This window comes from Rhinoderma darwinii, chromosome 3, assembly GCF_050947455.1.
Source record: "Rhinoderma darwinii isolate aRhiDar2 chromosome 3, aRhiDar2.hap1, whole genome shotgun sequence".
NCBI lineage: Eukaryota > Metazoa > Chordata > Amphibia > Anura > Rhinodermatidae > Rhinoderma > Rhinoderma darwinii.
Window position 1 is genome coordinate 126,614,484 of NC_134689.1, and position 288,358 is coordinate 126,902,841.

Consider the following 288,358-nt stretch of genomic DNA (forward strand, 5'->3'; position numbering starts at 1 on the left):
CATATATGTACAGTGACCTCAGGGGTTTCCTCTAGGAGCGGAATCCCCGGCCAGATCCTCGGCAACAGGGATTCCGCTCAAGGAGTAGCCACTAATTCTGAAGCAGGGAACTATCAGCTCCCTGCTTCAGAATTAGTTCAGAGTGGTAAGAGCTCCTCCGCTCGCCGAAGACTCCCCGGACACAGCGCTACTTTAAGCGCTGTGTTCAGGGAAGCCTTTGATGGTACTTTCCATATATGGACAGTGACGTCATTGGCTAATACTTGAGCGGAATCCCCGTTGCCGACTCTAGACGGGGATTCCGCTCATAAATGGACAGTACCATCAAGGACTTCCCCGAGCACAGCGCTTAAATGGTTCCCTGCTTCAGAATTAGTTTGACAGCGGGACATACCCCCGGCTGCTTGGGACAGCGGGACACCGCCCGGAATCTGGGACTGTCCAGCTGAATCCGGGACAGTTGGGAGGTATGAGATAGATAATTGATGGACAGATATGAGAGAGATAGATAGATAGATAGATAGATATAGATAGATAGATAGATAGATAGATAGATAGATAGATAGATAGATAGATAGATAGATAGATAGATAGATAGATAGATAGATAGATAGATAGATATGTTTAATGGAGAAATGTGGTTTTTTTATTACCACTATTACTATTCTCCCTCTCCTGCCAGGATGGGTCGGGAGACACAAGAGTTTCTAAAATCATAAAATAATGTAATTTATTTTATGATTTTAGAAACGCTAGTGTTCCCAGGCACTAAATTGTTTAAACTGTGTACTCACCACTGTCCTGTGGCTTCTTTTCCTCTGCAGTGCTCCGCTCCGGTGTGTCTGCTCCCTCTCTCCAGGCAGACTGCTGCATCATGGACGGTGTGGCCCTGGCGCCCCACTCTACAATTGCGCCCCGCCTGCCCCCCCCCCCACCCAGCTACGCCCCTGCAGGCCAGTACATTATAGTAAAAACAAAAAAAAGTGAGAATCCCCATAACATCATATAGTAAAGAAAAATTTGGTATGCTCGCAACCTGTGAAATACTTTTATTACAAAATTCATGTTGATTGTGAATGGCATTAAAAAAAAGTCCTGAACTAATTAATAGAGAGAAAACTGTCAAAAATGTTACACCAAATAGTGGTCAAAAGTGGTCGCAAGTGCAACATATGCATGGTTGATGAAAATTGGCAACATCAAAAAATACAGTACATATTATTAGCGCGGTGTGTCAGATTCGGCTCCTAAAGCAATGTAAAGCTCTATTTCCTCTGAGATATTCATCTGGGTCAATGGGACCCTATGGATACTTTCGGTGTATGCACCTGGAGCTCTACCAGCATGTACACTGCAAACGCATTGTGAATAGAAACCTTAAAACCCTAATCTAATATAGGTTTGTAGATTGAGAATCACCACGAACTCTGTGAACCATTATATAGACATTTTTTGTATTTATTTGAATTTATCGTAACTCTGCATTTTTGATCTCTTACAACTGTAGCCTTTCCCACCCTCCAAACAAACATGCGGGGAAATATATAAAATAGTTTACCCCAAATTCTGTCATAAAAATGCCCATGCCATAGTTGCGTTAAAATTTGCAACTTTTTACTTCTCCGGCCACTTTCCAAAAGTGTTGAGAAAAGGGGGCGAGATTTATCTAAAGGGGGTAGAGCCTCCACCAAAACAACAGATTTACCATAATTTACGCAGGAAACTGGTGTAAGTTATGGCGCAAAATCAGACGTAGATTCGCATTTTTATTGCATGGACAGCCAAAGATGTGCCAAATTTATTAAGAGTTGTGCATTTCCTGTCAATGAAAATTAGTTTAAGACTCTTGTGTGAAAAGCCAATTTTAATATATCCCCCCCCCCCCCCACAAATCTTTTGTCCAGGGATATAAACAGATCATGATCCTGCAAATAACACACATACAAAGGGAATATTTTTCTATTAACAAAAAGACTAGGTATGACTTAGATAATCCCAATGTGAAATATCATTTCCCTGAATAGATGGCACCCTGTAGATAGGGAGTTCTCTTTTTTTGTACAATGAATTAGCAATGTTCTTTGCTGGATTAAGATAGAAATCAATTATTTGAGTGCTTCTGGTAGCCATTCAGCAACGTACAAGGTTGCTCAAAAGTAGCCCCCTAAAGTGTCATCTTTTTTTTCAGATGCTAATTATGTTGCTATGTATATATATATAAAAAGCAAGAACCTTCACCACATCACTATCACAAAGATTTATTTTTTTTAGATCTGCCACTGGCCTGCAAAAGAATGGTAAGAATGATTAGCCTAGGCTATCCACTAATAATATCTTTATCCATTCTATCCCAAGGCTTCCTGTTTTCCTTGTCAAAGTCTATTCGAAAAGCAGAGAATGACGTCTTACTAGATACAATTGCTCTAAGGAAAGCATTAAGGAATGAAGACACAATATACAAATCCTCAACTAACCCGCAGGACCAGTACTCTATGGATGAAGGAGAAGAGGAAAGAAGCAGAAAGGTAAACAAACACTATCTATTTCACTACAGAAAGCAGAACTTTAATGTAATGGAATATGTTAGCGGACTTCAGGCATAGAAGTCGGAGTATTCATTTCTTTAATACCACATGATGTAAAGCTGCATTTATCTTACATGGTCCTTCACACGTTTCTACAAAAGTTTTTTTGTATTGCCCCAACTAACTTCATTACAAAACGTGTCGCTTTACAGAGTGCAGCGTCTGAAAACACTTACTTCAGCCATGATGTTCTACCATTAAATGTTGGTGGGAAACAGATCCCATTTTCGGCACTTAAAAGCTCATCCCAAAATTCAGAGAACGGAAATGAGAATGTTGAGCTAACACATGAAAGAAGAGATCTTGGGGAAGAAGAAAATGCTGCAAAGTTTCCAATCGGGAGAAGAGACTTTGATAGTAAGTATAAAACTGACATTTTGGAGATAATATTATAGATCATAAACACGGATTTTGTCAGTCATTGTATTATGTAATTGTAAAATTTGCTAATATAGTTTGCTTCATTTTCTCACGGTTTTCAAGATCTCTGTTTGTAGTCATTAAAGGGGTTATTAAAATTGATAATCAATATTAGTTCAGTGGGGGTCCGACTGTCAGCACCCCTGCCGAACAGCTGTTAGAAGGGGCCACGGCGATCATACGAGCGCCGCAGCCTCTTCATTGTTTACATGGTTCTTCTTTCTGTTCATACTTGCACACGCTGTTACAATTGTAGCAAGTTATTGCACCACTGTCCCATTCAAGTCCCAAATAGTGAAACATAATCCTTTTTTCTAATCTGTTTTTAATTTTTAATCTTAGATTTTTTAAGTTCTATTTTATGTACATGGCTATGGGGGAAGCCATCGTGCCTGAGCTGAGCATTTAGAGATGTGCTTTACAGCAGCCACATTGACTATAGGAACCTGTGAACAGGAGGGGACCCATTGACTTCTGTGGGAGAATTATCTAGGCATGCTTTGGGACCTGTGTAAAGCTCAATGTGCAGGAAGGGATAGGAGGGTAGATGTGTTCATCACCTATTATCAATGGTGGATCCTGTATTTTCTTGATATAGGTGTTACCTTTCACTATATTCCTGCCTGTGATGATAATGAGATGACTGCTGAGGAGCGATCTCTACAGGACAGGAAGTGTCAGTCATTGTGAGGCTCAGTGGCCAGAGTGAAACCTGCAAGATTTAAGAATAATTTTATAATATAGATAATGACATACATAGAAAATGGAAAAAAAAATCACCTAAAATTCTTAAAGAATATGTTTAACATAAAAACTTGATTCAAACAACAGATCATTTTCTGATAACACATTCCCTTTAAGGCCCTTTTGCATGGGCCAATGATCATACAAATGGTCATCCGCCGGCTGATCGGATCTTTTATAATGCCATAAAAATTATCATTTGTCAGCAGCAATTCTCCCGGTGCAACAGCAGATGTGCTGCCGTCAATATGCAAATGTATTGGGATGAACGATCGTATTAACGATTGTTCGTCCCCATATGACCATGATTATTGCTCTATGCAATTTGAGCAAACGAGCGTTGATAGACATGTCATTATTGTCAATCGGAGTTAGTTAGTGGGCAGGGATCTACACGTAACTAGCCATGTACCTTTACTTATGTGAGCATCACATAACCAGGACAGATTTTTATCCTCTGGAGGTAAATATTGAAGGATCCCATTTAATGACTACAAAGATCTTAAAAACCATGAGGAATTGATACAGTGTATTAGAAAATGACATAACTTATCATGAATAAGCTTAATTTACTGAAACCCCCTTTAAAATGCTGCTTTACAAATAACCTTCTTGTGTATTTATGTATTGAATTCTCCCGGCTGTTCTACTCTACTTTCTAAACCTGTTATGAATATAGTTGAGAAATGCTGTTTATGTAATTCCACTACCTCCTAAGCACAGGCAATCTAAGGCTACATTCAGATGAGCGTCGGCAACCTCGGACGTGAAAAACGGACATTTATCACGTCCGAGGTGCACTTGTGGAGGACGCCTTGTCACGGATCCCACATAGATTAGAGTTTATGGAGGGATGCGTGACACGTAGTAAAATAGGACATGTCCTATTTTTTCGCGGATCCTTCACACGCTCCGTTGAAACAATACATGAGTCTGTGTGACGACCGTTGTTTTAACTGCGGTCACACGGACATGATACATGCTCGTCTGAATGAGCCCTAAGTTTTTTTTCAACTCTGCAAGTAGCATGGGAGCCTCGGGCCCCAGGCGGCCGCCCGAACCGCCCATATGATAATCCGCCATTGGGCCCAGTATTTGAATACAAATATATAAACTCATAGAACAATGCGATAATGGGCTAAGACGTGTCCACAAGGGACACCTTCCCTTTCTTAACAGTTGGGCCACTCCAAAACTAGTACCATACAGAAAAAACGGAGTACAAAGCCATATATATATAAAAGTATAACAATTTTATTAACATGAAGATTTAGACAAACAATTAAAAAGTGGTATCAAAACAGAGAAGACTCTATAAATGTTCACATGTCATATCGGACTAGCAGGACCTATGATGCAAAAGAGGTATACTGTAATCTCCATATAGGAAATGTAAACAAACCCATCGAATAGCGCACGATTGGGTTCATTTTTTACCTGCGAATTTCTTGCGTATTGCTGCAGTTTTGTTGGTATTTTCCAGTAAAATGCAGTAAAATACGCAATGTGTGCATGTTGCCTAAACGCAGTAAGGGCTGGTTCACACACAACGGAATTGCTGCAGAAGATTTTTGCAGCAATTCTGTTGAAAGTCGCAGACTTTCCACTGCGGCAAAAACGCATGCGGTATTTATGGCAGAAAATGGTGCATATTTTGCTGTGTTTTTCACAATGCAAGGAGATGGTGACATCTCCTATTAAAAACGCAGCAATTCAGTCTACTTTCCGCGGTCCGAAAAATACGCAACGCAGGTCACTTTCAGCTCGGAAATTTTACACAGCGTGTGGATGAGATTTGTTAAATCTCATCCACTATGCTGCTACTGCATTCTGCTGCGTTTTCTCCGTCCGCAATAATTAATGGAAGAAAAGTAGCAATTCCGCAGCGTGTGGATGAGCCCTAAAAGAAAAAAAGAAATTTAAATCGAAGAATCACTGTTTTTTGGTCACCTCATCTCCCACAAAAAAAATAGAATAAAAAGATCAATAACTCGCATGTACCCCACAATGGTATCAATAAAAACCACAGCTCGCCCAGCAAAAAAATAAGCCCTGACATTGCTCAATCTACGGAAAAGCACAAAACTAATTTTATTTTTAACAACTAGTATTTTTCATGTAAAAGTAAAATATAAAAAAAAACTCTATAATTTTGGTACTGCAGTAATTGTATTGACCCATAGAAAAAAGTTACCATGTCATTTTAATTGCACGGTGAACGCCGCAAAAACGAAACCCCCAAAAAATATGTAAGGAATTGCTGTTTGTTTCCCATTGCACCTCACAAGGATTTTTTTGTAATTTCCCAGTACATTATATGGCAAGATAAATAGTGGCATGAAAAACGACAACTACTTCCACAAAAATAAAGCACTGAAACGGCTTTATCAACGAAAAAATTAAAAAGTTACGGCTTTTGAATGGTCGGCAGGAAAAAATGTAAATAAAAATCTTAAAAATGGCTGTGGAGGGAAGGGATCAAAGATACCTGCCTGCAGTCATTAAATAGAAACCTTACTTCCAGCAGATAAAAATCTGTCATGGACACGCAGATGCAGGACTGAATACAGTTACAGTAAGGGTGTGTTCACACGGAATATTTCAGCGCTGTTTTTGACGCGGAAACCGCGTCGGAAACAGTGGCAAAAAAAGCCTGAAATCGTCTCCCATTGGCGTTTTTCCTGCGAACAGTAAAAACCGCTCGTGGGAAAAAGAAGCAACAATCTTTTTCTTCAGGCGTTTCCGTCTATGACCTCATGACCAATGGGAGGCAGAGAAAGGGATTTTTGCAGCGTTTTTTGCCCACGGTGCTCAATGGTCGCGGCCGAAAAATGCAGCGAAAAAAGCTCAGAAAAACACAGCAAATGTTAAAATGTCAAAATCTGCCTCAATATTCCTGAACAGGGCCTTAAATTTTAAGGGGTCTGCTTTGGTGTAACCAGGTGTGGCCCGCTACAAGACAGACCCTTATAATTATACTGTAACTGTAATCAGTCCTACACTTGGCTGTCCATCACATGACCAAAGAAAGATTTTTATTCCATAGGACTAAACAGTGCGAGTTCCTATTGAATGACTACAAGCATCTTAAGGAACTGATAAAAAAAAATAACATTTTATAAACCGGAATACCCCTTAACCCTTTCGCGACAATTATCACTCTTTAAATAAAACTTGAATAAGAACATAATAAACTTATTTTATACCCCCATTCTTATATTTTAAAAAGTAGACACCTAGCCCATTGGAAAAAGAAGTCAGCCAGCACTTTATACTCTTGGGCGCCGTCATGTAATTTTGCATTTACATTGTGGGGAAAAAAATGCATAATTCATGTTTAAAGCTAAAAGTTTGAACTAAGCAGAGCCTTAGGCCCCATGCACACGAACATGCTTTTGCGGCCGCAATTCCCCCGAAAATCCACAGGAGAATTGCGGCCCCATTCATTTCCATGGGCCCATGCACACAACCATGGTGGCCTGCCCATGAGCCTGGATCGCAGGCTCATAGAAAATAATGGACGCAGCCATGTGCACAGCCCGTTGACAGTCCGCGGCCGGCCGACCTGAAAATCACGGCCGTGCACATGGCTACGGTTGTGTGCATGAGGCCTTAGACTCACACCACCTCCTAAAAAGAAGATTATAAGATGTGCAGAGTTCATACATGCCACTTATGCCTATGTCTTCACGCACATACACTATATCTACAAAAGTATTGGGACACCTACACATTACACCTACAGGAGCTTTTATGAAATCCCATTCTAAATCCATAGATAAGAGAATAGAAAAAAATTTGGAACCACAATAAAGCGCTGCTAACATCAGGTTGGAGTAGTGGAGAATTTATGTTTAAAAATCCATTTATTGATAATGACTACGCGTTTCAATGCCGCACCGGCGTCTTCATCAGGTCAGAAAGGTTTTTCATTCTGACCTGATGAAGACGCTGGTGCATTGAAATGCGTAGTCCAATGTGTTACTTTAAGCGATCCCCTTTCCAGCGGATTAGCTTTTGAACCTAGCTGCAGCTGCATCACATATCCATTGCCTGTACCAGTGTTGTGCCTGCTATAGCACATCTGTAATAGGTGAGTTCATACCACCTATTCTGCTTTCTCTATACACCGTGTGACCTGCACATGTGGCGCCGTGTTTTTTGTTCCTCTCTAGATTCTAAATCCATAGGATTTAATATAAAGGAAGGCTTTCTATTTTTTGCCTATTCATCCAGAAGAGCATTTGTGAGGTCAGACACTGATGTTGGACGAGAGGGCCTGGTTCGGAATCTCTATTTTAGCTTAACCCAAAGGTGTTCGATGGGGTTGAGGTCAGGTCTCTGTGTGGGCCTGTCAAGTTCTTCCACACCAAACTCACCCAACCATGCCATTATTGACCTTGCTTTGTGCACTGGGGCACAGTCAGAGCCGCTGGGTGTTTTACACTGCTGTCATGGCTCGTCCAGGAACAAAATCCCCGGCCAGACACTCTTGCCGGGGATTCCGCTCCTAGAAGGAGCCCCTATCTAGGAGCGGAATCCCCCCAGAGCGTTGCCGATACTCTTGTCAGAGATTCCGATCATAGAGGGAGCCTCTGACGTGCCAGTCCATATATAGACAGTGACATCAGGGGCTCCCCCTGTACCGAAATCCCCGGCCCAGATTCTAGCCGACGCTCTGGCCTGGGAAACCGGTCCCGGAGACCTTGACATCACTATCCATATATGGACAGTGACGCCAGGGGCTGCTCCAGGAGAGGAATCCCCGGCCAGAGCATCGGCAATGCTTCGGCTGGGGATTCCACTCTAGAGGAAGCCATAATGGCGCTATCTATGGGGAAATGTGTGTACACTATCTACAGGGGTGTGTTTGTAGTGCTATCTACAAGGGGGTGTGTGTGGCACTATCTACAAGGGGGGTGTGGCAATATCTACAAGGGGGTGTGTGGCACTATCTACAAGGGGGGGTGTGGCAATATCTACAAGGGGGTGTGTGTGGCACTATCTACAAGAGGGTGTGTATGTGACTTTCTACAGGGTCTGTGTGGCACTATCTACAGAGGGAACTGTGGCATTATCTACAGAGGGCACTGTATATATGAAGGGCACAATCTGCCAAATGGGGTCACAAACTGCAGTTTTCTTCCATTTTATTTCCAACATGAGTTCCCCCACAAAGGGGATCACTAAGTCTGTGTAGCCCAAGGGCCCACATAAACCTGAAGCTGGCCCTGGGCACAGTCATGCTGAAACAGAAAAGGGCCTTCCCCAAACTCTTTCCACAAAGTTGGAAGCATACAATTGCCTAATGTGTCTTGGTATGCTGAAGCATTAAGATTTCCCTTCACTGAAAAATAATACTGAAAAATAACACCATAGCATTATCCCTCCTCTACTAAACTTTACAGTTGGCACAATGCAGTCAGGCAGGTAACATTCTCTTGGCATTCACCAAACCCAGATTCATTCATATTGCTAGTCCAGTGGCGGCATGCCTTACACTACTCCATCTGACGTTTGGCAATGGGTTTGGTTATGTAAGGGTATGTTCACACGGCAGCGTCCGTAACGGCCGAAATTACGGGGCTGTTTCCAGGAGAAAACAGCCCCGTCATTTCAGCCGTAACGGCATGTGCAGGCGCTTGAACGCCTTGTCCATTACGGACGTAACTGGAGCTGGTTTTCCATGGAGTCCATGGAAAATGGATCCATTTATGTCTGAAGTAGTGACATGACACTTCTTTGGCGCGGGCGTCTATTTACGCACCGTCTTTTGACAGCGACGCGTATATATACGCCTCGTGTGAACAAACGTCAGCCCATTGCTTTCGATGGGCAGATGTTTGTCAACGCTTTCAAGCCGTAATTTTGGACGTAATTCGGGGGTTAAAACGCCCGAATTACGTCCGTAAATAGGCCGTGTGAACATACCCTTAGGCGGGATTCACACGACCGGGTCCCGCCCGAGCCCGAGTATCGGCCGGTAAAATCGGCCATTTTTCCCGGCCGGTTTGCATTATTTTTGCATCCGTTCCGGGCCAGGCAAATCTGGACAGTGACATCAGCGGCAACTCCTGAAGGGGAATCCCCATGTGTTCGTGGATTCCACTTCAGGAGTTTCCCCTGATGTCACTGCCCAGATATGGACAGAGACATCAAGCGCTCTGTCCAGGAGCGGAATCCCCGAACACACGGGGATTCCGCTCCTTCAGGGAGCTAAAATGGAGCTAGCACATAGCAGAGCGGGGAGATACCTCCCTGCTCTGCTATAGTGGCGTCGCTACAGCAGCCGCAGCAGCAGCAGCAGCAGCTGCTAGCGGCGCCATGGAAGGTGTCGCCGGGCCAGGGCGCTTTTAAAACAAGCAGGGGAAGGGAGCCAGCGCAGCGCTCCCTTCCACCTGCTGTACACCCCGGCCCTGCCACACAGTGTACAGCCATTCGTCCAAATGGCATAAACTCCTCCTCCTCACATGCACTCTGCGCTGTGAGAAGATAGAGCGCAAGCGACGGAAAACCCGGCCATCACTCGGGACACATTCCGGTGATGGCCGTGTATTACCCGGCCCCATAGACTTCTTTACCCGGCCGAAAATAGAGCATGACCTATTTTTTGACGGCCGGTTTTCCCGGCCGTCAAAAAATCGGTCGTGTGAATAGCCCCATTAGGGGTCTATTATTCCTAATGCAGCCGGGTGCCGGCCGATTTATGAACGGCCGGCACCCGGCCGGGAAACCCTGTCGTGTGAATGAAGCCTTAAGGGTATGTTCACACGGCCTATTTACGGACGTAAATCGGGCGTTTTTGCCCCGAATTACGCCCGAAAATAGCGCCTCAATAGCGCTGACAAACATCTGCCCATTGAAAGCAATGGGCAGACGTTTGTCTGTTCACACGAGGCGTATATTTACGCGCCGCTGTCAAATGACGGCGCGTAAATAGACGCCCGCGTCAAAGAAGTGACCTGTCACTTCTTTGGCCGTAATTGGAGCCGCTATTCATTGACTCCAATGAATAGCAGCGCTAATTACGGCCGTAATTGACGCGGCGTTCAAGCGCCTGCACATGCCGGTACGGCTGAATTTACGGGGATGTTTTCAGGCTGAAACATCCCCGTAATTTCAGCCGTTACGGACCCCCGCCGTGTGAACATACCCTAAGGCTTGCACTCAGCTGCTCAACCATGGAAACTCATGCCATGAAGCTCCTGAGGAACAGTTTTTGTGCTGATGTTAATTCCAGAGGAGATTCGGAACTCTGCAGTTATTGAGTCAGCAGATCGCTGGCAGCTTTTATGCACTATGTGTGATCCATTGTTACACAAATGTTTATAAAGGCAGACTGCATGGCTAGGTGCTGGATTTTATACACCTGAACTTAATGATTAGGAGGTGTGTCCATATATTTTATCTTCACAAAATCACCAGAACTAAAGAGACCAAAAATCTCTTGCATTCAGATGCAGGTAAACATCAGTCACAGTCTCAACAAATGGTCTGATTAATGCAGGGGGTGATTAGATGTGCAACTGCTCATCTTCTCACCCCTATAAAAGGGGTAATAAAAAAATAAAAAAAGCACTCTTGCACATGACCCTGTGTGTGTCAGCCAATTCCCGTACGTGATATGTGGGAAGATAGGACATATTCTATCTTTCCAGGGATCGGAGTGTCGGGTCCGTTTGCACCGACTAAAGAGAATGGGTCAGTGAAAACTATCGGATGCCGTCAAAAACGGCTTGAGTGGCACTTAGTCGTGTGCAGGAGGGCTAATGTGTTGTGCACAAGAAGCGGATTTGCGGCCAGAAAATTTACAGTGGAAGGCTGTTGTAGGCAAGTGGATGAAAATCTCATCCACATGCTGCTAAACATTTTCCATGTCGAATTCAAAACATGCTTATTCTGTTCAGGATTTTCACAGCGCATTTCCCTCTTTTCAATGAAAAAGGAATTAAATTTTCAGCAAACACTTAAGAAATTCTGCTACGTTTGTGGGTACCCTAAGGTTGTGTTCCCACAGTGCAGATTTGCTGTAGATTTTGCATGTATTTTTTTTTTAAGCCAAAACCAGGAACGGAACCTAAACAGAAGACATATATAAAGCAAGCCTAATAGGTTTCCTCTCCTGGATCCAATTCTGCTTTTGGCTTACAAAATGCAGGTAAAATCTGCAGCAAATCTGCACCTTGGGAAACCAGCCTAAAGCTACATTCACACAAGCGTGTCCGATTGACATGCGTAAAAAACGCAGGGTATCTCTTACATTTCATGTCCGTGTGCCATCAGTGTGCTTTACGTGTGGCATGCGTTTTTCACGTCCGTTTAATTTCCCTGCATTTGATGCGTGAAACACGGACAGCACACGGATGTTGCCTGTGTACTGTCTGTTTTTCACACACCCATAGACTTCAATGAGCGACAAGTTGTGCAAAAACGCACCAATATAGGACATGCAGTGAGTTTCACGCAACGGACAGTCGCTGCGTGAAAACTCACGCATGTCTGGATAGCCCCATTTAAAAATGAATGGGTTCTTATGCTGTCAGTTATTTCAACGGACAGCACACGGACGAAGATTGTGCTCGTCTGAACGAGCCCTAAGGCTGGATTCACACGAGCATGTTCGGTCTGTAAAGGACGGAACGTATTTCGGCCGCAAGTTCCGGACTGAACAGACTGCAGGGAGCCGGGCTCCTAGCATCATAGTTATGTACAACGCTAGGAGTCCCTGCCTCGCTGCGGGACAACTGTCCCATACTGTAATCATGTTTTCAGTACGGGACAGTAGTTCCACGGAGAGGCAGGGACTCCTAGCGTCGTACATAACTATGATGCTAGGAGCCCGGCTCCCTGCAGTGTGTTCGGTCCGGGACTTGCGGCCGAAATACGTTCCGTCCTTTATGGACCGAACATGCTCGTGTGAAACCAGCCTTAATGTGACAGAGAGCATATATCCTCCCTCATTGGTAAGAGGCACGATAAAAATAAAATACCCATATTACCTATGGTCACTGAGGCTGTACATAAAGTAAAAGCTGTAGAATTTCCGCAATGGAATTCTGTGCGGAACTTACGCAGCATTTACAGTAGTAACAAAGTGGATGAGATTTTAAAGATCTCATACCCACTCTGCGGAAAGAAAATGCAGCGAAAATATTCATAAATTGACCTTCGGTGAGGAATTTAACCCTTTAACGACAGACATTTTTAGTTTTTACGTTTTCGGTTTTCACTCCCTGCCTTCCAAGAGACATAACTTTTTCATTTTTCCGTCAATAGAGTGGTGTGAGGGCTTATTTTTGCAGGAGTTGTAGATTCTATTGGCATTTAAAGTACCATATAATGTACTGGGAAACGGAAAAAGGTGGAATTGGGAAAAACCTGAATTCCTTCATTGTTTTTGGGTTTTGTTTTTACGGCTTTCACCGTGCGGTAAAAACGACAACTTGACTTTATTCTGCGGCTCAATACAATTAGGCTGGATTTACACGAGCGTGAGCGTTTTGCGCGCGCAAAAGGTACTTAACAGCTCCGTGTGTCATCACCATATGATGCGTGGCTGCGTGCTTTTCGCGCAGCCGCCATCATTATGACACTCGGTTTGTAAACAGAAAAGCACGTGGTGCTTTTGTTTTCATTCATAGTTTTACTGCTGTTGCGCGAATCACGCGCGTCACACGGAAGTGCTTCCGTGTACTGCACGTGATTTTCATGCACCCATTGACTTCAATGGGAGCGTGATGCGTGAACAACGCACAAATATAGGACATGTCGTGCGTTTCACGCAGAGGACAGACGCTGCGTGAAATCACTGACAGTCTGCACGGCCCCATAGACTAACATAGGTCTGTGCGAGGCGCGTGAAAATCACGCGCGTTGCACGGCCGTATTACACGTTCGTCTAAATAAGACCTTATAGTGATACCAAATTTATAGTTTGTTTTTTTTATATTTTACTACTTTTACAAAGAAAAACCTATTTGTTAAAAAAATTAATTGTTCTGTTTCACCACATTGAGAGCCATAACTTTATATTTTCATCGATTGAGTGGTGTCCGGGCTTATTTTTTTGCGGGACGAGCTGCATTTTTTGGCACATACGATCTTTTTGATCACATTTTATTTAATTTTTTTTTAACGCTAAGGTTACCAGAAAACAACAATTGTGTTTTCAATTTATTTATTTTTCTGCCCTTCACCGTGCGAGTTAAATAATGGTATATTGTAATAGTGCGGACTTTTACGGACGCGGCGATAATAATTTTGTTTATTTTTTACATTGTGCTTGGGGAAAAATGGCAATCGTGAGATCGTGCAGTATATTGAGGCATGGCTTAGCAGAGGCAGACAGAAGGCAGACCTGGGTGCCTTAATTAGGCCCGTGGGCTGCCATGACAACCATCAGTGGCCCACTCTTTCCAACTGGCAACTGTATAAATGCTGCGGTCGCTATTGGCTGAAGCATTTAACTACTTAAATAGCAACGTGTTAGCTGTGATACACAGCTGACACCTGCAGTATATGGAGCCCGCTGCAAATATCACTGTGCCGGCACGGGTCGGGAAGGGGTTAAATCCGCAGCATGTCAATTTATGCTGCATTTTCATTGCTTTTCTGTTGTGGGTTTTCCCCAGTCAATGGGGATGCAAAACGCTCAACAGAAACCCAATCGCACCTCAGAAAAAAAATATAAAAATTCATACTTACTCAGAACTCCTAGCTTCTTCCTCCAGTCCAGCCTTCTGGGATAACATTTCATCCCATGTGATCGCTGCAGCCAATCACAGGCTGCAACATCATCCAGGGAGGCCAGACTGGACGTCAAAGGATGGACGCGTCAACATGACAACGGCCTAGGAAAGTGTGGATTTTTATTGATTTCTACGCTGCTTACCGCAGCGGAAAATCAGTCTAAAAAAACCCAGTTTTTCAGACGAAATGTGCTGCGGTTTCCAGGTCGGATACACTGGGTAGATTTTACGCAGCGTATTCCACCTGTGGGAACCCGGCCAAAGGGTGCAGTGACACACTTGCTTTGTATTTTCGCAGCAACATAACCTGACGAAAACGACAATGTATGCCTATTGGAAAAATATCCTGCAACTGCAGTTCTCGCATTGCGGAATAGATTTCTCATAGACTTACATTGTAAAGGAAGTACAAAGCAAGTACGCCACAAGTGACTGCACCCTAACCGCTTTCCCCCTCCCATCTATCACTTTTCATTTTACGTCCTTGGCAGTGACAGGGTTAAGGGTCTTTTCACACTTGCATTACATTTCTTCTGTCAAATTTTTATCGCTTTTTGAAAGGGAGAATAGCCAGGCATGCGGCACTCTTTATCCAGAGGGGGAAAAAAAAAAAAGGTATAGCTGATGAAAACCTTACAGACCTATTTTAAGTCAATACGAATAAAATAAAAATTGCTGCGGTATTGTTCACGTTTAGTATTTTTATGTTTTACTACTACTCCAACATAAAAAAACATTTTGTTTAAATATCTATATATATTTATTTGGTTTTGCATCACCATATTCTGAGACCAAGAACTTATTCTTCCGTCGATGGAGCAGTGTGGTTTTCCTGGGGCGAAGTGAGGTTTTTATTGGTACCATTACAGTATAGTACAGAAAATCTGGAGATTTTATTTTAGGGTGTTCAACGTACGGGTTAAATAATGTGGTTTGTGATAGTTCAGACTCATGGATTCAATACCAATTATGTTTGTTTATTTATTTTTTTTACATTACTTTTGGGAAAATTTATTTGTTAACCAACATTTTTTTTGTTAAAACATAGATTTTAAAATCTAAAACCTCCTATTTGCATCATACGGACACTGGTTGAGCAGAACAATTATTTTATTACTGTGGTTAAGCTTCCAAAATACTTCGAATTGTCTTTTAGTTACTGCCTTGTAATAACATTAAAAGGGTGTTTAAAAACAAATATATATAAAAAAATTGTTATAGCATATTCATTTGACATGCCAGGAATATGTGATCCCATCTTTTAAATCCCCATCAATCCAGAGGATCGGATTCTAGACCCCCATTTTTGGTGAAGTGATGATCAAGAATGTGGGGTCACTCAAGGTCTGCTTCAGTATATCCCCCACATGAAGAGTGGCTGCACAAGCACAGCAACCTTGTTCTTGGTATCGTGGTGTTTAACTGCAGAGATCAGATATTTATTGCGTAGCAGATCACATTATGTAAAATTCAATGTAAAAGGAAAAACCAAAATAAACAATCTGTTATTTTCTAGTGCTCCGATGCATGCTGGGAAGAGTTTATCGACCTTGCTGGCAGATCTGATGTACTGAAGATTTTTCAAGTTGTGGTCATCTGAACAATGTCGAGTGCCTGTGTAATGAAAAGTCACACCTGAGGAAGCGACAGAACTGAAAATAAATTTAGCATCTTATATTAATGTTGATTAAAAAAAAAAAAAACACAACAAACAAATTGTGAAATGTAAACATGTAGTCAATTTATTAAAATCAAATAAAGTACTATAAAAAGCAAATAAATAACATTTGCCAATAATACAAAAAAACGTAACTTTCAGAACAGAATTTTCAACCGAGAAATTATAAACGGAAGAAGCTTGTGAGCTTAGCTTGACCAACTATCTGTTTGTTTTTTGCTGAAGATTTACTGTTATTTCTAGCCGTGGCGGACTTCTCCTTTAGTTTAGCTGATGGTAAGGTTTTCTTTTGTGGGGGTTCATCGTCCGGGATGTATTGATTTTCACATTTGTCCAACTGCTTTCTCTTTGTACTTTTTCGTACAGGGTCCTTACTAGACTTCTCTTTAACAACGATGACGTCCCGATTTCCTGAATTTATCTGTAATGCTGTTTTTTCTTTTGACACATCACCTAAAATAAAAATATAAAAAAACAAAAAAAAAAAAAAAAAGTCCCAGTTTTACACTTGCCATACAAAACATGGTTGCATGGTTAACACACGAAGTGGATGTAAGTTCTTATATTAAATTTTCCTAAAAATAATTGCTGGCTATTACTAAGTGCATTTAAAACAGTGGTAAAGCCTCTCCAAACATGAGACAATTTAAAAAACTAACGTTTCATCACATCAATTTGTATACATGGCTTCCATACATATGTATTCATACATAGAAGTCGGATGTTAATTATATTTACAGAGTATCAAGATTATTTCAGTAACAACCACTTCAGGCTCTGTTCACATCTGCGTCAGAGGCTCCATTAGGGGCCTCCTTCAGGGTTTGACAGAGATAATAGCGCAGCATGCTGTGTTATTGCGTCTGGTAAACTCGGGAAAACCCACTGACGAAAAGCAGACGGGACTCATTAAAGTCAATGGGTTCCGTCGGCGTCCGTTGTGCAACGGAACCGTTGCTTCCGTTATTCCCTTGTTCTGCTCCTCTGATGGAGCAGTGCAATGAAACTACACAACGGAGATGTGAACATGGCCTAAATTAGACAAAACAGCCCTGATGATGTAGAGAATGAAAACTAAGTGGGGTAGGTTGGGAGGCTAGGGTTCTAGAAAGTGTTTATTGCATGAAAAAAAAGGTGATTAACCAAAAGGTGACAAAATAAATAAATAAAACACGAATGTTTGTAATAGATTTAAAAAAAATAATAAGGGAAAAAATAAAAATTAAGCTTCTGGTTTATATATAAATACTAATGTTATCTATTATTTAGGCTTTGTTCATATCTCTGTCAGGGCTCCGTTCGTTTTGATGGAATCGATAGCGTAGTCTACTACGCTATTGATTCTGTCAAAACGACGGAACCCTTGCACAACGGAGACAAACGGAAACCATTGACACCGGATCAGTCACCATTGAAATCAATGGTGATGGAAACGGAAACCTATGGTTTGCGTCAGTCAGGGCTCAGTTCTGACGGAAAGCTCCAACGGAATAGAGCCCTGACGCAGATGTGAATGAAGCCTTAGTCAACTTGCAATTCAAATTTTAGTACCATTTCAAAATACTAGAAGCTTCTAAATAAATTAAAAACCACAAGGGTTGTGGTGTAAGATTTAATAAACGGTTACCAATTGGTACATCATCATAGCAGAGTACTGGAACAATCTTTGGTGCTGGGTGAATACAGGTTGGAATTTGACTCATACTAGGGAAGGCAGATGGTTTGATTTGGTTTCCAGAATCATCTTTATAAGTGCAGGAGAACTGGGATCTAATCAGGTTTTGCTTTAGCTGGAGAAAAAAAAATAAATAAAATATGTTATGATCAAATGTAACAATATAAACAATACACATAGAATTGTCCCGCTTTTTAAATAATTGATCATGGTGTAGCTATAAAAATAGTCAAAGTGTAACTAAATGTCCAAACTTCTGACATGTCAGAAGTTTCGGTTTGTGGGGTCCAAGCACTGAGACCGCACCAATCTCTAAAACAAAGCAGCAGATGCACTCGTGTGAGTGCTCAGTCACTTAGTTTCTGTTCAGCTTTTTCCGGAAATCAATGTATCAGAGTACTGGCTCAATCGAAAGTCTATGGGCCCGTACTTGGATACATCGGCTATCCGCCGGAAAAACCCAAAACAGAAACGAAGCAGCAAAGCGCTCACACGAGCGCTTCTGCCGTTTCGAGATTGGTGGGGTTCTCCGTGCTCAGACTCCCACCAATCAAAACATCTGACATGTCCCTATGACATATCAGAAGTTTGAACGTTTAGTTACACTTTAAAAGGCTATGCAAACCTTTAAAAGTGACATTTTTAGAAAAAAACCAAACAAACAAGATACAGCTGCTTTGTATCCTGTATATACAGAGCAACTATATCTTTCGCCAAGACCTGAATCCGTCAGTTCCACAGGACTGACTAGTTTAGCATCGGCAGATCCTGCATGTCTCCGACATGCAGGATCCACTTGTAATCAATCACATCTAAGTAATGATCTTAGATGTGATGGATAACAGGTGGATCCTGTGTATCAGACAAGCAGGATCCGCTGACGCTGAACCAGTCAGTCCCGAGGACCTGACCGGTACAGGATTCAGCAAACGATACAGCTGCCCTGTATACAGGACACAAAGCAGCTGTATCTCAAAAAGTCTTAGTTAATTTATGAAAAATTAAAACGTTGTACCAAACAGACATTTTTATCAAAAAACACAAATATAAGCTTTCAAAAGGTTTACATAGCCTTTAAGTTATTAACCCCTTAAGGACACTGCCAAAATTATTTATTCAATTTTGTTTTTTCCTCCCTGCCTTACAAAAGCATTAACTTTCATTTTTTCATCGACACAGCCATATGTTTGCTTGTTTTTTTTGCGGGACAAGTTGTAGTTTTTCATGGCACCATTTAATGTACGGCATAATGTACTGTGAAACTGAAAAAAAATAACTTGTGGGTTGAAATGGGCAAAAAAAAAACCGCAAATACGCCATATCTAAGGGGGTTTGGTTTTTATGGCGTCCATCAGGCGGTAAAAACTACATGTTCACTTTATTCTATGGGTTGATACGATTACGGCGATACCAAATTTATACTTTAATGTCTTACCATTCAAACAATATTTTTTTTGTCGCCACAATCGGAGAGCCATAACTTATTTTTCCATCCATTGACCAACGAGAGGGCTTTTTTGTGGGGCAAGCCGTAGTTTTTTTTTTTTGTACCATTTTGGGGTACATGCGACTGATCAGTTTTTATTCCATTTCTTTCAGGAGCCAAGGTGACCAAAAAGCAGCAATTTATGCGTTTAACCTTTTTTTTAATTTTACACGGCGTTCACAGAGCAGGTTAAATGTAGGCTAATGTATTGCAGTCCATCATGATTCTTACAGCCTACTGGAGTCGGAAAGGCTTCATAGGAGTACAAAGATGGCAGACCTGGGGGCCATCATTAGGCCCCCAGGCTGCCATGATAACCATCGGCGCCACACGATCGCTTTGCGAGGGGGCTGATGGCATGTTGGAGGGGGCCGTTCCCCTGATTCTAACACTTTAGATGCCGTGATCGAGATTGACTGCAGCATCTAAGGGGTTAAAAGGGCAGAATCAACGTGATCTTTGATTCCGACGGTTGAAGTGAGTTGTCGGCTGTATTACACAGCAGTCACCTGCGAAGTATGGAGCATGCTCAGCCTGTTCCATACTCCCCCCTTAATGGCTGCCATGTAAGTGGCATGTCGTTAAGGGGTTAATCACTTTTTACACAGGGCGATTGGGGAAACAACGCTCGATCCCGATCATTGGCCCGTGCAAAGGAGCCAAGCAATCAGCCGATGCAATAATCAGTCAGTAAAAATAATCGTTGTCAGCTGCAAATCTCACCATGTAAACAGGGGATGTTCTGGCGGCAATGATGCAAACAATCCCGTTCGTCCCCATACAATATAATGATTGCTCCATGTAAATGAAGCTAAACAAACGCGGATCAGTCTGCTACAGTTGCAACAACAAGTGAACCCTTTGGAATTACCTGGATTTCTGCCTTAATTACGAATAAGAGGTCTGATTGTTTTCCAAGTTACAAATACAGAAACACAATTTAACTAAAACTAATAACAAACAGTTGTACTGTTCATGTCTGAGCACATTGTGTAAACATCCACAGTGTATGGAGAAAAAGGCACACGACCGTATTTTCGGACCCATTCATTTCTATTGGTCATGGATACCTTTCCGTATTTTTACGGATGGGTGTCTGCTGAAAAAGAACAATAGAACCGGTCCTATTCTTGTACGTAATTACGGTACGGACTCTCCCATAGAAGCCTAAGAGGACTTCCGTAAATACGAATGGCTACGGATGTGCATCCGTAAACAGTCTATTTACGGAAGCGTTGCTATGCAACATGGCGACATCATTTTCAGCCTTTTTTACGGATCCGTATATATGGATCAAATATGGATGCATTACAGACCGTATTTGCGGATACCGTTCCGTATATACAAATAAATTACGGATGACAAAAGATACGTATTTATGGATAGATGAAAATACGGTCGTGTGCATGGGGCCTTAACAAGGAATTTTGGTCTTTCTCCCTGCAAATGTGTGAGTTCCCCAATATACAGCATCTCGATAGGGTTAAGGTCAGGACTGGCTCGGCCATTCCGAAACACAAATTTTCTATTTCAACCATTCTTTGGATGATTTACTGGTATTCCACGGGTCATTTTCTTGTTGCATCATGCAATGTCTCTTCAGCTTGAGGTCATGGACTGCTGCCCTTACATTCTCCTGTAAAAGGTTTAGATTCCTTTTTCCCCTATTGATCCCCAGGCAATGAGGCAGCCCCAAACTATGATATGATGCTCCCTCCACCATGCTTCAGCGTTGGGATGAAGTTTTTATGTGTAGTGTTTTTTCCTTCCAACGTAGCATTGAGCATTTGTGCTAAATGGTTCAACTTGTTCTATGGACAGATGAGACCATTTTCCCAGAAGCATTGTGGAACATCCAGGTGGTCTCAGGCAAACTTGAGATGGGCCACAATGGTTTTTTTGGACAGCAGCAGCGTACTTCCATGGATACCAGTCTTGTTCAGTGTTATTTCTAATAGAGGACACATTAAGGCCAGGATCACACACACCGGTTTGATGCAATTTTGAGCCAAATTCAGAAGTGGATCCAAAAGGAGGGAAAGGTATAAAGAAAAAAACTGAAGCAGCTCCTTTAATCTGTGCCCATTCAAACTGCAACAAAAACTGCATTAAAACGGTGTGTGTGATCCTGGCCTAACAGGTTTTTTTCAGTTTGTAGAGAGTGTTCAGTAAGTCTTTTGAAGTTAGTCTTGGTTTCTCTCACCTTTCAGGATGGACAGTTGTGCTCGAGTGTACGAACACACACACACACACACACACACTGAGGATTTTCCGCAACAGATAAATTGCGGAAAATCTGCAGCGGATTACAGTAGCAGCAGTGTGGGTGAGATTTCAACAAATCTCGTCCCCACACTGCGAAAAAATGAAGCCGAAAAAAAAAAAGCACATATTGACCTGCAGTGCGGTTTCTACAACCGCAGCATGTTAATTAATTCTGCGGAATCACACCTCTTCTGTTACGAGTTTTCCCATTAAATTCAATGGGGTGCTTAAACCCGCAACAAAGTGGTGTGTGTTATATTTGCGGCAGAATCAGTGATTCAGTGATTCTGCTACAAAAAAATAAAATAAATAAAAATAGAAAATAAAAAAAATTAAAATATAACGTTATACTTACCCAGAGTTCCTTGGTTCTTCTCCAGTCTAGCTTCCCTGGAGGACGTTGCAGGATATGTGACCGCTGCAGCCATTCACAGGCTGCAGCGGTCACATGGACCAACTTCATCCAGGGAGGCCGGAGTGGATGTCAGTGAAGGGAGGGGTTAAGTATGTGCGATAGTTTACGCAGGGGAATTAATGCCCGAAAAAAATTTCGGACTGCCTTCTCTGCGGTGTTCAGGGCGGATACGCTGCGCAGCTTGATGAAGTGTATTATTTTTTTTTTTAGAAGAAGTTTAAAATTGCCAGAAAAATTGTGTGGGTCAATGAGGCCTAACAGGACACCCGCTCCTAGGGTGAGTAGCAACAGTCCTAAACGTTATCACTTTTTCGACACAATGGAGCACACATTATTTTTCTTTGTTTTTTTTTTTAACACTTTATTTAAGTACTAAAATTTGTCCTACTAGGGTACTTTACAATATGATCACTCATAATACACTGCAATACTGTATTGCAGCGTAATATGCCTGTCAGTTTTATACTCAGACATTCAATTACGCCTTACTTCTGGCAGGCCGTAATAGAAGTACAAAGATGGCTAACCTGGGGGCTCTGGCTGCCATGCAACCCATCAGCTTAGATGCCGCAATCACTATTGACTGTCATCTAAGGGGTTAAAAGTTGGGGCAGTAATATACAGCGGACACCCACAGCTCCTGAGGCATCCTCAAAAATTACATTCATGGCACTTGGCGCCAAAGGCTTATGAAACAGTAAAATTAGAAAGGTTTATCAGTAAAATTTTAAAATTAAGATAAACCGCAAAGACTCAAAGAGGCCTGCAATCAGCTTTTCTCCCATGGGCTGTGAAACAAGATGTTGGCAAACTTGTGTTATTTGCCTGCCTATGCTAACTGGGAGTGTGCTAGAGACTGCACAGTTTTAGGCCCCATGCACACGAACGTGCTTTTGCGGCCACAATTCCTCCGAAAATCCACGGTAGAATTGCGGCCACATTCATTCCTATGGGGCCATGCACAAGACCGTGGTTTCCACAGTCCATGCATGGCCCAGGAGCCCGGACCGCAGAAAGAATGGGCAAGTCTTATTACGGCCGTGTTCTGCGGTCCTGGCTCAAAGCAAATAATGGCCGCGGCCAGGTGCACGGCCCGTGATTTGCGGTCGGCTTGCGGGTGACACTCAGCCTCCGGCCGACCCGAAAATCACGGCCATGCACATGGCTACGGTCGTGTGCATGAGGCCTTAATGTATTCAAAACTATGCACCCGATGTATTTTTATTTCTTTTTTTAAGAACGGATACCAAGAAAAAAACAAAAAATGTATTTACATTTTAGTTCAGGTTCTCCATTTAAAAATTAGCCCTATGATGAGGTGAAACTTACCCTGGGTTTGTTTTTGTCCATGCACTTCTGCACACGTCGGTTTAAGGGTTTGGGAGATGATCCATTAGGCTGCTCAGGAGATCTAGAGTAAGAAAAAAAAAAGAAATGGTTTGCAGTAAGCTCCATTTACACATCAGTAAGACAGCTCAGACATATTTGTAGCCAAAAACTGGATCGGTTCTTGTGAAAGGCCCCCGACCCTTCATGAAAAGCTCGCCGGATATACAAGTCTGGGATCCAAATGTATTTTAGGCTCCATATATACAGCTTCTACGTATGAATGCCAGTCTAATGTTACTTTAATTTAACTGGAATTATTGATTTGCCATCAGAAACCAGGAGATTGATGGGAAGGGTCTACCAAACGTAACCACATTCTGGCCAATTTTAGTAGCAATGACTTGTAAGAATTTGACAGACTAACAAATGACGAGTGAAAATTGTAAATAGGACAGCATCATGATGGAGGAGGAAGAAAGAAGAAGAAAGAAGAAGAAAGAAGAAGAAAGAAGAAACCTCTCCACACCCCCAATCAGGTTTGTCGTCCTCCGGATAAGATTGTCCTGTGGATCAAGACACTCTCTCCAGGATTGCAGACCACCCAGCAGGTACTCACTAGTGTTCGGGAGGTATTCTGAAGGTGTAAGTCTCTAAAGCAGGGGTCTCAAGCACGCATCCCGCATGTGGCCCCTGGGGCTGTCATCTGCAGCCCACGGGACACAGAGCCGCAAGTACAGACTCTGCTCCGGGACTCTGGAGGATAAGCCCGATACTTGGAGTGTGTGTGGCATTATCTACAGAGGGCACTGTGGGACTATGTAAGACTCTGCGGCAGCATCGGCAGAGGACTCTGCGGCATCATCAGAGGGCACTGCGGCAGCATCCAGAGGGAATTATGGCACTAGCTAAAAAGGGGCTGCCCAATCTTGACATGTGTGTCTGCCAAACACTGCTAACAGAGCCTCCGGACTGCATTTATCGACACAAACTGGAAAACTGGATTGTTGAAATAAGCACGTGGAGAAATCTCAAATTTTAGACCTAGCGGTATTATAGTAATGTAGATTATTATAGTAATATAGTAGATCAAATAACTAATTGATTGACAATAATTTTGTGTCGTATCAAATTTGAAAGTAATGCGGCACGTCAACTTCCCATTTTTTCTATATGTGGCCCACTTACCCGGCCGAGTTTGAGACCCCTGCTCTAAAGGGACCTTAAACCTGGGGCTGGTATCCTCCTCTCCAGGTCACCACTTCCCTCTACGGAGTTGGTAAGCTCCCGTCGCAGGTGGGGTCTCCTCTGTGGGGGGGGGGGGGGGCTTCTCCTGGGGTCAGGCCTGGTTCCAGCTTAAAGAGAGGGAGCCAGGACTCATGGCCCAGCATTCGGCCGCTTCCGGCTCACTGCAGCGACCACTTCCAGTCGTTGCGCACATGACTTCCGGCGGGAGGGACGCATGGACATCCCAGGAAGCGGTGTTCCGGCAGCCCAATTGGGGAGGAAGGGCTACAGCGCGTCATAGCCTGGGAGCCTCCCCAAGGCTTATTTTAGGCCTGAACCAAGATGGCTCCTTCTGAAAAACCAAGCAACCAGTATGGAAGCTCCAGGAAAAGCATGCAGGACGCACGGAGCTATCAGACCAAGCAAGATCCTCCAGTCCGGTACTTTAAACGGCATGGGATCTTCTAGGAAGCATGGTAGGACAAACCTTTTTTTTTTTATTTATGGATTTTGTCCTTCCTTGTATATTACAAGTTTCCTAGGTTAGAGAGGGCCCCAGGAAAAATTTGGACAAGGCTTGAAACAGAGAATGTGCTATGTGTTGTAGGATGCTAGCAGTCTCTTATCAGAAACGTTTATGCCAGTTATGCTTAGATAAGATCCTGGCAGAGGAATCTACCAGCCTTGCCACTAGCATAAAAGATATGGTGCGAACAGAGGTTAAGCATGATCTTCCTAGCACATCGTCTGGCAAGACAAGACCGGGCCCAGGGCTAATTCTTCTTGTGAAGAGGAGATATTTTAGGATGAGGGGGAGTTATGCTCCTCTGAATATTCCTCTGACGAAGATGGACGGGGGGAAAAAATAAAAAATAATAATATTTCCAGCTGAGGATGTGGACCAACTTCTTAAAGCAGTCCAGGCCACTATGAATATTGATGACCCCCAAGGAACCACGGTCCATCCAGGACATTATGTTTGAGGGCCTGGGTCCTAGGAAACAGAGGGCTTTTCCTATTCACAAAAACGTGGCCAGCCTCATTAGAAGGGAATTTTAGAACCCTGACAAAGTTAGGCATTCCCAACATTTTGAGAAGAAAATATCCCTTTGGAGGATGAATTAAGCACTGGGATATTTTTCCCAAACTGGATGCCCCGGTAGCAAAGATATCCAGGAAAAATGCCTTACCTTTTGAAGATCTGGGTTCCCTCCCCAATCCAATGGATAAGAAGGCTGACTATTACTTAGAGGACCTGGTAAGCCTCTGCAGGGGCCTTTAAACCTGGTATTGCCACCACATGTGTAGCCAGGTCACTTAAAATCTGGATAGCTCAACTGGAGCTTCATCTCCAAGAAAACTCCTAGGGATCAGATACTGGTTTCCCTGCCGGTTTTGTCTAAAGCCACAGACTTTTTGGCTAATGACTCAGTGGACTTAGTCCGTCTGTCAGCTAGATCTACAGCCCTATACAACTCAGCCAGAAGTGCTATATGCCTGAAGACATGGAAGGAAGATGCAAGCTCAAAAAGGGAAACTTTGTTCTATCCCTTGTTCAGGAGATTTTTTGTTTGGTCCTCCACTGGATGATCTCCCGGAAAAAGCATCTGACAGGGGGAAAGGGTTTCCTACCCAGAACAAACCAGACTCCTTTCGTCCCAGGAAGTTTAATAAAAAACCCAATCCCAAGGGACAGGAATTTAGATCCAATAAATTCCCTAAGAAGAACATGGGCTTCTTGTTTAAGCCTCAGAACGATCAAGACTAAGGATCACCAACAATGACGCCAGAAGGTGTGGGGTAGGTGTTCGCTTATCCCTATTCTTCCAAGAATGGGAAAAGATCTCATCAAACCAGTGGGTTCTAGATATTATAAAGACAGGATACAAACTAGAATTCATGACCCCTCTGCCAGAGAGATTCCTCCCCACAATGAGGCAGAAAGTTTCAGAGAAACAGCTGGACTTGAGTCAGAGGTTCTCTCTCATTAGGAAGGGGGCTCTAGTACCAGTACCGAAACCAGAGATAGGGAAGGGCTATTATTCCCCCTTTTTCTAGTAAAGAAACCGGAAGGCAGATTCAGGGTTATAATAAACCTAAAACAACGGAACTCCTTCCTAGTTTACAAGAGATTTCAGATGGAGAGTATCCCCTCTACTGGAAGTCTACTCTTCAGGAATTGTATGATGGCATCAATAGATCTGGAGGATGCTTATTACCATGTCCCGGGCTGCATCCCTCACCAAAAGTATTGGAGGGTGGCAGTAGTTTTGAACGACTCTCTAATCCACCTCTAATACCCACCCGTTTGGCATCTCTCAGGCTCCCAGCGTCTTTACCAAACTTATAGCAGAAATTACCTGATATATACGAACGAAGGACTTATCATTCACTACCTATACAACTTTTTAATAGCCATAAAAAGAAATGTAGTCAAGTGGCTCGAAGGGGGGGGGGGCCACTTGACTACATTTCTCTTTATGGGTAAGGCACTTTGCTTTCGATACTTTGATGGGACTGTCCGCTAGCACTTTCAGTTGGGGAACTGTACGATCGGCAGATCGTTCTAGATTTCTCCACCTAGATGTAACCCTGTATTTCACAGTGTATATCTCCTTTATCGGTGGATATGCCATTCATAACTCTGCTTTGTATATTTCACACTAGCATGAACAATATTTCTCATTGCTGACATGTAATAGGCTATCCACTTGTCCCTGAGGGGGCATTGTTTTACATTGATTTTTTTTAAATAAAAGTTAACATTTCCTCTTCAACTTTGTGTGATCTTGTTGCATCAGTAATGCTATCATTTGGTTACCTGTATATGTTATAGTAGCGCATATACAGTCAAATCCAGTTTTGGATCCTCTGTAATTTTAGATGGTCTATTTAAGTGTATCCATAGAGAATTACATTTTCCATTTTCATACCATAATAGTATATGACTCCTGGTTCTCTTTTGTGCATATGTTGATATTTTTGGAGTTTCTATTCCTTGACCTTTGGAGGTGTTATGTTGTACTTAAGAAACACCTAGCCACTTTACCTTGCCGTTGCCTTGTGAGACTAATGTTTATTATAGGTTACAATTGCATTCAGTCACTGACCTGGCATTTGGTAGGAAAGTTCTACAAGCTGGAGTCCCACCCTAAAAATTGGGGTTTTATTTTATACCTCCAGGTGTGCTGATATAGGTGAAATGGCAAGAGATTGATCACTTACCGGTCATCGGTTCTTCATGAACCGATGACAGCACCCCCCCCCCCCCCCCTCCTCTTCAATAAACTTCCTTAGAGTCTCTTGAATATAGGACTATAAATATATATTTATGGTGTGGGGTAGCTTTTCATTAAGGCGCAAAAATAATAATAATATCGAAACAAAAAAAGTGTGTGTGTGTGTGTGTATGTTATATATATATATATATATATATATATATATATATATATATACACACACACATATACACACACACACACACACACACACACACACACACACACAGATAAAAGATAACCATTTCTCACTCTGAGTTCTTTCTAAAGACTGGGTGTGTGGAGAGGTTCTCATTTTTATATCAGGCTTCCTGTCCAGCAAATGGGATGTCTCTCCAGGTGTGCCATCATAGGTTCATGAATAACAAATTACCAGTAATTAATCCATCTTTTTTTCCCTGCCGTGTGGGTGTAAGGAGCATATTCATGTTCTTTTTAGGTTATGTATTTATTATGCTGTAGTCATAAGTTTGCCTTTTGTTGATATTTTTATTAGGTTTTTTTTTTCTGGTTTAAATGGGGCACAGTGCAGGAAGAAAGATCCTCTACAAGACAATGGATCTTATTACACAAATGTCAAGCTGAAGAAAAAGTTGCTCACACATCTAAAGCCGTTCCATTCACGAGAAATGTGTCTGCTGCTTTGCATTGCTAATAAAAAGGGGGAGGTGAAATCTCAATAGATCCTGTATGGGGCATTTTGCTGAACTTGTAAGTCTTACAGGTGCAGCAACCATTATGGCCAGTGCAATAAACCCAACAGTAGAACTCGATAAGAGATAGTAAACATTTTCACAAAATACATAAAAACCATACCTAAAAAGTGACAAAAGAGAAATTGCTCCAAATATGGTATTTTCCTCATCTGCACATAACAACTCGGCTTTGTTTTTGCTAGGAGGGCAAGAAGCTTCTTCATCCAAAAGTATTAGAAATGTTTTTATGGTCTCTCTACCACATAAAGCAGTGCCACGGTTTATTGCATGAATTCTAGGCTGTAAATATACAGAACATAACCCCATCACACCAAGTACAAACAATAGTAACTTCATTAAATAGGTTAGGGGAACCACAAGGAAATACATTTAGCACCTGTATTGTGTTTAATATGATCAAAATAATCATGTCATCATATTTCTGCACAGATTAGGGCCAATATATAAGTCTGCACACCACTGTTAAAAGACCAGGTTTTTCGTCATAGCAAAAAAAAAAAAAAAAAAATGAGTACAAATATGACTAATTTTAGAACTTTTTCCACCTTCAACGTCACCTATAATTTGTACAATGCCATTGAAAAACAAACAGATATGTTTTAGGGTGGAAAAGTAAAAATAAAAAATAAATAATGTGGTAGCATAAATATGCAAACCCTTAACCCCTTAAGGACGCAGCCTAGTTTGGGCCTTAAGGCTCAGAGCCCATTTTTCAAATCTGACATATTTCACTTTATGTGGTAATAACGTCGGGATGCTTAAACCTATCCAAGCGATTCTGAGATTGTTTTCTCGTGACACATTGGGCTTCATGTTCGTGGTAAAATTTGGTCGATATATTCAGTCTTTATTTGTGAAAAATTGCAAAATTTAGAGAAAATTTACAAAAAATAGAATTTTTCAGAATTTAAATGCATCTGCTTGAAAAACAGACGGTTATACCACCCAAAATAGTTACTAGTTCACATTTCCCATATGTCTACTTTAGATTGGCATCGTTTTTTGAACATTATTTTATTTTTCTTGGACGTTACAAGGCTTAGAACATAAACAGCAATTTCTCATATTCTTAAGAAAATTTCAAAAGCCTTTTTTTGAAGGTACCAGTTCAGTTCTGAAGTGGATTTGAGGGGCCTATGTATTAGAAACCCCCATAAAACACCCCATTTTAAAAACTAGACCCCTCAAAGTATTCAAAACAGCATATAGAAAGTTTTTTAACCCTTCAGGCATTTCACAGGAATTAAAGCAAAGTGGAAATGAAATTTGCAAATGTCATTTTTTCTGCTGAATTTCAATTTTATTAAATTTTTTTCTGTAACACAGAAGGTTTTACCAGAGAAACACTACTAAATATGTATTGTCCAGATTCTGCAGTTTTTAGAAATGTCCCACATGTGGCCCTACTGCGCTCGTGGACTAAAACACAAGCCCCAGAAGCAAAGAAGCACCTAGTGCATTTTGAGGCCTCTTTTATTAGAATATATTTTAGGCAGCATGCCAGGTTTGAAGAGGTGTTGAGGTATCAAAACAATGGAAACCCACCAGAAGTGACCCCCATTTTGGAAATTACACCCCTCAAGGAATTCATTTATGGTTTTTGTTATCATTTTGACCGCACAGTTTTTTCACAGCACCTATTTGAATTGGGCTGTGAAATGAAAAAAGATATTTTTTCCAATAAGATGTCATTTTTGATCAAAATTTCTTATTTTCACAGGGAACAACATACCCCATTTTGTTGCCCAATTTGTCCTTAGTGCGGCAATACCCCATTTGTGGTGATAAACTGCCGTTTGGGCCCATGGGAGGGCTCAGAAGGAAAGGACCACCATTTGGCCTACTGGAGCTTTTCTGGTGCTAAGTCATGTATGCAGAAGCCCCTGAGGTACCAGTACAGTTGAAACCCCCGAGAAGTGACCCCATTTTAAAAACTACACCCCTTAAGACATTCATCTAGAGGTGTAGTGAGCATTTTGACCCCACAGGTACTGTGTAAAAGATAATGCGCAGCAGATGGTGCAGTGTGAGATTTGCAATTTTATATATATATATATATATATATATGCCATTTCAGTGCCCAATATATTGTGCCCAGCATGCGCCACCGGAGATATACACCCCTTCAATTGTAATGTGGGTTCTCCTGGGTACGGCAATACCCTACATGTGGCTGTTATCAGCTGCCTGGGCATACGGCAGGGCTCAGAAGGGAAAGATGAGGGGGGTAAGCTGTGCGGAGTGCATCAGGGTAAATTAAAAATCAAGGGGTGTATGATACATTTTAAAACAATCTTTTATACAGAGCCCTGGTTTTTCGGGACACGTGTCACATTGGTATATTGTGACTTTCCTTATCCCCCTCTTATAGCAGACTCTGCACCTCTTTTGACTCTTTCCCTTTCCACCGGTTTGGGGAACTTCTCCTGGAAAGTGTTGCCCTGGTACGATGCGTGTGGCCTTGCTTCCAGAAGTACTGGGTGCCCCCCCTTCCTGGTCCCTAAAGATTAGATCTTGAAATTCCAGGAAAGTTCCCCTCTGGCCTGCACATCGACGTAGCACGTACGCATTGTACAAAGCCATCTGTATGATGTGCCCGGCCAGCTTCTTATACCACACCGCATGGCGCTGTAGGGCTTCAGGACTTGATTTGACAAGTCCATCCCTCCCATGTACCTATTGTAGTCCAGGATGCAGTCTGGTTTGGGGATGGCCTTTCCTTCATATATCCTAAATCTGTAGGTATACCCTGATGCACTCTCGCACAGCTTATACATCTTCACGCCATACCTTGCCCTCTTACCCGGCAGGTACTGGCGGAATTGAACCCTCCCTTTAAAATGTACCAGGGACTCCTCAATAGAAATACACTTCTCGGGGGTGTATGCTTGGGAAAAACCGGGCACTGAAACGGTCTAATAGGGGTGTCCGTTTATACAAACGGTCAAAACTGGGGCCATCTCTGGGTGGGCACGGCTCATTATCAGTATAATGTAAGAAGCGAAGTATTGCCTCATTTATTTATTTTTTTAGGTTCCAGTTCAGTTCTGAAGTTGCTTTGAGGGGCCCATATATTAGAAACCCCTATGAAACACCCCATTTTAGAAACTAGACCCCTCAAAGTATTCACAACAGCATTTAGAAAGTTTATGAACCCTTTAGGTGTTTCACAGAAATTTAGAGCAAAGTAGAGGTGAAATTAACTTTTTTTTTTTGTCAGAAAATCCTCTTTATACCATTTTTTTTAGAACACAAAAGGATTTATCAGAGAAACGCAACTTAATACTTATTGCCCAGATTCTGCAGTTTTGAGAAATATCCCACATGTGGCCCTAGTGCGGTAATGGACTGAAGCACCGGCCTCCGAAGCAAAGGAGCACCTAGTGGATTTTGAGCCCTCTTTTTTTATTAGGCACCATGTCCGGTTTGAAGAGGTCTTGTGGTGCCAAAACATTGGAAACACCCAAAAAGTGACCCCAATTTGGAAACTAGACCCGTTGAGGAATCCATTGTAGTTTTCTTGGGGTGCATGCGGCTTTTTGATCAGTTTTTATTCTATTTTTAGGTGGCGTGGTGACTAAAAAACAGCAATTCTACTATTGTTTTTTTATTCTATTTTTTTTACTGCGTGCTCCGTGCGTTCTAAATGACATATTCACTTTATTCTGCGGGGCGATACGATTACGTCGATACCAGATGTTTATAGTTTTTTTTATGTCTTATGGCGTTTGCACAATAAAATACTTTGTAAAAAATCATTTACTTTTTGTGTTACCTTATTCTAAGAGCCAGAACGTTTTTATTTTTCCATCAATAAAGCCGTGCGAGGACTTATTTTTTGCGTAACGAACTGTAGTTTCCATCAATACCATTTTTCGGTACATGCGACTTTTTGATCTCTTTTTATTCCATTTTTTGCGAGGTGAAGTGACCAAACAATTGTTATTGTGGTACGGTTTATTAATTATTTTTTTTACGGCGTTCACCGTGCGGGATAAATAACAAAATAATTTTGTAGTTCAGGCCGTTACGGACGCGGCGATACCAATTATGTATAGTTTGTTTGTTTATATATTTTTATTAATAATAAATGACTGATAAAAGTAAAAATCCCCCTTTTTACCTTAATACTTTTAAAACTTTTATTTTCTTATTTTTACACAACTTTTTTTAACTTTTTTTTTACTTTATTACTTTGTCCCACTAGGGGACTTGAGGGCAGGAGGCCCTGATCGCTATTCTAATACACTGCACTACACTGCACTGACGTTGTCAGGACCCACTAGGCTTCCGTCTATGGAATAGCCGGACGCCATTGTTTGGTGTCCGGTTGCCATAGTCACCATCGCCGGCCGCTATCGTGTAGCAGGCCGGCGATGGCGGATTAACCCTTAAGAAGCCGCGGTCGCTAATGAACGCGGCTTCTGAGGGGTTAATCGGCGGGGGAGCTCCGCGATCGGTCCCGGCACATTGAGCAGTGATAGTCTGCTGTCGGAAACAGCAGATATCACAGCTCATGAACGCGCTCCGCGCGAACGGCGCCGTGTTTACTCCATGACATACTATTATGTCATGGAGCGCGAACGATGCACTTACCATGACATAATAGTATGTCCTGGAGCGTTAAGGGGTTAAACTAAAACTTTGTTGAGTTACCCTTTGACTTTATGACAGAATTCAGTCTTTTTGGGTAGAAGTCTATCAGCATGGCACATCTTGACTTGGCAATTGTTGCCCACTCCTCCATCCGCTCCAAATCTGTCAGATTGCGAGGGCATTTCCGGTGTACAACCCTCTTCAGGTCACCCCACAGATTTTCAATGGGGTTCAGGTCTGGGCTCTGGCTGGGCCTTTCCAAAACTTTCATCTTCTTCTGGTGAAGCCATTCTTTTGTAGGTATGGAGGTATGCTTTGGGTCGTTGTCGTGCTGAAAGGTGGAATTCCTCTTCATATTCAGCTTTTTAGCAGAGGCCTGCAGGTTTTGTGCCAATATTGCCTGATATTTGGAACCGTTCACAATTCCCTCCACCTTGACTAAATCCCCAGTTCCAGCTGCAGAAAAACGGCCCCAAAGCATAATGCCGGCTCCACCATGCTTCACTGTGGGTATGGTGTTCTTTTGGTGATGTGCAGTGTTGGCTCTGGATGTTTGTCTTGGTTAGAAAAGGCTTCCGTCTTGCAAACCTACCTCACAGTCCAGACATATGAAGAATGTAGTTGGTTGTCGCATGCACTACACAACCAGTACCTGCCAGAAAGTCCTGCAGCAACTTTAATGTTGCTGTAGGCCTCTTGGTAGCCTCCCACACCATTTTTTGTCATGTCTTTCCATCAAGTTTTGAGGAACGTCCAGTACTTGGTAATGTCACTGTTGTGCCAAATATTTTCCACTTCTTGAGGACAGCCTTCACTGTGTTCCGTGGTATATCTGATGCCCTGGAAATTCTTTGGTACCCTTCTCCTGACTGTTGCCTTTCAACATTCAGATCCCTTTGATGTGTTGTAAGCTCTTTACGGACCATGGCTTTTGCTGTCATATGCAACAAAGAAAATATCAGGAAAATCCTAATAGAGCAGCTGAACTTTATATGGGATTACTCAGAATCACTTTAAATAATGGCAGCTGTGTACGGACTGCTATTTAACAAGAGTTTAAATGTGATTGGCTAATTCTGAACACAACCACATCCCCAATTATAAGAGGGTGCTTTATAAAAATAAAGCTACAATAATGTGGTTGCATTTTTCCCCTCTAAATGATTTCAGTTTGTTTTTTAATGGAATTGTACAGATTATGGGTCACATTAAAAAGCTGGAAAACGTTCTGAAATTATTCATTTTGTACTGATTTTTTGACATGACAAAAACCTGGCATTTTAATAGGGGTGTGTAGACATAGATATATACATCTCTATCTAACATTTAGAATCTCCTGCTTACCCGTGCTGGGCTGACGCCTGTGGAGCGCTCATTCTCATTGGATAAATTAAGAAGGTCTTTAACTCTCAAATCCAAATCTTGTGCAACTTCTATTACAGCCTCACTAAAAGAATCTCCGCTGCCTCTTCCTTTTATGAGATGCATCTTAATTGCCGACAGGATTAGTGCACCAGCATTTCTGGAGAGAGAAAGTGGGTGACGTCACCTATTTAGGTTGCATGTCATTATGCCATAAATTCTAGAGATGCCATTATATATATATTTTTTTTTTTTCTACCCAGAGAAATCAATCAACAAAATTGCATTAGGAGCGTACTGCAACCCTGAACAGATAAATCATTTAACAGACAAAACCATCAGATGGCTGAACCGCTGAGAAGTGCGTATTGTCTGAAAGTAATTCTCTGCTGTAAAAAGAATAAAGTACTTTATTATAAAAAAAAAAAAAAAAAAAAAAAAAAAAAAAAGGATATGGCCAATTTCCAAGTGTCTGTTAAAACCTAAAACAGATTCAGAATTACAATTCCAAAAAAATGGAAAGAATGTCACTTTTCAACATGTCTGGACAAAATTTCAGAGCAATCTCAAAAACAGAGTAAAGATTTCTGCGCTCTGCAGAGATTAAAAAATCTATTCTGATAAATTAACATTTTAAAAAAAAATGGTAGTTATTTACTGAAGTAACAATCAAAAGTAAGAAATGGCAAAAAGTGCGGTGCTTAAAAGGGGTTTTCCGGGCACCTTTAATATGCAAGTCAGCGCCGCTTACATATTGACTGACACGCAGGCATGTAGATGCACCGTTCAGCCCCTTGCCACCGTTCTTCTCCTCAGTCACGTGACTACCAAGTTACGATTTTCTATCAGAGTAGACCAAAATGGGCAAGGCCGTGAAACACACCTGTCCTGAATCCTTCCCGCTAACTCCTCTGCATGATGCAGTTCTGTACAGACAACAGACAGCACATGCACCGATAACGGGGAGACAGAAAGTAGTCGCCGTAAACAGGGAGAGATGGTTACATGATGTTATGACCACTGGGGGAGTGTCTATGATTGAGCAGTGAAGGACAGGGGGTCATTACCACTCACTACTAATATAGAGGCACGGTTAAGATAATCACGTGACTAAGGCTACAGTCACACGAGCGAGACATTTACAAGCGTAAAAACCGCACGTAAATCTTGTCAGTGTGTGTTGCGTTATTGCATCTGTGCTTTGCGAGTGGAATGTGTTTTCACACACTCGCAAAGCACTTTTTTTTAAAAAAAAAGTAATTGATGCGCAAGTTACACGCAGCACACGGATGTGCATCCGTGTGCTGTGGGTGGTTTTCACACACCCATTGACTTTAATGGGCGCGTAGGTAAACACACCAATATAGGACATGTAGTGAGTTTCAAGCAGCGGACTCTCGCTGCGTGTAAACTCCTGCATGTGTGAACGGCCCCATTGAAATGAATAGCTCTGATTTCCATGCACAGCACATGGACGAGATTCACGTTCGTGTCAATGGGCCTTAAGTAGGAGAACAGTGGAACGGCGCATCTGGCTGCCCGAGCATTGATCTATATAGCGCTGACTTACATATTAAACTGTGCCCAAACAAGATTTTCATGGAAAACCCCTTTAATTCCTCACCATCGCCCTTTCTTATGTATGCCAAAGTTGCAGAACTAACCTAAGGGTCCAAAAATATGAGCAAACTATATTTACAGGAGACAAAAGTCCAATGTCTATAAGGCTCTTTTCACACTGAGTTTTTTTTACACGTTTTTTGATGTGGAAACCGTGCCACAAAGCCGTCTGAAAATGCCTCCCATTGATTTCAATGGGAGGCGGAAGAGTTTTTTTCCCACGAGCGGTAAAAAACGCTTGTGGGAAAAAGCAGCGAAATGCACTATTTTCCGGCGTTTGTGCCTCTGACCTCCCAGTGACATCAATTGGAGGCAGAGAAAGGATATTTCACTGCGTTTTTGCAGAATTTTGAGGCAGTATTTTCTGCCTGCAAAAAACTGTGTGAACTCAGCCTAATAGGTACATTTTAGGGAAGGTTTTTATAATTTCCTTGTGACGGTTAGGTCAACAAAGTAATAAATAAAGAAGTGTAGGATACAGCTCGCGGCCCGTTGTAGGTGCAGTACCATTATCTTAATTTAACGTTAATCACAACATTCCAGCTAAATTCTACATGCTAAATTAGACGGGGGACTAGTAAAAGAAGTAATAATTGATCAGGAAGGGTTCTTACCTTTCCATGTCACACTATATGGAGATTAATACAGATCCTCAAGAAAATAATTTCTGTCCTCATATTATTAGACATGGAGAACTCTGACATTAAAAGTTACAGTGACAGCCAGTTACCCAATCAGATATGTCAACAAAAATTACCTCGCACTGTGAGTTTCTCCAAGTATCTCTTCCAGTCGGTCAATAAAGTGAACAAACTCTGATAGACCTTTAATGTGTTTTCTTAATGGATCAGATTCCGAAGGAGCATAACCCTTTCCACCAAGTTCCATTGCTCTAATGAATGAGGTCGCCACCTTTAAAAAAATATATATAATTGTTGTGAATGTAGCCTTAGGGTACAAGGAGGGTGGGGGAATGAATGTTTAATGTCGGGATCATGTTCGGAGAACTATTGTAATAGAGGATGGGGGGGTTAAAGGAAAGAAGTCAGCTTAGGGAATGTAATAGGCCTCTCTAAAAAGATATGTTATCAGGGCACGCATAAAAGAATGTACAGCATGCGTAGGGTAGTAGACAGACGACGGAGAAGATGTAAAGGACGTGAGGCACTGTGTAAAGCTCTGTGGGTGAGAGTAATAAGTTTGAATTGTATAATAAAGTGAATGGGCAACCAGTGCAGTGACTGGCACAAGGTCGAGGCATTGGTGTAGCGGTTGGTCAGAAAGGGGAGCCTAACTGCTGCATTAAGGATAGATTGGAGAGGGGAGACTTTAGTGAGGGGAAAACCAATTAGTAGTGAGTTACAGAAGTCAAGAGGAGAATTAATACAATTATATCGGTCAATGCTGTGAATAAAAGGGAAAGCATTCAAAATTGTACTGGAGAAAGTAGGAACTTGCTCGTATAATTCAGTACCAAGCTCAACTTCTCCTCTATAGCGTAACATACCAGAAATAGGGACATCTGCTTATTTCTTGATGCATGTTTAAGGTCTGTGAAAGCTTCTCTACCTAGTCCTCTCTCTGGGCAGTTAATGACTTGGGCTAGTGCAATATCATTCTTAGAATTTACCAAAAGGCTTAAATAGGAACAAAATATTCTCTTGACAACTCCTTTCATCTGCAAAATAGAAGCAAAATAAGCATTTTACCTGCTTGAAATTATTCTCAAAATCAAAAGAACTGATGCATTTATTTTCACAGATTACCTTAATAAAATCCATATTATTTTTACACGGCGTCGAAACGGACATAGAACTGTGGTCTCCGTCTTCTGATTGATGACCCAAGAGAAACTCTTGTAACTGGTCCTACGTAGAACACAAAGTTAGACATCCATAACCAGTACCAGATTTATAGCTCATGGCTCTTGTGAGAGATGTGCTTGGTTACTGCATGACCAGGGTTTTGGGCTTCCAGTGTATTAGAGCATTATTTCAAAAATATCCAGCACACTTGCGTCCCTTGAAAAACTTAATTCACTTTTAAATGCTTGAAGTCCAAAGAAGAAATTTTAAGTGACAAAAGTATGCTGGATTATTATTTTTTTTAAAATGTCATGTGCAGAACATTGTGGTGCAACATTAAAAGGGAATTGGTCATCAGAACTAAACCTACCAAATGACTCCCAGCACTCAAAAAAATGAGAACACATACCTTTGTGTCCCTTCATAGTATCTTCATTGCAGAGAAAATTAACTTTAAAAGGCTATGTAAACTTTTTGAAATTGTTTATTTTATTTTTTTTTATAAAAAAGGTCTGTGTGACTGGTGCAACTTTTACAATACTAGTTTGAGATAGAGCTGCTTTGTATCCTGTATACCGAGCGGCTGTATTGTGTGCCAAGACCTGAATCCTGGAAGAGGAGAAAAAAAAAAAAAAAAAAAAAACACACGGCGCCACATAGTGCAATTATCCACGGGTCATGACAAACCGAAAAACTAGGGCGAATTATGCTCACCTAGAGGGGTTATGCTGACCAGGCACAACGCTGTTAAAAGGTATGAGTCAAGCCTCCATGCAGATCACCGCTGTAGGGATGCGTGAAAAGGAGACACACCCAGGGTGTGTGTAGACAGATCCAAGGTATAGCTGCTGCCCAGGTCCAAAAGCCGGTAAATGGAAATCTACCGCCAGGTATGAAGTCAAAGAGAGGAAAAATAGGACCAAATATGCTAGGAACTGCTGTACTGATTTTGTTTAATGAATGAATTAAGAACCAGGCTACGCAGGACATGCGTCTTCATCAGGCCATAAATATACAATAAAAGATAAGCAAAACATCCTACATATATACACACACGTCAATGTCAGAAAGGGCCAATCACAGGGAAGAAATAGGGAGGGGACAAAGGAAACTCCGGAAGAAAAACGCTGCTAGGGCACCATAATTAATTAATACAATATGTATTAAATTAATCAATCAATGCACCGTAATTGAGTTGAGAGATTAAAAATATGTATATGATTATAACTGGCAGTGAAAAATGCTAAACACTCTAAAATTAGTAACAAAACATGAATCATATTGAAAAGCAACATAGTTATATCAATTAAAAACGAATAATACATCTGACAATTTGATACAATAATTCTAGATAAAATTCATAATATTGGAAGAATTATTTTCTTCATAACCGAGAAAAAAATCTAATTGTACGTTGAAGGGGAGATAGTTAGCGTTCCCGTTGTCATAACAACACCTGTCAACACTAAATAGCCATATTATAAAAGAACAACATATTGCTCAATTAATTAAAAACGAATAATACATGTGACAATTTAATACAATGATTCTAGATGGAATTCATCATATTATAAATATTATTTTGCTCATAAAAGACCAAAATCCAATTTTACGCTAGAAGGGAGGCAAATAGCGTCCCCGTTGTCATAACACCTGTCAAATAAGGATAGCCGAAAGGAGGTATATTAAATTGAAGAGGGAATTATACTGTATTGAACATACTAATAAAACAAAATAGAGTCAATTATAAACTATAAAATGTATTCAATTGTTACATGTATTATTCGTTTTTAATTAATTGAGCAATATGTATAATATTGTATTAATTAATTTTGGTGCCCTAGCGGGACTCTTTTCTTCCGGAGTTTCCTTTGTCCCCTCCCTATTTCTTCCCTGTGATTGGCCCTTTCGGACATTGACATGTATATATATTTAGGATGTTTTGCTTATCTTTTATTGTATATTTATGGCCTGATGAAGACAAATGTCCTGCGTCGAAACGCGTAGCCTGATTCTTAATTCATTCATTAAACAAAATCAGTACAGCAGCGCCTAGCATATTTGGTCCTATTTTTCCTCTCTGACTTCAAGACCTGAATCCGTCAGATCCGTGGGACTGACTGGTACAGTCAAAGCGAATCCTGCGTGTCTAACCCACAGGATCCACCTGTAATTGCTCGCTTCTAAGTTATGAACTTAGATGTGATCTGTAACAGCTCGATCCTGCGTGTCACAAACATGAAGGAACCGCTGACACTGAACCTGACAGATACAAGTTTCAGCGCTAGATACAGCTGCTCTGTATACAGTATACAAAGCAGCTGTATCTCAAAAAGTTAAAATAATTTAAGAAAAAGTATCTTGAAAGTTGCACCAATTACAGATACAATTTTTATTTAAAAAAACAAAAACAAAAAAACGCTACACTATTTCAAAATGTATACATAGCCTTTAATGTGGCGTATATATAGCTCACAAGTGCCATACGTGCAGTCCTAATCCTGGCAAGTGCTCCAGGTCTTGCTTTGTAAACCAACTCCTCTTCGCTTGGTGTGGATTATTGGCTCTAGCATCGGGATACATGATAGTGTGCAGCAAGTAGCATAGCATTGGAGCCAATCAACACTAAGGGTATGTTCACACGATGAAAGGCATTTACGTGTGAAAAGACAGACTGTTAATAGCTGCCTCGTTCCAGACGTAAAAGCTCCTCCTCGCATTATGCGAGGAGTCTGTGACGCTCGTAAATCTTGAGCTGCTCTTCATTGACTTCAATGAAGAACGGCTCAAATTACGCTGCAAAGAAGTGCCCTGCACTTCTTTGCCGAGGCAGTCAATTTACGCATCGTCGTTTGACAGCTGTCAAACGACGACGCGTAAATGACAGGTCGTCTGCACAGTACGTCGGCAAACCCATTCAAATGAAAGGGCAGATGTTTGCCGACGTATTGTAGCCCTATTTTCAGACGTAAAACGAGGCATAATACGCCTCGTTTACGTCTGAAAATAGGTCGTGTGAACCCAGCCTAAGAGGGGAGTCATTGGGTAGGGTTACAACCCGGAGCACCTTCCAGAATTGGAACAGCACGCGTGACACTTGCGTGTTAATTTACATACCGGATTAAAGTTCATTTTCTCAACAATGAAGATGCTATGAAAGTACACAAAGGTATATGTCCACATGTTTTTAAATGCTCTACCAAGTGCTGGGAGTCGTTTGGTTGGCTTAACCCTGATGAAAGATTCCCTTTAAGTTAGTATTAATGTATCCTCTGCAGGCTCTCTGGTCTGCCCCACCGCACAGCAAATGCAGATTAACATAATGCTCAGGTGTGTTTTCATATGTATATGTTTTTTCAAGCAACCCCCCTTCCTCCAGGGACGCTTAAAGACATATAACTACTGTGGCTATAGGTAAATCCGACTTGTCCATAACAACATGTTCCTTAAAGGGAATGTGTTGCCAGAAAAACATGTTTTTTTTAAAAAAATGAAACATTTAGTGTGTGGGTGGTTAAACATTGTTCACATTTTTTTTTTTTTTTGCACAAGTCCAGGAAATATTATAAATTATTTCTAATTTATAATACTACCCATTTTTGGTCACTAGATGGAGCTGTTCCCAAAATTGCAGCATTGCAACATTGGGTTAAAAGCCCTCGCTCTAGTGAGCTCTCAGCATCCCCCCCTCCTTTATCCTGGCTAGTGCCGGGATAAACGAGGGGTTTGAACGGTGTAACCTCCTACACTGTGTGTCGCCATTTTTTAAGGTAACCCACAGTGTAGTAGGTTTACATACAGTAGTAAACACACACAAACACGAACATACATTGAAATCTCTTACCTGCTCCTGCCGCCGCGGCTCCCTCCGGCCCGTCCGCTCCGTTTGCTGCCGCTGGTGCAAGTGCAGAAATCCGGAAGCCGCGACCGGAAGTAGTAATATTACTGTCCGGCTGCGACTTCCGGTCCACAGGAAAATGGCGCCGGACGGCGCCAATTTCGAATAGGACTGTGTGGGAGCGGCGCATGCGCAGTTCCCACACAGACGCCGTACAGTGCAGTCAATGGGACGGGAGCCGCTCGCAGTCCCTATGGGACTGTGGCTGCCGTATTCCATGTCTGTATGTGTCGTTAATCGACACACACAGAAATGGAACAAAAAATGGCAGCCCCCATAGGGAAGAAAAAGTGTAAAAATAAGAAAAAGTAAAACACAAACACACAAATAAATATAAAAGTTTTTAATAAAGCACTAACATCTTTAACATATCAAAAAATAATTTCTGATGACACTGTTCCTTTAAAGAGGCTCTGTCAACACATTATAAGTGGCCTATCTCCTATATAAGGAGATCGGCGTTATAATGTAGGTGACAGCAGTGCTTTTTATTTAGAAAAACTATTTTTACCACTTTGAGCGATTTTTAGCTTTATGCTAATTACTTTCTTAATGCCCAAGTGGGCGTTGTACAGAGGAGTGTATGATGCTGACTAATCAGCGTCATGCACTTCTCTCCATTCATTTACACTGCACTAGCGATATAGCTATATCGTTATGTGCAGCTACATACACACACTAACATTACTGTAGTGTCCTGATAATGAATACACATTACCTCCAGCCAAGACGTGATGTGTATTCAGAATCCTGACACGTCTGAATCTTTTCTGTGAGATTTCCAGCAAGGCAAACGTAATCTCGCGAGATTACGATGTAAACGAGATTACGTTTGCCTTGCTGGTAATCTCACAGAAAAGATTCAGACGTGTCAGGATTCTGAATACACATCACGTCCTGGCTGGAGCTAATGTATATTCATTATCAGGACACTGAGGTAATGTTATAGTGTGTTTATGTGACTGCATATAGCTATATCGCTAATGCAGTGTAAATGAATGGAGAGAAGTGTATGACGCTGACTGGTAAGCGTCATACACTCCTCTGTACAACGCCCACTTGGTCTAAAAAAAAACCAAACAAAAAAAACACGCCCACTTGGGCATTAAGAAAGTAATTCGCATAAAGCTAAAAATCGCTCATAAAGTGGTAAAAATAGATAGTTTTTCTAAATAAAAAGCACTGCTGTCACCTACATTATAGCGCCGATCTCCTTATGTAGGAGATAGGGCACTTATAATGTGGTGACAGTCTCTTTAAAGTTTCAAGTGAAAATTGATCAGTAGAATTATTTTTTTTGTGATGACACAAACTTACTACATTTGAAATTCCAAAAACTGTTGTACTGTCTACTCACAGAAGACATGTTTGTTCCCGTAGAAAAGTTGAGTTTAGAGAATGCCGCATATAAATCTATAAGATCCAATGAATTGCTATTCTTTAGAAGCTGGTCATAAGTGTTCTTGACTAAATCATAATTCTCCGGAGCTGGAATGCCACAATTTATCAGTCCAAGTTTATCTTTAAGCAAGTGTTTCCATGTCAGCAGGACACCACTGAGGGAAGCGAGATATCCATTGCCATTCTAAAACGAAAGAAAAAAAAAAGTGAGAAGCTAATTGGGCATAAGCAAGATACCTATAATCTGGCAGTAACAGATCTGGTGACAGAGCTGCCTTATCTCCTACATAATCTGATCGGCGCTGTAATGTAGATAAGTGTTTTTTTATTTTGAAAAACTATAATTTTTGACAAAGTTATAAACAATTTTAGATTTATGCCAATTAGTTTCTTAATAGACAACTGGGCATGTTTTTACTTTTTACCATTATGAAACTAATTCGCGTAAATCTAAAATTGCTCATAACTTGCTTCAAAAATAGTTTTTCAAAATAAAAACCACTGCTGTTATCTACATTACAGTGCCAATCAGATTATGTAGGAGATAGGGCATTTATAATCTGGTGACAGAGCCTCTTTAAAGCGGTATTTCCAGCTAAGAAATTTATTGCATATCCCGTGGATATGCCATAAAGGTCTTTGATCGGATTAACCCTTTAAAATGTAAAACTCAAAAAAAAAAAAAAAAGGTACCCATACACAGCCTAAACTCTACTACTTCAGTTGGATCAGTCGACAATCTAATGTGTATGGGGGACACCAGACTATCCCCCGACAGCAGATGTTGGAGGGAAAGAATAGTACTCTGATTTAAATTTTCTTGATCCCACGACATCACCACAAGAGAATAATTTCCAGGAGGTACAATGGACTGAAGAACCGTAATCCTGAACGATAGGTTGACAGCAGTAGAAACATCAAACCCATAGTGCCTCAAAAAGGTAAAAAGGAGAAGATCACACTGCAACCTTGCAGATCTATTCGAGACGCCTCCCTACATTCAGCTTAGGAAGTTACCATAGCCCTACTAGAGTGAGCCTTCAAACTTGAAGAATATGCTAGAAAGCGGGGCTGGGCAATTATGACCTAAATAAAAATGACGATTATTTAGGACACACCCTGAATTTGCATGCTATGCCATTGAGCCATTTATCCCGAGCCTGCTGTATACTACTGTATATAATATACCCCCTGACACTGCCCCCACACTGTACAATGACCCATAGCTGCTCCCACACAGTATAATGCCCCAATAATTGCCTCCACACAGTATAACGCCCCGATAGCTGCCCTGACATAGTATAATGCCCCCATAACTGCACCCCACACAGTATAAAGTCCTCCATAGCTGCCCACTCGCAGTATAATGCCCCCACAGCTGCCCCAATAGTGACTGATAAAAATAATATACATACTCACCTAACATCGTTCCAACGACAAGTGGGAGGAGATCCCTCTGCTCCTCTGGTCTGTGCAGACAGGGGTGATGCCAGCACTGCCTCGATAGCGATATATAGTGAATGGTAGAGAAGGGACCTTACAGCCCACTGCTCTACCATTGGATTCAACTATATCTGCGTCCTGAAGATGCAGATACAGCTTAAACTGGGAGAAAATAATTGATAAAACCCCAAATTTGCAAGAGGACGTTGATTAACTGTGTTGAATTTCGATTAATTGCCCAGCCCTACTAGAAAGATAGCCTGCCTGATCCATCTAGCTATGGAATCTCCACTAGCCTACAGATCTCTAGGTTTACAGCAGTACTGAAGAAAAAGATTCGATTTCAATGGGAAATCCGACAGGGCTTTTTTTACGCCTCATTTTCTAAAACTGACGCGTAAAAAGACGCCCCGTAACAAGAAGTGCATGTCATTTCTTGAGCCTTTTTTGGAGCAGTTTTTGATTGACTATAGAAAAACAATAAATTCCAAAAATCAGTGTTGGCAGTGTACATTTAAATTATTGAATATGAAATACTGCCTATCGACGTAATGTGGAAACTGTGCCAGTCAGTGTATCAAACATCACACGGACGCCCACCATCGCGATGTTACCAGGGGGCCGTTCCAGTCAGTGGGCGTCAGTGTGACGTTTGATACACTGATTGGTTCAGGTTCCACATTACGTCGATGATGTGGGTGGGGCCAGCCCTATAAGGCTCTAGTTTCTCCGGGGCATGCTAGACCAGTCAGTTTCTCAGTGCACGCCAGAGAATACATAACAAACAGCATAATATGTGCTGACCGGCAATCGTAAACAAAGCAATTTAGGGGGCGTGGCCTGGACATGGAGCTGGTGAGACGCGTGGTGTAAGAGCTCCTGCTCCCAAGCCCGATTAACAGCGTCTATTTGCGACACACATCGCACTAATGCGAAGGGGATCACGCACCAAACCCCCGACACCCGCAAGAAGCGATCAGACAAGGACGAGGAGAGGTATACCTCATTATTTTTTGGATCCGGGCCTGCCAGCATCTCCGGCCCGTCTCTCCAATATGGCGGACCGCACCGGCACCTCAGGGACGCCGCCTCTGGGAAAGGCAACTCCTCCAGACCAGCCGCAGGATAGCTCGTCGGAACCGCAGAGGGGTGAGTCAGCCTCTAACCCGGCACCAACTCGTATTATGGGCCCTGAGCTGCAGGCACTAACGGCACAAATGGCGGCCATACCCACTAAACAGGATATGGAGGGTTATATTTCCCGCCTTGAAGCGGTTTGCAAAAATGAGATCCGTTCCTTGAAAGAGGACATCACACATATTAATGAAATCGGTGGAAGCTATTGAAGTGCAAACACAGCAGCAGCATCAGGCCTCCCAGCAAATTTTATTGGATCAACACTCTGCACATATACAAATGCTGTTTGATATGACGGATGATGCAGAGAACAGAAATAGGAGAAACAATATTAGAGTCAGGGGTATTCCAGAAGCTACGGCGCCCCAGGACCTCGTTCACACGTTACAGGGGATATTTTACATTCCCCGGTGGAAATTGATAGAGCTCACCGCACCCTGGGCCCAAAAAGCACGGATTTGGCCAGACCGCGCGACGTGGTGTGTAGAATCCACTTTTTTCAACGTAAAGAATCTATAATGAGGCAAGCCCGTAACAGGGGTACACTGGACTTTGACGGGGCTCCGGTGCAATTACTGGCGGATCTTTCTCGTTCCACTTTGGCAAAAAGGAGAGCCCTACGACCCCTACTTGTCGCACTTAGGGAAAAAGATATCCAGTATTCATGGGGATACCCCTTCCAACTACAAGTACGCCGTGAATCCTCCTTGTATTCAGTCTATTCTCCGGAAGATATCCCCGATTTCCTCGCTGCATTGGATCTCCCACAGATTTCCATCTCAGATTGGCCGTATTTTCCTCCTATGCCGCAACGAACACCAAGACGTAATCACCGGATGGATCACTCCTCGACTCCTGCGAGACGCAGAAGAGTCCAGGGCCCGGGAGCTCCCGCTCATGCCTCTCAGGAATCTTGAGATTGCTCCTTTGATGCGCCGCCGGCGGCCTCCATGGTGCCTTACTGAGCTATACAGCGGTTAAGACAGCCACGGTCGCATATGTTGGACTCTGTTCCGCAGGTCCCGAGAAATTACCTCCCTGCCAGGAATATTACAGGACTGGCCTGCCCCGCAGAATTGTCTATGTGAAGCACAGATGGCGGCTACCTCGACATCGGCTACGACCAGGTCAAGATTGCTGGAAGAAGATGTTGGAACATTCTGCTCCGCTGATAAGGAGTGGTTGGGGTTACTTTTTTATGTCCTAACATGCTGCATTGGGGATTTATATATTCATTACAGATCAGAACGAGCCCCAAGGTCGGGATCATGGGTACATACCTCCTCCCTGGCAATTGGCCATGTGGGTTTATATGGACCACCTCGCATCATGTCTGCAGACCTTTGGGATATGGTGGGAGGGAGATGAGAGCTTATGGCCTATATACAGTTCCGCCACGATGGTTTCGGGAGTAACCCCCCCCCCTCCCCTAGGATGGGACCCTAGTCGGGAATAAATGGCAGTATAGTCAGAATAGCAGCTGATATACTTACCTGTATGGTAATGGGAACCGTTTAGACATGATACAGGTTATCTTTGATAAGGGGCAGTTCCCCTTAATGGAGGTAGATGGTGCTAGGCATACATTAGCCAGTTACGGGTCGTTTGATCATTGTTGTTTGATGATGTGATAATTTACATGTGTGTCTATACAAGGCTTCGGGCACTTGGGAGTTGGTTGGGAGCTTCCTTCTTCCATAGTCCAGTCAAACCCACACTTAGGGCGTGTTCGGTTGAACACTTTACTTTAACTTCTTTCCCCTAAACAGAGTAGTTTTGGGGCTGGATCACTGTCTGTAGTGAATCCATTAGTTCACTGACTCTTTCTTCTCCTGTTCCCTCTTACCCTTCCTCCTTTTTCCCAGATGGAGCCCTTAAAATGTTGCTCATTAAATGTTCGGGGATTTAATACCCCACAAAAAAGTGCTCAAATTCTGCATCATATGCACAAACAACGTGTTCAGATTTTACTTTTGCAGGAGACTCATTTCAGGACCAACCATGTGCCCACTCTGAAACATCGATACTATACGCAGTGGTTCCATAGTACCAACCCTGATGCGAAATCCAGAGGAGTGAGTATCGCTATACATAAATCTCTTCCGGTCTCGGTTGTTGCTACCCAATATGATACCCAGGGGCGCTTTGTATTTCTGAAACTTCGAATATGTGAGCGACTGTTCACTGTTGCGAACTTGTATCTCCCTAATCATGACCAGGTGCGCTTATGCAGGAGTTATTTAACGGAACTCTCCAAATTTGCAGAGGGTCTCTTGGTAACTGCAGGAGACTTTAACTTCACAATGGACAGGGTTGCAGACTCCTCGGGCAGATCCTCCGTTTCCGCTTCTCAATTGGCTTCCCTTAAGTCTAAGCTATTCGCCATGCAAATGGTAGACATTTGGCGGATTCTCAACCCCCAAACACGGGACTACACCTTTTATTCTCCGGTACATGACATGTACAGCAGGATAGATTTGTTTCTTATTAGTCATCTACTTTCCTGGTCCCCGAAGTCTCAGATTGGAACTATGATTTTGGCGGATCATGCGCCAGTTTACTTGTCTCTTACCCTCCCAGACACTAAACAGCGGGAATGGCATTGGCGGTTGAACCCCCATCTTTTAAGGGACGCGGTATGCCAAACGGCGATTAACAGATCCATCTCAGAGTTTCTGGATCATCATGAGGTGGACTCCACTCCTCTGCCAGTTCAGTGGGAGGCGTTGAAAAGTGTATTAAGAGGTATATTTATACAGCAAGGCTCGAGACTAAAAAGGGAAGGGGCTTTCAAAATTGAAAAGCTCTTGTCCCAGATACTGACTCTAGAGACCACTCACAAACAGTCCCAACACCCCCAGACTTTAGCAGAGCTACTAGAAGCTCGAAATTCGCTGAGAAATTTATTAGACCAGGCGCATGCGTCGTTTCGAGACCGGATGAGGCGTTTCACTTACGAACATTCTAATAAATGCGAGAGGGCATTAGCTAGATCATTACACCCACGGGCTCCTCAATCCTTTATACCGGCGATAAAAACGACACAGGGTGAGGTCAAACATAAGCCAGAAGACATTGTTAATACATTTAAGGACTACTATCAGGCCCTATCCAACCTCAAGGGGCCTTTGGCAGACATGTCTCCAAGTGCCCTCCAATGGAGGATTGATTCCTATGTTGAACAGACAGCGTTGCCGACTTTAGAGGAGACCGAGACGGCCTCACTAGGGGAGGCCTTCTCGGACTCGGAAATACAGGCAATCATAAAGTCAGCTCCGTCGGGTAAAAGACCGGGTCCGGATGGATTCCCGGCGTCCTTTTACAAGACCTTTGTTACTAAACTTCTTCCCTATATGACTAAGGTATATAATGCAGTTACAACCTCCATGCCATTCATTCTGCAAACGTTAGCGGCCACCATTACGGTGATCCCCAAACCAGGGAAAGATCCCTCGGCTTGTTCCAATTACCGTTCAATCTCCCTGATAAATGTGGATGTAAAACATTATTCTAAGGCCATTGCAAATAGACTAGCCCCACTCCTACCACGTTGTATCCACGGAGATCAGGCGGGATTTGTTCGACACAGAGAGGCGAGGGATAATACCAATAAAACCACTCTTAATATCCTATGTCCTGAAAAAGTCTCTACCCACATGTTTAATATCGGTTGACGCGGAAAAAGCCTTCGATCGGGTACATTGGGGGTTCCTGAAATCGGCACTAACCCAGGTTGGGCTTGGCCCTATTATGCTAGATAAGATACTGTCCCTATACCAGACACCTACTGCACCTACACCTAATACTACGGCACTAGACAGGGATGCCCCCTGTCACCATTACTTTGTCATCACGATGGAGCACTTAGCTGTGGCTATCCGTAATTCCCCAGATATAACAGGGATAGGAATAGGTGGAGATTGTCATAAATTGGCTCTATATGCCGATGATCTCCTGCTCTTCGTGACAAACCCTGTGATCTCCTTACCAGTACTCATTAGAGAATTCGAAGTATTTGGCCAGGTCAGCAACTTTAAAGTAAACTATACGAAAACTGAAGCACTCAACATTTCCTTATCTTCTGAGACACTGGAGCTCTTAGTCATCCTTTAATTTTAAATGGCAGGCGAGGTCAATCAAATATTTGGGAGTCCAGATTCCTAGGGACCTAGTAGAACTTTACACTCTCAATTATCAGCCTTTACTGCAAACCACTCTTAAAAATCTACATTCATATGATCGAGCGCAGCTCTCATGGTTTGGCCGCATAAACGCTATCTGAATGGACATCCTCCCTCGGTTTTTATATCTGTTTCAGGCTCTCCCAGTATTAATCCCCGGAACATTTTTTAAGGCACTGGAGAAAGCCTTTCGGAACTTTGTGTGGGGCACTTTGAGGCCACGCCTTAATTTGAAGTCATTGTCCCGTCCAAAACTGAAGGGGGGAGCTGGACTCCTGGACTTGATCACTTATCAGGCCGCAGTACTCGCAAGGGTGGTGGACTGGTTTCATAATGGATCCAAGAAACAGTGGGTAGAGATTGAGCAGTCCATAGTCGCGCTCTCACTTAGATCGTTGCCATGGATTCTTCCCGATTATAGGCCGGCGCTTGCGACCCTGCCATTGCTAACCCAGCACTGCCTCACTTTATGGGACAGACTGATGGTTAGAAAGGGCCTTTCACATAGACCCGGGCTCCTTAGCCCGCTGTTTGATAACCCAGAATTTCTACCAGCTGTCAATACGAAACAGTTTATGATTTGGTCCTCTTCTGAAAACACGAGATTATGTCAGGTAATGTCGGATGGGGGGAGGCTCCCTCCTTTATCAGAGTTGCGCGGTACTTGCCCGGGGAGGACGCTTTCTTGGATGGAACATGCCCAATTGTCCACCTTCTTACGTTCGGACCTACCGGGCGGGATGCATATCGTCACTAGCACTGCATTTGAGTCGTTGTTGCTTCAAACCGAGCCTCCGGCCCGGGTGATATCTAACCTGTATACCTTACTTCTAGAGGCCTGTGATGATCAGCCTCCTGCATACGTCAGCGCATGGGAGCGAGAACTGGGAGTAACCCTGTCACTGGCTGATTGGGATCGAATATTTTTTCTGTCTCACAAAATGCCGGTGGCATGTCATGCACAGGAAAAAAAAAACTTCAAAATACTGACTAGATGGTACCGTTGCCCACAGATTCTGAGCAGAATGTACCCTGAGGTGTCAGATTTGTGTTGGCGGTGTGGGACTGAGACTGGAACAATGTTGCACATCTGGTGGTCAAGTCAAGTATTGCAGACCTTCTGGAAAGCGATTTTTGAAATCTATACAGAAGTGGAAGGTACACAGATGGTGCCCACTCCTCAGATGGATTTGCTATCCCTAATTCCGGGCCCTTTGCCGAGTATTAGGAAGGGGCTACTACGGCACGAACAGTTATTCCTACACATTGGAAGTCCACTGTGCCGCCTTCAGTTGTCGAATGGGTAGCAGAGATGGATTCTTTATGTCAAATGGAATCTCTGGTTGCAGAGGACAGTGATCGCTTTGGTGCAGTTCTTTCTCTGTGGAGTGCATGGTCATCCTTCAAATCTAGTCCACACTTTGCTAAATGGCTAGGCGGAACCCGCCCCCCCCCCCACCCCGTAGAGGGGTCGGTCAGGAGCAGTCTGCTAATTCAGGGGCTTCCGTCTGGGAGAAGGGAACCCCTTCTTTCCTTCCCAGTCAATCCTCTCATTGCCCCCACTGGGTAGGTGGGACACGGGGAGTTTCTGGGTGGCCCAGGACGTTTAGCTCTGGACGTCTATCTCTTTCCCTATCTATCTCTTTCCCTATCTCTCTCTTTCCCTCTTCTTCTTCCCCCTCCTTTCGTGGGACTTCGAATGATATCACACACTTTACACGAAGCCTTGGATATACTTTTATGATGAGACCTTATCAAGGAGAGACAATGCCTATAGCCTGAGATGTGAATTTCGCAGATAAGGTGTGTGTGTGTAATATGTTGAAACATGCTAATGTCTTACCTAAGAGAACTATAGACAATGCAAATAATAACATGTATGTATATGGAGATGTTTTCTTTGGCTTGTTTGCTTTTGTATTTGCTAAAATTCGTAACAAAAATTTAGATTATGAAAAAAAACAAAAAACAAAGCAATTTAAACCCCTGAGGACGCTCCCCTGTAGTTACAGGGGCGCAGAAACGCGTTGGGACGTTTGCTTACTTGTGGTTAACAGACCATGGTTATAATTGTTAGGGTCCTCTGTGAATGTCTAAAGTGTTGCATGTTCGACATCAGTGCATATAGGACATCTTAAAGGAACAGTGTCATCACAAATTATTTTTTTATATGTTAAAGATGTTAGTGCTTTATTAAAAACGTTTATATTCATTTGTGTGTTTGTGTTTTACTTTTTCTTATTTTTACACTTTTTCTTCCCTATGGGGGCTGCCATTTTTTGTTCCATTTCTGTGTGTGTCGATTAACGACACATACAGACATGGAATACGGCAGCCACAGTCCCATAGGAACTGCGAACGGCTCCCGTCCCATTGACTGCACTGTACGGCGTCTGTGTGGGAACTGCGCATGCGCCGCTCCCACACAGTCCAATTCGAAATTGGCGCCGTCCGGCGCCATTTTCCTGTGGACCGGAAGTCGCGGCCGGACAGTAATATTACTACTTCCGGTCGCGGCTTCCGGATTTGTGCACTTGGACCAGCGGCAGCAAACGGAGCGGACGGGCCGGAGGGAGCCGCGGCGGCAGGAGCAGGTAAGAGATTTCAATGTATGTTCGTGTTTGTGTGTGTTTACTACTGTATGTAAACCTACTACACTGTGTGTTAGCTCAAAAAATGGCGACACACAGTGTAGGAGGTTACACCGTTCAAACCCCTCGTTTATCCCGGCACTAGCCAGGATAAAGGAGGGGGGGATGCTGCCAGGATAAAGGAGGGGGGGATGCTGAGAGCTCACTAGAGCGAGGGCTTTTTACCCAATTTTGCAAAGCTGCAATTTTGGGGACAGCTCCATCTAGTGACCAAAAATGGGTAGTATTATAAATTAGAATTAATTTATAATATTTCCTGACTCGTGAAAAAAATAAAAATTTGAACAATGTTTAATCACCCACACACTAAATGTTTAATTTTTAAAAAAAAAACATGTTTTTCTGGCAACACATTCCCTTTAATGAGGATTGGTGATTTTGTATCGCTATGACAAATAGACCAGTAGTGTGAATCACTACATCTGTCTAGTGCTGCAATGATCTAAGAGTTTACCAAACGTTACTTATTTATCTCAGACACTTTATCAGGGATCTATGATCTGTTTTGCCAACGCCTATACTCAGATTTGTGGGCATTAGTGCCCTATCTTTTAGAATTATACCAATAAAATATTTTTAACCCCTTCCCGACATCCGCTGTATATATACGGCGCACGCCGGGTGGGGGAATATGGAGCGGGCTCACGGGCTGAGTCCGCTCCATAGAGCGAATCTGTCGGCTGTGTGTTACAGCTGACACTTCCGGGTTACGAGCGGGATCGCGCTTTAGCGCGATCCCGCTTGTTTAACCAGTTAAATGCCGCGTTCAATAGAGATCGCGGCATTTAGATTACTAAAAACAGGGGGGCGACCCCCTGTAACGTCTCAACGGCCCCCCTGCGGCGAGATCGGGGGAGCCGTTGGTTCACACGGCTGCCTGGGGGTCTGACGAAGTCCCCCAGGTCCGCCATCTTGGTACTCCTAAGAAGCTCTGCCTCCGGCAGGGCTTCATAGGAGACTGTCAGAATCACGATATACTGCATTACATTAGTATTGCAGTATATCGTGCAAGCGATCTAACGATCGCTGGTTGAAGTCCCCTAGGGGGACTAATAAAAAATGTAAAAATTTGTTAAATAAAGTTGTTTTTTTTGTGTAAAAAAAAATAAAATATTAAAAGTTCAAAAAACCCCCCTTTTCCCATTTTCCCCCTAGAGCATAGTAAAAAATTAAATAAATAAACATAATTGGTATCGCCGCGTCCGTAAAAGTCTGAACTATCACAATATATCATTATTTAACCCGCACGGTGAACGCCGTAAAAAAAACCAAAAATTGTAAAACGCCAGAATCTCTATTTTTTGTTCACCTAATCTCCCACAAAAAATGAAATAAAAAGTGATCAAACCGTCACATTTACACCAAAATGGTATTATTAAAAACGACAGCTTATCCCGCAAAAAATAAGCCCTTATACCACTTAATCGACGGAAAAATAAAGACTTTACGGCTCTCGGAATTTGGCGAAACAAAATAAATTTTCTTTTTTACACTTAGGTTTTTACTTGTAAAAGTAGTAAAATATAGAAAAACCTACACATATTTGGTATCGGCGTAATCGTATTGACCCATAGAATAAAATGAATATGTTTTTTTAATTGTACAGTGAATTCCATAAAAATGGCGCGCAAAAAACCATGGCGGAATCACTTTTTTTCATTTTCTACCCCACAAATAATTTTTTTTCCCGTTTCCTAGTACATTATACTGCAAAATAAATGGTGCTACGAAAAACTACAACTTGTCCCGCAAAAATCAAGCCCTCATAGTACTATATAGACGGAAAAATAAAGGCGTTATGGCCTTTGGAAGGTGGGAAGGGAAAAACGAAAATCTGAAAAAGGGCTGCGGCGTGAAAGGGTTAAACGTTTATATAGGCAGTATTTCATTTACTATAGAAAAACAGCTCCAAAAATGGCCATAAAAAAAAGCAGAGAAAAACGCTAGTTGGATTAAAAAATGGCTGAAAATCAGGAGCTGCTTTCCATTGAAAACCGCTCTGTATTTTCAGACGTGTTTTTTTTTTTTTTTAAGCGTGTGAACATAGCCTAAGAATTCTAATGGAGGAATCTCCTAGGGCTGAGAGTCACATGTGGCAGTGAAAAATTGTAAACTTATGTGTATGGTTTGTCCCTTGCTATACGTAGCTTAATACAAATTTAAATTTAATTCCTATTACTATTTGGGTGGTCAGGAAATAGGGTTCTGTTTGCCTGCAGGCATCCCTTCTTTGACTACATGTGGCTCTCAGACCCCCTCCATGTGTCTCCCAAGCTGTTAGCAGCTCCAGATCCTATTGTGCCCTAGAGGCATTAGGGAGGTCATTACATTGATAGCACCTAGAACAAAGAAAAAACACCCCGCAAATAAAACTACTAAGAGAGTCATACCATTTGATCATAACTTTAGACTTTCGCTGACAAGGGGAGAAGCTCCACTTCTGGGACCATAACGGTGATGTGTTGACAGTGTCTCAGGATGCAGGCAGGACCCCATCTTTATGCGTAGTCCACTACGGTATTGATTCCGTCAAAACTGAGACAAACGGAAACCATTGTCACCGGATCCGTCACTATTGAAATCAATGGTGATAGAAACGGAAGCCTATGGTTTCCGTTTGTGACTGTCAGGGCTCCATTCCCACGGAAAGCTCAGACAAAGTCGAAACGGAGCCCTAGCGCAGATGTGAACGAAGCCTAAGGCTATGTTCACACGGCTCCTAGCATCATAGTTATGTACGACGCTAGGAGTCCCTGCCTCTCCGTGGAACTACTGTCCCGTACTGAAAACATGATTACAGTACGGGACAGTTGCCCCGCAGCGAGGCAGGGACTCCTAGCGTCGTACATAACTATGATGCTAGGAGCCCGGCTCCCTGCAGTGTGTTCAGTCCGGGACTTGCGGCCGAAATACGTTCCGTCCTTTATGGACCGAACATGCTCGTGTGAATCCAGCCTAAGTGTAAAGTCCAACAAAAAACAAGGGAGTCTCGATCCAGCGCTGTTTGATTCCCTTTTAAAAGCACCAGTGTTCCCACTTTTATTATAGTAGAAAAGATAAAAAAAATGAATGAACAAAGTGGGAACACAGATTCCCTTTTAAAGCACCAAAAAGCGCTCTCCATTGTTTTTTTCTTGCAACTTACCGTGGGCCGTCACGGAGATCCTGGTGACGTCTGAGTGCAGTACGCAGGACCAGTGAGCTGGAGGTTTCCTCCCCTTGTTCTTTCTTCTGTAAAGTCCAACCCCTGCAGTCATGTTTCCTCCTCATCCTCAGTCTGGGATTGTTTTTTTTATGCAATTACAGAGCATGTTCTTTAGCCACATGAACCATTTGTTGCCTCTGACTTAATAGATTATTATGAACACAAAAAGTGCCTGGGAACTGTAGTTTCTAATAGGAGAATGGGCAGTTATTTGGCAAGCTGTGCTGGATCTAATATTTTCCTCTCTGCCGGAAAGACATAACAGAGCTGCCAGGGTAAAGAAAATAAAAAATTCCACTGTATATATATCACACATCCACTATATTGGTATAATTATATGAAACCCTAAGGAAATATTTATGGAAAGGGATCATTAACAAATTCAATACATCATGACACCTGACCTTAGCAGATCGATTTTCTAGTGGTAAACTAATACTTGGAAAACTACTCAAAACTGTTGATCTAACGAAAATAAAAATGTTGATTTACGGTTTAGGGTTCATACAGTTTTCTGACAAGCAGAGGAAAATTTTTATATATATATATATATATATATATATATATATATATATATTTATTTCACTGGAGGTATAGGAGGCGGAAACTGCTCCAATATAGGACATTACGTTTTTATTTTTTTATTTTCCCACAAGCTGCCTGGGGAAAAATAAAAAAAATGTCTCTACCTTCTATAGAATACAGTGAAGTGAGATTTGGGCCATTTTTTTTGCCTCAGATGCAAACAGTTTCCGCATCAAAAAGCACTGAACTGGGTTTTAGAAGTACTTATCTTTGTTCCACAAACTATTTGAAATCCAAATAAGAAACAAAATCCAGATAACAGTGACATAACAGCACTTTTTATTATTCATAATAGCAACCACTAGTTGAGGGAGACAGACTTTGTGGGACAGCCTGAGCAGTGTTTTGCTCACGTATGGATGCCAGCTGGATCAAACATAGGGAGAAAAGAGTTCAGAAAGCCCAATGTTAAATCAGCCATGGACATTTGCAAGATTAGATTTCACAAGATTTTCTAAATAAAACAATAAAACTTAGCTAGGCAACTCTGACATGTTGCATTGTACAGTATATAAAGCACTTTTCACTATGTAATATGGGAAAGGAGAATGTAAGAGTATGCTTTTTTTTTTTTCCCTCTAAAGGAAGCCGCTCTGTAAACCCATTACCCTCTTTCTTGTAAGAGGCTCATAGTTTTGCCTTTTATTTAAAGGGTAACTAAACTTTCAAAAGAAAAAAAACAAAAAACTTATGACATGTCATAGTGACAAGTCAGAAGTTTTGATTAGTGGGGGTCTGAGCACTGACAATCCCCCATGATCACTAAAACGAAGTGGCAGAAGCACTCGGGTGAGTACCGAGCTGCTTACTTTTCTCGGAAAGCTGAGCAATCGCTGTACGGGCTCAGACTTTCTACGGAGCACGTATTTTCTGAGAAAATCTTACACCTCTGAGTCCAATTAGGCAATATAGTCCAATTAGACACCTCTGATGCAAGTCTATGGGAAAGCATGATGTGTGATATTACATATGATGGCATCACAAGTGATTGGTCGCCATTGGAGCTTTGGCCTTTAGGTACCTTTACTAATACGGTCTATGTTTTAGAAAGCGTAAACTTAGACCGCGCAGTCAAATTTATCAAAGTGATGCATGCAGTATGATAAATTTGCCACAGCTAACTAGACACTTTTCCATATACTACCTCTTGGTTGGCTTAGTTTATGCATTTAAGCCATGCCCATTGCTGCTAGACCATGCTCCCTTTCCTGCTAAGCCACAACCTGTAATCAAGCGCAGCGCAAAAAGGGTCAACAGTTAAATGTGGCGCTCAATTTGAGCGAGAATTCTGGCGCAGTTTAAAAATAGTAAATCTGCCACAATGATTTTTCAAGCTGATCGATATTTGGCGGTCTGAAAAATCTGTTCCAAGGATATGATGGATTTTCATTACAAGGGTGTGTTCACACGGCTTATTTTCGGGCCGTAAACTCTGATGAAGAACGCCTCCACACATCTGCCCATTGATTTCAATGGCGCGTAAAAAAACGGCCGCAAAAAAGTGCAGGTCACTTCTTGAGCAGTTTTTCATTGACTATTGAAAACCGCTCCAAAAACGGCCATGAAAAACTGCCGCGAAAAACACGAGTGGCTTAAAAAAACATCTGAAAATCAGGAGCTGTTTTCCGTTGAAAACAGCTCTATATTTTCAGAAGTTTTTGGTTAAGGGTGTGAACATACCCTTACAATCTTCACTGCTGGCAAACACAAGGTTGTAAATAAACGCCAGAGTAGTGTCATTGTTGTCTGGCAACTGTGCTTTCCATAGCTATTGTGAAGGATGATTTATTTGCTTATATTCTCTGTATGAAATTACATTGTGAATTATCAAGCAGGATGCTGAATTACTAAGATATGTATTATGTGAAAGTGATGATAATGTTTAAATGATTTCGTTTCGTGCAGCAGCCATCTTGCCTGGAGTTCCCATCTTGGTTCTTTTGTAGTGAATAGAAAAGTCATTGTTCCTTTAATACAAGTAATGTTGATTTCGTATGTTTTATCTTTGACCTTGGTTCCCATGCGAAGATGGGAGGATGGCAAGTATGCGTGAGGGAAGGTCTCCCCCATCTCCATGAGAATATTCTGTCCAAGAGAGAGATAAGACACTTTTAAACATAATGTGTGAAGAATTATAATGATGTATTTTATTGTATGCTTTTTACTGAATAACAAATATTGTTACATTGTCTCTGATTGGTTTACCTCAAGCCTACACCCCTTCTGAATTTCAGTTTAACAGTTTGAGTTTGGTAATAAATCCTTCAGAGGAGCATTTTGAACATTTCAGCGTGTCTGTGTGTTTTCTTCTCCTCTCTCGATATATATCGGTGAAAAATCCTAATTAGGATACTGACTAATGGAGTCTGGCCTTGAGAGTCTGTTGGGACTCTTATAAATTTCAGTCTAATATATTTTGAGCGATGGATTTCCACGACAGTAATGGTGCCGATAAAACCCAGGAAGATTGCATGTCTGATAAGCTGTCACTGGAGAGGTCTGGCTTTGCATCTGTGAATTACAAAACACCGCGGTAGGTAAGGAGCTTATTCTTACACCATTCACACATGTATTGCGTAAGCCTTGGAATCTAGCTGTCAGACGTCACTTCTTTATGGACGAGACTCCTTAGTCAGAACGGGTTGAAAGATGGATCCAAAAAGGTATGTTGAAGCTTTTTGTGTGATGAAGGATTGCAGGTGTATACGTGATCTTAAACTGTTGATATGAAAGACATGAGAGAATTTTTGCCAGCAATTATATTGTTAACCAGGAAAATTGTAAGACCTCCGCCTTTGGACTGCAGTGACGTAGCGCATTGCAGAGAGAAGTCGTAGCTCACATGTGAAGTATTTGAAATGAAAAGATTGTAGTCTGGACTGTGAGGAAAAAACAAAACTTCTGCTTGCTGCTTTGTTGTAGCGTTATTTGTTATTTAGTTGTGAGTAATATCATGTAGTACCACAGGGGCTTCAATGGTTAAGTCCTGATAATGTAGAATCAATTGTGTCTATATTGAATTTGCACTCAATACCATTACCCAGTGCAATAGGGAAAACTTTGAATACTGTATTAGAAAATCATTTATATTTTCCTTGCTCATTGCCAGACAGTGATATTGTGTGTAAGGGTCCATAAACCAGTTGTATGCATTGCCAGACTGGCATAAGGTGGGAATCAGTACAGACTGATTTCTAGCACATGATAATCCGGCATATGCACTTTGATGTAAAATAACATCCAAGTAATTAAGTCTGTAGTAGTATAACATCAGAGCGCTGGATTGAATACCGTTGTAATATAACATCCTGTATTCAATGAATGACCCTGACACTTATCCCAGGTGCCACCTGTGTCGTAGTAGTAATTACAGTGAAGAACATTGGTATTGGATCAGACCCATAGCCCGTAAAGAAATTATCACCAACATAGATAACAGCCCCCTAAACTACAACCCACAAAGTGAACGGCTGAGCGGGGAGGATAATATATATATATATGTTACCAAATATAATTTGCATGTGAAACCATTGCAAAGTGCTAGAAGAAAGCGTTTGGGATATATGCTACATCACGGGCTGTATGAACCGAAAGACACACACCGGCAGCAAGTGTTCTGCATAAGTGAAGTGTTACCAACTCCTGCTTGAATCAATGGAGGTTCATGAATGTCGATTGTGTTGAAGCATTTGCTCTTGTAATTGTCGATTGGCAGCATTTTGTCTGTTCTTGATGTTCAATACAGTGAGGGATCAGAGGATCCTACTGCTAGAATGTCTGGAGGAACGACTTTTGATATCGTATTGGTAAGACAGTCTAGGAGATAGACTGGTCTGAGATATCTGTCGGCAAACGTGGCATAGCCTGTTTGCCTGGAGGTGGGGGATTTACCGGAAATCACCCTACTGCTCTCCGACCATGGGGTCAGGAGGAAGTTGGACAAAGATGCTTTGGGGCACTGGTGCCGGCCAACATTAGAATGAGCAAAAGGAGCTGGGGCTTTAATTGTAAAGAATGTGAAGGCAAAATAACACACTGAAAAAAATTGTTGAAGAGGCTGGCAGCCGTAAGAAGGATGTTTGCATGTGATCAGGTGATTACAGGTAGTTACAAGTAAGATGATGTGAGAAAGAACAATTTAAATACAGGTGTAAATTTTCATTGGAAGAGTGAAGAAAACGGAGCAGCCAGGTACATTGCAGTGACTAACGTGGGTCAGAACGGGGGGAGTGTAATGTGAACAGGTGTGATGAGACATCTGTGTGATACATATGTAATGTGACATCTGTGTGATGTGTGTAATGTAACATGTGTGATGTGATGAGACATCTGTGTGATGTGAAGAGACATCTGTGTGATGTGTGTAATGTAACATGCCTGAAGTTTGAAACTAATGGCCACAATAAAAGCAGAACTATATTGTATGTTTCTTATTTTTAACAGCAGTAATGTCTAAAAATGTTTTTTTTTTATGCAACGTGTCTTATTTTCGCGCACGCACAGTTGTCTGTAGCTACACCAAGCAAGAAAAATATTACAGCTGGCTGGATCTGTTTGTAGAAAGATAAAAGCTATACTGCAGATTAATGTGCTATAATGTGATAAGATTTAATGTTGGAATGTTTTGATGTTGATTCAAATGAATTAAAATACAGATATTGTGAGACACGGGGTTTTGAAATTGTATGTGCCCCCTCTGTTCCCTATTCTTATGTACAGCTTATTGGTTTGCAGTAATTAATATTACCAGATATATTATTTCTGTGTTATTGAATAACCAATTACGTTTTGTTTTTACACATGAGGCACGTGCTATGGTGCTGCCTAAATGTTATTTTAGAAAATGTGAGATGTTTTACAGGTAAATGGTTGCAGGTCATTTTAAAGATAAAATGTATTTTTGTCAGGAGAAAGTAATCTTTTTTTGTTCCAGGCTGTTGTGTATTACACGGGGTTAAACTAGTGCCCCCCCCCCCCCCCCGATAGAGTGTCAAATTTTATTATGTTGATATGTAGTTTTGGACCCTGCTACATTATTTTCGCAGAGTCCAAATGGGAGGGAATGGTGAAGGGACTGATCAGGTAGTTTTGTTTTGTGTTTTGTTTTGAATTAATGAATTTGGTTCTAGGAGATCTACAAAATGTGTATGAGATTCAAGGAGTAATCCAGATTAAATGTGTATGACAGTAACCTACATTTTGAGGTTTTTCTGTGTAGATAGTTCAAGATCCTTCCAGAACGGTAAATATGGCACTGGGTAAGCTGTGCTGTAGTCTCCACCCAATATGAGGTATTGTGTAAAAGACAATCACAGGAGGCAGGGGTGACGTCACTCACAGATGAGTCTTTACAGATTTAGATGGGGAGAAGGCAAAAAATAAATAAAAAATGTTTGAATATTGTTTATTTTATGCCAGATTTCAGTAACATATTTTGTTTGTTTTTGTATTAATCAGGCATTTACAGGACCTGGTGGGTGGGATTTACAAGTGTTCTGGATCATCAGATAAATGTGGAACAATAAAACTCCACCCTTTTGAAATGTTCTATCTATATGTGACATGGGTTTCCAATGTAAATTTGTAATGTAGACATACTTTATCATATACAGTATGTGTAGAACAGGATACGAGGCACAAGGTAAATTACCCAGAAACCACTCTCACCTTCTTGTTCATCTCAAGGAGCGGAGTTGGAGGTGCTCGCTGAGGCTTGTAATCTGGCAGAAGGTAAGACAGCCGACATTTACACTGACTCTAGGTACGCTTTTGGCATCGCCCACAATTATGGGCCCATTGGTAGTAGGAACTTTATTGGATCATTGGGTAAGCCAATTGAGAGAGCAAGAGAAAACAGACCTGACAATAAGGGTATGTGCAGCCAGGTATCAGTAAATTGGCTTGTCCCTGGATACAATAATGCCACCACTAGGTTTGTAGCAGCCGGCATGATGTGCGCACGGCATGACATAGGTAAAACAGCAAAGGTACCTGTGAAAAGTGCAGCCCGGCCAGATTAACAGTCCCAGCGACTGCAGAACATACAACTACTCGAGGTAGAAGTGTATGACAATGTGCTCGTGTGTGTAGACCTGTTCTCAGGGGGGCCTGAAGCCCGGCATTTATTTTCCCCACTGCAGACGTTGTGTGTAAGTGACAGGGGAACAATGTTATACCAAGTATTGACCTGATGTTTGTACAATAAGATATCAGCAGTTCTCCAGATGTTATTCCAAAGTTAGTTTGTTTAATAATTGTATTTAAGAAGTGTTGTGGGAATATTAAATACTGAAGTTAAGTTTTATGTAAAGTTCTGGACCAGCCTCAGCATTGGACTATTAGAGTCATGTGTCAGATAAAAGGTACAGAAGTGGAATATTCCCATTTGAAAACATTTTTAGTTATTTGTTTTTTGTCGTTATTGTGAAAGGAAAATTCTGTGCAGTGTGTGTGTGTATATATATATATATATATATAGCAAACATAGAATGGTGACAGCACCCTGCGACACTAATGCCACCTAAACCACTAAATATAAATAAATATGCACTAAAGCTAAATCTACTTACAAATAGGGAGGTTCTTAGTGCACATTTTGATCAAAAAGTGTTAGCCCACCTGCCACGACAAGGCGACCTCTGTAAGGTGGGAACCTACGCTGCACATACACCCAGAACTGGGACTAAGCCTACATATATACCTGGGGATGGTAGGATCCAGCATTGAACTGATTAAAATCACCCAGGGCAGAATGGGAGGAGTGCAAGAACAACAAGTGGAGGCAGTCACTAACCCCACATATATGGATCCCATAAACACAACAAAAATTTGAACAGCACATTCCAACTAAATGATACAAAATGTATGCAGGTGCAAGAACACCCATGACTGCAGAAATACAGCAAACATAGAATGGTGACAGCACCCTGCGACACTAATGCCACCTAAACCACTAAATATAAATAAATATGCACTAAAGCTAAATCTACTTACAAATAGGGAGGTTCTTAGTGCACATTTTGATCAAAAAGTGTTAGCCCACCTGCCACGACAAGGCGACCTCTGTAAGGTGGGAACCTACGCTGCACATACACCCAGAACTGGGACTAAGCCTACATATATACCTGGGGATGGTAGGATCCAGCATTGAACTGATTAAAATCACCCAGGGCAGAATGGGAGGAGTGCAAGAACAACAAGTGGAGGCAGTCACTAACCCCACATATATGGATCCCATAAACACAACAAAAATTTGAACAGCACATTCCAACTAAATGATACAAAATGTATGCAGGTGCAAGAACACCCATGACTGCAGAAATACAGCAAACATAGAATGGTGACAGCACCCTGCGACACTAATGCCACCTAAACCACTAAATATAAATAAATATGCACTAAAGCTAAATCTACTTACAAATAGGGAGGTTCTTAGTGCACATTTTGATCAAAAAGTGTTAGCCCACCTGCCACGACAAGGCGACCTCTGTAAGGTGGGAACCTACGCTGCACATACACCCAGAACTGGGACTAAGCCTACATATATACCTGGGGATGGTAGGATCCAGCATTGAACTGATTAAAATCACCCAGGGCAGAATGGGAGGAGTGCAAGAACAACAAGTGGAGGCAGTCACTAACCCCACATATATGGATCCCATAAACACAACAAAAATTTGAACAGCACATTCCAACTAAATGATACAAAATGTATGCAGGTGCAAGAACACCCATGACTGCAGAAATACAGCAAACATAGAATGGTGACAGCACCCTGCGACACTAATGCCACCTAAACCACTAAATATAAATAAATATGCACTAAAGCTAAATCTACTTACAAATAGGGAGGTTCTTAGTGCACATTTTGATCAAAAAGTGTTAGCCCACCTGCCACGACAAGGCGACCTCTGTAAGGTGGGAACCTACGCTGCACATACACCCAGAACTGGGACTAAGCCTACATATATACCTGGGGATGGTAGGATCCAGCATTGAACTGATTAAAATCACCCAGGGCAGAATGGGAGGAGTGCAAGAACAACAAGTGGAGGCAGTCACTAACCCCACATATATGGATCCCATAAACACAACAAAAATTTGAACAGCACATTCCAACTAAATGATACAAAATGTATGCAGGTGCAAGAACACCCATGACTGCAGAAATACAGCAAACATAGAATGGTGACAGCACCCTGCGACACTAATGCCACCTAAACCACTAAATATAAATAAATATGCACTAAAGCTAAATCTACTTACAAATAGGGAGGTTCTTAGTGCACATTTTGATCAAAAAGTGTTAGCCCACCTGCCACGACAAGGCGACCTCTGTAAGGTGGGAACCTACGCTGCACATACACCCAGAACTGGGACTAAGCCTACATATATACCTGGGGATGGTAGGATCCAGCATTGAACTGATTAAAATCACCCAGGGCAGAATGGGAGGAGTGCAAGAACAACAAGTGGAGGCAGTCACTAACCCCACATATATGGATCCCATAAACACAACAAAAATTTGAACAGCACATTCCAACTAAATGATACAAAATGTATGCAGGTGCAAGAACACCCATGACTGCAGAAATACAGCAAACATAGAATGGTGACAGCACCCTGCGACACTAATGCCACCTAAACCACTAAATATAAATAAATATGCACTAAAGCTAAATCTACTTACAAATAGGGAGGTTCTTAGTGCACATTTTGATCAAAAAGTGTTAGCCCACCTGCCACGACAAGGCGACCTCTGTAAGGTGGGAACCTACGCTGCACATACACCCAGAACTGGGACTAAGCCTACATATATACCTGGGGATGGTAGGATCCAGCATTGAACTGATTAAAATCACCCAGGGCAGAATGGGAGGAGTGCAAGAACAACAAGTGGAGGCAGTCACTAACCCCACATATATGGATCCCATAAACACAACAAAAATTTGAACAGCACATTCCAACTAAATGATACAAAATGTATGCAGGTGCAAGAACACCCATGACTGCAGAAATACAGCAAACATAGAATGGTGACAGCACCCTGCGACACTAATGCCACCTAAACCACTAAATATAAATAAATATGCACTAAAGCTAAATCTACTTACAAATAGGGAGGTTCTTAGTGCACATTTTGATCAAAAAGTGTTAGCCCACCTGCCACGACAAGGCGACCTCTGTAAGGTGGGAACCTACGCTGCACATACACCCAGAACTGGGACTAAGCCTACATATATACCTGGGGATGGTAGGATCCAGCATTGAACTGATTAAAATCACCCAGGGCAGAATGGGAGGAGTGCAAGAACAACAAGTGGAGGCAGTCACTAACCCCACATATATGGATCCCATAAACACAACAAAAATTTGAACAGCACATTCCAACTAAATGATACAAAATGTATGCAGGTGCAAGAACACCCATGACTGCAGAAATACAGCAAACATAGAATGGTGACAGCACCCTGCGACACTAATGCCACCTAAACCACTAAATATAAATAAATATGCACTAAAGCTAAATCTACTTACAAATAGGGAGGTTCTTAGTGCACATTTTGATCAAAAAGTGTTAGCCCACCTGCCACGACAAGGCGACCTCTGTAAGGTGGGAACCTACGCTGCACATACACCCAGAACTGGGACTAAGCCTACATATATACCTGGGGATGGTAGGATCCAGCATTGAACTGATTAAAATCACCCAGGGCAGAATGGGAGGAGTGCAAGAACAACAAGTGGAGGCAGTCACTAACCCCACATATATGGATCCCATAAACACAACAAAAATTTGAACAGCACATTCCAACTAAATGATACAAAATGTATGCAGGTGCAAGAACACCCATGACTGCAGAAATACAGCAAACATAGAATGGTGACAGCACCCTGCGACACTAATGCCACCTAAACCACTAAATATAAATAAATATGCACTAAAGCTAAATCTACTTACAAATAGGGAGGTTCTTAGTGCACATTTTGATCAAAAAGTGTTAGCCCACCTGCCACGACAAGGCGACCTCTGTAAGGTGGGAACCTACGCTGCACATACACCCAGAACTGGGACTAAGCCTACATATATACCTGGGGATGGTAGGATCCAGCATTGAACTGATTAAAATCACCCAGGGCAGAATGGGAGGAGTGCAAGAACAACAAGTGGAGGCAGTCACTAACCCCACATATATGGATCCCATAAACACAACAAAAATTTGAACAGCACATTCCAACTAAATGATACAAAATGTATGCAGGTGCAAGAACACCCATGACTGCAGAAATACAGCAAACATAGAATGGTGACAGCACCCTGCGACACTAATGCCACCTAAACCACTAAATATAAATAAATATGCACTAAAGCTAAATCTACTTACAAATAGGGAGGTTCTTAGTGCACATTTTGATCAAAAAGTGTTAGCCCACCTGCCACGACAAGGCGACCTCTGTAAGGTGGGAACCTACGCTGCACATACACCCAGAACTGGGACTAAGCCTACATATATACCTGGGGATGGTAGGATCCAGCATTGAACTGATTAAAATCACCCAGGGCAGAATGGGAGGAGTGCAAGAACAACAAGTGGAGGCAGTCACTAACCCCACATATATGGATCCCATAAACACAACAAAAATTTGAACAGCACATTCCAACTAAATGATACAAAATGTATGCAGGTGCAAGAACACCCATGACTGCAGAAATACAGCAAACATAGAATGGTGACAGCACCCTGCGACACTAATGCCACCTAAACCACTAAATATAAATAAATATGCACTAAAGCTAAATCTACTTACAAATAGGGAGGTTCTTAGTGCACATTTTGATCAAAAAGTGTTAGCCCACCTGCCACGACAAGGCGACCTCTGTAAGGTGGGAACCTACGCTGCACATACACCCAGAACTGGGACTAAGCCTACATATATACCTGGGGATGGTAGGATCCAGCATTGAACTGATTAAAATCACCCAGGGCAGAATGGGAGGAGTGCAAGAACAACAAGTGGAGGCAGTCACTAACCCCACATATATGGATCCCATAAACACAACAAAAATTTGAACAGCACATTCCAACTAAATGATACAAAATGTATGCAGGTGCAAGAACACCCATGACTGCAGAAATACAGCAAACATAGAATGGTGACAGCACCCTGCGACACTAATGCCACCTAAACCACTAAATATAAATAAATATGCACTAAAGCTAAATCTACTTACAAATAGGGAGGTTCTTAGTGCACATTTTGATCAAAAAGTGTTAGCCCACCTGCCACGACAAGGCGACCTCTGTAAGGTGGGAACCTACGCTGCACATACACCCAGAACTGGGACTAAGCCTACATATATACCTGGGGATGGTAGGATCCAGCATTGAACTGATTAAAATCACCCAGGGCAGAATGGGAGGAGTGCAAGAACAACAAGTGGAGGCAGTCACTAACCCCACATATATGGATCCCATAAACACAACAAAAATTTGAACAGCACATTCCAACTAAATGATACAAAATGTATGCAGGTGCAAGAACACCCATGACTGCAGAAATACAGCAAACATAGAATGGTGACAGCACCCTGCGACACTAATGCCACCTAAACCACTAAATATAAATAAATATGCACTAAAGCTAAATCTACTTACAAATAGGGAGGTTCTTAGTGCACATTTTGATCAAAAAGTGTTAGCCCACCTGCCACGACAAGGCGACCTCTGTAAGGTGGGAACCTACGCTGCACATACACCCAGAACTGGGACTAAGCCTACATATATACCTGGGGATGGTAGGATCCAGCATTGAACTGATTAAAATCACCCAGGGCAGAATGGGAGGAGTGCAAGAACAACAAGTGGAGGCAGTCACTAACCCCACATATATGGATCCCATAAACACAACAAAAATTTGAACAGCACATTCCAACTAAATGATACAAAATGTATGCAGGTGCAAGAACACCCATGACTGCAGAAATACAGCAAACATAGAATGGTGACAGCACCCTGCGACACTAATGCCACCTAAACCACTAAATATAAATAAATATGCACTAAAGCTAAATCTACTTACAAATAGGGAGGTTCTTAGTGCACATTTTGATCAAAAAGTGTTAGCCCACCTGCCACGACAAGGCGACCTCTGTAAGGTGGGAACCTACGCTGCACATACACCCAGAACTGGGACTAAGCCTACATATATACCTGGGGATGGTAGGATCCAGCATTGAACTGATTAAAATCACCCAGGGCAGAATGGGAGGAGTGCAAGAACAACAAGTGGAGGCAGTCACTAACCCCACATATATGGATCCCATAAACACAACAAAAATTTGAACAGCACATTCCAACTAAATGATACAAAATGTATGCAGGTGCAAGAACACCCATGACTGCAGAAATACAGCAAACATAGAATGGTGACAGCACCCTGCGACACTAATGCCACCTAAACCACTAAATATAAATAAATATGCACTAAAGCTAAATCTACTTACAAATAGGGAGGTTCTTAGTGCACATTTTGATCAAAAAGTGTTAGCCCACCTGCCACGACAAGGCGACCTCTGTAAGGTGGGAACCTACGCTGCACATACACCCAGAACTGGGACTAAGCCTACATATATACCTGGGGATGGTAGGATCCAGCATTGAACTGATTAAAATCACCCAGGGCAGAATGGGAGGAGTGCAAGAACAACAAGTGGAGGCAGTCACTAACCCCACATATATGGATCCCATAAACACAACAAAAATTTGAACAGCACATTCCAACTAAATGATACAAAATGTATGCAGGTGCAAGAACACCCATGACTGCAGAAATACAGCAAACATAGAATGGTGACAGCACCCTGCGACACTAATGCCACCTAAACCACTAAATATAAATAAATATGCACTAAAGCTAAATCTACTTACAAATAGGGAGGTTCTTAGTGCACATTTTGATCAAAAAGTGTTAGCCCACCTGCCACGACAAGGCGACCTCTGTAAGGTGGGAACCTACGCTGCACATACACCCAGAACTGGGACTAAGCCTACATATATACCTGGGGATGGTAGGATCCAGCATTGAACTGATTAAAATCACCCAGGGCAGAATGGGAGGAGTGCAAGAACAACAAGTGGAGGCAGTCACTAACCCCACATATATGGATCCCATAAACACAACAAAAATTTGAACAGCACATTCCAACTAAATGATACAAAATGTATGCAGGTGCAAGAACACCCATGACTGCAGAAATACAGCAAACATAGAATGGTGACAGCACCCTGCGACACTAATGCCACCTAAACCACTAAATATAAATAAATATGCACTAAAGCTAAATCTACTTACAAATAGGGAGGTTCTTAGTGCACATTTTGATCAAAAAGTGTTAGCCCACCTGCCACGACAAGGCGACCTCTGTAAGGTGGGAACCTACGCTGCACATACACCCAGAACTGGGACTAAGCCTACATATATACCTGGGGATGGTAGGATCCAGCATTGAACTGATTAAAATCACCCAGGGCAGAATGGGAGGAGTGCAAGAACAACAAGTGGAGGCAGTCACTAACCCCACATATATGGATCCCATAAACACAACAAAAATTTGAACAGCACATTCCAACTAAATGATACAAAATGTATGCAGGTGCAAGAACACCCATGACTGCAGAAATACAGCAAACATAGAATGGTGACAGCACCCTGCGACACTAATGCCACCTAAACCACTAAATATAAATAAATATGCACTAAAGCTAAATCTACTTACAAATAGGGAGGTTCTTAGTGCACATTTTGATCAAAAAGTGTTAGCCCACCTGCCACGACAAGGCGACCTCTGTAAGGTGGGAACCTACGCTGCACATACACCCAGAACTGGGACTAAGCCTACATATATACCTGGGGATGGTAGGATCCAGCATTGAACTGATTAAAATCACCCAGGGCAGAATGGGAGGAGTGCAAGAACAACAAGTGGAGGCAGTCACTAACCCCACATATATGGATCCCATAAACACAACAAAAATTTGAACAGCACATTCCAACTAAATGATACAAAATGTATGCAGGTGCAAGAACACCCATGACTGCAGAAATACAGCAAACATAGAATGGTGACAGCACCCTGCGACACTAATGCCACCTAAACCACTAAATATAAATAAATATGCACTAAAGCTAAATCTACTTACAAATAGGGAGGTTCTTAGTGCACATTTTGATCAAAAAGTGTTAGCCCACCTGCCACGACAAGGCGACCTCTGTAAGGTGGGAACCTACGCTGCACATACACCCAGAACTGGGACTAAGCCTACATATATACCTGGGGATGGTAGGATCCAGCATTGAACTGATTAAAATCACCCAGGGCAGAATGGGAGGAGTGCAAGAACAACAAGTGGAGGCAGTCACTAACCCCACATATATGGATCCCATAAACACAACAAAAATTTGAACAGCACATTCCAACTAAATGATACAAAATGTATGCAGGTGCAAGAACACCCATGACTGCAGAAATACAGCAAACATAGAATGGTGACAGCACCCTGCGACACTAATGCCACCTAAACCACTAAATATAAATAAATATGCACTAAAGCTAAATCTACTTACAAATAGGGAGGTTCTTAGTGCACATTTTGATCAAAAAGTGTTAGCCCACCTGCCACGACAAGGCGACCTCTGTAAGGTGGGAACCTACGCTGCACATACACCCAGAACTGGGACTAAGCCTACATATATACCTGGGGATGGTAGGATCCAGCATTGAACTGATTAAAATCACCCAGGGCAGAATGGGAGGAGTGCAAGAACAACAAGTGGAGGCAGTCACTAACCCCACATATATGGATCCCATAAACACAACAAAAATTTGAACAGCACATTCCAACTAAATGATACAAAATGTATGCAGGTGCAAGAACACCCATGACTGCAGAAATACAGCAAACATAGAATGGTGACAGCACCCTGCGACACTAATGCCACCTAAACCACTAAATATAAATAAATATGCACTAAAGCTAAATCTACTTACAAATAGGGAGGTTCTTAGTGCACATTTTGATCAAAAAGTGTTAGCCCACCTGCCACGACAAGGCGACCTCTGTAATATATATGTATATATATATATATATATATATATATAAAAAGAAGAAAAATGAGTTTGCATGTATCACTTTTAGTTATTGCTCAATGTGAATGTTTGATGTAAAGATGTTATTTGTTAATGTTTTTCTTCAAATTAATTATTTGATTAAGATCAATTAATGTTTATACAATGAAAAAGCTTGTTCTCCACAGGAAGAGTCCAACTGGGAGCGGAAGGCGTGAGAACCAGATTCTAACAGAATGTGGACGGATAAGGGAACGTGAACCGGTAAGACCCAAGGCACTCTTGATGGCTTTTGCATTGATGGTGTATGACCTCACATATGCCCCAAGACTGCAAGGATCGATTTGGTAAGATCTAATTGGTATGTCCCAGGCTTTACAGCTGTTGCTGCTAAATTCTGTTAGAGCTGTTTGATTTGCCTACAGAACAGTCCTGGCAGACCGGTGCCAACCTTATCATACCCGCCTCCCACAAAGAGAACAGACCTTGAGAGGCCTTCCAATGCAATACAAATTAGAGTAAGAAAAATTGGTTTGCGACATTTGTCAGATAAACATGTGGAATCTGTGTATATTTTGGTGAGCTGGAAATGTTCCAGGCAATCAGCTCAGATCAAGGTACAAATCCTGCTGGAAAGCGTGACACCAAGTGTAAATGAAATGTACCCAATAATTACACATCTTCTAGGTGCCCTGTCCATTGGAACAGAGAAGTTTTTCTTATATAAAAGGTGTTTGTTTGATTTAGTTTAAGGGCCTGACATTGTTATTGTATGTACTTAGAACAACTTTTATAGTACGTAGATGTTATCACCAGATTAGTAACAATTGACAAGGGTTGGGGTTCCCCAGCAAGTGAACTAAAAGATTTTTAATACGATGAACTCCATCACTGAGGTGCGGCAGGCGCAGCCGAAGCCAGTACAACGCGTTTGTCATGAACTGACGGCAGTGTCACAATTCCAAGCAGCCGCCCAGACAAGTAACTTACCGGAGGAAGAAGACAGATTAGCGGAGGGTTTGTGGGTCATAATAACACTCCACTAATCCGCCTACGTGGGATCTCACACCAGGCTCACAGCATGAGGTGTAGTGTACAGCCCGGTGACGTAAACTAAAAGAGACGGGGTCTGAAAGATGAGAAGGACCCAACCAAGTCCTGATGACATCAGCAAAGTTCAAAGTAAGGACCAAAGACCTGAGTGAATCCATCAGCAGTAGCAAGTGTTTTAATCAGAAGACAGGAGAAGAAGAGGACAATGATGTACATGACTTGTCAATACACTGGTGGGACCCCATACCCTAACCGGACATTGGTGATGGCATCATATTAGTTGTGGCCCTATTAATATATTGTTTGAGTTTCATAATAATGATATATAAATTCTGTAATTTAATATGAGGAAAAGGGAGGTTTGTGAAGGATGATTTATTTGCTTATATTCTCTGCATGAAATTACATTGTGAATTATCAAGCAGGATGCCGAATTACTAAGATATGTATTATGTGAAAGTGATAATGTTTAAATGATTTCGTTTCGTGCAGCAGCCATCTTGGTTCTTTTGTAGTGAATAGAAAAGTCATTGTTCCTTTAATACAAGTAATGTTGATTTCATATGTTTTATCTTTGACCTTGGTTCCCATGCAAAGATGGACAGGGAGTGAGATGGGAGGATGGCAAGTATGCGTGAGGGAAGGTCTCCCCCATCTCCATGAGAATATTCTGTCCAAGAGAGAGATAAGACACTTTTAAACATAATGTGTGAAGAATTATAATGATGTATTTTATTGTATGCTTTTTACTGAATAACAAATATTGTTACATTGTCTCTGATTGGTTTACCTCAAGCCTACACCCCTTCTGAATTTCAGTTTAACAGTTTGAGTTTGGTAATAAATCCTTCAGAGGAGCATTTTGAACATTTCAGCGTGTCTGTGTGTTTTCTTCTCCTCTCTCGATATATATCGGTGAAATATCCTAATTAGGATACTGACTAATGGAGTCTGGCCTTGAGAGTCTGTTGGGACTCTTATAAATTTCAGTCGAATATATTTTGAGCGATGGATTTCCACGACACTATTGTAAATGTTGCCAATGCTGCATTTACAGGTTGAGCTGTTGATAACAATGGCGCGATCAATGAAGACTTGTTATTGATCTTTTCCTGCATTCACACTGGCGAATAACGCATACGATTGCTCAGAAGCACTAATTGGACAATGTAAATGGGCCTCTACACAAACTTTGGTAATGGGAAAAAAAAAAAAAAAAAAAAGAAGTATAAAAGCATATGAACACATTGACGCCTTAAAGGGGTTGTCCCAAGTTGACTCAAATTTTTTTTTTTAAACATTCTAAGCAGGAAATGAATTTTAAAACATTTGCTGTTAAAAAAAATTTAAAATTCATTTCCTAAGTGCCTTTTTTTTACACTTGATAACTCAGCAAGTGCTGGTTATCTTTTCTAAAAAGGGGCGTGAGCGGCTCGATGTCAATCAAGCCGCTCCGCTCTGCAGTGTGCGCGCTCCCGATGTTGCTAGATACTGTAGTTCTAGCAGCATCGGGAGAATGTTCGTCTCAAGCGGGCATGGTAAGCCCGATTGAGACGAACTTACCGTGAATGTCAACTACCCTACACTACACTACATTTACCCCGTTTCGGCAAACAACTTCTCCCCCACCCTGTCACTACATGTAATGTTTGTAGCCGCCGTACCGGTGCTGCATCAGCACCCGGCGAACAACTAAAAATATATAAAAAAAATAAACTCACCTAAGACGTTCTAACGGCGCTCTGAACGGTCCCGTCACTTGCCATCTTCCTTCTTCTTGGCGCCGCTCGCATTCATAGTAATTCAATGCGTTGTGGCGCAGATGACGTAATCATATCAGGCCCACGTGATTACGTCATCTGCACCCACCGCTATGTTATTGTGAATGGGAGAAGAAAAGTGACGGGACCTTTCAGCTCTTCGTGGGAACGTCTTAGTGAGTTTATTTTTGTATGTATGTTGTCATGTATGTGTATATGTGCATGTATGTTTTCTTGTATGTATGTTGTCCTGTTTGTATGTGTATATGTGCATGTATGTATGTTTTCATGTATGTATGTTGTCATGTTTGTATGTGTATATGTGCATGTATGTTTTCATGTATGTTGTCATGTTTGTATGTGTGTATGTTTTCATGTATGTATGTTTTCATGTAGGTATGTTTGCATGTATGTTTGTATGTATGTTGTCATGTATGTTTGCATGTATGTAAGTTTTCATGTATGTATGTTTGCATGTATGTATATATGTACATGTTTGTATGTATGGTTGAATGCAAGTATGTATATATGTATGTTTGCATGTATGTATGTTTGCATGTATGTTTGTATGTATGTATGTTTGCATGTATGTATGTTTTCTTGTATGTATGTTGTCATGTTTGTATGTGTATATGTGCATGTATGTTTGCATGTATGTATGTTTTCATGTATGTATGTTTGCATGTATGTATGTTTTCTTGTATGTATGTTGTCATGTTTGTATGTGTATATGTGCATGTATGTTTGCATGTATGTATGTTTGCATGTATGTATGTTTGCTTGTATGTATGTTTACATGTATGTTTGTTTGCTTGTATGTATGTTTGCTTGTATGCATGTATGTTTGCTTGCATGTATGTATGTTTGCTTGCATGTATGTATGTTTGCTTGCATGTATGTTTGTATGTATGTTTTCTTGTATGTATGTTGTCATGTTTGTATGTGTATATGTGCATGTATGTGTATGTATGTATGTTTGCTTGTATGTATGTTTGCTTGTATGTATGTATGTATGCTTGTATGTATGTATGTTTGCTTGTATGTATGTTCTCATATTTGTATGTGTATATGTGCATGTATGTTTGCATGTATGTATGTTTTCATGTATGTATGTTTTCTTGTATGTATGTTGTCATGTTTGTATGTGTATATGTGCATGTATGTGTATATGTGCATGTATGTTTGCATGTATGTATGTTTGTATGTATGTTTTCATGTTTGTATGTGTATATGTGCATGTATGTGTATGTATGTATGTATGTTTGCTTGTATGTATGTATGTATGCTTGTATGTATGTATGTTTGCTTGTATGTATGTTGTCATATTTGTATGTGTATATGTGCATGTATGTATGTTTTCATGTATGTATGTTTTCTTGTATGTATGTTGTCATGTTTGTATGTGTATATGTGCATGTATGTTTGCATGTATGTATGTTTTCATGTATGTATGTATGTTTTCTTGTATGTATGTTGTCATGTTTGTATGTGTATATGTGCATGTATGTATGCTTGCATGTATGTTTGCTTGTATGTATGTTTGCTTGTATGTATGTATGTTTGCATGTATGTATGTTTGCATGCATGTATGTATGTTTGCTTGTATGTTTGCTTGTATGTATGTTTGTTTGCTTGTATGTATGTTTGCTTGTATGTATGTATGTTTGTTTGTATAAATGTCTGTATGGCCATGTATGATACTGTCTGCCCTGTATCTAAGCCAACTTTGCCGCAGGCTTCTATACATGGTATAACAGTCAGTATCACACATGAAAGTGAAACTAAGCCTACGACATGTTTTATTTCATTTTTTTTTTTTATATTTTTGATTTTTTACAGGTTTGGTGTTTGGACTACGTCGGTTTCGAGGACTACTTAGATGACGCTTTTTTATTTCATCAATAAAATGGTTAATGAGGGTTGTGTTGGGGGTGCTTTATTTCAATAAAATATTTTATCTATATCTTTGTGTTTTATTTTCAAGTTTTATTACTATCACTTTAGTAATGGCCGCTGTCTGAGTGACAAGGTCCATTACTAAGGGGAGGCTTAGTGTTAGCCGGTACAGAGGCTAACACTAAACACCATTATTACCCCGGTACCCACCACCACCAGGGGTGCCGGGAAGAGCTGGGTACGATCCAGTACCCGACCATCTATTGTGATGGTCGGGCTCCGGGGCGGCCGCAGGCTGGTATTATGAGGCTGGGAAGGGCCAAAAACAGTGGACCTTCCCACCCTTGTAATGCTAGGCTGCTGCTGCTGTGTTGTATCTGGCTGGTTATAAAAATGGGGGGGACCCCCACGTCGTTTTTTTTTTATTATTTATTATTTTTTTTTATTAAAAAGACATGGGGTTCCACCCAATTTATCATAACCAGCCACATACAACACAGTGTTATTAGCCTGGGAATGTACTAAGCCAGTGGCCCCTCCCACCCGTGTAATGCCAGGCTGCTGCGGCCTTGTATATGGCTGGTTATTAAAAATGTGGACCCAACGTCTATTGTTAAATTGAAAAAAAAAAACGACGTGGGGGTCCCCCACATTTTTATAACCAGCCCGATACAACACAGCAGCAGCAGCAGCCTAGCATTACAAGGGTGGGAAGGTCCACTGTTTTTGGCCCTTCCCAGCCTCATAATACCAGCCTACGGCCACCCCAGTACCCGACCATCACAACAGATGGTCGGGTACTGGATCGTACCAAGCTCTTCCCGGCACCCCTGGTGGTGGTGGGTACCGGGGTAATAATGGGTGGTTAGTGCTAGCCTCTGCACCAGCTAACACTAAGTACCGCCTTAATAATGGACGCTGTCAATCAGCCAACTACCATCATCTAGGCACTAATAAAGTTTGAAAAAAAAAGACAAAGACAATTTTTTTTTTATTGAAATAAGAAATCCCCAACAAAACCCTCGTTAACCATTTTATTAAAATTTTCAAAAAACGTAGATCTACGCAGTAGTCCAAAGAATTGAAGATGTAGTCCAATTGGTACATCAAAATCTGCAACAACATAAAAAAAAAGTTATCAATGTGAACAATACCGATACTTATACTCACCTACACACACACACACACACACACACACACACACACACACACACACACACACACACACAAACAACCACACACAAACATATACACAAACACATAAACACACACCCATATATTACACAAACACACATAAACACATACACACAAACATATACACACAAATACACACATGTACACAAACACACCCATATTTACACAAACACACATAAACAAACACACAAATATACATATACAAAAATACACACACATACACACAAACATATGCACAAACACACCCATATATACACAAACACACACACACACACAAACACATGTACACAAACACACCCAAATATACACAAACACACACACAAACATATACACAAACACACCCATATACACACATACACAAAAATATACACAAACATATACACATACACACAAATACACCCATATATACACTCACACATAAACACACACACACATATGCACAAACACATATACACAAACACACACACATATACACAAACACATGTACACAAACACACCCAAATATACACAAACACACACATATACATATACACACAAACACACCCATATATACACAAACACATACACAAACCCACACATATACAAAAACACACACACACAAACATATACACACACAAACACAAAAATATACACAAACATATACACATACACACAAATACACCCATATATACACTCACACATAAACACACACACACACACACACACACACACAAACACATATACACAAACACACCCATATATACACAGACACACACACACAAACATATACACACTTACCTTTAGCGGAGCGCAGACTTCTCCTTGCGACGGGTGCCTTTCCACTGCATCTTCTGCGCATGCGCCGAGAAGCGCCGAGATGCGCGTTCACGAGCAAATGACATCCTCTGCTCCGGACGCAGAGGATGTCATTACACATGCGCGGCCACCGCCAAAGGTAAATAGCGGTGGCCGGGAACCTAGGCAACGAGCAGGATACAAAGAGGGACCGACCGCAACTTCAATCAAGAATAGCAAGAAAACGACATCGCTGGACGACGGACAGGTAATTAGAATTCTTCTTATTTTTACATGGGGGAGCTTTATAGCTCCATTTATCAACTTGGGACAACCCCTTTAATTACCACCAATGCGCCTTTTTACAGTGGTCATTATAGGGTCCACATGTCACAGAACTGCCTTTTTACAGTGGCGCTTTAAATTTATACCCCAGGAGACACTGATCGAGAACTGGTCCAGGATCACCGTTAAACTTGCGAGAGTGGAAATTCGGTTTCTCTCTTCTCACAGAATATGTTCATACACCACTGACTAAAACTCAAAGGGGATTCATTGAAGTGGTTATACCACAGTTTAGACAATATATCCCATGCTAAAATATACTTGCTGCAAGCTTCTCGGTTTTCTCCCCTCACTACTCCGGTTTCTATGGCCTTCCTATTCGAGCAATAAGGTCAGTCCTGTTGGTTATATCAAGTGACCACGCTGATGCAATCTGGGAACTGTAGTTTCCCAGAAGCATTGGAATCTCCACTTTTCTGTTTCGTCAAAAGAACCGAATAACAAAATGCTTCAGTTTAAAGGGAAGGGGGTCATGATTTTTTTTATTATTATATTGCTTTTAATAAAATAAACAAAAATTGTATTTATTAGTGTTGTGACTTTAAACTTTTTACTGTGCTCTTACTTTTACTTCTCTATGGGGGCTGCCATTTTTTTTTCCTCTCTGTATGTGTCAATTAACGACACATACAGAGATGGAATACGGCACATACAACCCCATAGAGATTGCGAACGGGAGCCGTTCCATTCACAGAATTGTACGCCGTCTGTGTGGGAATCCCGCACAGACCAAGACTAAGCTCGTTCGTAGAGCGAAAACAGGCGCTATTTTCATGTGGACTGAAAGCCGCTGCCGGACAGTAAGATGACGACTTCTGGCCGCGGCTTCCGGCCATATGTTCAACGAAGCGAAGGCGCAAGGAGTGTAGACCAGCGGAGGCGGCAGTAGCAGGTAATTTATGTTAGTGTATGTGATGTGTGTATTATGTTCGTGTGATACTGTCTGCTGAGCCCTGTATCTAATCCTCCTACACTGTGCAGTTGCTCAGAAAATGGCGGCACACAGTGTAGAAGGTTTGAAGACCTTCAAACCCCTCCTTCTCCTGGCACTAGCCAGAAGGGAGGGGGGGTGGATTATGTGAGGACACTAGAGGAGAGTGTGTCCGCCCCAAATTTGCAGCATAAAGCAATGAGGTTAATTTACCACAGTGACCATGCTGCAATTTTGGGATTTCTCCCTCTACAGACCAGCACATGGAAATGTTGGGAAATGTTATAAATTAGAATCTAATTTATAATATTTCCTGACTTGTGAAAAAATTAAAACAATGTGTAATCACTCAAATACTAATTGTTTAACTGAAAAAAAAAAAAAATATTTCTAGCAACACATTCCCTTAAATCACACATTGAGTTCAATGAGTGTTTAAAGAGTTATTTCCAACCCAGACATTTATGGCATATCCTGCTCTGGGACCTGCACCTATATAAAAAAAATGGGCGTAATCGACTCCTGCCTCCCCCGGCTGACTATTTCAGACAGTGACTGTGTGGAGAGATGGGCATGCACGCAGTTCTCTCCATTATGTTCTATTGGCGTTACGGAAACAGTCAAGCAAGCGGCTGCCTCACCAGGTGAAACGGGTCGGGTGACCCCAGTTCGCTGCATAGATTTGGGTCCCAAAGCTGGGACGCACATTTTACAGACGCTTATGGCATATCCTGAATTAGGAATAAAACATTAAAGGGGTTATCCGGGGAGCAAAAATTGAATTGCAATAATATATTGATGTGAAACTAAGTAACTTACTAATATATTTTAATTAAAAAATATGTGCTAAATGGTGCAGTTCAAACCTCATGAATTATTCAGGAATTGCTGAAGCTTTTCTAAAAGAGATGACGCTCCGACATGGGCCCACGTGACTGAGCTCTTGCTTCATGTGCTGTTCGTGAACATGACCGCAAGGGGCTGTCACGTTGCATATTGCTCGAGTCCCGAGTAGAGCATCAGCTAGCGCTTTGCTCGGGACTCCAGCACTGCTGCCGAGGTCTATATTTGGTCAATTCAGGGGTTTCCCAACACTGGGAAACACCGCTATTAATCAGCCGTCTCAGTGACGATTGTCACTAATACCGTGTTTCCCCGAAAGTAAGACAGTGTCTTACTTTCTTTTTATCCCCAAAAGCCCCACTATGTCTTACTTTCGGGGTATGTCTTATATTGGAAAAAAATTGTCGAATTATTTTTATTTATTTTTTCACAAACTTTATTTAACAGTTTTACATTTTTTTTTTAGTCCCACCAGGGGACTTCACTATGCGATGTGCCGATCGCATATATAATGCTTTGGTATACTTAGTATACCGAAGCATTATTGCCTGTCAGTGTAAAACTGACAGGCAACCTATTAGGTCATGCCTCCGGCATCGCCTAACAGGCAGATGCTGAAGGCAGACCTGGGGGTCTTTGTTAGACCCCCGGCTGTCATGGAAACCCGACGGCGACCCGCGATTTGTTTGCGGGGGCGCCGATCGGGTGACAGAGGGAGCTCCCCCCTCTGTCAAACACATTAAATGCCGCTGTCACTATTGACAGCGGCATTTAATGGGTTAAACTGCCGGAATCGGCGCGCGCTTCGATTACGGCAGTTGCAGCAGGAGCCAGGCTGTGTATAACAGCCGTGCTCCTGCCGCTGATCGCGTGGGTACAGTCTCAGTACCCGCGCCATCACAGGACGGCGCGGTGACGTATGGAGAGGGGGGCGGCGCGGAAGTGGGCAGGAGGCGGCAATACCCCCGTGTTTCCCCGAAAGTAAGACATATGTCTTACTTTCGGGGTACGGCTTATATTAGCCGACCCCCCTGAAACCCCCGATACGTCTTACAATCGGGGGTGTCTTACTATCGGGGAAACACGGTAGGACTGTGCTGGGTCTAGTTAGACCCAGCAGCAGTCTGTCACCAACGGCACCAGGTGACCAGTCACCTGATCACCGGGAGCGCGGCCGCTGCCTCTATTCCTATACACAGCTCGCATTAAGCGCTGTGTAAAAGAGATCGGAGAAGACAGAAGCAACGAAAGCTGCTCCTATCTTCTCCTCAGGGTCCCCGGCAGTCACTAACAGCCGGAGACCCGACATTCAGATGCCCGATCGCTCGGGCAGCAGGTTAAAACCCACGCCGTAAAAAGTCTATGGCGCGGGTTTTAAGCTATGTTCACACTGAGTTTCTTGCAGGCGGAATTTCTGCCTCAAAATTCCGTTTGGAAGTTTAAGGCAGATTTTCCTCTTCCTGCACGCTGATTTTCACTGTGTTTTTCCGCACACGGCCATTGAGCGCCGCGGGCATATAACGCTGCAAAATACGCTTTCTCTGCCTCCCATTAATGTCAATGGGAGGTCAGAGGTGTAAACGCCCGAAGATAGGGCATGTCCCTTCTTTCTCCCGCGAGACGGTTTTACCGCTCGCGGGAAAAAGACTCCTCCGCCTCCCATTGAAATCAATGGGAGGCATTTTCACAACATTTTTGACAAGTTTTGCGGCGCGGTTTCCGCATCAAAAAACTCAGTGTGAACATAGCCTAAAGGACCCTGACCGTAAAAACACAGCCAGCGGTCGAGAACCAGTCAAGGACATGCCGCAGCATGCATTATCGGTCATGGTTTTGGAGCGGATTTGCAGTTCCCCCCCCCCCCCCCCACTGAACTCAAATGGGAAAAAAAAAAAAAAACACGCAGCAAAGAAAAAATTCAATCAAGGTTTCTCCATGCGGTATCAAGACGTGGTATTCCATAAAAACAGTTCTAGGAACAATTTCCTTCATTTTTAATAAAAAAGGCCACAACTGCACTTATAATTAGTTTTTGACAGCGCTTTCGGGCTATACCACTATTGGCATGTGTATAGGTTGGTACCCTTGTACACGATCATATTACAGCTCTGTGCAGGAAATGTAGATTTAGGACATGGCCAGACGTGGCGGAATTGCTCTGGAATTTCGCTGCGGAAATCCGCAGCAGACATTTTCTCCATTGGTTTCCACACCTTTTTAGTTAGGTTCGTGCACACGTGGCGGAAAACTCCGCTGCGGACCATAGGCTGCGGTGCGGAATTTGGTGTCCGCAGCATACACTGGCTGTTGCGGACGTGTAGCGGACTTATTGCAGACTCATTGCGGAATTTCTCCATTGACTTCAATGGAGATTCAAAATTGCGCAATGAAATCCGCAGATGTTATGTGTGTTGCGTTGCATATTGGTTTTAAGAAAAAGATATTTCTTCATTCTGGCTGGACCTACTTTCATTTCTAGGTCTATAGCCAGACTGAGATGAAATGTTTTAAAAGACAGAAGTAAGTACTCTTCACCTGAATACGCAACGGCTAATCCGCATCAATTTACTGCTCATTTTAGGCAAAGCTGCAACAGAATCTGCAATGCAGATTATGTGCGGCATTGATGCAGACAGTGTCTGCAGAAATACGCCACGTCTGGCCATGCCCTAATGGTCAAGAAAGGGATCAGCATAAAAAGATTGAGTGGTTACTGGTGTAAACAGTAGGAAATAGAGGCATCTCCAATGAACACTTGTTCCCAACCATTGCCCTCAGAAACACACAATATACTTTCTCTTTTATTCTATTCAGTTTCAAATTATATTGGAAAGTTTTAAAATACTAAACATCTTCTTATGTACTTTTATTTCTCGTACAGCATTACCTCTGCGCAGCTTCAGTACCCATCAATAAGTGCACACAGAACCATTGCACAACTAACGTCATTTGGAGTAGTCCAGTGGCCCCACGCTCAGCTCTCAGAGCCGCTGTCTTTTGTACTTTACTTGGTTGCCAACATAACCCAAAGCAAATTCAGTCTTACGCATGTGAATATACAGGAGATGGATTTTATGCACAGTACAGGGGTTGATGTAACCTCTGATGTCATTAACTAAAATTATGCATGTAAATACAGAACTGGGTTCAGCTGGATTCACACACGGCATAGCGAATCTACCACAAAAACGCATGTTTTACATGCGAATTTGCCGAGGACTGCTGTGGCTTTCACCATTTGCCATGGCCGATCCGCAACTGGTTTAAATTTGCAGCAATTCCACGGCAAAGCTGGAACAAATTCCAAATGTGAAGCGTGCAGATTTTGTAGTAGATTCTCTGTGGCCAAGTCCAAGGCGTGAACATTTGCCACGTGTGAACCCAGCCTTACGATTGGCGGCAAAATTGTATGAAGCAGACATTACCTTTTTATTGATTTCAGCCACAGCTAACTGCAACATTAGCAGCATATTATCCACGCCGCATACAGTGGTTCTTTCCCATTCGCACACAAGAGGCCATTGCCGTCTGAAGCATTTGATCAAATCTAGCACATTTTGCTGAAGAGCGGCCATTGTAACCTGGAAGGAGATGTAGATTTGCAGATCAGTGGGATGATAATTTCCATCACAACGCTTAAAGTGTAGCTAAACATTTGACAAACTTCTGACATGTCATAGTGACATTTCAGAAGTTTGGATTGGTGGGGGTCCGGGCACTGAGACCCCCACCAATTGCGCGAACGAAGCAGCTGAAGTGCCCATGTGAGCGCTCTGCCGGTGTGTGTGTGTGTGTGTGTGTGTGTCCACCTACAGAGGGACTGCCCGATTTGGATATTCTTGTGTCTGCCAAACGCTGCCAACGGAGCAGCCAGGCTGCATTTAGCAACACTCAAACTGTATTGTTAAAACAAGAACGTGGAGTGAACTCACAAATTTCGGGTAAGTTTAAACCTAGAGGTATCGTTATAGTAATGTAGCAGTGTTCTAGTAGTTAAAATAAAGAATTGATTAACAATTTTGTATCGTGTCAAATTGGAAAATAATTCGGCCAGTCAACTTCACATTTTTTTTCTATGTGCGGCCCATTTACCCGGCCAAGTTTGAGACCCCTGGCATAGACTATCAATTGCCACAATAAAGTAATTCATACATGTGTATACATTAAATGCACAATAAACATAGATTTAAAAAAATATATATATATGTTCACTTATTTGATCAAGCGCTAATTATTACGGCTGGTAAATTAACAAATAGAAGACGAGACAGCACACCAATTTAGAAAAATACCCAAGTACCCATGCAGTGACGTTTCAGTCCTCACACTGGGGTTTTTCTCAAGCTGTTGAGAAATGCCCCAGTGAGGGCTTAAACGTCGCTGCAAAGGTGAAGAAATGCCACTATGGTATTTTTCTAAAATGGTGTGCTGGCCCATCTTCTATTTGATACCAGTGTGATCAGAGGGTACTGGGAGTCAGGGTTGTATCGAGATGTGCACCCAAACGTGATTCCTCAAAGCTTGGTGCTTTTGGAGTTAATTTTTTTTGTTTTTTATTTAAAGTTGTTAGGGTCAGTTCTCACTGAGGTTTTTGTCAGGCAGAAAAAAAACACAAAAAACCCGCCACAAAATTCTTTCAGGATTTCTTAGGCAGATTTTGAAATGCCAGCGTTTTTTGTTTTTTTTTAAATGAATCAAAACCAAAATACGCTGCATGAACTGACCCTTAGGGCTGCATCTACATGGGACGAAAGTGCTCTGCATTTTCATTGAAAAAAAAACATTTCAAACGTAATGTGTAAATACATTCATAGGGCCAACTTATAGGACTATACTATGGATCTGTGTGGTAGAAATCTTTGGGCCCATACTGTAACATCCAATTTTATATGAAGGCTCACAGAAACTTCACCTTATGGACAGTACTATTCTTCCCGTTAAAAAGAGAAAATACTATGGTGGAAACTGACAGGAGACCCATTGTAAGTAAAAGGGGTCTGTGAGGGACAGGGGATATCCGTTAGATCTGGTAGAGTGTTGTGGCTTCTGTTCTTAACCCCTTAAGGACGCAGCCACTTTTGGACCAAATGACACAGCCTCATTTTTTAAATCTGTCACGTGTCACTTTATGTGGTAATAACTCCGGAATGCTTTTACCTATCCAAGCATACTGGCCTCCAGGTCTGCCTAGCACGGAAGCCGGTCAGGACCCGCCCGGCGGCGGAGCCTGAACGGCTTCCATAGCCACCAAGATGGCACCGGCTCAGGAACTGAGCCTGCGTCATCAGCGGTGGATGTCAGCTGTATGTTACAGCTGACATCCACCTGTAACGGCAGGAACCGCTCCGATCCTTGCCATTAACCCCTTCGATGCAGCGATCGAAAGAGATTGCTGCATCTTAGCGGTTGCTAGCACATCGCCAGCCCTGACATGCAATCAGGGCTGCCGACTGTAGCTATGGCAACAGAAGACACAATGGCCTCCTGCTCTGCCGTTACGGAAGCCGATTAGTCCCCGCTGGGAGGTGAAGCCCAATCGGCTCGCTGTCAGTGAATAACTGACAGATCTAATACATTGCACTACATACGTAGTGCAATGTATTAGAAAAAAAGACAAAAAAAAACAGACAGTTGGACCTTCGAGTCCCCTAGTGGGACTTGGAAAAACAAAAGTGTAAAAAAAAAAAAAGTGACAAAAGTAATAAAGTTTGAAAACATAATAAAAGTTTCAAGTAATAAAATAAAACACAATCGCCCGGTTCCCTTATCAAGTCCTTTATTAGTGAAAAAATAATAATAAACCATACGTATTTGGTATCGCCGCGACCGTAACGACCTGAGGTATAAAAATATTATATTATTTATTGCACGCGGTAAACAGGGTAAAAAAAAAAACCCGTAAAAACCATACCAGAATTTCTGTTTTTTGGTCACTTTGCCCCACACATATTGGAATAAAAAAAGTGTCAAAAAGTCGCACGTATCCAAAAATGGTACCTATAAAAACTATAGCTCATCCCGCAAAAAACAAGCCCTCATACAGCTTTGTCGATGAAAAAATTAAAAAGTTATGGTTCTCACAACATGGCAACAGAAAAAATACATTATTTTTACAAAAGTAATTTTATTGTGCAAAACGTTGTAAAACATAAGAGTGCTATAAATTAGGTATCGCCGGAATCGTACTGACCCGCAGAATAAAGTTAACATGTAATTTATAACACATGGTGAACGCTGTATAAAAAAAAAAAAAAACTATGCCAGAATTGCAGTTTTTTGGGTTACCTGGAATCCCAAAAAAATAGGATAATAAGTGATCAAAAAGTCGCATGTACCCCAAAATGGTACCAATAACAACTACAGCTCGTCCCACAAAAAAAACAGCCCTCATTCCACTAAGTCAATGAAAAAATAAAATTAGTTAAGGCTCCAATAAGTCAGGAAATAAAAAATATGCAGTTGTGCAGGTCCGAGGGGAACATTTCTTCTGTTTCAAGAGGCGATTTATCAAAGCCCTAAAATTAGGGAACCAGGAAGGGGAGGGCCCAAACATATCTGCTGGAAGTGAGGGCGCCTGTATTATACCAGGGCAACACTTTCCCAGCAAAATTCCCCGAACTGCAAAAGGTGCACAGTGTGGACCAAAAGAGGGATAAGAAACTTCACCATTTATCAGTGCGACACCGGCCTGTGCAGAATGGATTTCTCCACAGCGTAACACACATCTGTGGATTATTTTATTGTTTTTTTACCCCATTATTATACCACCTGACTATGCCCCTGATATACTCTGCCCAGCTTAAACGTAGCCCCATATTATAAACGGAAACACCAGCAATACTCAAAACTACTACGAAGCAAAATCCACGCTCCAAAAGCCAAACGGGGCTCCCTCCCTTCTGAACCCTACAGCGTGCCCAAAGAGCGGTTTACTTCCACATATATGGCATCGCCATACCCGGAAGAACCCTTTTAACAATTTTTGGGGTGTGTCCCCCCCAGTGGCACAAGCTGGGCACAACATATTTGCAACTGAAATGGCATATCTAGGGAAAAATATTAGTTTTTAATTTGCACCATCCGCAGCGCATTCATTTATGGAAAAGACCTTTAGGTGAAAATGCTCACTACACCTCTTAATAAATGCCTTGAGGGGTGTAGTTTCCAAAATGGGGTCACTTCAGGGGTTTATTGTATTTCACAACAGAACCCTGCAATTGTGACCCAATACTTTGTAAATCACCAAATTAGGCCTCAATTTTATATGGTACTCTTTCACCCCTGAGTCCTGTCAAATGTACAGGCAAAAGATTAGGGCCACATGTAGGGTGTTTCTTAAACCGGGAAACACTGCATAATAATTAGAGAGCGGTCTTGTTACGGTGGCACAAGCTGGGCACCACATATTAACATATCTATGGAAAAAATCCCATTTTCACTCTGCAAAATCAAGTGCACACTAATTTCTACAAAACACCTGTGTGGTTAACATGCTCACTACATGCCTAGGTAAATGCATTGAGGGGGTGTAGTTTCCAAAATGTGGTCACTTTCTGGGGGGTTTCCACTGTTTTGGTCCCAAAGGCGTCCAGAAACCAATCCAGCAAAATCTGCACTCCAAAAGCCGCTCCTTCCATTCGGTGCCCTACTGTGTGCCCAAACAGAAGTTTATGACCACATATGAGGTATTGCCATACTCTCGAGAAATTGCTTTACAAATGTTGGGTTATTTTTTTCCTTTATTTGTTGAGAAAATGAAAAATTGAGCTAAAGCTAAGTCTTATTGAAGAAAAGGGAGTTTTTATTTTCACTGCCGAATTCTAATAAATTCTATGAAACACCTGTGGGGTCAAAATGCTCAACCCCTAGATGAATTCCGCAAGGGGTGTAGTTTCCAAAATGGGGTCACTTGTGGGGGGGTTTCCACGGTTTTGTCCCCTCAGGGGCTTTGTAAATGCGACATGGAATCTGCAAACCATTCCTGCTAAATGTGATCTCCAAAAGCCAAATCACGCTCTTTCCGTTCGAAGCCCTGCCATGTTTCCAAACAGCCGTTTACGACCACATTTGGGATATTGTTTTACTCGGGAGAAAATGCTTTACAAATTTTGCGGTGCTTTTTCTCCTTTAGTCTTTGTGCAAATTAGAAAAAATTAGCTAAACCTACATTTTCTTTGAAAAAAAATTAGATTTTCATTTTCACGGCCTAATTCCAATAATTTCTGCAAAAAACCTGTGGTATCAAAATGCTCACTATATCCCTAGATAATTTCCTCAATGGGTGTAGTTTCCAAAATGGGGTCACTTGTGGGGGTTTCCACTATTTTGGCACCACAAGAGCCCTTAAAACATGGTGCCTAAAATATATTCTAATAAAAAGAAGGCCCCAAAATCCACTAGGTGCTCCCTTGCTTCTGAGGCGGGTGCTTCAGTCCAGTAGCGCGCTAGGGCCAAATGTGGGATATTTCCTAAAACAGCAGAACCTGGGCAATAAATATTGAGTTGCATTTCTCTGGTAAAACCTTCCGTGTTACAAAAAAAATAAAAAATTGGATTCAAAATGTATTTCTGCAAAAAAATATGACATTTGTACATTTCACCTCTACGTTGCTTTAATTCCTGTGAAACGTCTAAAGGGTTAAGAAACTTTCTAAATGCTGTTTTGAATACTTTGAGGGGTGACGTTTTTAAAATGGGGTGACTTTTTGGAGGTTTGTAATATATAAAGCCCTAAAAGCCACTTCACAACTGAACTGCCCCCTGTAAAAATAGCAATTAGACCTACCGGTAATTGTATTTCCAGGAATCCATCATGACAGCACTACAGGAGGTTGCCCTATTGACCTCTGTAGGGACAGGAAGACAGAGGTTAAAAGGCCCCTCCCACTTGCCAGTGTTTTTCAATTACTACACCAGGATGGATGCAACCCTATTTTATTTCTAGGGATAATAACGGACATGTTAATTGTACAAATCAGAATTCAATAAGGGGGGGATGTAATGGTGCTGTCATGATGGATTCCTGGAAATACAATTACCGGTAGGTCTAATTGCTATTTTCCAGTACATCCCTCATGACAGCACTACAGGAGCAATACCAGATTATAATGCTCAGGGCGGGACTACGGATTGAAGGACTTTCCGTCCAAAACTTAAATCCTGTTTCGGACAGAACATCGAGCCTATAATGTTTGCAAAACGTATGATGGCTTGACCAAGTGGCAGCTCTGCAGATTTGGTCCATAGAGGCTTCTCTTCTTTCTGCCCAGGATGCCGAAACTGCCCTCGTTGAATGGGCTCTGATGCCTTGTGGGGCACATAGTCCTTGGGACTTGTAGGCTTCTTGTATGGTAGTTTTTACCCATCTCGCTAGAGAGCCTTTTGAGGCTCTCTTTCCTCTATTCTTTCCCCCAAACAGGACAAATAGATTTTTATCTGGTCTCCAGGAGGAGGTTCTATCTAGATACTGAAGAATTGTTCGCCTGACATCCAGGCAATGGAATTTTTCTTCTTGTTGGTTTTTTGGATCTGGATAAAAGGAAGGTGGAATTATTTCTTGTTCTCGATGGAAAGCAGTAGATACCTTTGGAATAAAGGAAGGGTCCAGCTTTAGGATGATCTTATCCTCTTGTACTTTTAGGTACGGTTCTATGACTGACAGATTGGATTTCTCCAATCCTTCTTGCTGAAGTAATAGCGATTAAGAATGCAGCTTTTAGTGTTAAAAAGTGCATACTAATTGTGTCGAGCGGCTCAAAGGGGGCTCACAAAGAGTCGTTAACACCACATTCAAATCCCAGGTAGGAACGGATTTCTTTAGGGAAGGTTTCAGTTTAGAGACCGCTTGAGTGAATATTCTGATCCACCGATGTTCAGCCAGAGGAGTGTTAAAAAAATTACCTAAGGCTGAAATCTGTACTTTTAAGGTACTAGGACTAAGCCCTTTCTTGAATCCCGATTGTAAAAAATCTAGGATTTTCACGATGTTGGGAGAAAAGGGGTCTGGTCCTGGGTATTCATACCAGGAACAGAATTTCTTCCAAATTTTTTGATAGATTTTTGAGACTCACGTGACCCTGGGACATATCTGGAGTTCCATCAGGACGAGGAAGTTCCATACCGCGACAGGTAACAGGAAATGCAATATGCAATCCACAAAAATAATCCAAGTTAGAGTTATCAGCTCTAACTACATACCTGTGCGTGTCCCTTTAAATGCGGGCGTTTTGAATTTCCCGCCTTCCAAGATGGCCGCGGACCGGAAGTAGCCCGACGTCATTTCCGGTCGGCTATTCGTCTCCAGCATGTTTTTCCTTTGGAGTGCAGCCGCCATAGCCAGCGACTGAGGCTTGCTATGCGGCGCAGCGAGGATCCCTGCCGGTGCGTCCACGTTTATGGAGCTGCCGGTCCCCGCCTGGTCCGCGGCCAAGCCGAAGCCTGCTTGGGAATCCCCAGCCCCCACACACTACCCGAACCCTGCCTAGGATTCCTCCGGTAGGTGTCTCAGGGTGGGAGCTAAGGGACCCCTCGTTCGAGGGGTGTTAGCCTGGGCTTTAGGGGGAAGAGAAGGGGGAGTGCACGGACCCCCCGATCTTGCCCCCTGCCCGAGTTTCTTTTTCCTGCCGTAATACAGGAGCGACGTCTCTCTGCTCCTGACCCTGTGGGGACAGGAAGAACACTGGCAAGTGGGTGGTGGGAGGGGCCTTTTAACCTCTGTCTTCCTGTCCCTACAGAGGTCAATAGGGCAACCTCCTGTAGTGCTGTCATGAGGGATGTACTGGAAAATAGCCTATTGACATTTTCTTGAAAATGTGAGAAATTCCTGCTCAAGTTCAAAGCCTTGTAACTTCGTAGAAAAATAAAAGGATGTTCAAAAAACGATGCCAATCTAAAGTAGACATATGGGGGATGTTAATTAGGAACAATTTTGTGTGGTATAACAAACTGTCTTACAAGCAGATACATTTAAATTTAGTAAAATGCAAATTATTGCAACTTTTCACTAAATTTTGGTGTTTTTCACAATTAAATACTGAACGTACCGAGCAAATTTTGCCAGTAACAAAGTCCAATGTGTCACGAGAAAAATTGCTTGAATAGGTAAAAGCATTCCGAAGTTATCACATAAAGTGAAACATGTCAGATTTGAAAAATGAGGATCTGTCAGGAAGGTCAAAAGTGGCCAAAGCAGGAAAGGATTAAAAAACACTAACGTTATTAAAACGTAACATGTGTTTTAATTGCATTTTATTGTGGCTTTTTTTATGTGGTATTATTTTGTACGGTTTTTTTCTGCTTTTTTTTTTTTTAGGCACCTTTGAAATTGTTTTAAGTTTTCTTTTAATAAATGTTTTGTGTTACTTCCTAAATACTTTTTATTAAAAATGATTTTTACTTTTTGAGATACAGCTGCTTTGTATCCTGTATACAGAGCAGCTGTATCTTGCACGGAGACCTGAATACATCAGGTTAGTGGCACTGACGGGCTCAGTGTCAGCTGGTCAGGATCGAGTTGTTACCGATCACAAGGGTTCATGCTCTATGTTAGGCCCTGTTCACACAGAGTTTTTTGGCGCGGAAACCGCTCCGCAAAACTCGTCAAAAAACGCCTGAAAATGCCTCCCATTGATTTCAATGGGAGTTGCACAAGTTTTTTTTACCACGAGTAAAAAAAAACGCGTCACGGTAAAAAGAAGCGACATGACCCATCTTGAGGCGGATTCCGCCTCCAAAATCCCATTTCAATCAGTCAGAAAGGGTAAAAAAAAAAAAAAACACATTGACGAGTGTTTTGACGAGTTTTTGTCAAACCACTGTGCAAAAAACGTCTGGAGCAGTTTTTGCAGGAGGAATTTTCCTCCTGCAAAAAACTCAGTGTGAACACAGCCTTAGGGAGAAAAAGGTTTCACCACCATCACAGACGGGAATTCTTTAGGGTATGAACACACATGGCGTATTCAGGGTGGATACACTGCGTCAAGCTGCGCAGCGTATCCGCCCTAAACACTGCAGGGAATGCCATCCGAGATCCTGCACCACACTGCGGTGCGTTTTTCAGGCGGTATATTCCGCTGCGTAAATTATCGCACATACTTAGCCCCTCCTCTGATGTCTGCTCCAGTCTCCCTGGATGACGTTGCAGGCCATGTGATTGGCTGCAGCAGTCACATGGCCAGCAACGTCATCCAGGGAGGCCGAACTGGAGAAGCAGCAGGGAACTCTGGGTAAGTAGAACGTTATTTTTTTACTTGCGATTTTTGTGGCGGAATCACTGTGATTCTGCCGTAAATATCACAACACACACCACTTTGTTGCAGGTTTAAGCACCCCATTGAATTCAATTGGAAAACCCGCAACAAAAGAGAAGCGATTCCGAAGAATTGATTGACACGCTGCAATTGAAGAAACCGCACCGCAGGTCAATTTATGTGCGTTTTTTTGGCGAAATTTTTCTGCAGTGTGGGGACGAGATTTGCAGAAAATCCGCAGTGTTTATGCTGTGTGTTCATACCCTGACGGTGAGAGCAGTGAGACTATGGAACTCAAGATATTGTGATGGTTGATTGTATGAACAAGTTCAAGAAGGGCCTTGATGCGGTTCTTGAAAAATATAATATTACAAGTTTTAAGTGCTAGATTCTGGAGATGGGACCTTGATCCAGGGATTTATTCTGATTGCCATATTAGGAGTCAGGGAGGACTTTATCCCCTAATGAAGCAATTAGCATCCACCTCATGGGGGCTTTGCCTTCCTCTGGATTAACACAGTAGGATTATAGGCTGGACTTGATGGACCTGTGTCTTTTTTCAACTATGTAACTATGTATTTAGAAAGTTGCAAAACACACACTGACATTTTTATTTAAAAAAAAAATTATAATTTCAGAAGGAGTACATACTGCAGCCTTTTCTCCCATTCACTTCAATGGGGCAAAATAGACGCAATACCTGTGAATCACCACTAAACGTGCATCGAGGACTCACAGTGAGCAAGAAGAAATGAAGGGGAAGCAGCGACCCCTTCAAAACAGCTGGTCGACGGGGGTCCCGAAAGTAAGACCCCGACCCATCAGTTATTGATGGCCTATCCTGAGGATAGGCCATCATTTTTCAGTGGCTGGAAAACCCGTTTTAGGGCTTATTCAGACACACGTATAATACGTCTGTGCTACGCGCGTGATTTTCACGCGCGTCGCACGGACCTATGTTAGTCAATGGGGCCGTTCAGACTGTCCGTGATTTTCACGCAGCGTATGTCTGCTGCGTAAAACTCACGACATGTCCTATATTTGCCTGTTTTTCGCGCATCACGCACCCATTGAAGTCAAAGGGTGCGTGAAAACCGTGCACGGCCCACAGACGCACTTCCGTGTGCCGCGCGCTACAGTAGTCAAAACTATGAATGAAAACAGAAAAGCACCACGTGGTTTTCTGTTTGCAAACATTTAAACAGTGTCATAATGATGGCGGCTGCGCGAAAATCACACAGCCACGTATCATATGGTGATGACACATGGAGCTTTTATGGACCTTATGCGCGCGCAAAACACCGCGTTTTTTGCACGAGCAAAATGCACACGCTCGTGTGAATCCGGCCTAAGTCCTATAGAGAAGCCTATGAGAAAAAACACCTGACAAAAAACCCTACACTGAGAGAATGCGGTGTTTGGAAAAAAAACACTGACCACGAAACTGCGTCAAAAACGCCACAAACCAAAACACAGTTGTACGTAGTGAATGTTATATTTTATAATAGACTTTAATGTAACATCTAGCTGCACTAACAAAACACCATTAAAAACGCCAAGCAAAACACTGTGTGAATCCACCCTGAGGCCCTGTTCACAGTTTTTTGCAGGCAGAAAAATCAGTCTCAAAATTCCCCTGGAATTTGGAGGCAGATTTTGACCTGCCTGCTCGTCATGTTTCTCGCCCGCGGCCATTGAGCGCCGCGGGCAAAACACTTTCTCTGCCTCACATTGATGTCAACGGGAGGTCAGAGACTTAAACGTCCGAAGATAGGGCATGTTGCTTCTACTACATTATGTGTACTCGAGAGTTATCACTGTGTTTTATCTATGGTGTTACATAGGACTGCAGGTGACATCTACTACATTATCTGTTCCAAGAGCGTTATCACTGTGTGATCTGTGGTGTTACATAGGACTGGAGGTTACATCTACTACATTATCTGTACCAAGAGTGATCACTGTGTTCTCTGTGGTGTTACATAGGACTGCAGGCAACATCTACTACATTATGTGTACTCCAAGAGTTATCACTGTGTTTTATCTATGGTGTTAAATAGGACTGTAGGTGACATCTACTCCATTATCTGTACCAAGAGTTATCATTGTGTGATCTGTAGTGTTACATAGGACTGCAAGCAACAGCTACTACATTATCTGTAATCAGAGAGTTATCACTGTGTTATCTGCGGTGTTACATAGTACTGCAAGTAACACTAATACTTTATCTGTAATCAGAGAGTTATCAGTGTGTTATCTGTGGTGTTACATAGGACTGCAGGTGACATCTACTACATTATCTGTACCAAGCGTTATCACTGTTATCCGTAGTGTTACATAGGACTGCAGGTAACACCTACTACATTATCTGCACAGTGTATATATGTGCCTGTGTGGGTATATATGGGTCTGTATGTGAATGTGTCTTTACATATGTGCCTTTTATGTATTTGTATATGTTTCTCTCTATGTATTTATGTGCCTGTGTGTGTCAATGTCTTTATGTATGTACAGTATATATGTACCAGTATGTATGTGTCGATATATGTGGTTAATTTCTGGAGGGCGGCAATAGAGGGTGCCGCACCGGATGCCATCCAACCGAAGGCCGACCCTGCAAATAACACGGGGGGGGGGGGGGGGGGGAGATTTAGCCACGCATTTGGCACTGATAAGTGTGGCATTCAGCATCAGAAAAGTGGGCAGTTTTCACAGCCTCGCGGTGCGACAGATTTATTTCTGCCAGATCTCCTCGTTGGAACCGGACCCTAGAAGCGTGCGCCACGTTAAGGCACATGTCACACAATACACAACTTTCAGGCACCAGTTGAAGTGACGCACTGTGAACAGGCAACTCAGTTGGAGAAACTTATCAAAACTGGTGCAAAGGAAAAATGGAATCGTTACCCATAGAAACCAATCAGGTTCTACCTCTCATTTTTCAGGTCCTTTTGAATAAGAAAGAAGCAATCTGATTTGTTGCTGTGGGCAACAACAAATTTTGCAACGCTTCAGTTTTGATAAATCTCTCCAGTACATTCGGGGTGCCAAGTCGTGCAGCCACAAGGTAACGCACAACAAATCATTGCGATTTGGCCCAAAGCCAAAAAATAGCAACAATACACCTGAAGACATTCAATCAGAATTGTGGAGATTATCTTATACCATAGCACAGTCAGGTGCTTGAATACTAGAATGAAAGTCTCATGCATACGCGGCTGTCTCCATTATATCCTGTCTTATACCTGTATATTGCGGAAAAATGCCGAGACCTCAGTTTAACTCAGCTGCGACAACGGCTACTGGTCTCCTCGCACATAAACATAGATTTAAATGCTTACTGCGTCATCACCGCGCAAGCCAATCACAGGTCGCGACCCAAAGCCCCGGATGTAATATGTTCTAGTGACGTCACGTCTACAAATCTGCTGGCGGGAGCGGGGAGCACGGTGTGTATGTCAGCGGGTGGTGCGGTACCGGTGTGAGGTTGCGGTTACTGTGTAGCGGGAGAATTGCTGTTTATTTTGTGGTTTGTGGAAGATATAAGCACCGCCCTGTTGATAATATTACTTGTATTAAAGGAACTCTTAACATAAAGCCTGTATTATATACAACTGCTGTGACGTTACATGCATTCTATTGTTATCAGTCGCTGCAATAGGCTGACTGTGAAAGTTATTCTATGTGTACAGAAAGTTCACAAAAACGTCAGCCCCATTATTACTACTTATTTCACATATGTCTAGTTCTGGGACTCTCCAGAGACCTTTACATACGAGATATTCGCAGTTCATGTACTTTAGGTTCAGTGCTCCTTTAAAGTGCGTGCGTGATTTTACAGCCTCATTCAGACAGCTGCAGTGCCAGACTCCATGCGGTTGAAGTAAACCGAATTTAGATCAACATGGACCTCCTATGGTGATCTAAGTTCAGTTCACTTGAACCAGGAGGGGGGTCCAGGTCTTGTCAATGTAAGGGCTTGTCCACACGTAACGGAATTGCTGTGTATTTTCCATCCGGAATTGTGAACGTAAAATACGCAGCGGAATACAGTAGCAGCAAAGTGGGTGAGATCTAACAAATCTCATCCACGCGCTACATAAAGTTTCCGAGCAGAAATTCACTTGCGGTGCATATTTTCGTACTGCAGCATGTAATGCAGTGTCACCCGCGAGCTGCCTGCAAATCGCAGGCTGTGCACATGACCGCGTGCATTATTTTTTATGAGCCTGGACCGCAAAACACGGCCGTAATAAGATATGTCCGTTCTTTTTGCGGTCCAGGCTCCTGGAAACCACGGTCGTGTGTATGGGCTCATTGAAGTGTATGGGGGCTCAAATCACCTGCAGATTTGTGGGTGAATTGCGGCCACAAAAATATGTCTGGGTACTACACACCCTGTGTGATGTCTTCCCCCTCCATCTTTCAGACTGTGTTGTTTTTTCGTGTCTCCCTATTTTTACACCGACAGTCTGTGTGAACTGCCCTCCCTAAAGACTTGCTTTTCTTCAATTCCACATTCTGATTTGCCATGTACAATCTCCTCCCTGTGCCTGCTGCAATTTCTAAGGCCTTACGCCTCATTCCGAGTTTGCATCCGTTCCGGGCCGTGTTGCCGTTTTTAACGGCCGATTTTGACCCGTTTTGCATCAGTTTTTTTACCTGTCCGTTTTAAAATCGGATTAAGGCAGGATTCACACGACCGGGTACCGCCTGTGCCCGAGTATCGGCCGGTAAAATCGGCCATTTTCCCCGGCCGGTTTGCATAAAGTTTTGCCGGCCGGTTTGCATCCGGGCCGTGTTGCCGTTTTTAACGGCCGATTTTGACCCGTTTTGCATCCTTTTTTTCCCTGTCCGTTTTAACCCCTTAGTGACCAGCCCATTTTAGGCCTTAATGACCAAGCTATTTTATTCGTTTTTCTATAGTCGCATTCAAAGAGCTATAAAGTTTTTATTTTTTCGTCTACATAGCTGTATGAGGACTTGTTTTTTGCGGGATTAGTTGTGCTTTTTAATAGCACCATTTTTGGGTACATATAATTTTTATATTAACTTTTATTAACCTTTTTGGGGGGGATTATAACAAAAACCTGAAATTCCGCCATTGTTCTATGCGTTTTTAAATTGACGCCGTTCAATGTGCGACGTAATTAACATGTTACCTTTATTCTATGGGTCGGTACGATTACGGCGATACCACATGTGTAGAGGTTTTTTTTATGTTTTACGACTTGCACAATAAAAACGCTTTTGAACTAAAATTATTTATTTTTGCATCATCGCTTTGCAAGAGCCGTAATTTTTTTATTTTTCCATCAATGTAGTGATTTTTTGGGCTTGTTTTCTGCGGGACAAGACGTAGTTTTGAATGGTACTGTTTTGGGGTGCATGGGACTTATTGATTCATTTTTATTATGACTTTTTTGGGGGGCAATGGAAAAAAATTGCAATTTCGCCATTGTTTTTTGCGTTTTTTTTTTACGGTGTTCACCTTGCGGTTTAAATGACATATTAACTTTATTAATGGAGTCATTACGGTCGCGGCGATACCACATATGTGTACTTTTTTTTTTTTTTTTACACTTTTACTAAATAAAACCACTTTTTATGGAAAAAAATGATTTTATTTATTTTTTTACTGTAGTTTTTACTAATAATCTTTATTTCACTTTGATGACTTATTTTATTAGTCCCACTAGGGGACTTTACTGTGCGATGTTCCGATCGCTGCTATAATGCTTTGGTATACTTCGTATAACAGAGCATTATTGCCTGTCAGTGTAAATCTGACAGGCAATCTGTTAGGACGTGCCTCCGGCGCGTCCTAACAGGAATATGTCCAGGGCAGACCTGGAGGCTTTTATCAAGCCCCCGGCTGCCATGACACCCCATCGGAGACCCGCGATTGCATTCGCGGGCCGCCGATGGGTGACAGAGGGAGCGCACTCCCTTTGTAAACCAAGTTAAATGCCGCGGTCGCTATTGACCGCGGCATTTAACGGGTTAAACGGCCGCGATCGAAGTAAACTTCGATCGCGGGCGTTGGAGCAGGAGCTCAGCTGTCATCAGACAGCAGAGCCCCGGCTCCTGCCTGCACGGGAGACCCGTGCAGGACTTAGACTAGGCTGACGTGAAAAGGCGTCAGCCTAGCCTAAAGCCCATTAGTGACTCACGTGAAAAGACGTATTGGTGGTCACTAAGAGGTTAAAATCGGATTAAGGCAGGATTCACACGACCGGGTCCCGCCCGAGCCCGAGTATCGGCCGGTAAAATCGCCCATTTTGCCCGGCCGGTTTGCATAAAGTTTTGCATCCGGGCTGGGCAGATCTGGACAGTGACATCAGCGGCAACTCCTGAAGGGGAATCCCCATGTGTTCGGGGATTCCGCTTCAGGAGTTTCCCCTGATGTCACTGCCCAGATATTGACAGAGACATCAAGCGCTCTGTCCAGGAGCGGAATCCCCGAAAACACGGGGATTCCGCTCCTTCAAGGAGCTAAAGTGGGGCTAGCACATAGCAGAGCGGGGAGATACCTCCCTGCTCTGCTATAGTGGCGTCGCTACAGTAGTAGCAGCAGCTGCTAGCGGCGCCATGGAAGGTGTCGCCGGGCCAGGGTGCTTTTAAAACAAGCGGGGGAAGGGAGCCAGCACAGCGCTCCCCCCACCTGCTGTACACCCATGCCCTGCCACACAGTGTACAACGTACAGCCATTCGTCCGAATGGCATCAACTCCTCCTCCTCACATGCACTCTGCGCTGTGAGGAGGAGGAGATAGAGCGCAAGCCACGGAAAACCCGGCCATCACTCGGGACACATTCCGGTGATGGCCGTGTATTACCCGGCCCCATAGACTTCTATGGGGGCCGGGTACCCGGCCGAAAATAGAGCATGTCCTATTTTTTGACGGCCGGTTTTCCCGGCCGTCAAAAAATCGGTCGTGTGAATAGCCCCATTAGGGGTCTATTATTCCTAATGCAGCCGGGTGCCGGCCGATTTATGAACGGCTGGCACCCGGCCGGGAAAACCTGTCGTGTGAATGAGGCCTAATTTAATTTAACTTTGTTGACACACACAGCCCTTTGTAGGTAATGCCACCCAGCCCCCTGTAGGTAATGCCACCCAGCCCCCTGTTGGTAATGCCACCCTGCCCCTTGTAGGTAATGCCACCCTGCCCCTTGTAGGTAATGCCACCCTGCCCCTTGTAGGTAATGCCACCCTGCCCCTTGTAGGTAATGCCAACCTGCCCCCTGTTGGTGATGCCACCAAGCCCCCTGTTGGTGATGCCACCAAGCCCCCTGTAGGTGATGCCACCAAGCCCCCTGTAGGTGATGCCACCAAGCCCCCTGTAGGTGATGCCACCAAGCCCCCTGTAGGTGATGCCACACAGCCCCCTGTAGGTTGTACCCATCCCCCCCTCCCACATTCCAGGAGAAGTCACTGACTTCAATGTCCATATATGGACCGTGTAGTCACTGACTTCTCCTGGAGAGGAATTCCCTGCCACAGGTCGGGAATTCCGCTTCAGAAGTGAGTGACGTCACTGTGTCCATATATGGACAGTGTAGTCACTCACTTCTCCTGTAGTGGAATCCCCGGCCATAGAATCGGGGATTCCGCTGCAGAAGTGAGTGACATCGCTGTGTCCATATATGGACAGTGTAGTCACTCACTTCTCCTGTAGCGGAATCCCCGGCCATAGAGTTGTGGATTCCGCTGCAGAAGTGAGTGACATCCCTGTGTCCATATATTGACAGTGTAGTCACGCACTTCTACTGTAGCGGAATCCCCAATCCCCGGCCGGGGATTGGGGATTCCGACTCCTACAGGGAGCAAAAAAAGACCCTCCTCCTCACATGCACTCTGCACTGTGAGGAGGAGGAGAGAGAGCACGAGCGACGGAATACATGGCCATCACTCGGGACACATTCCGGTGATGGCCGTGTATTACCCGGCCCCATAGACTTCTATGGGGGCCGGGTTAACGGCCGAAAATAGGGCATGTCCCATTTTTTGACGGCCAGGTTTCCCGGGCCGTCAAAAAATCGGTCGTGTGGTGGCCCCATTAGGGGTCTATTGTTCCTAATGCAGCCGGGTGACGGCCGATTTATGAACGGCCGTCACCCGGACGGGAAACCCTGTCGTGTGAATAAGGGCTAATTCACACGAATGTGTGTCAAATCAGCCATGAAAAACTGCAGTTTTTCACGGCTGATTTGCATCCATGCGGGACCCGATTTCACAGATCCCTCGTTGACTTGAGTTTATTGAGGGATTCGTAAAAACGGACAAATATAGGGCATGTCCTATTTTTTTCATGGGCCGTTCACGCAGTCCGTTAAAACAATAGTTGTGGAACTTACAGCACAGCGTGATCTCGCGATATCACGCTGTGCTGTGAGTAAGTCCCACAGAAACTTTACCGAAGTGTCGGGAGTGTGAACAGACATCACATCCTGGCTGAGGCAATGTCTATTCACTCTCAAGACACTTTGGTAAAGTTAATGTGGGAGTATGTGACAGCACAGCATGATCTTGCGAGATCACGCTGTGCTGTGAGTACTGCTAAAAATGAATGGAGAGAAGTGTATTACGCTGATTGGTCAGTGTCATACACTTCTCTTTACAACGCCCACTTGGTAAAAAGTTAAAAACGCCCAGTTGTCTATTAAGAAACGAATTAGCATAAATCTAAAATTGTTCATAACTTGGCACTTATAATGTGGTGACAGGGCCTCTTTAAAGATGAAATTCTGAAAATCGGAAGAGGTAAAATAGGAAATACTGTAGTTTCTTGAGACTGGTGAACTCTCGCTATCAATACAGTTCATGTATAATCAGTGTTGATCTTCTAGGCTCTTTGTTTTATGAGTAAGTCTGGATTCACACGAGCATGTTACGTCCGTAATGGACGGACATATTTCGGCCGCAAGTCCCGGACGGAACACACTGCAGGGAGCCGGGCTCCTAGCATCATAGTTATGTACGACGCTAAGAGTCCCTGCCTCGCTGCCGGACAACTGTCCCGTACTGTAATCATGTTTTCAGTACTGGACAGTAGTTCCACGGAGAGGCAGGGACTCCTAGCATCGTACATAACTATGATGCTAGGAGCCCGGCTCCCTGCAGTGTGTTCGGTCCGGGACTTGCGGCCGAAATACGTTCCGTCCATTACGGACGTAACATGCTCGTGTGAATCCAGCCTAAGGATGAAAAATGTATGCTGTACTATATATATATATATATATATATATATATATACTTATACTGTTTTGATTAAAAAAAATCTTTGCTATTTCAGTTTGAAAGTAATGCAGCAGAGAATGAAACAAGACTCCTCTAGAAATGCCACATACACAGTGGACTGTGAAGACTTTGTACATGTGGTGGAATTTAATCCTTTTGATTCTGGGGGTGTTGAGTCCTTAATCGCCTATGGTGGCAACAACTATGTAGTCGTCGCTTCTTGTCGATTTAAGGTAGGTGCAAAGTGGCATTATTTCTTAATATAATTCATGTGCAGTATACTGAAAACTGTTGCAGCAATATTAAATATATAAAGTACAAATAAAAGCATGTTTTATGGGAATAATGTATTTATGTCCCTGCATTACAAGAGTTGTTTTGTTTTCTCATTGATGTTTTGATGACTTGTTTTTTTTAGGACGAGTTGTAGAGTTTAGGCGCTGTTCACACTGAGTTTTTTTGCAGGCAGAAAATTCTGCCTCAAAATTGTGTCTGGAATTTTGAGGCAGATTTTGATCTGTTTGCCGCGTTTTTCGCCCGCGGCCATTGAGCGCCGCGAAAAACGCTTTCTCTGTCTCCCATTGATGTCAATGGGAGGTCAGAGACGTAAACACTCGAATATAGGGCATACCGCTTCTTATTCCCGCGAGACGGTTTTATCGGTCGCGGGAAAAAAATGACCACGCCTCCCTTTGAAATCAATGGGAGGCGTTTTCAAGGCGCATTTTAAAGTCGCAGTTTCCCGATCAAAAACCGTGTAAAAAAAAACTGTGAACAGGGCCTTACTGGCACCGTGTTGAGATACATAGAACTTATTGATACACTTTTTTTTTTTTTTCTTAATGAATTGTGCTTTATTGAACTTTTTTTCTATTAGTCCCACTAAGGAACTATAAGCTGCGATCAGTTGATCACTTATATAATACTTAAAATTCCAAGTGTCTTATCTGTCTGCTTCCCCTAGTCCAACACATCACTCAGGAGTGACAGCCATGGGGACACAGCAGATCACTTGCTTTATCTGTTTCCATAAGCAAGCCATCAGCTATAGGTATGTCTCCATAGCCACGGGTTGCACATAACAGCGTTGTCGGACGCAAATTGTGCATCCCTGCTTTAACCCTTTCGCTGTCAGGTGTTTTTGACATTTTGCCCTTCTGGTAGCCAGGGCAATTTTCTCACTTTTGAGATGTACAAATAAAACCTAAATTAAAAAAAAAAAAGATTAAACTAAACCCCCTTACCTATATATTTTCTGAAAGTAGACCCCTAGAACATTGTCACAATGCCACGCAGCATTTTATACATTCAATTTTGTGTCAAAGTGCAATTTGTCATAAAAAATGTGTACAAATTTATATTTGTGGCTAGAAGTGTGACCCAAGTAGAAAGTAAGACGCACCACACATCCTAAAAATAAACGATCAATAAGTGCAGAGTTCATACAAAGAAATGTTGCAGAATTGACTTTGTCCCTTACCAGACATTATCTGCAATTGTCTGTGTTCCAAATTAATTAATATTCTCTCTCTGGAGGTTTGAGAGAGGCCGGCCAGAGATACGAGGACACGCAGCGTCGGTGTTCAAACTAAGCCTCTACCATGAGGGGCAGGACGGTACGTTATTTATGATAATACGAGAGTAGGCATTACCCTCATACTGACACTTATACATTCCACGTATGGTATAATACAGAATCGTCCAAGCTCCTCTTAGCCTCAGTATGTATCTTTAGCCCAATGGAATATAAAGGTCATTGGGTCAAATACCATAAGGCCCCATGCACACGACCGTGCCCGCAATCACGGCCCGCCGCCGACTGACAGCCGCATTTTCGGGCCGTGCTCACATACAAAGTATGGGAGCACGGCCCGCAAAATGCAAAAGAACGGACATGTTCCATAATTCCCGGAACATTTCCACGGCACGGACACCCTTCCGTAGTGCTATGGAAAGGTGTCAGCGTTCAATGAAAGTGAATGGCTCCGTTTTTGCGGTCCGCAAAAACTGAGGTTTTTTACGGTCGTGTGCATGGGGCCTAAGTCTTAGAAATACAGGGTGGCCCATTTATATGGATACACCTAAATAAAATGGGAATGGTTGGTGATATTAACTTCCTGTTTGTGGCACATTAGTATATGGGAGGGGGGAAACTTTTCAAGCTGGGTGTTGTCAATGCAACCCTCTTCTCCCACTCTTCACACACTGATAGCAACACCGCAGAAGAAATGCTAGCACAGGCTTCCAGTATCCGTAGTTTTAGTTGCTGCACATCTCGTATCTTCACAGCATAGACAATTGCCTAGATATGACCCCAAAGATAAAAGTCTAAGGGGGTCAGATTGGGAAGCATTTCTTCTGCGGTGTTGCTATCAGTGTGTGAAGAGTGGGAGAAGAGGGTTACATTGACAATCCAACACAATGGGCAGCACTTTGAACACATTTTATAAGTGGTCAGAAACTTGTAAATAACTCATGAAAGAATAAAGTAACGTTAAAACCAAGCACACCATTGTTTTTCTTGTGAAATTCTCGATAAGTTTGATGTGTCACATGACCCTCTTCCCATTGAAAAAACTAAAGTTGGATACAAAATGGCCGACTTCAAAATGGCCGCCATGGTCAACACCCAGCTTGAAAAGTTTCCCCCCTCCCATATACTAATGTGCCACAAACAGGAAGTTAATATCACCAGCCATTCCCATTTTATTTAGGTGTATCCATATAAATGGCCCACCCTGTAGAATACCCATTCTGTTCTGTAGGCTATTTTAAAGAGGCTCTGTCACCAGATTTTGCAACCCCTATCTGCTATTGCAGCAGATAGGCGCTGCAATGTAGATTACAGTAACGTTTTTATTTTAAAAAAACGAGCATTTTTGGCCAAGTTATGACCATTTTTGTAGTTATGCAAATGAGGCTTGCAAAAGTCCAAGTGGGTGTGTTTAAAAGTAAAAGTCCAAGTGGGTGTGTATTATGTGCGTACATCGGGGCGTTTTTAATACTTTCACTAGCTGGGCGCTGTGAAGAGAAGTAACATCCTCTTCTCTTCAGAACGCCCAGCTTCTGACAGTGCAGATCTGTGACGTCACTCACAGGTCCTGCATCGTGACGGCCACATCGGCACCAGAGGCTACAGTTGATTCTGCAGCAGCATCAGCATTTGCAGGTAAGTCAATCTTACCTGCAAACGCTGATGCTGCTGCAGAATCAACTGTAGCCTCTGGTGCCGATGTGGCCGTCACGATGCAGGACCTGTGAGTGACGTCACAGATCTGCACTGTCAGAAGCTGGGCGTTCTGAAGAGAAGAGGATGTTACTTCTCTTCACAGCGCCCAGCTAGTGAAAGTATTAAAAACGCCCCGATGTACGCACATAATACACACCCACTTGGACTTTTACTTTTAAACACACCCTCTTGGACTTTTGCAAGCCTCATTTGCATAACTACAAAAATGGTCATAACTTGGCCAAAAATGCTCGTTTTTTTAAAATAAAAACGTTACTGTAATCTACATTGCAGCGCCTATCTGCTGCAATAGCAGATAGGGGTTGCAAAATCTGGTGACAGAGCCTCTTTAAAGTTACAACTGTACAGAGCGATTTTAGGTTCATATAATGAAGTAATATTAAAATATCTTTGACACAACCTATGCCTAAGTCTTCATGTACGTATCTTCTTCAAATCCGGCTTTGAGATGGAAATTTTAAATAAGTAACAACCTATTAAATGCAAGGATATCACACCTTAAAAAGTGAGTGCACCCCTAAATCCTATATATTTCCTGAAAGCAGAAAACCTGACGTTTGCAATTGTCTTGACGGGCTGTTGACAGCCATGTCTAACTTCACATAACGTTGTGGCAAACAGGAATAAAGAAAAAAAAAAAAAGATTATAAAATTGGCACCTAAAACTCACACACAAGCAGAGGTTTACACACAAAAACAATGTAAAAATAATAGACCAAGGTGTTAAAAATTCATATATACCATTTACATCTACATCAACAAGAGCTTGTGCTCTCAAAAACGCTGAAACACAGACCATGCAATATTTGCTAGTCATCCACAAAATCTATTTTTTTTTTTTTAAGAGCACAGCATACCGTGCATAAGAATACAACTTAATAACTTATACAACAAACCACCTTCACACAACTTTGCATCAAACAGTGGTTATAAGTAAAAATTGCATGAAAATTCAGCTTTGTGGCTAAAATGCGTACTCAAGCATATCCCTAATGCAAAAAACTTGTAAGATGTGAGGAGTTGATGTCATGTCATATAAAAAAAAAATCTGCAAAACCGCTACATTTTGCCACAATTATGCAAAAATCGCAGCAAATTGACCGCAGCGTGTGAACACGCCTAACCCTGATCAATAATCACAATTACTTAAACATTTACTTTTTTTTTTAGTGGAACTGGTTGGAAACGATCGTTTATCGTGATCATCAGTGGATGAAAATTAATTTTTTGACTGGCAGAAATCTTTTCCATCCATCAGAAATCTATTAGAAATTCTATTGATAATCGTTATAGTTTTTGACTGTAGCAAAGCTGATTTTACACTACAGTTCGGGTAGGGACAGACAGAGGTTCCGAAAACACCTATAGAGGCGTCGTTGGCGCCTGTAAAGTTACCTGAGCGCCTTAAAGGGAATGTGTCGCGAATTAAACGTTTTTTTTATTAAAGTAAGTTACCTATTTCTATTATATTTTTAGTTTTTTGCTGTATTTTATTTTTCTTCCGCGTGGTGGAAAGTATTAAAACTTGAATAATAATTTGACATGTTTTCCTATGTTGGCCACCAGAGGGAGCACTTCCCAGAATTACAGCAAGGTGAATAAGGCAAAGCAACCTGACTCTCACAGCTGCCGTAAATGTGGGATGGAATCTCACCCCCCCCCCCCCTCCCCTCCTACAAGCCGGGAAAAGGTGTCTTCAAATTGCTAAGCAGTGTCCGGCTGCCATTTAGGGTGTGATTGTACATATAGGACCCACCAAAAGGCTGAGGCTCTGTTCACACGCTTACTAAACAAAGGGAAAATAGCTTCTGATTTTCAGCCATTTTTTAATCAAACTCGCATTTTTGGCGGCGTTTTTTACGGCCGTTTTTGGAGCGGTTTTTCTATAGAGTCAATGAAAAACGGCTCCAAAAACGTCCCAAGAAGTGATATGCACTTCTTTTTGGCGGGCGTAATTTTACGTGCTGTTTTTGGAAAACGGCCCTGTAAAAAAATGCCCGTCAGAACAAATCGCCGTATTTTCCATTGAAACCAATGGGGAGATGTTTGTAGGTTTTCTGCTTCCGATTTTTCAGACGTTTTTCGGGACGTTTACGGCCCGAAAAACGGCTGAAAACACTGTGTATGAACATACCCTTAGAATGATGAAAGTGAAGTGAATGACTTTTCAGTTGACAGGCTCCCATGGCGTGTATTTGACACATTTTTTTTGGCGCATTTTACGTGCCAAAAACCGCATCAAAAAAAACGTTTGATTACGCTTAATTTTGCATGTTTAGGGGGATTTGTGTGTGTGTGGGGGGGGGTGTGCTCGCCGCTGATTCTTCAAAACAGCTGATAAGCGGCTATGAAGGATCAGCAACGTCCGTGCATACTCCGCTGCACAAAAATAGGACACACTACACACAGCTCTACTGCACGAGCGTACACACTCAGCTCTGCTACATACAGCCACACACTCAGCTCTGCTACATACAGCCACACACTCAGCTCTGCTACATACAGCCACACACTCAGCTCTGCTACATACAGCCACACACTCAGCTCTGCTACATACAGCCACACACTCAGCTCTGCTACATACAGCCACACACTCAGCTCTGCTACATACAGCCACACACTCAGCTCTGCTACATACAGCCACACACTCAGCTCTGCTACATACAGCCACACACTCAGCTCTGCTACATACAGCCACACACTCAGCTCTGCTACATACAGCCACACACTCAGCACTTCTACACACACTCAGCTCTGCTACATACAGACACACACACCGTTACAGCCTGTGTGGGGGAGGGGGGGTTCCGTGGGATCACGAGGGCAGGGGTCTGTGTGAGAGAGGGACAGACAGAGACACACACGCCTTTCCTGAAGTGTAGCCGGTCTTCATAATGCGGCTGTACAGAGCCGGAAGGCAGATTCAATATGAACGGCTCCCGTTCATTTTGTCCTATGCACTGTGCTGCTGTATTCCATCTGTGTATGTGTCGTTAAAGAGGCTCTGTCACCACATTATAAGTGCCCTATCTCCTACATAAGAAGATCGGCGCTATAATGTAGGTGACAGTAATGCTTTTTATTTAGAAAAACAATCTATTTTAAACCACTTTATGAGCGATTTTTCACTTTATGCTAATGAGTTTCTTAAATCAATAAATTTTTATTTAAATATTTTTAAAAAATTTTTCAAACCGTATAAACCATCCTTGGTCCTAGAACATGGACCTGCATACAATAATACATACATGTGATATGTCATTGAAGGATATACATAAACATAAACAAGAAACAACAGACAACTTTGCTATGCCATTTTCAATCCAATGTTAATACTAATTATGTCATGTTACCAGATAAATTTCTTCACTTAAGTGTAATACTTCGAATTTACCCAAAGCTCCCAATAACGTGAATTCTTGGCATAACAAGAGGGAGATTGTAATAGCATGGATTCATGGTGACATGCTACATTTACCCTGCCTATCACTTCCGATAAAGAAGGGGAAATAGTTGATTTCCAGGACTTGGCAATTGCCATTCTAGCAGCAATGAAAACATGGTGTACTATTACCCGATGCTCTGCCATTATGTCTTCCAAACCAATGTCTAGAATAGCCAATTCCGGACAGCACTGCATAGATTCTCCTGTAATTTCTAGTATGAGGCGAAATACCTCCCTCCACATTTTCCCCACCTTGGGACAGGACCACCACATATGCAAGGTGGATCCCAGGCAACCACATCCTCTCCAGCAGCCATCGGAACTGCTTTGAAATATATGTGCACATCTGGAAGGTGTTAGGTACCATCTCATGTGAATTTTACGGGTGAGTTCAATGTGGTTAACACATTTGGAATGACGAGTAATCCAACTAGAGGCCTTCAGCCATTGTGCCATGGAAAACGTAGACCCCCATCTCCCGTTCCCATCGTAATATATGTTCTGTCTTCCCCGAGGACTGTTTTTTCAAAATTAGATCGTAGCTACAAGCTAAACCCTTACTGTGACCTTGCCATTTAAACAGGAATTTGTGATATGGGGAAAGATTTATAGGTTGAGCTGGGATGGCAATTGTTTGTATCATATGTCGTATCTGGAGATACTGGTAAAACATGGATTTATTTACGTCATATTCCCTTACCAACTGCTCAAAAGATTTCAAGTGTTTTCCCTCATATAAATCTGAGAGGGCTGTTAGGCCTAGCGATTCCCATGTCTGCAAAAATACATGTGAGACTAAAGGTTGAAATGCTTGCAATGGTATATGTTCATTAGATAGGTACACCCAACGATTTGCGCATACCTTTTAATTTCCATAATTTCAGTGCATCAGATGTGGTTACCAAGAACACCTTAGACCTATCTGTCCCCACATATGTCGCGGCCATCAGATTACATATGGAGGATCGGGGAAACATCTCATTTTCCAACTGGGCCCAAAGTGACCGAGCCGTGGAGTTCCATAACGAACCTAACTGGTCTAAGATGGCAGCTACATTATATGCCGTTACCTCTGGGACTCCCAAACCCCCTTCCTTAACCTTCTGATACAATAAAGTTTTTGCTACCCTCGCTCTTTTATTATTCCAAATGAACTGGAGAAACATATGTTGAATTTGAGAGGTGATGCTAGTAGGTATTAACAGTGGAATAGTCCTACAAAAATACAAGTATTTGGGAAGCAATAACATTTTAACCAAATTGACTCTAGCGATCCAGGATAACTGGAACTTATTCAGTCTTTCACACTCCAATTTTAAATCTGCTATTAGCCCTGAGTAATTTTCTTGCAGAACCAGAGACAGCGAGGAGTAAAGTTTTATCCCCAAGTATACCAACCCTGATTCTGCCCATGCCATATTAAAGTTGGACAAAGTGTGTTTCAATTGAGGCTCTACATGTATTGGTAACCTCATGGACTTAGAGACATTTAATTTATAATATGATACTTCTGAAAACTTAGAAATGATGCTGAGTAGTTCTGTCAGAGATAGGAGGGGAGAAGTACAAGTCACAATAACATCATCCGCATATAATCCGATTTTGTGTTCTCTTCCCCCCACCCGTATACCTGAGATATTTTCAGAATTTCGAATCATTTCTGCAAATGGTTCCATACATAGGGTAAAAATTAGTGGGGATAGAGGGCACCCCTGCCTAGTCCCATTAGTGATGTTAAAAGATCTAGAAAGAATCCCGGAAGACAGAACCCTAGCCGATGGCGAGGAATATAGAGAAAGTATGGCTGATTTTATAAATGAATGGAAACCAAATTTGTCTAAGGGGCCTTCCAGGTATTGCCAGTTAACACGGTCAAATGCCTTTTTGGCATCTAGAGAAATAAAGAGGGAGGCACTTTTAGATTCTCCGGCTATCTGTATAAGATCTAACATCCTGCGCGTACCGTCACAAGCTTGCCGGCACTTGACAAACCCTACTTGTTCTAGCGCTATTAGGGATGGTAAGCATTCATTCAATCTATGCGCCAATATTTTGGCATATAATTTAATGTCGCAGTTTAATAGGGATATTGGACGAAAATTGTCCGGGGAATCAGGGGATTTACCCGGCTTAGGGAGTGTGACTATCGTGGCCTGTAACATCTCAGGGGGAGGGGCTGCTTATTCGCGATACCCATAAAAGTAGCTTGCATATATGGAATCAGCGAGTCTGCAGAAAGTTCGGTAATACTCATTTGGCAACCCATCCGGTCCCGGGGATTTATTCTGTTTGGATCGCAGAATGGTTAGTTTAATTTCTTCGACCGTAAAAGGGCAATTTAATTGATTAATTTGGGCCTCCGATAGAGCAGGCAATTGAATTTATCTTAAAAAATCATTCACCCCAGATTCGGACACCTCAGGAAGGTGTTTATCCTGTTTGAGATTATAAAGGGTACTGTAATAAGACGCAAATGTATCAGTAATCTCCTGAGGATCATACACTTTTGTCCCTTCTGATGTGTTCAACCATGAAATTTTGGATTTAGCAACGTATTATTTTACTCTCTTTGCTAGAATTTTACTGGGTTTGTCACCTTGGATATAAAAGTTCCATTTGAGTTTTTTTAAAGTTTTCTCATATAGGAAAAGTTGGTGATTGCGCAGTTTGTCCCTAAAATGTCTTAGATCGTCTCGTAAGGTGGGAGAAGGAGAAACGTTTCATTTTGCCTCTAATTTCTGTATGTTGTCGATAAGGAATTAAAATTCTTTATTTCTCGCCCTCTTTGCTTTAGCAGCAGCCTGAATAAACAGGCCTCTTACAAACGCCTTATGTGTACACCAGAGGAGTTCAGGTGATGAGGCCGATGGGCCATTAATCTCAAAAAATTATTTCAAAGCCGAGTCTATTTTGGCTTTGAGATCTGGGGAATTTAATAAGAATGTGTTTAACCTCCAAGAAGAGCTCCGGGGTGTAATATAGTGCTCTGAAAGTTGAAGCGTAATTGGTGCATGATCTGACCAAGTTATCAGGCCAAGGGAAGAGGTAACCGAATTTGTTAAAACTTCTCTATCCACCAGAAAATAGTCAATCCTAGAGTACACCTTATGTGGGGAAGAATAGAACGTGTAATCCCTTTCAGAAGCATGCTGGTATCGCCATACGTCATGTAAGTCTTCCTCCTGCACCCAGGAACTCAAGTCCTGAGACAATCTAGTATTTCCCCCAGAGCGATCTATATCCTTGTTTACCACTATATTAAAATCCCCACATAATATTAATCCACCTTTCTGCACTGATTTAGCTTTTGACAGTACCTTTTTAAGGAAGGGAAGTTGTCTTACATTAGGGGCATATACAGATACCAACTTGTATGAGAGGTTATCAATTTCACATACTAAAATAATAAATCTACCCTGTGGATCAGAAACAACAGATATGTATTTAAAAGCAAGTGACTCTTATACCGCAATAATTACCCCCGCCTTCTTTCCACTGTTAGAGGCATAGTACACATGGGGAAATTTTTTATGTTTAAATAGGTGGCAGTCTTTGGAGGACAAATGTGACTCCTGCACACATATTACATCTCCCTTGGACTTGAACGCTTCTTTCCAAAGTAAAGATCTCTTGAAGGGAGAATTCAAGCCATGAGCATTAACAGAAAGTATTGTAAGACCCATTAAGACATAAGAGAAAAGTAATTATGGTTATGGCATAGCACTGGAGAACCAACATAGAACATCCCAAAAAAGGAAACTTGGAAAAACAACCAATATGAATATGCTATATAGCACATTCACTTCAACCAGGAGATTCCCTCTTGCAGGGAAAAGAAAAATGGAGGCAAAAGTTCAGCCTAAGAACTGTAGACAGAAAAAGAACCGTCCACCTGAGAACTCCGAAAGCCTTGATGTGCCGTTCGTACCCTGGAAGCCCCAATTTTCAGTCAGGCGGTCTCCGTTCCGGCTTACTCCTTGCATCCGACCACAATGGCGAAATCATCTCCGGCTTAGAAGGATTCCTGAGACGGGGATTTGAAGACGGGGACGACATGAGACCCCAAGAAAGCAACAGGTCTTTCGCCGAGGTTGGTGAGAGGCAGACATGTTGCGTGCCATTCCTGGTGATTATTAATTTTACTGGGAATCCCCATTTGTACAATATGCCGTTATCTCTCAGAAGTTTTGTCATCACAGCAAACTCTTTTCGGCGTAGCATAGTCGCCGCTGACAAATCCGGGAATAAAGTAATGTCCTTAAAGCGGTCAGGAGAGGTCTTCAATCCTCTAAGAAATTCATCCTTAATATGAAAGAAGTGGATTCGAGCAATTGTATCTCTTGGAAGGTGAGCGGCAATGTGTTTAGGTTTAGGGATTCTGTGAATCCTATCTATGGTGAGATCCAGGGCGGATTTTTGCGGTAAAACAATTCCCATGAGGTCCGTGAGGAATTTCGCTAATAGATCTGGTGTGACCGATTCAGGTATACCTCTAATACGGACATTATTTCTTCTGGATCTGTCCTCTAGATCCAAAACTTTGGTAGATAAACGCATAACTTCTTCCTCCAGATTGTAGTTCGCATCTATGAGCGAGTTATGAGATTTCACGAATTCCTCCAATTTATGCTCCACATGATCGGTCCGCGAGGCAATAGCTTGTATATCTACTCTTAAGTCTCCAATAACTTGCCGTAAATCTGATTGAATTGAGTCTCTCAATGAATTCAGAAGACGTTTTATCATATGCTCAGAAACAGGCTGAGATTCCATGTCATCCTGCATGTCGCGTTCTACAGATGCATCCCTAGAAGATGGAGCGAGGGAGAGAGGGATATTCGGCGGTTCACCACCACTTGTTGAGAAGAGGACGAGGGGAAAAACTCTGTGAGCTTAGACGGCTTTGCTTTAGTATTTCTTTTAGATGTGCCCCCCATTGTGACAAGGGAAAAATCGCTGTTTGATTCTAAGCTGCAACGATACTGAAATATCCTCCACAGAAGACCAATGTAATATAAGTATTTCTTCAGGTATGCTCTTGTTAGCGTTATATTTCTCCAACAGGTTTTAATCAATGCCAGGGAAGTTGCAGTACTGTGTCTCACTATCTGTGCTGTACTGTTTCACTCTTGTTGCTGCCACTCCCAGCCCTGTACTTCTCTGCACCTGGCTATCTGAATTAAGATGGCCTCTGGGGGAGGGGGAGTCGTTTTGTCTTCAGGAGACTTGGGGTATGTGCACACACACTAATTACGTCCGTAATTGACGGACGTATTTCGGCCGCAAGTAGTGGACCGAACTCAGTGCAGGGAGCCGGGCTCCTAGCATCATACATATGTACGATGCTAGGAGTCCCTGCCTCTCCGTGGAACTACTGTCCCGTACTGAAAACATGATTACAGTACGGCACAGTTGTCCTGCAGCGAGGCAGGGACTCCTAGCATCGTACATAAGTATGATGCTAGGAGCCCGGCTCCCTGCACTGTGTTCGGTCCGGTACTTGCGGCCGAAATACGTCCGTCAATTACGGACGTAATTAGTGTGTGTGCACATACCCTTAGGGTATGTGCACACGATGAGAGGCTTTTACGGCTGAAATGACAGACTGTTTTCAGGAGAAAACAGCTGCCTCGTTTCAGCCGTAATTCCTCCTCCTCGCATTTTGCGAGGCTTGTCTGACAGCCGTAAATTTTGAGCTGCTCTTCATTGAGTTCAATGAAGTACGGCTCAAATTACGTCTGAAAGAAGTGTCCTGCACTTCTTTTGATGAGGCTGTATTTTTACGCGTCGTCGTTTGACAGCTGTCGACGCGTAAATGACAGGTCGTCTGCACAGTACGTCGGCAAACCCATTCAAATGAATGGGCAGATGTTTGCCGACGTATTGTAGCCGTATTTTCAGACGTAAAAAGAGGCATAATACGCCTCTTTTACATCTGAAAAGTCGTGTGAACCCAGCCTTAGATTTAAATCTTCTCCCTGTGCTCTGCTCCTCAAACAACTGCCGGCCAGCACCTCAAGATGTGCCCTGCTCACTCCTCACTCACCCTGTCAAGACGCCGGTCACAGCCGTTCCTGTACTTTCGCGCCGTTAGGAGAAGGAGAAGATGGCCGCCACCTTCCTCGGCCTCCATGATGCAAGGGCCGGGCCTTTCACCGGCGCCGGAGCGCTCCCCGACACACTGGACAGGACTCTGATCACTGCCGCGGTCCACTCCACCGGATAGGGAGCAGATATGTCGGTGGTAGCAGGTTTATTTGAGCTGATTTAGGCTTTCACCTCAGGAGCTCAGCGGTTATGCGACTCCTTCCATGTCCGTCCAGGCCACGCCCCCATGCTAATGAGTTTCTTAATGCCCAAGTGGGCGTGTTTTACTTTAGACCAAGTGGCGTTGTACAGAGGAGTGTATGACGCTGACCAATCAGCGTCATGCACTTCTCTCCATTCATTTAGACTGCAATAGCGATATAGTTATATTGTTATGTGCAGCTACATACACAAACACTAACATTACTGTAGTGTCCTGATAATGAATATACATTACCTCCAGCCAGGACGTGATGTGTATTCCGAATCCTGACACTTCTGTGGCGTCTCTGTGAGATTTACAGCAAGGCAAGCGTAATCTCGCGAGATTACGATGTAACCTGTCATTTCAAACGAGATTACGCTTGGCTGGAGGTAATGTATATTCTTTATCAGGACACTAAAACAGAAACTCTGGTATAGTTTTTTACATATTTTTTTTACGCTGTTCACCGCGTGCAATAAATAATATAATATTTTGATACCTCAGGTCGTTACGATCGCGGCGATACCAAATACGTATGGTTTATTATTATTTTTCAATAATAAAAGACTTGATAAGGGAAAAAGGGCGATTTGTGTTTTATTTTATTACTTGAAACTTTTATTGTTTTCAAACTTTTAGTTTTTTTGACTTTTTTTTAACACTTTTTTTATACTTACACTTTTTTTCAAGTCCCACTAGGGGACTTGATGTTCCAACTGTCTGATGTTCTTTTCTTATACATTGCACTACCTATGTAGTGCAATGTATTAGATCTGTCAGTTATTCGCTGACAGCAAGCCGATTAGGCTTCGCCTCCCGGCGGGGCCTAATCGGCTTCCGTAATGGCAGAGCAGGAGGCAATTGTGTCTCTTGTTGCCATAGCAGCAGTCGCCAGTCCTGATTGTCTGTCAGGGCTGGCGATCTGCTAGTAACCGCTACGATGCAGCAATCGCTTTCGATTGCTGCATCGAAGGGGTTAATGGCAGGGATCGGAGCTAGCTCTGGTTCCTGCTGTTACAGGTGGAGGTCAGCTGTAACATACAGCTGACTTCCACCGCTGATGACGCCGGATCAGCTCCTGAGCCGGCGCCATCTTGCCGGCGGCTACGGAAGCCGATCAGGCTCCGCCGCCGAGCGGATCTTGACCGGCTTCTGTGCTAGGCAGACCGGGAGGCCAGTATTAGGCCTCCGGTTGCCATTGCAGCCACCGGAACCCCGGCAATTTCATTGCTGGGGTTCCGATGAGCTGCAAACACCTTAAGTGCAGCACTCGCGTTTGAGCGCTGCACTTAAGGGCTTAATAGCGGGGATCGAAGCTAATTTCGGTCCCCACCATTACAGCCGGATGTCTGCTGTCAGATACAGCTGAGATCCGGCGATGATGGCACTGGCTCAGCTTCTGAGCCGGTGCCAAACATTTGGCGTATGGATACTGCAATTTGCGGGAAGTCATAGCTTTCCATGGCGTACCCATACGGCGAATGTCGGGAAGGGGTTAATGTTTATAAAATAAAGTCCTGAAATTTCTTCACAAAGTGCTGGATCATACTTTTTTTTTTGCTACAAATAAAATAGATGGCGACAGGCGGGGCACACACCTTATTTGACAATTTCCACTTCGTCTGTTCGCATGGTTTTCTGCCCTGGCCCCTGAGTAACAGATTTCATGCTTCGAGAAAGGTAGTGCTCACACTTAGGGCTTATTCAGACGAACGTGATATACGTCCGTGCAACGCGCGTGATTTTCACGCGCCTCGCACTGACCTATGTTAGTCAATGGAGCCGTTCAGACAGTCCGTGATTTTCAGCGTGTGTCCGCTGCGTAAAACTCACGACATATCCTTTATTTGTGCGTTTTTCACGCATCACGCACTCATTGAAGTTTACAAACATACAAACAGAGTGTCTTAATGATGGCGGCTGAGCGAAAATCACGCAGCCACACATCATATGCTGATGACACACGGAGCTGTTATGTACCTTTTGCGCGCGCAAAACGCACACGCTCGTGTGAATCCGGCCTTATACTCCGTGTTGGGTGTAAAATAGGTTTAGAATTACCTGAACTCTATCTCTTCATGAAAGCATTGGTATAAGTTATAGTAATGTTGCCCTGCCGAAATGGCGCGTTTGTAACACCACGTATCCCTATTTGAATTGCCGCAATTTACCTTCTCCTTGGCTAAAAATACTCTGCTGGAAAATGTTTTGCGACCTCTGGGGATAGTGTAAAATGTACAAACTTTATTGATGTTTATGTGTGGTGCAAGTGCTTGGTGCATATTATTAGACGTCGTGATGCTGACGCTGATAAATCGCGAAGCTTGGAGTCAATAAACAGACTAATTTAGGTGCAAAGGATTAGAATAGTTGCTGCTCATCTTCTCGCTTTCTGTAATGAAAAATACTCCCATATGTGACAAACGAAGAGCAAGTATTCTCTCCGATTCATGGGGGGGAGTTGATAACATCAACGTCAAGTTCATGTTACCCCCCCACCCATTCCTGGGGTCATCTCCATCCATACAGGGAAAGAGTAGGGTCACTGCCTCTTCTCGCTGCACACTACATGCACATCCCCTTCGCCACATGTGAGAGCTGCAAATATATGCTTCCATCTCCATATATCTTGCTGCAAATAATGCTTTTAGTGATTCTATACCAGAATTAGGGTGGTTCATGCTATGTCCTATATTAGTCTAATCTAACCACGCGGTAGGCAATAAAATACATAGCGTTTGAGTGATTTCTTTATATCACACTTTTATGACACAAGTCTCGCATGGCAGCCTGCAACCACAACACCTTCCCCTCAATGGCAGCACCTTGTTAGCAGCCGGATTTCCCAGCTGTTTTCAAAGCAGCCGGAGTGCCCGGCTGCTATCTCTGCCTGGGGAAGCTACGTCATTGGGGACTCCGGTTGCAAACACCATTACTAACTGCCACTGAGGGGATGATGTGGTCGCAGGTAGCGGTGTGAGATTTGTCTGTGAGACTCTGCTGTTCTCAAATCGAGAGGGTACTCCGTGTTGATCCCAGAGGATGCCAATTATGGGGAGAGAGGGGCGGCCAGAGTCTGCAGGACTCTGAATTACTGCGGCGTTATGCAGCTTCTATGTAAATTGGATACATAGAAACTGCTTCACCAAAACGAAATCAAATTTTTAAGAAATGTCTATTAGAAAAATGTTTAAAAACCCTAAACACATACATTACATTTTTTTTTAAAAAAAAGGCTACAACGGGTTACATAGCCTTAAAATACAATTTACATTTTTTCATTTTTCCTTCATCGCATTCCAAGAGCCGTAATTTGTTATTTTTCCATCGACATAGCTGTCTTAAGGGCTTGCTTTTTGTGGGATGAGTTGTATAAAATGGAAACATATAACGTACTGGGAATCTTTTACAAATTATTTGTGGGGTGAAATAATAAAAAAACAAAAAACATTCCGCCGTAGTTTTTGGGGTTTTATTGTTACAGCGTACACTGTGTGGTGAAAATTACATGTTAACTTTTATTCTGCAGTTCATATGGCAATAACAAAAGTATATTTTTTTTACTTTTTTTTTATGTTTTACTACTTTTACAAAATAAAAACAATTTCTTTCACTATATACTGAGACCTATAACTTTTATTTTTTAGTTAATGAAGCTGTGTGTGATTTTTGCGTTCTGATCTGTAGTTTTAATACCATTTTGGGGTATATATTACTTTTTAATCGCTTTTTATACAATTTTTTTGGGGACGCGAGGTGACCAAAAACCAGCAATTCAGGCATTGTGATTTTCTTTTTCCTGCGAGCTCAATGGTGTGATATTTTGATAGTCTAAATTTTTATGTGGCGATCACAATTGTTGCAAATTTTGCTTTTAAATGCTATGTGCTTTTTTTTTTTTCTTACATTTTTTTTTATATTGCTTAATTATTACTGCACCTAAAATTAAAAATTATTAAACTTTGCATATTTCTCTTAATTAAAAATATACTACTGTTTTGTGTTAGGCTTCTCAGACGGTTAGGCCTCCTGCACACGACCGTAAAGATTTTTACTGTCTTCAAATACGGATCCGCAATTGCGGAAGTGCCCATAGACCTCTATGGACGACTCCGTGCCGCAATTGCGGACAAGAATAGGACATGTTCTATATTTTGCAGATAATTTCTACAGCCCAGACACACATCTGTAAATATACGGAAGGGTGTCGGTCTCTTATAGAAATAAATGGGTCCGCAATTTCCTCCGTAAGTACCTGATCCATAATTACAGATTAGAACTACCGTCGTGTACATGAGGCCTTAGCCCGCTACCAGTTTGGGAGGCTGCTTTGCCTAAATTGATCATCATCTTCTTTTTTTTTTTGGCTGTAGGAATCTTTGGTTTGACAACATAATTGACTAATTATGTGTCTATTTTAATGTTCTACTAGGTTCAGGAGACAAATGAAAAGCAAGTTGAGAAAAGGTTTTCATCTCTGGCTGGTGAGACCCCAGTACAAAAAGCTTGAGAAGCCTTGGTTTTCCGTATATAGCTCCTATGTAGATCTATGTATCTCCATGGTTACAGACTACAAACAACTTTGTATGTAGTCTCATCCTGCAGCCGTGTTAGGCCTCCCACACACGACTGTGTTTGGTCCGTGTTATACAGTCCGTATGTCAGCTACATTTCCTGGACCGAACACACTGCAGGGAGCCGGGCTCTTAGCATCATAGTTATCTATGACGCTAGGTGTCACTGCCTCGCTGCGGGAAAACTGTCCCGTAGTGTAATCCTGTTTTTAGTACGGGACAGTAGTTCCGCGGAGAGGCAGGGACACCTAGCGTCATAGATAACAATGATGCTAGTAGCCCGACTCCCTGCAGTGTGTGCGATCCGGGAAATACTGCCGACGTACGGTCTGTATATAATGGACCAAACATGTTCGTTTGAATCTGGCCTTCCTCCACTTTCTGCGTCCACACAGGATTTGTTTGGTGTATGGAACCATTTAAATTCATAGGTCTGCATAGGAGATGTAGACACAAAACGGTGAGATTTTTGCAAAGCCTCTTAGTTTTTCATTGTATATGCATAAAAAATTGCTGTAAATGTGCACATATAATTTTAAATGAAGGTTTACCTTTAAACAACTGAAGTATCTTTCGCCTGGTTAATCTGTTTATTTAGCTGAGGCAATTTAACACCAATTCTCTCCCAAATAGTTACATATCATGTTCTGCCATGTTCACATCTGCGTCGGGACATTCTGTAGTTCTGCTCCGTCAGAGAAGCAGAACAAAGGAAAGCCGGACGCAACATTGCAACATTTCCATTGCAACACAGACACCACCGGCGGCCGACGGTACCCATTGATTTAATTTGTTCCGCCAGCTTTCCGTCGGGGTGTCTGTGGTATTACCGGATGCTGCGTTCTTGTTTCTGGTAATCTGCTGGATCTGTGATGAAGGACCCTAACGGAGCCTTCACACAGATGTGAACAGGCCCTTATAGATTGGAAGCTTACAAACATGTCATGCGTTTGGAAAACATACACCCCTTCTATGTGAGCTTCGTGTTTCCCTAACCAACTGCTGGTAACTTACAGTTTGGACTACCAGTATTTTGATACATATACACCATCTTAAAGTAGAAATCAGTCCCTATATCACAATTCCTTAATTTATTTTTTGAAGTTGACCTTTAACTTGATATTTGTGAGTTTTGCAAATGTATACTTTAATGATGCAATGCTGGAGATCTGTTAATGGAAAGGTAATGGGAAATGTCAGCATTGACCACAAGAGTGGTCGCAGTTATGTATGTTTTATGCCAAAAGAACATAGCCTGCCATGTTCCTGGACATATCAATGTGAAAAGTGAATGTGGAAGGGAACGCAGTCTTCCTTTAAATCATTCATTCTGCTCAGCTTAAATTTGCATCAAACATTTACATATGCTAGTGAGACTTTTTGGACGTTCATGAAAACATTCAATTGACTCTTTTATTAGTCCCAGATATACAGCTCTAATAGCACAGGACTTTGTGTTACATCATCATAGATAATTTCTAGTGCACAGAGCCAAATAGAACAAGGGTTTTCTCAGTTTTTTTTCTAGTAGTGTGCTAGAGAAACATATCTACTTCAGTGCATAGCTACATTATAATGTACATGCTATAAGACTGAGACTCACAAGGTAACATTTATAGGGATGTCTGACACCCTCATACTTTGATGGCATCTGAAAGCATTCTAGGGTGTTCTATGCTGACTGTGATCATATAACCTTTGTTTCTTCTTTACAATTGTTGGTTAAGACATTGCATTCCCTAGTTGGACCAACATCATTAACACCTTCCCGCAAAAGGACACAAACCCAGTCATTTAACAAAGCCCCAAATTATTCTGAAACCGTGAGCTATAAAAAAAAAAAAAATATATATATAGGATATTGACTCAATTGTGACAACTGGTAGAATACGGTTAACATACTATTTTTAGCTGTTATTTTTCCCATTTAATCCCCTTATAAATTTATAAAAGTTAATCAACCAATTATGCACCCCAAAATGGTGGCAAAAAAAACCTACAACTCATCCGCAAAAATAATAACCCTTTATACAACTACGTATGGCTCTAGGAAAATGGCAACACATCAAGGACTTTCTAAAGTACTAAAACATAAGACAGAAACTACACATATTTGGTATTGCTATAACTTATACTGACCTGCAGAATAAAGTTATCACATTATTTATACCGCACATTAAACTGAAAAAGAATTGCAAAAAAACACTGGCGGCATTGCAGTGTTGTTCCATTCCCTTTACGAAACAAAAATGTATAGAGGCCAACTAGAAAATTTATATGTACCCCAAAATGATGTCAATAAAAACGAAAACTTGTCCTGCAAAAAACGAGCCATTATCTACGTTGAATAGAAAATAAACAAAATGTATGGCTCGTGGAATGCGGCAACAAAAAAAGTTGCCAAAATGGGCCGATTTCCAAGGGGTTAAAGAACCATAGACTGCTGGGAACAATCCATGATGAATCTGAGAATGTAAGCTCTACATTGTATTTACTTGTATTGAACAGGTATTCCTTTGCTACTAGAGCTCATGCACGATACCTGCCGAACAGCAGACCGTTGCCTCCGCAACTGTGCCACACAGCGTGCAGCAGCATCTTTCCACTCCGTATGTCAAATCAGACGGAATAGAGAAGCGCTGTTTCTTTTAAAGCAAAGTTAAAGCAATAATATTGTAATTCTGTCACTTGTATCCTCATTTATATGCTTAAAAAATGCATGTTTAGTATTTTTTTCAATTTTATTTACATCTTTTAATAAATTGCATATGTACATAAATTAAAAAAAGACTTCTTTCAGATGAAAATTTTTGCTCTTAACATCATTCGGCATTTTAAAAACATTTCAAAATCTTAAAGCTTTGATTTAGCTTTTTAACCCCTTAATGCACCGGTATTGTAGTGCTTTAAGGCACCGAGACGTACTTGGTGTGTCCTGGCTAACAACTGTCAACCTGTCAAAGGACAGAACTGTGCCATCAACTGTTATGACAGTTGATCGGCACAGTAAGACGTCAGGGGACGAATCACAGCGGTCGCCTGCCGGTGATCGCTGTGATTGGTCAGTCACAGCAGACTAACCGATCACAGCTCTTTGACCACAAATCTAGGCTGTAAACATTGTTACATTGTCTAATCTCCCCAGTCTGAAAGTGAGATCAGACATGTAATAGTGTGCCTAGTAAAAGACTAGCTGTCACGTACCCCGAGCTTCTTTTTTTAAAATAAATAATAAAAAGAGAGAGGAACAGAATAGAGAGAATAGATAGAGAAATTTTAGGGATAAAATACAGGATTAGATTATTAGGGATTAGTTGGGTATAATCATATAGGTAGATATTGATCGTTGACTAGGAATAGTTAGGGACGTTTTATAAAAATAGAATAAAAAAATGTATTTTGTTTTTTCTGAAAAAAATAGTTTCATTTTCACGGCCTAATTCCAATAAATTCAACAAAAATCCTGTTGGGTTAAAATGCTCTCTATACCTCTGAATAAATTCCTTGAGGGGTATAGTTTCCAAAATGTCCCTCCAGGACTTTGCAAAGGCGACATGGCACCCGAAAACCATTCCAGCAAAATCTGCGCTCCTTCCCTTCTGATCCCTGCTGTGGGTCCAAACAGCAGTTTATTACCAGATATGGGGTATTTCCGTAATCGGAAGAAATTGCTTACAAATTTTGGGGTGATTTTTTCTCATTTTATTCCTTGAGAAATGTACGATTTCTATGTTTTTTCAGGAAAAATTTTGATTTTCATTATCACCGACTAATTCCAATAAATTCTGCGAAAAACCTGTGAGGTCAAAATGCTAACTATACCCCTAGAAAAATTCCTTGAGGGGTGTAGTTTCCAAAATGTGGTCACTTTTGGGGGATTTCCACGGTTTTGGCACCACAAGACCTCTTCAAACCTGACATGGTGCCTAATCTATATTGTAATAAAAAGGAGTCCCCAAAATCTCTAGGTGCTCCTTTGCTTCTGAGACCTGTGCTTCAGTCCAGTAGCACACTAGAGCCACATGTGGGATATTTCTAAAAACCGCAGAATCTGTGCAATAAATATTGAGTTGCGTTTCTGTGGCAAAAACGTCAGTGTTACAAAAAAAATATGGATTAAAAATGAATTTCGCACAAAAAAAATAAATTTGTAAATTTCACCTCTACATTGCTTGAGTTCCTGTGAAACGCCTAAAGGGTTAAGAAACTTTCTGAATGCTGTTTTAAATACTTTGAGGGGTGCAGATTTATAATATATAAGGCCCAAAAAAAATTCTTGAAAATGTGAGGAATTGCTGCTAAAGTCCTAAGCCTTATAACGTCCTCGAAAAATAAAAGAATGTTCATAAAATGATACAAACATAAAGTAGACATATGGGAAATGTTAACTAGTAACTATCTTGTGTGGTATAACTGCCTGTCTTACAAGCAGATACATAAAAATTTAGAAAAATGCTAATTTTTCCAGATTTTGGTATTTTTCCACAAATAAACACTAAACGTATCGACCCTACTTTACCATCACCATTAAATACAATGTGTCACGAGAAAACGATCTGAGAATTGCATTCTAAGGTTATTACCACATAAAGTAACACATGTCCAATTTGAAAAAATAGGCTGTGTCCATATGTCAAAATAGGCTGTGTCCTTAAGGGGTTAAACGGGTTGTCTCATGAGGACAACCCCCTATCCTTATAATCTATTAGGGAATATAGACATCATAGAAGAGGGCCCTGTATGAGCCAGGAAGGAGACCTGCTTTGACCAACTTGGCTTGTCAATGCATTACATGGTTGGCTATTCGTTTTCAGTCGCTGCATGGGAAGTGTATAGCCAGAGTTCTATATAAAAAAAGGTTCCATATAAAAAGGGATTGTCTTCATGAGACACCATTTTTAAAATGTGTCTGTGCGCTTTAAATCATTCATTTTGTGTATGGTTAATAACATTTAAATAGGCTCTGTCACCAGTTTATAGCCGCCCTATCTCCTACCTAATCTAATAGGCGCTTTAATGTAGATAACTACTGTTTTGTTTTTTGAAAAACGTTTCTTTTTTAACAAGTTATGAACATTTTAAGATTTATGCAAATTTGTTCTTGATGCTCAAGTGGGCATTTTTTTTTACTTTTGACCAAGTAGGCATTGTAAAGAAAAGTGTATGACGCTGACCCATCAGCGTCATACACTTCTCTTCATTCCAACCTATCTTGATCCACAGCACAGCATGATCTTCCTCCCGCATGTCCTTCACCGGAGCGATGGAAGAGTGAACAGACATCGCCTCCAGCAGTGCCAGGAAGTTTATCTGAATCTGCAGCGGCTGGAGGCGATGTCTGTTCAGTCTTCCATCGCCCTGGTGAAGGACTCGCGGGATGAAATGACGTCACAGAGTGATCTCGCGAGATCACGCTGTGCTGTGGATCAAGCTGGGCTGGAATGAAGAGAAGTGTATGACGCTGATTGGTCAGCGTCATACACTTTTCTTTACAACGCCGACTTGGTCAAAATTAAAAAAAACGCCCAATTGGGCATTAAAGTGTAACTACACGTTTACCAACTTCTGACAAGACATAGTGACATGTCTGAAGATTTGATTGGTGGGGATCCGAGCACAGAGACCCCACAATCGCTAAAATGAAGCAGCTAAATGCTCGTGTGAGCACTCAGCCTTTTCTTGTCTGTTCGGCTTTCTCCGGAAATAAATGTATCGGTGTACGGGCTCATAGACATTCTATTTAGTCCGTACTCTGATACATTCATTTCCGGAAAAAGCTTAACAGACACGAAGCGGCTGAGCGCTCACACAAGCGCTACAGCTGCTTCGTTTTAGCGATTGGTGGGGGTCTCAGTGCTCGGACCCCCACCAATCAAAACTTCTGACATGTCACTATGACCTGCCTAAACATTTAGCAAACTTCTGTTACCCTTTAAGAACAAATTTGCATAAATCTTAAAATGTTCATAACTTGGTTAAAAATAAATGTTTTTAAAAAACAAACAAACCAGTAGTTCTCTACATTAAAGCGCCTATTAGATTAGGTAGGAGATAGGGCAGTTATAAACTGGTAACACAGCCTATTTAATAGTCAACATTTTGTCCACCTTTCTACAGATTCTTATTTCCCCTTTTTATTTATTTTTTGCTACTAATTTAAGTTTTTAAGCAAATATATTACGGTATATATCGAACGGTAACTAAATATAAAGGACTTATTGTATTTGAAGAATCATTGATTCATTAATTTCATTAATATTTGGTATATTAGACGGTTCATAATGTAACTTGTGAGTTTATTATGGTGGATTTTCTTTTATCAACTCTGCTGTTTTCCTTTGAAAATTGACCATCGAAATTATTGAATCCCAAATGTCAACATTTTACCTTTAAATTCTAGGACACTTTTTATTGTGCAGAGCCCGGCCTTTATATTTAGAGAACAAGACCATTCTGTTTTAGGGTTAAAGCTTACCACTGTTTAAGACATATTCACATTTGCAATTCAATGCAGTGAACCCCATTTTGCCAACATATTTTTTTTCCCCACCTCAGGAGATCTATCCTGCTGTCCCTGTGCTTGCAGAACTGCCATGGCAGGAACACTGTGGTTACCAATGAGTTATTGCCTACAAGGGGTCACAGTTCTGTTTAGGTCACAGCACACACTATTATCCTTACTTACTATACCATTGGCCATCAATCAGTCAATCAAAGAATATATATCAGATTTTTTTATTTTATGTTGGCTTTACATGTTTTTGGGTTTTTTTTTTTGTTTTTTTTTTCTCTCTAAAGGTTAGCAAGTACTGTTCTACATTTATTTGTGCATGCACAGCTTCAGCATCAGCAAAGACTGATGTGGCTGTACCCAAACTCATTTTATTATACTTGTACATAGTAATTGTTTGTAACTACTTAAGCTCCATGCTATTAAAACATCAGTACAAAAATGTACAAATAGCATAGCATAACGCTTGTACACAAAGTCGGGAGTACCTAAATGTAATAATTTACTTGGTAACAGCCGTTGTAACTAGTTGTGGTTTCAATCCATTTGCAGCTCCTCTCTATACAATACAACATATGTCTGTTCTGCTACAACTATAACTTTTACACATAAAGAACAAGAGGTAAATCAGTACTAATAAGATGCAAGTTCTAGAAAAATTAGTTGTTTTTTTAAGTCAGTTAAAGCAATTGTCATTCTCATGTTTTTAAATCTCTACAATAGTTTTCATTGTCTAATAATAAAAATATCAAAGCATAAAAATATGACAAACTCACCATCACATCTGTGCCTACCGTAAGGTGCCAATGCTGTGTTCTTTCTGTTAAGCTTCATTTACTATGCAGTCTTCATGCACATTTTTCTTAACGGTCTGTCCCGTAATCTAGGTTAGAACCTTACAGCAAACTGCACAGTCTTCTGCCCTTCGTGTAGAGTAAAAAAAAAAAGTTCTGTAATAGTGGGGGTGACCTGTCTATGGTGCTGCAGTGTTAACTGCTGCACAGAACAGTGTTGTCTGTGGGTAAAAAAACGCAGTAACCAATCTATGGGTTGCTATTTTTGCAGCCAATTGGATCTGGTAACTGATGTAGTATTATGGACTACGTCATAGTGTTGGATGATTGTCCATTGATGCTGCCTCACAGAAATAGATCTGAATATCATATAGAAAGGGCAATTTGGGAATAGATTTGGGGTCCTCAGAATAACATATGTGAATGTCTACCTTTGAACACTAACTTAGAAGTAAAACATGTTGAGTAACTTTGTAAATAAATTGCATTACTTATTTTGTATAAATCCAACGTTAGAGCCTGTATTAAACTTCACAGCTGTATTTACAGTTCTGCTAACTTCTATTGCATTCCATGCAGTGTTTACCATAGGTACTGTACAATAATCTAACTGTCCCACTTGATTATAGGAGCTAAGCTTCATACAGAATCAGGCAGAAAAAAAATCCATGTATGCCTCAGTATGAAATTGGAGGCATACGTATGTGCTGTAGGGCCTTATAGAAGTCTTTGGGTGCTTTATTATAGGTCTTCTCAACGTGGAGGTTGTACGGATCCATATTACGCTTGTGTGTATGAGGCACAAAATTGTGTTCAGAGTTTAACATACCCTTTAAAGCATGAACTGTACAGGAATAACCTTTTGAAAATGCAGAGAATATAGAAATCAGCAGCTTATCACAATTCCCAACCCATGTAAAATAGATCCTCAGATGCACACGGTGTTGAGGCATGAGTAGGACCCACACTAGCGTTTAAACGTTGCAATGTTTTGGTAAACTCCGAAATGAGTGCTGTCGTTTTTTGTTTTTTTTATTTCTAACTAAAAATGCAGTGCTGTTAAGAGTGTGTCTGTTGACAAGTAATGAGCTGTTTCTTAACCCCTTTCCGCACCTTGACGTAAACTGCATGTCCAGGTGAGCAGTAACTTTGTGCACCTAGACGTGCAGTTACATCCGCACATGTTAACCACCGTGTGGCGCTGTATCACAGCGGCGGTTAACTGCTAGGATGGACTGCACTTATCGCCAGGTAGACTACAAGTGACCATTCAGAGCGGTCCCTTGTCGGTGATCGCTCCGATTGGTTAGTCTGTACAGACTAACCAGTCGGAACTCAGATGTCCAGAAAAAGAGAAAGAGATAGAGCAGAGCCTGTATCGTCGTTATACTTGTAAAATACAAAAAGACCCCCAAATAACCCCTTGATCACAGTTTTCCCACTGTGATCACACCCCTACCTCTCCCGTTTTATAAGGAAACTTTTGTTCTTTTCTTCTTTTTTTAAAAAAAAACATAAAACACTAAAAAAAAAAAAGTTGCGTCGTGGAAGTCAATGGCTCAAAATATATTAGAGTGAAATTTAGCCGAGTGTTCCAACAGACACTCGCGCCAGGAACTTTATCCAGCATCCTAATCAGGAGATTTCATACCGATATATATCGAGAGAGGAGAAATAACACACATACGCTTCTGATATGCTCAAAATACTCCTCTGGAGGTTTATTGCCAAACTCAATTATAATAATATCATTCAAAAGGGGTGTAGACTTGAGGTTAACCAATCAGGGGCAATGTGACTATTTCTTATTCAGCCAATAGCAGACGATAAGAATATTTCAAGTACATAATTATAATTCTTCATTAAAATGCTGACATCAGGTAACACCTGGAGACAAGCATATAATGGGGTGGTGTTAGTGGTTCTTTCTCAAGGGGGAAATTTGTTGCGATAATGAGAAATAGTTGCACTTTATGTCTGGCCGTTCAGCCAACCCGCTACAATGGGGTATGAAGGCCATGCAAAGAACACTAAAAGATAAGACATTTCTTTGAGACTCTAGAATTATATAAAGGAAAGGTCATTACAAAATGGAGAATACATATCTTAGTAATTCGGCATCCTGCCTATTCATAATGTAATTTAATACAGAGAATATAAGTAAAAAAACATCCTTCACATTAGTAATTTAGCCTGTGTCAATTAGTCCGCGTCAGACCGTCTGTCAGTGTCAGTCCATCAGATTATCAGTGTGCGATTGTGAATCTGTCAGCGTCTTTTTGTCAGTGTAATAGTAAGGCCCCATGCACACAACTGTAGATTTCATCCGTAATTGCGGACCCATTCATTTCTATGGTCGACAGACACCTTCCCGTATATTTACGGGAAGGCGTCCGGGCCATAGAATGGTTCCGTAAAAAATAGGACATGTCCTATTTTTGTATTTTACGCTCCGTGGTCCAATACTTTATATTGGGAGCATGGCCCGCAAATGCGGATGACTGTCGGCGGCCGTAGCCATAATTACGAACCATGATTACGGGCAGTCGTGTGCATGTGGCCTAAGTTAGTTAGTAAGTGTTAAGTGTCAAAAAATATATATAAAATGATTAATGTACGTTAGTGTTTTATGTTAAAAAAAAAAGTTCTCTGTTATACATATTTTTGTATTCAGTTCGCTACTGTAACATCTTGTACAGTACATAAATTTATTTACAGTACATATAAAATAAAAATGGCCCACAAAACCTAAACTGCAGAGGTGTATGAGATGCTCGCATCGGACACAGACTGCAAGTGATGTAGGATTCGATTCTGCTCTGTCCTCAACTGATACTGAGGAACCTCCTCGCCGTTGCAGAAGGGTTAGAATTCAGGTTACACCTGCACCTGAACCTAATTTGTTGCCCCAAGTACCGGACTTTGACCCCTGCAGCAGCAGTAAAGCACAGATATCAGGATTGTCAGAAATATAATTTTTCCAGCTGTTCCTTTCTGACAACCTTCTTAAAATACTTGTTGAGCAGATGAATTTATGTGCTGAACAATTTATTGCTGCGAACCTCCGTTCAATTTTATGCCAGGCCATACAAGTGTGATTCCACCAATACAGCAGAAATGCTGCAATGCTGGGGATTAGGCCAATATTTATAACCAACTAAATCGCAATCAGTAAGGGCCTATTGGTCCACTGATGTGCTCTACCACTGCCCCTTATACCGCACTACAATGACCAGGGCTTGTTTTGAGGCAATTCGAAAATTCATTCATTATAATAATAATTTCCAGTGCCCCCCAAGGACGATCCCAATTTCGATCGATGTTACAAAGTGTAACCCCTTATTTGTATTTTGCCTCAAAATTCTTCCACCTCATATACTCCTAGACAACAAATTGCCATTGACACGTCCCTGGTGCATTTCAACGGGAGGGTAAAACTTCAGTATTTGCCCAACAAGCATGCCAGGTATGGCATAAAAATGTATACATAGTCAGTCGGGCTACACACACACAATCTTTGTTATCTACAGGAGCACTGGTCATGAGGGGACATACGTGGAATACCAGGAGAAGGTAATCAAATCCCTTCTCTTTGGTAATGTGGCAGAGGTAGGAAATAGTTCTACCTCTGCAAGAGACATCCCCAGGATCGTTCCAGGGCAGTACTTTCCTGGAGAAGTGCCACACACAGATAAAAAACTCCACCCCCTGAAAAGGTGTCGTATCTGTGCCAGAAGAGGCATAAGAAAAGACACCACATACCAGTGCGACACCTGTCCCTTCCACCCTGGACTGTGTATGAAGGAGTGCTTCCACATATACCATACCTCTCTGAAGTACTAAATATTATTTTTATCCGTCCCTTTCATTTACAATTACTGTCCCATTTATTTACCGTTTCAGCATTTAAAAATTGGACTCTGAACATCCTCATAACAAAATAAAAAATTCTCATTATACCCCTAGATGAATACCTAGGATTTGTAATATGGTGTAGTATCTGCACAATTTTTCTAGGCCTACGCAAAAATGACGTGTCCAAAAATCGTCCAATTAAAATAAAGCTTCAAAATCCTTGTGGTGTTCCAGTACTTTCTGCCCCTGCTATATGTCCAGCAACCGCAGATTAGGGCCAATTTGAGGGTATTTCTAAGCTCAGAAGTAATAGCCTAATAAATGTTGAGGTGCTTTTCTTCACTTGCATTCTATGTGAAAAGTCTGTCCTATAAATTGAGCATTTGTGAAATAATTAAAAATGTAATTTTTCACGCCAGATTTCCACAAGATTCTGCAAAATAACTATGAGTCAACAAAGTGATCACACCCCCTGATAAATTCTTTCGGGGGTGTAGTTTTCGGAATGGGCTCATTTCTGGGGGTTTTCCATCATTCCAACATCTTCAGTGCTCTTCCAAAGTGGCTAGCTTCCTACTAAATGACATCATTTTCTAAATCATTGTGATATTCCCAGAAAGGGTTAAAAATTGTTATCAAAATCTTGCAGACAAAGGGTAAAACAAATGTAATAACCTATTTAAGCAATATACTGCATATATATATGTTTCATGTTGGAGTTAAAAGTAGAAAAAAATGATTGTCTTTTATTTTTCGTCTATTTAGGCGGTTTTTAATACATAAATGTAAACCATATTGACCTAAATTTTACTTAAAAAGAAAGTACAATATGTGACAAAAACAATTTCAGAATTGCTTAGATATGTAAAACCATCGGAGCGTTATCTCCGATAAAGTGACACATACCAAATTTCAAAAATCTGGCTTCGTCCTAAAGCTCTAAAATGGCCTAAAGGGGTTGTCTAGTTTTTATTTATTTATAGAATAAGAAGTCATACAGTTTTCTAATATACATGTATTAGAAATTCTGCTTACGTATTTTTCTTATTTCAGTGAAGTAGACCCCCTGTTTCTTCACAGTAGAATGGCATAGCCCACAGATTAGTCCCGTGTAATACATCGGAATGAAGAAGAAGGATTAAACATGGCGCCAGTCATGTGGCCTCCCCTCCACACATTCATGTGACCAGTAACATTTCGTTAGAAACAGGGTTACATGATATGCATGTGTTGGGGCAACATAGAGGTGGAATAATGATGCTTCACTGTGCGTGTATTTACTGTCTCTAGATTATTTAGAAAATGTCTGCTTGTCTCTAGGAGATGTTGTTAATAATAAAGTTAGACTGGGTTCACACTGAGTTTTTTGCAGAAGGAAAATCTGCCTCAAAATTCAGTTTGGAATTTTGAAGCAGATTTTCCTCTGCCTGCATGCCGATTTTCGCGGCGTTCTTCGCCCACGGCCATTGAGCGCTGCAGGCATAACACGCCGCGAAATACGCTCTCTCTTCCTCCCATTGATGGCAATGGGAGGTCAGAGTTGTAAACGCCCGAAGATAGGGTATGTCCCTTCTTTTTCCCGCGAGCCGGATTTTCCGCTCGCGGGAAAAACGCCTCCCCCATTGAAATCAATAGGAGGCATTTTCGGCCGTTTTTTGGCGCATTTTCCGACGCGGTTTCCTCGTCAAAAAAACTCAGTGTGAACTGGCCCTTAAATACAGAGGAGACAGAGAAAAATGTCATGCTCCTTCACAGACACTGACAGACATGATATAATTCTGCTGGAGGTAGTCCTACTTTATACTCCTCCGTAAACTAGTATTAACATGATAAATACCTAGACATTGTTACCTGAATACCAGTAGTCCCATGATGTGGGGGGGGGGTCACATGACTAACGCCATCTTCAGTGCATTGTTATCCTATGGACGCATTACCATGGACTAATATGTGGGCTATACCATTTTTTATTCTTTGGCAGAGGAAACTGCACTGATATAAGAAAGGTATCTGATCATAATTTTAAATACATGTATATTAGAAATCTGTATGATTTCCTATTCTATTAATAATTTGTTAAAGGGGTTGTTAATATTTTTTTTCATATACAGGTTATCAAGACATGTATTTTACTTTTTATGTGTGAAATTTTATTATGTGTAATATATGATACAGGAAGAAGATTCTAGTATAAACGGTATAGAGTTCAATATTCTCAAAACATTTCACCATGGAGAAAGAGTTGATTCTATAGCCTGGAGTCCAGAAACAAAATGTGACGCTTTGCCTCCCCTTTTAAGGTACTTATGTTTCAACTATAATATTATTAATCTTTATATATATTTTTTTACATTTTATTTTATGCCTGTATATGTAAAAATTAACTATGAAATATTGCAGCTTGCTGACTTCTAGTGGCCAAACAGGCAGACTGGTACAAAAGAAAGCATCTTATACAGCCTTTTAGTGGAATTGAATGTTGTTCCATCATTAGAATGGCAGGTTTCTGCCTCAAAAAAGACACAAGAAGGAAGAGTGTGGGTTAGTGATGATCTGCACGTTGCAGAATGTTTCCTCATGTAAATTGACCTGCGCTGTGGATTTTAGAATCTGCAGCATGTCAACTGCGTTTCCTTCTCAGAATTGTATCTGACAAGTTAATTTTAAAAAAAAAACACACCAAAATGTGCAGCATAAAATCGGCATCAAAATGTAAAATCTGCACATAAAAACGCAATATTTAGTACAGATTTTAAATGCGGAATTACCTTAGTTTATCTCCGGTTTTAATGCAGATTTTCTGGATCAAATTCTACATGTCCATTTAGCCTTTGCACTTTTTCGTACAGAGAATTATCAAAACTGGTGAAAATGAACAGGGGAGCAGTTGCTCATAGCAGTCAATAAGATTCCTGAGCCAGCTCAAAAGTTGAGCGTGTCGGCTGTATGTTACAGCCGACACTTTAGTGCAACGAGCGGGAATCCCGCTCTTTTAACTTCTTAGGTGCCGCGGTTAATAGTGAGCGCACCATCTAAACCGTTAGAAACAGTCAGACGTCCCATTGACCCCGCGATGCGATCGCGGAGTGCTGATGGTTGTTATGGGGGCCTAATCAAGGCCCCAGGTCTGCCACCTTTGTGCTCCTAATAGGAACCTGTAAAAATGACAATATACTGCAATACTAATGTATAATGATTGCTGGTTCAAGTCCCCTAGGAAGGCTTAGAAAAAAATATAAGTAAGATACATATAAACAAAGTTATATAAATGAAAAAAAAAAGCTATTCTCCTATTCCCCCCCCCCCCCCCAAAGCAATGGGCAAAAGCCACATCTGTAAAAGTCTGAACTATTACAATATAACATTATTTAACACGCATAGTGAACACAGTAAAGAATAATGAAATGAAAAATGCCAGAATCGCTGTTTTTTAGTTACCTCATCTCCCACAAAAAATGGAATAAAGTGATCAAAAAGTGTTATGTACCACAAATTGTACCAATAAAAGCTACAGCTCGACCCGCAAAAAATATGCCCTCGCACTGCTCAATCAACGGAACAATAAAAAAAAAAGTAGATGTAGAATTAATTTTTTTTTGTCGAATGCGAAGTTACATATTTTTACTTTAATCCTAGATTTTGTACAGCAGCCGGAGATAAATCATTAAGGGTTTTTACTTCAGATTTCCATGAGCAGAATGAATACAAGGTAAGAACAATAGTTGCTCTTAAATAATGTTGTCACATTACTTTCAGGTTTACTTTCTGAGATCTTTTGTCATACATGTTCTGACCCTTTAAAAAGGTTAGGCCAGAATAGCATGTTTGTTTTTTTTAAAAAGCCCTGTACGCCCCTAACTCACTGAAACACACTGCCACATCCCCATCTCACCTTACGATGTGATTTCATTCTGTCGTATTTCACTCTTGTTCTCCATTGGTCATCCCTTGATCTGTGAGCAAACCGGGTGGACCTTCAGCACAACACGCGTGATTTCCCATTTTACACTGGGAAACTACATTTCCCAGCACCTCCCTATGCTCTCTTTTTTTATTTTTTCATTAGTGGTTCTAATAGATACAATTCTGGACACGCTCGCTCTGTGAGGTTACGAAGAGGAGACTTCACACAATTCCCCATAACATACTACAAAGCAGAGGAGGAGCTATCCCAAAGAGCGAGATGGAGAGGGTAGCAGCCAGTAAGGCATCCTGCACTTCTGAGCCTTTGGGGCTGGAAACCGTATGCCAGAATAAAAGCAGGAGAGAAATTTGCAGCGACACAGCAGTCTTCACTGTGCATGCACCCCCTGTGCAGTGAGGGCAGGGAAACTACAGGAAGAGCTAGGGCTCCCATAGAAAAACACGCATGCTCAGTTGGCCCAATAAGGAAATATTGGAGGATATGTGCAGTAGCAACGAGGGGACAACACTGACTGAATGTGTTTTTAGTGTGAGTGAGTTCTAAGAAACGCTTCGTTATAAAAAAAATTATGTATTTACAAAAAATATTGCTTTAACATATAGAACAAACTGAGCCATTAATAAGATCTTGGGAACACCCCTTTAAGTCACCTAACACATTATAATTTCTGTCTAAACCAATAACTGAAATAATGATCATTAAGTATTGTTACCTGGAAAATTCATCTGATAGTAACTTTTTACAATGCACCAGTGAATTTGTAACTTTAATCGACAACTTTATTTGTAAAAAATTTGGATACTTTATCTTAAATAGCAGAGCCACATGGGTCCCATGTCTATTGTTAGTTGCTCACAATTATGATGTAAATAAGAGAAGCACTCCAAAAAAAAAAGTTTGCTTATATAGTGCAGCATATGCTGTTATTAAAGAATAATGTAGAGGCTTTTGTGTATGTCTCGTGTATACCTGTTCTGGCTTATTGGCTATTGATGGGTTGTCTGCCATCTTGGTTAATTTTTCCCCTCTAATGTGGTTCCCCTAATGCAGCCTACATTTTCCATGATGATCCTGGCTTTGCAGAGGGGGCAGAGTCTCATCACACTGCACTTGTTCTGCTTGCTATCGGAGTGCAGCAATTGACAGATCAGTGACATGGAACTTCTGTACTGACACTGCAGCTTCTCAGTGTTTCCTATGTTATGCAGTTTCAGCTTGTTTCCTTGCCTCCTGCTTGTGATTTCTGTGAGCTCTTGCAAGCAGGATGCAGGGGAGAGCATCGAGAAGCTGCATCTCCTAGAAATACACTAGATTCCCTTCTCATGGCAAACACCGATAACTCTTTAATACTACAGAATTATCCATTGGGATAAAGTGGTTGTGCTGCTTCACTTCTGCTTGGACATTACAAAGATTAGTCCTCATCAAGGAAAAAAAATTATCAAAATGATTTTAGTGGCAAAGAGCTGGATGGATTCACTAGAATGTTTAAAGCGGATCAGTCAGATATTTATGCTGTCCTCTCTGAGGGCAGCATAAAGAAGTGACAGACAGGCTGACTTCAGTGTGCTGTCACATTTTACTTAATGTTAAGTAGTTATTGAGTATTTAAAACTTGTACTTGCGGCACGTAGCCAGCTACACAAGTATGAGTCCAAGTATATTCGTATATTCACGCTCCCTCCTCTATCACCCACCCGCCTATGCACAGTAACAGGGAAAAAAGTGTCAATCAGTGACTGGACGGTTGGTCGAGTGTGAATGTATGAATATACTTGGAATCAAGTATAAGTTCTAAATACAAAAGTACTACGTAACATTTAATAATAAGTGAAATCATGCTAAAATTACCATGTCTGTTACTATTTGTCTGTCACTAAATATCTGCCCAATCCGCTTTAAAGGCTATGGACACCTTTGCAATGACATAATTTTTATTTTATTGTTCATTTGCTTCCTTAAGCATAATTTAGCAACTTTTTAAATAGTCTTTAAACATTTCATACCATTTTGCTGCTGTAGAGTCTGAGTAACTCTTTCACATCGCTGACTGTCCTGCTATTTCTACAAACTGCTCCTGTGGGGTCTGGTGACATCTTCTCTCCCTCTCTCTTTTCTCAGTGTTAGAGATAGCAGCTGGGAGTGGGAGGAGGTTATACAGGCAGATCAGAGTGCAGAGGGGGGGGGGGAGCAGTCTTTAGAGAGTGCAGATCACACAGGCTGAACTGTTTCACAGTGTAGATAAGGAGGAAAGCACACCGGGGGAGGGGGTGAATCACACAGGATGTGTATGTGTAAAGAGAGAGGAGAGCACCCGCAGTAGACTCTGCAGGGGAAACGACCGGGATATCACACACTCCTTAGCATCAGTGTCTGCCAGCCCAAAGGAGAAGAGATCCCTCATGGGCTGTAGAAGAAGAAAGCAGTATAGGGATGAAGCTGTGCTAATACATGAGAGTTAATGAGGGCAGCAGCATTATCATGGACACACAGACCTCACATCCATCATGTATTACTGGGAGGAACGTGCCCACATCAGAAAATTCTGAAACTAGAAGAAGGTTTTAAACTGACTATCAGGGTGTCTGGAAATGAATAAAGGACTGGAGATTGCAACTTGAAACTTAGAGCAGCTTTTTTAACTCCAGGTAACCGCTAATATATTTAGAAATAATTTTTTCCATTTCAACAGTGTCAAAGGTGGATAAAGGTTTAGAGTATTATTTAACCTCCTTTTTTTCTGCCATAACTTTGTACAATTTGGCAAATTACATTGTCTTTTTTCATCTTTATCACTTTCTCCCAGATTTCTCATTGTGCCCATCATGCATCTCCAGCATGTTGGTTAAACAACAAATATCACATTTACAAAGAAATCCTATTATAGTGTGAAATTATTTACATGTTCTTCCTAATTTCCATTTGGTAGGTCCTGCAGGGTCATACTAGCTTCATCAATGATGTGGTTTTTTCTTCATATGAAGGCAATGAGATTGCAAGTGTCAGCGATGACCACACATGCAGGTAGGAAATGTGCCATCATTTTACAGCCACTGCCTGCACATAGGAATTGTAATCAAAAACGTGCCCTTCGCACAACAACAGTATTTTTTGGTCTATATCTGTTTTCACAAGATATTTATTTCTTTATATCCCCCCTTAATTTACAGGACGGACTAAAATAGCTTGCATTTTTCTGCCATGTAATAGGTACAGTAATGAGTTAATGGTCTAGTAATCAATTTGAAGTTGTGTTATGTATATGGCCATAGGGAGGATTCTGCTTCCAGATCCCTCCCCCAAAAAAAAATTGGTAATGGCAGAAAGTGTGGATAGATATAGCAGAGAGTTATTTTCCATTTGACCGTTTCTGTCCAATTCCCACATTATAACAAATTGGTCTATGGCGTTTTAACAGTAGTTTTGTTTTCCTCTGTATTTATTGGATTTGGTGGAAGCATGTCTTTCTTTTTTAACCCACAATCTATTGAACTATACTTTAAAACAGGCCAGAAATCAATCCTACAGAACTATCTGGAGCTCCTACTCTGTGGATCACTATTTATAACACAGGTTGTTCTGGAAGTTGCAAAATACTTCCAGAGTAGTTAGTAATAATAATAGGTGCAAATGCTTGGGTAGCACAGTCTCCTATCCGTTGCAAAGTGGGACACAGGAACCTCGGGATTGGTGGCGTCACACAGATATGAGACCCCCATAAATTAATAATTTTTGGCATATGCCATTAATAGGTGTCTAGCAGTGGCTTGCCTCTCTCTCCCCCCAAAAAATATACATTCATGCTCAGACAAACCAACCTGCTTTATTTTCTTAAAGGGGTTGTGCCATCAATTTAAATGCCAATATATAAGCTCAATATACATTTTAGAGTAACTTTGTAAAGTATTGTTATTAAAAAAAAAAAAAATCTTTCCTCGCAGAAATATAGTAATTATATGCTTGTAATAGCACCCCCTGATGTTCAAATGTATAGGTCTCTGCACATCATTCTAGAGAATGTCAGAATGTTAAATGTGCATGCACAGTACAATGCCGTTAGAGACACATAATGTGATCGGCGCTGTAATGTAGATTTTGTTTTTTATTTAGAAAAAGTGGGCGTTGTGGAGAGAAGTGTATGACGCTGACCAATCAGCGTCATACACTTCTCTCCATTCATTTATTCAAACGTTACCAAAGTGTCGGGATTGTCAATAGACATGGCGTCCTGGCTGGAAGCGATGTCTATTAGATCTCAAGACACTTCAGTAACGTTAATGTGTGAGTATGTGACTGCACATCATGATCAAGCAAGATCACTATGTGCTGAATAAATGAATGGAGAGAAGTGCATGACGCTGATTGGTCAGCATCATACACTTCTCTCCACAATGCCCACTTGGTCAAAAAGTAAAAACACGCCCAGTTGGGCATTAAGAAAGTCATTAGCATAAATCTAAAATAGGTCATAGCTCCGTCAAAATTGATAATTTTTCTAAATAAAAAACACTGCTGTAATCTACATTACAGCGCAGATCATATTATGTAGAAGATAGGGCACTTATAATGTGCTGACAGAGCTTCTTTAAAGAAACAGGCATATCTTTTAAGTCAAGACATGTGCCTTACTTCTACATCTGAGTACACAGACTTCAAGCAATTAGGGTTAAAACCATTAGATAACCACCTCACCAGTCCCTGCTGCTCTCCTCCGTATCAGGGACAGAGGTAACAACTATTGTTCAGCACAAGCAGTGAAGTGCTTATTTAATGGCTTTTTTTTCTCACTGCTTGCAGTTTGTATATCTCTTACTGCCCTTGCTGCGCTTTTTCTCTTCTGTTTCACTGATAAGAGCAGAATCTGCACGTCTATCAGAGCTTTACTAGAATGACGTGCAGAGGCTTATATATTTGAACATCAGGGGGTTCTATTGCAAGCAGATAATTTCCATATTTCTGCAAGGATTTTTTTTTTAATAACAATACTTTATAAAGTTACTTGAAAATGTATATTGAGTTTATATATTGCCATTTCTATTGACAACCCCTTTAAGACTAGACGACCCCTTCCAGACTGCCCACAGTCTTTTCACTACAGACGGCGTGGGTCCCCAGTCTACAGCTGCGTCTTTTGGCGTCGCTGTAGAAGAGGCTGATGAGCGCTCCTATGAGCGCTCACCCTCTAAGCAGGAGCTGTAACTTACAGCTCCTGAACTTAGAGAAGCCTTTTGAGTATAGCTGGGATCGGAAAAAATTATGACCTCAGCTGTTTAACCCTTTGATCGCCGCAGTCCGTGACAGCGGCATGATCAAAGGGGACTCCGTTCTTCGATCGTGTCACTGGAAAACCGGTGATGCGATCGGAGAGTGGGGGGACCCTCTGCAGTCAGCCCTGGGATCTTAGAAAGGACCCCAGAGCTGTCTTCATAGTAAGTTTGCTGTTAAAGCACACTATGTACTGCCTTAACAGCAGCCTGTGTCATAGTAACACCGTGTAATGTATTAGCATACAAGAGTATGCTAATATGTTAAAAGTAAAAAATAGTTGTAAATAGTTTTCCTTTTATGGGATTAAAAAAAAAAAAGTTAAGTATATTTTATTGCCCATACATTACATAAAAACAAAAGACCTACACATATTAGGTATCTTCACGACCGTAATAATTTGAAGAATAATTTAACAGGTTTAGCGTTAAACATGAACAGGATAAAACAATAAACAAAAAAAAACAATGCAGAAAATCGCTTTTTCCTATATTCACTCCGTAAAAATAAATGATATAAAATACACAGTACATTTTTTTCTATCCCCAAACCACGCAGGAAAAAAAATATAATTTCTCCCGCATAAAACAAGGCCTCATTGCCAGGTCAATGAAAAAATAAGTTATAGCTGCTGAAAGGCAGGGGAAAAAATTGGAACTTTTAAAGTTTGAGGCAGATTTTCCTCTCCCTGCACGCCGATTCCCGCTGCGTTTTTCGCCCGCGGCCGTTGGGCGCTGCGGGCATAAAACACCGCGAAATACGCTTTCTCTGCCTCCCATGGAAGTCAATGGGATGTCAGAGGCAGAAACGCCCGAAGATAGGGCATGTCGCTTCTTTCTCCCGCAAGCTGGTTTTACTGCTCGCGGTAGAAAACCGCCCCCGCCTCCCATTGAAATCGACGGGAGGCATTTTCGGGCCGGTTTTGCCGAGCTTTTTGATGTGGTTTCCGCGTCAAAAAACTCGTCAAAAACTCCGGGTGAACTTAGCCTTAGACTGGGTTCACACAGAGTTTTTTGCAGGCAGAAAATCTGCCTCAAAATTCCGTTTGGAATTTTGAGGCAGATTTTGCTCTGCCTGCACGCCGATTTTCACGGCCATTGAGCGCCGCGGGCAAAAATGTCAATGGGAGGTCAAAGGCGTAAACGCCCGAAGATAGGGCATGTCCCTTCTTCTTCCCGTGAGCCGTTTTTTCCGCTCGCGGGAAAAAACTCCTCCGCCTCCCATTGAAATCAATGGGAGGCATTTTCTGAAGTTTTTTGGTGCGTTTTCTGACGCGGTTTCCGCGTCAAAAAACATGTAAAATAAACTGTGTGAACTGACCCTCATTTGGTCATTAAGGCGTTAATACTAATCCAACACTCCATTTTATCAAAGCGAATCTTCTTTAAATGCCTTTATACTATTATAATTGTAGGGATTAATTATGTAATTTATGTCTTGCAGAAATTTTAGTCCTATGTATTTCTGCTCACATTAAATAGAGTTTTGGACCATTAAACCAGTAACGGGCAAGTAATTGTAAATGCTATTTAAATGCAGACCTGAGTTTTAAGCCTGAAGGCTGAGAAAAAGTTCTATAAAGTAATCTGCAGTTGGAGATGATTTAAAATAAGAATCAGTTCCAGGACGTTTGTGTCTAGGTTCAGTGTACTAAACTTTAAAAGCACAATTCACTAAACCCTATCTGCATAGTTAAAAACTGGAGCCTCTTATGGGCATATTAAAGTATTTATTTTTTTTTATTGAAATTACCACATTGTCAGCAGTTGCTCCACATGGACTCAGTGTAATGATGGCTTAAATGTTGGGAAGGCATTATGACATTGGATACAAACCAGAAAACATTGCCAAATATATTAAAAACCCAGTACATTCTAAAAGAACACCAAGAGCGTTTTTAAAAGGTCAGCGTGCTCTTATTCTGCTTAACTCCAAATATATCATTTCTCTTGTCATGCACAGACTTTATAGCCGGCACATGCGTCCTTTTGTTTATGCTAGAGAAGTAAAAGATATGTCTTTCCATTGCTTAACCTCTAATAGCATCTGTAGAGCATTTCTAATGCTTAATGCTAAACAGATTGTACACCTAGTAGTAATTAGAAGATACGCATTGCGGTTTCATTGATAATGTATTTATTTGGTGAAGCCATTACTCACTGTAAGACCGTGTTCACAAAGCGTTTTTTCATGCTGATTCCGACTATTTCAGCATTTAAAATGCCTAGCTTTTGGCTCTTAATGGAATCGGCTCTGTAGCTCACACGGCGCTCATGTTTAAGCTCACTGAAACGATCTCAGCGGCGCTGAAAAAGCGTCCTAAATTTTGGATGCTCACATTTGCAAATCTGCAACCAAAACCAGCCTGGAAAACAGAGGCAGATTCAGCTTCAACAAAACGCTGTGTGGATGGCACGCATATATTGCATATGGACTTTGGGAACAGTAAGACTGTAATACAATGTGCATACATAAATGACAGTGTATTGTAGTTCCAGCCAAATCGGATTCAAAGGTTAATTAATTCAAGACTCTAAAGCAGTGATTTCCAACCTCTTAAACTTAGGGTACCCGTGAACAAAAAAAATCTCTCGGGGAGCTTCTACCAATTAACTCTTTTCAAAAGCGAATAAAGGCTAAAAACAATAAATACGCAAGTACTTATAAATCACTATCCCTGTAAAAAAAATAGTTCTGGTCTGTATGCAGAATAATAAAGAACCCTTATCTAATTCAGACCCCAGACGAAAAATATGGGAGCTGTTTTAGCTGCAAAGGGGGGGGGGTACCAACTTCACATTAATGCCTGAGGATTTAAAATGGGATGTTATAAAAGCTCCTGTAGGTATTCAGTGTGTGTGTGTGTGTGTGTGTGTGTGTGTGTGTGTGTGTGTGTGTGTGTATATATAGATGTATATGTATATATATATGTATATATATATATATATATACACACACAGAAGCAAAAAGTAGACGCAGCACTCTAGATTGTGAATAAATAAGGTTCTAGATAAATAAATATTTGTATTTTAATAAATGTTTTACCACACCAAATTCCCCTATCCAACCATGCCTTTTATGGACCTTGTTTTGTGCACTGGGGCAGAGAAGGGCATCCTGGAACAGAGAAGGGCCTTCCCCAACCTGTTCCCACAAAGTTGGAACCGTACAATTGTCCAAGATGCCTTGGTATTCTGCAGCATTTAGATTTCCCTTTAATGGAACTAAGGGGCCTAGGCCAACCCCTGAAAAACAACCCCATAGCATTATCCCTCCTCCACCAATCTTTACAGTTGGCACAATGTAGTCAGGCAGGTAACGTTCTCCTTTTATTCACCAAACCTAGACTTATCCATCAGACTGCCAGATAGAGAAGCGTAATTTGTCACTCCAAAGCAATAATATTGCTTACAGTTAATCGTGGAATATCTAGGAGTAGGGCTGGGCGATTAATCAAATTAATTTGATTAATTCGCCCTCAAGGCCTCTAACGATTCTGTTTTTTAACAGAATCATTGAATCGATTCTTTAGTGGCGCCGCCGTGCTGCAGGTGGAAACACCGCCACGTCAATGCCTGGTCTGTCCCATCTGACAAGCTGCGCCCCGTTCTGTTCCTGCTTCGCCACGGAACTACTGTTCTGTACTGAACAAAATAATACAGTAAGGAACAGTAGTTCCGTCGGGAAGCAGGGACTCCTAGTTTATAGCCACACCGCCCTGTAGATACTATCCCTCCTTGTAGATCGCAGCACCCCCCCCCCCCTTCTTGTAGATAGCACCACTGTAGCTGCCACTAGGAGCTGTAGTGGCATGGGATTCAGCTCCTGATGGGAGCTACCGTGGCGATATCTACAAGGGGGGTGGGGGTACAATCTACAAGGGTGGGGGGGCGGTGGTGGGTTCTATAAGGGGGTGGGTGTGCGATCTCCAAGGGGAGGTGGGAGTGTGACCTACATGTGGGGGTGGATCTACAAGGGAGGGGGGGTTGGTGCTGCAATCTACAAGGGGTGGTTCTGCGATCTACAAGGGGGGTGGAAGGGTGATCTACAAGAGGTGGTGGGGGTGCTATCTGCAAGCATGTGTGGTACTATATGGGGGGCTGGCACTGTCACTAGATGTGGGCATTGTGCCACTGTATGTGGGCACTGTCACTCGATGTGGGCTCTGTGCCACTGTATGTGGGCACTATGGCACTATATGTGGCCAAGCTTTTTTTTTTTTTTATATAGTCCCATTCAAAGAGCTATAACATTTTTATTTTTCCGTCGACATAGCTGTATGGGGACTTTTTTCTTTTTGCGGGATTAGTTGAATTCAATAGGGATGTAAATCCCGCATCAAATAGCAGTTGTTGATTTGTTTTGCGGCTGATTCGCAGCAATCCCGCCGCAAAAAACGCAACTCAGAAAACAAAAAATATATTAACCCCTTCAGGACTGAGCCTGTTTTGGCCTTCAGGGCGAAGCCGATTTTTCAAATCTGACACGTGTCACTTTATGTGGTAATTACTCCGGAATGCTTTTACCTATCCAAGTGATTCTGAGATTGTTTTCGCGTGACATATTTTAATTTATGTTAGTGAAAAAATTTGGTTGATAAATTCAATATTTATTTGTAAAAAACACCAAGATTTGGAGAAAATTTGCACAAACGTGCATCTTTCAAAATTTAAATGTGTTTGCTTGTAAAACAGATAGTAATACCACACAAAATAGTTACTAATTAACATATCCCATATGTCTACTTTATGTTTGCATCGTTTTTTGAACATTCTTTTATTTTTCTAAGACGTTACAAGGCTTAGAACTTTAGCAGCGATTTCTCATATTTTCAAGAAAATTTCAAAAGGCGATTTTTACAAGGACCAGTTCAGTTCTGAAGTGGCTTTGAGGGCCTTAAATATTAGAAAGTCCCCATAAATCACCCAAATTTGAAAACTGCACCCCTCAAAGTATTCAAAACAGCATTCAGAAAGTGTTTTAACCTTTTAGGCGTTTCACAGGAATTAAAGCAAAGTAGAGGTCAAATTTACAAATTCAATTTTTTTTTTTTACAAAATTCATTTGTAATACATTTTTTTTCTATACCACAGAAAGTCGCCCAGCCCTAAATAGGAGGGAAGAAATTTCACAAACTGAATTGTTGCAACGGTGACAATCTATTACAGTACCACATTGGAATTCATTGAGCTCCTTAGAACAACCCTTTCTTTCACAAATGTTTGTAAAGTCAGACTGCATGGCTAGGTGATGGATTTTATACACTTGTAGCAATGGGACTGAATAAAACACCTGAATTCAATTTAAGAGGGGTGTCCCAGTACTTTAGGCTACATAAGGTGTGTGTGTGTGTGTGTGTGTGTGTGTGTGTGTATATATATATATATATATATATATATATTTGCGTTTAACATTTCAATTACGGCTTAGCATGTTGGGTCACAAGAAAAAAATTATATATATATATTTTTATAGATATATATATATATATATATATATATATACATACACACACACACACATATATATATATATATATATATATATATATATATATATAAAAAGTTACATTTCTTTTAGTTATGTTTCTTACATTTAGTTATCTATAGACATTATGGCGCAGAGGTTGTATAGTGCTTATGAGCCATACGCCATGTTGTGGTCAGAATCGGAGTTCTCAGGGCCCGCAGAAAATTGTATGCGACTATAAAAATCGTCTGCAGAATTGGTGGACCCAAAAAGCCTCCTTTCATGCTGGGTCTTTCCACAGTAAATATAGCACCACACATATTGGGTATCTACTACTTCTGTGTATGCGGAGTGTTAAATTAGATGAATTTTACCCATTTGTCCATACTGTGTGTAAAAAGGGCTTGTTTAAAATGAAGCATTTGACAAAAAAAAAAATGCTAATTTATTTGTCCCATCTTCCAGTAAATTTCTTACGAAAGCTAGACTTTCTCAAACTAAGCTAAACGCTTTGATGAAAACCTTGGGGTGGGGTCTACTTTTGTAAATGACCTCGATCTTTGTGTGGTTGTAGTGTTTCAGGGGATTCAGGCCCCACAGAAGAACAGTATATAGCTAAAAAAAAATCCAAAGGGAGCCACAGGCAAATCCACACTAAATAGTGCAGATTTGCTTGCGGATTTTCTCCTGCAAATGGGCTAAAATAATTTTAAAAAAGCAGCATACTCAAATTAGAATGTGCTGCCGCTCCCTTGGTAACGCTATCCTGATCCCCTGCCGATTGTGCACCTTGGCTCTCAGCGATAACGTGTCGTCATATTTGATCGCTTCATCCTGTGATTGTCTGCAGCGGTCAGTTGCCTACTTGACACGTCCTCACTGGAGGCCAGGATACAGGGATCAACGGGGGACCAGACTAGCGTTACCAAGGGATTGGCATAAATTCGGGAAGGTAGATAAAGAGTTTTTTTCATATTTGTATTTTAAACTGCCTTTTTTGTTTTAAATTGTCCAGACCTTGCAGACTTTGCTTCTGATCCACAGGGAATCTGCAGAATTTTTTTTTATTTCCCAATTGAATTCAATAGAGAAAATCCACAACAAATCCATGCACTTTCCACAGCAGAAATTGACACGCGATGAATTAAAAAATTTGCACTGCAGTTCAATTTCCACAGCATGTGGATAAGATTTGTCCAAATCTTATCCACTATGCTTCTACTGTATTCTGCTGCAGATTTTTTTTCTGCAAATACAGAAAGAAAATCTGCAGCATTTCTTCTACGTGTGAACTTAGCCTAATGGGAGGAATTTCTGGGAATTATTATTTTTGTGTGTGTTTAGTGTTCCTTTAAAAGAAGAAAATAAAAATCAGGCTTTGAATAAATAATCTGTAATATGTTGTATGCCTTTATTTTGTATTAAATTTGTTTATTTTATCAGAATTTGGGATTTAGCTGGTAACCAAATTGCAATGTTTATGCTGCGGTCCCCTGGAATGAGTGTGGTTTGGCATCCACTAGAAGCTTACAAGGTTTGAATTTGTTTGCTTTATATTCCCCTCAATTAATTTACTACTATTTAGTTGCTCAATAATCTATTATGATTTGTATTAAAATAAGAAATGTCTGAACACACTGGGGGCGATTTACTAAACAAAATAAAAAAAAAGTACATGCAGTTCTACAAATTTGTGTTTAGACCCTTTTTAAAGGCCATGTACACCCTTGAATTTTTTTAAATAAATAATAATAGTTTAATAGTCCACCTCGAAAGTTTCGAAAAGGGTTGAGAAAAAGGTGTGTGGCTAAGGGGAGTTGTAAAATGCACAAATTTATAGCACAAACTATTGTTTGATAAATTGTTAGATACATTTCTTAGAATTGTATCTAACTTGCCTAGAAATAAATATATATCTATATATAATAAAAGTTTCATATATAATAAAAGTTTCATAAAGTTTTGATAAATTCGGCCCAATTTGTACCATTTTTGCCGAAAATTTGTGCATCTTACAACACTATTGATCAATCTCACCCATTGTTTTTCAAATACATCTTTATAGAAAGAGAATGTCAGTAAATTTTTTCACACATTGCAAAGTAAAAACATAAATAAGAATAGAGGATACAGCTTTTTATTTATTTTTTTCTGCAAGTTTTCAGTAAAGTATACCATACCTAAGAAGTTTCCAAAATGTTACTAAATAAGACATTTTCACTGACCTCTGCAGGCTTATGATTTTCTGCAGTGTTAACATCTCCCAATCTGTACAATGTATAATCAGCATTTGTATACAGTGCCTTGCGAAAGTTTTTACCCCATTGATGTTTTTTCTGTTTTGTTGCGTTACAACCTGGAATTAAAATAGATTTTAAATGTTATTTTATGTAATGAACCTGACAAAATAGTCCAAACATCATGTCTTCTGTAAGGAAGCTGAAGCTTGGACTTCATTGGAGTTTCAAACGAGATAATGACCCCAAGCATACCTCAACATCCCCCCAAGACTTGGTTTTAGAAGAGTCCTGGAAGATTCTGAAGTGGCCGTCACAGTCACCTGACTTGAACCCCATAGAAAAATCTTTGGCGGGGTTTGAAGAAGGCGGTTGCAGCACGCAAACACAAAAATATTAGTCAATGCTGCGAAAAGCTGGTCTCAGGCTATGCAACCCTCACTGAGGCAAATATATTTGATGTATTTAGAATCACATTTACCTGTATCACCTGCCGTAAACAACAAAATGATACAGCTATATATTGGCTCATGATGTGGAGCCGATTACAAGGTCTTGGCGTCAGATTACTACTTTCGTATCTGAGCTCCTTTATGTTCAGGTGCAATGCTCTCCAGAGCTTTGCTTGTTAGGCCATCTGCAGGAGATTGAGAGGACTAATTATTCACGCATTTTACTACAGGAATCATTATTTGCAAACAGAAAATACATAGCACTGAAATGGTACAATCCAGCCCCACCTACCATTAGTATGTGGAAAAGTCAAGTCAACCAAATTCTCCAGTTTGAGGCTATTATTTATAGAATTCGAGGGTGTCCATCTAAATTTGAAGAGATATGCATCTATGGCTTAATTCCCCGTGCTTGAGAACCGCATTACAGGGAGTACTAGTAGGCACTGCTGCTGCACCTGCTCCTTTGTAGCGCCTTTTCCTATTAATACATAAGCATATTCTTTATACCCCGCCTAATCGGTTTAAGCTGTTGATACTAGCCTGAAACTGTTTTATAGAGCATCTACCATAGATAAAGCGGGTAAGCGGTTCTATGAGACTACTTTCTCTTCTCCTGCAGGGGACCTAGAATTATTCTTATTGATGGTTCTATACTATGATTTGTTAGTATATCCTGTTAAGAAACGTTCTCCTGTGGTGATTTATTATACTCCATGTAACCCTATTTCTTACATGTAACAGATTTGTATGCTAATTTTATATCCTTGCTGAACTTGCAATGTTCATATTTTCAATGTATTTGTCAATAAAGCGAGTTTAAAGAAAAACTCCAAGGGGGTGAATACTTTCATAAGGTACTGTATTATTTATTGTGTATTATATATTGGATTTGAAATTGGGCTGCTTTCACACAATGCAGTTTGTTTGAGTGCAATGTTTGTTTCCTAGCCAAAACCAGGATTAGATGCAAATAAGATGAGTAGTATAAGTTCCTATTTGATACTTCCTCTCTTTATGATCTCTTCTGGCTTTGACTTATTAAAAAAAAAACTGCACCAAATTGTGCTTGGTAAATTTAGCCGAATGGATTTTCACACCTGGAATGGATCCATGACAGATCTGTTTTTCCACTACTGATGTATAATGGGTTCATCCACTTTTTAAATTTTTATTTACATTTGTTTTTTGGTTGTTTACCTATATACAATATTGCAACATGTTAAGCTATTCTGACTTTCAAAATCATTAAGGCCTCATTCACACGGCAGGGTTTCCCGTCCGGGTGCCGGCCGTTCATAAATCGGCCGGCACCCGGCTGCATTAGGAATGATAGACCCCTAATGGGGCTATTCACACGACCGATTTTTTGACGGCCGGAAAATCCGGCCGTCAAAAAATAGGACATGCTCTATCTTTGCCCGGACACCCGGCCGCCCGGCTCCCATAGAAGTCTATGGGGCCGGGTATTACACGGCCATCACCGGAATGTGTTCCGAGTGATGGCCGGGTTTCCCGGCGCTTGCGCTCTATCTCCTCCTCCTCACAGCGCAGAGTGCATGTGAGGAGGAGGAGTTGATGCCATTCTGACGAATGGCATCGCTGCACACTGTTGCAGGGCCGGGGTGTACAGCAGGTGGAGGGAGCGCTGCGCTGGCTCCCTTCCCCTGCTTGTTAAAAGCACCCTGGCTCGGCGACACCTTAGATGGCGCCGCTAGTAGCAGCAGCTGCTGCGGCTGCTACTACTGCAGCGACGCCACTATAGCAGAGCGGGGAGGTATCTCCCCGCTCTGCTATGTGCTAGCCGCACTTTAGCTCCTTGAAGGAGCGGAATCCCCGTGTGTTCGGGGATTCCGCTCCTGGACAGAGCGCTTGATGTCTCTGTCCATATCTGGGCAGTGACATCAGGGGAAACTCCTGAAGCGGAATCCCCGAACACATGGGGATTCCCCTTCAGGAGCTGCCGCTGATGTCACTGTCCGGATCTGCCCGGCCCGGCACGGATGCATAACTTTATGCAAACCGGCCGGGCAGAATGGCCGATTTTACCGGCCGGCACTCGGGCTCGGACCCGACCCGGTCGTGTGAATCCCGCCTAACTCAAACTTGACAGTGTATTAGTCATATGAAATTACCCAAGTTTTGTTTCAATGATATGCCCAGTCCATTCAGAATAGGCATGTTCTCCTAGATACATCTGAAGTTTTATCACTTATTTCTTTTTCTTATTTTTGTCTTTCATATTCATGTTGTAACATAATATTCCTCTTTTCTTCCAGCTGATGGTAGCAGAGAAGACAGGCATAATACGTATTTATGATATGACTAGACAACAAGCCATTCTGTCACTTGAGTCCTTGCAGATGCCCCTCATGTCTGCAGACTGGTGCTTACAAAATACATTCCGAGTAGGAGCAGTTGCAGGGAATAACTGGGTAATTTGGGAGATGCCACGCTCCAGGTTAGTGACCAATTCTACGACCTTCCATTACACATACGCATTTAAACCATTGGCCGGTAAAGTAGATAACATTTTCTTATCTCGTTACAATGGCACATGACAAGGGATGGGATATATAATGTGTTGGAAGCAGTAAAAATGGGCAAGCATAGGTATCTGAGTGACTTTGACAAGGACCACATTGTGATGGCTAGAGTCAGAACATCTCCAAAATGGCAGATCTTTTGGTGTTCTTGGTATGCAGGGGTTAGTATCTACCAAAAGTAATCCAAGGAAGTACAACTGGTGAACTGGCAGCAGGGTCGTGTGCATCCAAGGTTGAGAGATATTCATGGGTTGCGAAGGCCCATCTGTCTGGTCAGACCCCAAAGAAGAGCTACTGTAGCACAAGTTGCTGGCTATGATAGAAAGGTGTCAGAAACCACAGTGTGTTGCAACTTGCTGCATAGCTGCAGACCGGTCAGAGTACCCAAGCAGAACCTTGTCCATTGCCGAAAGTGCCTACAATGGGCACATGAGCATCAGAACTGGACCATGGAGTAATGGAAATGGTAGTCTGGTCTGATAAATCATGGTTTCTTCTCTACAAGTCTGCCACATTTTTAGGAGCAATTTCCAAAAGCCTGACGGTACCACGTTCATCTGTTCAAACAATAATATGCAAGTTTAAGCACTATGGAACCATGCATCCATACCGTTCCGTCTCCTAGAGATGAACATACTTTGGATTCAAATCCATCCAAGAACAATAGCAATCGACCTTGTGAATTTGCTGGAGGAAACGGGTACAAAATTATATCAGCGGTAAAATGTGTCCTATATCAACCTGACCTGAAAGGCTACTCAGCAAGGAGAAAGCCACTGCTCCAAAAACCGCCATAAAAAAAGCCAGGTTACAGTTTGCAAGTGCACATGGGGACAAAGATTTTACATTTTAGAGAAATATCCTCTGGTCTAATGAAACAAAGAATACGGTTTGCCCATAACGACCATTGGTATAAAGGAACATTTTTGGGAAAGATTGAAGAAGCATCTCAAGACATCAGTTAAAGGTTGAGTGCAGATGGGTCTTCCAAATGGACAATGACTCCAAACATGATGTTTTTTTTAGGAGGGTCACTAAAAAGAGCAGCTCTTACTCAGAGTCTAGGTGACCACACATCCATGTATTAAACAAATCAACTTGATGGTCACTGTGTAAAACTTACAAACGATCAGTCTACTCATCAATAACAGTTTGCTGGAGGTACTAGCAGCAAAATCCTGCGCAATCAGCTATTTGCAGGTGAAAACGGTAGCAGAACAGGGGATGTCCAAGTAATAGAGTATTTGCAGCGGCTCTGGCTATTATAGGGGGTTCAGATCGCGAGATTCCCTGTATTACCGTAAAAGGAGGCAACCCCATTAATTATAGGAAAACACTTAATATCTGAAATAAGCTCACTTATTATATTTATTAATAGTAATAATATATTTTGTTTTTTTTAGTTACCCTCAAGATAATAAGCCTGTACACGTTGACCGAGCGAAATGCTTCAAGTATGTTTTACCTTTTTACAGTTTTTACTTTTGTTTTTTCTATCACTTGTCCTGCATACATCATCTAGCCATGACATAGAATGATACAGTTGTCTGAAGTTTCATTGCAGTGACTATTGTACTGTTAATAATACATACGTAAAAATTAAAGTGGATCTGTCATCATACTATGCTGCCCTATGTAAGCCCCTCTCACCATTAACTGACAGCTATCATGTATATTTGCATATATACACAGCAGGCTGCCAGTCACTTGTGGGAGGGTGCTTATATCTATTCTTGCGTTTTATGTCCATGGCTTTGCTGTAAATTCACCAGTTAGAGCAGAGCTCTTCTGTTAAATTATACTATATTTGAAAGATTTTTAGGATATGCAGGATTCTTTCATTTAAATGTACCTCCAGTGATGAACATAAAACCTGTGCCTGTGTGTAAATTGAAGTCTTTTAGGCTTCGTTCACATTTGCGTCAGGGTTTACATTGTTCTGCTAGAAATTAAAATATTGGAAGGTGCTGCATCAGTCGCCAGACGGAACCCATTGACTTTCCGTTATGGCATACGTATTGTTTTGGCAGACAAAATTATCGCTGCATGCTTCTCTCTTTTGTTGACGCAAATGTGAACATAGCCTAATCTGGAGAAAAACAATTTGTGCTCTGTTTATTAGCTTTATTTATGTGTAGACTACACACTCATTCATTTCAATATGGGGCAGAGTAGGAGGAGACTTGAATTACTGCAGCCTTTTACCTCCTCCTAGCTTAGAGAGAGCTCTATAAATAATGAGTTTCTGCTAATATAGTTTGAATATCTTACCCAATAAGGGACATACACGTGTCTGTAGAAGGAGCTTGCTTGTTGATAAAGCCATTAGTCTACTACAATTATTATTGCTTAATATTATTTGTAATAGATTTATTGTTTATTCATTTTAAAACCCACAATTACTGGTATTTTTTTTAATATGAATTTTCTTGTAGGTGGTCCAAATGCAATGAAAATCTATTTGCAACTACTGGATGTCCAGGAAAGATGAACACTCAACTTCTCATCCATCATTTAGGGCACCCACATGTAAGACAAAAAACGAATACTATTTTGTAAGATGGCTGTAAGGCCATATTCAGACATGGCAAAATCTGCAGCAATGTATACAGGACGATACTGTGGAAATATGAGCATTGTGCGGATTATCAAATTGTGAAAATTGAGCAGGCAATAAAGAATTACATAGGCCATTAATGTTTAAAGGGGTTTTCCCATGAGGGAAATTCACGGCATATCCACAGGATATGTTATAAATGTCAGATAGATGCGGGTCCCACTTCTGGGATCCAAACCTATCTCCAGAACGGGGCCCCCTAAGCCCCATTCAGCCGCACTGTATTGCGGCTTAATGAGGTGAATTCTGACCATGAAAAAGGTTATATGGTTGTGAGCTACGTCAACAGCGTAGCTCGCTGAGCTACACTGTTTTCGTAAGTCCCATAGAAATGAATGGAAGTTACGTAAACAGCACATCTTGCATGCTACGCTTCTTCCGTAACTGCCATTCACTACTATGAGAGTTACGGAAACAGCGTAGCTCAGCGAGCTACGCTGTTTTCGTAACTCCCGACCATATAGCCAGGAAGTGGCCGGGAGTCCACGAGATCAGACAAAGCTAGAACGGGGCTTGGGGGGCCCCATTCTAGAGATAGGTGCGGGTCCCACATCTATCTGACATTTATGACCTATCCTGTGGATAGGTCATAAATGTCTCTCATGGGAAAACCTCTTTAAGTCCCAGAGAACTGCTTTAAATTTCCTTAAAAACTACTGTCCGCCATTCATGATACTCCATAACAACAGCTGTATTCAACCTAAACAAGTTTATCATAATGATACCATCTGCCTGTTATTTACATGGAGAGTGTTTACCATGTACACTTTATCTTTTCAGCCCATCCTCATTGGCTCTGCACCTGTGGGTTCTGGACTCAGCTGGCATCGGTCCTTACCCCTCTGTGTTGTTGGAGGATACCGCAAACTTTTTTTCTGGCTTACTGAAATGTAACTGTCAATTTTAAAGTGCTATATAACTTTGTACATGATTTATATATTCCTGTGATTTTTTCTTTCACAGCTTTTTCAGCACAAGTGGGGCTTTCATTTGGTGATATGCATTGATATATAATGAACAAATAAAATATCAAATTTTCATTATTTTAAGTGTAGCAGCTTCCAAATAAATAGTTATTTCAAAAACAAATGTTTTTTAGTATATATTTGCATTTGTCCTGAATACAGGGACACTAAATGTGTGATCTTGGTTTTAGGCAACTCTAGTGTCCAAAAATGCAAGTTTGCATTTCATATATTGCAGTGTAAAGGCATACAATTTGCATTAAAATAAGGTTAAGTTAAAAAAATTCTCCTTTTTTTCAGGCACTTCTGTGTTAGAGGTTTTTCAATGGAAGGTATTTACCCCAGGATAAAGATTCAATGAATACCTTCCATTGAAAAACTACTGCCACAGGATCACCTGAAAAAAAGGAGAATTTGTTCAACCTAACCATATTTTTCAAGACAAGGGGAAACCTGTGTTAAGCCTATACCCGGTGTCATCTCCTAAGGCCAAGCAAACTGGGTTTTAGAGTCTTAGACTCATCATGTAACAAAATGAAGTTGTGCCGATGAACCAGCACAACCCAAAAAGGTGAGCCATCACTTCACAATCTCTGAACTCTGTTCTATTGAAACCTGTGGTCCCTACGTTATTGCCTTATAGGAGCGCCATCTCCCATTTTTTTCCCCTTTTTTTCTCCGTATATTAGAATTTGAATTAGAAGAAATGCAAAACCACTCAATTTAAACACTTAGACACCCCAGTGCATTTACATACATGTTAGACCTGTCTTCAGTTCTTAGGGTTTGTTTTTTTATTTTTATTTATTTGAATATGGCAGAAAAATATTAACGTGCAAAACATTTCACACAGTACAGACTACTGGGAAATAGAATCCCTGTTCACATTCTGCTACAGCTCTTATGTTCAGGGCTACCCAATATGTTTTACTTTTTTATTGTATGGTCAGACAGCAGGGTTTATCTAAGCAGGATGAGATTTGCCACCTTTACTGTTCTGTAGATATTTTGTAATAGAAGTACATTTGGAATGCTTCTAAAATGACTGGCTGTAGAAACATAGAACCCCCAAAGTATTCATCTAGGGGTATAAAAATAATTTTTTACTTTCTACAACTAAAAAAAGAAAAAATTAATTACGGGATTTGAGTAGTGGCATAAAATCAGTAACTATCCTCTACCAAGTGACCCACAAAACAGTGGTTAAAATCCTGGACGAGTCTATCCCCTCTCCTTGCCAGGGACCCAGGCCATGTTGGCTTACGTCAAGGAGAACCTTGAGAAGATTCATCCGGAAATCTTACCCGGCCAGAGCCAGATGATTCTTCATGAAGAAGAAAGATGGATCTCTTCGACGATGTATTGATTACCGAGGTTTGAAGCAAATCACAGTCAAAAACAAGTACCCTTTGCCACTAATCCTGACAACAGAATTTGTGGGGCCAAGATTTTCATAAAGCTGGATGAACGTGGGGCTTATAACTTGATCCGTATCCGCAAAGGTGACAAGTGGAAAGCCACGTTCAACACCCCAGACGGCCACTACGAATATCTCGTGATACCCTTTCGACTGTGTAATGCTCCAGCTGTCTTCCAGGAATTCGTAAACAACATCTTCCCGGGATCTACTGTATGTCTGTGTGGTGATGTATATGGACAACATCCTGATCTACTTACCAGATCTGACTACTCATTAAAAGCATGTTTGCCAAGTCATGTTGCGGTTAAGGGGGAATCGCCTATATGCTAAACTCAAAAAGTGTGTGTTCGAGAGGAATTCTCTGCCCTTACTGGGCTTCATTATCTTTGATCGTGGACTCAAGATGGATCCAGGGAAGGTGAAGTCCGTCTTAGAGTGGCCACGTCCACAGGGCCTTCGGGCTTTACAGCGATTTCTGGGATTCGCAAATTGCTACCGGCAGTTTATCCCGAACTTCTCGTCTCTGACTGCGCCAATCTCTGCTCTCGCTAAAAAGGGAGTGAACAAAAAGGTATGGCCTCTGGAGGCAGAGTCAGCATTTACCAGCCTTCAGAGCGCCTTCACTTCAGCCACAGTTATTCACCATCCTGACGCGTCTCGACAGTTCTATCTAGAGGTTGACGCGTCTTTCGTTGGTGCTGGAGCACTTTTTTTTTCAAAGAAACTCCAAGGGTAAGACAGTGGCTTCTTCTCCAAACTATTCTCTCCTGCAGAGTGCAACTGCTCCATCAGGGATAGGGAGTTACTGGCCGTCAATTTGGCCTTGGAGGAGGGGAGACACTTGCTGGAGGGCGCCATTCATCCTATCATCATTTATACGGATCACAAGATCCTTATGTACCTACAGTCTGCACAATGACTAAATCCTCGCCAAGCGAGATGGTCACTGTTTATCGCCCGATTCCAATTCCTGCTCCACTTCCATTCTTTAGACAAAAATGTGAAGGCTGATGCCCTGTCTCAGTCATTTGAAACTGATGACTCTAAGGAAATTCCTCAATATATCAGATCCTTCCAGGATTATTGCCGCTAACCCTCTGCAAATTAGAGACGTTCCCACTGGAAAGACTTTTGTTCGTCCTGCAGACAGGAAGAGAATTCTCCTCTGTCGACACAATTCCAAACTGGCTGGGCGCTCTGGTGTCCGTAAAACATGGGACTTGATTTCTCGTCACTACTGGTGGTCTAAGCTGCCTAGAGATGTTGTGGACTATGTTTCCTCCTGTATGAACTGTGACTTAACCCCTTCAGGACTGAGCTTGTTTTGGCCTTCAGGACGAAGACGATTTTTTAAATCTGACATGTCACTTTATGTGGTAATAGCTTGGGAATGCTTTTACCTATCCATGATTTTGAGATTGTTTTCTCGTGACATATTGTACTTTGTTAGTGAAAAAATTTGGTCAATAAATTCAATATTAATTTGTAAAAAAAACACAGATTTGGAGACAATGTGCAAAAATTACATTTAAATTTAGAAAAATGCTATCTGCTTGTAAAACAGATAGTAATACCACACAAAATAGTTACTAGTTCACATTTCCCATATGTCTACTTTATGTTTGCATCGTTTTTTGAACATTGATAAGACTTAGAACTTTGGCAGCGATTTCTCATATTTTCAAGAAAATTTCAAAAGGCTATTTTTACAAGGACCAGTTCAGTTCTGAAGTGGCTTTGAGGGCCTTATATATTAGAAAGTCCCCATAAATCACCCCATTTTGAAAACTGCATCCCTCAAAGTATTCAAAACAGCATTCAGAAAGTGTTTTAACCCTTTAGGCGTTTCACAGGAATTAAAGCAAAGTAGAGGTGAAATTTACGAATTTCATTTTTTTTTTGCCAAAATTCATTTGTAATGCATTTTTTCTATACCACAAAGTTTTACCCGAGAAATGCAACTCAATATTTATTGCCCAGATTCTACAGTTTTTAGAAATATTCCGTATTTGACCCTAGTGCGCTAATTTACTGAAATACAGGCCTCAGAAGCAAAGGAGCACCTAGTGGATTTTGGGGCCTCCTTTTTTTGAATATATTTTAGGTACCATGTCAGGTTTGAAGAGGTCTTGTGGGGCCAAAACAATAAAGGCCCCCAAAAGTGTCCCCAGTTAGCATTTTTAACCCAGTTTTTTTGCTAAATGTATTTGAATTAGTATGTGAAGATGAAAATCTACTTTTTTTCTGAAAAAACGTAGACATTTTTATTTTTTTCAAGGAATAAAAGAGAAAAAACACCCCAACATATGTAAAGCAATTTCTCCCAATTATAGCAATACCCCATATTTGGTAATAAACTTCTGTTTGGACCCACAGCAGGACTCAGAAGGCAAGGAGCACCATTTGGATTTCTGATTTTGCTGGAATAGTTTTTAGTGCCGTGTCACGTTTGCAATGCACTGGAGGGAACAAAATAGTGGAAACCCCCCAAAAGTGACCCCATTTTGGAAACTACACTCAAGGAATTTTTCTAGGGGTAAAGTTAGCATTTTGACCCCCACAGTTGTTTTGCTGAATTCATTGGAGTTATTCTGTAAAGGTAAAAATCTACTTTTTTTTCTGAAAAAAGGTAGCCATTTTTATTTTTTACAAGGAATAAAGCAGAAAAAGCACCCCAATTTGTAAAACAATTTCTCCCGATTACGGAAATATGCCATATGTGGTAATAAACTGCTGTTTGACCCACAGCAGGGCTTAGAAGGGAAGGAGCGCTATTTTGTTTTTGGAGCTCAAATTTAGCTGAAATGGTTGTTGGGTGCTATGTCGCATTTGCAAAGCCCCTGAGAGGCCAAAACAGTGGAAACCCCCCAAAAGTGACCCCCATTTTGGAAATTACACCACTTAAAGAATCTATCTAGGGGTATTGTGGGCATTTAGACCCCACAAGTCTTTTGCAGGATTTATTAGAATTAGGCCGTGAAAATGAATATCAACATTTCTTCCACTAAAATGTTGAATTTATTCAATTTCACAAAAGATAAAGGAGGAAAAAGCCACCCAACATTTGTAAAGCAATTTCTCCCGAGTACGGCTATACCCCACATGTGGTCATAAATGGTTTTTCATTAGAAAGTAATTAACCCTTTCCGGACTAAACCATTTTTTTATTTTCCTTTTTAATTTTTCCCTCCCCGCTTTCCAAGAGCCATAACTTTTTTATTTTCCCGTCAATAGAGTGGTGTGAGGACTTATTTTTTGTGGAACGAGCGGTCGTTTTAATTGGTACCATTTTTTGGTACATACAACTTTTTGAGCACTTTTTATTACATTTTTTTTGGTAGAGCCAAGGTGACAAAAAAACAGTGATTTTGCAGTTTTAAATTCTTTATTTTTCACGTGAGCCCGCTCCATACATCACCCCCCACACTACGACATGCTATGTCGTGGTGCGCGAAGGGGGTTAATGTGCAGTGGATGGTGCAGAGTGAAAATTACAATTTTCCACTGATATGTCATTTTCGTGCACTACATGTTATGCCCAGTTTGTGCCACTGAAGACAAATACCTCATAAAATATTAACCGGGTTCTCCCGGGTATGGCGATGCCATATCAGTGGACGTAAACTGCTCTTTGGGCACGCTGTAGGGCTCAGAAGGAAGGGAGCAGCATTTGGCACGCAGATTTAGCTTGTTAGTTCTGTTTGGCTTTTTACTGGTATTTCAGTTTATAATGTGGGGGCATATGTAATCTGCGCGGAGAACATCAGGGCATAATAAGAGGGTATAATAATGGGGGAAATAAATAATAATCTGCAGATATGTGGCCAGTGTCGCACTGATAAATGGCGCCCGTTCTTATCCGCTTTTGGAACACTGCACATTTTGCGTTGCTATATTCTGAGAGCCAGAACTTTTTTTTATTTTTTCTCCACCAGAGCTGTGTGAGGGCTTATTATTTGCGGGACAATCTGTAGTTTTCATTGGTACCATTTTGGGGTACATGCAATTTTTTTGATCACTTTTTATTCCATTTTTGGCAAGCAAGATGACCGAAAAACATCAATTCTGACAATGTTTTTTATTCTTTTTTTTTTTTATGGCGTTCACCCTGGGCTATAAATGACCATTTTACTTTATTCTGCTGGTCGGTACTATTACAGTGATACCGTATATAATGTTTTTATGTTTTGCAGCGTTTGTGCAATAAAATCACTTATTTATAAAATATATATTTTTTTTGTGTCCCCATATTCTGAGAGCCATAACTTTTTTATTTTTCAGTCAAAAAAGCTGTGCAAGGGCTTGTTTTTTGCGGGACGGGTTGTAGTTTGTATTGGTACTATTTTGGCGTACATACGACTTTTTGATCACTTTTTAGTCTATATTTTGGGAGGAGTGGTGACCAAAAAATAGTGATTCTGGCATTGTCTTTTTACTTATTTTTTTTTGCGGTGTTCACCATGCGGGATAAATAATGTTACAGTTTTATAGTTGGGGTCGTTACGAACGCGGTGATGCCAAATGTGTGTACTTTTTTTAACGTGTTAATTTTTTTCCTATGATAAAAGACTTTTAGCAAAAAAAGGATTTTTTGTTTGTCACTTCTAACTTTTATTTTTACACTTTTTAAAAACATTTTTATTCTTTTTTTACTTGTCCCACAAGGGGACACTTAGACTTGCAGCTCTGATCGCTGCTAGAACACATTACACTACCTACGTAGTGTAATGTGTTCTAAATGTCATTGTCACGTGACAGTCACACTGACAGGAAGCCTCGGAGAACCAGCCGGAGGGTCGTAAGGGGGGGGGGGGGTACTGTAATGGCCACGGACCGCCACCTTCTCTCACCTACTGGCGACCGCAGACCTCTGAGCTCATGCCGGCGTCTTCCCCCCTGGAGGCGCCAGCACACGCGGCCCTGCAGCCTCTCCTAGAGTGCGCACGCACGCTCATCCCCAGCCTTAAAGGGCCAGCGTACTAACCGGTAAAAAGTTCCCTAACCAATCCTCAAATTACCCTGGACTATAAAAAGTGCTCTGCCCTTCCACCCCTTGCCTGAGCGTTGTTTTCTACCCATGTTCGTATAGAAAATTGTCTCTTAGTTGTATTCTGTTCCCAGTGTTCTCGTATCCTGTATCCCGTATCCAGTAACTGATTTTTCCTGAGTCAAGTGCATCTTCTGCGCTACGTATTATCTGGGCCAAATGTCATCTGCCACACTACGTATCATCTGTGCCAAGTGTCATCTGCCATGCTACGTGTCATTTGCGCCAACTGTTTGCTACGCTACGTGTCTGCTAAGTCTACTGTCTGCCAAGCCGAGTATTTGCAAGATCACCTATCCAGGTACTCTTGTCCTAGGGACGGTTATTGACTTTTGGTCGGCCAGCTGCTACTCCTCTACGACGGAGCGGCCTAGTGGGTCCACATACCCCACAGACGTGACAGTAACGTTTGCCAAACCCAGACTCGTCCATCAGACTTCCAGAGAAGGGGGAATCATCATTCCACAGAATCCAGTGGTGACGTGTTTTACACCACTCTATCCAGCACCCCCCCCCCCCCCCCCCATGCCATGAAGCTCCCGGCTCAATTTACGTGCAGATGTTAATGCCAGATGAGGTTTGGAACTCTGCAGTTATGGAGTAAGCAGAGCGATGGCGACTTATAAGCACTATGTGTCTCGGCACTCGACGACCCCACTCTGTAACTTTATGTGGTCTGCCACTTTGTGGCTGAATTGCTGTGGTTCCTAAATGTTTCCAATTTGCAATAATATAACTCACAATTGATCGTGGAATATCTAGGAGGGAAGACATTTCGCAAACTGACTTCTTGCAACGGTGCGATCCCATTACAGTACCACGCTCAAGTTCAGTGAGCTCTTTAACCCCTTAACGCCGAAGGACGGATATATCCGTCCTCAGCAGCTGCTAGTTCGCGCAGGAGGACGGATATATCCGTCCTGTGATGGCGCGGGTACTGAGACTGTACCCACGCGATCAGCGGCAGGAGCACGGCTGTTATACACAGCCTGGCTCCTGCTGCAACTGCCGGAATCGAAGCACGCGCCGATTCCGGCAGTTTAACCCATTAAATGCCGCTGTCAACAGTGACAGCGGCATTTAATGTGTTTGACAGAGGGGGGAACTCCCTCTGTCACCCGATCGGCGCACCCGCAAACAAATCGCGGGTCGCCGTCGGGTTTCCATGACAGCCGGGGGTCTAACAAAGACCCCCAGGTCTGTCTTCAGCATCTGCCTGTTATGCGATGCCGGAGGCATGACCTAACAGGTTGCCTGTCAGTTTTACACTGACAGGCAATAATGCTTTGGTATACGAAGTATACCAAAGCATTATATATGCGATCGGCATATCGCATAGTGAAGTCCCATGGTGGGACTAAAAAAAAAAAAGTAAAACCGTTAAATAAAGTTTGTGAAAAAAATAATAAAAAAAATTACAGTCAAAGTCAAATAAAACTACTTTTTTGCCCCCAAAAGTGGTTTTATTTAATAAAACGGTCAAAACAAATCACACATACACATATATGGTATCCCCGCGATCGTCACAACTTGACCAATAAAATGAACACATTAATTAAACCACCGGATGAATGGCGTCCAAAGAAAACGCAAAAAACAACGGCAAAATTCTCTCTTTTCTCCCATTCCCCCCATAAAAAATAAAATAAAAGTTCATCTATAAGTCCTATGTACCCCAAAATAGTACTAATGAAAACTACACATTGTCCCGCAAAAATCAATCCCACGTACGGCCACATCGACGGAAAAATAAAAAAATTACGCCTCTTGGAACGCGGCGATGCAAAAACAAGTAATTTTTTTCTAAAAGGGTTTTTATTGTGCAAACGTAGAAAAAACATATAAAACCTTTACACATTTGGTATCCCTGTAATCGTGCCGACCCATAGAATAAAGTTAACATGTTATTTACGCTGCGTAGTAAACGGCGTAAATTTATAACGTGAAAATTAATGCTGGAATAGCTGCTTATTTTCAATTCTCTCCTAAAATAAAGTTAATAAAAGTTAATCAATATGTTATAAGCATCTAAAAATGGTACAATTACAAAATACAACTCGTCCCGGAAAAAACAAGCCCTTATACGGCTATGTCGACGGAATAAAAAAAGAGTTACGACTCTTGGAATGCGACCGTGGAAAAACAAAAAATAATCCTTGGTCATTAACGTGCAAAATGGCCCGGTCATTAAGGGGACTAAAGAAATCAATGATTAAGAGGTGTGCCCCAATACTTTTGTCCATAGAGTACTTGTTACCCCCCCCCCCCTTGTGGTTTTTTAAAATTTCCATCTTAGGCATTATACACACGAGCGTGTCCGATTTGCGCGCGTAAAAAAAACGCAACGTTTTGCGTGTGTTGCAGTTCTGTGTGACATCTGCGTTTTTTACTCGTTTATGTCATCAGTATGTCACGCGTTTTTTACGTCATAAAAAAAACTGAAGGAGGTGTTTTTCTCATTTCTTTAACAACTGTTGTGTGAATCACGGACAGCACACTGATGACGTCCGTGTGATGTCCGTGATTTTCACGCACCCATTGACTTCAATGGGTGCGTGATGCGCGCAATATGCACAAGTATAGGATATGCAGTGCGTTTCACGCAGCGGAAACCCACTGTCTAAATGGCCCCATTGAATTTCATAGGTTTGTGTGACGTCTGTTGTTTTAACGCGCGTAACACGGACGTGAAATACACTCGTGTGAATAAGGCCTTAGACCGTCCACCTAATGTCTTCAGTACCGGTCTGAAGAAGTTACGTGTAGTGCGCTGATTCTTATTGGCTGGCCTGCACAATAGCATTTACAAGAGGATCTGGGTGGTGGGACTGAAGTAATGGGCATGTGCAGGGCCGGACTGGGACTTAAAAATCAGCCCTGGCATTTTTAATCACACAGGCCATACGCATCCGCCAGTGTTGGGCTGGAGTACATGGGACCACCTTTCAGCTATACAAGACATGGGGAGCTTTATTAAAACAGGTGTAAATGAAAAGAGGAATAGTTCCTGATACCGCCAACACCAACAAATCCACTGCTTTTACACCAGAATAATGAAAACTCAAGCAGACTTCTTTCCGCTGCATGTGAATGGGCTACTTTGTACCCCATTCATTTGTAATGGATGCAGAATGTGAGTGGATTTGAAAGGGATTTAGGTGTGGAATCAGGGACTTAGTCCTAATCAAATCCTGATTGCGTGATCATGGCCTAATACTGACTTATAATGATTTCAAATTTTACCATTCCGCAATACTAAAATATCACCATACTGTAAATAAATAGTATGATTTCAATTTTAAATTCAGCCACACACACACACGCACACACGCAACCCACAGGCTGGTAACATGCTGCATTTGTGCCACTCACACCTAGGACACATGCGCACGGACACCAATCACACCTAGAACACATGTGCACTCACACCTAGGCCACATGTGCACTCACACCAAGAACACACGTGCATGCACTCCACACTTATGACTCATGCGCGCGCACTTACACCTAGAACACATCTTCCACTCACACCTATGACATATGCGCACTCACACCTAGGATATATCCTCCACTCTCGCCACTCACACCTTAGATATATGCCGCACGTTGTCTACCCACAACAAGGACACATGTTAAACACGCACTACTCACACCTGGCACAGATGCTGCACACACCACTCACATACGAGACACATACCATTCATACACTAGACACTTACCCGACACTTGACACATACCGTACACACTGCTTACACTAGACACATACCGCACACATTACACAAATTGTAAACACATACCTCACATAACACTTACACACGAGGCCTATACCACACAACACTCACATTGAAAACAACATGCACACAAATGCCACTAATACATTAGAAGACATAAAACTCACATTCATACAATTGACATACACTGTTAACACTACATCAACCAGTCACACTACAAAAATCAATCCAACACTTCACTCACATTGCTATATTTACCTGCTTTTTTTTGTAGACTGCTGATTCTTTGGCACTGGCATGCAGTACATAGGCATCTATACCTGAGATGCCCCCTCCACCACTAAACGCCGTCCATCTGCCCACTAAACCATGCTCCTTTTACAAAACTCCTTCCATCTGTGGCTCAAATTAACCATAACCTGATGCTCACCCTTTTAACCCTATCGCTCCTCCTGTCTACAGTATCTGGACCCCCTCCCACAAGCAGGTTGCTTGCACTTATGCCCCCCCTACCCCCCTCATGGAGTTAGAGATAAAGAAATAAACCTGCAGACGCTACAGCCATCAGTAACACCTGGCAGGGCCTGAGGTCTCCTCGGTAGCCAGATTTAAGCTGTGCTCAGGGGGCAGTAGAAAGAGCAAGTTCATCACTGATTGGCTGATGCTCAGCCAACCAGCGTTAGGTTTTATTTGTATATGTAGACTGGGCAGGTACTGATACTCCTTTTCCTCTGCGGTGCCAGAGATGTGCGCTAATGAGCTAGGCATCCGTGTAGAAAATAAGTCTACAGCTTATTAGCTGTAGCTCGGCGTACAAGCACTATACTTCATTTTTTAAGTGCTCCTTCCCATCATTGCAGAGTACACAGCCGTAAAGCTCGGAAAGATGTGGTTTTAAACACCAGGAGGCAGCAGTTATTGTAATGTTGGTGCTTGTGTTCACCATTTTCCACAGGGCCGATTCTTGCTTTTCTGCTGCATGAGGCAAAAATTGAAATGGCGCCACCCCCCCCCCCCCACTTTGATTGACATTCCCATGGCTGTTCTACAACACTAGCAGCCTCCTCCAACTTTTGCGGATGCGCCGTTGCCTTGTACTTGCATGCCCAGTGCAGCTGGGCAGAGTACACCTCACTGCATGGTGTGTTCCCAAGTAGTACAAGGCAATGGCGCATCCGAGAAAGTTGGGGGAGACTGGTAGTGATGTATAACAGCTAGAGGGATGTCAATCAAGCATGGAAAGTTGGGTTTGGAGGCAGGACTATGTGACTCTTCAAAATAGCGGCACCGCCCCATGACCCTTTAATGAGTAATTAGCATATAGCGTGCGCCTGTTTAAATGTTGATTTTAGAGATTTTTCTTTATCTGAAAACAACATACAAGGGAATGTTTGGAAATATTTTCAGGTCATGTATTACTGCATGGTGGCGGTTCAAGGGGTTAAACCTACCTGACAAGTTCCCCGTTAAATATACAATGAATTGAAAACCATTCCATCTGCCCTGTAATTTTGTTATTATAAATATATTCTATATAATTACAGCTCCAGAACCAAGCTCTGACGTATACGGCAACTGAACCAAGCTCAATACATATAAACAGCACCAGAACAAAGCTCAGTACATATATACAGCACCAGAACAAAGCTCAGTACATAAATACAGCACCAGAACAAAGCTCAGTACATAAATACAACACCAGAACAAAGCTCAGTACATATATACAGCTCCAAAACAAGCTCATTGCATATATACAGCACCAGAACAAAGCTCAGTACAAAAACACAGCACCAGAACAAAGCCCAGCACATAAATATAACACCAGAGCCAAGCTCAGTACATATATACAACACCAGAACCAAGCTCAGTACATATATACAGCACCAGAACAAAGCTTAGCACATAAATACAACACCAGAACCAAGGTCAGTACATATATACAGCTCCAGAACCAAGCTCAGTACATATATACAGCACCAGGACAAAGCTCAGTACATATATACAGCACCAGGACAAAGCTCAGTACATATATACAGCACCAGGACAAAGCTCAGTACATATATGCAGCACAAGAACTAAACTCAGCACATAAATACAACACCAGAACCAAGCTCAGTACATAAATACAGCACCAGAACCAAGCTCAGCACATAAATACAGCACCAGAACCAAGCTCAGTACATAAATACAGCACCAGAACAAAGCTCAGCACATAAATACAACACCAGAACCAAACTCAGTACATATATACAGCTCCAGAACCAAGCTCAGTGCATATATACAGCTCCAGAACCAAGCTCAGCACATAAATACAACACCAGAACCAAGCTCAGTGCATAAATACAGCACCAAAACCAAGCTCAGTACATAAATACAGCACCATAACCAAGCTCAGCACATAAATACAACACCAGAACCAAACTCAGTACATATATACAGCTCCAGAACCAAGCTCAGTGCATATATACGGCACCAGAACAAAGCTCAGTACATATATACAGCTCCAGAACCAAGCTCCGTACATAAATACAGCACCAGCACAAATACAGCTCAATTTAGTATCGTATAGGGTTGTACGGCGTACAACTACAGCTTCCAGCATGGACCCAACAATGGTAAAGATTGAGAGTTAAAAGCTGGGAGTTGCTGTTTCACAAAAAAAAAATCATACCACTCATCATCTCGCTGCAGATCATACAGTGACTACAGTACTGATTTGAGGCAGAATAAACATTTATATTAAGTGACTCACCGGTGACGATCTCAGATTCTAGTTGTTCTTTTTCTCCTTTCTTCTCCATCTTGCCCAGGCCTCTACGACAACTTCTCCCAGCCACAGACCATTTCTGCAGTTCGCAGCTCAGATTTCTTCAGCGACTCACTATTCAAACATTTCTGCACGTATAAACGAAAATAAAATTCTCATGGTGCCACACACTGTACCCCTAAATATAATAGTTCCATACACTGCACCTATAATTGTAATGGAACCATACACCGTGTATGGTGCTATTATAATCAGGGACACAGTGTATGGTGCTATTATAATCAGGGACACAGTGTCCCTAATTATAATAGCACCATACACTGTCCAACGCACACACAGTGCTCCCTGTAGATAGTGCCCCCAATAGAGCCCCCTGTAAATAGTGACCCACATATAGCGTCCCCTGTAGATTGTGCCCACATACAGCGCCCCCTGTGTATAGTGCCCCGCATATACCCTCCCCTGTAGATTGTGCCCCACATATAGCCTCCCCTGTAGATAGTGCCCCACATATAGCCTACCCTGTAATTTGTGCCCCACATATAGCTCCCTCTTTATATAGTGTCCCACATATAGCCTCCCCTGTAGATAATGCCCCAAATATAGCCTACCCTGTAGTTTGTGCCCCACATATAGCTCCCTCTGTATATAGTGCCCCACATATAGTCTCCTCTGTAGATAGAGTCCCACATATAGCTCCCCCCCCCCCCTGCAGACAATGTCAATCAAACTTTTAGGTGGAAAAAAACAACTTTACTTGCCTTCATCCCGTTCCCACGCCATCCTGTGTCAATGCAGGCCTGCTCTCTTCTGAGCAGCTGTGCTGGGGCTAAACGGCGGCGCTGATTGGCAGGGCAGAATGACTTGCCCCGCCAATCAGCGCCTTTCAACAACAGAAGCGTCGCCGTCATCGTGCCGCTAGCATTGTTGAAAGATGCTGATTGGCGGGGCAAGTCATTTTGCCCTGCCAATCGGCATCATTGTAAGGCCATTGTAACTTGTCCGGCCATATAGACGCAGGTACAATTAGTGCAGGAGTGAGTGGCGGAAGCTGGTTTCAGCGGTGCCGCCGCTCCCTCAGAGAGGTAGTAGGCCACCGACTGAGGCGAGAAGCTCCTCTCGCCTCATGGACGGTGCGGCCCAGTCCGACACTGATTGTTTGAGCAGCCAGCAGGCGGCCCACTGTTCATTGGCCCATCTGACATTTGCCAGAACTGCCAGATGGCCAGTGCAGCCCTGGGCATGTGTGTCCACCAGCAGTGCACGCATTGGGGGAAATCTATCAAGACTGGCGTTTCACACACCAGTCTTAATATATAGCCCACTGGAGTAAGATGCTCCTTATTCATTAAGAGATTACGCCACTTTCTGGAATAAGTTATCGTAAATTAGTTGTGCCATGGATGGCCCTGCCCCTTCTGCTATGCTCTGTCCCATTTTAAGAAATACGGTGGAATCGGCACAAAAGTCAAACATTTTCCAACAAAATTGTGACTTTTCGGCTTTTTCAGCTGTTGCTTGCTGGAAAACTGGCATAGAAATAATTTCCCCCCATTATGTAAACATTCTACAAGGGAATCAAAAGAACACCCAGGGGGCTCCACGTTCACCCATATATATTTATATATGCTATAACACTAAATAACTTATGGAGTTCCTAATGTTAACGGTAACAAAGGTTTGACAGCTGTATGCTGTGAGGAGAGGTTTTGATTTCAGGCCTATTTACAATTTTTTGTTTAACTTTCTGATCGCTTTGATAAGTTGTATTTCACTCATATATGTAAATGTAACTCAAACTTCTGAAACCTAGATGTAATCAAGCAGTGATCATTAGGAAGTAATCCTATTGAAGAACATCTGAGCATCTACCCAGCCTATGTCTACACACAACAAGAAATTGCAATCAATTACTTAGCAAAGGAGACGAGATAGACTTCAGGTTTAGTGTCCCTTTATGAGAGCTGATCCATAAGGAATTTAATTCTTCCTGAGGCATATTGAGACACCTACCTATAAGTCTACACTGGCTTCCCATCAGTACTTCAGCTTTAAACACACAAGACACCTCTTGTACTTCCCAGTAACGTCCAGGTCTTTTCAGATTCAGATGGCCTTGTGCCAAAACAAACTTCTTTAAGATGAAAGCTATGAAGAAGCAATTCTGTGTTACTGTGGGTCTGTTTTATTTAATACTCAAGAATAAGCGCATAAATCTGCTATGCCAGCCTTATATAAGATAAAGTCCTTTGAACTTGTGAGATTGTCATGAATTCCTATGTAAATAAAGCTTAAAGAGGCTCTGTCACCAGATTTTGCAACCCCTATCTCCTATTGCAGCAGATCGGCGCTGCAATGTAGATTACAGTAACGTTTTTGTTTTGTTTTTTAAACGAGCATTTTTGGCCAAGTTATGACCATTTTTATATTTATGTAAATGAGGCTTTCTAAAGTACAACTGGGCGTGTTTAAAGTTAAAGTACAACTGGGCGTGTATTATGTGCGTACATCGGGGCGTTTTTACTTCTTTTACTAGCTGGGCGTTGTGTATAGAAGTATCATCCACTTCTCTTCACAACGCCCAGCTTCTGGCAGTGCAGACACACAGCGTGTTCTCGAGAGATCACGCTGTGACGTCACTCACTTCCTGCCGCAGGTCCTGCATCGTGTCGGACGAGCGAGGACACATCGGCACCAGAGGCTACATTTGATTCTGCAGCAGCATCGGCGTTTGCAGGTAAGTCGATGTAGCTACTTACCTGCAAACGCCGATGCTGCTGCAGAATCAACTGTAGCCTCTGGTTGCCGATGTGTCCTCGCTCGTCCGACACGATGCAGGACCTGGGGCAGGAAGTGAGTGACGTCACAGCGTGATCTCTCGAGAACACGCTGTGTCTGCACTGCCAGAAGCTGGGCGTTGTGAAGAGAAGTGGATGATACTTCTATACACAACGCCCAGCTAGTAAAAGAAGTAAAAACGCCCAGATGTAACGAACACAATACACGCCCAGTTGTACTTTAACTTTAAACACGCCCAGTTGTACTTTAGAAAGCCTGATTTACATAAATATAAAAATGGTCATAACTTGGCCAAAAATGCTCGTTTAAAAAAAAAAAAACAAACGTTACTCTTATCTACATTGCAGCGCCGATCTGCTGCAATAGGAGATAGGGGTTGCAAAATCTGGTGACAGAGCCTCTTTAAAGTGGACCTCTTCTGACGTGTCATAACCACAGGCAGTGAAAATTGTAGTTAACTTGCATTTGGAGATCTCATGTTTTAGTGTTCCGACTTTGTTTACCTCCATGGCTCGTGCTGCATAGCCCATTATAGTTCCTACTGACAGCCCTATACTTTTACATGAGTCCCTAGTACTCTTGCAGTCTAGCCTCCACAGAAGAAAATGTTAAAAAAATGTTATATCTTCTGTATAATGTCTAGAGTTTGGTGCATGCACAGGCTTACATGACTGTAGCTGCTGAATGGGTGGTCATAAAGTACTGTCCATAGTGAGCAGGAATTAGAAGGCTGATGTAGCTGGTGACCTAGAAATAGCTACTGGCCATTAATGAGCCTAATTTATTATTGCCTGATTAGCATAGAGTTGTCCATGAAGGGTCTGTGATAAACCTCCTCTGCCTTTTCTTTGGAGAGTCAGCTTGCATGGTGAGCTTTCCCGTCCTCTGGCAGCAGTATTAAAATGGCCCTGCATAGTTATAGGTAGATAAAAACATTGGGAACCAGGTAGGATCCACTAAAAAGCGACACAATCCAGGCGCACTACTTCCACGAGTCAGTCAAGTTTTTGGGAAAAAGCTCATTTATTGTCTATAAACAATAGAGCACAATTTAATGTACATATAAAAAAGTCTCTTAACCCCTTCAGGACTGAGCCTGTTTTGGCCTTGAGGACGAAGCCAATTGTTTCAAATCTGACGTGTTACCTTATGTAGTAATAACTTGGGAATGCTTTTACCTATCCAAGTGATTCTGAGATTGTTTTCTCGTGACATATTGTACGTATTGTTAGTAAAAAAATTTGGTCGATAAATTCAATATTTATGTGTGTAAAACACCAACATTTTGAGAAAATGTGCACAAATTAATTTTTCTATATTTAAATGTATCTACTTGTAAGACAGACAGTAATACCACGCAAAATAGTTACTATTTCATATATTCCATATGTATACTTTATATTTGCATAGTTTTTTTTGAACATTTTATTTCTCCAGGACGTTACAAGTTCTCATATTTTCAAGAAAATTTCAAAAGGCCATTTTTTCAGGGACCAGTTCAGGTCTGAAGTGGCTTTGAGGGCCTTATATATTAGAAAGTCCCCATAAACCACCACTTTTTGAAAACTGTACCCCTCAACGTATTCAAAATGGCATTCAGAAGGTGTTTTAACCCTTTAGGCGTTTCTCAGGAATTAAAGCAAAGTAGAGATGAAATTTTCAAATATCATAATTTTTTTTAAAATTGGTAATACAGTTTTTTCTATAACACAGAAGGTTTTACACGAGAAATGCAACTCAACATATATTGCCCAGATTGTGCAGTTTTTCAAAATATCCCACATGTGGCCCTAGTGTCCTAATGGACTGAAACACAGGCCTCAGAAGCAAAGGAGCACCTAGTGGATTTTGGGGTCTCCTTTTTAATAAATATATATATATATATATATATATATATATATATATATATATATATATATATATATATATATATTTTAGGCACCATGTCAGGTTTGAAGAGGTCTTGTGGTGCCAAAACAGTAAAAAACAAAAGTGACCCCGTTTTGGAAACTACTCCCTCAATTAATTTATCTAGAGGTATAGTTAGCATTTTGACCCGACAGTTTTTTTGCTAAATGTATTTAAATTAGTCTGTGAAGAAAAAATTTTACTTTTTTTTCTGAAAAAACATACTAATTTTTAATTTTCACAAGGAATACAGAAAAAAAACACCCCAGCATTTGAAAAGCAATTTTTCCCAATTACGGTAATACCCCATATGTGGTAATAAACTGCTGTTTGGACCCACAGCAGGACTCACAAGACAAGGAGCGTGATTTGGATTTTGGAGCGCTGATTTTGCTGGATTCGTTTTCAGTGCCATGTCGCATTTGCAATGAACTGGAGGGACCAAAACCGTGGAAACCCCCCTAAAGTGACCCCATTTTGTAAACTACACCCCTCGTTATTTTTTCTAGGGTTAAAGATAGCATTTTGACCCCACAGTTTTTTTGCTAAATGTATTTGAATTAGTCTGTGAAGATGAAAATCAACTTTTTTTCTGAAAAAACGTAGAAATTTTTCAATTTTACAAGGAATAAAGGAGAAAAACACCCCAGCATTTGTAAAGCAATTTCTCCCGATTACGGAAATATCCCATATGTGGTAATATACTGCTGTTTGGACCCACAGCAGGGCTTAGAAGGGAAGGAGCGCGATTTCACTTTTGGAGCTCAAATTTAGCTGAAATGGTTTTCGGGTGCCATGTCGCATTTGCAAAGCCCCTGCGGGACCAAAACAGTGGAAACCCCCCTAAAGTGACCCCATTTTGGAAACTACACCACTTAAGGGATCTATGTAGGGGTATAGTGAGCATTTTGACCCGACAGCTCTTTTGCAGAATTTATTAGAATTTGGCCGTGAAAATGAATATCAACATTATTTCCACTAAAAGTTGAATTTTTTAATTTTCACAAAGAATAAAAGAGGAAAAAGCACCCGCAACATCTGTAAAGCAATTTCTGCTGAGTACGGCAATACCCCACGTGGTCATAAATGTTTTTTTACTAAAAATTAATTAATCCTTTCTGGACTGATCAATTTTTTGCTTTTTTATTTTAGTTTTTCGCTCCCCGCCTTCTAAGAGCCATAACTTTTATTTTTCCGTTAGTAGAGTGGTATGAGAGCTTATTTTTAGTGGGAGGTGCTGTAGTTTCTATTCACACCATTTTAAAGTACCATTTAATGTACTGGGAAACTGAAATAAAATTCTTTGCAGGCTGAAAATGGAAAACACTGCAATTCCTCCATTGTTTTTTGGGTTTCGTTTTTACGGCTTTCACCGTGCAGTAAAAATTACAACTTACATTTTTTCTGTGACTCGATAGAATTACGGTTATACCAAATTGATATATTTTTTATTATATTTTACTACTTTTACAAAGTAAAAACGATTTGTTAAAAAAATTAATTGTTTTGTTACACCACATTCCGAGAGGCATCCCTTTTTTTATTTTTTAGTCGATTGAGGGGTGTGAGGGCTTATTTTTTGCGGGACGAGCTGTAGTTTTTATTGGTACCATTTTTTGGTACATATATCTTTTTGAGCACTTTTTATTAACATTTTTTGGAGCTAAGGTGATCAAAAAACAGCGATTTTGGCGTTTTCAATTCTTCATTATTTACGGCGTTCCCCGTGCGAGTTAAATAATGGTATATTGTAATAGTTTGGACTTGCAATACCAATTTTGTGTATTTTTTTTATTTTTTACATTGCTTTCGAGAAAAAATGGGAAAAGGCTTTTCTTTTGGACTTGAAATATTTATTAAAAAAAATTCACAAATAACTTTATTCACCTTTTTTTTTTACACATTTTATTAGATCGCTGGTACAATACACTGCAATACTAATGTAATGCAGTATATTGTCATTTTTACAGGCTCCTGTAACAGAGCGATCGCTGTTCCTGTCCGTTAGTCTCGGGTGTCAGCTGTAATACACAGCTGACACTCACAACGTATGGCACGGGCTCAGCGCGTGAGCCCACTCCATACATCCCCCACACACCACAACATGCTATTAAGTTGTGGTGCACGAAGGGGTTAATGCACAACGGATGGTGCGGAGTGAAAATTAAAATTTTCCACTGATATGCTATTTTAGTGCACAATATGTTATGCCCAGTTTATGCCACTGAAGACAAACACCTCATAAAATATTAATCGGGTTCTCCAGGGTATGGCGATGCCAGATCTGTGGATGTAAACTGCTGTTGGGCACATTGTTGGGCTCATAAGAGGGGGAGCGCCATTTGGCTTTTGGAGCGCAGATTTAGCTTGGTAGTTGTTCTGTTTGGGGTTTTACTTGCATTTCAGTTTATAATGTGGAGCTTATGTAAGCTGTGCGGAGTACATCAGGGCATAATAAGAGGGTATAATAATGGGGTAAATAAATAATAATCCGCAGATATGTGGCCAGTGTCACACTGATAAATCGTGCCATATGTTATCCGCTTTTAGAACACTGCACATTTTGCATCGCCATATTCTAAGAGCCAGAACTTCTTTATATTTTTTTTCACCGGAGCTGTGTGAGAGCTTATTTGTTTTGCGGGACAATCTGTAGTTTTCATTGGTACCATTTTGGGGTACATGCGGTTTTTGAAATCACTTTTTATTAAATTTTTTGGGCAAGCAAGGTGACCAAAAACCATCAAGTCTGACAATATTCTTTTTTTTTTACGGCGTTCACCCTGGGCTATAAATGACAATTTTACTTTATTCTGCAGGTCGGTACGATTACGGTGATACCATATGTATAGTTTTTTTTATGTTTTGCAGCGTTTGCGCAATAAAATCACTTTTTTTTTAAGTCATAACTTTTTTATTTTTCAGTCCAAAAAGCTGTGTAAGGGCTTGTTTTTTGCAGGATGGGTTGTAGTTTTTATTGGTACTATTTTGGGGTACATGCAACTTTTTGATCACTTTTTATTATATATTTTGGGAGGGGTGGTGACAAAAAAATAGTGATTCTGGCATTGTTTTTTACTTTCTTTTTTTGTGGTGTTCACCGTGCAGGAAAAATAACATTATAGTTTCATAGGTTGGGTCGTTACTAACGCGGTGATACGAAATATGTGTACTTTTTTTAATGTGTTCATTTTTTTACTATAATAAAAGAATTATTATAGGAAAAAAAGCATTTTTTGTTTATGTAACATAACTTTTATTTTTTAACGTTTATAAAACATTTTTATTAACTTATTTATACTTTTTTTTTTGCTTGTCCCACTAGAGGACTACGAGACTTGCAGCTCTGATCGCTGCTGGAAGACATTACACTACCTACACTGGTCCTCATAGGCTTCTGTACATGGCAGCCCGGAGGCCATTGTCCGGCTTCCGGTTGCCTTGGCTACCATCGCCAGCCCATGTGGGGGCTGCCGAATCTGCTCTAAACTCCTTAAATGCGACCGCCACATCTAAGGGGTTAACTGCCAAAATCAGCGGCAATGGGCCGCTGATCGGCAACAGGGAATGCAGGGCAGACGCCCTCCGGCGGTTAACTGTCAAAGTACAGACGTAGCTGCACGCAAAGGTGCACAAAGTTACTGCTCACCTTGACGCGTAGTTACGTCAAGGTGCGGGAAGGGGTTAAAATACAATTCCGCCCGTATTTTAACCCCTTCCCGCACCTTGACGTAACTGTACGTCGAGGTGAGCAGTAAGTTTGCGCACCTTGACGTGCAGTTACGTCTGTGCTTTGACAGTTAACCCCCGCACGGCGCTACACCGCAGCGGCGGTTAACTGTGCAGGGTGTCTGCCCTGCATTCCCGTTGCCGATCAGCGGCCCATCACCGCTGATATTGGCAGTTAACCCCTTAATTGCGGCGTTCGATTTTGAACGCCACAATTAAGGTGTTTAGCGCCGATCGGCAGCCCCCACGTGAAATCACGGGGGTTGGCGATGGTACCCATGGCAACCGGACGCCAGACAATGGCTTCCGGGCTGCCATGTACAGAAGCCTATGAGGACCAGCCGGAGGGTGGTCGTCGTAAGCTTCCTGTCAGAGTGACTGTTACGTCACAATGACAGTTGGAATGCATTACACTACGCAGGGCCGCCATCAGGAATTTCAGGGCCCCCTACAGCTAAATTTTCTGGGCCCCCCTACCGTGGCACCGCCTGTTAACGGTACTCCGTCCAGCACTATATCATGGTACCCAGGGCCGCCATCAGGGGGGGTATTAGGGGTACTGATGTGAGAGGCCCGGCCAAACCTAATTGAAAGGGGGGCCCGGCAAACTGCCGCGACTTGCCTTTGGTACAAAAAAAACAGGCCTCTGCAATGGGGCACGTTTTTTTCACCAAAAGAATGTCGTGAGCTGCTGGCCCCCCTTTCAATTAGGTTTGGCCGGGCCTCTCACATCAGTACCCATAATACCCCCCCTGATGGCGGCCCTGGGTAGCATGGGGGTCGTCATGGGGGCCGTCAAACACCGCCGCCCGTGCGACCGATCGCGCGCACCCGCAAACTCCCACGCATGCGCACCCGCGACCGCCTGGAACCGCGCACCGAATTTTGACCTGCCCACACTATCTTGCCGCGTTTTTTGCCACACTGCAGGTCCATTTTTTTTGCAGCGTGTGGATGAGATTTGTTCAAATCTCATCCACTCTGCTGCGACTGTAATACGCTGCAGATTTTCCACAATAAAATGTGTTGCATAAAATCTGCAGTGTTCATGCCTAGTGTGTTCCTACCCTAAGGCCGGATTTACACGAGCGTGTGCTTTTTGCGCGCGTAAAAACGTGGCGTTTTGCGCATGCAAAAGGTCCATAACAGCTTCGTGTGGCAGCAGTGTATGATGCGCGGCTGCGTGATTTTCGCGCAGCCGCCATCATTACGACACTCTGTTTGTATGTTTGTAGCACGTGGTGCTTTTCTGTTTTCATTCATAGTTTATACTGCTGCGGAAGTGCTGGGCGTGATTTTCATGCACCCATTGACTTCAATGGGTTCGTGATGCGCGAACAATGCACAAATATCGGACATGTCTTGAGTTTTACGCAGCGCAGCTGCATGAAACTCACTGACAGTCTGCACGGCCCCGTAGAGTAACATAGGTCCGTGCGAGGTGCGTGAAAATCACGGACGTTGCACGGATGTATTACACGTTCGTCTGAATAAGCCCTAACAATAAGGCCCAGTTCACAGAGTTTTTGGGCCTTGATATTGACTCGGACACTGCGTCAGAATCAGCACCAAAAAACTTCCAAAACCGCCTCCCATTGATTTAATCTGAAATCAATGGGAGCCAGTCGCGGAAAAAAGAAAAAGCAGCACGTCCTTTCTTGCCGCGGTTCTGCCTCTGACCTCCCATCGAAATCAATGGGAGGCAGAAAATGCATTTTTCCCTGCGTTTTTTGTCTGCTGTCCTCAATCGCTGCAGGCAAAAAACGCAGCAAAAAAACGCGGCAAGATAGTGTGGGCAGGTCAAAATCTGCCTCAAAATTCTTTAAGGAATTTTGAGGCCGATTTTTTTTTTCTGCCTGCAAAATACTCTGTGTGAACAGGGCCATACATAATCAGCACTTTGAGACATTTTACTCACTGTGTCAGAAGAACTGCTCCCACTCCAGTCCTCGTCAGGCGATGTCTTCGGTCCAGATGTCGTCCTTCACCTCCAGGCTCCAGAAAATTGATCGACGAACTCCTGCCGCCGCGCAACAACTGGACTCCTCCCCCTCTCCTTACGTAGCTACGCTCTTGAGGGAGATGGAGGTGGAGAAGGAGGAGAAGGAGGAGGAGGAGGCGGAGAAGGAGGAGGCGGAGAAGGAGGAGGAGGCGGAGGCGGGCCAGCAGGTAAGTAGTCTGTGCGCCGGGGATGTTCGGGGATGTTCTTGTGCAGGCACGAGCAGATTGCGCGCCGGCACGCCCGGTCGTTCGCGGGCGCGCACCTGCGGACCTTCGTGCGCGCGCGCTTGTGCGGTCGAGCGCGCGCGCTTTTGCGGTTGAGCGTGCGCGTTTGCGGTCCAGCGCGCGCGCGCAAGCGGGCGGTGTTTTACGAGAGGGGGGCCCGCAGCTCACGTCGGTGTTTTACGAGAGTGGGGCCCGCAGCTCACGACATTGTTTTGGTGAACAATGTCTACCAAATAATGTCTACCAAAGGCAAGTCGCGGCAGTTGCCGGGCCCCCCTTTCAATTAAGTTTGGCCGGGCCCCCTACAGTAGTACCCCTAATACCCCCCTGATGGCGTGTGTAGTGTAATGCATTCCAGCAGTGATCAGAGCTGCAAGTCTAAGTGTCCCCTAGTGGGACAAGTGAAAAAAAGTAAAAAGAATAAAAATGTTTTAAAAAAAGTGTAAAAATAAAAGTTATAAGTGGTATAAACAAGAACTGCTTTTTTTCCTATAATAAGTCATTTATTATAGGAAAAAAAGTACACATATTTGCTATAACCGCGTTCGTAACGACCCCAACTATAAAACTATAGTATTATTTTTCCCGCACGGTGAACACAGCAAAAAAAATAAACGAAAAACAATGCCAGAATCACTATTTTTTTGTCACCACCCCTCCCAAAATATGCAATAAAAAGTGATCAAAAAGTCGCATGTACGCCAAAATAGTACCGATACAAACTACAAACCGTCTCGCAAAAAACAAGCCTTTACACAGCTTTTTTGACTGAAAAATAAAAAACTTATGGCTCTCAGAATATGGTGACACAAAAAATAAATTATTTTCTAAATAAGTTATTTTATCGCGCAAACGCTGCAAAACATAAAAAAACTTATATACATATGGTATCGCCATAATCGTACCGACCCTCAGAATAAAGTATAATAGTCATTTATAGCCCAGGGTAAACGCCGTCAAAAATAAATAAAAATCATTGTCAGAATTTATGGTTTTTGGTCACCTGGCTTGCTGAAAAATGGAATAAAAAGTGATCAACAAAATCGCATGTACCCCAAAATGGTACCAATGAAAATTACAGATTGTCCCGCAACAAATAAGCCCTCACGCAGCTCTGGTGGTGAAAAAATAAAAACGTTCCGGCTCCCAGATTATGGCGATGCAAAATGTACAGAGCGTTCCAAAAGCGGATAGGATCGGGTGCCATTTATAACTGCAACACTGGCCACATATCTGTGGATTATTATTTATTTACCCCATTATTATACCCTCTTATTATGCCCTGATGTACTCTGCCCAGCCTACATGTGCCCCCACATTATAAACTGAAATACCAGCAAAACGCCAGAGCTACTACCAAGCAAAATCTGCGCTCCAAAAGCCAAATGGCGTCCCTCCCTTCTGAGCCCTACAGCGTGCCCAAACAGCCGTTTACGTCCACCGATATTGCATCGCCATACCCAAGAGAACCCTGTTAATATTTTATGTGGTATTTGTGGCACAAATTGGGAACAACATATAGTGCACTAAAATAGCATATCAGTGGAAAATTTTAATTTTCACTCTGCACCATCCGTTGCGCATTAAACCCTTCGCGCACCATGACTTAATAGCATGTCGTGGTGTGGGGCGTGATATATGGAGCGTCTCACGCGCTGAGCCCGCGCCATACGCTGCGGGAGTCAGCTGTGTATTACAGCTGATACCCGGGACTAACGGACAGAAACAGCGATCGCGCTGTTACAGGAGCCTGTAAAAATCACAATATACTGCAATACATTAGTATTGCAGTGTATTCTACCAGTGATCTAACGATCGCTGGTTCAAGTCTCCCAGGGAGACTAATAAAATATGTAAAAACAAAAGTAAATAGTTATTATTAGTGGAAAAAATTAAATAAATATTTAAAGTCCAAAAATAAACCCTTTTCACATTTTTTCTCTAAAGTAATGTAAAAAAATTAAAAAAATACACAAAATTGGTATTGCTGCGTCCGTAAAAGTCCAAGCTATTACAATATACCACTATTTAACTCACACGGTGAACGCCGTGAAAAAAAATAAAGAATTTTAAATGGCAAAGTCGCAGTTTTTTGGTCACCCTGGCTCTACCAAAAAATTTAATAAAAAGTGCTCAAAAAGTCTTATGTACCAAAAAATGGTACCAATAAAAACTACAGCTCGTCCCGCAAAAAATAAGCCCCACTCTATTGACGGAAAAATAAAAAAGTTGTAGCTCTCAGAAAGCGGGGAGGAAAAACGAAAAAGCAAAACATGAATCAGTTCGTAAAGGGTTAATTACTTTCTAATGAAAAAGCATTTATGACCACATGTGGGGTATAGCCGTACTCGAGAGAAATTGCTTTACAAATGTTGGGGTGCATTTTCTCCTTTATCCTTTGTGAAATTGAAAAAATTCAACATTTTAGTGGAAATAATGTTGATATTAATTTTCACTGCCTAATTCTAATAAATTCTGCAAAAGACGTGTGGGGCCTAAATGCTCACTATACCCCTAGATATATTCCTTAAGTGGTGTAGTTCAAATGGGGTTACTTTTGGGGGGCTTCCACTGTTTCGGTCTCTCAGTGGCTTTGCAAATTCGACATGACACCCAAAGGGCGGGTTCACACATGGCGGAATTGCACTTAAATTCCGCTGCGGACACTCCGCAGCGTTAATCCGCAGCGGAGCCGTTTCTACATTGACTTTCACTTTAATTTAGCAGTGTTCGTTTACACGATGCGTACAATTCCGCTGCGGAGCATAGGCTGCGGAGCGGAATTTGGTGTCCGCAGCATGCTCTGTCTGTTGCGGAGCAGTGGCGGACTCATGGCGGAATTTCTCCATTGACTTCAATGGAGATTCAAAGTTCCGCAATGAAGTCCGCAGCTGTCATGCACATGTCATGTGTGCTGCGGATGCGTCTTGCTTTTTTTACTTGACATTTCTTCATTCTGGCTGGACCTATGTATTTCTAGGTCTACAGCCAGACTGAGGAAGTCAATGGGGCTCCCGTAATGACGGGAGCGTTGCTAGGAGACGTCAGTAAATAGTCACTGTCCAGGGTGCTGAAAGAGTTAAGCGATCGGCAGTAACTGTTTCTGCACCCGGGACAGTGACTACCGATCCCAATATACATGTATCTGTAAAAAAAAATGAAGTTCGTACTTACCGAGAACTCCCTGTTTCTGTCTCCAGTCCGGCCTCCCAGGATGACGTTTCAGTGTAAGTGACGGCTGCAGCCAATCACAGGCCAAGCACAGGCTGCAGCGGTCACATGGACTGGCGCGTCATCCAGGGAGGTCGGGCTGGATGCCGAAGGAGGGACGCGTCATAAAGACAACGGGCGGTAAGTATGAATTTCTTTTACTATCACTAGGGAAAGTGCTGTCCCTTCTCTCTATCCTGCACTGATAGGGAGAAGGGAAGCACTTTTCCCGCAGTCCGCAGCAGCTAGTCCGCATCAATTTTCTGCACATTTTGTGCAGATCCGCAGCCGTAATCCGCAACCCGGATTATGTGCGGCATTGATGCGGACAGTTGCGGAGGAATTCCGCCATGTGTGGTCATGCCCAAAAACTATTCCAGCTAAATTTGAGCTCCAAAAGCCAAATAGCGCTCCTTCCCTTCTAAGCCCCGGTGTGGGTCCAAACAGCAGTTTATTACCACATATGGGGTATTTACGTAATCAGGAGAAATTGTTTTACAAATGTTGGGGTGCTTTTTCTCCTTTATTCCTTGTAAAAATTAAAAATGTCTAAGTTCTTACAGAAAAAAAGTAGATTTTTACCTTTACAGACGAATTCCAATGAATTCAGCAAAACAACTGTGGGGTCAAAATGCTAACTTTACCCCTAGAAAAATTCCTTGAGGGGTGTAGCTTCCAAAATGGGGTCACTATTGGGGGGTTTCCACTGTTTTCATCCCTCCAGTACATTGCAAACGTGACACGGCACTGAAAACGATTCCAGCAAAATCAGAAATCCAAATGGTGCTCCTTCTCTTCTGAGGCCTGCTGTGGGTCCAAACAGCAGTTTATTACCACATATGGGGTATTGCTATAATCGGAAAAAGTTTTTTCACAAAAAAAGTAGATTTTCATCTTCACATACTAATTCAAATAAATTTAGCAAAAAAACTGTGGGTTCAAAATGCTAACTATACCCATAGATAAATTCCTTGAGGGGTATATTTTCCAAAATGGGGTCACTTTTGGGGGTCTTCACTGTTTTGGTACCACAAGACCTATTCAAACCTGACATGGTGCCTAAAATATATTCTTAAAAAAAGGAGGCCCCAAAATCCACTAGGTGCTTCTTTGCTTCTGAGGCCGGTGTTTCAGTCCATTACCGCACTAGGACCACATGTGGGATATTTCTAAAAACTGCAGAATCTGGGCAATAAATATTGAGTTGCATTTGTTGGGTAAAACCTTCTGTGGTACAGAAAAAATGTATTACAAATTAATTTTCGAAGAAAAAAAATGAAATTTGTAAATTTCACCTCTACTTTGCTTTAATTCCTGTGAAAAGCCTAAAGGGTTAAAACACTTTCTGAATGCTGTTTTGAATACTTTGATGGGTGCAGTTTTCAAAATGGGGTGACTTCTGGGGACTTTCTAATATATAGGGCCCTCAAAGCCACTTCAGAACTGAACTGGTCCCTGAAAAAATAGGCTTTTGACATTTTCTTGAAAATATGAGAAATTGCTGCTAAAGTTCTAAGCCTTGTAACGTCCTAGAAAAATAAAAGAATGTTCAAAAAACGACGCAAACATAAAGTAGACATATGGGAAATATAAACTAGTACGTATTTTGTGTGGTATTACTATCTGTTTTGTGTGGTATTAATATTTGTTTTACAAGTAAATACATTTAAATTTAGAAAAATGCAAATTTTTGCAAATTTTCTCTAAATATTGGCGTTTCTTACAAATAAATATTGAATTTAACGACAACATTTTTTCAGTATCATAAAGTACAACATGTCACGAGAAAACAATCTCAGAATCGCTTGGATAGGCAAAAGCATTCTGGAGTTATTACCACATAAAGTGACACATGTCAGATTTGCAAAAATCGGCTTTGTCCACAAGGCCAAAACAGGCTTAGACACTATGGGGTTAAGAGACTTTCTGATATGTACATTTTATTATGCTCTATTGTTTATATACAATAAATTTGCTTTTGCCAAAAACTTGAGTGACTCGTGGAAGTCTTGCGCCTGGATGGCGTTGCTTTTTTACAGTGGATCTTACCTGGTTTCCATTGTTTTTATCTACCTGCATCTGGCACCTGACGCTCTAGGGATTACAACTGTGGCAGCATCCTTCCTAACCAACTGGCTCCGCAATAGTGTTGTGCCTATTTAGGCACAACAATTAAAGGTGAGCCTCCATTTACTACGCTCAACAGAGAAAGCAATTCTTAACCTGACGTACTCACCCTATGTAGAGCATATTTGTTCTCTTTTTTTTCTCAACTAGCCTTTGTATACTGCATAGTTATATGCAGACAAAACCAAATATGTTGGTCAGTCCACGGGCGTATGAAAATTACATTGTATTAGGTTTGCTTACACAGACAGAAATGTCAGTATTTAATACTTAGATGTTTGGCCCTTTTTACTTTATGAGACGATATATTCCTAAAATAATCACACATCTCTGAAACATGATCTACTGTCCTACTACAGCTTCACTGGCCTGAGCCAGACTGGAGAAGCAGGTTAATTTGTTCCTCTGAAAGAAGAGCATTGCTGAGTAGATGTGAAAACCCCTGGTTTTCAGTACCATATGTATTTACTATATTTTAATGTCATGACTCTTTCCAGCTTTTCCCAGGAAAATGGCTCACAGAACTTCAGCGACTCCTGTCTAGTTCATGAGTCTCTTTAAAGCATACCCAAACATTAAATCACTTGATTTTACGGTTTCCTAGTCCTTTAGCCAGTAGGAGCTTGATTGTAGGAGGAATACATTGGCTATTATTTTTATATATTGTGAAATGTACAACCACATGGTATTACTGAATTGGAAGTGCACTAACATTTCTACCCAATATGGAACGGATATTCTTAAAGCGTACCTAAATTTTCAGGTGACTTTTCAGAATAAGCTTTCATATGTGTGTACATTAGTAATAACACTATTTCTGGTAATTATATGACTTGTATATGACATTCTTTAGCAGTTCTTTCCTCTACAGTCTCTCTCTCTAATTCTCAGTTGCACTGGGGTGAGAAAGAAATCTTATCAGCAGCTCCAACTCTGCTTCTGCTACCTTCTCCATAGACTTCTATGCAGGGCCGGCCTTAGGGGTGTGCGACCTGTGCGAGTGCACAGGGCGCTGCACCCTCGCAGCATGTAGGGGGCACCACTGGGCTCTGCCTCTGCTCTTGGTTACACACACGGAGGAAACAAGAGCAGAGGAATGACGAGAAGGAAGCTGCACCCACAGTCCGCCCCTGCAAGAAAACTTTGAGCCTGTTAGCAAGGAGAGATGGTAAGTGCCTATGTGTGTATATGTTTGTATGTGTATCTGTGTGTCTGCATGTGTATATATGCCTCTGTGTTGGTGTGTGTATATGTTTCTGTGTGTGTATATGTGTGTATATATATATATATATATATATATATATATATATATATACACACACAGTGAAGGAAATAAGTATTTGATCCCTTGCTGATTTTGTAAGTTTGCCCACTGTCAGAGACATGAACAGTCTAGAATTTTTAGGCTAGGTTAATTTTACCAGTGAGAGATAGATTATATTTTAAAAAAAAACAGAAAATCACAAAATCAAAATTATATAGATTTATTTGCATTGTGCACAGAGGAAAAAGTATTTGATCCCCTACCAACCATTAAGAGTTCAGCCTCCTCCAGACCAGTTACACGCTCCAAATCAACTTGGTGTCTGCATTAAAGACAGCTGTCTTACATGGTCACCTGTATAAAAGACTCCTGTCCACAGACTCAATTAATCAGTCTGACTCTAACCTCTACAACATGGGCAAGACCAAAGAGCTTTCTAAGGATGTCAGGGACAAGATCATAGACCTGCACAAGGCTGGAATGGGCTACAAAACCATAAGTAAGACGCTGGGTGAGAAGGAGACAACTGTTGGTGCAATAGTAAGAAAATGAAAGACATACAAAATGACTGTCAATCAACATCGATCTGGGGCTCCATGCAAAATCTCACCTCGTGATGTATCCTTGATCCTGAGGAAGGTAAGATCTCAGCCGAAAACTACACGGGGGGAACTTGTTAATGATCTCAAGGCAGCTGGGACCACAGTCACCAAGAAAACCATTTGTAACACATTACGCCGTAATGCATTAAAATCCTGCAGTGCCCGCAAGGTCCCCCTGCTCAAGAAGGCACATGTACAGGCCCGTCTGAAGTTTGTAAATGAACATCTGGATGATTCTGAGAGTGATTGGGAGAAGGTGCTGTGGTCAGATGAGACTAAAATTGAGCTCTTTGGCATTAACTCAACGTGTTTGGAGGAAGAGAAATGCTGCCTATGACCCAAAGAACACCGTCCCCACTGTCAAGCATGGAGGTGGAAACATTATGTTTTGGGGGTGTTTCTCTGCTAAGGGCACAGGACTACATCACCGCATCAATGGGAGAATGGATGGAGCCATGTACCGTCAAATCCTGAGTGACAACCGCCTTCCCTCCACCAGGACATTAAAAATGGCTCGTGGCTGGGTCTTCCAGCACGACAATGACCCGAAACATACAGCCAAGGCAACAAAGGAGTGGCTCAAAAAGAAGCACTTTAAGGTCATGTAGTGGCCTAGCCAGTCTCCAGACCTTAATGCCAACGAAAACTTATGGAGGGAGCTGAATATCAGAGTTGCCAAGCGACAGCCTCAAAATCTTAATGATTTACAGATAATCTGCAAAGAGGAGTGGGCCAAAATTCCATCTAACATGTGTGCAAACCTCATCATCAACTACAAAAAACGTCTGACTGCTGTGCTTGCCAACAAGGGTTTTGCCACCAAGTATTAAGTCTTGTTTGCCAAAGGGATCAAATACTTATTTCTCTGTGCACAATGCAAATAAATATATATAATTTTGACAATGTGATTTTCTGATTTTTTTTAAATATAATCTATCTCTCACTGGTAAAATTAACCTAGCTTAAAAATTCTAGACTGTTCATGTCTTTGACAGTGGGCAAACTTACAAAATCAGCAAGGGATCAAATACTTGTTTCCTTCACTGTATATACACTACCATTCAAAAGTTTAGGGTCACTTAGAAATGTCTTTATTTTTTAAAGAAAAGCACAGTTTTTTTCAATGAAGATAACATTAAATTAATCAGAAATACACTCTATACATTGTTAATGTGCTAAATGACTATTCTGGCTGCAAACGTCTGGTTTTTAATGCAATATCTACATAGGTGTATAGAGGCCCATTTCCAGCAACCATCACTCCGGTGTTCTAATGGTACATTGTGTTTGCTAACTGTGTTAGAAGGCTAATGGATGATTAGAAAACACTTGAAAACCCTTGTGCAGTTATGTTAGCACCGCTGTAAACAGTTTTGCTGTTTAGAGGAGCTATAAAACTGACCTTGCTTTGAGCTAGTTGAGAATCTGGAGCATTACATTTGTGGGTTTGATTAAACTCTCAAAATGGCTAGAAAAAGAGAGCATTCATGTGAAACTCGACAGTCTATTCTTGTTCTTAGAAATGAAGGCTATTCCATGCGAGGAATTGCCAAGAAACTGAAGATTTCCTACAACGGTGTGTACTACTCCCTTCAGAGGACAGCACAAACAAGCTCTAACCAGAGTAGAAAGAGAAGTGGGAGGCCCCGCTGCACAACTGAGCAACAAGACAAGTACATTAGAGTCTCTAGTTTGAGAAATAGACGCCTCACAGGTCCTCACTGGCAGCTTCATTAAATAGTACCCTCAAAACGCCAGTGTCAACGTCTACAGTGAAGAGGCGACTCCGGGATGCTGGCCTTCAGGACAGAGTGGCAAAGAAAAAGCCATATCTGATACTGGCTAATAAAAGGAAAAGATTAATATGGGCAAAAGCACACAGACATTGGAAAGAGGAAGATTGGAAAAAAGTGTTATGGACAGACGAATCGAAGTTTGAGGTGTTTGGATCACACAGAAGAACATTTGTGAGACGCAGAACAACTGAAAAGATGCTGGAAGAGTGCCTGACGCCATCTGTCAAGCATGGTGGAGGTAATGTGATGGTCTGGGGTTGCTTTGGTGCTGGTAAAGTGGGAGATTTTTTACAAGGTAAAAGGGATTTTGAATAAGGAAGGCTATCACTCCATTTTGCAACGCCATGCCATACCCTGTGGGCAGCGCTTGATTGGAGCCAATTTCATCCTACAACAGGACAATGACCCAAAGCACACCTCCAAATTATGCAAGAACTATTTAGGGAAGAAGCAGGCAGCTGGTATTCTATCTGTAATGGAGTGGCCAGCGCAGTCACCAGATCTCAACCCCATAGAGCTGTTGTGTGGGCAGCTTGACCGTATGGTACGCAAGAAGTGCCCATCAAGCCAATTCAACTTGTGGGAGGGGCTTCTGGAAGCATGGGGTGAAATTTCTCCCGATTACCTCAGCAAATTAACAGCTAGAATGCCAAAGGTCTGCAATGCTGTAATTTCTGCAAATGGAGCATTCTTTGACGAAAGCAAAGTTTGAAGGAGAAAATTATTATTTCAAATAAAAATCATTATTTCTAACCTTGTCAATGTCTTGACTATATTTTCTAGTCATTTTGCAACTCATTTGATAAATATAAGTGTGAGTTTTCATGGAAAACACAAAATTGTCTGGGTGACTCCAAACTTTTGAACAGTAGTGTGTATATATATATATATATCCCCTTAATGACCGCCGATATGCCTTTTCACGGCGGTCATTAATGGGCTTTATTCTAGGACTTTACCTATTCACGGCGGCCTAGGCAACGTCCTGCGCGGATGTCCAGGGCGTCTCGTGCAGGCTGGAGCGAGGTTATGAGTTGTCGGATGACAGCCGGGCTCCTGCTCCAACTGTAGCGATCGAAATTTACTTTGATCACGACCATTTAACCCCTCATATGCCGTGGTCATTAGCGTCCACTGCATTTCAGTTGTTTAGGGAGGAAGGGGGCTCTCTCTGTCACCTATCGGCGGCCCGCAAATGCAATTGCGGGCATCCGATGGGGTGCCATGGCAGCCGGGGGCCTAATAAAGGCCTCCAGGTCTGCCCTGGCTATATACCCATTAGGCCGCACCAGAGGCATGTCCTAATAAATAGTTTTATACTGACAGGCAGTAATGCTCTAGTATATGAAGTATACCAAAGCATTATATCTGCAATCTAAATATCGCATAGTGAAGTCCCCTAGTGGGACTGAAAAAAATCATGTGAAATAAAAATGAATAACAAGGTACACATAAAAAAAATATAACAAAATTATTTTATTTAGTAAAAGTTTAAAAATAAAATAAAAACTACACATATATGGTATCCCATATTGACCCAAAAAATAAAGTTAGCATATTATTTAAACCGCAAGGTGAACGCCGTAGAAAAAAAACGGCAAACGGAAAAATTGCAAATTTTTTTCCATTCGCCACCCAAAAAAATAATAAAAGGTTAATCAATCAGTCCCATGTATCCCAAAATGGTAGCAATGAAATCCTGCAAAAAAACAAGCCCTCCTATGGCAAAATTAAAAAGTTATGGCTCTTGGAATGCAGCGATGCAAAATAAAATAATTTTAGTTCAAAATTGTTTTTATTCTGTAACAGTAGTAAAACATCAAAAAACAATACATATTTGGTATTGCCATAATCGTACCGACCCATAGAATAAAGGTAGCATGTTATTTACACTGCACAGTAAACGGCGTTAATGTGAAATGCATAGAATGATGGCTAAATTGCTGGGTTTTTTATATCCCCCCAAATTTTTTTAAAGACATCGTTGATCGGCGCTCGTTTGCTCCTGTCACACGGAGCTTTGAATTTGGACGAGCGGTCGGTACTACGATTGTTTGTCCCTATACGTTATTATCATGTTGGCAGCGCGTCTCCCTGTTTACAGGGAGATGTGCTGCCGACAACGATAATATTTAACTTTTTAAAAACGATACGATGAGCAAATGCTCGTTCATCTGCTGATCGTATCGTTTTAAAAAACGGAACTATTATCGTTGTCGGCAGCACGTCTGACATGATGATAATGTATGTGGACGCGCGATCAGAGTAACGACCGCTCGTCCCCATGCATAGCTCCTTGTGAGAGGCACAAACGAGTGCCGATCAACGAGCTGTCTCGTTGATCGGCGCTCGCTGCACCGGCCGGTGTAATAGGGGCTTTAGGCTGAATGCACACAATGTCTATTAACGTCGGGCAAATCCGCAGTGCAATACAGTACCAGCAAAGTAAATTAGATTTCAAGAAATCTCATGTACACGTTGCAGATTTTTTCTACACGGAAATTGACCTGCGGTGCATATTTTAAAATGTGCAGCATGTCAATTTATCTTGCGTTTCCGCTTGCGAATTGTATGTCTAGTTCTAAAGAAATATGCACCGATTTACGCATCAAAATGTAAAAACCGCACCGAAAAACGCATTGAAAAATGCACTTTTAGGTGTGGTTTTTAGCTGTGAATTTCCTGCGGTTTTGATGCGTATTTTCCATTGCAAAATACGCAACGTGTGCATGTAGCTACGTTCTCATAATGCGGGTAAATCACGGTCCAAGACCACAGTTTTCTCAAAGTCTACTAACTACAGCGGTTTTGCAAAAACTGCAACTTTTGGCACGATTTTGCAGGGATTGGCCATGATTTGACCACATCGTGAATATACACTTAGGATGAATTTACAATCTGCAGAATTGCTGCGGATCTTCAGTGCTGATTCCGCACTGAAAAGTTGCAGCAATTTATAGTACAATACATGTACTTAGAAAAAAAATCCAATGCATTTTAAAAACCCTATCCATATATAGAGGAAATAATTTGTGCAGGAATGAAGGCATGCTGCAGATTTTCTAATACGCAGAATGTGACTTCTGTCGCATATTTTTTACTGAGGATTTTACCATTTGCAATGCATTGGGTGAAATCCGGACCAAAATCAGTAAATTCCAAGAGGGAAAAAGTATGCAGCCTTAGGCCGGATTCCCACGTATCGTAAATGCTGCAAAATTTACGCAACGGAATTCTGTGCGGAAATATTGCAGCATTTACAGTAGCACCAAAGTGGATGAGATTTAAAAAATCTCATGCCCATGCTGCGGAAAAAAAACACAGCATAAACGTTAATAAATTGACCTGCGGTGCGGAACTTAATTCTGCATGTCAATTTATGCTGCGTTTTTGTTGGTTTTTCTGTTGCGAGTTTTCTCCATTGAGTTCAATGCGGATGCATAACCTGCAACAGAAAGCAGTGATTCGCAGTGATTAAACTACAAGAATCGAAATTACGGGGAAAAAAAATCATATTTATCCAGAACGCCCTCAGTCTTCCTGCAGTCCGCCCTCCTGGGATGACGTCTGAAGAGGGATGGGGTAAGTATGAACAGCTTTCTTCCGCAGTGGATAATCGAAAAACCGCAATACAACACTTTTCGAACGGAATGTATTGCGGGGTACTCGTCGGACACTGCATTATTTTTATGTAGCGTATCCGCCCCGTAGGAACCCGGCCTTATAGTAAATGCACACAGGGCGGATACACTGCGTAAAAGTACACAGCGGATCTGTCCTAGAAACTGCAGGGAATTTCACCCGAAAAACCGCACCAAATTGTGGTGCAGTTTTTCGGGCAGAATCTCCGCTGCGGGAATACTGCTAGAAAAAAAAAAAGTTCATACTTATCCTGTTCTCCATTGTCAAAGTGACGTGTCCCTCTGCTCTGAGTACAGGCTGGCCTCCTGGGATGACACTGCAGTCCGTGATTGGCTGCAGCAGTCACATGGGATGAAACTACTGCCAGGGGTAAGTATGAAACTTTTTATTATTTTTAAACCAAAAACAGCTTTTTTTCTGATGAGCGAATTTTGCGGGGAAAACGCAGCTTTTCTGCTGCAAAAATCACAACATTTGCCTATTTGTTGCAGACTAAAAAAAGGAACCGCAGGTCAATTTATGAACGATTTCTCAGCTGATTTTTTCTGCTGTGTGTGGATGAGTTTGTTCATATCTCATTCAAACTGCTGCTACTGTAATACACTTCAGATTTTCTGCAATAAAGTCCATTGCACAAAATCCGCAGTGTTTACGGCTGGTGTGTGCCCATTCTTAACCCCTTCCCGCACCATGATGTAACTGCACGTCAAGGTGAGCAGTAACTTCGCACACCTTGACGTGCAGTTACATCTGGACTTTAATAGTTAACCGCCACGCGTCGCTACACCGTAGCGGCAGTTAACTGTGCAGGGTGTCTGCCCAGCATTCCCTGTTGCCGATCAGCGGCCCATCGCCGCTGATTTCGGCAGTTAACCCCTTAGACGCAGCGGTCAATTGCGATTGCAGCATTTAAGGAGTTTAGAGCAGGTCGGCAGCCCCCACATGAAATCTGCCGATGGTTGCCCTGGCAACCGGAGCCCAGACAATGGCCTCCGGGCTGCCATGTACAGAAACCTATGAGGACCGCCCGGAGGCTGGTCCTCATAGGCTTCCTGTCAGAGGGAATGTCACGTCACAATGAGAGGTAGAATACATTACACTACGTAGGTAGTGTAATGTATTCTAGCAGCAATAAAAGCTGCAAGTCTTCAAGTCCCCTAGTGGGACACCATCACCGTGGGGTGCTAGCTGACACCCTGATGTAACGGACAGGACCGGTGCTAGCTTCCGATACAGCCGATTAACCACTCTGATACTGCCTTCAGTAGAGATTGCAGCATCTGAGGGGTTTTTAGCCCCCGGCACCCCAGCAACGTGATCGCTGAGTTGCCGGTGGCTGCAATGGCAACCAGAGGCCTAATACTGGCTTCCTGGTCTGCCAGCAATGGAAACCTCCTATGCACCGCTTGGAGCTGGAGCCTAAAAGGCTTCCGGTACCAAAGGCAAGATTGCGCCGACTCAGCTTCTAGCTCAGAAGCTAAGCTGGCATCATCAGCAGTGCGTGTCCGCTGTATGTTACAGCGGACACCCTGCTGTAACGGCAGGAACCGGAGCTAGCTCCAATCCCTGCCATTAACTACTTAGATGCAGTGATCTAAGGCGATCCCTGCATCTTAGTGGTTTGTAGCAAATTGGCAGCCATGCCATGCGATGGCAGGGCTGCCGACTGCTACTATGGCAACAGGAGGCCTAACAATGGCCTCCTAGTCTGCCATTACGGAAACCGATTATGCCCCCACCTGGAGGCGGAGCCTGATCGGCTTGCTGTCAGTGAACAACAGACAGTTCTAATACATTGCACTTCATAGGTAGTGTAATGTATTAGAACAGCAATCAAAGAGTTGGACCTTCACGTCCCCTAGTGGGACTAAAAAAAAGCGTAAAAAAAGGAAAAATAAAAGATGTAAAAAATAAAAGTTTCAAATAATAAAATAAAACACAATCGCCCTTTTTCCCTTATCAAGTAATTTATTATTGAAAAAAATAATAAATCATACATATTTGGTATCGCCGCGTTCATAACAGCTTGAGCTATAATATATTATGTTATTTATTCCATGCATAAATGCCTTGAGGGATGTCGTTTCCAAAATGGGGTCACTTCCCAGGCGTTTCTTTAATTATTTCACATCAGAGCACTGCAATTGTGAATTGATACTTCGTAAGTCGCCAAATTAGGCCTCAACTTCGCATGGTACTCTTTCACTCCTGAGCCCGGTCTAATGTCCATGCAAAAGATTAGGGCCTCATGTAGGGTGTTTCTAAAACCGGGAAACACATTATAAGGGTATGTTCACACGGAGTGTTTTCAGCCGTTTTTCGGGCCGTAAATTTCCCGAAAAACAGCCGAAAAATCGGAAGCAGAACGCCTCCAAGCATCTGCCCATTGATTTCAATGGGAAATATGGCGTTCTGTTCCGACTGGGTGTTATTTTTACACCTCGTTTTCCAAAAACGTCACGTAAAAAGAAGCCCATGAAAAAGAAGTGCATGTAACTTATTAGGACTTTTTGGAGCCGTTTTTTATTGACGCTATAGAAAAACAGCTCCAAAAACGCAGCGAAAAACGCAACTTTGATTAAAAAACATCTGAAAATCAGGAGCTGTTTTCCCTTGAAAAGTTTTTTATTTTGTGTGTGCACATACCCTAATAGTTACAGAGTTGTTATGGTGGCACAAGCTGGGCACCACATATTGGCATATCTATGGAAAAAATCCCATTTTCACTCTGCAACATCGAGTGCACACTAATTTCTGCAAAACATGCTCACTACACTGCTAGGGGAGTCGTTTTCAAAATGGGGGAGTCGTTTTCAAAATGGGGTCACTTCTGGGGTGTTTCCACTATTTTGGTCCCATGGGGGCTTTGCAAATGCGACATAGCGACCAGAAACCAATCCAGCAAAATCTGCACTCCAGAAGCCAAATGGCGCTCCTTGACTACAGAGCCCTACTGTGTGCCCAAACAGTTTATGACCATATATGGGGTATTGTCATACTCGGGATAAATTGCTTTACATATGTGGGGGCTCTTTTTCTCCTTTATTTGTGTAGAAATTTTACAATTTTGAGCTAAAATGACGTGTTATTGAGGAAAAAGTATTTTTTTTTATTTTCACTGCTCAATTCTAATAAAATCTATGAAACACCTGTGGGATCAAAATGTTCACTACACCCCTAGATTAATTCTTCAAGGGGTGTAGTTTCGTGAATGGAGTTACTTTTGGGGCGTTTCCACTGTTTTGCTCCCACAGGGGTCAGTAACCCCTTTCATTATCCTCCCCTTCCTCTCTCTGAGACAAACTTGTCTCATAAGGAAGCAAACTAGCGGGGTTCAAATGTGAACACCAATGTAGGACGATCTGACTGGGCTGTAACAGTGTTAACTGTAACCAGTGTCTACAGTATCCCATCATTCCCAGAATTAGAGTTCCATAAATGGGTCGGTATATTTTGTATCATGGGCTCTACTGCAGGATCTGTAATGAGTCAACTGCTTGTTATCTAATGGTACCTGGAGATGTTCGCCGTCTGGTGTACAATAAATGGCACATCCCAAATTACACAGCGAGTCCCGTTCCAGTAGGCTTATCGGGGCCTCTGCTGATAACAAAAAAGAATCTTCAGTAGTTATGGGACCTACAGAAACAGTGGTGGGTTAGAAATAAGAAGATATTTTGGATCTCCTGTAACTCCCACTGTTTTCACTTTTTGATCAGATAAGGAAAGAATTTCATTATTGATTAGAGATACAAAGGCTCCTGTATCAACAAGGAAAGGTTCATTATATCCTGCAATATTACAATTCAGGCTCCTGCGGATGAGAAAGAGATTGTGACAACATAAAACCCTCTTCCGGTATTTCATTAAGTCACTTATCAAATACGAAGTCATCAGACATAATTTCTTTATTTCTTGTACTTTCTACAGTATCTAGCTATGTCACCTTGCCCATTGCAATTGTAACACTTGATGTCTTTCCTTCTCTGAACCTGGTCACTACTGTTTCCTTCAATACCATTCTGTAAGATTTGTCTCTTGCTTCAATTTTTAATTGCATCAGCTTTTCTGTCCGTTTCTGTTTTTTTTTTTTTTATTTCTTTTTCCAAGATTTTCCTCATGTTCATACAACAATACAACAATATGTCTGGCATATGTCTAGCTTTCCTATCAGGCATACCAGTAACAAATGTAGTTCTAAGAGCGGAGCTTAAAGGGAATTGGTCGTTAGAATTTATTTTTTTTAGTTCAACTATTATTATTTAAGTGATTACACATTGTTTTAATTTTTTCACAAGTCAGGAAATACATAAATTAGATTCTAATTTATAACATTTCCATGTGCTGGCCACTAGAGGGAGCAGTTCCAAAAATTGCAGCATGGTCAATGTGGTAAAGCAAACTCATTGCTTTATGCTGCAAATTTGGGTAGACACACTCTCTCTAGTGTCCTCACACAATCCCCCCTCCCTTCTTCTGGCTAGTGCCAGGAGAAGGAGGGGTTTGAATCTTCAAACCTCCTACACTGTGTGCCGCCATTTTCTGAGCGACTGCACAGTATAGGATTAGATACAGTGCTCAGCAGACAGTATAACACGAACATAATACACACATCATATACACGAACATAAATGACCTTCTGCCACCTCTGCTCCTATTCCTTGCGCCTTAGCTTCCTTGAACATATGGCCGGAAGCCGCGGCCGGAAGTCGTCATCTTACTGTCCGGCAGCGGCTTCCGTTCCACATGAAAATGCCGCTGGATTTCGCTCTGCGAACGAGCTTCGTTTTGGTCTGTGTGGGAACGGCGCATGCACAATCCAAGCACCGTCTTTGGCATACCTGAATTTTAAACACTCGTTGTACGTCTTTCATCTAATCCTTTCCCGCATAGTTCTGTACTATTTCTACAGCAGTCCTCTAAGGATCATCAGACCCATGACTCTGTTTACTCCCCATTATGGCCAATAATGAGAGCATTCGTATATTTCCACAAACCTGCGGATTCCACTTATATTCTGATCCCGAATACTAGAAAGTCACTCACAGTTGACAAACCTGCGGACTCCACTCATACTCTAATCCTTAATACAAGAACATCACTCACAGTTAGTTAGCTATACTAATTCCTAGTCCCAGAACAAGCCTTTCTTCGGTCTTCTTCCTTTTTCAATCCACCAACAAGCAACAATGCCAAACAGACACAGAGTGATTATACTCAAACCGACTGTCACGAAGGGTCTGTACCGCCTTGGTGGTAAGGCAGCTGGCCAACAGGGCGCAGGTGAAAGTCTATAGTTCGTATAGGTACCTGTGGCAGCTCGGACAGCGGCAGGGCAGGCTCGGCTTGGACTAGGCAGCAGGTAGATGTCAGGCGACGTGAAGCAGGTCAGACGTCGATACAGCACGACACGACTTTGGCACAGCACAGTGCTCGACCAGGATGGTATGGAAATGCAAGGAACAGGAACTGGGACAGGTACAGGAACAGATAACACACTAGGAGGCCATCACATAGACAAACTAGGGAACACAACGCTCAGGCATAGAACTAGGGGGCTGGACCCCTCTTATTGTCCAGGGTACTCACGGGTCAAAGTTCATCAACAAGGTCCGGTGCACGCGCTGCCCCTTTAAGAGCGGGCACGAGCGTGCGCGCGCACCCCACGGGATCCAGCTGAGGTGAGTGGACGCGAGCGCTAGCGTCTCCTGAGGAGGAGGCTCGGGCCAGCGCTTGCTGACTCGTGGCTGCGGCTGTCAGGGGGGGAACGGAGCTGACAGCCTGCAGCCAAGGACATTACAGTATCCCCCCTCTTACGCCCCCTCTTCTTGGGACCAGAGCGAGAGAGAAACTTCTTCAGAAGTACAGAAGCATTGAGGTTCTCCTCTGGCTCCCAAGACCTTTCTTAAGGACCAAACCCCCTCCAATCCACCAAATAAAAGGTCTTTCCTCTCACTCTCTTGGTGTCCTGGATCTCTTGAACATCAAAGGTGTCTGAAGGGCCGCTGGAGGCAACCAAAGGGCTAGGAGTTTTGTTGTAGCGGTTCAGGACCACCGGCTTCAGGAGGGATACATGGAAGGAGTTAGGGATCTTGAGGGTACGAGGCAGCCGAAGCATATAGGCGACAGGGTTGATCTGTTGTAGGATCTCAAAGGGTCCGAGGAACCAGGGAGCAAATTTGCATGATGCACCCTTAGTCGTATATTCCTGGAAGTCAGCCAGACCCTTGTGCCAGGAAGAAACTGAGGAGGTTCTCTTCTCCTTGTGTCAGCCTTTTGTTTCATGCGACGACTGCCATTAGGATGGAGGATCGAGTCTGCTGCCAGATATCCAGAAAGTCTCTAAACGTGGAGTCAGCCGCTGGTACCTCGGAAGTATCGGGCACCGGGAGAGGAATTTGTGGGTGCTGGTCATAAACAATGAAGAACGGTGTATTCCTTGTAGACTCGCTGGTGTGATTATTGTAAAAGAATTCTGCCCATGGGAGCAACTGTACCCAGTCATCATGTTGCTTGGAAATGAAGTGGCGAAGGTAGTTCTCCAAGATCTGATTAATCCTCCCGACCTGACCATTGGACTGAGGATGGTAGACTGATGAAAAGTCCAACTTCACAACGAGGAGTCCGCAGAGGGTTCTCCAGAACTTCGAGGTAAACTGAACCCCCCGATCAGACACAATATGCTGCGGCAAGCCGTGCAGCCTAAAGATGTGTTGGATGAACAGCTTGGCTAACTGAGGAGCAGAAGGAAGACCGGTCAGAGGAACGAAGTGGCCCATCTTCAAAAATCGATCCACCACCACCCAGACAGCACTGCATCCAGCAGAGAGGCAGGTCCGTAATAAAGTCCATAGCTATATGCTGCCAGGGAGCATTGGGCACAGGCAGTGGCTGGAGCAAACCAGCAGGTCTGGAGTGAGCGGCCTTGTTGGCTGCACATACAGAACAGGAAGAAACGAAGTCCATAATATCCTTGGGCAGTGTGGGCCACCAGAAATGATGAGCAATCAGATCCCCGGTCTTACGGACCCCCGCGTGACCTGCCAGTCTAGAAGAATGTCCCCAGCGGAGAATTCTTCCATGATCAGCCAGGTGCACAAAAGTCCTCCCTGGAGGAATGTCCCCAACTTGCAGGGGATTGACAGAGATAATGCAAGACGGATCAATAATATTCTGTGGAGTCTCCAAGGTGTCTTCCGTCTCGAAAGACCTGGACAAGGCATCGGCCCTCACATTCTTGTCAGCTGGGTGATAATTAAGCTCAAACTGGAACCTTGTAAAGAACAGTGACCACCTGGCCTGATGAGGGTTCAGCCGTTGGGCCGTCTGGAGGTAGGTCAGATTCTTGTGGTCTGTAAAAATCAGGATCTGATGAGCCACACCCCCTAATAGATGTCTCCATTCTTCCAGGGCCAATTTGATGGCCAGTAACTCCCGATCCCCAATCGAGTAGTTGAGTTCTGCGTAAGAGAAAATCTTAGAGAAATATCCCCATACCCTTGACTTGCACTTGGGACCTCTCTGGAACAAGAGTGCACCAGCACCGACAGAGGATGCGTCCACCTCCAACGAGAACTGCCGAGAGACATCCGGATGATGGAGGATAGAGGCTGACGTGAAGGTACTCTTCAGGCTATTGAATGCGGACTCTGCCTCAGGAGTCCACACCTTGGCGTTCATACACTTCTTAGTAAGGGTAGAGATGGGAGAAGTCAGTGAGGAGAAGTTTGGAATAAACTGCCTGTAAAAATTAGTGAATCCCAGAAAGCGCTGTATGGCCCTCAAGCCCTGAGGACGTGGCCATTCCAGAACAGACTTTACCTTCTCAGGATCCATCTCGAGACCTCGATTCGAGACGATGTAGCCCAGGAAGGGTAAAGCATCTCTGTCAAACACGCACTTCTCCAGCTTGGCGTACAGACGATTCTCCCTTAATCGTAGCAGAACTTGACTGACATGTCTCTGGTGTGTTATAGGATCTGGAGAAAAAATCAAGATGTCATCAAGGTAGACTACTACACAAACATAGAGGAGGTCACGGAAAATGTAATTCACAAACTCCTGGAAGACCGTGGGAGAATTACACAGGCCGAAGGGCATTTGTAAAGGATCTGCCAGGCACAGCTTCGGGGTTAACTCCCAGAACTAATCAGTCAGCACCTGAGAATACATCCCTGAGACTGACTCCTGCTTCCACCATTCAGGCTGGCAGGCTTAGGAGTGGGAGAACCTATCGTAACCTGGCCAGACTCAGCTAGCTCCCGCCCTCGGTCTATTTAAGCCTGCACTTCCTGTCCCTCGGTGCTTGTGATTCTTTCCTTGTGGTTTCCTGGCCCAGCTACAGCTCCTGCTATTTTTGATCCTGCTCCATACAGACCCTGGCTTACCGACTACTCTTCTGCTTTTCGTTTTGTACCTCGCACACTCCTGGCTTGACTCGGCTCGTTCACCACTCTGGTTGCTCACGGTGTTGCCGTGGGCAACGGCCCCTTTTTCTTGCTTGTGTTCCTTTGTATGGTTTGTCGTGCACTTACTGAGCGCAGGGACCGCCGCCCAGTTGTACCCCGTCGCCTAGGGGAGGGTCGTTGCAAGTAGGCAGGGACAGAGTGGCGGGTAGATTAGGGCTCACTTGTCCGTGTCCCTACCCCCTGCCATTACTTAATCACAAGCCCATACCTAGTCTACCCCTGGTCCCTGACACCACTATGGATCCCCGTGAGACCCTGGCTCAGCAAATGCAGGGTCTCTCCCTACAGGTCCAGGCCCTGGCTCAGAGGGTCAACCAGCCTGATGCTACCCTGGTAGTTCCCCTCACCGCACCTCTTGAACCCCACCTCAAGTTGCCCAACCGGTTCTCAGGGGACCGGAGGGCTTTTCTCTCCTTTCGGGAGAGTTGTAGGCTTTACTTTCGTTTAAAGCCTCATTCCTCAGGTTCTGAGAGCCAGCGGGTGGGTATAATTATGTCCCGGCTCCAGGAAGGGCCCCAAGAGTGGGCCTTCTCCTTGGCTCCTGACGCCCCTGAACTTTCCTCCGTTGATTGTTTCTTTTCTGCTCTCGGACTTATTTATGACGAGACTGACAGGACTGCCTTTGCCGAGAGTCAGCTGGTGACCTTACGTCAGGGTAAGAGACCTGTTGAGGAGTATTGCTCTGACTTTCGGAAGTGGTGCGTAGCTTCTCGGTGGAATGACCCTGCCTTAAGGTGCCAGTTTAGGTTGGGTCTGTCGAATGCCCTGAAAGACCTGCTAGTTAGCTATCCCTCTTCTGACTCCCTAGACCAGGTTATGGCTTTAGCGGTACGACTTGACCGACGTCTCAGGGAACGACAACGTGAACGTTTATGTGTTTTCTCCTCCGACTCCCCCATGATGCCTCCCGAAGCTCCGTTGCTTCGTTCCTCCCCGAAAGATTCAGAGATACCTATGCAACTCGGGGCCTCCGTGTCCCCCCAACAACGTAGAGAATTCCGCAGGAAGAATGGTCTCTGCTTCTACTGTGGGGACGACAAGCATCAAGTGAACAACTGTCCTAAGCGTAAGATTGCAGCCAGAGAACTTCCGCGTCTAAGTGATCATCGGGGAGGTCACTTGGGCGCACAGGTATTTCCCGTAAATATGAAACGTACTAAGATCTTGCTTCCCTTTCAGGTCTCTTTTGGTGGTAGGTCTGCTACCGGCAGTGCCTTCGTGGATTCAGGGTCCTCTACTAATATCATGTCTGTGGAATTTGCTATGTCCCTTGCTATGCCTCTGATTGATTTGCCTAAACCTGTCCCGGTAGTGGGTATCGACTCCACTCCTCTTGCTAATGGTTATTTTACACAGCATACCCCTGTTTTTGAACTCCTTGTTGGCTCCATGCATTTGGAGCAATGCTCTGTACTGTTGATGCAGGGATTATCGTACGATTTGGTTCTAGGTCTTCCCTGGTTGCAGTTGCATAATCCCACGTTTGACTGGAATACTGGGGAGCTAACCAAATGGGGTAATGAATGTTGTACGTCATGTTTTTCTGTTAATTCTATTTCTCCCCCTAAGGAGGCGAATACGCTACCCGAGTTTGTTCAGGACTTCGCTGATGTTTTCTCTAGGGAGGCCTCCGAAGTGTTACCTCCTCATAGAGAATACGATTGCGCTATCGAATTGGTACCAGGAGCTAAGCTTCCTAAGGGTAGGATATTTAATCTTTCTTGTCCCGAACGTGAAGCTATGAGAGTGTATATCCAGGAATCCCTGGCCAAGGGTTACATTCGTCCCTCTTCTTCTCCGGTAGGTGCTGGCTTCTTCTTCGTGGGGAAGAAGGATGGTGGTCTTAGGCCATGCATTGACTACCGTAGCCTGAATAAGGTCACGGTAAGGAACCAGTATCCCCTTCCTTTGATTCCTGATCTCTTTAATCAGGTTCAGGGGGCCCAATGGTTTTCTAAATTGGATCTACGGGGGGCGTATAACCTTATTCGCATCAAAGAGGGGGATGAGTGGAAGACTGCGTTTAACACGCCCGAAGGCCATTTCGAATACCTCGTCATGCCCTTTGGGTTGTGTAATGCCCCTGCGGTCTTCCAGAATTTCATAAATGAGATTTTGAGAAATTACCTGGGGGTTTTTCTGGTAGTGTACCTTGATGACATACTGGTGTTTTCCAAGGACTGGTCCTCCCACATTGAGCATGTCAGGAAGGTGCTCCAGGTCCTTCGGGAAAACAAACTGTTTGCCAAAACCGAAAAATGTGTGTTTGGGGTACAGGAGATTCCATTTTTGGGTCAAATCCTCACTCCTCATGAATTCCGCATGGACCCCGCCAAGGTTCAGGCTGTGGCGGAATGGGTCCAACCTGCCTCCCTGAAGGCGTTACAGTGTTTTTTGGGGTTCGCTAATTATTACAGGAGATTTATTGCTAACTTCTCGGTCATCGCTAAGCCCCTTACGGACCTCACTCGCAAAGGTGCTGATCTCCTCCACTGGCCTCCTGAGGCTGTCCAGGCTTTTGAGGTCCTTAAGAAGTGCTTTGTCTCGGCCCCGGTGCTGGTTCAGCCCAACCAAATGGAGCCATTTATCGTGGAAGTTGACGCATCTGAGGTGGGAGTGGGGGCTGTCTTGTCCCAGGGTACCAGGTCCCTCACCCATCTCCGCCCCTGTGCCTACTTCTCCAGGAAGTTTTCGCCAACTGAAAGTAACTATGATATTGGCAACCGCGAACTCTTAGCCATTAAATGGGCATTTGAAGAGTGGCGCCACTTCCTGGAGGGGGCTAGGCACCAGGTAACGGTCCTTACCGACCACAAGAATCTGGTTTTCCTAGAATCTGCCCGGAGACTAAACCCGAGACAAGCTCGATGGGCGTTATTTTTTACCAGATTCAATTTTTTGGTTACCTATAGGGCTGGGTCTAAAAATATTAAGGCTGATGCACTGTCGCGTAGCTTCATGGCCAGCCCTCCTTCGGAGGAAGATCCTGCTTGTATTTTGTCTCCAGGTATAATCATTTCCTCGATCGATTCTGATTTAGTCTCTGATATTGCTGCTGATCAAGGTGCAGCTCCCGGGAACCTTCCTGAGAACAAGCTGTTTGTTCCCCTGCAATTCCGGCTAAGGGTACTTAGGGAAAATCATGACTCTGCACTATCTGGTCATCCAGGCATCCTGGGTACCAAGCACCTCATTACCAGAAATTATTGGTGTCCTGGGTTGCCTAAAGACGTTAAGGCCTACGTCGCCGCTTGTGAGGTTTGTGCTAGGTCCAAGACTCCCAGGTCCCGACCAGCGGGCTTACTGCGTTCGTTGCCCATTCCCCAGAGACCTTGGACACATATCTCCATGGATTTTATCACCGATTTGCCTCCATCCCAAGGCAAGTCGGTGGTGTGGGTGGTGGTGGACCGCTTCAGTAAGATGTGCCACTTTGTGCCCCTCAAGAAACTACCCAACGCCAAAACGTTGGCTACCTTGTTTGTCAAACACATCCTGCGTCTCCATGGGGTCCCTTTCAATATTGTTTCGGACAGAGGGGTACAATTTGTTTCATTGTTTTGGAGAGCCTTCTGTATGAAGTTGGGGATTGATCTGTCCTTCTCCTCTGCCTTCCATCCTGAAACCAATGGCCAAACGGAGAGGACTAATCAATCTCTAGAACAATACTTAAGGTGTTTTGTCTCTGACTGTCAATTTGATTGGGTCTCTTTCATTCCCCTCGCCGAATTTTCCCTTAATAACCGGGTCAGTAACTCGTCAGGGGTCTCTCCTTTTTTTTGTAATTTTGGGTTTAATCCACGGTTCTCCTCCGTTTCACCTGGTAGTTCCAACAATCCCGAGGTAGAGGTCGTTCATCGGGAACTGTGCACAGTCTGGGCCCAGGTTCAGAAAAACCTAGAGGTGTCCCAGAGCGTACAAAAAACTCAGGCTGATAAAAAACGTTCTGCTAACCCCCTGTTTATGGTCGGGGATCTGGTGTGGTTGTCGTCTCGGAACTTGCGTCTCAAGGTTCCGTCCAAGAAGTTTGCTCCCCGGTTTATTGGGCCGTATAAGGTCATTGAGGTCCTCAATCCTGTCTCCTTCCGGCTGGAGTTACCCCCGTCTTTTCGGATACACGACGTGTTTCATGCCTCCCTCCTCAAACGCTGCTCCCCGTCCTTGGCTCCCTCGAGGAGACCTCCTGTTCCCATCCTCACCCCTGAGGGGGTGGAATTCGAGGTGGCCAGGATTGTGGACAGCAAGATGGTCCAAGGCTCCCTCCAGTACCTGGTCCATTGGAGAGGATACGGGCCCGAGGAGAGGACTTGGGTACCCGCCCGGGATGTTCACGCTGGGGTATTGGTCAGGAGGTTCCACCTGCGTTTCCCCAGTAAGCCAGGTCCACTTAGAAAGGGTCCGGTGGGCCCTCATAAAAGGGGGGGTACTGTAAAGGATCTGCCAGGCACAGCTTCGGGGTTAACTCCCAGAACTAATCAGTCAGCACCTGAGAATACATCCCTGAGACTGACTCCTGCTTCCACCATTCAGGCTGGCAGGCTTAGGAGTGGGAGAACCTATCGTAACCTGGCCAGACTCAGCTAGCTCCCGCCCTCGGTCTATTTAAGCCTGCACTTCCTGTCCCTCGGTGCTTGTGATTCTTTCCTTGTGGTTTCCTGGCCCAGCTACAGCTCCTGCTGTTTTTGATCCTGCTCCATACAGACCCTGGCTTACCGACTACTCTTCTGCTTTTCGTTTTGTACCTCGCACACTCCTGGCTTGACTCGGCTCGTTCACCACTCTGGTTGCTCACGGTGTTGCCGTGGGCAACGGCCCCTTTTTCTTGCTTGTGTTCCTTTGTATGTTTGTCGTGCACTTACTGAGCACAGAGACCGCCGCCCAGTTGTACCCCGTCGCCTAGGGGAGGGTCGTTGCAAGTAGGCAGGGACAGAGTGGCGGGTAGATTAGGGCTCACTTGTCCGTCTCCCTACCCCCTGCCATTACAGCATTACTAGATACTCATAGTGTCCATCACGGGTGTTAAATGCAGTCTTCCATTCGTCACCCTGGCGAATCCGGACTAGGTTGTAAGCCCCACGCAGGTCTAGTTTCGAAAAAATCCTGGCACCACGTATACGATCAAACAGTTCAGAGATCAGTGGCAACGGATATTTATTCCTCACCTTGATCTGGTTGAGACCTCTGTAGTCAATACAAGGATGAAGAGAGCCATCTTTCTTTTTGACAAATAAGAACCCGGCTCCTGCTGGGGAGGAAGACTTCCATATGAAGCCCCTTTCCAAGTTCTCCTTCACATAGGCGGACATGGACATAGTCTCTGGCAAGGAGAGAGGATATACCCTACCACGGGGAAGGGATGCACCAGGAATCAGTTCAATAGGGCAGTCATACACCCGATGTGGAGGCAATGTCTCCGCCTCCCTCTTGCTGAAGAAATCCAAAAATGCAGCATAATGACTCGGCAATCCTGCCAATGACCGAGGCAGCGAAGGCTGAGCCAAACGAGTCTGCACCAGGCAACGGCCTTTACACTCAGGGCCCCACTGGAGAACCTCTCCAAAATTCCAGTCCAGTACTGGGGCATGCAGTCGGAGCCAAGGCAGGCCCAGGAAACACAGGGTTAACTGCTTTGGACAGGACATAGAAAAACAGAAGTTCGGAGTGAAGGGATCCCACTGGGAGCCTCAGTGGCTTGGTCACAGCTATAACAGGGTCTGGCAGAGGTAGTCCATTCACTGAGGCAACTGTCAACGGGCTCTCCAGAGGGGTGGTGGGCAATTGCAGAAGGTCCACCAGATCTCTGCGGATGAAATTAGCAGTGGATCCAGAGTCCAGATACGCAGAGAACTGATGTGTTTTCTCGGCAAACACTATGGTCACAGGTATGGACAATTTAGATGGAAGTCCATCTTTACCCAAGGTTGTCACTCCTCGCAACCCTAGGTTTTGGGATCTTTGGGGACACAGGAGCACCAGATGGCCATCGAGACCGCAATAAAGACAGAGTCCAGATGTGCGTCTGCGTTGTCTCTCCTGGGTAGATAACATATACTATTATTACCGACTCCTTAGGAGGATTGAGATCTGAGGACAGCAGGGGTCGCTGCAAAGTAGGGACCAGACTAGGAAGGGCTCCCTCCCGTCAAACCTCTTGGAAGCGTTCTCGGAGCCGTATATCAATCCGGGCAGACAGAAGGGTGAGGTCATCCAGGATAGATGGCAGATCCCAGGCGGCAAGTTCGTCCTTAATTCTTGAAGATAGTCCATGCCAGAATGCAGCCACCAGAGCCTCATTGTTCCATAACAGCTCTCCCGCCAGGATGCAGAAGAGGATGGCGTACTCACTCATGGAGGTGTCTCCTTGGCGCAGGTGAATCAAAGAGGCCGCTGCAGATGAGACCCGTCCAGGCTCCTCAAACACCATGCGAAAAGTCCGGAGGAAGGCTTGGAAGTCACGGGTCTCTGGTCCTTGTCTCTCCCAGATAGGGTTCGCCCATGCAAGAGCCTTGCCGGTGAGGAGAGAAATGATGAAAGCGACCTTGGCGGCATCAGACGAAAATGTCCTAGTATACAGGCAGAAGTGGATCTGGCATTGATTAAGAAATCCATGACAGGTACTTGCTTCTCCATCATAGCGGTCAGGAAGCGGCAAAGAAACCCTTCGGCCGATACTGCCAAGAGGTGTAGTCTGAGGATCAACATTGCCAGGAGGTGAAGTAGGAGGAACAGCAGCTTGTGCCTCCTGCCGACGTGCAAGAATGTTCAACGCCTGGATCTCTTGAGACGGCGTCATAGTCTTGAATCGAACAGCGGGGTCCATGGCCTGAGCGTACTGTCACGAAGGGTCAGTGGACCCACTGGGCCGTACCGCCTTGGCGGTAAGGCAGCTGACCAACAGGGAGCAGGTGAAAGTTTATAGTTCGTATAGGTACCTATGGCAGCTCGGACATCGGCAGGGCAGGCTCGGACTAGGCAGCAGGTAGACGTCAGGCGAGGTGAAGCAGGTCAGACGTGGATACAGCACGACACGACTTTGGCACAGCACAGTGCTCGACCAGGATGGTATGGAAAAGCAAGAAACAGGAACAGCAACTGGGACAGGAACAGGTAACACACTAGGAGGCCATTACATACACAAACTAGGGAACACAACAACGCTCAGGCATAGAACTAGGGGGCTGGACCCCTCTTATAGTCCAGGGTACTCACGGGTCAAAGTTCATCAACAAGGTCCGGTGCGCGTGCTGCCCCTTAAAGAGCGTGAACGAGCGTGCGTGTGCACCCTACGGGATCCGGCTGAGGTGAGTGGACGCAATGTTCATGATGGAGATATCCGCTCGTTACAATTTTGGGGTATCACGAAGGTCAAGCTCGGCCCCAGAGCAGGTAATTTGGATCGCAAACTATTACAAGAGGAGGCACGCTGGATCCATCGTCTGGGATCTCTTAGCCCAGGGGGTCTAAATGAGGGATTTACCTATACAGCGTTTCTGTGAATCCTACACATGGCCATTATATTGTCATCTAGATCATAGGCCACAATCAATATATTTTATTATTCAATCATTTACGTATCTGACGACTCTTGAATAATTGTCCCTTACACGTCTCATGTATTGATCCTCCTGCTATTAAACCTTACCTATATGTCCTAGACATGTAGGTTTACTACTTGACTTATTAACCACAGCTAGCATATACTTATTGCTGTACTTAGACTAAACTACACTTAAATTGACACATCGGCCTGTCCATCACTTTTTTGGACGTTTGTCACTTTACAGATGGCTACCTGTTTTTTGTCAGTACTTTAAACTGTCTAATATTGAACCTGTCATTTTGTTATGATTGGCTGAGTATCATCGGCTCAGCTGATTGCCGACCTCTTCTGTCTAATATGACCCACCGTGCTATTACTAATAACCAGCCCCAATTATCTCCCACCACTCAGATGCCCCAACACTAACATTATGCCAGCCTCCAACTCCGGGAATTCGTCTATCACTTTAATTCCCCCTACTACGTATGTACGCCGAGTTTGATAGCTCCACGGCTAATAATTCTATCACCCGTTTCTGTCCTTATGCGCATGCGCGCTTTGCGATATTCTCATTGGCAGCATATAGTGGCTATTCATTGGTGGTGTGGTGTGTCCGTCATGGAACGGGGGGCTCGTTCCCGGCTCTCTCTGTGATTGGCCGCTGGCCAATCAATAGAACATGTGGAGCTACTTTACTCTATATTTAAACAGGGCCATCTCGCCGCGTGCTGTCATTAGCCCCGATACCCCTGAAGACGCTACATCGTAGCGAAACATGTCGGGGGGGCTTTCATTCTAATTTTAACACGTGTCCTGCTGACTCCTAGAACTTTATGTAGGGTCTGGTGCTGCGTGCTGCAGCCGTTAGCCCCAGGCTTTCTATACCTTGCACTTGGCTGATTGTAGTCAGCAATGGACCTTAATTTTAACTACATGTAGTTTGTCTTCTTTGCATAAATGTAATAAATACTTTGTTATTTTAATTGTAAGTTGGAAAACAGGGCTTCTGTTGCCGGCAGGCAATCCAATTTTTTCAATTTAACTAATACGCCCACCAGCTTCAGGGGTCCTTCCCCTTGTGTATATCGTAAAATTGCAGGGTTAATCACCCATTTCTAGGACTCCCTCCACACACTGGAGGTATACTTATCCACTGTATCCCTACTATGGCAGGTTTCCTAAGCAAGAGGTTCAATTCAGAGACGCTTTCTGCAGAGGCCGCATATGTGTTTTCCACAGACAACGTGCCGCTGCATCAATTTGATATACATACTGCATTTAGAGACTTACAAAAAACGTATCAGAGGTACATTAGATCCTGCTGGGAAATCGTTAGCCTGGAGACATATATACAGCAAAAAATTGTATATAGGGGCTTGCGTATAAATATCACTCCAAACTCCTATCGTAGTGACCCAGAATTTATTAAAGGCTGGGAAGAGCTCTTGACTGAAAGCTCCCTAAAATTATTACAATATATTTTAGAATTTGAAAAACGAGAGTATAACAAAACTGCACAGCAACTTGAGAAGGAAATTGGTGATATCCAGGGTTTCAATTCCCTGAGTGAATTCAATAACTGTGAAATCCAACTACAAAAAAATATTTAGAAATTACAAACTGAGATAAAGGAGAGAAAGCATCGTAAATACATCAGGGATCGCAGAGATTTTGATATTGGTCAAGTGTACACATACAAGACACAATCACAGTTTGTCCGTAAACGGGTACAAGTCTTTACGGATTTTTCTGATTCGGAGGTATCTGGTACTGACGATACTGTACGATCCCCCAGCACTAAACTGGGCACTAAACGTAAAAGTACCAATAACAGATTTAATTCCTCCAAACGCAGTACCGTACAAACTAGATCCAATACAAAATGTCAGTTATATCCGGATGCTACTACTTCCTCCTATCCTTCCTCCTCATCAACCTTCTCAGTACCTGCTTCATTAAGTGCACCCCAAATCTCTCGCACAACTGGGAATGTCTCCAGCCAAACACCCATAGCGAGCAAATGCCCCACAGGTACTATGACAAACACAACGGGACCGTTAAATACTTTTCCTTTTTTAGGAATCACGAACCCCCGATGGAATCTGGGCTAGCAACAGTACCATCTATGTCTTTAACACAAACTACCAGTGACCAAATGCAAGTGTTTAATATCTCCTCGATCCACCTAAGTAATTCCCAAATTACACTTTTACGTAAGGGTCTGTCCTTTACTCCCACCCCACTCTTTGACGAGTTTACTTGGACTAAGGATGTCAATTTATTCGCAAGAAAAATAGCTCTACATAAATACTTCAAAAATAACATCATCAACATGGGGGCCAGTGATAGAACCGAACGCAACACACTTATGGACCTTGAAAGTCTCCTATATGAGAATGAATTTGGACCTATCACTGCAGTAGGTCCTTTTTCGTCACTGCGTCCGAAATCCAAACTCACCCCACCCTTCGCACAATATGCTCACTTAGATGTATTTGTTAAGCTGGTATGTTCTGACCTAAAAAAAGTTAGACCAGATAAAAAGAAAGCTTTTTCTAACCTCAGTGGAATGGAAATAATAGCTTTGGACGAATTACGCAATAACCAATCTATTACCATTAAACCCTCCGACAAGGGGGGCAATATAGTGATCATGAACCAGGACGATTATGTGACCATGGTCCATAGATTGTTGGATGACATCACTACGTATTCCGTTTTGGATAAAAATCCTACTGATCTATTTTTAAATGAATTACACACATTACTTAACACAGCTAAGATACAAAATATGATCAGCAATGAGGAATTCAAATGGCTCTACAATCCCACCCCTACGCTAGCAACATTTTATGCTCTGCCTAAGATCCACAAGATGTCACATCCGATACCAGGCAGACCAATTGTATCTGGTAATGACAGTCTCACCCAGGGTATAAGTATGTACCTTAATGAAATTCTTTCACCATTCGTCACCTCTCTTCCCTCCTACCTAAGGGACACCAAGGACACCATCAACAGGATCCAGGAGATACACGTCACTCCTGCCACTTTCATAGCTAGTATTGACGTTGAGTCACTTTATACCAATATTCAGCACCAATTTGGTATCACAGCAGTTGCACACTTTCTGGGTACCAAGGGAATTCAATTCCATACCCACAATCAATTTCTTTTATCACTTCTCTGTTTCCTTCTGACACACAATTATTTTTTATTTGATCACAAATTCTATCAGCAAATTAAAGGAACGGCAATGGGTACTATCTGTGCACCCACATATGCAAATTTATTTTTGGGGTGGTGGGAAGACACCATGGTCTTCACTGATACACTAGCAATATACACAAATCACATCCTATTCTGGGGGAGATATATTGATGATGTTCTCCTCCTGTGGGATGGTGACATTAACACTTTTTATGATTTTATGCACGCACTTAACAATAATCATATTGGGATGAAGTTCACTTACATAATTCATCAAAAAGAAATCACTTTCCTGGACCTTAAAATCTCCTTGGACCCTGTTGGTGGTGTCCATACTGACATCTCACGTAAATCCACTGCGACTAACAGCCTGTTGCATTGGGATAGCTATCACCCTCCTGCACTCAAAAAGGGAATCCCTATCGGACAATATCTCCATGCCAAACGGAACTGTTCCGACGATGAGGCCTTCAAATTGGAATGTGATGGCCTATTCACTAAATTCTTGGCCCGTGGGTACCCTAGAAAATGGCTACATAAAGCCTATGCCAGGGCCAGAGCCACCGAAAGAAAAGAACTATTGTATGAACATAAACCTGTAACTATACATCATCCAACTATTGCAGTTCAATCTAGTGGTACAACTAGTATTAGATGTATAGGTACCTTTGACACCGGCTCACAACAGGTCCGTGAGATCTTGGATCGCCATTGGCCAATTCTCCTGTCTGACCCTGACCTCCAGGGAGTCATACCGTCTGTTCCTTCTATCACGTACCGCAGAGGCAGGAATTTACGTGACTACCTGGTGCATAGCCATCACACTGGACCGATCACTGTATCTAAGAATTGGTTAAAGACGTCGGTCACAGGTTCTCATTCCTGTGGCCGCTGTTCTTTTTGTCATCTAATGCCTACCATTAAACAATTCACCAATCCAGTTGATAACAGAACATACCAGGTTAGACAATTCATTAATTGTCAGAGTAAGGGGGTTGTTTATATCGCTAAATGTCCCTGTCTCAAGTTCTATGTAGGTAAGACCATACAGGAACTAAGGAGAAGAATATCAAAACACCTAAGTACCATAAATAATAAAGAAGACACATCCCTATCCAGACATATACACAATGTTCATGATGGAGATATCCGCTCGTTACAATTTTGGGGTATCACGAAGGTCAAGCTCGGCCCCAGAGCAGGTAATTTGGATCGCAAACTATTACAAGAGGAGGCACGCTGGATCCACCGTCTGGGATCTCTTAGCCCAGGGGGTCTAAATGAGGGATTTACCTATACAGCGTTTCTGTGAATCCTACACATGGCCATTATATTGTCATCTAGATCATAGGCCACAATCAATATATTTTATTATTCAATCATTTACGTATCTGACGACTCTTGAATAATTGTCCCTTACACGTCTCATGTATTGATCCTCCTGCTATTAAACCTTACCTATATGTCCTAGACATGTAGGTTTACTACTTGACTTATTAACCACAGCTAGCATATACTTATTGCTGTACTTAGACTAAACTACACTTAAATTGACACATCGGCCTGTCCATCACTTTTTTGGACGTTTGTCACTTTACAGATGGCTACCTGTTTTTTGTCAGTACTTTAAACTGTCTAATATTGAACCTGTCATTTTGTTATGATTGGCTGAGTATCTCGGCTCAGCTGATTGCCGACCTCTTCTGTCTAATATGACCCACCGTGCTATTACTAATAACCAGCCCCACTTATCTCCCACCACTCAGATGCCCCAACACTAACATTATGCCAGCCTCCAACTCCGGGAATTCGTCTATCACTTTAATTCCCCCTACTACGTATGTACGCCGAGTTTGATAGCTCCACGGCTAATAATTCTATCACCCGTTTCTGTCCTTATGCGCATGCGCGCTTTGCGATATTCTCATTGGCAGCATATAGTGGCTATTCATTGGTGGTGTGGTGTGTCCGTCATGGAACGGGGGGCTCGTTCCCGGCTCTCTATGTGATTGGCCGCTGGCCAATCAATAGAACATGTGGAGCTACTTTACTCTATATTTAAACAGGGCCATCTCGCCGCGCGCTGTCATTAGCCCCGATACCCCTGAAGACGCTACATCGTAGCGAAACATGTCGGGGGGGGCTTTCATTCTAATTTTAACACGTGACCTGCTGACTCCTAGAACTTTATGTAGGGTCTGGTGCTGCGTGCTGCAGCCGTTAGCCCCAGGCTTTCTATACCTTGCACTTGGCTGATTGTAGTCAGCAATGGACCTTAATTTTAACTACATGTAGTTTGTCTTCTTTGCATAAATGTAATAAATACTTTGTTATTTTAATTGTAAGTTGGAAAACAGGGCTTCTGTTGCCGGCAGGCAATCCAATTTTTTCAATTTAACTAATACGCCCACCAGCTTCAGGGATCCTTCCCCTTGCGTATGACGCGGGCGTTGGCGTCTCCTGAGGAGGCTAGGGCCAGCACTTGCCGACTCGTGGCTGCGTCTGTCAGGGGGGAAGCGGAGCTGACAGCCCACAGCCACGGACATTACACAGACACAGTATGATTATACTCAAGGTGAATCCCTCCTTACTGTCACGATGCAGGCTGTGGACCCACTGGGCCATACCGCGTAGCGGGATGGCAGCTGGCTAAACAGGTAAAGTACAGAGTCAATAGTCCAGAAAGGGTATCTGTGGCAACTCGGACATTAGCAACGCAGGCTCGGCTGGGACCAGGCAGAAGGTAGACGTCAGGCGTGGAGGAGCAGAACACGACAACAGCTTCAGCACGGCACTTGACCAGGACAGCACGGGATACAGGAAACACTTGGGAACTGGAAGACACTAGGAGACCATTTGCAAAACAAACTTTGGGTAACTAACAACGCTCAGGCAAAGAACAAGAGGGCAGAGCCCTTTTTATAGTCCAGTAGATGCAGGCTTCCTGCAAATATGCGCACACTGGCCCTTTAAGACCGTGCGCGAGCACCCTCCGGAGAAAGTCTCGATTCCAGGAATTGAGTGCTGGCGCCTCACAGGAGGACGACGCTGCAGGGAACTCACATGTCCATGGCCACGGCCATCACGGGGTAAGTCAGAACGACGGACCGCGGCCATAGCGTTACAGTATCCCCCCTCTTACCCCCCCTCTTCTTGGGACCAGAGCGGGAGAGAAACTTCCTGACAAGGACAGGGGCATCGATGGACCGAATCCCTACCAATCCACCAAATAAAATGTCCTTCCTCCTACCTTCTTGGTGGCCAGAATCTCCCTTACTTTGAAATTCCCTGACGATCCGCCAGGGACCACTGCAGAACTAGGAGTGGACCACGGGCTTCAGCAAGGAGACATGGAAGAAGTTAGGGATCTTGAGATTGGGAGGCAGCAGCAGCTTGTAAGACACCGGATTAATCTGTAGCAGGATCTCGAAGGGTCCGAGTAACCTAGGAACAAATTTGCAGGACGCCACCCTCAGTCGGATATTCTTTGAAGACAACCAGACCTTAGTACCTGGAAGAAACTGAGGAGGATCACGTTTTCTAGTATCTGCCTTTCTATTCATGCGGTCCACCACCAGCAGGATAGAAGATCGGGTCTGTTGCCATATTTGTAGAAAGTCCCTGAAGGTAGAGTCAGCTGCAGGCACCTGTGACTAGTAGAGACAGGAAGAGGTATTCGAGGGTGTTGGCCGTAGACGATGAAGAACGGACTGGAGGTGGTGGACTCACTAGTGTGGTTATTATAGGAGAACTCTGCCCACGGGTGCAGCTGCACCCAGTCATCATGCCGTCTAGAAACAAAGTGACGCAGATAGTTCTCCATAATCTGGTTAACCCTTTTTACTCTCCCATTAGATTGGGGATGATAGGCCGAAGAGAAGTCCAACTTTACAGCGAGGAGACCGCAGAGTGCTCTGCAAAACTTTGAGGTGAACTGGACCCCTCGATCTGAGACAATATGCAGAGGCAAGCCATGCAGACGGAAGAGGTTGGCCAAACGCGCAGCAGAAGGCAGACCAGTCAAGGGAACAAAATGAGCCATTTTAGAAAATCGATCTACCACCACCCAGATTACACTGCAACCCGCAGAGAGAGGGAGATCCGTGACAAAGTCCATTGCGACATGGTGCCAGGAGACAAAGTCCTTAACAACTTTGGGCAGTGTGGGCCACCAGAACTGACGGACGATTCGATCTTGGGTCTTACGGGCACCCGTGTGACCTGCCAGCTTGGAACTGTGACCCCAGCGGAGGATTCTTCCTCTGTCTGCCAGACGTACAAAAGTCCTTCCAGGAAGAATGTCTCTAACTTGCAGAGGGTTCACAGAGAAGATGCAGGAAGGATCAATAATATTCTGTGGGGACTCCACAGTGTCCTCTGTTTCAAATGACCTAGACAAGGCATCAGCCCTCACATTCTTGTCGGCAGGACGGTAGTGGAGTTTGAACCGGAACCGAGCAACGACCACCTGGCTTGACGAGGATTCAACCACTGAGCCGTCTGTAGATGGGTCCGGTTCTTGTGATCCGTGAAGACCAGGATAGGATGGCTGCGCCTTCCAGTAGGTGTCTCCACTCCTGCAGAGCCAGCTTGATGGCCAATAACTCCTGATCCCCAATCGAGTTGTTGCATTCTGCGGAAGAAAACAGCTTAGAATAGTAGCCACATACCACAGTCTTGCCTATTGAACCTTTCTGGAACAACAGTGCACCAGCACCAACAGAGGAAGCGTCCACCTCTAATAAAAACTGTAGGGACACATCAGGGTGGTGAAGAATAGATGCTGACGTGAAGGCTTTTTTTAAGGATTCAAATGCGGCTTCTGCCTTCGGAGTCCACACCTTATGCCCTTTTTAGTGAGGGTAGAGATGGGAGCTGTCAAAGACGAGAAGTGGGGAATGAACAGCCGGTAGAAGTTGGCGAGTCCCAGGAAGCGTTGTATGGCCCTTGAGCCTTGGGGGAGTGGCCATTCCAGGACAGCCTTTACCTTCTCAGGGTCCATCTTGAGACCCTGATCGGAGATGATATAACCCAGGAAGGTAAGAGACTTTTTTTTTCAAACACGCACTTCTCCAGCTTGGCATAAAGATGATTCTCTCTTAGAGGAAGCAACACCTGGCGGACATGATTCTGATGAGTTACTGGATCTAGGAAAAAAATCTAAATGTCATCAAGATACACCACAACACAGACATAGAGGAGATCACGAAAAATGTCATTGACAAATTCCTGAAACACCGCGGGGGCGTTACATAGGCCGAAGGGCATAACTAGGTATTCATAGTACCCATCACGTGTATTAAATGCAGTCTTCCACTCGTCACCTTGACGAATCCGGATCAGATTGTAGGCCCCCCGCAGGTCCAGTTTAGAAAAAAAAATTGCCGCTCGTATGCGAGCAAACAGTTCCAAAATCAAAGGCAATGGGTACCTGTTCTTCACCGTGATCTGTATGAGGCCTCGGAAGTCAATGCAGGGTCGGAGGGATCCATCTTTCTTCTTGTCAAAGAAAAACCCAGCTCCGGCCGGGGATGAGGATTTACGAATGAAGCCCCTCTCCAGATTCTCCTTAATGTAGGCAGACATGGACTGGGTCTCAGGCAAGTAGAGAGGGTACACTCTACAGTGAGGAGGATACGAATCAGGAACCAAGTCGATTGGACAATCATATTCTCAATGTGGCGTGAAGGTCTCTGCTTCCTTCTTATCAAATACATCAGAGAAAATAGAGTAACAAGAAGGCAACCCTGCCAATTACTGATGCGGAGAAGACTGTGGTGGATGGATATGACCCAGACAGCAGTCGAGACACTTGGGACCCCACTGGAGAACCTCTCCAGAGATCCAATCCAGGACTGGGGCGTGCAAACGGAGCCAAGGCAAACCCAGCAGCACGGGGTTGGGCAGGACGAACAGGGAGATGACCTCAGAGTGAAGAGCTCCCACTTGAAGTCTCAATGGCTTGGTCACAGACAAGACTGGGTCAGGCAAAGGCAGTCCATCTACCGAAGAAATTATCAACGGCCTTTCCAGCAGAACAGTGGGCAACTGAAGAAGATCCACAAGATCTTGGCAGATGAAATTGGCTGCAGAGCCAGAGTCCAGGTAGGCAGAGACCAGATGGGGCTTCTCACCAGCAATGATGGTCACGGGAATGAACAGTTTGGAGGAGAGTTCTCGATTAAATGCAGTAGCGCCCAGGGTTGTCTCTCCAACCAAACCTAGGCGTTGGGGTTTTTTGGGCTTCTGAGGACACAGACGCATGACATGGCCAGCAAGGCCAAAATATAAACAGAGTCCAGAGATGCGCATGTGCTGTTTCTCTTGAACGGACAATTTTAGACGATCCACCTGCATCGGAACCTCGGGCAAAGCAGTAGGAGACGGCAAGAGGGGTTGCTGGAAGTTGGGCGCCAGTCTAGGAAGCAGTCTCTCTTGTCGAACCTCTTGAGATCTTTCTTTGAGCCTTATGTCCACTCGAGTGGCAAATAGGATAAGGTTGTCCAAGGCAGGTGGTAGATCTCGAGCAGCAAGTTCATCCTTGATCTCGGGCGATAGACCATGCCAGAAGGATGCTACCAAGGCCTCATTGTTCCAGGGCAGCTTTCCTGCCAGGGTCCGGAACTGGATGGTGTATTCGCCCACGGAGGTGTCCCCCTGACGAAGGTTAAAGATAGCAGTGGCTGCTGACGAGACTCGTCCTGGCTCTTCGAAAACAGTACGGAATAACCGCACGAACCCCTAGAAGTCTTGGGTTTCGGGTCCCAGATTGGGTTTGCACGTGTCAGGGCCTTGCCAGCAAGTAGAGACACGATGAAGGTGATCTTGACTCCGTCCGACAGAAATGCTTGGGTGTGCAGGGTAAAATGGATATGGCATTGGTTCAGAAACCCTCTGCATGTACTTGCGTCTCCATCGAACCAAGAAGGTAATGGCAGCGAGAACCGAGGATCCAAACCGGAACTGCCAGGAGGTGTGGCAGGAGGGTCGAACGAAGGAGCTTGCATAGGAGCCGGAAGGGAAGCAGCTAGCATCCCTAGCTGCTGTGCAATGGAGTCCACTGCCACAAGAAGTTGATCCTGTCTTGCTCGGGGATCCTGCAGGTCCGCCTGCATGGCTTCGGAGGGTGACATACCCTTGAATTGACCAGCGGGGTCCATGGCCTGAGCGTACTGTCACGATGTAGGGTGTGGACCCACTGGCCCGTACCGCGTAGTGGGATGGTAGCTGGCCAAACAGGTATAGTACAGAGTCTATAGTCCAGAAAGGGTACCTGCGGCAACTCGGACAGTAGCAAGGCAGGCTCGGCTGGGACCAGGCAGCAGGTAGACATCAGGCGAGGAGTAGGAGAACACGACAACAGCTTCAGCACGGCACTTGACCAGGACAGCACAGGATACAGGAAACACCTGGGAGCTGGAAGACACTAGGAGACCATTTGCAAAACAAACTTTGGGTAAGGAACAATGCTCAGGCAAAGAACAAGAGGGCAGAGCCCTTTTTATAGTCCAGTAGCTTTCTGGGCTTGATGCAGGCTTCCTGCAATTATGCGCACTGGCCCTTTAAGACCGTGCATGCGCTGGCGGGCGCACCCTTCGGAGACAGTCTCGATTCCAGGAAGTGAGTGCCCGCGCATCACAGGAGGACGACGCTGCAGGGAACTCACATATCCATGGCCGTCGAGGGGTACGTCAGAATGACGGACCGCGGCCATAGACGTTACACTTACAATCAATGATCTTATTATTCACTCCTAAGGAGTTTGTTTTCCTGGACACAAAATCCTCAACGGACTCTGTATTGTCACACTTACAATTAGTAGCTGTCTAAAAGTCCTTCTGTCCCATAAACAATTCATTCATGCACTTTGTTAAAGTCCTTCTGTCCCACAAACAATTCATTCATACACTTTGTTACTGAGAACCGGTAAGGTACATGGTATTGATCATAGCTAATCGTACTTACTTTAAACGTCAGACAAGGTACAATATCACAAATAAGAATCAATGATTCTCTTACCGCGGTTTTTGTGTATTGTCCGTTGTTTGCCGTCCAGTAACCTCGATGATGTCCTACGATTTCACATGTGCCCGCATTCTCCACCAGTTGATAGAGTAATTTTCTTAATTTATCTTTTTGGGTTGATAGGCAACGGCTATCGGGCCTAGTCCTCATACAAAGTCCTTATTATCAAGAGTTCTTGAGAGAATCAGAGAACACACAGACACAAGTGTATGTGTGTAAATCAAGCTGGTTCTGCTTTATTGTCACTGCATTTAGGGTTTATAAAGCCTAGAACAAAGAAGTAAATCATATATACCTTATATGGTTACATCTGCTCTCTCATCCAATCACAAGAGTACAACTCATCTTTAACATATAGACAAAGGCTGGCTAAGGTCATAGGTACTTGTTTACTGATTAATCCAGGGGCGTAGCTAGGGGGGGGCAGGCGGGGCATGTGCCCCGGGCGCAGCCTGGAGGATACTGATAGGGGGCGCCGAAGAGCAGCTGATCGCTGCTGACAGGCGCCCCGTATGTGGGACACCTGCAGCAGCTTAGGAATAGCCAGGACATTACGGCGTTCTGACTGGGGTCTGTGACGGCCAGGGAGTGGATCAGTCCAGTCACCTGACCTCACGTCAGTGACATGAGGTCAGATGGCTCAGGTCAGGGGACAGGTCCACTCCCTGCCTTCCTGCATCTGCCTGCGCTCTGTGCTCTGCCGAGAAGCAGAAGAGGAAGCTCCGCCCACACACAGCCCGTCCTGACCTGTCAGCAAGGAGATATGGTGAGTGTCTGTGTGTAATGTGTGTCTGTGTTTGTATGTGTATATGTTACAGTGTGTGTGTGTGTGTGTGTGTGTCTGTGTGTGTGTCTGTGTGTGTGTCTGTGTGTGTGTCTCTGTCTGTCTGTGTCTCTGCATGTGTTTGTCTCTTACATCTACTACATTATCTGTACTCAGAGAGATATGACTGTTATCTGTGATGTTACATAGGACTGCAGGGAACATCTACTACATTATCTGTACTGTGTGCTAAATTACAATCTCAGCTCTGCTACACAGTACAGATAATGTAGTAGCTGTTACCTGCAGTCCTGTGTAACACCACAGATAACACAGTCATATCTCTCTGAGTACAGATAATGTAGTAGTGTTACCTGCAGTCCTATGTAACACCACAGATAACACAGTGATAACTCTGATTACAGATAATGTAGTAGCTGTTGCCTGCAGTCCTATGTAACACCACAGATAACACAATGATAACTCTCTGAGTACAGATAATGTAGTAGCTGTGGCCTGCAGTCCTATGTAACACCACAGATAACACATAGTGCTAAATTACAATCTCAGCTCTGCTACAATGTGTTATCTATGGTGTTACATAGGACTGCAGGCAACAGCTACTACATTATCTGTACTCAGAGAGTTATCACTGTGTTATCTGTGTTGTTACATAGGACTGCAGGTAACACTACTATCTGTATTTAGAGAGTATTCACTGTGTTATCTGTGTTGTTACATAGGACTGCAGGTAACATCTACTACATTATCTGTGCTGTGTACATATGTGCCTGTGTGCGTATATATGGATCTGTTTGTGAATGTGTCTTTGTGCTTGTATATTTGTGCCTTTTATGTATTTGTATATGTTCCTGTTTGTATATTTATCTGCCGGTGTGTGTGTGTGTGTGTGTGTGTGTGTGTGTGTGTGTGTGTGTGTGTGTGTGTGTGTGTACGTCTATATATTTACCTGTATGTATATATTCCAGAATGTGTGTATGTATAGTTGCCTGTATGTCTAAATATCTGTCTTTATGTATGTACAGTATATATGCTCCAGCGTGTCCATATATGTGGTTAATTTTTTGTTTGTGTAGGGGGCGGCAATAGAGAGTGCCGCACATGGCGCCATCCAAGCGAAGGCCGGCCCTGGCTGTCACCAACCCTAGTCAGAAGGAACTCCGCCGCTGCCTGTGCCGAATGACCTCCTCGGCTCCTCCGGTAAGTCACACCAGGCAGAGCGGAGAGTGGTAGCGGTAGGCTGCCGCTCACAAGTCTGTTCACAGTGTGGCGCTATTTAAAAGGGGGGGGGGGAGTGTGGCGCTATTTACAAAGAGGCAGCAGGACGCTGCCCCTTTGTAAATGGGCACTATCTGTTTGTAATGTGGCACTATCTACAAGGGGGGCTGTGTGTGGCACTATCTACAAGAGGGGGGCTGTGTGGCGCTATCTACAAGATGGGGGCTGTGTGGCGCTATCTACAGGGGGCTGTGTGTAGCCTCTTTAATTTATTTTCTTTTAATTTATTTTTATGTTAATTACATTATAGAACTTGTAAAATGTAGAAATGCTTTTATACTCAAGTTATATTAAAAAAATTGTGAACAAAAAATTACATCTCATAGATTGGTAGGGAAAGCAAACATGGCGAGGGGGAAGGAGATGTCGGGAAATAAGTTGGGGGGGGGGGCGCCAATCTGAATCTTTGCCCCGGGTGCTGGAGAGCCTAGCTACGCCTCTGATTAATCTATGCCTCATAAACGGGATTTTACATTCGTGTGCATGGGTGTGGCTCTAGGTAAAGAGAAATGTAACAATTTACAAGAGACAGAAATGTTCTTCTTGATGAACACAAAATGTCCTGCTCTTTCAGGGGCTTTGCAGAAGCTACATGGTGTCAAGAAACCAATCCGGAAAATCTGTGCTTGAAAAGCCAAATGTTCTTTTTTTCCTTTATTTGTTGAGAAAATGAAAAATTTGGAGCTAAAGCTAGGTCTTATTGAAGAAAAAGGATTGTTTTTATTTTCACTGCCCAATTCTAATAATTTCTATGAAACACCTGTGGGGTCAAAATGCTCACTACACCCCTAGATGAATTCCTCAATATGTGTAGTTTCCTAAATGGAGTCACTTTTTGGGCATTTTCTCTGTTTTGGTCCTTCAGGGGCTTTGCAACTGCGACATGGCCTCCGCAAACCATTCCTGCTAAATTTGAGCTCCAAAAGCCAAGTGGTGCTCTTTCCTTTCTAAGCCCTGCTGTGTGTCCAAACAGCCGTTTATGACCGCATGTGGGGTATTGTTTTACTAAGGAGAAATTGCTTTACAAATGTTGTGATGCTTTTTCTCCTTTAGTCCTTGTGGAAATGAGAAAAAATTAGATCTTAATTTTCACTGTAAAATTCCAATAATTTCTGTAATAAACCTGTGGGGTCAAAATGCTCACTATACCCCTAGATAATTTCCTTAAGAGGTGTAGTTTCCCAAAAGGGGTCACTTTTAGGGGATTTCCACTGTTTGGGCACCGCAAGAGCCCTTCAAACCTGACACTATAGGATACTCTTTAGGATACAATTACATGCATAAGCGCAGAGTGGCGGGACACGTTCCGTGCCTCGCTATTTAGCGCATTTCACTGACGTAAGTGGCGCGATGTCGTCGCGCCGCTTGAGTCGTTGAATGACAGCACAAGGAAGCCTGCCAATCAGCGCCTTTCAATGACGCGACGTTGAAAGGCGCTGATTGGCCCGGGCAGAATGACTTGCAGTGCCATTCAGCACCTTTTTTTCCATCATAGAGGTCTGGACCGGATGGATAAGAAAAGAGAAAAAGAACCACTAGAATCTGAGACGTCACCGCTGAGTCACTTAATGTAAATGCTTATTCTGCCTCTAGATGATGGGTGGTAAGATTATTTTTTTTGTGAGGCTGCTAGTGATGTAGAACAGGCTGATGAAAAAACCACTGCGGAAAATCGAAAATCTGCAGCGTTTTCTGGGGTAACTACTGTTGCGTTTTACTAGCAGAAAATGCTGCATATACGCAGGGTAGGTGCGAATATTGTGTGTGATTTTTCCGCAGCGGTTTTACCTGCAGATTTACTGTTAAACTTTTGTTATAGCAAAGTATATGTGCATCTGCGGATTTCTAGAGGTTTTTACTGCGTTTCCGCTGTAAAAAGCACAACAACATAAATCTGTTGTGGAATTTCTTCTTCCCATTGAAGTCTATGGGCCAAATACGGAATTGAAAAACGCACTGCATTACACTTTCCACATGACTTTTGTGCCGTTTTTTTCCGCAGCGTGGGCATGAGATTTTCTAAATATCATTCACTTTGCTGCTACTGTAAGGGCCGGTTCACATCAGCGTTCGCTTTCCGTACAGGGGTTCCGTCTGAGGTTTCCGTCGGATGAACCCCTCGACGGAAAGTCAAGCGGAAACCTTAGCTTCCGTTTGCATCATCATTGATATCAATGGTGACGGAAACATTGCTAATGGTTTCCGTTTGTCACCATTCCGGCAGGTTTCCGTTTTTCCAACGGAATCAATAGCGGAGCTCCTGATTTTCAGATGTTTTTTAATCAAAGTTGTGTTTTTAACGAGTCTATGAAAAATGGCTCCAAAAACGGCTGAAAAAGTGAAATGCACTTCTTTTTCGCGGCCGTTTTTTTACGCAACCGTTTTGAAAAACGGCCGTGTAAAAAACGCCCCATCCGAACAGAACGCCTTTTTTCCCATTGAAATCAATGGGCAGATGTTTGGAGGCGTTCTGCTTCCGATTTTTCAGCCGTTTTTCGGGACGTTTACGGCCCGAAAAACGACTGAAAACACTCCGTGTGAGCATACTCTTACACCTTTTGCACACGACCGACTTCGGCCCGTGAAAAACGGTGTCGGCTGGATTTGACATGGTACAGATAAACGGGACTCCTGGCATCATAGACATTTTATGATGCTAGGACTTCCTGCCTTCCCACGGTACTGCTGTTCCGTACTGTATTATTTTGTTCAGTACGAAACAGCAGTTCCGTGAGGAGGCAGAGACTCCTATCATCATAAATGTCTATGATGGCAGGAGTCCCTTTCACCTGTACCACTGTCAGGTCCGGATATCAGTCCGACACAGGGACCGTTTTTCACGGCCCGAACACGGTCGTGTGCATGAGGTGTAAGCGTATTCTGAAGTGTTTTTTTGTAGTGTCAATGGAAAATCAGCTCCAAAAATGAAGTGAATGCTATTTCTTTTTACAAGGCGTTTTTTAAGATTCAGCAGCATAAAAATACGCCTTATATGAATAACACAATGTATTTTCGATTACAATTTATGGGTAACTGTTTGCAGACGTATTTCAAGTGTAATTTGAGCCTTTTACACTCCAAAATATGCTTGAAAATAAGCCGTGTGAACATACGTTCGTGTGAATAAGGCCTAAGGGTGTCAGTTTTGCGCACGTACAAAACGTAGCATTTTTTTCTTGCGTTGCAGTTCCGTGTGACATCCGTGTACGGTGCGCGTCTGCGTTTTTACGCGCATATGTCATCTGCATCTCACGCGTTATTTACTAACTGAAGGTGTTTTTCTTTTTCTCATTTCTTTAGCAACTGTTGCGTGAATCACGGGCAACACACGGATATGCGTGATATTTATGCACCCATTAACTTCAATGGATGCGTGATGCACAAAAGATGCACAAGTATAGGACATGCAGTGAGTTTCACGCAGCAGACACGCCGCGTGAAAAACACAATGTCTAAATGGCCCCATTGAATTGCATAGGTCCGTGTGACGTCCGTTGTTTTAACGCGCATAACATAGATGTGAAATACGCTCATGTGAATAAGGCCTTAGTTGTTGGATTACCCTATTTACTGCATCCCCGGCTCTGCTGCATCTGACTACACTATTGCCCACTCTGTAACCAGCTCTGCTACATCTATTGACAAACCCTGGACTGCCTAACTACCCTCGTGATTAACGCACCAGTACTATGTATTCAGCTCTGCTATTCCACTACATCATACTCCTGTTACGTGTGTCTAGAGCATTTCTTGTTGTAACCTATAGTAACCGTATCTCTAACCCGCTCTGCTTGATCTGGTTCACCTATTGCTAATCAATATCCAGAGATTCAACCACCAGGCAAATTAGGGACACCTAAGTCCTGGTGCCAACTAAGCACCTTAGACCCTAACTGTAGTCGCAGAAAAAGGGGGCTATAGGTGAATTGTGGCTCCTGGATATCATAAGAAATGGATCATAACCGCAACTATTTAATAAATGAGTTAGGAGGTCTTTCTTGGGCTTGTACGGCTTGGAAAAAAGATGCCTTAGGGTGAATTCACACGTGGCATATTTGTTGCAGATTTTTCGGTGCATATTCTGCAACAATTTACAGGACAATGCATGTGAATGGGGTTTTCAAAATCCGTAATCACAGATGAAATTGCGGACTCATTCATCTCTATTGGCCACCAACACCTTTCCGTATATTTACGATGTGTGTCTGGGCCGTAGAAACAATCCGCAAATTATAGAACATGTCCTATTATTGTTCGAAATTGCGTTACGAATTCCCCCTTAGAAGTCTATGAGCGCTTCCGCAATTGCAGACGGCTACGGATGTGTATCCATAGCTGTCGGATCCGTATTTGCGGACAGTAAAAACCATTATGGTCGTGTGCATGAGGCCTAAAAGGGCCTATATAGGTGATCCTATAAAGGGTATGTGCACACGAGGGCATTACGTCCGTAATTGACGGACGTATTTCGGCCGCAAGTGCCGGACCGAACACAGTGCAGGGAGCCGGGCTCCTAGCATCATAGTGATGTACGACGCTAGGAGTCCCTGCCTCGCTGCAGGACAACTGTCCCGTACTGTAATCATGTTTTCAGCACGGGACAGTAGTTCCACGGAGAGGCAGGGACTCCTAGCGTCGTACATCACTATGATGCTAGGAGCCCGGCTCCCTGCAGTGTGTTCGGTCCGGGACTTGCGGCCGAAATACGTCCGTCAATTACGGACGTAATGCCCTCGTGTGCACATACCCTAACAGGTATAAGTATATGTGTGGTCAATACAAAAAACTGGCACATCTATCCTTTCCTAGAACTGTACAAAGGACCAGAGGACATGGATTCACAGGTGCCATAAAACAAAAACATAAGACACAAGATACTTAACCCCTTAATGACCAGCCTATTTTAGACCTTAATGACCAAGCCATTTTTTAAGTTTTCCATCGTCGCATTCCAAGAGCTATAACTTTTTTATTTTTGCGTCGACATAGCTGTATAAGGTCTTGTTTTTTGCAGGACAAGTTGTATTTTTTAATAGCACCATTTTGAGGTACATATTATTTATTGATTAACTTTTATTAACTTTTATTTGGGGGGAAATAGAAAAAAACCTGAAATTTCGCCACTCTTTTTTCGCGTCTTAAATCTACGCCGTTTACCGTGTGATATAAATAACACAATAACTTTATTCAGCGGGTTGTTACGATTGCAACGATACCAAATTTGTATAGTTTTTGTATGTTTTACTACTTTTACACAGTAAAAATGCTTTTTTTTCAAAATTATTTGTTTTTGTGTCTCCATATTTGAAGAGCCGTAACGTTTTTATTTTTTCGCCGATGCGGTTGTATGAGGGCTTTTTTTTGCGGGGCGACTTGTAGTTTTTATTTGTACCATTTTGGAGTAGATGCGACTTTTTGATCACTTTTTATCACATTTTTTTAAAGTCAGTATTCACAGAAAACAGCAATTTTTCCATAGTTTTTTATTAAATTTTTTACGGCGTTCACCGGGCGCGTTAAATAATGTAACAGATTTATAGTCGGGGTCGTTACGGACGCGGCGATACCAAATATGTGTAACTTTTTAACTTTATTTTGTTTTTTTAATAGTAAAGCATTTTGTAAGGGGAAAAGCTGGGTTTTTCATTTTTTTTTAAATTAACTTTATTAAACTTTTTTTTCACTTTTTTACTGGTCCCACTAGGGGACTATAATATGCGATTCTGCGATCGCATTTATAATACACTATAATACTTTTGTATTGCAGTGTATTACTGCCTGTCCGTTTAACACGGACAGGCATCTGCTAGGCCATGCCTGCGGCATGATCTAGCAGGCATTCGCTCCAGGCAGACCTGGGGGCCTTTATTAGACCCCCGGCTGCCATTAGAGACACTGACACTAGGCGATCGTATCGCCGGGTGTCGGTGGGAGAGAGAGGGAGCTCCCTCCCTCTCTCCAAAACAACTCAGATGCGGTGCTCGCTATTGAGCACCGCATCTGAAGGGTTAAACGGATGAGATCGATACTAATATCGATCTCACCCGGCAGAGCAGGGACGCCCCCAGCTGCCTCTGGCAGCTGAGAGCAGGGAGATTTGACAGCTCCCTGCTCTGTTTACTTATTCCGATGCCGCAACTTAAAAAGTCTATGGCATCGGAATAAGGCCCGTTAGTGACCGACGTAGAAACACGATGGGCCGGTCACTAACGGGTTAAACGTGGATGAAATGAGGCCACAGTATTTATTCTGGGTTAGCTTAAAATTCTAATAAATAACTATAAATCAAATTAAAATTCACCAATAAAGATAAGGCTTTGTCCTAAATGACTCAAGCCAAATAAGTCCAATAAAATAGAAGAATAACCTTAGTCCAACCATATTTAACCCGTTAGTGACCGGCCCATAGTCTTTTTACGTCGGTCACTAACGGGCCTTATTCCGATGCCATAGACTTTTTACGTCGCGGCATCAGAATAAGTAAACAGAGCAGGGAGCTGTCAAATCTCCCTGCTCTTAGGTGCCAGAGGCAGCTGAGGGCTGGGGGCATCCCTGCTCTGCCGGGTGAGATCGATATTAGTATCGATCTCACCCGTTTAACCCCTCAGATGCGGTGCTCAATAGCGAGCACCGCATCTGAGTGGTTTTGGAGAGAGGGAGGGAGCTCCCTCTCATCCCACCGACACCCGGCGATAAGATCGCCGAGTGTCAGTGTCTCCGATGGCAGCCGGGGGCCTAATAAAGGCCCCCAGGTCTGCCTGGAGCGAATGCCTGCTAGATCATGCCAGAGGCATGACCTAGCAGATGCCTGTCCGTTTTAAACGGACAGGTAGTAATACACTGCAATACTGAAGTATTATAAAAGTTTAATAAAGTTAATTAAAAAAAATGTGAAAAAAAAATAAAAAAACCCACTTTTTCCCCTTACAAACTGCTTTAGTATTAAAAAAACTAAATAAAGTAAAAAAGTTACACATATTTGGTATCGCCGCGTCCGTAACGACCCTGACTATAAAGCTATTACATTACTTAACCCACACGGTGAACGCCGTAAAAAATGTAATAAAAAAAGATGGAAAAATTGCTGTTTTCTGTGAATCCTGACTTTAAAAAAATGTGATTAAAAAGTGATCAAAAAGTCGCATCTACTCAAAAATGGTACCAATAAAAGCTACAAGTCGTCCCGCAAAAAAAAGCCCTCATACAACCGCATCGGCGAAAAAATAAAAACGTTACGGCTCTTCAAATATGGAGACGCAAGAACAAATAATTTTGGAAAAAAAAGCGTTTTTACTGTGTAAAAGTAGTAAAACATACAAAAACTATACAAATTTGGTATCGTTGCAATCGTAACAACCCGCTGAATAAAGTTATTCTGTTGCGAAATTTCAGATTTTTTTCTATTCCCCCCCCAAAAAAAGTTTATAAAAGTTAATCAATAAATAATATGTACCTCAAAATGGTGCTATTAAAAAATACAACTTGTCCTGCAAAAAACAAGACCTTATACAGCTATGTCGACGCAAAAATAAAAAAGTTATAGCTCATGGAATGCGACGATGGAAAAACTTAAAAAATAGCTTGGTCATTAACGTCTAAAATAGGCTGGTCATTAAGGGGTTAAATGGGCGACAACCCCACTATAAATACTGCGACTACAATACACAAAGTAAATTTTTATTGGGAGGAAGGAGGGGGGGGGGGCGCTACTCATGCTGTTCTCCAGGTGACCAAGACAACGATTCTCCAGAGAGTCCAGGGATAGGCTATATTCACATGCTTAGCAAAAAACGTCTGAAAATACGGCACTGTTTTCAAGGGAAAAACCCCCCCTGATTTTCAGGCGTTTTTTAAGCAAACTCATATTTTTCATGGCATTATTTACAGCCGTTTTTGGAGCTGTTTTTCTATAGTCAATTAAAAACGGCTCCAAGAACAGCTCAAGAAGTGAGATGCACTACTTTTTCACGGGTCTTTTTACGCGACCGTTTTTCGAAAAGGAGGCTTAAAAAAACCACCCCATCGAAAAATAACGCCGTATTTCCCATTGAAATCAATGGGCAGATGTTTGGAGACGTTCTGCTTCCGATGTTTCAGCCATTTTTCCAGACGTTAACGGCCCGAAAAACGTCCGAAAACAGGTCGTGCGCACATATCCCCACCGAAATGCTGCTGGCCATTTACAGAAGAATGGGGAGGCACTATGGGGGCATTATACTGTGTGGGGCGGGTTCTATGAGACATTATACTGTGTGGGGAGCCACTATGGAAGAATTATACTGTGTGGGGAGGCACCATGGTGGCATGATACTGTTTCAGGATTCACTGTGGGGGCATGATATTGTGTGGGCGCACTATGGAGCATCATAACTGTGAGGAGGCATTAAAGAGGCATCATCACTGCTTGGGGACAGGATTACTGTGTGATATACAAAGAGGGCACTATGAAAGTGTGTGGGCACAAATGAGCACGGTGTGTGGTGGGACTGGGTGTGTGGTCAGGGTTTGGGCGGGGTTAGAGGCGTGGCTTAATGTTCCTCTTTACGATTGTTGAAAGTTGGAAGGTATGATGATGTAAAACACTATATGGAATATTCACAGGATATTCTCATGTTTCGGAAACAGCGTAACTGACTGTGCTATGCTATTTCCGTAACGCCCATTTACTTACACGAAAGTGATAGAAACAGCGCAGATCAGCAAGCTCTGCAGTTTCCGAAAAACCCATCCTGCTGTGCACTGATGCTCTGCTTGGAACCAGCAACCGCCTCACTAGGTGGGACGGGGTCACGTGACCCCTTTCGAGAGATAGGTGCAGGTCCCAGAGCTGGGACCCGCATCTATCAGACATTTATGGCATGTCACGATACATAAATGTCTGTCATGACACAAATCCTTTCCTGCGGTTTTTGCTGCAGAAAATGGTGCGTATTTTGTGTCGTTTTTCTCAATGTTGGGAGATGGTGACGTCTCTTCAGAAAAACGCAGCAATTCAGTCCACTTTCCGCAGCAGGAAATGACATGCTGTGGTCCGAAAAATACCCACCACAGGTGAATTTCTGGTTGGAAATTTTACGCAGCGTGTGGATGAAATTTGTTAAATCTCACCCACTTTGCTGCCAGTGTATTCTGCTGCATATTTTTCGTCCGCAATTCCGGACGGGAAATACACAGCAATTCCGCTATGTGTGGACAGTCTCTAATATGTAATTTCCGACAGAAAATCTAAGGCCCTGTTCACACAGATTTTTTTTTGCAGACAGAAAAATCTGCCTCAAAATTCCTTCAGGAATTTTGACCTGCCTGCAAATTCATGCCGTGCTATTTGAGGGTATGTGCACACGCTAACTGCATTTACGTCTGAAATGACGGAGCTTTTTTCAGGAGAAAACAGCTCCGTCATTTCAGACGTAATTTCTCCTCCTCGCATTATGCGCGGCGTCTTTGACAGTCGTAATTGTGAGCTGTTCTTCATTGGAATCAATGAAAAACGGCTCAAATTACGTCCAAAGAAGTGTCCTGCTCTTCTTTGATGAGGCAGATATTTTACGCGTCGTCGTTTGACAGCTGTCAAACGACGACGCGTAAATTACAGGTCATCGGCACAGTACGTCGGCAAACCCATTTAAAAAACGTGCAAAAAACGCTTCCTCTGCCTCCTATTGATTTCAATGGGAGGTCAGAGGCGGAACCGCGGCAAGAAAGAGCATGCTGCTTTTTTTTACCGCGAGTGGCTAAAACCTGCTGCGGAAAAAAACACCTCCGCCTCCCATTGAAATCAATGGGAGGCGGTTTCAGGCGTTTTTTTGCCGCTGATTCGGACACGGTTTCCATGTTAAAATCAGGTTACGAAAAAATTCTGTGTGTACTGGGCCTTACACACGATCGTGTTCGGTCCGTGATATACGGACCGCATTTCACAGACCAAACACAGTGCAGGGAGCCGGGCTCCTAGCATCATAGTTATGAGGCTTTGAGTCACTGCCTCCATGTTTCAGTACAGGACAGTATCCCCGCGGGGAGGCAGGGACACCTAGCGTCATACATAACTATGATGCTAGGAGCCCGACCACCCTGAACGGTGTTCGGCCCGGGAAATGCGGCCCGTATATCACGGACCGACCATGGTCGGGTGCATGAGGCCTTATGGTGGATTCACACGCAGATTTTGTTGCAGAAATTCAGTACCATTAGGGCTTGTGCACACGTAGCGGAATTGCTGCTTATTTTCTGTCCAGAATTGCGGACGGAAAATACGCAGCAGAATACAGTAGCAGCAAAGTGGGTGAGATCCAACAATCTCATCCACACGTTGCGTAAAATCTCCAACCAGAAATTAACCTGCGGTGCCTATTTTTCATACCGCAGCATGTCAGTGGACTGAATTGCTGCGTTTTTCATAGATGTGCCCATCTCCTAACATTCTGAAAAATTCCGAAAAATCCGCACCATTTACTGCAGTAAAAAAAAAAACGCAGGAAATGGTACGTTTCTTCCGCATCAGAAATCCTGCTATGTTCTGCAGCAACTCCGCTACGTGTGGACAGGCCTTTAATCTGAATAGGGTCGTTTCTGCAGCAAGTGCATGGATTTCTGCAAGTTCCATTTAAGGAGTGAAACTGATTTTTAGTTGCAGAAATTTCTAAAACAAAATCTGCCATATATAAATTTAACCCTGCACGTGGGATGGAAATGCTGCAGAATTTCTGTGTGGAAATTTTCCATCCAGTACAGTAGCAGTAAAAGGGATGAGATTTGAACAAATTGTATCCACATGCTGCGGAAAAAAAACTGCAGAATTCAAGTGCAGAAATTGACCTGCGGTGCGGATTCTCAATCTGCAGCGTCAATTGGCGCAATTTGTGCCTTAACCCCTCTCCCTGCGGCGTCACACAGAGCTGGTGCTGTCTGTACATCACCACCCCTCCCAGCCTGGGCAATGCAGATTATACAGTGTCCTTATGGGTCAGTACGTCAAGGGACTGCACATAATAATAAACCTGGACTTCCCCTTTAAGGCATATATTACGAGACATCTTAGCCGGTGGTGTATAAAAGCAGTATCCGGCATGTCTATATTACCAGTCCCAGTATACAAAGCTGCAGAGCTATATATTAGCAGGCAGAGTCCCACACGCCGCACCCAACTCCCAGCACCGGTAACAACCCGCAATAAAACCGGATAATACAATGATAACCCGTATCCCCAGTCACGCAGCAGCCTGTTCGCTAGACTTTCCTATCTAAGCACCGCCCCCCACGTGACTGGGTCACATGATCTTGACCTCAGCCTAGCTTTCTCCATGTAATAATTACTGTCACCTGACTGTAACCGGAAGTGCTGCTGGCTGTGAGTTTCTGTGATGGATGAGGATGGGCTGCCTATAGTTGGATCTGGCATAGACCTCACTAAGGTGAGTACCGCGTGCAGTTGAGGTAGTTCGTCATCCCCAGCAGTGTATGCGCTTGATTACTAACTAGTGTTCCCTGTTATCAGCCATGTCTGGGCGGGAGGAGGCTGCCTGTAGTGACAGACTAAATGTCTGCCCCTGTGTTCACTGCTTCATCTGGAAGATACTTGTTTTTAATAATGTGGGCACAGTACAGTTCACACTTTACAGTTTTGCCATAGGTAAATCCAGCCTAGATTTTTTTAGAAAATTTGCAGCTGCAGATTGGCTAGTGGATCTGCACACCTCTTAGCCCCGTTGTCATTTTAAAATCCGTGGCGAATTCATTATCCCACATGGATATTTTCCTTAGCATGTGAATGGGGTATAAAGTATGGGTTTTCACCATTGTTACTATTCACTGACTTCTAGCAGAGGTATTAAAATGGCGTAACAAGGTATTATAGAGTTACAGAACGTTTTATTACACAATGGAACGTTCTAGTTTCATTTACAAAAACCTATAAACCCCTTTACCTGTGGACCATGTGCTCCTAACCGCGTCTATTTCTCTCTATACAGGTCCCTGCCATCCAACAAAAGAGAACGGTAGCTTTCCTCAACCAGTTTGTGGTGCACACCGTTCAGTTTCTGAATCGCTTCTCGACAGTTTGTGAAGAGGTTTGTCATATTCCTACTAATGTGTGAAGTCCAGTAGAGTAAATGGGCTGATCGCATCTAATACTACTAAGTACATCTTCAATTTAAAGGGAGACAGGCAAAAATGTTCGGAAATCGCTCCTTCCTTCTGCAAACAAGACTGATCCCAAGATGGAGAAGGCCAGGGGCAGAGAAATTGGAGCAAAAGGGGTATTCCAGTTTCAAATTATTACCTATCCACTAGATAGGTGATAACTGTAATATCAGTGGGGGTCCGTCCACTGGGACCCCCACCATCGCCAGAGCAAGAGGTACCGTGTCCCATTCCGCCCAGCCACAAGACCGCTTGCCAGGAGGAGTGTGTCCTGCTACTCCATTTATACTCTGTGGCACTGACAGGAACTGCCAAGCACAGCGCTTGGCAGTTTCCGTTAGCGTTTGGAGCAGCAGGACACGTGCACAGCTTCAGTAGTCAGAGCCGGACATTAGTTACTTGTCATTAATAAACTCTTGTGTATATACACAGGATTTATAATATGGGCTTTCCTGTGACACATCAGACTGAAATGAAACCACTTTCTCACACATGAAATATATAAGGCCTCGTTCACATCTGCGTTCGGTGTTTCTGTTCCTCTGCCCCGTCATAGAAGCAGAACATTGAAAATACCAGAAGCAATGGATCCGTTGCATGACGGACACTATCGGCGCCGTTGACTTTAATAGGTTCCTTCGGGATTGCACCATGGTGTCCGTCGCTTTACCGGACAAAATACTGCAGCATGCTGCGCTATCTTGTCCGGGGTTTTGGCCAGATCTGTGACGGAGCCGCGTTCTTTTTATCTGACTTCTTATTGCTTTTGTTTCAGAAACTATCAGCCCTTTCACTTCGTATTCAACAGATTGAAACGACACTCAATATTCTAGATGCTAAGGTTGGTCAAAATATGAGTATCCTCTACATAAAATATTTATTCATTTTGTTAATATGTTGCTTTTCTTATGTTGAACTTGTCCTGTATTATAACCTAGAGCTGCATTCACAATTCTGCTGGTTGCTATTGGAAACCGTGACAAGCTTGTTGTCGGAAACACCCCTAACATTTTAGCTGAGCTCCTATAATGCAGGGGAGACATTTCGTTTTTCTACATCACATTATTGTACAGTGCTTGGTGTTTAAGAGGCTCTGTCACCACATTATAAGTGGCCTATCTTCCAAATAATGTGATCGGCGCTGTAATGTAGATAACAATAGTGTTTTTTATTTAGAAAAACAATAATTTTTCACCAAGTTATGAGCAATTTTAGATTTATGCTAATGACTTTCTTAATAGACAATTGGGCGTGTTTTTACTTTTGACCAAGTGGGCGTTGTAAAGAGAAGTGTATGACGCTGACCAATCAGTGACCAATCGGCATCATACACTTCTCCCCATTCATTTATTCAGCACATAGTGATCCTGCGTTGTTCACTATGTGCAGTCACATACACACACATTAACGTTACTGAAGTGTCCTGACAGCGAATAAACATCGCTTCCAACCAGTACGGGATGCCTATTCACACTCCCGACACTTCGCTAACTTTTGTGTGGGACTTACAGCATAGTAAGCGTAATCTCGCAAGATCTCGCTGTAAATGATAACACAGCGTGATCTCGATGTGCTGTAAACCTTACACAAACGTTACCGAAGTGTCGGGATTGTGACTAGACATCCCGTCCTGGTTGGACACGATGTCTATTTACTGTCAAGACACTTCAGTAACGTTAATGTGTGTGTATGTGACTGCACATAGTGAACAACGCAGGATCACTATGTGCAGAGTAAATGAATGGGGAGAAGTGTATGACGCCGATTGGTCAGCGTCATACACTTCACTTTACAACGCCCACTTGGTCAAAAGTAAAAACACACCCAGTTGGGCATTAAGAAAGTCATTAGCATAAATCTAAAATAAGTCATAACTTGAATGAAAATAGATTGTTTTTCTAAATAAAAAACACTGCTGTAATCTACATTACAGCGCAGATCTCATTATGTAGGAGATAGGGCACTTATAATGTGGTGACAAAGCCTCTTTAACCTCTTCCCGCCCTGCTCCGCAATAGTACGTGCTGCAGAGGGGTTAGTTTCCGCATCAGGACGTACTATTGCGGAGTAGTTCCCGGCGCACACTGTCCTAACGGACAGTGTCCGGGAACCGGGAGGTCAGCTGTCCCTGACAGCTGACACTCCAGCCTTGCCAGTCAGCTGACCATCGCCGCTGATTTCGGCAATTAACCCCATAAATGTGGCGACGGATTGCCGTCACCGCATTTAAGTGGTTTGAAGAACATCGGCAGCCCCCACGAAGTGATCGTGGGGGCTACCGATGCTTGTCGTGACAATCGGAGGTCAGACAATGACCTCCGGGTTGCCATGTACGGAAGCCTCGGAGGAGCAGCCTCCTGCCGCTCCTCCGAGACTTCCTGTCAGTGTGACTGTCACGTCACAATGACAGAGTACATTACACTACGTGTGTAGTGTAATGTACTCCAGCAGCGATCAAAGCTGCAAGTCTAAGTGTCCCCTAGTGGGACAAGTGAAAAAAGTAAAAAAAAAAGATAATAAAAATGTTTTAAAAAAGTGTAAAAATAAAAGTTATAAGTTATATAAACAAACACTTTCATTATAGGAAAAAAATGAACACGTTAAAAAAAGTACACATATCTGGTATCACCGCGTTCGTAATGACCCCGACTATAAAACTATAATGTTGTTTTTCCCGCACGATGAACACCCCAAAAAAAATCAATAAAAAACGACACCAGAATCGCTATTTTTTGGTCACCACCCCTCCCAAAATAGAGAATAAAAAGTGATCAAAAAGTCGCATGTACCCGAAAATAATACCAATATAAACTACAACCCGTCCCGCAAAAAACAAGCCCTTACACAGCTTTTTTGACTGAAAAATAAAAAAGTTACGGCTCTCAGAATATGGGGACAGAAAATAAATTGCGCAAACGCTGCAAAACATTAAAAGAAAACTATATACATCTGGTATCGCCGTAATCGTACCGACCTGCAGAATAAAATATAATGGTCATTTATAGTGCACGGTGAACGCCGCAAAAAAATAAACTAAAAAACATTGTCAGAATTGCTTGTTTTTGGTCACCCGGCTTGCAAAAAAATGTAATAAAGAGTGATCAAAAAAATCGCATGTGCCCCAAAATGGTACCAATGAAAAGTACAGATTGTCCCGCAAAGAATAAGCCCTCACGCAGCTCCGGTGGTGAAAAAATAAAGAAGTTCTGGCTCCCAGGAATATGGTGATGCAAAATGTGCAGAGCGTTCTAAAAGCGGGTAACATCCGACATCATTTATCAGTGCGACACCGGCCACACATCTATGAATTATTTATTTACCGCATTTTTATACCCTCTTATTATGCCCTGATGTTCTCCGCACAGATTACATACACCCCCACATTATAAACTGAAATACCAGCAAAACTACCAAGCAAAATCTGCGCTCCAAGCAAAATGGCGTCCATCCCTTCTGAGCCCTGCAGCGTCCCCAAACAGCAGTTTGCTCCCACATATATGGCATCGCCATACCCGGAAGAACCCGCTTAACGTTTTATGAGGTATTTGTCTTCAGTGGCACAAACTGGGCACGACATATTATGCACTAAAATGGCACATCAGTGCAAAATTGTAATATTCACACCATCCGCTGTGCATTAACCCCTTTGAGCACTATGACTTAATAGCACGTCGTGGTGCAGGGGGTGATGTATGGAGCGGGCTCACGTGCTGAGCCCGCTCATACGCTGCAGGTGTCGGCTGTGTATTACAGCTGACACCCGGGACTAACGGACAGTAACAGCGATCGCTCTGTTACAGGAGTCTGTAAAAATAACAATATACTACAATATAGTATGGAAAGGGAAGAAACCTCCAGCTCACCGGTTTGTTGCGTCTCCGGACACTTCGCTCGGATCCCCACTACGGCCAGCGGTAAGCGATCTAGAAAGAGAAAAATTGTATTTCAATTTTTAATACAATTTCTTCAATAAAAGTGAGAATGCCATTTCCTTTTTAACAACATCTTAACACAGCGCTGGATTATCTTTTTCTCTTTCAATATACTGCAATACATTAGTATCGCAGCATATTGTACCCGCGATCCAATGATCGCTGGTACAAGTCCCCTAAGGGGACTAATAAAATGTGTAGAAGAATTCAAGTTATTAGTAGTGAGAAAGAAAAAAAAAGTTTAAAAAAAAAACCTTTTCCCATTTTTCTTCAAAAGTAATGTAAAAAAATAAACAGAATTGATATCGCTACGTCCGTAAAAGGTCGAACTATTACAATATACCATTATTTAACTCGCACGGTGAACACCGTAAAAAACTCAAATAATTGAAACCGCCAAAATCGCTGTAGTTTTCGTTTTTACCGCACGGCGAAAGCTGTAAAAACGAAAACCCCAAAAAATGGAATCAGATTTTTTTCCTATATTACTATATTTTCCAGTTTTTTTACAGTTTCCCAGTACTTTTTATTTCACTTTAAATGGTATCAATAGAAACTACAATTCCTCCCGCAAGAAATAAGCCCTCACATCACTCTACTGACGGAAAAAGAAAAAAGTTATGGCTCTTGGAAGGCGGGGAGTGAAAAACGAAAATAAGAAAGCAAAAAATAGATCAGTCCTGAAAGGGTTAATTCATTTCTAATGAAAAAAATGCATGACCCCATGTGGGGTATTTCCGTACCCGGGAGAAATTGCTTTATAAAAATTGGTTGTTTATTTCTCCTTTATCCCTTGTGAAAATGAGAAAATTCAACATTTTAGTGGGAAAAAATAGTGATATTAATTTTCTCCGCCTAATTCTAATAAATTCTGCAAAAGACCCATGGAGTTTATATTCTCACTATACCCCTAGAAAAATTCCTTGAGTGGTGTTTCCAAAATGGGGTAACTTGGGGGGCTTCCACTGTTTTGGTCTCTCCAGGGCGTTGCAAAGTCGGCATGGCACCGAAAAATAATCCATCAAAATCAGTGCTCCAAAATCCAAATGGCGCTCCTTCCCTTCTGAGCCCTGCTGTGGGTCCAATCAGCAGTTTATTACCACATATGGGATATTGCTGTAATCAGGAGACATTGCTTTACATATGTTGGGGTGCATTTTCTTTATTATTTCTTGTAAATATTAAAAATGTCTATGTTTTTTCAGAAAAAAGTAGATTTTCATTTTTACAGACTAATTCTAATAAATTTAGCGAAAAACCTGTGCGGTCAAAATGCTAACTATACACCTAGATAAATTCCTTGAGGGGTGTAGTTTCCAAAATGGGTCACTTTTGGGGGGTTTCCACTGTTTTGGCACCACAAGACCTCTTCAAACCTGACAAGGTGCCTAAAATATATTCTAAAAAAAAAAAGGAGGCCCTAAATTCACTGGGTGCTCCTTTGCTTCTGAGGCCGGTGCTTCAGTCCATTATCACACTAGGGCCACATGTGGGATATTTCTAAAAACTGCAGATTCTGGGCAATAAATATTGAGTTGCATTTCTCTGGTAAAACCTTCTTGGTTAACAAAAAAAAATGTATTAGAAATTAATTTATGCAAAAAAAAAAAAAATTGGACATTTCACCTCTGCTTTGCTTTAATTCCTGTGAAACGCCTAAAGGGTTAAAACACTTTGTGAATGCTGATTCGAATACCTTGAGGGGTGCAGTTTTCAAAATGGGGTGACTTCTGGGGATATTCTAATATATAAGGCCCTCAAAGCCACCTCAGACTGAACTGGTCCCTGAAAAAATAGCCTTTTGAAATTTTCTTTAAAATATGAGAAATTGCTGCTAAAGTTCTAAGCCTTGTAACGTCCTAGAAAAATAAAAGGACGTTCAAAAAACGATGCAAACATAAAGTAGACATATGGGAAATGTTAACTAGTAACTATTTTGTGTGGTATTACTATCTGTTTTACAAGCAGATACGTTTAAATTTAGAAAAATGCAAATTTTTGCTAATTTTTTCTAAATTGTGGTGTTTTTCAGAAATAAATACCAAAATTATCGACCACAATTTTTTCACTAACATAAAGTACAACATGTCACGAGAAAACAATCTCAGAATCGTTTGGATAGGTAAAAGCATTCCAACGTTATTACCACATAAAGTAACACATGTCAGATTTGAAAAAATCGGCTGGGTCCTGAAGGCCAAAACAGGCTGGGTCATGAAGGGGTTAAAGCTGCGTTTACCAAAATGCATATCCCAAGAGTAAGCTCTGTGCAGACTTTAATAATTGGAAGATTGTAGACCGGAATACTGGGAGATTTCAGCTGTGAAACCTGGAGAGATGTCAATTCAACTGTGGAGTATAATACAGACTGTAACTCATGAATTTATATAGTACATGTCCTTTTTGCACAAAAGAGCACGAATGAGATGGTTGAATGGCATAATTTAGGAATATGCTACCACATAAGTACAGGTACAGTACCCATTGCTGCAGTTCCTTAACCCCTTGACGCACCAGCACGTCTTGTATTGCAGTGCTTTAAGGCACCGAGACGTACTGGTTTGTCCTTGCCAACAAATGTCACCCTGTCAAAGGACAAGGTGACAGAACTGTGCCATCAACTGTTTATGACATTTGATCGGCACAGTAAGACGTCAGGGGACCAATCACAGCGATCCCCTGGCGGCGATCGCTGTGATTGGTCACAGCAGACTGATCAATCACAGCCCCTTGACAACGTAACTGTATGTGATGGAGCTGGCTCCGTTCCGGTTGATTAACCCCTTAAATGCAGAGATCAAAAGCAATCGCTGCATCTAGGTGGTTTCTAGCCTGTCGGCACCTCTGAGACGTAGTCTCGGGGATGCCAATGGTTGCTATGGCCGCGGGTGTCACAGCTGACATCCTGCTGTAACGGCCAGTACCGGAGCTAGCCTCCAATCCGGCCAATTAACCCCTTAGATGCAGCGATCAAAAGCGATCGCTGCATCTAGGTGGTTAGATCGCACCCGATGGTTGCTAATGGCAATGATCGGCACACGTGGTTTTGCCGGTGGTTGCTATGGCAACCAGAGGCCTAACAATAGCCTCCTAGTACTGAAACATATTAGGCCCCGCCGGAAGGCGAAGCCTAATAGGCTTGCTGTTAGTGAATAGCTGTCAGCTCTAATACACTGCCCTATGTAGGTAGTGCAGTGTATTCGAATAGCGATCAGGGCTTCATGCCTTCAAGTCCCCTAGTGGGATAAAAAAAAAAAAGTTAATAAAAAATGTTGTAAAAAAAAATAAGTTTCAAATTAAACAAACTATCTATGTGTTTTCCCATAATAAGGGCCGGTTCACATCAGCGTTGGCTTTCCGTTGAGGGGTTCCGTCGGAGGTTTCCATTGTGGAACCCCACAACGGAAAGGCAAACGAAAACGTTAGCTTCCATTTGCATCACCATTGATATCAATGGTGACAGAAACATTGCTAATGGTTTCCGTTTGTCACCATTCCGGCAGGTTTCCGTTTTTTTTTACGGAATCAATAGCAGTGTCGAATAAAAAAGTTCTGGCTCTCAGATTATGGCGACGCAAAATGTGCAGAGCGTTCCAAAAGCGGATAAGATTGGGCACCATTTATCAGTGTGGCAATGGCCACACATCTGTGAAATATTATTTATTTACTGTATTATTATACCCTCTTGTTATGCCCTGATGTACTCTGCCCATCTTACATATACCCTGATGTACTCTGCACAGCTTACATATGATCCCACATTATAAACTGAAATACCAGTAAAATCCCAAACGGAACAACCACCAAGCAAAATCCGTGCTCCAAAAGCCAAATGCCGCTCCCTCCCTTCTGAGCCCTGCAGCGTGCCCAAACACCAGATTACATCCCCATATATAGCATCGCCATACCCGCGAGAACCTGCTTAACAGTTTGAAGTATCTGTCTATAGTGGCACTAACAAACAAATGCCCTGAGGTTTGCAGTTTCTAAAATGGGGGTCACTACTTGGGGGTTTGTTTTACTATTTGACCCCAAAGCCCTGCCGTTGTGGGCCAATCACCAAAATAGGCCTCAATCGCGCATTTTCTCTTTCACACCTAAGCCCCGTCATATCCAGGCATATGGTAAATGACTTGAGGGGTGTAGTTTACTAAATGGGGTCACTTCGCAGGTGTTTCTACTGTACTGCTACCTCAGGGGCTCTGCAAATGCGACATGGCGCCCAAAAACCAATCAAGCAAAATTTGCATGCCTAATAGCGCTCCTGCCATTCTGAGCCCTGCCGTGTGTCCAAACAGCAGTTTATGACCACATATGGGGTATTGCTGTACTCTGGATAAATTGCTTTACAAGTGTTGGGGTGCTTTTTCTCCTTTATTTCTTGTCAAAATGAAAAAAATTCAACATTTTAGTGGAAAAAAATTTAGATTTTCATTTTCACTGCCTAACTCTAATAATTTTAGCAAAAAAAACAGTGGGGTCAAAATGATCACTGTACCGCTCGATAAATTCCTTGAGGGGTGTAGTTTCCTAAATGGGGTCGCTTTTGCGGGGCTTGCACTGTTTTGGCCCCTCAGGGGCTTTGCAAATGTGACATGGCGCCACAAACCATTCCTGCAAAGCTTGAGCTCCAAAGTCAAATCGTGCTTTCTAAGCCCTGTCGTGTGTCCAAACAGCAGTTTATTACCACATATGGGGTGTTGCTGTGCTCAGGAGAGTTTGCTTTATAAATGTTGGGGCGCTTTTTCTCCTTTATCTATTGTAAAAATGAAAAATTCTGTGCTAAAACTACATTTTATTAGAAAAAAATGTAAATTTTCAATTTCACGGCCTAATTTCAATGAATTCTGCTAAAACCATGTGGGGTTAAAATGCTAACTATACCTATAGAAAAATTCCTTGAGGGGTGTAGTTTCCAAAATGGGGTCACTTTTGGGGGGGTTGCACTGTTTTGATCCCTCCAGGGCATGCAAACGCGACATAGCACTGATAATCATTCCAGCAAAATCTGCTCTCTGAAATCCAAATGGCACTCCTTCCCTTCTGAGCCCTGCTGTGGGTCCATACAGCAGTTTATTACCACATATGGGGTATTGCCGTAATTGGTAGAAATTGCTTTAAAAATGTTTGGTGCTTTTTCTCCTTTATTCCTTGTAAAAAATTTAAATTTCTACGTTTCAGAGAAAAGTAGATTTTCATTTTTACAGACTAATTCCAATAAGTTTAGCAAAAAAAAACTGTGGGGTCGAAATGCTAACTATAACCCTAGATACATTTCTTGAGGGGTGTAGTTTCCAAAATGGGTCACTTTTGGGGGGTTTCCACTGTTTTGGCACCACAAGACCTCTTCAAACCTGACATGGTGCCTAAAATATATTCTAAAATAAAGTAGGCCCCAAAATCCACTAGGTGCTCCTTTTGCTTTGAGGCCTGTGATTCAGTTCATTAGCACACTAGGGACACTTGTGTGATATTTCCAAACATCATGTGGATGGATGGGCTGGGAAGAAAGGCAAGCCAGCGGAGGCAGTGTGATGCTCTGAGCAATGTTCTGCAGGGAAACCTTGGGTCCTGGCATTCATGTGGATGATATTTTGGCACGTACCACCTGCCTAAACATTTTTTCTAGACAAAGTAAACCCCTTCATGGCAATGGTATTCCCTAATAGCAGTGGCGTCTTTCAGCAGGATAATTCTCCCTGCCACACTGCAAAAATTGTTCAGGAATGGTTTAAAGGAACAGTGTCACCAACATTTTTTTTTTATATCAGTTTTATGTTCGGGTTTTATTAAAAACGTTTATATTTATTTGTGTGTTACTTTTTTCTATTTTTACACTTTTTCTTCCCTATGGGGGCTGCCATTTTTTTTTCCATTTCTGTATGTGTCGATTAACGACACATACAGACATGGAATACGGCAGCTCCAGTCCCATAGGGACTGCGAACGGGGCCCGTTCCATCCACTATGGTGTACGCCGTGTGTGTGGGAACGGCGCATGCGCCGCTCCCACACAGTCCGATTTGAAATGCGCGCCGTCCGGCGCCATTTTCCTGTGGACCGGAAGTCGCGGCCGGGCATTAAGATTACTACTTCTGGTCGCGGCTTCCGGACTTGTGCACATGGAGCAGCGGCAGCAGACGGAGCGGACGGACCGGAGGGAGCGGCGGCGACTGGAGCAGGTAAGTGATTTCTATGTATGTTCGTGTTTCAGTGTGTTTTACTAGTGTATGTAAACCTTCTACACTGTGTGTTAGCTCAAAAAATGGCGACACACAGTGTAGGAGGTTAGACCGTTCAAACCCCTCGTTTCTCCCGGCACTAGCCAGGATAAAGGAGGGGGGGATTCTGAGAGCTCACTAGAGCGAGGGATTTTTTTCCCACTTTTGCAGCATAAAGCAATGTGGTTGCTTTACCACATGCAATGCTGAAATTTTGGGAATTGCTCCATCTAGTGACCAGTGCTGGGAAATATTATAAATTGAATCCAATTTATAATATTTCCTGACTCGTGAAAAAAATAAAAAAAATTAGAACAATGTTTAATCACCTACACACTAATTGTTTAACTAAAAAAAAACAAACATGTTTTGCTGGCAACACATTACCTTTAAGGTGTTAACTTGGCCTCCAAATTCCCCAGAACTCAGTCCGATCAGTGGAGGCCCCACCTCGTAACTTCCAGGATCTGCTGCTGTTGCTGTCAGAGACCACCGGACACTTTTAGAGATCTTGTGGAGTCCATGCCTCGATGGGTCAGAGCTGTTTTGGTGATGCGAGGCTGAACTATACTATATTAGGCTAGTGGTTCTAATGCTGTAACTGATTTGTGATTCCGACTGAGGCTGTTTTATGGCACTTGTGTCTGCTGGTCCATAGGCAGGATATGTGTTCCTGTAAACTCTGATCAGCAGCCTGACTGCATATCTGCAGGGTATGAGAGGAGAAGTTTGTTTTGCTGTTGCGGCCCTGTACCTTTTTTTAACACATTCCCATTTATAAAGGGAGCAATTTTATAATAGGTATATGTTCTGGAGCTGGTGTTTGTGCAGTCTCTACTGTATTATTGTGTGGCTTGTAATTGTGCAGGGTTTCCGTCGTTTTGACGGAATCAATAGCATAGTCTACTACTCTATTGATTCCATTAAAACGACGGAACCCCTACATAACTGAGACAAACGGAAACCATTGGCACCAGATCCGCCACCATTGAAATCAAGAGTGATGGAAACGGAAACCTCTGGACGGAACGTCGGAACGAAGCCCTGACGCATATGTGAACAAAGCCCTAGTGGTGACTGCCTATGCAATGTAGTAAGCTTAACCTGCCACAGACTACTACATTAAAAATACTAGTGGAGTGCATGTACTTTCTATCCTCAACAGGATTCCCATATATTTACGATTTAGGTCTGTAGTTTTAGTTTGGGGTTATATATAATAACCCTCCTACCCGTTCCAGTAGACGTTCTCTCTGTTGGTTGATTTAATTTTAAGGGGGATCCCATCTGCACTCTCACATCTTAGATTTTTCTCCCAACGCGTTTCGTCCAGGCTTCACAATCATCAGGGGTGATCAGGCCTTTTAAAGGGATTTATCTTGAGGGTATGTGCACACGATAACTGCAATTTACGTCTGAAATTACGGAGCTGTTTTCAGGAGAAAACCGCTCCTGAATTTCAGACGTAAGCATGTACTCGCGTTTTGCGGGGCATCTTTTACGGACGTAATTTGGATCTGTTCTTCATTGGAGTCAATGAAAAACAGCTCCAATTACGTCCCAAGAAGTGTCACTTATTTTGACGAGGCTGTAATTTTACAAGCCGTCTTTTGACAACGACACGTAAAATGACAGGTCGTTGGCACAGTACATCGTAAAGCCCATTGAAAGTAATGGGCAGATGTTTGCCGACGTATTGGAGCCGTTTTTTCAGACGTAATTTGAGGCGTAAAACGCCTCCTTTACATCTGAAAGTAGGTCGTGTGAACCCAGCCTTATGCGTATTTCTGGTCGTGCCTCCCAGTTTCAAAAAAGGCTTGCAGTGGCAAGGTGATCATGGCAGAATGGTGCAGAGTTCAGTAGCTCTCATTCTGCTACCCGTTCTCAGAACGAGCGTTTGACGTTATCTTCAAACCCTTTACGATTTAGGACTGTAGTTTAGTTTGGGGTTATAATTTTATTAACTCTTGCTTTGCTCTAGTGATTTATTCCTTATAATTGGGTAATGACATACAGTACAACGTTTTTGTAGTTGTATCAGAATTTGGACTAAGCTAAATGTGTAAATAAGAAATTGCTTTCAGCATATCTTCGTCATTTATTTCAGCTGTCTTCCATTCCCGGCTTAGAAGATGTTAAAGTTGAAACACATTTGTCCAACAACATTGCTAATGGCCATTTGCAGCCCCAGCCTGTCCCAGAACCTACTACAAAACCTACTATAGCTGCACCACAGCCAGAAGTAAGTGGATTTACTGTTGACCTCTTGATGCTATATGATGTCCTTGGATTAGACTGTTTGGTTATGTTGCTCCACTTTTGCTATGTGAAATTTCATTCATAAGACCGCGGCAATTTAAGGACCGGCATCTATGAGATGCAGTTAGGACAGCAGCCGCATTTTTAATGGCACCGCTGTTTAGAGGAGAATAGAAGACCTAAGTCTTAGCAACCAGATGACAATTGACTGTGGCTGTTAAGCAGTGTATCCCAAGTAAACAGACGTGACCCAGATATGGTTTAGCTCTGTTCTGACAGGGACGGACAGGAGCATCTTGGAAGCAGTGAAGACATGACGTTAACTATCTTAGGCAAAAATCTGATATTTCTTAAAATAAATTGGAAATCCTCTTAAAAATTAAAATGATGCTCCTTGTTCTCTAGTAACAAACTAATATATATTTTTTTTTTTTATACAAAATATACATGCTGCAAAGCAACGGTCATAATTTTCAATGGCACGAGTCACATGTCTGTCTCTTGTTACATAATGTTATGCTTTAAAGTGAATCTCCACTTTTAACACGGTCATCTTTAGGTACAACTTTCTGCGCTGAATAATTTTTTATTAAAACTTTTAATATCTTAACAGGACCTTTTAAGCCCTGTATTAGAGAAGAACCACTCTGGCTGTTATGATAAAGTTATTCAAGAAATTTATCCGCACACAATTTTTTTTTAAATCTAATTCGATTAAAAAAAAGTGTTCCAACCCTTTTCCTGAGAACCACCATACTTTTTTTGCGTAGTGATGGTGTTGGCACAGGAGCTGTGCACACACCACAACTTGCGGGTGCCGGCTGTTTTATACAGCCGACTCCCTGCTCTAACTCCGATCCCGGTTGTTTAAATGGCTTGTCTGGGCGCAGGGTGGGACACAGGATAGGTCCTCAGTATATGATCGGTGGAGATCCGACACCCGCACCGATCAGTTGTTTTGGTTGCCTCCGGGCATCGGATGTTCTTGCCAGAAGCAGATGGCTCTGGTCACAGGAGCACGGCCAGCCAATACTGCAGCACAGCCGCTATCCAGTGTACGAAGTCATCTGCTTTCGACACCGGATACTGCATAACATCTGGTGTCCGGAGGGTGCAGGAACAGCTGATCAGTACAGTGTCAGGGTGTTGGACCCCCACCGATCAGTATGAAAAACTGCCCCGTGCCCGGACAAACCCCTTTAACTCCGTGGTCGCTACTGACTGTGGTTTTACAGAGAGAGGGCGCCCTCTATTAAGCCTATATTTTGCATGTCTTAGATGGGAATAACCCTATAAGGGGTATAATTCATTTACGGCTTTGCTGATACGATCACTGCTAGCACCCTCAATGATATTACTCGAATTGCTTGTTATGTCCATTCTGCAGTGGAATAGAAGAAAGACCGACATTAGGATTGTACGTTTATATGAATGACTCCAAAAACATTGGAGCGTTATTTTGCTAAAGGTATATAATTTATTTATACATTTGCTAGCGCATGTATTAGCTGACTTCCTAATGAAGCAGTCAGATATTTTTTCACACCTGGGCATTACCCTTGCTGACAGTCTAACTTGCTGTTGTTCATAGGTAATTCAGCGGAATTCCATAAATGATGCCTTACCAAAGGAAGAAGTACAGGCTGAAAATATTCCCACTGTGGCAAAAGATCCAAGATATGCTAGATACTTAAAGATGGTCCAAGTGGTAAGTGGTTTGTTAATATTTATTAATAATATACTGATATCGACACTAGAGTCATATGACTGGTGTCCCTTCAGCACTTTTGTTCCTTTGTTTTGATGAACGTATAATTTACCCTGGTACACGGCTTTCTATAGTCTGGTATGCACTCTTTCTAGGGATCTGCAGCTTAAATGCCGGTGGCTTAAACACTGGATCTCTTGGGCTCTGTTAACACAGTTTGCATAGTAGGTCTGTCATAAACGCCATGGCTCCTGTAAAGACGGAAGCCGCAATGCCGGTGTGAACATGGCCTGATAGTACTTGCCGAGTGTATATTCTCTAGTTTGATTATAAGGCCATGTTATTACTACCTGCAATGCTACATCATGCCTAACCCATTCATGAAAACCCTGAAAGCTAGAAAATCGAAATACTTTCATAACAGGACCCTAAGGCTGAGTTCGTAAGGGACGGATGCGCTGCGTAAAAGCATGTAGCGTATCCGCCCTGTGCACCGCAGGGAATTCCAGGGGGAAAAACTGCAAGAAACTGGTGTAGTTTTTCTGAGCGTTTTTTCCGCAGTTAGGCAGCGTGTGGATGAGATTTGCTTTATCTCATCCACTTTGCTTCTACTGTATTTTCTGCGGATTGTCCACAACCTATTCAGTTGCGGAAAATCTGCAGTATTTATGCAATGTGAATACTGGCCATTTATTGCCGGATCATGTTATTCAGTAAGTATTCGCATAAAACTATGGCCATTATCATATTCTCCAAGATCAAACAAGTTGCTGGATTGTTGGTCTATTTTGCAGCCTATTTCTGGGGTGTGATGCGTTGTTGGCAGCATTCTTACATTTACGTTCATCAACATGTTTAAGAATGTGCCCTAACCTTAACCAGACAACCCCTTTACATTGTGGGCAGGGGTGAAACGGGTGGCTGGAATCCCTGTCTAATAATGTATGTTTAGAAAATGTTTCATTTCTGAGCTACCGGTTTTTAAATCCATCCAGTTCTCACTCGGTGTCTGAACCACGACTGTGAAGTCTGTAAGTCCAACTTCTGACTGTGTCGCCTCTATTTTTCCACTGTCCGACTCCTAAATGGCTCATGTATAATAATCCCGGTTGTCTGCTCGCGGTGTATAAATCTATGTGTAGTTGGTAATGTTGTAAGAAAAGGGATAACCGTGTGCATTTAGGCTAGAAGCAGTGCTGATCACCAAGGGGGGAAGGGGATATAGGTTGCGCAGGAGAGAGCGTGAACATTACAGGACCGCCCTGGTACTTACAGCCCTCGGTGAAGTAAACAAGAACAACATTAACCCCCAGCACACCAGCCTGTTCAGGAGGGGGGCCCACTCATTTCTCTTTTGCACTGGGCCCACTAAAGTGTTAAAACGGCCCTGCGGCCAGACCCTCCGGTCTTCCGATTCTGACATTTTAACTAGTGGCTTGGAGCAGCAGCATGATGAAACTTGGTTATGGGAGAGGAGAGAACAAAGGAGAGCTGATAACGGATTTTCTAGAAAATCCTAGTCATCATCGTTTTTTGACAATAGAGGCCCTAGATTAATAGAACATTACATATATTTATATCTTTAAAATGTTAAAACTTTCCAAAGAAAGTAAATATGCAACAAGCTATGCATTTTATTAATACGGTAGTAATCCTATATAGTATTTTTATTTTAATCCTGGAGTTGGAGTCTGTACGTTTCTACTGATTCAGACTCTGACTCCACCCAAAATTGACCCTGACTCCACAGCCCTGGTCTGAACTCCTGTTCCATAAAGGCAGACATTTTGTTTTCTGTCTGGTTTTTTTTGTATACTAAATGCCGGCTGTGTGGTTTTGCGGGCCTGGCACTGATTTTTTTTTGCCCCACAATTTGCTGTGTTTTAAGCCGGGTTCACACATTTCGTATTTGTTGCGGAATCCTTGCTGAAATTCCGCAATAACGTATAGTACAATGTAAGTGAACGGGCTTTTAACAAATTACACAAGATTTTAGACCTGCTGCAGATTTTCAAATCCTCAGCATGTCCTATTTGTTGTGGTTTTCTGACGAAAATCTAATTTGTTGCAATAAAATACGGATTTTGTTGCGGATTTCCAGACTGGTTCAACAGCTTAATATTCACGTGATGTGTGAACTCGGCCTTAATAAGCTTTTCTAGGAATCCAAGTGTTGAGGCTGAGCTTCAGTACCAGGCACAGCTGCACATACAGATGCTCTGCTGAGTGTGGAATATTCTGCAGAGCAGTGGAGGTCCCGGAGGTCGGAGCTGCACCAATCACATATTGATGGCTTGTCCTAAGGATAGCTCCTCAATGTATTTTCCTAGAAGGCCCCTCCCTTTCTAACTTGGACTTGACCACTACTGTCTCCACTCTTGTGGCTATTTTGTGGTTATTGGACGTTCCTTGCCCATGCTTGGTGATTTATTTACTTATGATATTGAACCCTATTTTGTCTTATAGGGGGTCCCTGTGATGGCTATCAGAAATAAAATGATATCTGAAGGACTAAACCCTGATCTTTTAGAGTAAGTATTATTGTTTCATCCATCCTGGCCGACAGCCGTTTTAATTTTCTTAGAGAACCTTTCACCTTCCCATACATGTGCAGCATGTAATGGGCAGGGCTGTACAAGCCCTGGGGCACTTTACATTTAATGGCAAGGGGACGTGTAACACGGCTGTGACACTGTCCAATCCGCTACGGACAGTATCACAGCAAGAGCTGGAGAGAGGAGAGCGCGTGCACGCTCCCACTCTACTCTTCAGCTCTCGGCAGACAAGGACGAGACTGATCTCTCGCAAGAGATCACACAGTCTTGTACTTGTCTGCCGAACAGGCAAGGGGGCGTGTAATGGCATGGGGCGTGTCAGAGCATGCGCACTCTCCTTTAGGGTATGTTCACATGCCCTATTTACGGACGTAATTCAGGCGTTTTACGCCTGGAATTACGCATGAAAACACTGCTCCAAACCGTCTGCAAACATCTGCCCATTGAATTCAATGGGTCTTACGGTGTTCTGTGCAGACGGGGTTTTTTTTTTTACGCGCCGCTGTCAAAAGACGGCGCGTAAAAAGATGCCCGCCTCAAAGAAGTGCATGTCACTACTTGGGACGTAATTGGAGACGTTTTTCATTGACTCCAGTGAGAACCAGCTCCAATTACGTCCGTAAAAAACGCAGCGAAAAACGCATGCACTTGTCAAAGCTCAGGACCTGTTTTCGCATGAAAACAGCTCCGTAATTTCAGACGTAATTGGCGTTGCCGTGTGAACATACCCTTTCTCCAGCTCTTGCACTGTCCGTAGCAGTGACACGCCCCCTTGCCATTACAGCCCCATTGACCGTTAAGGGGGTTATTTAAATATCGGGTGCCAAATACAACGTCACCGATATTTAAATAACGGAGGAGGGTAGAATTTTTTTTTTTTTAAGTGCCCCAGGGTTTGTGCAGCCCTCCCCATTACATGCTGCACATTGATGGGCAGATGAAAGGTTCTCTTTAAAGTGAACAGTATTGCATTATTATATTCCTTGATATTTATTGTCTTCTGTATCTCCACTCTATGGGGGACATTTTTTTTAAAACTAGTGCAAGGTAAAGTGGAGTAGTTGCCCATAGCAACCAATTTTCAAAAGGGCCTCTGAAAAATGAAAGCTTGAACCTGATTGGTTGCTATGGCAAGCTAATCCACTTTTTCCAATAAGGATATCCTCACACAAGCAGAGACTGTCCAACACATCTGCATGAGGTTTGTAAGGCCTTGTTCACAGTTTTCTTTGCAGGCAGAAAATTCTGCATGGAAAAATGCGCTCCAGTGTTATGAAGTGGTTTTGCACCACACGCTTTTTATGCCGTGTTTTTTAGGCATTTTTTAACCTCCTTTTTCAACAGGCAAAGGAGAAAAACGCCAGCGGTTTTTGCCAAAAAACGCTGCTGCTGTTCATGGCGTTTATTTCCTTCTCCAATTGATTTTAATGGGGTTTTTGAGGCAGAAAACGCCTCAAGATAGGGCATGTCGCTTCTCTCTCCTGCAAGCGTTTCTTTCCGCTCGCGGGAAAAAAACGCCCCTACCTCTCATTGAAATCAATGGGAGGAAATTTCGGCCATTTTTTTGCTGCAGTTTCCAACGCAAAAAATCCTCTGTGTGAACGGTGCCTAAAAATCCATCCACATGCTGGAGAAACCACCCCAATTTATTAAGTTGATTTCCAAGCCGGCTTCAAGTTAAAAAGGAATTGTCTCAGTCACGAAATTGTGAAAGTTCATAGATTCATTTTTAGTATAATGTAAAATCTCCATGATTGTTTTTCAGGACACCGAATGCCCCGGTCCCCGATGGAGACTTTGCACCTGCAGACAGCTCTGACAGTGAATCCTCATTCAGTGATTGAAGAGACCGATGTCTGCTATAATATTCTTCGCTGGAATGTACATTAGGCTGGACTTTATAAGTTTATATATAAACCTAATGACCATTCTACATTGTGTATGTAGAGATTCTCAGCTGTTTCTATAGCGCGTTCCTTTCTCCAGCACCCAAGCCTTTGCATCTGTACAGGTGTAATATCCCTCAGATTTATTACCCAGGCTATTATTTCGGTTTTTGTTTTTTTTTACGAATATGAAAATTGTTTATTCAGTGTGAAGTGTTGAATTTGAGCTGCACATTCCACTAGACAAGAACCATGTAATGTAATATATTGGCTTTTTTTCATATTCCAGGACTGTTTTGTGTTCAAGTGCACATAAATGAACTAATGTCAGTGTTCGTGGAATATTTGGAGTATTTTGACTGATTGTTTCTTGGTATTGATTCTAAACGACCTATTTACTGCTGTCTGAATGGAAATATAGGTTTATTTTTTTCCTTTTTATTTTTTTAAATTGTTTTTTGATTCTTTTTTTTGCACCCAAAGCTCACAGGTTAATCAGCTAAAGAATAGTTGAAAAAAACAGATTTGTGTTTTGGATTGGCCAAGTCAGAGTGCTGACCGTTAACCCTATTGATATGCTGTGGCACGACCTGAAGATGGCTGTGCACGCAAAGCATCCCAGAAATATTGATGAACTGAATCACATTTGCAGGGAGGAATGGTCCCTGAAAATGTATCTATAATTGTGACTTGGATAACAATCAGGCCGCATTTTATTAGTACTCAATGCAAAAATCCAGGTAATCCACAAGGGTTCACTTACTTTTTCTTGCAAATGTCGATTTAACAGTCAGTGACCGCCCATAGGTGTTTTTACGGCGGCCACGAACAGGCTTTATACCGATTCAATAGCCTTTTTACGGCGTTGCATCGGAATAAAGAAATAGAGCAGGAAGCTGTTAAATCTTCCTGCTCTAACAGGGGAGAGCGATATCCGTATCAATCTCACCCATTTAACCACTGAAATGTGGCGCTCAATAGCGAGCACCGCATCAGAGTGGTTTTGGAGAGAGGGAGGGAGTGATAAGATCGGCGGGTGTCAGTGTCTTTTTTTTTTTATTTTATTTTTTTTTTATTTATTTTTTTTTAACCAGTGCTAGAGCACTGTAATTTTATTCATATTTACAATATTCCAAAACATTTTAGATACATAACAATAGCATAAAAATTCTCTCAAATATCTCTTAAAACCACATCTCAAAACCCCCCCAGAAGAAAAGAGAAAAAAAAAAAGGAGAGCGAAAGGGAGGGCAGAGAGGAAGAAAGAAGAAAGAAAATATAAATAAAAAGACCATAATTACACTATACATGGTAAAACATATCAGTTATTTCCATCAGGAGTAGCCATCTAGACCATTTTCTAACAGTTTGTTGAAAATTTTGTATTCCACTATCCGCTAAACACACTTCATAGGTATAGCATTGATTCACTTTGGCAATTACCATCTGAATAGTGATATTTTTATCTCCTTTGCAGTTTGAGGCTATTAACCCCTTCCCGCTCCTGGACGTACTATTAGGTCATGGTAACTGCATCGTTCGTGCTCCGTGACCCTATAGTACGTCACGGGAGGAACGGCCACTTTGGCCGTCCACCCGACACATACTGGAGCTGTGACAGCTGCTGTCACGTACAGCAGTTACCGCAGCTCCTTCAGCGGGGACCGATCGCGGTGTCCCCGCTGATTAACCCCTTAGAAGCCACGTTCAATAGCGATCGGACCTTCTTAGGGGTTAAACTACCATCAACGGCCTGCTACATGATAGCGGGCGGCGATGGTTGCTATGGCAACCGGCGGCCTAATAATGGCGTCTGGCTAAACCATCTATGGAAGCCTAGTGGGTCCTGACAGTCAGGACCCACTATGCTTGCTGTCAGCGTGTAGCTAACAACTCTAATACGCTGCACTACGCATGTAGTGCAGTGCATATGGAATTGCGATCACGGCCTCCAGCCCTCAAGTCTCCTAGTGGGACAAAGTAAAAAAAAGTAAAAGTTGTGTAAAAATAAAAAAATACAAGTTTTAAAAGTAATAAAGTAAAAAAAACCTTTTTCCCTTATCAGTCCTTTATTATTAATAAAAATAATTAAGTAAACAAACTATACATAAAAATGGTACTGATCGAAGCTGCAGTTCGTTACGCAAAAAACAAGTCGTCACACGGCTTTCTTGAGGGAAAATTAAAAAAGTTATGGCTCTTACAATATGGCAACACAAACATTAAATTATTTTTTATAAAAAGTATTTTATTGTGGAAACGCCATAAAAGACATAAATGAAAACTCTAAACATATGGTATCGCCGTAGTCGTATCGCCACGCAGAATAAAGTGAATGTCATTTATAGCACACAGTGAACGCTGTAAAAAAAAAAAAAGGAATAAAAAACAATAGTAAAATTGCTGTTTTTTAGTCACCACGCCTCTTAAAAATAGAAAAAAAAAACGGATCAAAAAGTCACATGCACCCCATGAAAACTGCAATGAATTCCTCAAGGGGTCTAGTTTCCAAAATTGGGTCACTTTTAAGGGTTTTCACCTGTTGTGGTACCTCAGAAGCTCTGCAAATGTGACATGGCGCCCAGAAACCAATCCAGCAAAATCTACATGCCATATAGCACTCCTGCCTTTCTGAGCCCTGCCGTTTGTCCAACCAGCAGTTTATGACCACATATGGGTATTGCCGTAATCGGGAGAAATTGCTTTACAAATGTTGGGGAGCTTTTCCTCCTTTATTCCTTGTTAACATAAAAAATTCGTACCTTTTATCAGAAAAATTAGATTTTCAATTACACAGCCTAATTCCACAAAATGCAGCAAAAAACCTGTGGGATCTAAATGCCCACTATACTCAGTAAGTTCCTTCAGGGGTGTGGTTTGCCAAATAGGGTCACTTTTGGGGGGGGGGGGGGGGGGGTTTCCACTGTTTTGTCGCCACAAGACCTCTTTAAACCAGACATGGTACGTAATAAAAAGGAGGCCTCAAAATCCACTAGGTGCTCCTTTTCTTCTGAGGCCTGTGTATCAGTCCAGTAGCACACACGGGCCACATGTAGGATATTTGTAAAACATTTGTAAACATAATGTGATTCGAAATTCGATTAGAAATTCTTGCCCGTTTATATCCCCAGATAAATTTAAGGACTTCTAAGTTTAATTCCGTAGTTAAAGATTTAGGAAAGAACAGCGGAATACATCTAAATGCGTATAGTATTAGGGGTAATATATTCATCTTAATTCTATTAATCCTTGCTATCCATCAGAGACTAACTCTCTTATATTTAATTCCTCTGAAATCTTATTTTTTGACTTAGTTATATTATAGTAGCTTTCTAAGAATATGAAATAAAAATTCCCAAATAAAGAAATCCCTTATCTGTCCATGTATAATTATATTTATTTTCCAAAGAGGTCTTAAATTCACCAGGGCAATTTATTCCCAAAACTTGGCATTTGTTGTCATTTAATTTATAGTAGGAAACCTTCGAAAATTCATCTATAGCTTTCTTTAGTACTCTATAGGAGCCTTCAAGGTCTGAACAACTTACCATAATATCAGCAGCATAGAGTCCTACTTTAAACTCTGACGTTCTACTGTTAATTCCATGGATCTCACATTTTGTCTTATTATTTAAGCAAGAGGCTCAAGTATGAGATTGAAAATCAGCGGGGAAAGGGGGCATCCCTGTCTGGTTTTGTTCGTAATCATAAATTCTTTTGACGTAAATCCTGAAATAGATACTATTGCATTGGGTTGAGTATAAAGAAACAATACTGTCGGTATCTTCTATGGCAGTCGGGTGGGCCTAAAAAAGGCGCCCAGGTCTGCCCCTAGTTATGCCTGCGGCATGGCCTAGCAGATGCCTGTCCGTTTTAAATGGACAGGCACTAATACACTGTTTTTATGCTTGCTAAATCAAGTGGTTTGTATATTAAGTGGAGTTACTAAACCGGATTGACTTGCTGTGTTCTTGTGTGGGATACTGTGTGTGATATACACTACCGTTCAAAAGTTTGGGGTCACCCAGACAATTTTGTGTTTTCCATGAAAACTCACACTTATATTTATCAAATGAGTTGCAAAATGACTAGAAAATATAGTCAAGACATTGACCAGGTTAGAAATAATGATTTTTATTTCAAATAATTTTCTCCTTCAAACTTTGCTTTCCTCAAAGAATGCTCCATTTGCAGCAATTACAGCATTGCAAACCTTTGGCATTCTAGCTGTTTGCTGAGGTAATCGGGAGAAATTTCACCCCATGCTTCCAGAAGCCCCTCCCACAAGTTGGATTGGCTTGATGGGCACTTCTTGCGTACCATATGGTCAAGCTGCTCCCACAACAGCTCTATGGGGTTGAGATCTGGTGACTGCGCTGGCCACTCCATTACAGATAGAATACCAGCTGCCTGCTTCTTCCCTAAATAGTTCTTGCATAATTTGGAGGTGTGCTGTGGGTCATTGTCATGTTGTAGGATGAAATTGGCTCCAATCAAGCGCTCTCCACAGGGTATGGCATGGCGTTGCAAAATGGAGTGATAGCCTTCCTTATTCAAAATCCCTTTTACCTTGTACAAATCTTCCACTTTACCTGCACCAAAGCAACCCCAGACCATCACATTACCTCCACCATGCTTGACAGATGGCGTCAGGCACTCTTCCAGCATCTTTTCAATTGTTCTGCGTCTCACAAATGTTCTTGTGTGTGATCCAAACACCTCAAACTTTGATTCGTCTGTCCATACCACTTTTTTCCAATCTTCCTCTGTCTAATGTCTGTGTGCTTTTGCCCATATTAATCTTTTCCTTTTATTAGCCAGTCTCAGATATGGCTTTTTCTTTGCCACTCTGCCCTGAAGGCCAGCATCCTGGAGTCGCCTATTCACTGTAGACGTTGACACTGGTGTTTTGCGGGTACTATTTAAGGAAGCTGCCAGTTGAGGACCTGTGAGGCGTCTATTTCTAAAACTAGAGACTCCAATGTACTTGTCTTGTTGCTCAGTTGTGCAGCGGGCCTCCCACTTCTCTTTCTACTCTGGTTAGAGCCTGTTTGTGCTGTCCTCTGAAGGGAGTAGTACACACCGTTGTAGGAAATCTTCAGTTTCTTGGCAATTTCTCGCATGGAATAGCCTTAATTTCTAAGAACAAGAATAGACTGTCAAGTTTCACATGAAAGCTCTCTTTTCCTAGCCATTGTTTAATCGAACCCATAAATGTAATGCTCCAGATTCTAATCACATTGTGAAACAAAGTAAAAAAATTAAAGGCAAGTTAAAGTTTATGTTCACAAATGCCAGAAGTCCAGCAAGCAAAATGGGGTAGCTGGAGGCCTTGATACTGGAAGAAAATATAGATATAGTTGGTGTTAATGAAACATGGCTAGGCTCTTCACATGACTGGGCTGTAAATCTACATGGAAAGACAGGACAAATAGGAAAGGCGGTGGTGTATGTCTGTATGTGAGAAGTGATATGAAGGGGAGTGTGAAAGAGACAATAGTGGGTGAAGATTGTGAGGAGATTGTAATTCCACCCACAAGGTTTCAAAGGGAGGTAAACACTGGAAAAATTAATTTTGGTGTAATCTATAGACCCCCCAATATAACTGAGGAGATAGAATGTCCGCTATATAAACAGATGGAGCAGGCTGCACAGGCTGGGACAGTAGTGATAATGGGAGATTTTAATTACCGGGATATTAATTGGCGTCATGGTTCGGCTTCAAATGCAAAGGGGAGACATTTCCTCAAGCTGTTGCAGGAAAATTAAATGTGCCAGTTTGTAGAAGACCCGACTAGAGGTGAAGCTCTGTTGGATCTGGTTATTTCTAATAATGCAGAGCTTGTTGGGAACGTCAATATTTGTGATAACCTCGGTAACAGTAACCACAATATAGTTACATTTTACCAAATTAAGGACTATAGGTTTAGAAAGTATAGTTTGTAATTGGATTGAGAATTGGCTCAAGGACCAGAGAGTTGTGGTCAATGATTCCTACTCTGAATGGTCCCCGGTTATAAGTGGTGTACCCCAGGGTTCCGTGCTGGGACCACTATTATTCAACTTATTTATTAATTATATAGAGGATGGGATTAATAGCACTATTTCTATTTTTTTGCAGATGACACCAAGCTATGTAGTATTGTTCAGTCTATGGAAGATGTACGTGAATTGCAAGAGGATTTAAACAAACTGAGTGTTTGGGCATCCACTTGGCAAATGAGGTTTAATGTAGATAAATGTAAAGTTATGCACCTGGGTACGAACAACCTGCATGCATTATATGTCCTAGGGGGAGCTACACTGGGGGAGTCACTTGTTGAGAAGGATCTGGGTGTACTTTTTTTTTTTTTTAGTCCCACTAGGGGACTTTACTTTGCAATCTTCTGATTGCAGATATAATGCTTTGGTGTACTTAATATACCAAAGCTTTAATTGTCTGTCAATGTAAAACTGACAGGCAATCTATTGGGCCATGCCTCTGGCTATTACTACCACTATTATTCAACTTATTTATTAATGATACAGAGGATGGGATTGATAGCACTATTTCTGGGGGGAGCTATACTGTGAGAGTCACTTGTTGAGAAGGATCTGGGTGTACATGTAAATCATAAACTAAATAACAGCATGCAATGTCAATCAGCTGCTTCAAAGGCCAGCAAGATATTGTTGTGTATTAAAAGAGGCATGGACTCGCGGGACAGGGATGTAATATTGCCACTTTACAAAGCATTAGTGAGGCCTCATCTAGAGTATGCAGTTCAGTTGTGGGCTACCAGTTCATAGAAAGGATGCCCTGGTGTTGGAAAAAAAATACAAAGAAGGGCGACGAAACTAATAAGGGGCATGTAGAATGTAAGTTATGAGGAAAGATTAAAAGAACTAAACCTATTTAGCCTTGAAAAAAGACGACTAATGGGGACATGATTAACTTATATAAATATATTCATGGCACATACAAAAAATATGGTGAAATCCTGTTACATGTAAACCCCCTCTAAAAACAAGGGGGCATTCCCTCCGTCTGGAGAAAAAAGGTTCAATCTGCAGAGGCGACAATCCTCCTTTACTGTGAGAACTGTGAATCTATGGAATAGTCTACCGCAGGAGCTGGTCACAGCAGGGACAGTAGATGGCTTTAAAAAAGGCTTAGATAATTTCCTAGAACAAAAACATATTAGCTCCTATGTGTAGAAATGTTTCCCTTCCCATTCCTTGGTTGAACTTGATGGACATGTGTCTTTTTTCAACCGTACTAACTTTGTAACTATGTAACTGCAATACAAAAGTATTGCAGCGTATTATAAATGCGATCGGAGGATCGCATAGTGAAGTCCCCTTGTGGGACTAAGGCCTCATTCACACGGCAGGGTTTCCCGGCCGGGTGCCGGCCGTTCATAAATCGGCCGGCACCCGGCTGCATTAGGAATAATAGACCCCTAATGGGGCTATTCACACGACCGATTTTTTGATGGCCGGGAAAACCGCCCGTCAAAAAATAGGACATGCTCTATTTTCGCCCGGGTACCCGGCCGCCCGGCTCCCATAGAAGTCTATGGGGCCGGGTAATACCCGGCCATCACCGGGATGTGTCCCGAGTCACGGCCGGGTTTTCCGGCTCTTGCGCTCTATCTCCTCCTCACAGCGCAGAGTGCATGTGAGGAGGAGGAGTTGATGCCATTCTGACGAATGGCATCGCTGTACACGGTGTGGCAGGGCCGGGGTGTACAGCAGGTGGAAGGGAGCGCTGCGCTGGCTCCCTTCTCCTGCTTGTTTTAAAAGCGCCCTGGCCCGGCGACACCTTTGATGGCGCCGCTAGCAGCTGCAGCAGCTGCTGCTGCTACTACTGTAGCGACGCCACTATAGCAGAGCGGGGAGGTATCTCCCCGCTCTGCTATGTGCTAGCCGCACTTTAGCTCCTTGAATGAGCGGAATCCCCGTGTGTTCGGGGATTCCGCTCCTGGACAGAGCGCTTGATGTCTCTGTCCATATCTGGGCAGTGACATCAGGGGAAACTCCTGAAGCGGAATCCCCGAACACATGGGGATTCCCCTTCAGGAGTTGCCGCTGATGTCACTGTCCGGATCTGCCCGGCCCGGCACGGATGCATAACTTTATGCAAACCGGCCGGGCAGAATGGCCGATTTTACCGGCCGGCACTCGGGCTCGGACGCGACCCGGTCGTGTGAATTCCCGCCTAAGAAAAAAGTTTTAAAAAAAATATATATGAAAAACACACTTTTTCCCCTTACAAAATGCTTTATTATTAAAAAAACAAAATAAAGTAAAAAAAAGTTACACGTATTTGGAATCGCCACGTCCGTAATGACCTCAACTGTAAAGTTATTACATTATTCAACCCGCACGGTGAACGTCGTAAAAAATAAAATAACAAACAATGCAAAACAAAAATTGTTTTCTTTGAATATTGCCTTAAATTTTTTTTTATAGAAGTGATCAAAAAGTTGCATCTACTCCAAAATAGTACCGATGAAAACCACAAGTTGGTCCGCACAACAACAAAAAAGCCCTAATACAACTGCATCGGCAGAAAAATAAAAAAGTTATGGCTCTTCAAATATGGAGACACAAAAACAAATAATTTTGAAATGAAAATGTTTTTACTGTGTAAAAGTAGTAAAACATATAAAATCGATATAAATTTGGTATTGTTGAAGTCGCAACAACCCGCTGAATAAAGTTATTTTGTTATTTATACCACACGGTAAACGGTGTAAATTTAGGACGCAAAAAAGTGTGGAGAAATTGCTGTTTGTTTTCTATTCCCCTCCCAAAAAAAGTTAATAAAAGTTAATCAATAAATTCTATGTACCCCAAAATGGGGCTATTAAAAATTACAACTTGTCCCGCAAAAAACAAGACCTTATACAGCTATGTCGACGCAAAAATAAAAAAGTTAAAGCTCTTTGAATGTGACGATGGAAAAAATAAAAAAATTGCTTGGTCATTAAGGCCTAAAATAGGCTGGTCACTAAGGGGTTAACAAAAAATTATATTTACTAACAAACCAAAAGAAAAAGAAAAAAGATCCAGAAATATATGCAGGCACTCTCAGGTATACATAATTCATATAAAAATCCAATTTATTTAAACCTCCGAATAATTTCAGATATATCAATATATACATACAAATATTATATAAAAAAATCTCCTGACCATAAGAGATAGATTACAAGTGATCTAAGACACCTAAAATGTAGATAAATTAACTCATATGCTACATTTGTTCTCACTAGGCATAGGGACAAAAAGAGGAAAGAATAATCTGAACAATCACTGGGTTGTGTTCACACTTGCGTTTTTTGACAAAATAAATTTTATCATTTCAAGGTGGCCACCATCCCTATTTGCAATAGGTAGCATTCTTTTTTGAGTAGTAAACTCCTATGCGTAGGAGATTTAGACCTAGGAAATGAATAAATGGAATATTATATAGATATGGATTTATAATAAGATGAATTATCTGTTTATTCGTTCAGAATAATCTATAAAGGAAAAGTTTTTTCTTTTTGGAACTAATTATCAGTTGTGAATAAATACAATGTACAAAGAATCTATAAATATTTTATCTATATATATGAAATGAAACCTCTTGACATCTGCAATGGAGGAACCAATAAAAAACGTTTGGGACACTATAAATACAATGCCCTGGATTACACTGGCTAAAACGGCTCTGAGGAAATCCCGTGTAGGGATGAAACGCGTCAGCTGTTCTAATGGATCTAATCAAGCTGGACAGGTAGTGACGTCTTTACCTGGCCCTGCAAATCCCTGACCAAATTTGGAGACACGATATGGAAGGAAACACCATGTGAATAGATGTTCACTCATTTACCGGCAGATGCTCTTGCCCTCCTGGACTGTGTATCTCCTCGCGCATGTTGTGGACTGAGTGGATGTTGAAAGGAAAAAGTCGCCGGCTATCCAATTTTGCAGTGGAGTTTGAAAGTGGTCTGATATACGGATGATTATACAGCTTGGGACTTTCCTTTGGAAGGTCTCTCCGTCCCACTTATGAATAGACTGCTCCTGCATATGGATCACAGAGGCTGACCTGAACATCAGAGGTAAAAACATAAGCCTCCAGATAAAATCTGGGAAAATCATTCGCCCTCAAACAAAGAGGATGGAGTGGGATCTATTGCGATCTTGTGTCTACTGAATAGACTGCCTATATCTATCTATCTTCCTTAAAATATAAGGCTGCATGAAATAGGAGGGAAGAGCTTTATAACATACATATCTGCCGTTAAAACAGCTTATGTACCATAGGATTATTCATTTCCTAGGTCTAAATCTCCTACGCATAGGAGTTTACTACTCAAAAAAGAATGCTACCTATTGCAAATAGGGATGGTGGCCACCTTGAAATGATAAAATTTATTTTGTCAAAAAACGCAAGTGTGAACACAACCCAGTGATTGTTCAGATTATTCTTTCCTCTTTTTGTCCCTATGCCTAGTGAGAACAAATGTAGCATATGAGTTAATTTATCTACATTTTAGGTGTCTTAGATCACTTGTAATCTATCTCTTATGGTCAGGAGATTTTTTTATATAATATTTGTATGTATATATTGATATATCTGAAATTATTCGGAGGTTTAAATAAATTGGATTTTTATATGAATTATGTATACCTGAGAGTGCCTGCATATATTTCTGGATCTTTTTTCTTTTTCTTTTGGTTTATAATGTCTTCAGAAATGGCACCGTGCTTTATTTACATTGCTTTTTCAGGTACAATTGGGGGTATGGGTTAGCCATAACCTCTTTTTGCTTTTTTGTATTTACTAACAAACACCTTGTTTTGTGTTTCTCTCCTTTCACTAATTTAACTGCAGCAGCAATGTAAAGATGTCTGGTTAAGGCCCTATTCACACGACAGCGTTTCCCGGCCGTGTAAAAAACGTCCGTCTCACGGCCGCAGTAGGACCAATATACCCAAATTGGGGCTATTCACCCGACTGATTTTTTGACGGCCCGGGAGACACGGCTATCAAAAAATCGGACAGGCCCTATTTTCGGCCGTTCTCCCGGCGGCCCGGCTCCCATAGAAGTCTATGGGACCAGGTAATACATGGCCATCACTGGAATATGTCCCAAGTGATGGCCGTGTCTTCCGTCGCTCGCTCTCTCTCCCCTTCTCCTCCTCACAGTGCGGACTGCATGTGAGGAGGAGGAGGAGGAGGGTATTTTTCTGCTCCCTGTAGGAGCAGAATTCCCAATCCCGGGACACAGCTTCGGAAACGCTGTGGCCGGGATTGGGGATTCCGCTTCAGAAGTGCCTGACGTCACTGTGTCCACAGTGACGTCAGGCTCTTCTGAAGCGGAATCTCCGACCCTGTGGTGGGTGTTTCCACACCAGGAGAAGTCCCTGACTTCACTGTGTCCATATATGAACACAGTGACATCAGGCACTTCTGAAGTGGAATCCCCGACCCTGTGGCCGGTGTTTCTGCTCCAGGAGGAGTCCCTGACTTCACTGTGGAATACCAGTATTTACTAAAACAGACATGTCTTGAGAGCTGCCAGGTCCTCTTTAAATGCATATCCCTATCTTAGGCACAAGATAGGCCATAAGTGCCTAGTAGCTTTGGGACTCGCACCTATCAGGAGAACAGGGTTGCCAATTCAAAGTAGCCATCAGCTGCCACTTTTCCTCCCATTGAAGTTAATAGAGAGATGGCTGCGCTTGAATGCGGCTCTTCTATTAAAGTCCATGGGAGTCTGGAGTTCATTAATAAGACTAACTGGTTACTTTGGTTAAATAAAGGAGTATATTTAAAAAGAGGAGCAATTGCTAAATATAAATAGATATGGGCTTTGTGGCTAAATTCTTCCATGGCGTCCAGAGAATTAGTGAGTTATAGACTGGGTCTGATTTAATATAGCTATGTAAAGGAATTCCAATCCCCTTTGATTTTTCTATAATATATTAACAAGCTGAGACTATTGTATATCTGCATTATTGGTCCTTTTATCTGTGTGGAGTGCGGTTGGTTCTCAATTGCCTTTTATCTTTCTAGGAGGCATCAATGGAACCTACCCTTGGAGGATTACAAATACAGCACACAATACAAGAAACAAAGTACAGACCACTGATGGAATTGAGTCACAATAGCCATTTAATAACCCCTTAGTGACCAGCCTATTTTAGGCCCTAATGCATACCTCCCAACTTTCAAGAATCACAAAGAGGGACAACCGATTCGGCGTGCGCAGCGCAACAATTTTTTCTTTTAAGCCATGCCTCTAATCCCACCCAATCCCCGCTCATACACAGACACGATTCAGCCCACACATTATCATGCTCCCATAGTGCCTCCCACACAGTATAATACCAAATAGCTGCCCCCACATAGTATAATGCCCCCATAGCTGCCACCAATCAGTATAATGCCCACACATATTCCGCCATGCAGTATAATGCCTAAATTCCCCCATACAGCATAATGCCCCCTAGCTGCCCAATGCAGTATAGTTCCCCCTTAGCTGCCCCTAGTGCCAGTGCCCTTGCAGATAGTGACATAGTGCCCATGTATATAGTGCGCATGTACTTGGCGCCACAGTGTCCCCTGTAGATAGTGACCCTATATAGTGCCACAATGTCCATGTAGATAGCGCCAGCCCCACCCCTGTAGATAGCGCCAGCCCCCCCCCTGTAGATAGCGCCGTTGGGACTCCCTCTAGGAGCGGAATCCCCAGCCAGAGCATAGGCCTGGGATTTTGCTCCTAGAGGGAAGCCCTGATGTCACTGTCCATATATGGACAGTGACGTCAGTGGCTACTCCTTTAGCGGAATCCCCGTTGCCGACTCTGGCCGGGGATTCCGCTTCAGGAGGAGCCACTGACGTCAAGGTCCATATATAGACGGTGACCTCAGGGGTTTCCTCTAGAATTAGTTTGACAGTGGGACATATCCCCCATTGCACGGGACAGTGGGACACCGCCCGGAATCCGGGACTGTCCTGCTGAATCTGGGACGGTTGGGAGGTATGCATAATGGCTAGCTTTTTTTTTTTATAGTCACATTTAAAGAGCTAGAACTTTTTATTCTTCTGTCGACATAGCTGTATAAGGAATTGTTTTTTTGCGGGATTAGTTGTACTTTTTAATGGCACAATTTCGGGGTAGATATAATTTTTCGATTAACTTTTATATTTTTTTTTTTGGGGGGAATAGAAAAAACCCCTGAAATTCTGCTATTGTTCTATGCATTTTAAATTGACGCCGTTCACTGTGCGGCGTAAATAACACATTACCTTTATTCTATGGGTCGGTACGGTTACGACGATACCACATATGTATAGGGTTTTTAATATTTTACCGCTTTTGCACAATAAAAACACTTGAACTAAAATTATTTCTCTTTGCATCGTCACTTTCCAAGACCCGTAATTTTTTAATTGTTCCATGTAGTTATATGAGGGCTTGTTTTTTGCGGGACAACGTAGTTTTGATTGGTACTGTTTTGGGGTACGTGGGACTTATTGATTAACTTTTATTATGACTTTTTGGGGGGGCAATGGAAAAAAAATTGCAATTTCGCCATTGGTTTTTGCTGTAATTTGTATTAATCATTTTTATTTCACATTTATTACTTATTTTTTTAGTCCCACTAGGGGACTTTACTATGCGGTCTTTAGATCGCTGCTATAATGCTATGGTATACTTCGTATACCAGAGCATTATTGCCTATCGGTGTAAATCTGACAGGCATCTATTAGGCATATGCCCAGGGCAGACCTGGGGGCTTTTATTAGGCTCCCGGCTGCCATGACACCCCATCGAAGACCCGCAATTGCATTTGCGGGCCGCCGATGGGTGACAGAGAGCGCTCCCTCCCTCTGCAAATGATTTAAATGCTGCGGTCGGTATTGAACGTGGCATTTAACGAGTTAAACGGCCGCAATCTAAGTAAACTTCGATCATGGCCGGTGGAGCAGGAGCCCGGCTGTCATCAGACAGCCGAGCCCCGGCTCCAGCCTGCACGGGACACCGTGAAAACGCAGCGGCCTATCCTAAGTCCCCTTAGTGACCGTCGTGAAAAGGTATTAGTGGTCACTAAGGGGTTAAAGCAGTGCATATAGTTTTGTTACGTTATTGTATTTCTTGATGGCGGTTGGGGGGAAGAGAATAGGGGTAATTACTATTGTACTTGAAAAACATAAGAGTTGTACCCGGATCAACAATTATCATCTATTCACAGGATAGGTGATAATCGTCTGCTCGCCGGGAGTCCCATGACTGAGACCCCCACCGCTTGCGTGAAAACAGGGGTCTTAAACCCCCCGTTCCTACTCACTCCACCCCCCCCCCCAACCCGCAAGCATCTTGAATTGAGCAGCATGCATACGCGACCCCATTTAATGTCTATGGGACTGACCGGAACAGCCGAGCGCTGCTAGTTCCATAATTCCCATAGACTTTGAGTGAAGCGAAAGCCCGTGCACAAGCGCCGCTCCATTCAATATCCTCCTCACTGCGGTCTGTAGATTTCACCCTTCGCTTCTAAAAATCTTCAGAATGCCCTAAAAGTTATACCTCATGCACACGACTGTTTGCGCCAGCCGAGTCCCGTCAGTGATCCGTGGAAAGATAGGACATGTCTTATCTTTCCACAGATCGGAGAATCGAGTCCGTTTTCACGGACCCGATTCACCCGCTAAAGTGAATGGGTCCGTGAAGACTATCGGGTGTCACTCGGATGCCGTTAAAAAGTATTTAATATCAGTGCCCACTTCCATTGCGTCTGCATATCTGTACCGTATTTCTGAGTAAATGATCATCTTCAAACTTATGGCATTTGTATGACTTGCATGCCACTTAATTTAGTATTTGTCCTGTGTGCACAGAAAAATATTCTATCAGAACAGATTATGCAAATTCTTCCCTAACATTCAGGAAGAACTTTGAGAAAAAGAATGCTCCCATAACAATATAAAACGCTCTTTCCAGCAGGGGAGGAAAAGCAAGGCCAAGTTGTTTCAGCAATTACTTAAAGTGTACTGAAAATCTTTAAGCATGAGCCAAACTTTTTTGGGCAAATATTATTTCATCCAGTCCAAAATAAAAAAAAAAGGGGAAAATTAGTATGAGGCAACAGATGAAATGATGGCCGACTGTGGGAATATCAGGTGCACAAGTGTATGTGCCAAGTTCACAGGTACAGTAGGCAGCTCCGACAACTGTTAACCCTTAGGGTATGTTCACACGCTTAACCAAAAATGTCTGAAAATACAGAGCTGTTTTCAAGGGAAAACAGCTCCTAATTTTCAGCCTTTTTTTTAGCAACTCACGTTTTTTTGCAGCGTTTTTTACGGCTGTTTTTCTAGAGAGTCAATGAAAAACGGCTCAAGAAGTGACATGCACTTCTTTTTCGCTGCCATTTTCTTTATGCAGCCGTTTTTCAAAACGGCTGCGTAAGAAAACGGCCCGTCGGAACAGAACACCGTTTTCCCATTGAAATCAATGGGCAGATGTTTGGAGGCGTTCTGCTTCCAATTTTTCAGCCGTTTACGGCCCGAAAAATGGCCGAAAATAAGCTGTGTGAACATACCCTTACTAAACAAGACTGATCATTATATTAAACTGAAGCCCCTACTTACGTATCGCTAACCAGCATTAGTCTGTTGTTTTGACTTCTGATCTGCTCACCTATCAAGCCATCTTTCTATGCTGTTAGGGTCAGTCCACATGTTGCGTAAATACTGCCTTTTTTCTGCAACGGAATTCATTGCGGAAAATCCGCAGCAAAATATAGTAGCAGAAAACTGGATGGGATCAAACAAATCTCATCCACACCCTGCGTAAATACTGAGCGGAAAAAACGCTCAGGAATTGACCTGCGGTGCAGAGTTTTATTCCGCAGCATGTCAATTGTATTTGCGTAAACGCTACTTATTTGTTGCGGGTTTTCGCCATTGAATTCAATGGGAGGTAAATCTCGCAACAAACAGCAGTTGTTGCGTTTTTTTCGTGGCGGGTTCTCTGCGATTCCGCTGCAAAAAAAGTAACTCAGAAAAAAAAAATCTCATACTTACCCAGAAGTCTGTGTTCATCCCTCCAGCGCAGCCTCCTGGGATGACGTTTCATCCCATGTGACCGCTGCAGCCAATCACAAGCTGTTGCAGCGGTCACATGGGATGAAACGTCATCCCAGGAGGCCGGCCTGAATGACATCATAGCGCCAACATCCTGGGATGACGCTTCATCCCATGTGACCGCAACTGAAGCCAATCACAGGCTGCAGCGGTCTCCTGGGATGCAACTTGAAAAGTTCTCCATGGTGAATCCCCTGCCGTCGCATAGCAATGCTTCCCCAATTACGTTCAGCTATGGATACACATCCGTAAATATATACGGAGAGGGGTCCGTGGCCAATAGAAATGAATGGGTCTGCAATTTCAACCATAAATATAAATCCGTAATTACGGAGGAAAACGCCGATGGTGTGCATGTGGAACATAAAAAGACAAGAGCTGTCAGGTCAATTTTGATTGTTAGTGCTAAAGTTAGTGCTAAAGTTACACTGTGTTCCTGCTGATGCCAGCAACAAAAAAAGGGATGTATTGTGACCATTGGCTCATTAGACCTCTCTCCATGCCTTTTGCAGAGTTTTCTGGGAGCTGGAAGCAATCCTATTAGTTCTACATGCCTTAAAGTAGAGAATAGCAGAATAGCATTCATTCAGGTTGGTCTATGTGTTGGATACATACACTGTTCTCTAAGGAGTAACCCAACACATAAAGCAGCCTGCATATTTGTGGGCTCTACTGTTCAAACGTCCATTCACAAATATCAGAGGACACAGTGTGCACCAAGAAAACATTCCCCACACTATTACTTTCCCTCCAACAGTCTGAACTGTTGACACCTGACAGGAAGGGTTCATCGACTCATGTTACTTGTGCCAAATTCTGACTCTCACATTAGCCAGGTGCAACAGAAATCTGGATTCACCTGACCAGTAGTTCTTTTTCCACTGCTCAGTGATACAGTTTTCACACTCTTTTTTTCCCACTGGAGTCTTGCCCTTCTGTTTCCTTTAGAACATCAATGGCACTCAAACTGGTCGTCTGCTGGTATAGTCCATGCATGCTAAGGAACACCAAATTGGCCGTTCGGGGACCTTAGTTGGAGCACCAGCTTAGTATTTGGCTGCAATTTGCTTGACTGCACCGCCTGTTTGCAAGAATGATTCTTGACATCCTCCTCTGACCCCTTTCGTCGATGTGTTGTTGACGTCCACAGGATCCCCTTCTGCTGTATGTTTTTCCCTCGACCACACCTTTCTCGTTTTACTCTCAATACCATTGCACAAGAAAACTCCACAAGGTTGGCAGTTTCAGAAATACTGCTCCACAGCTAGTCTAGCACCCATGACCATGCCTCATTCACAGTTGCTCAGAACTGAATTTTCCCATTCTAATGTGGATTAACACTGAAACTGATATGCAGAAAACGTAATTTTACACTGCCCTTCGGGGTCACGTGTCTAATTTCCTTACAGGGAAAGGGCAGGTGTCTCTATTAAAGTGGCTATTCAGTATATATATATATATATATATATATATATATATATATATATATATATATATAAAACAGGAACAGAGAGCAAGTAACAGCACCAGGACTTCAGTGTTAGGGAGATGTTGGTTTATTCACCACCAGGTGGAAAAAATGAGCAACGTTTCGGTTCACACCTGAACCTTTCTCAAGCTTGAGAAAGGTTCAGGTGTGAACCGAAACGTTGCTCATTTTTTTCACCTGGTGGTGAATAAACCAACATCTCCCTAACACTGAAGTCCTGGTGTTGTTACTTGCTCTCTGTTCCTGATATCTCATTCCAAGGAGTTGATTCATCCTTCTACTGGTAACGTGCACATGGCCTGATTTTCAGTTTACCTTGAGTGCTGTGTTTCTTGCATCTATATATATATATATATATATATATAAAGAGAAGTGGGAGGCCCCGCTGCACAACTGAGCAACAAGACAAGTACATTAGAGTCTCTAGTTTGAGAAATAGACGCCTCACAGGTCCTCAACTGGCAGCTTCATTAAATAGCACCCACAAAACTCCAGTGTCAACGTCTACAGTGAATAGGCGACTCCAGGATGCTGGCCTTCAGGGCAGAATGGCAAAGAAAAAGCCATATCTGAGACTGGCTAATAAAAGGAAAAGATTAATATGGGCAAAAGCACACAGACATTGGACAGAGGAAGATTGGAAAAAAGTGTTATGGACAGACGAATCGAAGTTTGAGGTGTTTGGATCACACAGAAGAACATTTGTGAGACGCAGAACAACTGAAAAGATGCTGGAAGAGTGCCTGACGCCATCTGTCAAACATGGTGGAGGTAATGTGATGGTCTGGGGTTGCTTTGGTGCAGGTAAAGTGGGAGATTTGTACAAGGTAAAAGGGATTTTGAATAAGGAAGGCTATCACTCCATTTTGCAACGCCATGCCATACCCTGTGGAGAGCGCTTGATTGGAGCCAATTTCATCCTACAACATGACAATGACCCACAGCACACCTCCAAATTATGCAAGAACTATTTAGGGAAGAAGCAGGCAGCTGGTATTCTATCTGTAATGGAGTGGCCAGCGCAGTCACCAGATCTCAACCCCATAGAGCTGTTGTGGGAGCAGCTTGACCGTATGGTACGCAAGAGGTGCCCATCAAGCCAATCCAACTTGTGGGAGGGGCTTCTGGAAGCATGGGGTGAAATTTCTCCCGATTACCTCAGCAAATTAACAGCTAGAATTCCAAAGGTCTGCAATGCTGTAATTGCTGCAAATGGAGCATTCTTTGACGAAAGCAAAGTTTGAAGGAGAAAATTATTATTTGAAATAAAAATCATTATTTCTAACCTTGTCAATGTCTTGACTATATTTTCTAGTCATTTTGCAACTCATTTGATAAATATAAGTGTGAGTTTTCATGGAAAACACAAAATTGTCTGGGGGACCCCAAACTTTTGACCGGTAGTGTATATATATATATATATATATATATATATATATATATACATACATATATATATATATATATATATATATATACATACATATATATATATAAATTCTAGCCTAAAAATTCTAGACTGTTCATGTCTTTGACAGTGGGCAAACTTACAAAATCAGCAAGGGATCAAACACTTATTCCCTTCACTGTGTATATCTATATATATATCTATATATATCTATATATATATATACACACGCATACACTATATGGACAAAAGTACTGGGACACACCTCTTAATCATTGAATTCAGGTGTTTCATTCAGTTCCATTGCCACAGGTGTATAAAATCCAGCACCTAGCTATGCAGTCTGCCTTTACAAACATTTGTGAAAGAATGGGTCGTTCTAAAGAGCTCATTGAATTTTAACATGGTACTGTAATAGGATGCCACCGTTGCATCAAGTCAGTTTGTGAAATTACCTTCCTCCTAGATATTCCACCATCAACTGTGAGTGGTATTAATACAAAGTGGAAGCGCCTAGGAAGCACAGCAACTCAGTCATGAAGTGGCAGACTATTAATGCAAAGTGGAAGCGTCTAGGAAGCACAGCAACTCAGTCACGAAGTGGCAGAACATGTAAAGTTACAGAACGGAGTCGCCGAGTGCTGAAACACATAGTGCATAAAAGTCGCCAACGCTCTGCTGTCACAATAATTGTAGAGTTAGAAACCTCCTCTGGCATTAACATCCGCACATAAACTTCGCCCTGAGCTTCATGGCATGGAGGGCCAGACGAAATAGGGTAAAGCACGCCGCCACTGGACTATGCCCTAGGAACTACATGTCATGGGTTTTTATGGAAGAGCAGCTGTATACAAGCCATCACTAAGCATCACTCTATGCCAAGCGTCGGATAGAGAGGTGCGAAGCATGCCACCATTGGACTCTGGAGCAGTGGAAACGTGTTCAGTAGAGTGATGAATCACGCTTCTCTATATGAAGTGTGATTTATCATTTTCTCTTCTTAGCATCATCTTATGTTTCAATTACTTTACTTTCCAAGATGTTTTCTATATTCAACAACAGGGCACTGCCATGGGCTCCAATATAGCACCCACATATGCCAACATTTATATGGCCATGTTAGAAACGGTACACATTTATCCTTCATCACACTCTTCAAAAGTTTTGAACTGGTGGCGCTATATTGACAAATTTTTTCTTATTTGGACAGGTTCAATTGATTATCTATTTACATTTCACATCTTCCTTAATACCATTGACCCCAGTGTTAAATTTACATTAGTACATTCCACCACTTCTATTGTCTTTCTTGAAACCAGGGTTTCCTTATTGAAGGACCGCCTGTACACTGATCTGTTTGTCAAAGACTCGGATGTCAATAACCTCCTTACGTTTGATAGCAGCCACCCGAGGGGTATGGTACGCTCCTTGCCATTTTGTCAGCTCCTTAGGGTTAAAAGGATTGTTGCGGACAAACCAACCGCAACATGCAGACTCAGAGATAAGGGTAAGAAATTCAGACATAGGGGCTACCCTAAATCCATCATTAATGCCAACATGAACAGGGCCAATGTCGTCTCTAGGGAGACACTACTTTCTGATACTCCAGTCATTAACACAGGGAACAGGAGAACCGATAAGGTCCCTTTTGTATCAACATGCACAGACTAGAGCAACCAAATAGCCAGTATCATCAGGAGACATTGGCCAATTCTCCACAGCAGCCTGCGACATGTCCCGAATTTGAAATACCTCCACTCTTCTCCTACAGATGCTCACCTAATCTCAAAGATAAATTAGTTAGAGCAGCCATGGAACCGTCCAAACAGACAGGACAGTGTTTTCTTTTTTTTTATTTCTTTTTTTAAACATCATTTTTATTAACAGTTTTCACATTTTCTTATAAACATATCACATAAAGGTTGCGTCATAAGTGAACAACGCGCACCTGCAAACAATACAAAATAACATAACATACAATCATGGTATATGTTTCGATCCACATATCGACAGTGTTTTATAACGACACGCAGTATGGGCTGTTTTCCTTGCCTGTAGTAATTGCAATTTTATGATCAAAGGCCGTTCCTTCAATCATCCTATTTCTGATAGAGAAATCCAAATCAAACACTACCTAACTTGCAATTCCTCCTTTGTGATCTATGTACTTAAATCCGCATGTAGGCTGTGGTACATTGGAGAGACCACACTTGAACTTAAAGTACACCTCAACAATCACCGTTTTACTATTAGAAATAAGAAGTTAGATCTACCTGTCTCCAAACACTTCACTGACCTTGGCCACACTGAGAAACTGTTAAGATTCAGAATCATTGACCATATGGTGGTTCAATACATTTTGGCTTTTAACAACACCTGGTGTCCCTGTGTCTTTGCGCCTGAGCTGCAGAAGTGCCTCCACAATGTTAGCACAACTAACCCCAGGTCCGGCTCTAGGTTTAGGGGGTCCCTTGGGCGACAGCCTTAGTGGGCCTCTTTGCCGTTCAACTCGAGTGGCCGCGGTATAAAGGCACAAACTAGACAGTGAATATGAAAACATTCTATATGATATACTTAGATACAGGGCCACAGCAGTATGTATCCTTGTACTAACATACGTTCACCCCCCAAAAAAGTGTGTGTGTGTGTGTGTTTTTACAGGTTCGGATGTCGGACTACTTCGGATTCCAGGACTACTTCGATGACGCCTTTTTTCTCTCAATAAAATGGTTAAGGAGGGATGTGTTTTTTTTTGTTTTTTTATTTCAATAAAATATTTTTTCTATGTCCTTGTATTTTTTTAAACTTTATTACTACCACCTTACTAATGACCGCTGGCTGATTGACAACATCTATTACTAAGGTGGGGCTTCGTGTTAGCCGGTACAGAGGCTGTCGCTAACCCCCATTATTACCCCAGTACCCACCGCCACCAGGGGTGTCGGGAAGAGCAGCGTATGATCCAGCGTCCGACCATCTGTAGTGATGATCGGGCACTGGGGCAGCTGCAGGCTGATATTACCAAGCTGGGAAAGGCAAGAAACAGTGGCCCTTCCCACCCTGGTAATGCTGCCGGGCGTTGCGGTGTTGTATCTGGCTGGTTATGGGGGGTCGTTTTTTTCCATTTAAAAATAAATAAATTATGTGGGGTCCCCCCCCCCATTTTTCATAACTAGCCAGACACAACACAGCAGCAGCCTGGCATTACCAGGATGGGAAGGGACACTGTTTCTGGCCTTTCCCAGCCTAATAATACCAGCCTACGGCCACCCCAGTGCCTGACCGTTGCTACAGATGGTCATGTACTGGATTGTACCCGGCTCTTCCCAGCACCCCTGGTGGTGGGGGCTACCGGGGCAATAATGGGGGTTGGTGTTAGCCTCTGCACCGGCTAACACTAAGCCCTGTCTCAGTAATAGACGCTGTGAATCAGCCAGTGGCCATTACTGAAGCGGTAATAATAAAAGTTTAAAAGAAAATACAAGGACAGAGAAAAAATATTTTATTGAAAATAAAAAAAGCCATAATCGAAGTAGTCGTCGAATCCAACGTAGTCCAATGTAAAAAACACAAACACACAAAAAAACTGAGTAACACATGTGGTAGGCTTAGATACAGGGCCAATATGTGATAATGTCTGTTAGACCATGTATCTAAGCCTACCACAAGGTAGGCTTAGATGCAAGGCCCATCAGACAGTATCATACATGGACATACATACATGCATACATACATACATACATACATGCCCCCATATAGAAGTTGGTCTGTTGTTGTTCTCCCATGTAAAAGTCAAGCTAGCCCCCAGTTTCTACCCTGCCCCAGTTTATGCCCCCATGTGAAGGTTTTAGATCACAGGTTTGTGTCCCCGGACAGTTTGGTGCCTTTGCTCCAATAAAAATAATTAAAACAAACTCACCTAACACGGTCCCGACTCCCGTCACTGTCTTCTCACTGGCACTTGACTCGGCACCGCTCGCATCCACAATAACATAGCGATGTGGCGCAGTCGCACAGATGACGTAATCGCGTCAGCGTGACATGAATACGTCATCTGCGCCGCAACGCTAGGTTGTTATGTATGCGAGAGGCGGGGCCACCGCTCTGCTCCTCTGCAATCTGCTGCCACGCACCACGGACGGCTATAGTTAGTTTAAGCAGGTGGGCGGCGTAAAGCATGGGTGCTGACGCCGGCCCTGACTAACCCCCTCTATGGTCTAGATACGGGGTGAGGGGATGCTCACTTGTGTAACAGCAGGTGTGTTATGCCCCAAACTTTTGTACCCCAAGCTGAGTTTCCCATGAAGTGGGGTCCCTGCGATGGGTTGTGTCCTTTGACATTGGGCATATGTTTCATATTACTATATGGACTTTTTACCTGGGTATATCCCAGGTTGAATACTGTAGAGGCCTCCAGTCTTATTGCCATATACATTTTTTACTGTCAATAGTTCTTTCCCTTTATTTACTTATCATTCATTTTCCCCTACCTAACCACCAGGTGGCGCTAATACTTCAACGCTTCCTTTGTATATATATATATATATATATATATATATATATATATATATATATATATATATATATATATATATATATATACAAATCGTCTTTTTGTTTATGTTACCATTCTTCCCAGGCTAATATTATATATAGCCACATATGATCCTGTTATCAGTCTCCACATTTAACTTTATACTCTATTTTTACCTTGCCACACTGAATTGCGGCTTAGGAGACGGTGCTCATGCGCACTACATTTGTACTGCGAGCATCCTGCTCCCTTCTCTGTCTATCACATGCATGCGCAGTTGTATTTGGAAACGCCAATGTAGCGAGCTCTGATTTAGAGGTGTCGTCCACCGGTGAGTAGCATCTTCCGCCTACTGTAACTGTATTATGTTTTTTTTATGCATTCACCACATCACTGATGTATTTTAACACACTATCCTGTTCACTGACGCACATAAGACACATATCTGAAGAATATTTTTACGGTACGTTTTATGTACACTTTATGTAACCTGACTGACAGGTGATTTCTGGAGTGATACAATTGATCTTTTATTTTATGCGTGTATATGTTTTATCTTTATTTTTATGTAAATTCACTTGTAACACTGGGGTATTTAAACCCACACTTGAGTGTCAGTTATTGCTTGAAAAAGATCCAAGTAAGCTGGGTCGAAACGTTGCCTGCCTGTAGGGTGAATAAACACACCACTATTTTCATACTAAAATGTCATACTACTTTTGAGGCTAAGAACCCTTGTCAATACAAAAATTCAAATGAAGAGACAGCACTCAAAGGAAATTGGTGAGAAAAGGTAATGTGCTTTATTCACCCCACAGGCAGGCAACGTTTCGATCCGTCTCAAAGGGATTTTTGTCAATATATACACACACATACACTATATGGACAAAAGTACTGGGACCCACCTCTTAATCATTCATTCAGTCCCATTGCCGCAAGTGTATAAAATCCATCACTTAGCCATGCAGTCTGCCTTTAACAAACATTTGTGAAAGAATGGGTCGTTCTAAAGAGCTCATTGAATTTGAACGTGGTACTGTAATAGGATGCCACCATTGTAACAAGTCAGTTCGTGAAATTACCTCCCTCCTAGATATTCCACTATCCACTGTGAGTGGTATTAATGCAAAGTGGAAGCGTCTAGGAAGCACAACAACTCAGTCACGAAGTGGCAGACCACATATAGTTACAGAGCGGGGTCGCCGAGTGCTGAAGCACATAGTACAAAAAGTCGCAAACGCTCTTCTGACACAATAATTGCAGAGTTAGAAATCTCCTCTGGCATTAACATCCGCACATAAACTGCACCGGGAGCTTCATGGCATGGGGGACCTGATAGAATAGTGTAAAGCACGCCGCCACTGGACTGTGCCCTAGGAGCTACATATCACGAGTTGGACATAGCTGAGAAGCTGATTGCAGAGGAACAAACAAAAAGATTTGGTCAGCTCCAACTAAAACATGAAATAGATATGCAGGTGCTAATCTGCCGTGACTAATGTATTACCAGTAATAAGAAAATGCAGATGCACACCGCAGGCGCTAAGAGATATATCTATCTATCTATCTATATATATATATATATATTTATCTATATATATAGATATATATCTATATATATATATATATATATATATATATATATATACACACACACATTGTTTATTATGTTTTTTTATTTTTATTGCAATACTGATATAGTTATTATGTAAATAAATGTGAGGTTCTTAGCGCTCAGTTTGATCAAAATGTGCGAGCCCACCTGCCACAACAAGGCGACCTCTATCAGGGGGTCCCTACACTGAACATTGTATCCCAATTTTGGAGACTTACCTCTCTCTCTTGGGCTGAGCCCATAGTGAGCTCAGGACAGGTAGGAACCAAAAATATTCTGTTCTAATTAAAAACAGCCCAGGACAGGTGGGTGGAGAGCACAACCAAAATGGAAGCAGAAAAAGTCATCATGCAGCAAGCGACAGGGGAAAAGCAGAAGCCTGGCTCCAAGAAGAGGCTAAGGAAAGCAGTGAGGGCATTCTCATCTTCTTCCAGCAGTGGTAGAAAGAGGTCAGCCGGAAGGAAGCAGCTGGACAGAAAAGTGGATCTGGGAGGCTGTCGCAACATCAGGACGAGTACCGGAGAGATGGTGAGACCAGCGCAGGGGCGTCGCTAGCACCAGACCTCTGGGGCTCAAACCCCGGATCTATGGCCCGATGCCCCGGATCCCCGGGCGACTGCAGCTACAAGGGTTGCACCGGTCGTGATTGCAACCGGGCCGCGGCCCCCACACCGCTATAGAAATTTACTATAGTAATTGGGGCCTATGTTATAAAATACACAGGACCGTGTTAATATAGTAACGACACATACTTTTGATACTTTCTGCTGGGGCCATATATCTAAGCCTATCATGTATGATACTGTCTGCTGGGGCCATGTATCTTTAAAATTCTTTCTTTTGTTGACCCAAGAGGTCCATTTTGTAACATGAAGGGTACATAAAACAAGGCAACGTACATTTAGAATACATAATCCAACAGCAAATGTACAAAAAGAATAAATACATTATTATACATCAGTGTACTGATTGAAAAAGAGAGGATAATGACAGGGGATCACGAAAGTGAGGCTGGAGCTGAGTTCCCAATCTAGGGAGTGAAGAAAGAAGGTGAAAGCGGAAAGGAGAAGGGGGGGGGGGACCCTCCACAGCATCCCTTAGGCAAAGGTGCTATTTCGGCTGACTAAAGGAATGCGGCTCTCAGATGATGTCTTTATAGGAGTCCGAATCCTGAAAAACTATCCATTGGGTCCAAGTTTTGCAAAACCTGGAGCTTGAGTCGTGAATAACGGATGTCAAGTCCTCCATATGCATGATGTCGTTAACCTGTGAAACCCAGAGGGATAGTGTGGGAGAGATGGATCCTTCCACCGTAGCGGGATGCAATGACGTGCTGCCATCACTAGAAAGTGAAGCAGAGAACGCTTATACTTGTTCGCTGGAATGTCGCAGTGATGAAGAAGGAAGAAGGCCGCATCCATAGTTACACTTGTATTTGTGACTTCAATTATCACCCGTTTTATGCCTTCCCAAAATGGGGTAAGGAGGGGACATGACCAGAAGGTATGAAGGAGGGTACCAATGTCTTGCCCACATCTCCAACACATAGGGGACGCTGTGGGGAAGATGTTATGTAGGCGGGCTGGGGTCCTATACCAGCGCAAGAGTAGTTTGAAGCTTGCCTCTTGGTATCTTGAACAGATGGAAGTTTTTTGAGCCATAAGGAGTATACGCTGCCCTTGTGCGGGAGAGAAGGATATCTCCAGATCCTCTTCCCATTTTGAAATGTATGTAGGGGTGGGCATATCTGGGGGGTCCATGAGAATTTTGTAAATTGCGGACAATGTATGTCTAACCAAGTCAGAGCCTGTACAGAGGGTCTCTAGTGGAGTCTTTACCACTTGGTAGGACATAGGAGCTGAGATAGAGGTTAAAAAGTGTCGTAGTTGCAGAGAGCAGAGAACGCCAGTGTCCCAACGGAGGAGGATCAGGAATCTGGGCCAGGTCTGCAACAGAAAACCATTCACTGTCTGTCAAGAACCGATCTGCACGATACCATCCCGAGGATTGCCATATACAGAAAATTGGGTTCGTCAAGCTAATGGGAAAGGATGGATTGCCCAGCATCGGAAACATAGAGGAAGGGAGTGGCAAGCAAGATGTCCTTACCGAGGGGAGAGAGCAGCACACTAGTGTTGGGCCTATAGTAGGGTGATGGTGGAGATGTCTGAGTTGGCTACGGTGTAGCCACGGAAGAGCCGATAATGGAATAGAGTAGAAACTCTGCTCCAGAGACACCCAAGACTTAAAGGTCGCATGTCTGCACCAATCAACTACCCGAGAAAGATGAGATGCAATGTAGTAGGTGCGAACGTCAGGTAGTGCTAGCCCTCCCGATACCCTAGATCGACACAATAGCGTGCGGGAGAGACGCGGAGTCTTACCATTCCAAACAAACGTAATCTGAAGAGAATTGACTGTTTTAAAGAACTGTGTTGGGATGGCTATGGGAAGGGTTTAAATATAGTAGCCTAGGAAGTGCATTAATTTTGAAGATGGTACAGCGGCCCATCCATGTAAAGGTGCCTTTGGACCGTCTGGCGCAATCTGCCTTAAGTTCAGCAAGGAGTGGGGGAAAATTTAATTGAAAGAGATCTCTCAGGTCTGCTGATAAGCGAACCCCGAGATATTTCAGAGCAGTCGGAGTCCATTTAAAACTGAAAGATTGTTTCAGGGCCGCGGAAAGATGGGGTGAGAGAGAAATGTTCAGGGCTTCAGACTTATAGTTTTAATTCCTGTCTCAGCCAAATTTACTGTCTCCATTCAGCTATAGCAACTACTTGTTGCTTGATAACTGTATTGCCGATGATAGTCGGCATTTACTTTTGGTCATTTAGACACTCTGCTGTGTTCCTTCCAGCTGTTCACTCTGACTTCGGCTCTTGGCAGTGATAAATTTAAACTTACGTGTATGGTTTGTTCTTTGCTATACGTAGCTTAATAAAAATGTAAATATATTTTCCATTACAATTTGGGTGGTCAGGAAATAGGGTTCCGTCTGCCTGCAGGCATTCCTCCATTGACTATATGTATTGTACCTGCTGACTACCCAGGGTCATAATTTGTTTCTTTGTCCTTATGTAGTAAGTGGTTCTTCCAGGCTAGTAATGTTGTCTTCCGATAGGGCGGGTAGACCAGAATCTGCAATATATTTAGAGATATTAGACCTGAATTCACGGGATGCCACAGACGGATTAGTAGAGTCCGTATTATACAGGGCAGCGTAGAAATCCCGGAATGCGGAGGCTATGTCCAACGGCAAACGAAGCCGTGTTTGTAAGGGGGATACTATCGAGGGTATATAATTCTGGGTTTGATGAGTCCGCAAGGCTCTAGCCAGAGACCTACTACTTTTGTTGCCATATTCGTAGTAGTGACGTTTACATTTAGAAAGCGTAGCCTTGGCTCGGGCCATCAATAAGGTACATAGTTCCTCTCTTTTGCGGAGGAGGGCGATCCTACATTCCGGGTCATGGGAACGTTTGTGTGAGGTCTCAAGGATCTCAATTTCGGACAGCAAACGGACCGTGGCCACCGCCCGTTCTCTCTTCAGGCGGGCTCCATGTTTGATAAATATACCCCTGATCACGCATTTATGAGCCTCCCAGATAATGCGAGGATTGATGGTCTCAGTGGCATTAGTTGCGAAGTAGTCAGCTATATTGCATTGAATATCTGCAGTAACAACTGAATCCGAAAGAAGCGTTGGGTTCAGTTTCCACTGAGATTGGCGGTATAGAGGGGAATGTAGAGAGAGGGTCAAGGTGACTAAAGCATGGTCTGAAAAGGAAATCGAGTCAATATCGGCAGAGCGTATAGAGTGTAGCGAGTGATGTTTGACGAAAAAAAGATCAATTCTGGAGTATTTGTCGTGTACTGCGGAGTAAAAGGAAAAGACCCTATCTGTTGGGTGTAGGAGACGCCACGTGTCCACTAATTGGTGTTCGTGAAATGATTTCATAATGCGGCGCAGATGTGCCCTCGAGAATGATGAAGAACCTACGGAAGTGTCTAGTGTGGGATCTAGCGCTACGTTGAAGTCCCCTCCCAGAACAATGGTACCCTCCCCAAACTCCTCCAGAGCATTCAGAAAACCAACAAGGGCTGTGCTTTGACCGGAGTTGGGTAGATAAAATGAGGCAAAGGTGTATACTTGAGAGTCAATAACCCCTTTGATCAAGAGCATCCGTCCCAATTCATCACCGCGAGACCCCTTGAATTCCCAGGGGAGAGATCTGGAGATCAAAATGCTTGTCCCCCTGGATTTCGTGTCAGGAGAAAAACTATGATATGCATTGGGGAACCATGCGTTAGAGAGTTTGAAAGGTTTTTGCTGGCATAGGTGCGTCTCTTGGAGGAACGCCACCTGTATATGTTTGCCTTTCAGCAAATTGAAAAGTATGGATCGTTTTCCAGGGCTGTGTAACCCCTTGATATTCAATGAGCCTATTATCAGGTCCGTTTGTGTGTGTTGCGTCATATCTGCCCTACGATGCGATGGAGGGGGAGGGGAAGGGGAAGGCGAAGGGGAGGACAAAAAGAGGACAGGTAAGGATAAGAAAGCAAGAGAATGAGACGATACACAAGAAAGAGGACCGAAGGCCGACTCCTAGAAGGTACAAAAACCTGTAAAGGAAGGTTGTTAAATTTATGGGGACCTGGAAAACCACGGGGGGGGGGGGGGGGCGGGACCCCGGACCGCAAACATAATCATCAAACAGTAAACCATTTCTTCCATCGCCTACCTATGGGGAGGCGACGGAGGCACAAACAATGATAGAACCGACGTGCATCTCTCAGCTTCTAATAGCCCGAGGTAGGTTAACCTAAAACCTGTGCTAATAGCCATGACCCCTTATGAACAACCTATAGAGTTGCAGCACCCTTCTGGATAAGTATTAAAGGCTGCTATAACCGTATATCAGACATAAATCCGTCCTCGTAGCTGTTAAGAGGATTTGAAAAATTGACATGCAACTGATGTATACCTGGCAGACACCGCATTTTAAAATTACCGGAGATACAGGCAGGGGTGAACCTAGCCCGTCTGCCGCCTGAGGCGAACTATAAAAAGGCGCCCCCCCCCCCCCCCCAAATCTATCAGAGTTTTCTCATTCCTAGCTGTACACATCAAACACACAATATATACATTTTTTAAATAGGAAAACATTTGATGTTTATTTGTTAGGCCCTGTTCACACAGAGTATTTTGACGAGTTTTTGGGCACGGAAACCGCTCCGCAAAACTCGTCAAAAACCGGCCGAAAATGCCTCCCGAGAAAGAAGGGACATGCCCTATCTTCGCACGTTTACGCCTCTGACCTCCTATTGACATCAATGGGAGGCAGAGAAAGGGTATTTCGCAGAGTTTTTTGCCCGTAGCACTCAATGGCCGTGAGCGAAAAACGCGGTGAAAATCACGGCAAACGACGTGCAGGAAGAACAAAATCTGCCTCAAAATCCCAAACAGAATTTTGAGGCAGAATTTTCCTCCTGCAAAAAACTCAGTGTGAACATAGCCTTAGGCTATGTTCACACGGAGTATTTTGCCAAGTTTTTTGACGCGGAAACCGCGTCGCAAAACTCGGCAAAAACGGCCCGAAAATGCCTCCCATTGATTTCAATGGGAGGCGTCGTCGTCTTTTTCCCGCGAGCAGTAAAACTGCCTCGCGGGAAAAAGAAGCGACATGCCCTATCTTCGGGAGCTTCCGCCTCTGACCTCCCATTGACTTCAATGGGAGGCAGAGAAAGCGTATTTCACGGTGTTTTATGCCCGCGGCGCTCAATGGCCACGGGCGAAAAACGCTGCGAAAAACTCCGCGAAAATCGGCGTGCAGGGAGAGGAAAATCTGCCTCAAACTTCCAAACGGAATTTTGAGGCAGATATTCCTCCTGCAAAATACTCCGTGTGAACATAGCCTTAAAGTGCTGTTTGAAGTATGGAAAATATTTAAAGAATTATTCTTACTGCCAATCAGTGCAGTGCAAATAGTACAGTCTGCCCTGCACTGCCCCATATCTTTCCTCGGCAGCCAGTCTCATTTGCGCCGTCACTCTCTGCAATTACATTCAGGCCAGTCCAGGACGGATCGCGCCTAGCGCTGTTTTGAAGCGGCACATCCTGGGCCGGTTTCTTTTCTCTACCTGCTGTATTGTAGTGGTCTGCCTGTGCTGGCTCGATGCCAGTGGTGGATTAATATGATCTTAGGCCCTGGGCTGTACACAAGTTATGTGCCCACAACCTACACGTAAGTATCACCTACATGTCAAAGTACATCACATGCCACTCTGCAGACTGTCTCTTAGCCTGATCATCTGCTGCCACTCACACTTCCCCACAGCCCCCACCACAGTAATGTACATAGATTGTAAGACCAACATTACCAATAATACCCCATACTGTTACTGAATAATACCCCCATACTGTTACTGAATAATACCGCCACACCATAACCACATAGTGACTGAATAATACCCCCACATGGTTACTGAATAATACCGCCACACCATAACCACATAGTGACTGAATAATACCGCCACACCATAACCACATAGTGACTGAATAATATCGCCACACCATAACCACATAGTGACTGAATAATACCGCCACACCATAACCACATAGTGACTGAATAATATCCACATACTGAATAATACCTCCATACTGTTACTGAATAATACCCCCATACTGTTACTGAATAATACCCCCATACTGTTACTGAATAATACCCCCATACTGTTACTGAATAATACCCCCATACTGTTACTGAATAATACCTCCATACTGTTACTGAATATTACCTCCATACTGTTACTGAATAATACCCCCATACTGTTACTGAATAATACCCCCATACTGTTACTGAATACCTCCATACTGTTACTGAATAATACCCCCATACTGTTACTGAATAATACCTCCATACTGTTACTGAATAATACTTCCATACTGTTACTGAATAATACCTCCATACTGTTACTGAATAATACCTCCATACTGTTACTGAATAATACTTCCATACTGTTACTGAATAATACCTGCATACGGTTACTGAATAATACCTCCATACGGTTACTGAATAATACTTCCATACGGTTACTGAATAATACCCCCATACTGTTACTGAATAAAACTACCAAACCATGATCACATATTACTACAACATTGTGTCAGAAAAAACCCACCATACTGTTAGTGAATAAATCACACTATATATAGACCAATATTACCACCATATAGTGACCTTATAGAGGTAGTTGCCAGTTATACACAAGATATCTGCAAACCATATAAGTGATTACAGTATAGTTATATTGAGTGACTATTGTGGCAAATTTTTAAGTTTTTAAAATTTTTATACTTCTTTTTTTTGGTAGGTTCCGCTGGAGCGTTTGGACTACGTCGTAGATTCATTGGACTACTCCAGTGATCTACTTTTTTAAAAAAAATAAAAAATGGTGAAAGAGGATTGCATGGGGGAATTTAGATTTCAATAAAAGTTTTTCTTGTCTGTTTTTTTTAATACTTTATTATGGCCTTAGTAATGGCTGCTGTCTGATTGAGAGCGTCCATTAGTAAGAAGGGGCTTAGTGTTAGCCAGTAAAAAGGCTATCACTAACCCCTATTATTACCCCGGTTCTCACTGCCGCGAGGGGAGTACGATCCAGTACCCGACCATCTGAAGCGACGGTAAGGCAGCAGGGCGGCCACAGGCTGGTTTTACCAGGCTGGGAAGGGATAAAAAACGTGGCCCTTCCCACCCTGGTGATGCTAGGCTGCAGCTGCTTTATTGTATCTGGCTGGTTGTGAAAAATAGCGGGAACCCCACGTCTTTTAAAAAAAATAAATAGAAAAAAAATTACGTGAGATCCCCTCCATTTTTCATAACCAGCCAGATACAATAAAGCAGCAGCAGCCTAGCATTACCAGGGTGGGAAGGGCCATGGTTTTTGGCCATTCCAAGCCTGATAGTACCAGCCTGCGGCCAGCCCAGTGCCCACCCTTCTCTTCAGACGGTCGGGTGCTGGATCGTACCCAGCTCTTCCCGGTACTCCTGGTGGCAGTGGGTACCGGGGTAATAATAGGGGTTAGTGATAGCCTTATTACTGGCTAACACTAAGCCCCTTCTTAGTAATGGACGCTCTCAATCAGACAGCTGCCATTACTAAGGAGGTAATGAAGTATTAAAAAACAGAGACATAAAGACATTTATTTTATTTCATTGACAACTCTTCCACACAATCCACTTTAACCATTTTATTAAAAAAAAAAAGAAATAAAGCTTAAATCAGCGAAGTAGTCCAACGAATCTACGACGTAGTCCAAATGGTCCAGCGGAACCTGCAAAACAAAAATGAGCAGTATGAAAAATAAAAATAAAGTTGGCTGTCCCCACAGACGTACAAACATATGAATAAATAGTTACCTTCGGAAACATATTAAAATACTTAGAAAAATTAGGCCCATAAAATAAAACATATCAAATAAAAAAAAAAAAATTAGAACACCTTTCTTTTAAAGAGAACCTTTCACCTCCCCATACATGTGCAGCTGAGTTCAGCATATAATGGGGAGGGCTGCACAAACTCTGGGGCACTTTACATTTTTTTCCTAGCCTCCTTCGTTATTTAGATATCGGTGCTGTAATATTTGGCGCCCGATATTTATATAACCCCATGAACTGTCAATGGGGAGGTAATTGGCAAGGGGGCGTGTAACATCGCTGTGACACTGTCCAATCAGCTACGGTCAGCGTTACAGCAAGAGCTGGAGAGAGCGCGTGCGCGCAGCTCCGCCACCACTAAGGAACACAAGAGGAGAAGAAGAGTGTGAATTCTTCTTCTTCTGTTCCATGGCATCAGAGCTGTGCGCGCACGCACACTCTCACTCTTTAGCTCTCGGCAGACAAGGACGACAAGACTGATCTCTCACCTGAGATCACAGTCTTGTACTTGCCTGCCGAGAGCTGAAGAGTGAGAGCGTGCGCGCGCACATGATCTAATTTCTCCAGCTCATGCTGTTGACATTGTAGCGGATTGTGTCACAGCGATGTTACACGCCCCCTTGCCAATTACCGCCCCATTGGCAGTTTATGGGGTTATTTAAATATCGGGTGTCAAGTATTACAGCACCGATATCTAAGTAAGTGCCCCAGAGTTCGTGCAGCCCTGACCATTACATGCTGCACTCAAATGCAAGTCTGTGGGCAGGTGAAAGATTCTCTTTAAAGTGTAACAACTTTTTAAAAAACTTTTGACATGTCAGAAGTTTTGATCAGTGGGGTCCGAACACTGAGACCCCCCACTAGTCGCTAAAACGAAGCAGCAGAAGTGCTCGGGTGAACGGTGTGCCGCTTCAATTCTGTTTGGCTTTCCTTGGAGCAGTGTACGGGCTCAATAGAAAGTCTAGGAGTCCGTACACCGCTCACTCGGCTGAAAGTCGATCATAAATGAAACGGCATAGCGCTCACCCGAGCACTTCTGCTGCTTCGTTTTAGCGATCGGTGGGGGCCTCAGTGCTCGGTCCCCCACCGATGAAAACTTCAGACATGTCACTATGATATATAAAGATATCTATTAATGCGATTGGTGCAAGTTTTAATTACTTTTTATTGAAAATGATTTGCACTTTTTGAGATACAGCTGCTTTGTATCCTGTATACAGAGCAGCTGTATATTGCACTGAGACCTGAATCCATTAGGTCGCCTATTACCGATCACATCTAAGTTATGAACTTAGATGTGATCGGTAACAGCACGATCCCGCAGGACTCTCTGACACTGAATCAGTCAGTCCCGCTGACCTGACGGATACAGCGCTATATACATTATATAATATATTTATTTTAATTAGCGGGGGCAGGTTTATGGGGAAGGATTAGGGCCTGTTCACATCAGCGTTGGCTTTCCGTTCCAGGGTTCTGTGGGAGGTTTCCGTCGGGTGAACCCCGCAACGGAAAGTCAAACTGAAACCACAGCTTCCGTTTCAGTCACCATTGAAATCAATGGTGATGGAAACATTGCTAATGGTTTCCGTTCGTCACCATTCTGGCAGGTTTCCGTTTTTGTGACGGAATCAATAGCACAGTTGACTGCGCTAATGGTGACGGAAACGGAAGCTGTGGTTTCAGTTTGACTTTCCGTTGCGGGGTTACCTCCAACGGAACCCCAGAACGGAAAGCCAACGCTGATGTGAACAGGCCCTAAGGCTTCTTTCACACTAGCATTAATATACGTTTACCTCTCTTCCGTCAGAGGAAGAGAGGATCGATACGTTAAACGGAAAGCAACGGTTCCAATAGAATTACCATTGCTTTCAATGGTAATTCTTTTGTATCAGTTGCTTTCCGTTTGTCTCCGTTCGCTAAGTTTCCGTTTTTTTTAAAGGAAACAAAAGTGCAGTCTGCAGAACTTTTATTTCAGTTCAAAAGAACAGAAACCTAGCGAACGGAGACAAACGGAAAGCAACTGATACAAAAGAATTACCATTGAAAGCAATGGTAATTCTAATGGAACCGTTGCTTTCCGTTTAACGTATCGATCCTCTCCCTCTGACGGAAGAGAGGTAAACGTATATTAATGCTAGTGTGAACAAAGCCCAATACAAGATATTAATATAAAAAAAAAAAAAACCCAGCTGGGATTTCAACCAGCAACCTTCATGTGTAAGGCAGATAAGCTAACCACTACAATATAGAAACTGTTATAGTCAATGACTGTGAAACTGTAGTAGTTGAGGGTTTACTATTAGTCTCTCCTGTCTCTGCTGCGTGTGGGTGGTGACTGGTCAGAGACTCAGGGTATGTGCACACACACTAATTACGTCCGTAATTGACGGACGTATTTCGGCCGCAAGTACCGGACCGAACACAGTGCAGGGAGCCGGGCTCCTAGCATCATAGTTATGTACGATGCTAGGAGCCCCTGCCTCTCCGTGGAACTACTGTCCCGTACTGTAATCATGTTTTCAGTACGGGACAGTAGTTCCACGGAGAGGCAGGGACTCCTAGCATCGTACATAACTATGATGCTAGGAGCCCGGCTCCCTGCACTGAGTTCGGTCCGGTACTTGCGGCCGAAATACGTCCGTCAATTACGGACGTAATTAGTGTGTGTGCACATACCCTCACAGTCAGACTGGCTGCCGCAGCTGCTGCATGCAGTGTGCACTGTGAGTGACTGTGAGACTCACCAGTCACAGCTCTGATTGTAGCTTTCCCACGCTAATTAAGCACAGGAAAGCTACAAAGCCAGGAGTATACTGAATGGGGGGGGGGGAGGCGTTTTACTGACAGCAGAGGGCTCTATAAGGGGGAATTATCCCCCCACCATAGAGCCCTGACTAGTTACTATACTGAAAGGTTAGGGGGGTCTGAGCATCTGACTGCTCTAAAGGGGGGGGGGGGCAGAATCCCCCCTATAGAGCTCTCTGCAGTAAGTCAGACGCTCAGACCCTCCCCCACCCACACTAATCGTTGCAGTATAGTGATGTGAGGGCTCTATGGGGTGGATTATTCCAGCCCCATAGAGCCCTCTGCTGTCGGTAAAATGCCCAGACACCCCCTTGCAGTATACTCACGTCACGGGTCCCGGTCCCAGCAAGGCAGGAACTTACCTCGTGCTTCTGGTGCTGCTCGTCGCTCCTCCTGCAGACTTGCTCCTCTCTGGCTGCATATGCTGTGTGCAGCGTCAGAGAGGAGGAGGAGTGTTACAGACGTTCGGCACGTCTGCTATGTGCGTCTGCATGGCCCCTCCCCCCGGTCCAGTCCGTCCCGGGCTGAAAATGCCGCCCCCCCTTTGGGTAGGTGGTGGCGCCTGAGGCCGTCGGCTCACCTGGCCTCATGGCAGATGCGGCACTGTATACAGGCTAGAAGAATCATATGAAACTCCCCATACCCCACGTCGCAATCAGTTGTCTAATATAGTTAACCAGCAAAAGGGAGGGGATGAGGGAGGTAACAGTAGGCTAAGTGCCTCATGCGCTGCAGGTGATAACACGCCCTCTAAACATCTTCGGACACTAACCCATTTTATGTCGGTCTATAAATGACACTTAAACTAATACGGTATAATCAGCACGCATTTCCTGAGGGCTAAGTAGAGACCTATAGCAGCCACTATATCTATACAAGAAACCTGAGTATCTTATGAAAAAGCTGGGCAAAACATTTGGTTGCAAGAGAACCTTGTTAGGTACCTAGCAAAGCATTATATGGACAAAATAACATTTGGCGACATTGAGTCCCTTGAACAACAATGCTGCAGGCGGCCTAGCAAAACATTGACAAGTAAAAGGATATTAGCGTGAATGTCCTCTTTAGGCCTCAGACGGGACCCGGTGGGAGAGGTCGATTAACGGAAGATGTGGTGCTCCCGGGATGGATCTGCTTCGGATGGGCTGGCTAGGTCTGTTGAGGCGACGACGTTGAGGTTGTTCAATTCTGTCCAGGGCTAGCCAGTCCGGAACTGGGAACGGCTCGATCTGAAGAAAACGAAATAGGCCCTCAAGATCCGAGGAGTGGCGCAGGCGGTAGAAGCCGGAGTTGTTCTTCACGACAACATGGAACGGGTGTCCCCATCTATAAGTGGTGCCTGCGGACTTGATCTTTTCAAGCAGAGGATGTAGGAGCCGTCTCATATAAAGTGTCCGTGGGGAGACATCAGGGTATATAGTAACCGTACTTCCTTCAACTGATGCCGGACCATGTGACAATGCCCCCCGTATAATTGCATCTTTGTCGGTATAATAGTGAAGGCGACATAGTACGTCGTGAGGAGAAGACAGATCGAGCGGGCCTGGGCGCGAAACTCTGTGAATTCGATCTAGGAGAAAAGTCACTTCTGG

At 42.7% G+C, this 288,358-nt stretch overlaps 4 protein-coding genes across 7 annotated transcripts; 3 read left to right on the forward strand and 1 right to left on the reverse strand.

Annotated features, from left to right (window-relative positions):
• The first annotated feature begins 2,255 nt into the window (after window positions 1-2,255).
• On the forward strand, window positions 2,256-16,747 carry PMCH (pro-melanin concentrating hormone). The gene is made up of 3 exons (XM_075856686.1): window positions 2,256-2,525; window positions 2,738-2,942; window positions 16,014-16,747. Exons 1-3 carry the CDS (start codon window positions 2,295-2,297, stop codon window positions 16,061-16,063), a joined length of 486 nt encoding a protein of 161 aa, XP_075712801.1. The 5' UTR covers window positions 2,256-2,294; the 3' UTR covers window positions 16,064-16,747.
• Window positions 16,214-95,968, reverse strand: PARPBP (PARP1 binding protein). 2 transcript variants are annotated; one of them, XM_075856681.1, is made up of 11 exons: window positions 95,864-95,968; window positions 83,796-83,951; window positions 43,202-43,429; window positions 37,908-38,009; window positions 37,649-37,819; window positions 36,899-37,053; window positions 34,504-34,681; window positions 28,664-28,842; window positions 23,346-23,427; window positions 17,803-17,965; window positions 16,214-16,628 (listed from the first exon to the last, which is right to left on the reverse strand). In XM_075856681.1, exons 2-11 carry the CDS (start codon window positions 83,943-83,945, stop codon window positions 16,339-16,341), a joined length of 1,698 nt encoding a protein of 565 aa, XP_075712796.1. In that variant the 5' UTR covers window positions 83,946-83,951; window positions 95,864-95,968; the 3' UTR covers window positions 16,214-16,338. The 2 variants fall into 2 exon arrangements, with proteins under 2 accessions (XP_075712796.1, XP_075712797.1); XM_075856682.1 differs by lacking the exon at window positions 37,908-38,009.
• NUP37 (nucleoporin 37) lies at window positions 95,598-154,182 on the forward strand. Of its 3 annotated transcripts, none has more exons than XM_075856685.1 (10): window positions 95,598-95,685; window positions 101,917-102,094; window positions 132,758-132,882; window positions 134,219-134,291; window positions 137,437-137,531; window positions 146,685-146,775; window positions 150,210-150,391; window positions 151,880-151,930; window positions 152,912-153,005; window positions 153,874-154,182. In XM_075856685.1, the coding sequence occupies exons 2-10, from the start codon at window positions 101,927-101,929 to the stop codon at window positions 153,985-153,987; spliced, it is 993 nt and encodes a 330-aa protein (XP_075712800.1). In that variant the 5' UTR covers window positions 95,598-95,685; window positions 101,917-101,926; the 3' UTR covers window positions 153,988-154,182. The 3 variants fall into 3 exon arrangements, with proteins under 3 accessions (XP_075712800.1, XP_075712798.1, XP_075712799.1); XM_075856683.1 differs by lacking the exon at window positions 95,598-95,685 and adding an exon at window positions 95,822-96,067; XM_075856684.1 differs by lacking the exon at window positions 95,598-95,685 and adding an exon at window positions 96,059-96,147.
• A 76,755-nt stretch (window positions 154,183-230,937) lies between these two features.
• Window positions 230,938-250,678, forward strand: WASHC3 (WASH complex subunit 3). Its single transcript, XM_075860068.1, has 7 exons — window positions 230,938-231,045; window positions 231,604-231,702; window positions 232,551-232,616; window positions 244,036-244,170; window positions 245,779-245,895; window positions 248,362-248,426; window positions 250,216-250,678. Exons 1-7 carry the CDS (start codon window positions 230,995-230,997, stop codon window positions 250,292-250,294), a joined length of 612 nt encoding a protein of 203 aa, XP_075716183.1. The 5' UTR covers window positions 230,938-230,994; the 3' UTR covers window positions 250,295-250,678.
• Window positions 250,679-288,358: the final 37,680 nt, after the last annotated feature.

Excerpts from the sequence above, each read along its gene's own strand:
- WASHC3 (XM_075860068.1), top strand. The coding sequence starts at position 230,995 with ATGGATGAGGATGGGCTGCCTATAGTTGGATCTGGCATAGACCTCACT. Across the intron at positions 231,703-232,550 it reads TCTCGACAGTTTGTGAAGAG|AAACTATCAGCCCTTTCACT; the intron begins GTTTGTCATATT and ends CTTTTGTTTCAG. Across the intron at positions 245,896-248,361 it reads ACTTAAAGATGGTCCAAGTG|GGGGTCCCTGTGATGGCTAT; the intron begins GTAAGTGGTTTG and ends TTTGTCTTATAG.
- NUP37 (XM_075856685.1), top strand. The coding sequence starts at position 101,927 with ATGCAGCAGAGAATGAAACAAGACTCCTCTAGAAATGCCACATACACA. Across the intron at positions 134,292-137,436 it reads ATGAGCAGAATGAATACAAG|GTCCTGCAGGGTCATACTAG; the intron begins GTAAGAACAATA and ends TCCATTTGGTAG. Across the intron at positions 151,931-152,911 it reads GACCGAGCGAAATGCTTCAA|GTGGTCCAAATGCAATGAAA; the intron begins GTATGTTTTACC and ends ATTTTCTTGTAG.
- PARPBP (XM_075856681.1), bottom strand. The coding sequence starts at position 83,945 with ATGGCCGCTCTTCAGCAAAATGTGCTAGATTTGATCAAATGCTTCAGA. Across the intron at positions 28,843-34,503 it reads CAGGCGTCAGCCCAGCACGG|CCTAGAATTCATGCAATAAA; the intron begins GTAAGCAGGAGA and ends GTATATTTACAG. Across the intron at positions 17,966-23,345 it reads TGGACAAAAACAAACCCAGG|CTAAAGCAAAACCTGATTAG; the intron begins GTAAGTTTCACC and ends TTTTTTCTCCAG.
- PMCH (XM_075856686.1), top strand. The coding sequence starts at position 2,295 with ATGGTAAGAATGATTAGCCTAGGCTATCCACTAATAATATCTTTATCC. Across the intron at positions 2,526-2,737 it reads AAGAGGAAAGAAGCAGAAAG|AGTGCAGCGTCTGAAAACAC; the intron begins GTAAACAAACAC and ends GTCGCTTTACAG. Across the intron at positions 2,943-16,013 it reads CGGGAGAAGAGACTTTGATA|TGCTCCGATGCATGCTGGGA; the intron begins GTAAGTATAAAA and ends GTTATTTTCTAG.